Source organism: Acipenser ruthenus, chromosome 4 (assembly GCF_902713425.1).
Source record: "Acipenser ruthenus chromosome 4, fAciRut3.2 maternal haplotype, whole genome shotgun sequence".
Lineage (NCBI taxonomy): Eukaryota > Metazoa > Chordata > Actinopteri > Acipenseriformes > Acipenseridae > Acipenser > Acipenser ruthenus.
The window spans coordinates 80,024,033-80,293,123 of record NC_081192.1 but is presented as its reverse complement, the minus strand read 5'-3'; the positions used below and the strand labels follow the sequence as shown (position 1 = coordinate 80,293,123).

The 269,091-nt window shown below is 38.8% G+C and overlaps 7 protein-coding genes, 1 long non-coding RNA gene and 1 other non-coding gene across 15 annotated transcripts; 3 read left to right on the top strand and 6 right to left on the bottom strand.

Annotated features, from left to right (window-relative positions):
- Nucleotides 1-3,060: 3,060 nt before the first annotated feature.
- LOC117400422 (nucleotide-binding oligomerization domain-containing protein 1-like) lies at nucleotides 3,061-26,386 on the bottom strand. 2 transcript variants are annotated; one of them, XM_034916322.2, is made up of 12 exons: nucleotides 24,738-26,386; nucleotides 19,562-19,870; nucleotides 18,709-18,883; nucleotides 16,370-18,182; nucleotides 14,097-14,180; nucleotides 8,529-8,612; nucleotides 7,537-7,620; nucleotides 6,803-7,012; nucleotides 5,591-5,674; nucleotides 5,120-5,203; nucleotides 4,227-4,310; nucleotides 3,061-3,921 (listed from the first exon to the last, which is right to left on the bottom strand). In XM_034916322.2, the coding sequence occupies exons 2-12, from the start codon at nucleotides 19,757-19,759 to the stop codon at nucleotides 3,849-3,851; spliced, it is 2,973 nt and encodes a 990-aa protein (XP_034772213.2). In that variant the 5' UTR covers nucleotides 19,760-19,870; nucleotides 24,738-26,386; the 3' UTR covers nucleotides 3,061-3,848. The 2 variants fall into 2 exon arrangements, with proteins under 2 accessions (XP_034772213.2, XP_033856259.3); XM_034000368.3 differs by having other exon boundaries at nucleotides 6,929-7,012; nucleotides 24,738-26,384.
- Nucleotides 26,387-34,852: 8,466 nt separating this feature from the next.
- Nucleotides 34,853-49,378, bottom strand: LOC117399772 (gamma-glutamylcyclotransferase-like). Its single transcript, XM_033999144.3, has 4 exons — nucleotides 48,829-49,378; nucleotides 37,697-37,839; nucleotides 37,236-37,368; nucleotides 34,853-35,219 (listed from the first exon to the last, which is right to left on the bottom strand). Exons 1-4 carry the CDS (start codon nucleotides 48,943-48,945, stop codon nucleotides 35,094-35,096), a joined length of 519 nt encoding a protein of 172 aa, XP_033855035.2. The 5' UTR covers nucleotides 48,946-49,378; the 3' UTR covers nucleotides 34,853-35,093.
- A 14,946-nt stretch (nucleotides 49,379-64,324) lies between these two features.
- Nucleotides 64,325-90,693, top strand: LOC117399514 (sodium- and chloride-dependent transporter XTRP3-like). The gene is made up of 11 exons (XM_033998749.3): nucleotides 64,325-64,511; nucleotides 73,723-73,863; nucleotides 75,563-75,654; nucleotides 76,447-76,674; nucleotides 77,243-77,353; nucleotides 81,204-81,445; nucleotides 82,445-82,607; nucleotides 84,351-84,555; nucleotides 84,798-84,957; nucleotides 85,328-85,493; nucleotides 86,842-90,693. Exons 1-11 carry the CDS (start codon nucleotides 64,388-64,390, stop codon nucleotides 87,001-87,003), a joined length of 1,794 nt encoding a protein of 597 aa, XP_033854640.2. The 5' UTR covers nucleotides 64,325-64,387; the 3' UTR covers nucleotides 87,004-90,693.
- A 673-nt stretch (nucleotides 90,694-91,366) lies between these two features.
- LOC117399515 (small nuclear ribonucleoprotein Sm D1) lies at nucleotides 91,367-97,385 on the bottom strand. Its single transcript, XM_033998751.2, has 4 exons — nucleotides 97,227-97,385; nucleotides 96,135-96,211; nucleotides 91,950-92,141; nucleotides 91,367-91,570 (listed from the first exon to the last, which is right to left on the bottom strand). Exons 1-4 carry the CDS (start codon nucleotides 97,238-97,240, stop codon nucleotides 91,494-91,496), a joined length of 360 nt encoding a protein of 119 aa, XP_033854642.1. The 5' UTR covers nucleotides 97,241-97,385; the 3' UTR covers nucleotides 91,367-91,493.
- Nucleotides 97,386-98,599: 1,214 nt separating this feature from the next.
- On the bottom strand, nucleotides 98,600-130,668 carry LOC117400442 (phosphatidylinositol-3-phosphatase SAC1-B-like). Its single transcript, XM_034000422.3, has 20 exons — nucleotides 130,508-130,668; nucleotides 126,269-126,366; nucleotides 125,969-126,043; nucleotides 125,204-125,331; nucleotides 123,299-123,448; nucleotides 117,185-117,244; nucleotides 113,739-113,772; nucleotides 110,574-110,675; nucleotides 108,675-108,760; nucleotides 107,647-107,733; nucleotides 107,448-107,516; nucleotides 107,273-107,352; nucleotides 105,712-105,810; nucleotides 105,411-105,549; nucleotides 104,665-104,734; nucleotides 104,493-104,565; nucleotides 103,850-103,943; nucleotides 103,208-103,300; nucleotides 101,852-101,909; nucleotides 98,600-101,478 (listed from the first exon to the last, which is right to left on the bottom strand). The coding sequence occupies exons 1-20, from the start codon at nucleotides 130,534-130,536 to the stop codon at nucleotides 101,342-101,344; spliced, it is 1,761 nt and encodes a 586-aa protein (XP_033856313.1). The 5' UTR covers nucleotides 130,537-130,668; the 3' UTR covers nucleotides 98,600-101,341.
- Nucleotides 130,669-133,103: 2,435 nt separating this feature from the next.
- Nucleotides 133,104-133,176, top strand: trnar-acg (transfer RNA arginine (anticodon ACG)). Its single transcript has one exon. It is a non-coding gene; the product is annotated as a tRNA-Arg (tRNA).
- Nucleotides 133,177-136,608: 3,432 nt separating this feature from the next.
- On the bottom strand, nucleotides 136,609-161,543 carry limd1a (LIM domains containing 1a). 5 transcript variants are annotated; one of them, XM_059022914.1, is made up of 9 exons: nucleotides 161,014-161,543; nucleotides 159,233-160,810; nucleotides 154,649-154,750; nucleotides 143,950-144,017; nucleotides 143,776-143,838; nucleotides 143,060-143,190; nucleotides 140,648-140,699; nucleotides 139,197-139,265; nucleotides 136,609-138,424 (listed from the first exon to the last, which is right to left on the bottom strand). In XM_059022914.1, the coding sequence occupies exons 2-9, from the start codon at nucleotides 160,764-160,766 to the stop codon at nucleotides 138,281-138,283; spliced, it is 2,163 nt and encodes a 720-aa protein (XP_058878897.1). In that variant the 5' UTR covers nucleotides 160,767-160,810; nucleotides 161,014-161,543; the 3' UTR covers nucleotides 136,609-138,280. The 5 variants fall into 5 exon arrangements, with proteins under 5 accessions (XP_058878897.1, XP_058878896.1, XP_058878898.1 ...); XM_059022913.1 differs by having other exon boundaries at nucleotides 161,056-161,543; XM_059022915.1 differs by having other exon boundaries at nucleotides 159,233-160,801; nucleotides 161,056-161,543.
- A 17,096-nt stretch (nucleotides 161,544-178,639) lies between these two features.
- On the top strand, nucleotides 178,640-180,499 carry LOC131736949 (uncharacterized). 2 transcript variants are annotated; one of them, XR_009328537.1, is made up of 3 exons: nucleotides 178,640-178,683; nucleotides 179,304-179,379; nucleotides 180,435-180,499. It is a non-coding gene; the product is annotated as an uncharacterized LOC131736949 (long non-coding RNA). The 2 variants fall into 2 exon arrangements; XR_009328536.1 differs by having other exon boundaries at nucleotides 179,280-179,379.
- Nucleotides 180,393-259,596, bottom strand: LOC117399402 (leucine--tRNA ligase, mitochondrial-like). Its single transcript, XM_033998521.3, has 21 exons — nucleotides 259,387-259,596; nucleotides 250,521-250,762; nucleotides 249,043-249,171; nucleotides 241,448-241,539; nucleotides 241,088-241,148; nucleotides 235,032-235,121; nucleotides 233,296-233,439; nucleotides 222,436-222,543; nucleotides 221,846-222,005; nucleotides 220,742-220,846; nucleotides 212,574-212,689; nucleotides 208,164-208,447; nucleotides 206,067-206,165; nucleotides 197,492-197,629; nucleotides 196,912-197,015; nucleotides 194,998-195,180; nucleotides 194,466-194,635; nucleotides 191,697-191,774; nucleotides 191,151-191,262; nucleotides 183,980-184,107; nucleotides 180,393-180,871 (listed from the first exon to the last, which is right to left on the bottom strand). The coding sequence occupies exons 2-21, from the start codon at nucleotides 250,731-250,733 to the stop codon at nucleotides 180,692-180,694; spliced, it is 2,694 nt and encodes an 897-aa protein (XP_033854412.2). The 5' UTR covers nucleotides 250,734-250,762; nucleotides 259,387-259,596; the 3' UTR covers nucleotides 180,393-180,691.
- Nucleotides 259,597-269,091: the final 9,495 nt, after the last annotated feature.

The window sequence follows — 269,091 nt, the reverse complement described above, 5'->3', positions numbered from 1 at the left end:
AATACACCTTCCTGCATTTCCATTTATTATTCCAAGGCATATCAAGAAAAATAATAAAAACAAATAACAATATCTATTTCATTTTTGTAACTAAATATTATTTTTATACACAGGGAAAAGCTACATAATGTGATTTTTTAGAAAAATTAAAATACCATTCAGTTTCTATTCATTTGTAAGGTTCGTTTATTTCCGAGCACTGCCCGGGGTGGGGAGGGCTTAGGTCGGCCAGGGTGTCCTCATCTCACCACGCACCAGCGACCCCTGTAGACTGGCCAGGTGCCTGAGTGAAAAGAAGTGGAAGGGTGACTGCACACGTTTCAGAGGACACGTGTGTTCGTCTTCGTCCCTCCCGGGTCAGTGCGGGAGTTACAACGGTGAGCCAGGCTTAAAAAAACAAAAATTGGGCATTTCAAATTGGGGAGAAAATGGGGTAAAAAAAAACAATTCACAGGGCGTGAGCTGGGTATCTAAGGATAGGGCAGAGCAAGCAGAACGAGCCATTAGTAGGACAGTGCCACTGAAGGAATGGACTTAGTAGCGGGCGGATAGAAAGGCTGATAGGAAGGTGGTTGTCACTTGAGGGTGGCGTAGCCATTGCATCCCAGGGGCGAAGCCCAGCTACCAAAAAACATATACGAGGGTTAATACTCAAAGAGCTGACCCTCAGGAGAGGAAATCGCTCCTGGTGGCCAGGGCACGAATTGAAGTATGAGGGAGTCGCCCCTCGGGAGAGTAGGGTACCCAGCATCTGAGGCTTCTGTAAAGGTGCGCTCGTTAAACCCTGCGATTGGCCGAGACTCTACGCTGCCTGGGACCTGAAGTAAAGAGAAAGCATGCAGGTTAGTATGGGACTTGAGCACTGGAAGTGTAAAGTGGCCACATGCCGAAGAGAGGAATGGATAGAACCGAGGTGAGGTAAGATAAGCGTGTGAGCTGCAATAGGATAGAGTGTGGCAGGGGGTCCGCTCTGACTCGCGGTGGTGAGAACCACCCCCATTAGAAGGAAGGTCGGCGGATGCCTGGACCTGAGGTTGGGGAAGTGAGATTCACTTGCCCCCCAAAGGATGGACCCCCGGCTCTCCGCGAAACACCTGCACCGTGAGACAATGACAAAGAGCACATGCTGAAACATAACATATTCAAAAGACTAGGACAAACAGAAGAGGTTAGGAATTATTAGTATGCGTAGACCTGCCGCTCAGTGGAGAGGAAAAAAAACCCTTCCGGCTGATAAGGGGAAAACCTCTGGTGGCCCCAGCAGACAGGAAGCTCCCACTCCGGGCATACTAGCAATTTTAGAATTGGGTGCAACTATAACAGAGGAGGATGAATGACTGTAAGAATACACCACAGAAGAGGACCAGCTCCCCATATTCTTGATCAGACTCTGATTGATTCTGGCCCTCACGGCGGAGGTGGCTGCACCTATACGGAATGAATGGGGGTGTTCAGCCGAGGGGGGAGGTGTGCTCTGGAGATGAGGGTGGAGAGGTGGGTTGAGAACCAGTGACGAATGATGACAGTCTCGTACCACGTCTCTCACTATCAATGCTTGTAGTACTTGAGAGGATGATCGGACATGTGACTAGACTGCAGAGGAAGTCAAGCGCCCGTATTTTTTTATTTCTTACTTATATATTTTGATTAGATGGAGATTAGCGTTAGCTTTGACTGTAGAAATGGCTGCCACGATTCGAGTATTGGAGGAAAGCTGGAGCGTTGGAAGCTCTGGAGGGCAGTTGCAGATTTAAACAGTAAACTAAAGCAACTTTTGCATGCTGCAATAGTGAGCAGATCTGAAGAGGGAACCGAGATCTGCTGTAGTGAGGAGTGATTAACAGTAGAGGGCGGGATTTGCTGAACAGTGCAGAGATCTAAGGAAGTAAATGATGGAGTACTGTCAGTAGTGTGCAGTGAACTGTTGTAGAGAGCAGAGATCTGCTGAATGTGGTGGATATTGGCTTTTGAGAGTTAAGGAGGTTTAGATGGTGCCAGAGATCAGGCTGCCTTTGGGCAGAGATGAAGAATACATAGATCTAAGGCTGCTGCAAAACCTTAGAGGATGAAGAATGTGTTGCTCCGAAGCTGCTGCAAAACATATTGATTTGATCAGGAGCAGTCTATAAGTGTATTGTCCATTGCGGGGTAGGAGGAGGCTTTGACTGAAACATTGATAATCGTAAGACATGGTTTCCGTATCTGACTGGCAGCTCACATTGAATGAAATGATGACTTTGAAAGTTGTAGAAAGTACCTTAATGAAGTTGGTCGGTTGGAGGTGGAAGTGTTACAGTACAGCAGTGTCGTTGGAGTATGTTATGAGACCTGTCAAAAAGTCACGAGCCGCCACTGGTTGAATAGTTTGTAGTGGGCTGGATAGGTCTTTAAAACACTGAACGTACCTGAAATATCGTATCTGGAACAGTAAATTGTGCTGGCTCTGTGGGAGCAAGTGCTGAGTGAGGAGCGGGGGAGGGGCGCCTGATTGCAGACGAGCAGTAAAGACAGATTCAGCAGACAAAACTTCGTGGTGGATTTAAATAGAGCTAAGGCAAGGCAATCAGTGATGAGGGAATGTCGATGTCTTGTCGGTGGAGCTTTGAAAGTTTAGCAGAGGGCCAGTCTTTCTAATGAAGACGCAGATAAGGTTGAGTAATGGAGCTGTGCTTTGAATGCCGCTGTTGCTGGGCTGGAGACTGGATGGAGCAGGAAAGACTGATGCTGGAGCCAAATAGAGACGCTGAATGATGAGAAGAATCACCACAGCAGGTTGGAAAATAATTGATAATATCTTGGCAGCGCTGTGCATAGAAATGACCTGCAGTGAAAGGAGCGAGGCAGTGGAGTTTAGATATTAGCAAAGACGTTTAAGCTGAAGCATGAATGTCGGTGTCTGAGCTTTTGCTACAACGAAAACACTAGACAGCGGGAGTGCAGGTGATCAGGGCTTAAATATGGAATTAGAGACTAATTAGAGATGCCCAGCTACACACACTCGAACTGCGCTATGCTATATATAATAATAATAATAATAATAATAATTCACTCTTCTTGATGTGATTTTCAATAAAAACTTGAATTCTGGAACAAAAAAACCCCCAAAAAAACAGTACAGAACATAATCACATACAAAACAATACTGTAGATCTGATTCTACAAGACACTCTATCAATCGAAAAACCTTCAGTGCCAGTCAATGAGATTTGATAAAGAGTACCCCAATACAAGCTTACAGAAGTTAAATAGAAAATAAAACCAGCCCCTCCCCCCAATACCCCCATTCACCCGGCACCTTCAACTTAAAGCTACAAGCTCATTATTTCTTTAAACAACACACTTACATTTTGTTCCATGACACATTATAGGTGTATCATTATTTATGTACAACAGACAGCCTTAAACGAACATGTTACTGTAGGAATAGGACTGAACCGGATTTGAACTGCTGACAAGACATCAAGCCACAGTTTGTTCTTGGATTGGGATTTCAAATTTAAACACATTCCAAGATGATGCCCTGACCCCTGCCACCCATCAGCACACCCACACTACAATGGTCTGCGAGGAAGACAGAAGCCACAGATTTATACACTCTAGCTGGAGAGCTGGAGCCATTTTTCTGGAGGAATGCGTCACAAGCTCTTCACTCAACAGCAAACGGGACCTCAGTCTTACATCCCAGCCCACATCTGGCTAACAGCTCAGCAGTGCTGTCCTCACAGGCCGTGCTCGGTTACTTCAAAAGGAGTAAAAACATTTGTTTCCTTGTTCTTCCTCACTGCCAACCTACTGAGCTGACGAAACACACAGAAGCAGGCTCCTGAAGGGTAACACAGCAGTGCACTTCAGTTGAAGAGTAGTCGCTTCTCGTTTATAAAAGCCTCCTCTTCTTCCAAAGACAGAAGGTTTCCTTTCAGGCTGTTTTGATAATGGGGATTGGAACAAGGTTTTTATTAATGTGTGCACATTCATTTCAGGGAATAGTACAGTATGTTAATACAGTTATAAGAGTTAACAGAACATATTTACCTAGATTTGAGAAATGCACATGCACAATCAGTATCATGTAGATTTTATTTTAAAGAATCCCATAATAATTGGGAAGTCATGATGTTGTTGTGAGACCCAGAGTAACGCTGAGCTTCAGAGTTAATGCAGCAGAAGGATATGGACAAATTCAAAATGCTCTGTCTGGATAGTGTAACACTTAGACAGGTACGTACCAGATCTCTTTTAGTGCTTGGTTTTCCAACAAAGCCTGGGAAATAAGTTTTGCACCCTCTACTGTGACCTTATTATCAATTAACCTGCAAATACAAAAGGACTGCTTAAACAAGATCATTCTGTACAGTGAAGAACATATTGAGCTACTGTGATGATAGGATTCAGTACCTAATACTTTCCTGCATGAGTGGTGTGGCCATTACTTTTGAACAGTGGATGTGTTGTCGTGTAGTCTCACATCCAGCAGGTGGGGACATAGCAAGAATATGTTTGCTATGTGATGAAAACTGGAGATGGTAAAATATTGAACATGCTGCGTTTCATCCCGTCCCAAACTAGAAATGTTTTTTTTGTTTTTATTTGTGAAGAAAAACAAAAAGTACCCCAGTAGCATAATCTAGGGGTGTGCCATATTTTATTGATAGGTTTGTAACTATAAATATGGAATGTATTTATTCCCTAGATCCACTTAAATATTATACACTGCAGGTCTTCTTGAGATAACATGCTCTATTCACAAGGCTTTAACTACACTAAAAGTCTGTTTTTATGAATAGAATATTTAATATTCATGTTGTTAAAGAAGCCAGCGACAGTTCATGAATGTCAAAGTGTATTTTTACTCACAAAAACAGAACAAAACTATTTAAACAAGTTAAGGCTTTGTGAATAGGGTCCAATATCTATTTCAGGTCGACATCTCTTTTTTCACTGTCAGACTCAGCTGTTCCTATATTTTCAATAGTTTTTCTGCCTGCTCAGCCCCTCTTTTAAATACTATATTATTACTTGATAATGTATTTTATTATTCTTTCTATTCTGTGAAAGCAGAGGCTACTTCTGTGGTGTGGAACTACACAGAGTTCAGATTGCAAAGTGTACACAAGCTTACCACAGGTGGGTTAATGCTGTGTTGACCTTGATCATTTCTGCAAAACACCTGGCAACTTCATCATTTAATTCATTCTGCACCAGCCTGGGGAAACGAGAGCAATTAAACATGTTGTGGAGCAGACAGATCTGGAGCATGGGGTGATGCAGTGCATCAGTAAACCAAAAGGGAAGAAGCTGCATTTCTTCACAGGAGGCTGAAAACTACACTGGTGGTGATGTTTTGTTTTTGAGAATGGTTTGAATGCTGAAGCCACCAGATATTCTTGTTTCTATTTTAATCATCATGTGAAAAGCCGCTTCTCCCCCTTGGCTCCCTGTTTTTTTTTTTAATTCTTGACTTGAAACAAATATGGAACCAAAAAAATAATAATAATTTCCTGATTTTGGTGATCTCTGACCTGTAATATCTCGTAGAAATACTTTTGTCCCTCAGGACAAGACTTCACAGTGAAAATACAATAATAATTACCAAAATATATGCACAGAGGTGTTCTCTTTCAATGCAGCTGCTAAACTTTTTCCTCCCTCTGTAGAGATGAGATTGGCTGAAAGGCTGAAATAATATGTTAAAACAGGTTAAAATACACAGAAGATTTGCAGGGGTACACCAAAATATACCGACACTTTATCAACACCCTGTATATGGTCTGTTCATATCTGTTTATGGGTGTATACTGTAAAAAGTTACCTGTTAAAAATCCCTACTATTTAAAACAGAATTTGTTTGTCAGTTGTTTACAAATTCAACTATAACTCAGTACTAACAGCTCACACATTATTTTGATGTGATCCCCCGTAGCGTACCTGACACGCCCTACACATCCTAGACATCATACAGCTTTAACCACTGTAAGAAAAAAAAAAAAAAAAAAAGCATGCCGACTCATCAGGTCCTACACCCAACTATAAATTCTCCAATTAACCAAGAGTGGGTGGGATCATACCAGTATGACTCGCACTGTGAGCAAACACCTTAAAAGCCATTGAACTGAGTGCTTCTCCTACACAGCCTGGTAGACCTTCCTTGAAATTTTCTCTTCCCTCTCCTCCCCTCCCTTAAACCAGTTTATGTATGGCCAACAGTAAGTTTTCTCATACTTGTTTCTCTGTTTATATGTTATGTAGGCACTGATGTTCTGATGTGGATTGGGACCCAGGCGAAGGACTTGTGCAGTCAATATGATCTGTTCCTTCTGGCAACAAAACAATGCCAATGCTTCACTGCCAAGTACTTCACTGTGGAAGAAATGTCTTACGCCAGTACTGCCAAGCATTGCAACCTTTTAAAAAGCTTTTCATATCATGCCAAGTTCAGAGAAATAGTGTAAAAGAATGCAGAGGTTACAAAGGTTTTACTACAGATAATACAACCATAGGTGTAATATGTACTTTTACATTCGTAAGAGAATATGGAATATGTGTATTATTAATTTATTTTAATATTATTTTTGATTGAGTAAAGTAGTTTACTTTCTCTTTGGGATACTAACCACAGTTACATCAATTGTCCATAGGGTGGTACTCTATGTAAAGTTAAAAAAAAAAAACATTTAAAAAACAAAACACACTTTACATTCCAACAGATAATCTTATATTATGCATCCAACTGTGTATGATATATAAAATATGACAAAAACTACCACAAGTTGACAGACTCATGACATTGATACAAGACACACACCAGCAGTGCAGGAGTAGGTATGACATTGCATGATAGTGCTTCTCGCTTGCTTTTATGAATGCTTCCAATGAGAATTGAATTCCATGGACTCCCAATCCAATGTGACTACAATGCCACATACTGTACCTCAGGTTTGTTAGACTGGGGTGATTCCTCAAGGCTTCTGCAAAGGCGATTGCCCCTTCATCGCCAATGGTGTTACCCCACATTCTGAGAACAAAGGCCAATGTGTTATGCAAAATATGAAACCTTTTCACTGCTACTTTGTAACCCCTATGTGGACACTGTGTGTTTAGGAGATCTATAACAACCTGCAGTGCAACGTGTGGTACAATGGGCAAAGCGAAAGTGAAACTTCTTTCTGTTTTTATACACATTCAGTTGTACCAGTGAATACCAGGATGGCCTGTACTATTCTACTCACCCCCACAAACGTTATTCATCCTAGTATAGAAACTACAAAAGAGCAATGCCCATAGTCCATCACCGTATTTTATCTTTAAAGTATGTGAAAACAACAGGACATTTTTAAAAGAAATAAAAGGCTATAGGATTTTTATTTAATACAAAAAAGTAATCATTAGTTGCAGTGGTTATGTCCTATAGTGTATTGGGATTGAAATAATGAATACAGATTATATCTGCACCATCCTTTTAAAAACAATCGTTCTAAGTGTTCACCAGAATGATTTTAACGTGAGTAGAGAAGTGGATGCAATAATCTCAACCCTTACCCCACATCAAAGATAGTTTTACTCTTCTGGATTGCATATGCCAGCGACTTTCCACCTTTGCTTGTAATTTTGTTGCACCCGATCCTGCAAAGTCAGAAACCTGTCATTTATCAAGTTCAAAACTAACTCATTAAAAATATATATATTGAAACCACTTCCATATTGAATTGAATTTATAAAATCGTGAAGTGTTTGTTCCAGTCGGCTTTCTTATGTTGCCACTTCTCAAATAATATTTCATTTAAACTAAAGGTTCTGCAAGGTTAACAGTTGTCTGTGTATTTCCTGTTATAGCCGTGTGTGCAGGATTAGCTTGAGTTAAAAACAATGTTCCCACTTTAGAATCCAAACCCTAATCTAGTTCCTCAAACTGCACTGCAGTCATTTTTTCAATTCTGTATTTCCCTCCCTTACAAATTATCAGATGCAACGTATTACAATTAACCTTTGCTTTAAGTGCAAGTGACATTGTTTATGTTAGTTTCCCTTCCCTTTTTTAGATACTTGCAATCGCTGAAAGTAGTTTTGGAGAACAGTTACTCACACACTTTAGATTTGTTTCATGCTGTACTACCTGGGAAAGTGCTTTATACTGTTTTTAAAAGCCCTGCTTTGAGTTCTCAAAACTTCTCATTTCTCTTGAACTTCCTCAATCTGGTCAGTGATGTACAATACATAGCAATTCCATGGTTATCAGTACTTTCCTTTGACCCCCTCAGTGACTCTCCACTAAAAATCCCCAACAATTGATTCTGTCAGTTATTCAGCTGATCTAAGCAACAGGGATAAGAGAAGTGCAAGAAAAATTAGAAGTAGTTCAGGCAATATCTTCAAGATTTTTTTTTTTTTAAATAAACATACTACAGTAAGCTTGTGGAGCAAAAACAGACTATCTGAAACCAATTTGTTTTGTGTGTTTCATATATACTCAGTGTCAGCTTATAGTCCAGACCTCTATCACTCTAAAATGAGAGATACTCAATTGTGCATACTTAAGAATCCTAAGACTTGGGCATTCTTCAATGATCTTTGCAACCCACTGGGCTCCAGCATCTGTTATTTGATTTTTGTAAAGTCTGTAAAAGCAAAAATGTACAAATATGTCAGTAACATACCTCACCTGCCATTGCTGTAAATACTAAATTAGAGTGATCAGTAACACGAAACAATAAATCATTATGATCTACATCCATCACCATCACACTTTATATATCAGATAAGTTGTTCAACAGATTTAGGTAAAAATGAAAAAAGTGGCACCTCTTCATAACATTTGGAAAAGAATGTAGTTATTTTAAAAACTAAAATATGTGACATGCCTCTATGGGCGCCTCTACTAAATCTTGTCCAAATCTCAGCATCACAAAACATTAGGTTCTTAGCATAACCCTGGTTCCCTGAAATAGAAATGTAACCATTACCCTCTGGGTATTCACCTCTTAAAGACCCAAAACCTGAATAAGATACATCAAAGCCGCTTAACGACCCTGTGATGCAGTCATGGCCCACGCCCAAGGACATAAACCTCAACACCATTTTTCCTTCAAGCCTGCTGCAATCATGGATTGAAGGTTAATGGTTACATTTCTATTTCAGGAAACCAGGATAATGATAATAACGTTCCCTTTCAAGTACAAAAACCAAAGCCGTCGCAAGCCAGGCAACATTGCAGAACGACTGGCCAGCTCATAGGCAGTCTTGACTGTGTCTGCTATCCATTTGGACAGGGCTTAGACAGGGCTTGACCATGGGACTTCGCCCCATAGCTGACAAATAGTTGGAGGGAGTCCTAACAATTCGTCCTGTCAATGTAGTACGCCAGGGCCAGCACTGGGCAGAGCGTATGGAGCCGTCGCTCTCTGTCAGACTGGAATGGAGGTGGATAGAAAGCCTCCAATTCCACAGACTGCTTCACATGGAATGCCGAGATCGTCGTCGGCAAAAAGGCAGGATTGATACGGAGTGTAAACTTAGTACTGGCCTCTCTAAAACTTAAGCAGAATGCCTTCACCTCGCTCAACCGCTATGCAGAGGTGATAGCAAGCAAAAAAGCTGCTTTAACCAGTATGCATGACTATGAAGAGGTATGTGAAAAATACAGCGAACAAGGGGTGGGGCGGGGCTGGAGATGCAGTATTGAGTGTCCTGTTGATATGCAGTGCCTTTTAAACCTGTTTTACTGTGAAAAAAAATACTTTTAAAACAGCGCGTCTAAAATAAACTGCACATGTGAAAATAAATTGAACCTGACGCGCCTGAGACGCTCTGAATAAATGGACCGCTAAGGGTTAAGCATCACATTTAACCTCCAATGAGGAATAATGTTCTTCATAAATTGCCCCATCAGGAAGTGAGCTCCTGGGGGAGACCGAGTCAATTTTGACATGGCAAGCCAAAATGGCTGCCAGATAGACCTTTAACATGGAGGGGGATTTCTGCTCGTCAAAAAAACTGCAGTATGTCTGCCATGGGACAGGTAGCGGGGTCAAACCCACAAGGTAGGCACCATGTCTGAAAGACACCCCACTTGTACCCGTACTGGGAACGCATGGACAGTGATCTGGCTTTCTGCACAGTGTCAATGACCCTATTAGAAAGCCCCAGATGGCTCAAATGCAGCTGTTCAGAGGCCAGACCCAGAGCTGCAAACTTGATGGGTCAAGATGCCATAAGGTCCCCCGTGCCTGCCTGAGCAGGTCGCGGCGCTTGGGCAGTCTCCACGGCTGGCCGCTCAGGAGCTGCATCAAGGAATGGGCCAATATGGGCTACTAGGAGCACCATGGCCCGGTCCTGCCTGATTTTCTCCAGACACAGCGGAGGCAGGGCGAGTGGTGGGAAGGCATATAACAGTTGCCTCAGCCACTGGAGTGCCAAGGCATCTATTCCCAGTGGGTCCCCGCCTCCTATTATGGAGAACCAGAGGGGACAGTGGGTTGATTCCTGGGAGGCAAAGAGATCTATCTCTGCTCTCCCGAACCTCTCCCAAATGAGGCTCACCACCTCGGAGTGAAGCCTCCACTGAGGTGGTGGGGACTCTCCTTGAGAGGAGGTCCAACACCCAGTTTGTCACCCCGGGCAGATGTACTACCCGTAGTGAGAGGTTCTCGTGTGCCCAGAGCAAAAGCTTGCGGGACACGCGATGGAGATTGGGTGACCTGAGGCCATCCTGGTGGTTGATGTAAGCCATCACTGTTGTGTTGTCTGTATGGACAAGCACATGTCTCCTTCTTCCAAAAATTCTGCAAGGCCAGGTAAACTGCCTGCAGCTCTAAAACACTGATGTGGAGAGCCTGTCACTCCACACAGCGCCCCAGCCTAGATTCTGGTGACACTGCCCAGCACTACACCGAGGCGTAGATGGGCAGGCTGTTTCCACCAAGAGCATGCCTTTAGACAGTGACAAAACACTGTTAATAGGTGGTTGCGCTTCAATGCGGGACGAAAAACACTACTGTTGAACCAGGCTGCAGTGGGCGCATGCACAGGAGACCCAAAGGTAGGGTCTTGGAAGCTGCTACCATCAAGCCGAAGTCTCTGAAACATCACTACCGTGAGCGCTCTGTTGAACTGAAAGAGCTCTAAACAGGTGGCTATTATCTGCACTGTCATCCAACAGAGTGGACAACAGGGACCTGGAATCCAAGCACACTCCTCGATAGGAGGCTGTCTGAGAAGGCGTGAGCTGGTTCTCACATGATTCATTGTAAGGCCCAACCGTTGAAGGTGGCCGGTGACAAGTTCCATGTGGGCTTCTGCCTGTGCTGGAGACTGGGCGCAAATGAGCCAGGTCGTCCAGATAACTGAGCACTCTGATGCCTTTGACTCTCAAAGGAGCCAGGATAGCATCCATGCACTTTGAGAAGGCACGGGAAGCTAGGGAGAGGCCCACCATTGTGAACCAGTCGCCTGGCCTGCTTGACTGCAACAGCTGTTGTATCATCAACATTTTGAACCTCCTTTGACAGGTTGACCTGTCTGAGGTCGAAGATCGGTCTGAGGCCACCATCCCGCTTGGGCACTAGGAAGTACCTGGAGTAGAACCCTTCCACCTGGAGGGGGTCTATCATGCGAATAGCCTGTTTTTGCAGAAGAGCTGCTACCTCCTGAGACACCACCGCGGCATCCTGTGGGTCCGTGACTGAAGTTACAGTCACGCCCCTGAAAGGGAGGGGGACCGTGCTTGAACTGCAGTGAGTAGCCGGTCTGAACGGTAGTAAACACCCAGATGTCCGTGGTGCATTGACACCAATACTCCAGATGGCTCCCTGAAAAGGGGCCCTTGGCCTGTGGCAGCAAACCCCTAGGGCTGCTGCATGGCTTGTGGTTTAGCCTGAGGCTTCTGCTTCTGCACCAGGCTGCGGAACCTATTAAAGCCTCTGCGGCGAGCAGCCGCGGGCCGGTTTTGAACACCACCTCTGGCAGCAGGCAGTACTGGTCTTTGAGGCTGCTGAGTCCTAGGACGCCAGTTTGCCACTGGTTTGCGCACTGGAGGTGGTCGATTGGGGAAACAAGTTGGGCCACGGGAGAAGTGGTAGGCTGAGCATCAAAGATTATTATTATTATTATTATTATTATTATTATTATTATTATTATTATTATTATTATTATTATTAATTTCTTGGCAGACACCCTTATCCAGGATGACTTACAATTGTTACAAGTTATCACAGTACAAGGTATTGCATTATAAAATATCACATTCCCGGCTATTACATTATAAAATATCACATTACAGAATATCATAATACAGATAAGAGCAGTTATGAAAGTACAATAAAATCAATTCAAGTAAGAGCACAGTAAAGCATACAGTAACTTATAAGTAAAAGCGAATTTGACTAAGAGCAGTTAGACCTTATTGTAACTATTACCTTATATGAGTAAAGTCCAGTAAGAACACGTAGTAAGTATGATAAATAGATGAGAATGATTTCAAATAAGAGCAATTACAGAAAACGTGAGTACAGATGCCTATAAGAGTAAAATCAAATACAAGATATAGTACGTAGTTATAGGTAGGAGCAGTAGTTGAATGCAGCAAGGTATGGAGCAATTCAGTGCAAGTCCAAGCTGATGCAAGTACTGGTACACAAGGGAACCATACAGTCCAGCATGGTTGAAAGTTGTAATGTTTGGACTACCTTGTCTCACCTTGTGTAGGCCAGGGTACTTGCAAGACTGCAGTGGCCCTCTTGATCAGCGGTAGAAACTCTTCCGACAGGGAGATCTTAACCGCAGGGATGGTGCTGTCTGACTCCACGTCCTCAGACGGGAACGCCAGCTCCTGTTTGCCCCCCTCCTTAGAGGCAACGATGGACAGCATGTCGTCCTGTTGTCAGTCTGCACACATAGCCCCCTGGGGTCCCAAGGCGACAGGCAGGGCAGGCAACGCTGAACATTAAATCAGTAATTCTGCAAGCACCGTTCCTTGGTAAGAAACAGATGCCCAGAGCTTTTCCATCCGCTGATCGCTTGGAACTGCGACACTTCTTCTTCTTCTTCTTCTTCTTCTTCTTCTTCTTCCTCGGGGGAGGAGAAGGAGAAGCAGATGAAGATGAAGAAGACTGTTTCCTGCGTGGGCTACTTTCCCGGGTGCATCGTCCGGTCTCCCTTGGCACAGAGTCATGGGGTGATGACGCATCAACCTCTCTAACAGAGGGTGTTGGGGAACAGCACTGTGCAGGAGTAAGGGACGCAGAGCCCTCTGTAGAGCTGCAGGAGAGATGTTTATTCTGCGTGCACTCAGAGAAATGTGCCTCCTTGGCATGCTCTGGTCCCAGGCAGGAAGAACATTGTCCTTAACAGGCAGTCTGGCCTTGCATGTGTCGCAGGGATAAAACCCAGACATGATGCAAGAAACAAGCAATGCAGTGTACAGTATACAGTCTGCTTATGGACCGTAACTGGGCGAGTCAAGACCCGAACAAGACCAGTTTGGTACCAAACCAGGGGTGTAAATACAGGTTGGCAGCAGGACGGTACCAGGTCGGTGACTTTAGCACTGGGTCAGTATAGTACGGTACCAGGTCGGAACCGTGAAGGTACCAGGTCGGGTCAGTGACTTTAGCACTGGGTCGGTATGGTACGGTATCAGGTCGGGTCGGTGACTTTAGCACTGGGTCGGTATGGTACGGTACCAGGTCGGAACCGTGACGGTACCAGGTCGGGTCAGGAATGGAGCGGCGACCTCCGTACCATACATGATTATTACCGTACATGATTACTTTTAATATCACATAGAATTTGTGTAAAACACAATAAATGTGAAATACATAGCAGAATAAGTAACAATTACATATCTGAAACAGCTCTCCTGTCAGGTCAGTTCTTGAAAGGAAAAATGGCGTTGAGGTCTGTGACCGCAGTGTTTTTATGTCGTCGGGGGCGGGCCATGACTGCGCCACAGGCTGGTCGAGCGGCTTTGATACATCTTATTCAGGTTTCAAGTCTTTAAGTGGTAAATACCCATACGGTAATGGTTACATTTCGTAATTTTTAATTCATTGTTGATAACTATCTGGTAAGGAAAGCTATCCATTACACTAGAAATGTAAACTTACCCTAGAACTTTGACAATTTTGGTCTTCACCAGTTCCTTTGCTAAGACTTCTACTCCACAGTCAGTGATCTGATTAACACATAACCTGGAAAAAAACACAAACATCCATGTGTTATCAAATTATGATTTTAATGTAAAAGTTTGTATTTTATTGAATGTTTATTGAAGATTCCGCATTCTATCAATTAAAACACATGTGGCAGGGTTTGACATTAACCATGGCCCAGCTGCCCGGGGCCGATAGAGATCACAGTTTGGCCGGTAGTTATGAAGTACCACAGGCCCGACTGGGCCGGTAACATTTTTTAACTGTATAATGTATATAGTGTAGCGCACATGGCTCCCGTTTCATGAACACCCTGATAACGGTGTAACTGAACTCTTCCGAACTTTCCTGCCGCACGTCGTATCTGTTATTCAGTCAGCATCTGAGACTGCGTAAGTGCTGTTGGTAATACTTGTTATCTCGACATGGCAATTTATTTATTTATTTATTTTTTTACAACTAAGCAACCAACTGCACCAATACGCCAAAAGTAAAGTGTTTAAATCAACAATGATAAATAAAGAAATTATGGAAAAAAAATTAAGACAAAAATATAGTGGAGTGGAAGAAAGATTTAATCTGGCTTCAGGAGAACAGTGAAACAAATGTCAGTTCCCCAGACTTGCAGATAAAACAGCAGCTTTTTTGGGAATTCAACATTTAGTTGCCCTCATATCCAGTCTCACAGAAATAGTTCACAAGTTAGCAGGTGTTTGTCTGCTGCTGTGACTGCAGTGAAAAAAGATGCACCGATGAATACCCAGATACGCCACATGGAAGCTGGACAACGGGATTGAATTGTCTATCGTTTTGATTTGGGTTACAATGTGTTCAGGTCAGAAATTCCATTCACAATCTTTACAGGACTCGTTCACATCAGCAGTAAGATTGGTGCTGACTTGGGAGAGGCTACAAGCGACAACGATCTGAGAACGATTATTTTTATTATGATTATTGTTTGAATAGTGTTTATTATTAGGATTAGTATAAATCTGTTAACTTTTTAGCATTGCTGTTACTATGGTAACAGCTTGGTTGCGGGTTTGCTTGTAAAAAAACGAGTATCATTTGTACACATACATTTTCAAATCTTGAATACAGTATTTTAATTTTCTGACAAGCATACCAGTGTGTGCATGCTGGCTGAAATAATAAATTAGCATATATTGAAAGGCTTTGTTTAGCCACTTTTTATTTGAGACATGGGTTCTCTTTGGTTACCGTACACATTGCTAAACATATGGAAATGAAAAACCATTGTGAAAGAATATGCATGCAAGTTTTTTTCAGGACTGAGTCCGTTTGTGTTCACAATGCAGTTTGCAAGTGCACCTACATATTGCTGTGGAAGAAAGCACTGGGGAGCACTTATCTAATTTAATGAATACATTTCTTGAATGTCTACAGTAGGAGAATGCAGTTTACGCAATTCTGCACGGTTCTCCTAATGTCGGCATTAAACAAAGTAATTTGAGAACAGACTGAATATATTTTACTGTTTTGTGAGTTTTGTAGAGTTTGGCAAGATTTTGGTGTCTGACCAAAATTTCTACCAGAGCTTCAGTTTCTCACACTGTCCATGTAGTTTAGGATTACCAGATTTCCACAGTTGAAAAACGGCGAGTTTTTTTTTTTCTTTCATTTACTGACGCTGTAGCAACTCTGAAGCCAAAAATAACAGTATATAAAATATATTTTATTTGTATATTGTCATCTAGTCAAAACATGTTAAATGTACAAAAAGCCCGATTTAAATAATTGATCAGCTATTACCATTTAAACATATGGTATACACATAATCAGAATGGTTAAACAAATAATCCATAAGACCGTTTATTTTATTTTTGAATGGCGCTAACACACAACCAAATACATTACTCTGCTATTAACTTGCCTAGCAGGGTGATACAGTCTTGTACTTATTATTGGGCCAGTTAAAATTGGATCCAGGCCAATAAAAACACTACCTCAGTGGCCCAAAGGGCCACTAGTAAAAAATCTAAATGAAGAGCCCTGTATGGAATGTACTATTTTTTCTCTTGTTAGGAGAAAGCTGTGTGGCCCACAGATTAGACAAGATCTTTAAATGAGGAGTCAGGAGGTTCTGGTTTCTAATTTCATAGCTCATCATTATTCTGTTTGGCTCATTCTTTGTGCAATGCAAAGTATACAGCAGCTGAGCAATAAGTAATTTTGAACATTAAAAAAGCCTACAGTAAATCGCTTACCTTACCACAGAGAGCTTGCTGAAGCATGGCTGGAGCTGTTTTACCCCATAATCATTAATGTTGTTATTGTCCAGATCCAGTCCAATTTGTTTCCTGCAATGATGCAGGACAAAGTTGATGGCACTGCAGTCAGCTGAGTAGGCATTGCAGTAGGTCAGCTTGATGTAGTCGGCAGAGATTCCTTTAGCAGTCAGCTTACCAACCTCTTCACTCTGGGTCTCGAAGATACACCTCAACATCCAGATGAAGTTGGGCATCCCATGAACTTTGCACCCCTCATGCTCAGACTTGAACCGCGGCAGGTTTTTCAAGTGGGATTTCACGCTGTCCGAAAGGTAGGACTTCAAGACTTCACGCTTCTTCTTCAGCATCTTGGGTGACACCAGGTGCTCAAGCAGGCTAACCTTGGTCCGGGACAGCAGCCCACACAGGAAGAGGTTGGTGAACTGAAAGTGCTCGTTGTTCTTGAAGGGGTCTTTGTCCCACGGTTTGGAAGGGCGAAGACAAGACATCATGGGAAATTTGGGGAAGTGCCTTGCTTTGCGATACTCACACTCTGCAAAGAATTTCAGGATATCCTTGCAGCCGACATCTTCATCAGCCACCAGGGAAAATGCGGTGAAGAAGGATTGGAGAGTCACATGGACAAACTCAAAGGTGGTGGGGTTTCCACAGCCGTCGTAATGACCAATGGGTCTGAGGAACCCAAGGTGCAGCTCCTTCTCTGCAATGCTCAAAGAGGTAATCTCCTCCTGGTTGAAGATAAACCTAGTCTTCTCTATTCCCTGGTGGGCTAGCTTTCCAAAAGCAATCAAGATGTCTCTACCAGACTTGAAGGTCTCACTCTGGCATCGGTTGCTCTTCTTGAGCAAGCTGGGATTGGTCAAGCGGCTGAGAAAAACCTCTGACATCAGCAGAAAGACATCAGTGATGGTGACGTTCAAGTCTGTCAACTGATAGTTATCATAAACAGACTGGAAATGTTCAAAGCATTTGAAGATAATCCAGCAGAACAAGGGAATCGAACACAGACTGCATAGATGAGGGTTTGCCTCTAGCTGGTTTAGCACCAAGGTCTGGGAAGTCCTTTCTTTGAAATGCAGGGTGGTGTACCTCCGCAAGCTCTCTGGGGAAAATCCTTTCAGGATGAGTTTCTTCCTGAGCAACTTGTTCTGGATTTCAGTGCCCATCCTTGCCGTCAGGACTTTTTTGGATCCTTTTAGCAGCTTCCCGCTGAGCAGGTTCATGAGCAGCAAGAGTGGGTGGGTCTTCTGTTCGGGCGAGCAGACTTCCGGAATGCTGCTAAAGTCAAAATCAGAGTGGATCTCATCATAGCCATCAAAGGTGAACAGCACTGTCTCAGGAAACCGCTGGATGTATTTGAAAACCGCATCCTCTGGATCATTGTCCGGGTAGCAGTTGTACTTGAAAAGCAGGTCCTTCAAGGATAGCTCATCTGTCTCCTTGAAGACGCAGAACATCCTGCAGCGGAATTTGAAGAAAAACTTGACCTGGATGCTTGGCTCCCTCTTGGACCACAGGTTCTGAAGTTTCTGGAGCAGGATGGATTTCCCCGTGCCAGCATCCCCAAGGATTAAGATGGTTTCTGCATCTTGGTTAAAGACGCCGTTGTTGCTGAACAGCTCGTCTAGGCTGTCCAAGTAACCCTGGCTTTCGTTGCGGTCATTCACCAGCTCCATGAGTGTGTCTGTGTACATCTTATCCAGCAGCGTCTCCTCGCTCTGCGCATACGAGATGATGAACTTGGTGTCCTGTCCCAGCTCACGACGAAGCTTTTCACAGTACTTGCTCACTGCAAAGAAACCAAAAATTTCAAAAACATGAATTAAGAATACATACCTGTAAAGAAAACCACAGTAATAGGAACTATTTAGGAAATAAAAAGAATATTTGGCAAATAATTGAATCATGGGATAAAATAAATTCTAGGTCATGTCCTTCAATTGGTTGCTCTCACTACCCAGGGACCTAGGTTGGGTAAGCGGTGCTGATCTTGCAGTAAAATGGGTGGCTCTCAGAAATCTGATCTCTCGCTCAACATCTGAACTGAATAACTGTATTTAGAAACTTCCTTCGTTGAGGCATTCACAGCAAAAGAACAGTGCTGAACAGGAACCTTCTACAAGCTAGGGGAGCATTTCATGACATCAACCACTAAATGGAGGACAAAACTAGCTTACCAACTGAAGCGTCATATTAATCCCATTTCTCATTCAGTAAGGCATGGTCTAATTCTGTAACAACTTGACTGAATCTATCACTCTAAAGTGTAAACACACACACACTATACACAGTAGTTTATCAGTCACTTTTCTCACCAGGATCTGTGTTGATCACAGGAATACTCTGGATTTGCTCTGATGGCTGGTACTGAATCTCCTCAAACCAGGGTCTCAGGTCTATGAAGGCATCATAGGCCTCATGCAGAATGTGTACAAAATACTGACATATCTCCTCTCCTTTGCTCTGCACCAGCTCCAGGGTTTTACGAACCTGCAGACAACATTTCACATTATAATAATACAATTACTTCTAGGATAAAAAACACTCCTAGGTTTCGTTCGTAATTTTTCCCTGAGGATAAACAGTGAACAAGTTTGTAGTTTTGACCCAAGGTGAAATAATCAGGTTACTAACAAAACCTAGGAGCATTTTGTCATGCTATACACCTTGTACAGTAATTCATTTACATCAAGTAATATAAATATTCATATTTTCACCCAAAATAAACAATAGTTAACATATTAAATATTTATCCATCTAGGACAAACATGTAAATGTGTGGACTTAAGTTAAAGTATTGACGATTTAGTATAAAGATAGGCATGTTTTAAATTGTAACATAAATCCCCCACGATCCAGCTGTTTACCTGGTTGCTAGGCAGCCAAGCCCTGCATGCTAAGCTATGACCACAGCCATAAAAAACCTAAATGCGAGAGATAACAGCATTACTATTTGTGAGCTGATTGGTTGATGAACTTGGCAAGGTATATAATGAATATAGAACAACAGAGTGTGTGTCGTGGGAAATCGCCACCCTTCAGTGGGTTATGAGGGAGAAGGCGAAGCCAGAAGTCCAAACCCTTCTTTTTTCAGCAGTTCCTTTAAACGTCTTGCAGGCGGCAGCAGACTACAGAAATGAAAAAAGGGAATGGAAAATAACACTGTACCTGGTCAGTTTTGGTGGCAAACCGCAGAATAATCTCTGCATCTTCAGTGCAAAAGAAGCCACTGCGTACTAAATTGTCCAGGACACACTGAATGTTCTTGATTCGAACAACCAGCAACTCCCGGTGCTCTGTAAGAAGCCTGAAGCTTTGCATGCACTGAGTTTGCTTCTCCACAGCACAGCCACTTTCAGTTCCCATTGCTTCAATTGCTTGTTTTTCAAGCTCAGGTTCTACCCTCTAAAAATTCTTCATTAAGGTCCCTTCTGAGTGTGAAAACCCGAGCTGTACAGACGGCATATTGCAAGGCAACTGTAGAAGAGAAAAACAAAGTTTAGTCAGTTGGAATATTGAATGCACTGTAGGAAGTATAGCCCCCAGCTATGGAAATGAAAAGCTCTGAACAGGTGTCTGTATTACCTTAAAAAGCATTACATTATAATTAGGGCTTCTGTTTTTATTAATTTCATTTCTCGTTGCTTATTTTTAGCTATTTTCAAGTTATATGTAAATCTTTTTTTTCAGGGCTTTCGCTTTTTATATACTGTATGAAATTGTTTTCAGTTACTTTCCAAAATGTTTTGGCATTTTTTTCTGTCAAAATATGTAGTAGTAACTCAACAGTTAAATGATTCAAAGGATTCAAGTGTTTCTGTCTCAACCACATGACTAAGTAGCCCATTCCATACACTCACCACTCTCTGAAGAATGGTCTCCTTCCCTCTGTCCTGTCTATCTACACTTCATTTCCAATTGTGTTTCCTGCTTTCTATACTGTGCTTAAAGTATGTGTAAAAACGTAAAATGTTACAAAAGTTAGTATTAAGGAACAGCCAGTAGCCTCAGCAGGAACATTCAACAATTTTATGGCAAACAGATCTCTTTATCACAAGCCACAATTCACAAAGGTAACCACTGAAATCTAGCTTAGATTCAAATACTCTCAAGAAACGGTGCTACTGAATTGGGTTCCCGGTTCTCTAGAAACATCTAAAATGGCGGTTTACAGTAAGAAACATCAGTTGAAACATTTTTCTGGTTTCAAAACAACATTTCTTTTTAGTTTCACTGTGTGTATTATTGGGATGAGGTAGTTATGGGTGGTTTGGAAATGTGACCTTTTTTGCAATAGAGTGAAAATGTGTTGTGTAATTGTGAACATGCTGATAAGAGAGGGTGCACCAGGCAGGAAATGCATCAGAAGTCTAATTTTTTTTTTCTCTACATTATACAAACTTATCTTCTAATACAAATTTACCAGACAGCCACTGGCCAATCTTCGTTATTGACTGCTTCTTTTATTCCAAGTACTGCAGTCCCTTTCCTGTTTTTGGTAAAGCTGTGTTTACATTGTGCTATTATCACACAACAAAACACTTTTGTATGCTTTAAGTTGGTTTTGGGCAGTAATGGGCCACTTGTGCATTACTACTAAAAACCAGCTCGAGACATATTATTTAAGCAAGATAACCCAAAGAAGAGGGCTTTACCGTAGGCAGTATATTTTCTATTAGGGTTCTATTGCTATTAGAAAATATGTACTGTGGCAGAGTAGGGGGAGGATGTGGGCAGGGCAGAGGCCCTGCACACTAAGAAATGTGTGTTTTGTGGCTGCCTATGCACAACCACAGATTCGTGTAATTGTTTAATTGGTTTGGGGATTGTTAAGTTGAACTGAGTGGTTGTTTTATTGAAAAGTGTGGCACGTGGCCAGGTGGTAATTGAATGATTGTCATTTAACCAGGGGTAACGATCACAATCAGTATTCTAACAAGGCAGTTGAGATACTTTGACAAAAAATACTGAAGCTCCATTTTTATTTTGGTTTGTTTATATGTGATATCGTTGTAATGTTAACTACTAGTGCTGCTAAGCTGTCTAGACTTCTTGTGCTTATGCCTCTTGGTACAGTCAATAAGGGGCGTGATGTTAACAGCACTGACTGCTTTTTCCTCCCAATTGGTCTTTTTTGTGCGGTTTAGCAAAATGCTGTAGGGTTTTTTTTTTGGGGGGGGGGGGGGGGTTAAAATAAAGAAGCAGTGTTTTGTCAAAAAAGAGAGGATCTCTGCCATGACTGATGCAATAACACATCGAATCAGAATCAGTTTGACACCCCTGGGCTAGGTGCAGGTTTGCTACAAGATCATGATAGTGCTTGAAAACCTGTGGCTATGACAGAGACTGAGAAACGCTATGGGGGGGGTCATATGCATAAAAACACACATCCACACGTTATCATATAAGTAATAGACCCTCCCCCCCTCCCCAGAATAAATATAACTTTTTACTCCAGTCACTGTTAAATAAGAAAAACATTTTCTTATTTCTTTTTTTGCTTTGATAGGTGCCATTCTCATTTCCTAGACCCAACTTTATTTAATATACCGGTATATCTCAGAACCTATCTCAGAATCATATTGCAGCAGCAGTGAGGAAACAATATGCTTCTGCAGTATGACTAGGCAGTGTCTGGCATGAGGGTCAGCAGCCTGTTATTCTTATGCATCGGAACGCGGGACATTTGCTAGGAAATCGGGGCTGCTTCGGCAATATAGGGACTGTTAGCATGTATGCAGATTAAAAGCACTTTATAAGGCATTATTAGTGAGACCAGACCATGATATAAAGGGTATACTGTAATAACAATAGTAAAATCAATTACAGGATTTTTCTGTGAAACAAATAATTATTTTAATCGTCCAAGTCCTTACAGAAAGAAGAACAAGAAAGAGAGCGCAACATTTTAATAAGTGACTAGTCTTTACAACTATTGTCCATCATAAATAGTTTTTTTCATTATGACTTGAATAAAGATCAGTCACTTATTAAAATGTTGCACCCTCATTTGCATGCAGTTTCTATTTTGCATGCCGCTAAACCTGTAAATTAAACCAATTTTACTACCAAACACATTCTCAGTTGTCCACACATGGCTTAACATGGATCAATTGAATTCTAAAAGTAGAAAAAAAAAGTAAGGGAAAAACACAGAAAAACAGCAACCCTTCATTTAATAATAAATAAATCTGAGAGCTTTCTTGGCCAGGCTTCATTGCAAATGAGAATTTGTTCTCAAGGGTTTTACCTGATTAAATACATGGAATGCTTGATTGATTAGCATTTCAGGTGAATGTTTTATAATTAAGCACAGAAAACACAATTTTAAAAAAAAGTACAATTGCAACTAGTGTAGTTGCCATTTGTTTACAATGGGCAGTGGTGCGCAAACTTCTTAAATGCCGCCCCCCTTTTTTTAGCGTACATTTTGTTGTCCCCCACCCCCCACATTAAAACGTTAGACCTTAAACGTTTTTTCCCGCAATTTCATGTAAATCGCATATTTTCGCTTTTTGATGGCAACCAAGCAGCATCTACTGTATATAAATAAAAAGCTGACTGAATTCAGGAGTTGTAAAACTTACAAAAGATCATCCCACAGAAAACTGAAAAGGGATATATATATATAATTACTGTGTTGCCACAATTAAATGCGGAACACCTCCGAGACATTACTACTATTTGTAGCAGTGATTGCAATAATAATAATAATAATAATAATAATAATAATAATAATAATAGGCCTAATCTACCCGCTACCAAACCACGCCCCAGTCTTGACTGCTCATGAATGTGCATGACAGTGGCAATTTCTGACAGCACTTCGGAGATAAATAACTTGTCAGGTGAAGTGAAAACATCGATCGTAGAAATAATAACACCTATGTGTTAAGGGGGGGGGGGGTGTCTCTAAATAGATCCAGGTGAATCTTGCTAAAAATGCAATCGTTTTAAAAAGAGAAGGCTTAGAATAGGAAATGAGGCAGATTTTACGTCAAACACGTAGGGGATAAGCTACCGTATCTCTTTGGATTCCCATGATGCACCGGTTCGACAGGGACTGGAGAAAAGGCGGACAGGTCTCCGATATCTTTGGACTAATCTCTGCAGCCGTGGAGCACGGAAGCTGAGACGTGGGCATGCGCAATAGATTTTTTTATTATTATTCTTTTAATTCCAAGTGTGTATTACTATTACCTGTAGAAGCATGATGGTGGAGGTCAGAGGATAGTTAGTGAGATCATGTTTTTATAAAAATGTTATATAAATGTAGTGTTTGAAATGATAGGTAGCTAGTTAGAAAATTTAAGCCATTCATAAAGATTTCTTACATTTATAATATACTTTTTTTTCATTCCATATATATTTTTTAATTTATGAATGGTTCAATTTGGCATCATTGGGCAAAAGTAAAGCATTACTACATTTGTAATTTTATGACTTTTGTAAAATATTTTTATATGTATATTCTACACATTTTTTCCAGTATAACAATAAATTAATATGTTTTCAGTAATAAACAGATGTAAAGATAAAAAATCACCATTTTCTGCAAAATAAATACAGAAAAAAAATTACAAATATCATATCATACATATAAAGTATAATATATCAGCCTAAACTTTATTATCATTTTTACTACCCCTTTATCACTATAATAGTACCCCGCTCGTCTATTCATACGTTATACATATATTTTTCTAATTCAGTTTTGGCTACATAACCTTTGAGGTGAAAAAAATGAAATTGGATTGTTAATATTATTTGTTACATAAAACATCAATTTTGCTGATTCCTCTTTGGAATCGGACATTTTCAAACTCAGTGTTGCTCGGCTGCAGAGATATTACAAATAACCGTCTCGGGTTTTTCAGGAAGAAGTGGGCGGGTTTTTGTAAAAGTAGTTTGCAGCCCTGGCACTGACAAACGGTTCCAGCAAAACAAATGACCCACTGTACACACGTACGAGACAGTCTGCACCTCCATGAACAACCTCGCCAGGTTTCTACATGAGACCATTCTTGCGAAATGAATTCAAACGTTGCCAGAAAAAACCAATCAAAACACGATTAGAACGCTGTTTTATTATTATTATTATTATTATTATTATTATTATTATTATTATTATTATTAACATCAACAAATAAAATAGGTCGCACAGCATTTTAACAATTTCTTTATCTGCCAATGTATTTACGCTCATTATGTCCGATTCACAAACAGTACAAACTAATCCGAAATTATTGAATGCAAAACAAAACTACGCATACGGTATTTGATATAGATCAAAACACACATTATAGTATAAAGTAAAGATCCAAAATAAAGTGTGGAAACTTACCAGAATTAGTTACTAAAGTTGTCATCACCTTCCCTGACACACAACTTTCTTATTCCGTTTCACAGGAAGTGAAAGGAACACTGAGCATGCGATTAGTCGTCAACAGCAGCTCATCAAGTTAGTCAGCAATTCATGGAAAGATTTTTGTCGCAAACATTTTGAAGTACTATTTCAAGACTTTTACAGATGTAAAGCCTGTGTTTATTTGCTGAAATTGCCAAACAAGTTTGCCCACTTTACTTATTTCGCTTTCCATTCCAAGTCTATGGTACTTAGGTATAAAAAATAAATGAAGTCATTTTTAACCACTTGCTAATGCACCGTGTAGCATTGTGCTCACCTGCAAACTTGGGGCATATTGGTTTATGACTAATCAGCTGTCTTGCCTGTTGTGAATGACAATGACTGGCAGCAGGGGCTTGTGGATTCAAATGTTTCTAACAAAATTACTGAACATGTCCTATTTGAATAACAAAGGAATCACTTAAAGTGTGTGCTACATATCAACTGCATTTCTATTATTTTGTCCTACCTATTTCAATATTCTTCTCCAGCCTCTGTATCATATCAAACCAAAATTCCTGTAGCCTGTAATGTCCCCCATATAATATACTAAATAAAAACAGTGGCTTGTTTATCAAAATTGTTTTTCTGTCATGTATGTGCAGGTGTATGAAATGAGCCATCAACTTAGCAAACATGCAAACATTGCTGACAGCAAGTAGCCTATAATTGAAGTGTTAGAAAATATAACAGCCAGTTATTTAGTTAAATAGTAGTGAACTACAGAAATTATTTTTTTTTAAAAAGGCAAAAAGTGATAACAGTATCAAACTGGCTACAGGAAGTGGATCAGCTGCAAGACTGGAGTTGGATTTCAAGGCAAGTTTAAGGATTGAACTCCAGTTTTCTGTTTTGTATTGTGGGAGTCCAGTAGCTTAGCAAACTGCTTTCAGATCGATGTCTGGTTACAGACATTATTTCCCTTGATGCAGCCCTGCTTCTGAAAGTAGATGCACCACTGTATTTCTCAAGCAGTGGTTTGTATAGCATTGCGAGAGACTGGCTTTGTTGGTTAGTTTAGGCATCATTTTGCAGAGGAAATGTATTCTTATCGGTGAGTGGGTGCAGGTAAAAGGCTGTTACCTTGGGAGGGCATTTTGACAAATCATTTTTAAAGCTCCAGTGCACCGAACAACTGGGCTCTCAGTGTTAAACTGGAGACTGAATACTGGTTGCCAGTTGAACTTGCACTGGTATAAAATTTCCTCACTGACTGCTATTGATTTTTTTTTGTGGATTTTTTTTCCTTAAAATTAATGTCCATGTTTTTTTTTTCTTTAAATACATTTAACAGCCCATGTTGTAGTCTTTTTAGTATATATTTTTTTCATTTGTTTTCTTCTGTTTAATTTAGCTGTGCCTCATGTAATCTTATGTGTCTACTGTTAACAGTTTCTGTAGCACTTACTTTTTTCAGGTGGATTACTGTCTTCACTGGGAAAGTTGGTGATGTACCAGTCCTGGAGTTACATCCCCAAATACAGTATATTAAAGAAAATGGGTCACTCATTTTGTGCAGTAGTTCTAATAAATAAAATGGCAGTTTGTCATGGAATTTTGTAATGGAATTTTTATAATGTGGTGCATATTGATTTATACAGTGTGAAGTGGCTCATTAGTATGCAAACTGTGCATATACGCTATATATATATATATATATATATATATATATATATTGTAACCCGGTTGGTATTAGTTACGTAATGTGTAGGATAGCCAGAAGGTGTAGAACAGGGTGAACAGATGGACGCCACACAGGAAATGCAAAACTACAGTAACTTTTATTGTGCTGCTGCTCTTTCTGCGTTATCCACAACACAACATAGAGTGTCCCTGTAGTCTTGAGGGAGTAAATCATACACGTAATAAAGTTCAGGATTGTCTCAGGTCCGTCGCTCACCATCCACTTAAACCTCCTGGCGTGGAACTGCAAGGTGAGTAGGTTCAGCTTTCTAGTGGGCACTCCCAACCCTTATAAACCACAGTTACTTTATTCCTGCGTTGCATACAGTTCCTCCAGTCCCCTCTAGAGGCAGTGCACAGACAGGCCACCCCTCCTCCAGCGAGTACGTTGGTTCAGCTCTGCTGCTCCTGGGTTACAGAGGTCCTGTACTGCAAGGTGGACACGACTGCCCCTCCTGGTACTTGGTGGAAGTCCTTTATATGCTGCAGGTCTTAAAGTTAAAAAGTATACCGTCCAGAGACCAATCCTAACAACTAATAAAACAGTACTTCAAATAAAGCACACGGTGTTTTTTCTTCCACTGTACACCGTGTGCGCCAATCTCTGCTCCTCTCAGCCTTTGTTCCCCGTAGCTCAGAGGTATAACCGTCACTGACTTATATGCATTGTAAATCCACTCCGTTGAGTAAAAAGAATTAAACACGCTGTTACTCCACGTCCCACAAGAACAGACGCGCACTTTCTGCGTGCACAAGCAGTGTGGTACTTTCCAGCAGCGTCCTCGGTGATGTTAGTGCACCGCAAGAATCTTAACAATCAGTCAGTCCCACAAAGAACGCCAGTTCCCTGTACACATTAACACAGGCCGTCTGTCTGGTAACAGCGAATGAATAACAATGCAAAAACCTGGGTTTACATACCCTTCCTTTAAGCCTCTGTACTTCGTCCAACTTAAAAAGACGTTTCAATTGCTGGTTGTTTTTATAAATCCGAAGTGCCTCTTCAGGTTAATAGAAGAAGGCTTACAGCTTTCCTTCTTCATAAACTGAACTGTGCTTCGTTGTTCAATTTAAATCTTCCACCGTACCCGTCTCCAACTACTTCAACAATTTTAATATTGTAGACTTTCGCCGTCTCTACAATCAACACGGAACTCTCCACCGTTCCTACGACCCCCCCTCATTAGCTTCGCCAGTCAATTTAAACCTGCGCTAATTACCCAGTATGCATTGACTGGTCACGCTAATGATTATGGGTTCTGTAGTTCACTCTATCCCTTACTTCTCACAACGGGATTTAAAAACAACCAGCAACACATTCATCTTAATACATCCCATTTATACAGCGTTTTCGTTTTGGTACAACCGTTCTTTTTACTTCATTTACTTTATTGTACCCTCTGTATACCTCATTCCTTCTACATATCCTCCCACTCAGCTCTAACCTACCGGTTCGAGCGACCTTACTACCCCAACAATGTATTCTAGAGAGGCCATCAGCATTGGCATTCTGCTTACCACTACGATGTTCAATTGTGAACTTGTAAGGCTGTAAAGCTAGAAACCATCTAGTTACTCTCGCATTCTGTTCTTTATTTTCCTTCATCCATTTCAGCGGCGAGTGATCAGTGACTAAGATGAATTCTCGTCCTAACAAATAGTACTTTAAGGACTCAATTGCCCACTTCACAGCCAAGCACTCCTTTTCCACTACTGCATAACGAGTCTCTCTAGGCATGAGCTTCCTGCTTAAATACATGACTGGGTGCTCTACACCATTCTTTATCTGCGACAGTACTGCTCCTAGTCCTATTTCAGACGCATCTGTCTGCAAGATAAATTTATTTGCAAAATCAGGTACCGTTAATACTGGTTCACTACACAATGTTCTACTGATCTCACGGAACGCTGCCTCCGTCTCCGTGGTCCAGTTAACCTTATTCAAAGCTGACTTTTTAGTTAAATCAGTTAGTGGTGCTGCAATGGTTGAGAAGTCAGGTACAAACCTCCTGTAATACCCTGCCAAACCTAAAAATGCCCTCACTTGCTTTTTCGTTTGCGGGGTTGGCCAGCTCTTTATGGCTTCTACCTTACTGACCTGAGGTTTGATAATACCACCACCTACCACATACCCTAAATACTTTGCTTCTTTCAAGCCTACATAACACTTCTCAGGGTTCGCTGTTAAACCTGCGTCCCTTAAGCTACCCAAAACGGCTTCCACCTTTTTTAAATGATCTTCCCACGACTCTGTAAACACGACAATGTCATCAATATACGCAGAGGCATACTCTAAATGAGGTCTTAGAACTTTATCCATTAGGCGTTGGAACGATGCCGGTGCGCCATGCAACCCAAAAGGCATTACCTTATACTGGTACAATCCCCACGGTGTGGAAAAAGCTGTTTTCTCCCGTGCACCCGGTGTTAATGGGATTTGCCAATATCCTTTGGTAAGGTCCAACGTTGTTAAATACCTCGCCTTACCTAGCCTCTCAATCAGCTCATCTACCCTTGGCATGGGGTAGGCATCAAACTTTGATACAGCGTTTAACTGTCGGAAGTCATTACAAAAGCGCCAAGTGCCATTGGGCTTAGCCACCATGACAATTGGGCTACTCCATGGGCTATGCGACTCTTCAACTACGTCTAGGGTTTTCATTAACTCTAGTTCTTTCAGAACATCTGCTTTCTTTGCTTCCGGTATGCGGTATGGTCTGACTCTAACTTTAACACCCGGGGCTGTCACAATGTCATGCTCTATAACACTTGTTCGGCCCGGTGTTAAGGAAAACACTTCACTGTGCCGTTGTACCATTCTACGTACTTCTTGTACCTGTTTTTCTGCAAGGTCCGGTCCTACGTTTATTTGACCCTCTTTACCACCTTTCTCCATATTATTTTCTACGGGTGTCTCTGGACTGCGAATTGCCTGTCCAGTTTCAACTGTTAAAGCTTCTCTATCTACCCATGGCTTTAATAAATTAACATGATATAGCTGTTCCTTCTTACGCTTATCATGTTGGCGCACCTTATAATTTACTGGCCCCACTGCCTCGATAATTTCATAAGGTCCCTGCCAATGGGTAAAGAGCTTACTTTCTGGAGTAGGGACTAACACCATCACTCTATCTCCAGGGTTAAACTGACGAACTTTAGCCAGCTTGTTATACTGCACTGCCTGTTTCCTCTGTGCCTGTTTAAGGTGACTAGTGACAATGGGAGTGACCCTATCTATCCGGTCCTGCATTTGGATAATGTGGTCCACTATATTTTTACCTACTTTGTTTTGCTCCTCCCACGTTTCCCTGGCAACGTCTAATATTCCCCGTGGTTGACGCCCATACAACAATTCAAATGGCGAGAAGCCTGTGGAAGATTGGGGTACTTCTCTAACTGCAAACATTAAGTGGGTAACAGTAAATCCCAGTCTTTCCCATCCTTGGATATCACCTTCCTTAACATTGATTTAAGGGTTTTATTAAAACGTTCTACTAATCCATCCGTTTGTGGATGGTAAACAGATGTTTTAATCGGCTTTATTTGCAGCAATTTACACAAATCTTTCATCAGTTTACTGACGAACGGGGTCCCTTGATCCGTCAGGATCTCTTTGGGGATTCCCACCCTAGAAAATACCTGGATTAACTCTTTGGCAATGGTTTTTGATGCCATGTTCCGTAAAGGAATCGCTTCAGGGTATCTAGTAGCGTAATCTAAAATTACCAGAACATATTCATGTCCCCTAGCTGATTTATTCAGCGGACCTACCAGATCCATAGCTATCCTTTCGAAGGGTACCTCTATAATAGGCATAGGCTGTAGAGGAGCTCTGAAACTAGGTCTGGGGCTAGCTCTTTGACATTCAGGACAGGATTTACAAAACCGTTCTACTTCTTTGTTAATCCCTAGCCAATAGAACCTTTGCACTATACGTTGTAATGTTTTCTCACTTCCCAAATGGGCACCAAACAAATGATTGTGTGCTAATTTTAACACTAGTAAACGATATGCCTTGGGTACCAACAGCTGTTCTACTTGATTACCATTAATTACCGTAACCCTATACAACAAGTCATTTTTAATGAGATAATGCTCTTGTGGGTTAACAGTTACATTCTCCACGGGCACATCATTAATAGAAACCACTTTATCTCTAATGTTTATTAGCGTGGGATCCTGCGCTTGATCCCGCCCAAAATTCCTGGTTGAAGGAGAAAATGTATCATACCAATTATCTACCCCACCGTCACTTATCTCCACAACCTCTTCACCAGTTTCCTCTAATATGTCATTGGGGGAGCACTGGGTGCTTACACCTTTCCCCGCCCTTTTTCCAACTTCTCCCACCAAGACATTTCTACCTGGTGACACTTTCCATTTTTCTAGGCGTCTTTGTCGACGACTCTTATAAATTTTATGGGGCCGTGGCCCTTCAAACAAGGATGCATCGCTAAATGGAAACAACGTTACTAGACTCTCATCAGTAGTATTCCCTACTGTATCTTTTAGCTTTGGGCATGCCAATTCCCTCTTTATGGTTACCAGGTCTTTGAATCCTGGATAATCTCTACCAAGGATTACACGATGGGGTAAACTGCGCACCACACCCACTCTCAGAGTGTACACTTGCCCTTGAAATAACACAGTAGCCAGAGTGGTGGGGTAACATTTCACATCCCCATGTATACATGTAATACCTATGGTGAAATTATTGTCCAATTGGTTTGTAGCTATTAAATCTGCTGCTACTAACGTTAATGAGCTACCAGTATCAATGAGAGCGTTAACTATGGTTCCATTTATACCTACTTCTGCTACATAGGGAGCTTTGCCTTCCAGCTTCCCTGGTATTACAATGCTACCACAAAAGTGATGCCCCATATTGCACTGCATAGGCTCTTCCGTCTGCGGACAGTGCCTAGCAATGTGACCCATTGCATTACATTTATAACATTTGTAAAAAGAGTAATCAACTCCCTCTCGTTTACATGTTATACCACGCCCCGCCCCCTGCATTTGTCCCTTCACGACTGTATGCCGCTCTTCATTACCCCTTGTAGAGGGCTTACCCGTCTTGAAGTAGACGCGCTGCTTCCTTTCCACCGGGTCAGGTGTTGAAGTTTTAGGACTGGGGTTCGCAGTTGTGCGCACCAACTCTTCGGCCGCTAGTTGGCGTTCCACCAATGAGATAAACTCATTCAGTGTAGTTGGATCTCCTTGGCCCACCCACTTTCTCATAGGCGATGGAAGGGCTCTGAGATATCGATCCATCACCAGGAGATCAATAACCTGGTGACTGCTGTTCTCATCTGGTTTTAGCCACCGCTTGGCTAAGTGGATGAGATCAAACATTTGCGATCTTGGCGGTAGTGACATCTTGTAGCTCCATGCGTGATATTTTTGGGCTCTCAAAGCAGTAGTAATCCCAGCCCGGGCTAAGATCTCAGCTTTGAGTACGTCGTAACTGTCAGCTTCCTCTTGAGCCAGGTCAAAGTAAGCTTTTTGGGCCTCTCCAACCAGAAAAGGTGCGACAATTCCAGCCCACTTATCACGTGACCAGCCCTCTCGTATTGCAGTCCTCTCGAAGGCTAAGAGATAGGCCTCGATGTCGTCTCCGCTCGTCATCTTGTTCAGGACATGTGTTGACCTGATTGATGCATTGGTTGCAGATGGAGTAGAGGAAGTAGGGGCTGTAGCCACTTGTTCCAACCGTTGAAAAATAGCCACTCTTTCTACCCTTGCTTCATGTATCTGTTCATTCTGCAACCGGTTTGCTTCCTGTTGCGCACTGGCCATGTTTATCATGGTCTGTAGCAAGACGTCCATGTTTGCCATGTTCAATGGTGTTCTACGGTCAGGTGGGTACTGTAGTTGAATCCTGCAGTTTTGGATATCCCACCGCTGCCACCAAGTGTAACCCGGTTGGTATTAGTTACGTAATGTGTAGGATAGCCAGAAGGTGTAGAACAGGGTGAACAGATGGACGCCACACAGGAAATGCAAAACTACAGTAACTTTTATTGTGCTGCTGCTCTTTCTGCGTTATCCACAACACAACATAGAGTGTCCCTGTAGTCTTGAGGGAGTAAATCATACACGTAATAAAGTTCAGGATTGTCTCAGGTCCGTCGCTCACCATCCACTTAAACCTCCTGGCGTGGAACTGCAAGGTGAGTAGGTTCAGCTTTCTAGTGGGCACTCCCAACCCTTATAAACCACAGTTACTTTATTCCTGCGTTGCATACAGTTCCTCCAGTCCCCTCTAGAGGCAGTGCACAGACAGGCCACCCCTCCTCCAGCGAGTACGTTGGTTCAGCTCTGCTGCTCCTGGGTTACAGAGGTCCTGTACTGCAAGGTGGACACGACTGCCCCTCCTGGTACTTGGTGGAAGTCCTTTATATGCTGCAGGTCTTAAAGTTAAAAAGTATACCGTCCAGAGACCAATCCTAACAACTAATAAAACAGTACTTCAAATAAAGCACACGGTGTTTTTTCTTCCACTGTACACCGTGTGCGCCAATCTCTGCTCCTCTCAGCCTTTGTTCCCCGTAGCTCAGAGGTATAACCGTCACTGACTTATATGCATTGTAAATCCACTCCGTTGAGTAAAAAGAATTAAACACGCTGTTACTCCACGTCCCACAAGAACAGACGCGCACTTTCTGCGTGCACAAGCAGTGTGGTACTTTCCAGCAGCGTCCTCGGTGATGTTAGTGCACCGCAAGAATCTTAACAATCAGTCAGTCCCACAAAGAACGCCAGTTCCCTGTACACATTAACACAGGCCGTCTGTCTGGTAACAGCGAATGAATAACAATGCAAAAACCTGGGTTTACATACCCTTCCTTTAAGCCTCTGTACTTCGTCCAACTTAAAAAGACGTTTCAATTGCTGGTTGTTTTTATAAATCCGAAGTGCCTCTTCAGGTTAATAGAAGAAGGCTTACAGCTTTCCTTCTTCATAAACTGAACTGTGCTTCGTTGTTCAATTTAAATCTTCCACCGTACCCGTCTCCAACTACTTCAACAATTTTAATATTGTAGACTTTCGCCGTCTCTACAATCAGCACGGAACTCTCCACCGTTCCTACGACCCCCCCTCATTAGCTTCGCCAGTCAATTTAAACCTGCGCTAATTACCCAGTATGCATTGACTGGTCACGCTAATGATTATGGGTTCTGTAGTTCACTCTATCCCTTACTTCTCACAACGGGATTTAAAAACAACCAGCAACACATTCATCTTAATACATCCCATTTATACAGCGTTTTCGTTTTGGTACAACCGTTCTTTTTACTTCATTTACTTTATTGTACCCTCTGTATACCTCATTCCTTCTACAATATATACAGTCATATGATGCTGTTTAACCAATCAGAGGTTGTTATTTTTCCATGCCAATTTAAAATGGTGACATCACAATTGGCCACCTACCTCAGTCACTTAGTGTGCATACTTAAATTCAACAGTACTGTTGAGTGCAGACTCAACAAAAACGTCACTATTGTCACAACACTTCTGGGTATTTAGGAACGCTTCGTTGCATTCCTAAACTAAACGGTAAAATTTAAAATGAACGATTCTGCATATCGGCCTGCAGCTTCAGAATCTAAAAAGAATATTACAAAATCTTAAATACAAGTTTGTATTAAATATGCTGCATTACTTCGTGTTAGATAGATAGAGATAGATAGATAGATAGAGATAGATAGATAGATAGATAGATAGATAGATAGATAGGTTGTCGTTATGTTGTCATATTTGGTGTGTTTTATTTGTTATACAATAATACATAAACAAAATAAATAATTATATTTATATATATACTGTGTGTGTGTGTATTAACAATTACCGTTTTGACGGCGGATTGTGGTATCAGTAGCTAGATTTAAATCCCATTCATAATTTTTGTGGGTGTCGCCATCTTTCTGTTGATCAGCTCACCAGCTCTGAGAGTCGGTGAGTTCGTTGAGTCAGCGCGTCACTAGCTCTCAACGGTGAGTTTAGGAATGATTTTGAGAGTTGGTGCTTCTTAGCGTTGAATTTAGGAATGTAGTCTTAACAGTATTCTCTTCAACAACCATTTCCCTCTTTTCAATGAAAATGTAGTGGACTAAATAAAGCTTGATGATGATTAAAAACAAATATAGCTGGATTTAGTAACTCGTATATTACCAGTAAAGTAGAATATAACAGATTTATAGAACTGCAAGCAATTGTGTATTGGTTAAACAAGCTTCTACTTGTGCTGATATTATTATTATTATTATTATTTATTTCTTAGCAGACGCCCTTATCCAGGGCGACTTACAATTGTTACAAGATATCACATTATACATTATTTCACATTATACAGATATCACATTATTTTTACATACAATTACCCATTTATACAGTTGGGTTTTTACTGGAGCAATCTAGGTAAAGTACCTTGCTCAAGGGTACAACAGCAGTGTCCCCCACTGGGGATTGAACCCACAACCCTCCGGTCAAGAGCCCAGAGCCCTAACCACTACTCCACACTGCTCCACACTGCTTACCCACATACACAGCTGTTCACTGTCCTATAACCCTATAATATGTGTTTTTATCTTTTATCTTGACACCTTATTTCATAACATTCCCAATTTGATTCAGTGGGGTAGGTCCACTATAGTTGTTGGTTTCAACAGCCTCCAGCTTCTTTATATATTCGACTGGCAGACTGTTCTGTTTGGCTCCTAAACAGAAAACCTACAAAACAGAGTAAAAAGAAACAAACGGATATTCAAATATTATCTTGCAGGCATTTGAAGTGAAAGGCGGTAACTATGGTAACATACTATTCTAGGGCTGCACAGACTATAGTTGACTTCAATTTATTAAGCTGTTATTGTTTCATTCATTTAAAAATATATATTTTCGCATTTTAATTTTAAAATGTTTCTAAAATGTATGAAATCCAGTTGCTTAAGATATAGAATCAGAAGAAAAGGTTGTAACCGTGTGGTAAGCCTGCCTTGTGTAGTTTAACATAACGAGAAGGGCCTTACCAGACAGTAAAAACCCTCTTATGAGGGTTCTATGGCTATTAGAAAATGGATACATAAAAAAAAAAGGTTTTCTGTTTTTTTTTGTGATTTTATGGAGCACTAGTTTTTGTTGCTACTGAGTGCAAATGTTTTCTTCAATATTCCATGAGTAATGTGGTTTGCTCAGAATTCCATATGTGGTCTGACAGCTTTCAGTTCAGGCTTCAGTATCCCAGCGTTGGACGATGTTGCATCCTGGGTATTTCCAATAGCCTAAATAATAAGTCAATACTCAAAAAAAAAAACTTCTACTGACATGGAGCAGATCTTCCATTCAGGTACCTTGTACACAAATGTAAACATTTGTTTATTTTTTCCGTATTTAAATTTAGCAGTGGCTCCGGACCTTTTGCCGAAAATAAGTTTTATGTGTTAAAGTATCATCAAGCAAAAGCTCAACTTAGGTGGCTAAGAATGTATTTTTCCTTTCTTTTTTACAATTGTTGCGACTACATGTGCGCTGCCTTGTTGTTTTCCAGTTAAATGGAAGTCCAGACTATTGAAATGTGACTAATTGGCTTGTTAGTGAACCTGAAAATCAATTGTCATTTCAATTAAATCAGTCACAAGCAGGAGTTGCAAAGGGCGTTGCGAGTAGAAGAAATTCACCTGCCCTGTTGAAAATCAAGACGTATAATTAGGTGGCAAAAAAACGCAGTGCAAATGCATTGCAACCTCTATTTTCTCTCTAAAAATGCACCCTCTGAAAATCAAGCTGTTTGTTTACTTCCGTGTCAGGTTACCTTGTGTAGTTTGTTTCCTATGTGCAATAGAACCGAGTCCAGCAGCTGTTCACATTGACGTTTAGCAAGCGACTCAGACTCGGTGCGTTTGCCAAACGGACCGAGATCAGCTCTTTAGGTTGACTCGGTATGGTTCGTTTACCAAGCGGACTTTGTTGTTCACACTTCACACCAAACGTACCGAACCGTACCGAGTGGCGACCAAACCCTGTAAACGGACTCAGTGTTTACACAGCCTTATTCACAGTGTGTTCATGAAGTTTATTCGAAACCTCCTTCCTGGCTTTGTTAGAGAAGAGAGCACCATTCCTGTGTTGTTACTGTGATTGTAAATAAAGCTGTGAAAGTAATCGGCCTGCATCCAGTTGTTTGATTTCTACAACTTATCAATCAAACCGGAGACTTGTTGCTATTGCTGTTATGGTTACTGTATTGCCACTAACAACCAATAGTCTACATTGACAGACAACATTCACAGGGTGTGTACTAGAATGGAGATTTTTATCAAGCAGAAAAAAGGTAAAATACATAAATTAATACTGTATTGATGTTTTCCGGTGGATTGATTTGGAACAGTGATTAAACATAGTTTTAACGATAACATTCAAGGTCCTTTACCATATTGACCAACGAGGTTAAAGAAAATATCTGATCCATTTTCTAATTGTGCAATGAGTTGCTACCACTATATAATGTAATAATTTGTTGATTTACTCAACCACAGACACACGTCAAGTCTACTTTAACATTCTGTAGAAAAGATATTCTCATGAACAAAAAATGTTTATTTGGAATACAGTGCATTATAAGGCTATTGCATTGAATTGTATCTAAATAAAGGATTACTTCTCACTGCTGTTTATTCAGTACTGAAACATGTCCGACTGTAAAAGCCGTAAAACAGTTTAACTATAGTTTGATGGAATGACTTTTACCTGTTTATACTGAGGCGAAGTAGCAGTAACAACACATTCATTCATCTTATAGGTTCGACAGCTGAGTTCACCTTCTTCTGTTTCCACTGTAACCTCCAAGGGACTGTACATTCCCATTTCTACAGATTCTTGCCTGCAGAACACACAAAGTAATAAACCATGTTGCATCCCTGTAGCTAGCTGTAATCTACCCTTGACTTTAGGGCCATTCTGCGAAAATGTCATGCAACAGTGCAGACTTCCGAATCTTGTAAACCCATGCAAGTCATACACCTGTTGAAAGCATATTGTCTCTAAAATTGCACATATCAATTACTATAAACTACTGAGCTGTAACTTGCATCCTAACCTCTATCAGATCTCATCACTAGAAACTTAAAGCAATATACTTTCCTTATGCAAGACAAAGGAAAAAAGGAAGCATGTTTGAAAAATGTTTTAAAAATAAAAAGGCAACATACTTATCTAAACTCTGTAGATCACTTATGTTCATTTTCCAGACAACTCCCCACACTTCATCTCCCAGACTTTCCGTGATAGTGGCAACACCACCATGCCAAGAATTCTCAATCCCCTTCCAGTTTCCAAATTTCAAAGTGTAATCCTGTGCAACAAAACAGAATGAAGAAAAACAGAAAGGCAACCAGCATGTTTGTGTTTGTTGCATCTAAAGTAATGTTTAAACAACATTTAGCTACATCACAGGTACAGCAATTGTATTTCCAGCGCAATCTATTACCAGCAATACAATTACTGTTTACCACGGTAGATACACTCAATTTGTATTATTTATTTTTACAATGTTTGTTTTGGGGTTTTACGAGTTGCGTACAGTTGTGTATGCTGCCGTTAGTTAAAGACAATAAACAATCAAGCTTCACATTCTCAACTATACATTCTTTTTATTTTTTTATTCCCTGCAGTCAACTTTCATTCAGATTGTTCTGTAACAATTAAAGTTATCTATTTAAGTAGCCGAGTAACCACTTTTTTAAAATTTAAAAACCCCATTTGATTAGTTTTGTTTGAAATAAGAACAATTATCAGGTAATACACATACATAAGAACATAAGAACATAAGAAAGTTTACAAACGAGAGGAGGCCATTCAGCCCATCTTGCTTGTTTGGTTGTTAGTAGCTTATTGATCCCAGAATCTCATCAAGCAGCTTCTTGAAGGGTCCCAGAGTGTCGGCTTCAACAACATTACTGGGGAGTTGGTTCCAGACCCTCACAATTCTCTGTAAAAAAGTGCCTCCTATTTTCAGTTCTGAATGCCCCTTTATCTAATCTCCATTTGTGACCTCTGGTCCTTGTTTCTTTTTTCAGGTCGAAAAAGTCCCCTGGGTAGACATTGTCAATACCTTTTAGAATTTTGAATGCTTGAATCAGATCGCTGCATAGTCTTCTTTGTTCAAGACTGAATAGATTCAATTATTTTAGCCTGTCTGCATACGACATGCCTTTTAAACCCAGGATAATTGTGGTTGCTCTTCTTTGCACTCTTTCTAGAGCAGCAATATCCTATTTGTAAAGAGGTGACCAGAACTGAACACAATATTCTAGGTGAGGTCTTACTAATGCATTGTAAAGTTTTAACATTACTTCCCTTGATTTAAATTCAACACTTCTCACAATATATCTGAGCATCTTGTTGGCCTTTTTTTTATAGCTTCCCCACGTTGTCTAGATGAAGACATTTCTGAGTCAACATAAACTCCTAGGTCTTTTTCATAGATTCTTTCTTCAATTTCAGTATCTCCCATATGATAGTTATAATACACATTTTTATTGCCTGCGTGCAGTACTTTACACTTTTCTCTATTAAATGTCATTTGCCATGTGTCTGCCCATTTCTGAATACTGTCTAGATCATTTTGAATGACCTTTGCTGCTGCAAGTGTTTGCCACTCCTCCTATTTTTGTGTCGTCTGCAAATTTAACAAGTTTGCTTACTATACCAGAATCTAAATCATTAATGTAGATTAGGAATAGCAAAGGACCTAATACTGATCCCTGTGGTACACCACTGGTTACGTCGCTCCACATGTCACACTGATGTATGATGCATAATGTCATTGCAATTCATAATGTTCAGAAAATTGAATATAGAAAATTCATTGTGTGATGCTTGGTTGAATTATCGTTGGGGCAATTTCCATGGAAAAAGAAAAATAAATCTCACCTTTTTCTCACTCTATTTTGGCAATACTTTTGGGTTGTGTGTGTGTTTCTATGTAGTTTTCTTTTAGCCAGAGAAATTCTCCTCCCAAATGCAAATAACCTAATTAATATTACAGTACAGGAGGGTACATTTAAATGGAGGAATGACATAGGCCCGGTTTTTGGGATAGAACCGCATAACAGTCTATCATTTTGATTGGTCCTTGTCTGTCAGAGGAATATGATGTCAACACGAGTGGGAAAGCTTGGAGGCATTTTAACATTGGGGGAGTTTCCATGTGTGGTTGTTTACACGTGAAATGGCAATGCGCGTGCAAGTTTGGGAGAATTACTCGGGTAAATCAGGTTTGTGGACGAAAAAAAACGGCCAAAGAGAGGGATAGGGTAAATCTCATTTACTCGTGTAAATGACGAAACACACGGGAAACCCACGCCCAGTTTCGCATGGAAACCCGCATTTCACGTGTAAATGTTAATGAGCGTGTTTATCCTTAACTATAAATATTGCAAGGGATCAGGTCAGTTGTTACTGTGGATTCCAAGACAGCAGAAAGTAGTGAGAGTAAAAAAGAGAGTAAAACAAATACATTAACTTTGATTTGTGTACTAAGGGTTACTCTTAATAAATTAATTAATTCATGATCCAATTCTCATGTATATTTTTATGGTAAACTGGCATGATCTAGAAACTCGGCTGTCATCTGTAACAGCAGAACAGCCCAAAAACTGGGCTGAATTCGGAAATACACAGCGGCCCAGAATTTGCGAAGTCATTTGAAAACCAAAGTGGCCCAGAATTTGGGACGTTATCTGAAAAGCAAAACGGCACAGAATTTGGGCCGCAGCCTGAGAACAGGGCAGTCTATATGTAAAACTGATTAAATTACATGAGAGATAAACTAATGAATCCTGTAACAAAACTGTAATAGTGGGCAGGATATATATTTGCAATTAAAATAAACCATGCAAACGATTATAGATAGATGCTATTTGAAAGAAAAAAGTACATCACCACAGAAAGCCAATTCTTACATTTGTGCATAACATGATAATTTACATAAAGTAATAGTGAGGTGAGTTTTAGCTGTTGGATGCAGCGGCACGTACTATTATGCAGGTCGGTCAGGTTCACTCAGGTTTCGATTTCCGCAGGTGCTTATTTTTCCCCATGGGTGCATGAGCCCCTAAGCAGCCACGGAGTCGGCACCTATGTGAGTGAAGAAGAGTGGTGATTGCACTGTATAGGTTGGCATCCTCAGCTGAGCACAGGGTAGTTGGATTTAGGGTGCATAAAACCACAGTTCATCACTACAAGTTTGTTAACTCCCTTGTTCAGAGGTACTGCAACATGTATATATAGCTGTGCCAGATGAAAGTGAAGCAAAAAGCATTGCTCTGTGTGTCTGTGACAAGTAATGGGTATGACTGATTGTGACAGAGAAAGAATGAATCTTGGTATAAGTCTCCCTCCTGACCTGTGACGGCGCTGTGTAAAGGGAACAGAGTGCCCTGGACTAGATGGCCTGACAATTCATTCCCAGGGATAGGTGGAAGTCAGCCATCTAGAAAGGGGGCGGAGCTACGGTACACCAAGTCATCGACCCAGATGGGAAGCGATGTGGCAACCTTGGATTGGAGGAGAAACGGTTGCACTCGCTAACCAAGGAGGCGTTCACAGATAAATTGTAATTTCACCACTTGCACGTTAACAGTCACTGTGGACTTGTGATCGTGTGTGTGTGTGTCTTGTGTGTGTTTAATACTGTGTATATTATTTTGGGACTGTAAACCGTAGTTTAAACAGTGCAATACACATTGCTGTGTACTGCCTAGGATTATTGTTTACAGTCACAAACGACCTGGATTACAAACCCTCCCCCAAATAAAACATTGTTTGGACATTGCAGTCACTTGTTTGTCATTACTTGTGCACCTTGAGGTCTACACCTGCGCACTACAGCCACTTTGCTACACTGATGCTTTTAACAAAAAAAGAAAAAACCTGCCCCCATTATCATTGAGATGAAATACACCATTGCTAACCATAAAACCTCCATCAGCCACTTACTTTCTGCCGTATTGGAACCCACGGTAACTGACCTTGTAATAGTTATAGTGCGGTAACGTAATGACATAGATGACATGAAATTCGGGTTTCACTCTCTTGTGTAAATGAGATTGACCCTATCTGTCTCTGGCCGTTTGTTTCGTCCATAAACCTGATCCTCTCAAGCTGTTCTCCCAAACGTGTACGCGCACCGCCACTTCACGTGTAAATAACAACACATGGAAACTCCCCCAGTGTTAAAATGCCTCCAAGCTTTTCCGCTAGTGTTGTCATCATATTCTTCCAACAGACAAGGACCAATCAAAACGAGAGACTGTTATGCGATTCCATCCCAAAAACCGGGCGTAGCTATGTTTCCATTCAACTTTTTTTATGCTCGACAACTGTGATGGAAACAGGCAAAATCCGGTTAATTCATGCGAGCGAACCAAAAAAAAAAAAAAAACTAGATAGCGGTGGATAAAAATGTATCCTGTATGATAAATGATGTGCACAAATGCAATGGAAATACTTTCCCAGTCAATTTTATGCGCTAGCGAATATTTACATCAACCCACCACATCTCTACAGGGACTGGACACGTAATTAAAACTTAATCACACTTATCATATGTCAATCAAAGCTACAGCCATGGCCAAAAGTTTTGCATATAATTTTAGGATTGAGACATAATTAAAAAAAAAAACCAAAAAAAACTACATGAGCGAATTTAGATCTTTTATTTAACATCATGTCATCAAAGAAACTACAAAATGATATCGCAAAAGTCTAACGGAAGCCATAATACCAGTACAGTATTTCATGTTAGATTTCAAAATGTCACATTTTTGTATTTGTAAGTTTTTCGTTAACCACATGGAAAACTACAAAGCGGTGTGTAATTCAATATGTTAACATAACATTATTCAGCAGGTTTCATTAGACTTTATGAAGCAACATTGGTTAATTCTGTAGGGTGCTGGAAAACTTTTGGCCACAGATGTAACTGCCCCCTATAATTATCAAAAATAATAATTATTGTTTTTTATAAGATCAAGAAAAAACTTGTTGTGGAGCAGTGGACAGAGCAGTTCCGGTAATTCATCTTAAAAAACACCTCGTATGCAGGAGTCATGTTACATGACGGACACCTTACAAAATACTGACCTCACTAGGACATGATCATACAGCATGTCCGTTAGTATTACGTAAATTCAATTAAAATATAAAATAAACATACCTCATAATGCTGCAATAGTCTTATTTAAACCACGCCATTTTCTGTACTGCATCATCATTTTGTTAATTTTCCAAATAACTGAATATGGCTGCACTTATATATTTTCTGCATTACAGCCTCCAGATATTTCAGTTAGGTTCAAAAACGATGGTAAACGCTCGTGTCACTTTGGTCACTACAAATTCTGAACACACAGATCTACGGCTAATTTCGGGGTTTAGCTGAAAAGGCAGTCGCCAAATTTCTCATTGTTTCTGGTAACAGTTTATGAACGACAGTGCAGTCTTTGGAAGGCAGAGGAATTGGAGTACATTTTTTTGGCAATTTCTTTAAAGACGCTACCTGTTGTAAATTGTAACACTTTTGCCAAACTGTAAGCAAAGTTCGTTCTTTGCGTCTTTTTGGTCCAAGTTTACAAATGCTGACATACACCTGACCTTCCTGTTTTCTTTAACTTCTCTTACAAACATATTTTCTGCTGTAGACATGTTTAATATTTTCGTCATCTTTTTACACAATTTATTGGTGTGATCTCTAGCCACTGTATATTTTAATTCCACCCCTGGAATTTTCCCAAGCAGGATTGAAATATCTTCTTTTAGGTTTCGGTGCAGCTATCTCCAGAAGTTATCTGATACTGGACTGCCATTCTGTCTGCTTTACTATTATTATTATTATTATTATTATTATTATTATTATTATTATTATTATTACTTAAATTGCATATGAGGGAAACAGTACAGCTTCAAAAATATGAAAAGCGGGAGGTCCCGGGTTTGCGTCCGACCTCCACATGTGAGAAACCCTTATACACTGCAGTCAGACCTTTACATACCCCAATGGAAATGTATAATTTCTAGAAATTTCTCGAAAACAAATAATTATAGGAATGATCTTTCGTAGCAAAAGTTTTGCTTTTGTGGATGAGGAAAAAAAAGATCAACATTTGTCCAATTTCAGTTAATTCTTGAAACACGTCGTTCCTTCTCGGTCCATTTTCAGTCCAGCAACACGTTATATAACCGGAATGCTCAGCGAGGTTGATTATTCGCTACAGTTTATACGCTAGGCTAGGGAGCCAATAGAAAATAATGGAAATACAAACTTTGATTTTGTTTAGATCAAGAAAATTTGTGCGACAACCATTTTTTAAGTCTGTGACGTCATTACGTACTGCTGTTTGTTTGCTAGAATCCAGTTTAATGGAAACCTGTTTTTGTACAATAAGATTCACATATATATATTTTTTAATGTGTTCGTCTTGTTGATGGAAACATAGCTTATGTTATACCTCCATATTTTGGTACAATCTAGACTTTTTTTTTCCTTCGTAGGTGCCTAGGCATGATAGATGCTACTTAAAGCTAGAGTACAATTTGAATTGCATCTTATTGCTAAGGGACAGAAAAGTCTAGGCTAAAGCAATCAGCTGTCCGTTGACCAATCACGGGAAAATAACACAAGAGTGTAAGGGCTTCGTTATTTATATATTTATTGCAAAGGGTATTTTTATATTTGTAGTAGCTGTAGTATTTGTATAACCTTGCTTATAAAACAACGTAACTGTAAAGCACTTTTCAAATCAAATGGCAGTAATCTGAAACATTTAAAAAGTAAACGGAGAAAGCGATTTACCCACCCTTAAAAGTCGTACAATGGTTTACACGTGCAATTCCTATAGGCTACTTGAGGCTAATGACGTCACGTTTCACCTATACTGGTATCTCAGCTTCCGGCGAGTGTGTAGCATATTCGAAATCCTGTTTACATTTTGTCTGTTGTTGTATTGAACAATTTACAAAGATTTATCACTTGAGCTTCACTTGCTGAGAGAAAGTGGATGAGTTGTACTTCAGGCACAACTGTGAAAACCTTTAATTAGCAATGAGAAGGAAATGGTAGCGATCACTGCTGCGTCCCCCTGTACTCCGCTTCAACACGGTACAATTCATCGGTAAGTTTTCATGCATTTCCCGTGCATGAAGAGATGAGAAAAATGTGGCTTACAAATATTCACTTAACACGCCAGTTTGCAGTCTGTATTTTGTTAATTGAACCAACACCAGGAGGCTGTCGAGGCACAGTTCCAGTTCTGCTTGACTGGAATCAGTACTCCTTGTCGGCCCAAAGGCTCGGTGTGTGGGACCAAGAGAAAAGCCAGTCCAGGGTCCAGAAGAAGAAATGGACGGTACTTCTGCAGTGCAGTGTCACGATTATTGTTCGAAGCCCGAACCATCAGCCTTTGATTTATTAATTTCTAAAAACGAGGAGCTGTCAAATGAGATGAAGGTTTAAAAGCTCAAGCTAGAAGAGATAGCCCTGAGTCAAAGTTTTGGTCTCCAAAGGTTTGCAGGCTCCGACGAGTCCATCCGATTGTACACACGGTTAGTGTTATTCACTTAATGTAAAAAGTATTTTGCATTAATTTATACGTTTATATAATGTAGTGCACGTTCATGATCAAGTATGTTTATATGCACACATTTGTGTACCGGGTGTTAGCTGTTTAAATTCGGAGCATGCAAATATTTACAAATGCTCACAGTAGATTTTTTTAAAATGATAATGTCGTGAAACTGTACAATTTTGTATTCCTTGTTATTTGTATACACAAAACAGATGTGCAAGCTACAAGAACTGGAACTCTGAACTTTACACCCTACTATTAACTGTGCAGTTTCTTATTCTTCAAAGATTTAAAACAGTGAGCCCTTATCCTGATTTCTGCTGTCACCTTTTCTTTGTGTGACACTAACAGAAATAGGAATTCGATGAGTTTGGAGAGTGCTTTTATATTATTATTATTATTATTATTATTATTAAATTTAAAAAAAAGAAATACATAGACAAAAATCGAAAGATTGAGAAGTAGCTTCCCAAACAACAATGAATTTATAGTGACTAAATGCGGAAGTATGACGTGCAAGTAGCCTCTAGACCAGGGGTGGGCAATTCCAGTCCTGGAGGGCCGGTTTCCCTCCTGGTGTTTGTTCCAGCTGACCAATTAACCTTCTAATAAGCACTTAATTGGTCCAGTTAGAACAAAAACCAGGAGGGACACTGGCCCTCCAGGACCGGAATTGCCCACCCCTGCTCTAGAATTTGCACATCACATATATAACCACTGTGGAGAGAGTGACGACTTTCTAAACTACCAACCCCTACGAAGGGACTAATGTAGACTCACTGTGTTCTGTACAGTTTACCTTTTTATATAAATTATAAATAAATACATCCAGGTTAGAAATTCAAATTAATAGTGACGTACAGTTCCTTTCCCCCTCTTTCCATTTTTGCCACATACAAGAGAATACTGCTCTTTGTTCCTGTACAGTCAAAGTAAGTAACGGTAGTCCGTACAGTACACTAACCAAATAGATCAGGGGAAAACGTGTGGTTACGTTTCCTCTTTCTTGTCTCGTAAAAATTTGTTTGAAACAATATCATTATTTATTTTATTATCTAATACATATTTTAGTATCTTCATATCTCAATAATTACCTGCTTTGATTTTTAGGATGTAAAAAAGAACAGTGAAAAAAAGACTGCCAGTATAAGATTTCGCACCTCTTTCTGATGTGCTAACAGCAGCCATAGACTGTAATTCCCTTCCTACGAATGACATCACAGAGTTGTAACACAAACTTTATTGACAAACAATAATAAACTCACAAACTTGCTACAACTTTTTAGCAGCTATGGGCAGCTTCATTTAAAGCTGTATTACACCTTAATTACTGGAATTTAGGCTGGGATTAAATAAAAACTTTACAGCCAGTTTCAGACTACAGACCCTGATTAGCAGTGACTTAATCTCTGACTAAGTTAACTACTTTAATTTAACTTAGTTTTACCAAAATTAACATTCAGTAAGTTAGTCCAATATTAGCGCTGATCTGGGTCTGTTTGCGTTCTGTAGTAAGGAAATATAGTATTCCCCACACTACTCTGCAGGACTACAAAAAGCAGAAATACTGCAACAAGCAGCACACTAACAGTGCTCTCACCACCTCCGATGAGGCACTAATCCGTTACCTCTGAAGGATGGCAGACCATGGCTTTCCACTCGCACGTCAAGACATAAAATGTCTGACCTTAAATATAATTCAGGCAAGTGGAAGACAAACCCTTGTGAATACAGAGTAGGGTCTGAGTGACAACTGGTGGTCACGCTTCAGGAAGTGCCACCCTGACATTTCTTCAAAAATGCCAGACCACCTTGAAAGATCAAGAGTCCATGCTGGAACCCCAGAAGCTATAGAAAGCTTCAAAATGTATGAAGGCCTGCTCATCAAATGCAATTTGCAGGGAAAACCAAATTTAATTTTTAACTGTGATGAGACGGGATTTGGTGACAAACCCAAATCACGGGAGCGGGTGCGGGAAAGAAACATGTGTACCAGCAGCAGACTACTACAAGGGATCACATCACAGTACTCTGCTGTGTTAGTGCTTCTGGCCACTCAATCTCTCCCTTCATTATTTTCCCTCGCTGCCTTCCAAGCCCAGCATATGCTTTAGAAAGGCCACCCGAGGCACTGTATGTTGTGTCAGAAAAGGGGTATATGGATGGTGAGCTCTTCCAGAGATGGCTTCGCCATTTTGTGAAATACGCACCTGCTGAAAGACCCCTAATTTTAATCCTGGATCAGCATGACACCCACATCTCCAAGCAAGTGGTTGAAATTTGTAGGGATAACCTCATTGAAATCCTCTGTCGGCCAGCACATACAACACACATACTGCAGCCACTTGACATCAGCGTGTTTGGGCCATTGAAGAAAGCATTTACTACCATTGCTTCTTGACTTGGTTTAGGTGGGGGGGGGGGGGGGGGGGGGGGGGGGGGGATCTGGTGATTGGAAAGAGGCAGTTTTCCTCCGTATTAAAACATGCCAACACGGGCTGTGTCAGAGGAAAATATCAAGATGGGATTCTGCAAAGCTGGTATTTTCCCTTTAAATAAAAGTGCCATTGATAGCCCTCAGTGGTAAAGCTTGTTCCCTCCTTTACACTAGGAAACGATGCAGGGCAGTGAAATTCAACTACAACAGCCACAGTTTCACCCTGGGCCATCATGTCCTACCACGGTTTCCCCTGGGCCATGTCCGATCTGCCACACTATCACTCCCACTAATCCACTGGTCAAACAGGGTATAATCCCAGAGAGTGGCAAACATCTTGGTGCCACCTTCCTTTGATCGAACCCAGGCAAAGAGAAGAAGACTGCCCCTGCCTGCACGGGTCATTACTACCGATGACTGTATGAAGATGCTTGAAGAAAAGGAGAATGAAGAAAAACTAAAAGAACAGTTTATTACATAAAATAGAAGAAAAAAAGTTTAGTTATGAATTAATGATTGTTCATTAAATGAAATGACATTTTTTGAAATATTAAATAATATTTTTTTTTCTCACTTTGAGTTCACTTGTTTATTTTTTCCAATATATTATCTCGACATTATTATTAATAATAATAATAATAATAATAATAATTATTATTATTATTATTATTATTATTATTATTATTATTATTATTATTAATAATTACTAGCGTCGGGTAGTTTAGTTCTGCAGTGTTATTATTATTATTATTATTATTAGAATAATTGTTAGGAATGACTTTGATACATTAATATTATTAAACAAGTGTTACGTGTGCATTACTTACTTTATTGGGACAAAAACGGTAGAAAAGACACTGTACAGAACACCGAGTTCTCATTGTATTCCGTACACCTGACATACGGAATTTTTATTTATTTATTTATTTATTTATTTATTTATTTACTTTTCTCAACTATTACTGGTTTATTTTTAACTAATCAAAAACTGTTACCGGTATGTAGATGACGCATTTCCCCCGTACCAGACACTAAAAAAGAAATACCTATGCTTTCAGTTTCAATGTTAATGTTATGTCGTCTTTTTGTAAAATGACCATCTCTACTAGGTACTACCTCTAAAATGTTTAGTTCATTTACATTTATTTAGAATACGTACTATTTTATGTATTCTGATTGGTCCAAATCGATACATGTACTAAATATTTTGAACCGTGTACTATTTTGAAAAGTCAACACCTTTAACACGTAGGTTAAAAAGAGGACAATTGCTACCTACCTTTATCCTGCCCTTGCAGTAAAACTCTGCGGACGGATTATTCAGTTGCAGTCTGTCCTTAAGCAAGTTGCTCCCAAAAGCAAAATACAAAAAATGTTTAGTAATGTTATTTGACATTACAGCTTGATTTTACAGATGTGAAAAATATATATAACAGAGCAGGTAGATTGTTGTTTTTGCAAAACCCGGTTGCCTCCAGAGATTAATACGCTATGAAAAACATACAGTATTGTTAATCAAGTACCGTAAACAGAAATAAAAATAGGATATCACGGAAGTACGAGGTGAAAATTAAGGTTCAAGAAAGAGTTTTGAAATAATGAATGATTCTTGGTTGATTAGGAAGCCGCCTGTCTACGATTGGTTAGGATGCAGCTAGGCAAAAGTAATCGTCTACATATCGAAAGAACCGCAACGGTCTTTTGTTGAAATGCCTTCTGAGGAGATATTTAACTCGTGTTGTTTTTTTTTGACGCAATTACTTATTTAGAGTTTTGACTGAGTCGGTACTGTCTCTGTTCAGAATAAAAACATGACAAACTCCGAACATAAATTATACGATTTATACAGCATATAGACAGCGAGTAGGTGGGACAGGCAGAGCTCAGACTAGGTAACGTCACATGATTTCAATAAACTGATGAAGGCTGTTCTCAGGATCATTAGCTCAGGTTCAAAGCAAGTATAAACGTCAAGTAAAGCAGATCTCCTTTTGATTCTGTACACCACTACTGTATGTAACACTGATCGTAAAATATGTAATAAATACAAAACTAAAGTATACCAACAGTGATTTATTTTCCATTATTCAACATGCATGGTTGAAACAGTAAACGATATTTTACACAAAAGTTTGAACATTTGCTCTATTTAGTATTGATTACAGTTCAGAAAACAGATTACATATAAGAGGGTTAAACTGACCCACAGAGTGAGATATATATATTTTTATATATATTTATAATTATTATTATTTATTTATTTTTAGAATATTACGTCCTATGAATGCTTTCACATTGGCCGCGATGCGCTCAGTGTGAAAGGACCTTTAAACCGACGGCGTCAAAAATAGACCTTGTCCTATTTTTCTGTGCGCGTCGGGCGTAAATTTGTCTCGCTAACCAATCACACTCCCCTCGTCGGCATGACAACACACATCAACAGGTGGCCTCGACTGTATTTCATTAACACAGAGAGCTCGGCCTAATGAAAATGAGCGATTTAAATCAGTAGATATTGCCGAAGTGAAATGTTTCCTTAAAGATAATGGAAAACAAATAGAGCTACAGTAAAGAAAACAAGAAACATTTATTGGATTTTTAACAGCAACACAAACGAGACCCGACGTGTTCAAAAATACCTCCGTCTGAATTAAATGAATACATGTATAAATATAATGTATATAATCTTTATGTTATGTATATTTTACATTATTTTAGGACAGACAGTAAATACATAAATGTCCAGTCATCAAAATGCTTACTACTGTACTTATTTGTGAAGAACGGCATGAGTATTGTTTAAAAAACAAACTATCTTTAAACTGAATAGTTGTATAAAGTTTAGTTTTTTAAGATTAACAACTTCAACCGTAGCCTACATATTAAAAATATTCAACACATTAATGGTTCTGTTCTGGTTAAAGTGTTTTAGCGAACCACAAGTAAAGTACTATACTGTTGCTTGTTTTAATTATTTTGCACGTCTTAGACTCAGATATAAAAACCCATGGAAGTGCTTGCGGGGCCAGTTTTCTCGAAAAAAAGGAGCAAAAAACAGAGTGGGCAGGCAGTAAGAAATATAAAACCATGGAAATACGTGCTGCAAATTCAGTTTTTGGAGCAGCATTTAGAAATGAAAAGGTAGAGAAACGTAAACAGTCAGCAGTAGGGTTATTATTATTATTATTATTATTATTATTATTATTATTATTATTATTATTATATTTTTTTCTTATTTGCGCTGTGCTCTTTTATTTATTTGTTTTAACTGTGGCTGTTTAGGTTTTTATTTCAAGGGATAGTGCTCCATCATACACATGAACGAGTAGTAATTAATAATTATATTATTTAATAATAATAATACATCTCGACTTCTTGTGCATCACAGGTTTGCCGTTTCTTGCGTTCTAGGTATTTGAACGCCTTTGTTGTGAAAGCAATTTGAGGTATGACACAGGCCTGGTTATGCGGTTCGCATAACAGTCTCGCGTTTTGATTGGTCCATGTCTGTCACATGAATATGTCGTCACACGAGTGGAAAAGCTTGCAGGCATTTTTAACTTTGTGATCAGAGAGAGAGAGAGAGAGATATCTGCTTTCCACAACCTTTCCATTAAAATATAATGCGGTATTACGCTGTACTGATATAACAAACTATGGGTGATTACTTTATATGAATTACCATTTTATGCACGAATGTAAGAATTGGCTTTCTGTGGTGGTGTACTTTTTTCTTTCAAGTAGCATATATCTATAATCGTTTTTGCGATATATTTTAATATAAAATGTATACACTTTTGCAGTTTTGTTAGAGGATGCATTAATCTCTAATGTAATCACAGTTTTACATATATAGACTGCCCCTGTTTTCATTTACGTCCCAAATTCAAAATGTGTGGAGTAGTGATTAAGGCTCTGAACTCTTGACCAGAGAGTCATGGGTTCAATCCCTGATGGGGACACTGCTGCTGTACCTTTGAGCAAGGTACTTTACCTAGATTGCTCCAGTAAAAACCCAACTGTATAAATGAGTAATTGTATGTAAAAATAACGTGATACCTTGTAGCAATTGTAAGTCACCCTGGATAAGGGCGTCAGCTAAGAAATAAATAATAATAAATAATAAATTCTGGGCCGCTTTGCTTTTCAGATAATGTCCCAAATTCTGGGCCGATTTGGTTTGCAGATAACGTCCCAAATTCTGGGTCGCTTTGGTTTTTAGATAAGGTCCCAAATTCTGGGCTGCTTTGCATTTTCGAATTCAGCCCTGTTTTGAGGACTCAGCTGACAGCCGAGTTTCATCCATGCAGTTTACCATAAACTGGATCGTGAATTCATTTGAGAGTAACTCTTAGTACATTAATCAAAGTTAATGTATTTTTTACTCTCCCCAGAAATCTTTTTTTTTATGAAAAAACAAATGTAAATGTTAAAAAAAAAACATATTTCTTATTACGTGAAGAAACTACATTGCACTGAAATAGATACATGAAAATTAATTAAAGCAGTCGTTTTCCTTTATTAAAGACTAATATTAAAACACATTTTTGGGAAGGAACATGGTATTCCGAAAAAAAGGACATCTCATTTTCTTATGTAACGTCCATCAATATATTGTAGTGTTTCAGGTTCTTTTTGGACAGAAATGAGACTGCAACTGTGAGTAGATGAAGGCCGTTTATTTGACAATAATTAAATAATCACAAAATAAAATCATAAAGTGAGGGTAAGGAGACTGGGAGTCGACAGTGAAAATAAATAATTGTAATAATTTTTCTTTTACCCTACCCTTCCCAGTCTTTTCCCCGTCCCTCTTTTGCGCAAAACCTGAACTCCAATTCCCCTCCACACACGTGTACCACCATGCAACCCCGGCACGCACACACCCACCATGCAACCCCTACATGCACACACCAATATGCAACCCCTGCATGCACACCACCATGCAACCCCTGCATGCACACACCACCATGCAACCCCTACATGCACACACTATCATGCAACGCCTACATGCACACACCACCATGCAACCCCTGCACACATACACCACCATGCAACCCCTGCACGCACACACCACCATGCAACCCCTGCACACATACACCACCATGCAACCCCTGCACGCACACACAACACCATGCAACCCCTCCACGCACACACCACCATGCAACCCCTACATGCACACACCACCATGCAACCCCTACATGCACACACCAATATGCAACCCCTGCATGCACACCACCATGCAACCCCTGCACGCACACACCACCATGCAACCCCTACATGCACACACTACCATGCAATCCCTACATGCAAACACCACCATGCAACCCCTACATGCACACACCACCATGCAACCCCTGCACACATACACCACCATGCAACCCCTGCACGCACACACCACCATGCAACCTCTGCACACACACACCACCATGCAACCCCTAGATGCACACACTACCTTGCAACCCCTACATGCACACCGTAGTAATTCTTTGCAAAATATATTTTCCGGTATTCAGCCCCATTCATGTCTATGGCAGTGTTAAAAAACACATTTTCAGTCATATCTCTCGAACCAGAGCACCTACAACCACAGTTCGAAGGGTTCTAGACCAGCCTGAATGCAATATGCCCAGTTTCGTAGCAATTCTTTGCAAAAAATATTTTCAGGGCGTTCAGGGTGTTCAGCCTCATTCATGTCTATGGCAGGGTTGAAAAACACATTTCAGGCATATCTCTCGAACCCGAGCACGTAGAACCACCATTCAAAGTGATATAGACTCAGGGGAGCACCCCAAACCACCCCCTAAAACAGTGTGGTGGTTCACCCAAAAACTCATGTCATGACGAAAAAATTCACTTTGCCAAGCCGTCCTGGCATCTGAACCATGAAAATGGTGACTCCTTGTGCGGTGCCCCACGGGGCCCCGCCGCAAAAAAAAAAATTAAGTTCCTAACCCCCACAGAACCCGAGATACGCCCTGTCAAAAATGTCCAAAAACTACCCTTTTCGGGGTCATATCTCTATGACCCTGGGGCGTAGAAACTAGGTTGAACTTCCTAGGGTCATGTCTGGGGGCCCTCTTTCACAGGGAGCCATCCGTTTTCAAATGGTACATTTTCAACAAATTTACACACTTTCACCATGATGGCATGTCAAGATTGCATTTCCAATAGCTTTTGACCTTTCTAGCTGGGGACACATTGCTTGGAGGGATCGACAGGGGCCCTGAGGTGGACCTCCATACCAATTTTCAAGTCTTGGGGACCCCCGGAACCCGAGATATAGCACCCTGAAAAATGTTTATGGGAAATCCCATTTTAAAACCCCTTTGGGGCAATGCCCACCATCTGGCGGTGGGGTGGCGTATGAACCCGTGGCCGATGTCTTTCTTTAGCTAAGAATCTTGTGCACGCAAAGAGTGCCCTTTGGTTTGTTGGCCCAGGGGTCATTGTGATACGGGTACGATAAGAGACCACCCCCTTCCCTATGGCAAATCCCATTATAAAAACACCACCGGGGTAAGGCTCGGTCAATGGCGGTCGTGGGTCTTACGAACTCGAAGGGACCCATTTTCTTTAGCTAAGACTGTTGTGCATCTAAAGAGAGTACTAGCGAGTTTGTTGGCCCAGGATTTGTGGACTCACAGGGTACGAAAGGACAAAAAGCACTATATACCCTATTCTTTAAAATATCACTTTGCAGTGCAAATTTGAGGAACGCAACCATTTAGCAACTTGCAAATTGGTACTGCAATTTAAAGGCCTGTAGTGTCAGACCGGTAGTCCCTAACTGATTCAAGTGTTTTTGGAATGATTCCTGCAAAGACTGATTTATAAGAAAAAAGAGAGATTGACAAACAGCATTTTGCTTTATATGCAGAAACGGGCAACTACAAGAGGGTGTCAAACAAGCTGTGAAAGTCCTAGGAGGCTACAGAGTACCTCTGGGTATGAATCCAGATGCTCGCAGTACCTGTTCTTAGGTGGCCGAAACCACTGTATCGCTGTATAACTGTATACCCTATAAATATCACTTTTTATTGTGTATTTGAGGAACACAACCAATTACAAACTTCATTTAAATTGATGTGCTATCAGAATATCAGTGTATGCTGGGTATCAAAAGGCCTTTACTTTTACAAAAGGCTGTCAAAATTTAAAAAAGGCCATCAAAGTTACAAAAAAATAGGTGTGCTAACCCAATACTTGTCTTTTTAATTCTGTGCATCCAAATTCTTGTAGTTAAAAGTTTTAAGAATTAAGCCTACTGTTTGTTGTTCTGTCCTAAACTAGCAGTTTGTCACCCAAATTTATTAAATAAACTGGGGGGGGGAGGGGGGGTGTCATCAGATTATTCTCCATTTTATTGTAACTGAGGTACCGTTCAGTTGAGCGAAAATTGTAAAGGGGTACTTGAGCTGAAACCTCCAGATAGAAGGGGTACAGTTTCAAAAAAAGGTTGAAAACTCCTGACCTACAGTATAAACTATCAGGAATAGATAAGGGAAATGTTGACTAATACAATACAATATGATTTATTTGAAGTTGTTCTGATAAACCCCTATGCCTCGCTATATATTTATGGACATTACATAAGCAAATGATAACATCCCAGAAATTGGGATGTTATCAGAGCGGCCCAGAATTTGGGACGTTATCTAAAAACCAAAGCGGTCCAGAATTTGGGACGTTATCTAAAGACCAAAGCGGCCCAGAATTTGGGACGTTATCTAAAGACCAAAGCAGCCCAGAATTTGGGACGTTATCTAAAGACCAAAGCGGCCCACAATTTGGGACGTTATCTAAAAACCAAAGCAGCCCAGAATTTGGGACGTTATCTAAAGACCAAAGCGGCCCACAATTTGGGACGTTATCTAAAAACCAAAGCGGCCCACAATTTGGGACGTTATCTAAAAACCAAAGCGGCCCAGAATTTGCGACGTTATCTAAAAAACAAAGCGGCCCAGAATTTGGGACATTTGGGACATAAATGAAAACAGGGGCAGTCTATATGTAAAACTGTGATTACATTAGAGATAAACTAATGTATCCTCTAACAAAACTGCAATAGTGTATACATTTGACATTAAAATATATCGCAAAAACGATTATAAATATATGCTACTTGAAAGAAAAAAGTACACCACCACAGAATGCCAATTCTTACATTTGTGCATAACATGATAATCCATATAAAGTCATACCTATTCATATATCACCCATCGTTTGTTATATCAGTACAGCGTAATACCACATTATATTTTAATGGAAAGGTTGTGGAAAGCATATCTAATGCATATCATAATGCTGATGCTCATGTAAAAATACTTAATTTTCTCTGTTGTTTTGCCGTGTAACATAGATTTTGAGGTTGAATAGTAAATACCAAGCAGTCATATAAATACTGCCAGCTACAGCTTGAAACCTAAGTTTGACCTCGGTAGAATGTCAGCTCTGGTTATGACGCTGGCTACACAGTGAAATCACATACACCACACAGTGAAATTGCATACACCACATAATTTAAAAAGGTGATTATTTATTTCTTCATTTCTTTTAAAACAGCAGATACGCAAGCACAGACGCATTGCAGCTACATGCCTTCCTCGGTGTGTATTCAAACAAAATGAATTACATTTTATCTAGTTAATTGGTGATTACTACAATTAGTTAATTCATTAATTCTTAAAAGGGAAAGATTCAACATTACAATAAAACAGTACACAACAGTTGTTTCTCAACAACTTCTGTAAGTATTTTGCAACAATACAATTACAGAACTGGAACCAGTGAAAGTTCCTCATTTAAACCTCCTGGAGATTCAGTTAGAAGCGTATACGTCCATTTCTCTTCTTTTTGTAACAATGTTTTATCACGATCACCACCTCTCCTTGGATTCTTAACCAATTCAATACCCAAGAATCTAAGGGAGCTGATGTCATGTCCCATGAGGTTAAAATGTCTTGCTACTGATGATTTAGGGCCACGATTCCTTATAATCGGAGAAGGGGTGTATAGAATACAGATGCCGGAAAGTAGTGTTCCCTCCGGGATCGTCTAGCACTGTACTTCGGCACACGATCCACGTGTAACCCGGCCAGCCCCAGTGAGTCAACGGAGGGACGCACCCCACCACTCACAGGTTCCACAAGCCCACGTTCACAGCACCGGCCTGGATCAGCTGCACAGAACCGAGCACGCCGTCGTCTTTTGAGCCCTATCGTGCCTCCCCCACCCACGATTGCCACGTTGCCAGAGGTGACCGCTCCAGCGACAAGGAGAAGACACCACTCTGTGGCACCTCCTGACCAGACCCTCAGCGCTACAAACTCGCAGAACCTAGGGGCTGCCCACCAGCGCCCTATGAGACAGCGTCACCCACCCCTCCACTAACGGTATGGGGCTAGTTCTTCCCGGGCCGGGAAGTATGTGAACTGGGGGCAGTGTAGCATCGGGTCAAACGTGACCCAGGAGTGGGACATTGTGAGCTCAATGTTAGACTTATTAGGGGAATATGATTATTGTTGTACACTGTAATTTTCCTGCTGTTGTGTCTCTGTCTATTGGCACGTGTCTGTGTGTCATTCCCCCTACGTATTGACGACACTGTGTGAATGGTGGAATGGGTATGCAAATGAGGTACCAGGAATGCGCCCAATGAGAGTGAGAGGGGGGTCTATATAAGCCCAGCCGACTCGCTGCAGGGAGAGCGAGAGATTCATTGAAAATAAGAGAAAGAGATACTTTCTCTTGACACTTTTCAGCGCCAAAGGAACTACATATATACACTATATATATATATATATATATATATATATATATATATATACACTACCGGTCAAAAGTTTTAGAACACCTCCATTTTTCCAGTTTTTATTGAAATTTAAGCAGTTCAAGTCCAGTGAATAACCTGAAATGGTACAAAGGTAAGCGGTAAACTGCCAGAGGTTAAAAAAAAAAAGGTTTAGGTTACCAAAAACTGAAAAATAATGTACATTTCAGAGTTATACAAAAAGGCCTTTTTCAGGGAACAAGTAATGGGTTAACAACTTACAGCTGTTCTGCAGCAATGGAAGTAAATTAAGCCTTGAAAGTTGATGCTAACAATTCCTACAAGTGTCCCAACTTTTGTTGATTACTTACAAACCCTCTGTCTGTATAAAAGCAGTGTTGGAAAAGACTGTGTTACTACACCCTCTTAAGCATTATTTGGACAGTATTGTACTGCAGGAAGTAGTATATTGCTCTCATAATGGCAAGAAAAAGGCAATTAACAAAGGAAGACAGACAGACCATTATAACCCTTAAAAGTGTAGGTCTTTCCTTTAGAGAAATTGCAAAGAAAGCCAAGGTGTCAGTGAGTACAGTTTCCTACACCATCAAAAGGCACTTGGAAACTGGAGGAAACTCTGACAGGAAGAGGTCTGGCAGACCCAAAGCCACAACAGAATCAGAAGACAAGTTTCTGAGAGTCAACAGCTTGCGTGATAGGCGGCTCACAGGACAACAGCTTCAAGCACAGCTTAACACTGGTCGAAGTAAGCAAGTCTCAGTTTCAACTGTGAAGAGAAGACTTCGAGCTGCATGTTTGACAGGTCGAGTGGCAGTAAGAAAGCCATTGCTAAGATTGCAAAATAAGAAAAAGAGGCTTGCCTGGGCCATGAAGCACCGCCAGTGGACTACTGAAGACTGGAAGAAGGTCTTACGGACAGATGAATCAAAATTTGAAATCTTCGGTTCATCACGCAGGGTTTTTGTACGCCGTCGAGTAGGCGAAAGGATGGTTCCTCGGTGTGTGACACCAACTGTCAAACATGGAGGAGGAAGCGTGATGGTCTGGGGCTCTTTTGCTGGAAAAGGTGGCTACTTTGATGAGTCAAAAATTTGGATTAAATTTTGTTAAACAAAACGATTCCATGATTTCTTTTTTATCTCCAATTGTTTATTTGTTCTATGCTTTAATTTCAGAGTACATTGAGACATTAAACTGCGTAAATTTCAATAAAAACTGGAAAAATTGAGGTGTTCTAAAACTTTTGACCGGTAGTGTGTATATATATATATATATATATATATATATATATATATATATATATATATATATATATACATATATACATATACATATACATAATAAATACATATATATATATATATATATATATATATATATATATATATATATATATATATATATATATATACACTGTATATATGTGTGGCTCAAAAGACAGATTGTCGAAGATTATTTCTACTTTTAAATTAGCTGCCATGGAAGAAATCTGACGGATGTATATTATTTGGTTGTTGCTGAGATCCCAGAATCATCATTTCAGTTTTATCTGATTAAAACGTTTTTAAACATCCATTTTTTTAATGTCAGCAAGACAGGTACTCAGAATATTTGCTGCAGAGATGTCACCCTGTTTGAAAGATAGATATAACTGAGTATCATCAGTGTAAAAGTGAAAATGAACCCCATGTCTATGAATAATGTCTCCCAAAGATAACATATACAAAGAAAACAGAACTGGGCCAAGAATCGCGCCCTGTGGGACCCCATTTGCAACCTTTGACAAAAAAGAGGTCTTTTCTTCTAATTTAACAAAATGAAACCTGTTTGGGAGAGAGGATCAGAACCAAGACAGGACACAACGCGAGAATCCCACCACATGTTGAATGCAGCATTTAAATCTAGGAGTATAAGAACTGAAGGGGAGCCCATGTCAGAGGGTAACAGCACATCATTTGCCACACTTTGCCATAAGTGCTGTCTCGGTGCTATGAGAAGGCCAGAAACCAGAATGAAATTCCCCCTAAATGTTATGAACTGCAAGAAATTGGTTAAGTTGGTCAGCCACTACTTTTCCTAAGACTTTTAGACAGAAATGGGAGATTGGAAATAGGCCAGTAGTTGTTAATAACCTTGGGATCTAAAGCAGGTTTCTTGAGCAGAGGTTTTTACTACTGCAGTCTTGAGTTAGGAACAATACCTGATAAAAGGGAACAACATTTAAAACGGTGGTATTTATTTTGGGGGATACGGAGGTTAAGTGACTTGCTCAAGGTCACACAGTGAGTCCATGAGTGAGTAGGGATTTGAACCCCGGACCTCCTGATTACAAGCTCTTTCCCTTAACCACCAGACCACACAGCTTCCTTAGTTTAAATTATTTTTTTTCAGACAGACATTGTCACACCATATTTTGAAACTGGTGAGGAGTAGAATCTTCTATACAACAGCTTTTTTGTTGGCAGAAAGGGACATACTATATTTATAAAAGTTTTGCATTAAAACAGCAGACAGCACTCCCAAGATCATCAAAACAATAATCATTTCTCCTGCTATTGGGTGAAGTTGTTGATGCTGGAGAGATCAAAGGGTGTGGACATTCACAGCCAGATGCAAAGTTATGTAGTGTGTCTCCAGGGTTTAGCAAGAGCACAAGTTTAAAAAAAATAAAAATAAAAAAGCATGGCGCCACTGGCATATGCAGGTACTCACTTGCCTGGTTTGGTATTCACATAACAACATCTCTACCCTTGGGGAGTAGCTGTAATAGAACTGAATTCCTAATAGAACTAATTCATCAACACAACCTAGAGAAGCTAGATAGTGTATCTGAATGTTCCTTTCCCCCCTGTGTGATAGTACCCTGGAATTAAGCTTCCTGACTGGTAGATCAGGGTTTAGAGGCTTCATAGGACCTTTAATGTACAGGGAGAGCACTGTGCACAGCAATTGTCAGGCGCATGACAGGCAGCTTCTGCCACGTGTGCTCAATTAGAATTAAGATGACTGCTGTGACCTGAGCACATGGAAAACACTTTGCGAACAATTTGTTCAATTTGTCTACTTAAAAAAAAGACCATGTCAACTTTGTAATTAACTATTTATGAATTATGTCGTACTCCTGCAATATTTATTCTCCTAAACATAACACATATTCATAAAGTATAATCACGATTTACATGACTTATGATTGACATACAGTTTGTTCAACAGAATTTAGACAGAATATTTAACAGCGTTTAGCCAGAATTCATTGGTTCCAAATAATACAGATTAACACACACTTTGCAAACTTTAACTCTATACTGTGTATAGTTATTACTATATATGTGTATAATGTGAGATCTTGTAACAATTGTAAGTCGCCCTGGATAAGGGCGTCTGCTAAGAAATAAATAAATAAATAAATAAATAATAATAATAATAATTAAAGTAGTTCAACTAGCTTTTAAATAATGGTTAGATAGGAGATGAATATTTAACCTGCCATGGGGAGTCAAGGGGTTGTCTGGTTCACAGAGCAGCAGCACCAGGGTCCGGAGGTTAGGATGATTAACTAACTCCGTCTGACCCTTTACCATTGGCGACTCCAGGATTCTGGAAGAGGGGAGGAAAAGGGGTGGCAGACAGATGGGATTGGGGGGGGAGTTTGTTTTTAACCCTAACCCAGCACACACACACACACAATATCATGAAAGAAACAGGTGGAAATTATTCTGAAAAAAAACCACTGGTCTGGATGTTTACTTGACAAAAAAATATTTTTGTATGATACGTAGCTCTATTACTTACTGTAATGTGTACAGTAAAATCTAATATCAGTGCAATAAAGTAAACTTTTAAAATAGTTTCACCTTACAGATAACAGATAACCAGAACTTCTCTAAATGTACTGCAGTAGAACATTATCCATCCATGCCTTTCTTTTAAACGCAATCAAGGGGCATTCCACATTTGCAAGAATGGACAAACCATCACTCTTTTTGAAGCTAAATCTATAGTCACTTACAACATCTCGCCTGAAAATTTTAATTACACATAAAAAAAATGATGTGTATTCTAAAGTCTACATGCAGATACATTTCAGGGGGCTCAGCAAGACCACACTAGCAGTCCTGGAAAGATGAAGTCTTGTCTCTGCCCTGTGCCGCTGGACACCTCCTCCCTCAAAGCCTTCCTGAGCTCGGGGGAGAGAGATCTTTTCAGCTCACTAACCATTTTCTCTGCCAGCATCTCAGAGTGCCAGCCCAGCCGCCCAGCCAGCTGTGTAGCAGTCAGCCAGCATGAGAGCTCAAGATTGATCAAATGGCTCATCCTGGTCACTCCTGCCCTCACAAAGCTGGCACAGAGCGTCATTGACTGAACGCACAGCGAAGAGCAGATTGAAAAATAGGGGCTCCTCCAATAGGACCCAAGCTGACAGAGACCCCTCATCTCTCTCCACCCTCACTGCCCTCCAGGCATCTAAAACACTCACGTAAAAAGAAGGGAGACCTACTTTCGCTAGTCTGGAACTCTCAATTAAAAACAGGTGTTTGTCTATCCCCAGCCTCCCTCTCTGCTGAGAAAAAAACAGGCCAGTCTCTTCCAGTGAGCCTCCTCCCCAGGGTACAGGAACCCCTAAACCACCTGCATTCTGAAGGCTGCTACCCTGCTGGCAATGCTGATCAGTCCCTGCCCCCCCTCATCAGTGAGGAGATACAGGACTGTCGGCCGCAGCCAATGTCTCCCGCTCCAGAAGAACTCCAGCAGTATTCTTTGGATCTCCTGCACCATGCCCCGGGGAGGGTCCAGACACACCAGCCTGTGCCACAGCATGGAGGCCACCAGATTATTGATCACCAGGACCCTTTCCCTAAAGCACAGCTGGGTCAGCAGTCCCCTCCATCTCTGCATCTCTAAAGCTGTGATGAATGCCAGGCTGAATGGGTTGAGCAATATTGAGATGCTTCTGTCCACTCTGCAGCTAATCTCTATATCCTTTATCATGTTAAGAATGCTGAAGAATCTTCCCAGCCTATCTTTGCATTGTCTATGTTAAGACTGGAGTCTATGTACTAAAGTAAGAAAAAGTGCCTTTGGGCATAACCCATGGAAACGAAGTAAGAGGAAGTGATGTTTAGGATGTTTGGAAAAGCAGGGTTAATTCTGCACACAGACCAACTGGAATAACACAACTGCCAAAAGATCCAGGCAATGTTACAAAAGCCTTGCCAGGTAAGTTGTAGAAACAAATTCTGCACATTGAAAGGTGTACTGTATAGGGGTAATATATAACCAAAAACAAGTCAATAACAATTCACCAGGTAAGGCCAATTTCACTGCCAAATGTGGGTAACAACTTATCTGCTTAAGAATGAGTACATTGATACCTCACTCCAAAAGGCTTGGATACCCTGATTTCCAGAATGTTTGGTACATGATTGACACAAACGTTTTTGTAATTCACACAGTTTCCCTAGTTCAGTTTACTATGGAAAGAGTAGCTACTATCATTAATAGGAGGTGCGTGGCTCCCATTCCTCCATGTAAGTAAACACTCTCAGAATTGTATTGGAGCTGAACAAGCTGGTGTTACAATGTGGTAGAAGACTCCTAGGAGACTTGAAGAGGACCTGAAGAACTCTTCTAGAAGTTTTCTACCACAAGCCTACATGACTCTTGCAAAGGAGGAGAGAGTGACTCTTCAAGGACTACTTGACATTGCTCCTAAGCTTTGAAGAGAGGTGGTTACCATCAAGGCCCCTGTGGAATTGTCAGAAATATGAACCTAAAAAATATATTACTGAAGTTGCAAAATGTATCATATAAACATACATACATTATATGCTATTTAGCAGAAGTTCAATTTAATTGGATTACTGCACTATTCAAAGACTTATTCACCTCTTGACATGAAACAACTGAGCTAGTGTGATGGAGGAATTGTCTGTCACTAGTAATTAATCATATACTGCTACAACACAAACTGTGTAGACAATTATCATTTGTTAATGCAAATTATTTTGAATATAAAATAATAACACCTGTTGGAGTGATGCTTGGCAGGTTTTTTCCCAGGTGAGTGTTGTCTGCTCTGCTATAAAAGAAAATATAAGCTGAGTTTATACTTTGTTTTCTTTGGTTACTATGATTTTCAGGTTTTCTGTTGTACTAAAGCAAGTTTCTTTTTACATTATAACCCAGTGTGTGAAGCAAAGCATACAAACGTTCTGTGAAGTTTAGGGAGGTTGTTTGGAAATGCAGTGTTGCTTCTGCATCTTCACCACATGAAATACAAATTGATGGGGGATCCAGAAGATTTTAGAGAAGTTTTGAGCCAGCCATTGACTCAAATAACAATACCTTGTGACGTAGTAGCGCACACATCATTGGCTGTAGGTTGGCACGTGTAATGGATGCTGCTTACAGCTTGCATCCAGAAACATATTCTATTCTGATTGGTTGCTACTATTCTGAGCACTCCTGATTGGCTGACTATCTAAATCTAAAATTCCAACTGTGGATAAAGGTTCATTTGGCTTACCATTAACATCTACTTGTAGAGCAAATCCACTTGGTTCACTATACTTATTTTGAGGAGGTCATATCTGAACATCTGTGCTTCCTTGAAGGAATATTGTATGGCAGGAATATTTTATGACCATTTGAGCCTTTTGTAGACCTATATACATGCCTACACACACGGATGCAAAACAATAAAAAGAAAGTCCAAATTGATAGCAAAAATGTGTGATAAACATTAAACAACTTCTAATTAAACATTTACCAAACTGCCATAAACCCCTTTTCTTTGCAAAGCAGTGTTAATTTCAACACACGCATTCCTTTATATACACACAATAAGCTGCGCGGCAGTACAATTTTTTTCTCACCCTATCGGTAATCTATTTACCAGTTCCCTTTAATAGGATTAACTATTAAAAGCTGCTAATCTGTGCAGAGAGTGCTCACTTCCATTGAACACATCTGAAAGGGGATTGAAAAGGTGAGACCCAGAAGAGACACAGACAGTTCCTGGTAACTTTACCCTCAGAGTTCAGCGATGGTGGAGGATTCGAGACCATCATGGGAAAATCCCATGCAGTTTGTGCTGGCGTGTGTGTCCTATGCAGTGGGACTGGGCAATGTCTGGCGCTTTCCGTATCTCTGCCAGATGCATGGTGGAGGTAGGACACAGTTATTTTTATTTTATTTTAATATTTAACAAGGATTGCTTCATATTTAACAAGGATTGCTTTGCTATTTTGTATCTATTTCATTTTCAAAACTTTATAGAACAAAATATATGAATAATGTGTTAATAATACTTATGAATATTCTTTTATGTAAAATTACCAAAAAAATTACAGTTTCTGATAAAGAGTGCAGTGTGAAAGTTGAGACACAGGTCTACACAATAAATAATCAGAAACAAATAAGTTTTATAGTTAAAATGTTGCTAACTTGAAATGATGCCTGGCAAATGAATAATGGTTGCAGAGAGCAGGCAGTCAGTATGGCAATCACAGAATTTTCACATAAATACAGGCTTTGGTTCTGAGATTTGGGTCATCAGTAAAATCCCCTTATACTTGACCATGCTTGAACGTAACTTGAGGACCAACTTGGATTAGCTACAACACTTCATATTAGCTGCTCATGTATAGTATATTGAAAAATACGGATTGTCTTTGCTCTCTTTCAACCCATTAAAAACCTAAAATGGTATCCTTCAAAGGAGCCATATTGTGGAGCGCATCCACTGGACAGCCCTGATATAAACAGTCAATAGCTATGCAAAGCGGTGCCATTGCAATATTGTACTCATAGTCATGTTTATTAAGACATAGTTGAAGTTTCCTGCTCCAACACATATTTAAGACATAAATAATAGTTATTACATTTTAGAATAATGCTGAGAGCTTGCCATTTCATCTACTTATGACTGTTTATTAACATATAAATCAACAATAAATGGATAATTGCGCATTAAATACTTATTTATGCCAAGAAAAAAATTGTAGTACCAGGTATGGATAAAGTGAATTTCAAAACAGGAAACAATGATGTAGAACATCTATATTGCAACCTGATTTATACCGAAAGTGCTGGTTTCACATATCCCTGATTAGCGCTAATCTTGGACTACCTTATGCAGTCTAAAGCCGGGTCCACACCTGAGTGATCAGTTGCTCAACTTGGTTGCGTGCAACTGAATCGCTTGTTATGTGGACGTTTCTGCAACCAGTAGAGACATTCTCTACTTTCAAGCAATCTGCTGAGTGATTTAAGAACATAAGAACATAAAAAAGTTTACAAACGAGAGGAGGCCATTCAGCCCATCTTGTTCGTTTGGTTGTTAGTAGCTTATTGATCCCAGAATCTCATCAAGCAGCTTCTTGAAGGATCCCAGGGTGTCAGCTTCAACAACATTACTGGGGAGTTGGTTCCATACCCTCACAATTCTCTGTGTAAAAAAGTGCCTCCTGTTTTCTGTTCTGAATGCCCCTTTATCTAATCTCCATTTGTGACCCCTGGTCCTTGTTTCTTTTTTCAGGTCAAAAAAGTCCCCTGGGTCGACATTGTCTATACCTTTTAATGCTTGAATCAGATCACCACGTAGTCTTCTTTGTTCAAGACTGAATAGATTCAATTCTTTTAGCCTGTCTGCATACGACATGCCTTTTAAACCAGGGATAATTCTGGTTGCTCTTCTTTGCACTCTTTCTAGAGCAGCAATATCCTTTTTCTAACGAGGTGACCAGAACTGAACACAATATTCTAGGTGCGGTCTTACTAATGCATTGTAAAGTTTTAACATTACTTCCCTTGATTTAAATTCAACACTTCTCACAATATATCCGAGCATCTTGTAGGCCTTTTTTATAGCTTCCCCACATTGTCTAGATGAAGACATTTCTGAGTCAACATAAACTCCGCAGTGATGTTTTTAATCACGTGCACAGCTGTGATTTCCATTACACGAGAGTAGATGTTAAAACTTCATGCTGATTTGAACTCGGCTCTCGCCAAGATAAGCACCAACTAAGACGTAGCTTTACAGTAAACTAATGTGATCCATATGTCTCTCCATCCATTTACGTTTCCTTCCATATGATGATGTAGATATCCTTCTGTCTGGTGTTAATGGCTGAAGTGTAATGCTGGCTCCAGGGATCAGCTTATTTTGCCTCCCTGACGCATCAGCACACACAACGGCTGCGATCAACAGTGCGGCCTCCCGAGCGCATCAGCATGACAACCGTCTGGACTGAGCTAAGGGTACATCTCTGGGGTCTTCAAGTGGGCACCTTCCATCCTCAATGTTTCGTCGACTAGCCCACGACACCTCAAGAGGGCTCAACGGTGATTCTGGCATCCCAGCATCACCCCCCTCCGTCCCCCACTCAACTCAGCCCAGCTTACTTACCTGTACATCAGCGTTTCTTTCTTTCTATTGTGCTTGAGATCCCCAGCCAGAATCTTTCCGTCTCAACCACAGCCAGTTGCTGCTCCTCTCTGCTGCTTCAGATAAGTTCTTCTCTGTGCGACGCAACTCTTGGCCACTGAATCCGACGTCTCTGAGAAACCAGGTTGTAGAGTGTGCCACAAATCCTCAACAACCCACTTCCACTGGGTAAACCCGGACTCTCCATCCTCGCTGTTCCGCTTCAGTGGCTAGTTGAGCATACCGCAGTTTCTTCCTCTCATACGCCTCATCTACAGCAGCCTCCCATGGCACTGTTAACTCTACCAGGTGAACAAGGCGTGCTGATCCAGACCACAAGAAAATATCTGGTCGAAGGTTAGTGGTGGAAATCTCGTGTGGAAAAATAAGCCATTGACCAACATCTGCCAGCATTTTCCAGTCTCTAGCAGCTTCCAGTTGTCCTGGGCGAGGATTGGTTTTAACACCTTTTCTTGGTGGTTGCTCTCCTGTGCGGAGGAATGTTGTCTTTTGTGTGTAATGTTTTGATGGAACAGGTGGCAACTTATTGGTCATGTTACGCTTGTCTTCCAATGCTAAGGCCAAACATCGCAGCACCTGGTCATGGCACCAAGTAAACCATCCTTGGCTAAGAGCCACCTTACATCCTGTCAAAATGTGACTTAATGTTGTAGGTGAAGAACACAAAGGACATGAGGGATCCTCTCCTACCCAGAGGTTTAGGTTCTGTGGTGATGGGAGAACATCATATGTTGACCTGATGAGAAAACTGATCCTGCTCTGTTCCATTGACCATAGGTCTTGCCAGTCAATCTTGCGTTGTTCCACACTCTCCCATCTCATCCATTCTCCCTGCTTGGCCTGGGAAATGGCCTTTATACACCTCATCCTCTCCTCCTGCTTTTGCACCTTGTTGACTACCAGCTTCCTCCTTTGAGCTGGGGCTGCCTTGTGCCATGTAGGAGGAGCTGAACTAAGTCCAAGACCCCCTCTTCCATGCTGAACTTGCCCCATGATATCACCAATTCGAAGGGCAGCCTTTGCATCTTCCACAGCTTTCTTTGCCGCCCACTTTCTTCCAGTTTTCAACACAGGTGCTGCCTCCCTTACGCATTTGTCACGTGACTCTACTAATGTCATTTCCAGTCTGACCTTGGCGCACTTAAACTCCTCGGTTAGAGCGGAGACTGGTAGCTGCAGTATTCCTTTACCATAAAGTCCCACTCTGCTGAGGCAGCGTGGAACTCCCAACCATTTCCTGATGTATGAACTGATTAAAGCTTCCAGCTTCTCTACTGTTGTCAAAGAAACCTCGTACACAGTCAGTGGCCACAGCAACCTCGGCAGTAGACCAAACTGAAAGCACCAGAGTTTTAGTTTGCCTGGTAGAGCGCAGCTGTCTATGCTCTTCAACCCTTCCACTGCTTGTTGTCTAACTTCTCCCATACGAACTGTGTCCTTTAGATCCCCATTGTACCATCTCCCAAGACTCTTCACTGGCTTCTCAGACACTGTTGGTATTGCCTCACCATTAATGAAGAATGTTTTATCTACTACTTTGCCTTTAATTATAGAGATGCTCCTTGATTTAGTGGGCTTGAATTGCATTCGTGCCCATTCAATGTTATTGGTTAATTTGCCCAATAACCGATTAGTGCAGGCTACTGTTGTAATGGTTGTCATGTCATCCATGTATGCTCGAATTGGTGGTAGTCGCATTCCAGAATGAAATATGATTGGTTGCTACAATCTCCTGACTGTTGTTTACTTTCTGCGGTAAAGATGCGTACATTTTAAAAGATGTCAACTATTTTAAAAGATGTCTACTATATGCCCCAAGTTTCTGACGATGTCTCAGTCAAGGTCTTGTCCAGCTTTTATGGGGCTTCGCTTCTGCTTTTTATATCGAATTTAAAATAACTACAGATGAGAGGACTAGAACAGCCAACTCTTCATCAGTAATTAGTGAAGCCATGGTTTAGTAATGACAGACTGAAGGAAAGAAGCGACAGCACCAGCAGGGTCAGCATAATTGCCAGGAAAAAAATTAATAAAACGTTAGGTTACTTACTGTAACCCAGGTTCCCTGAAAGAGAAGACAACCACCAATCAATACATATTGGTTGGTGGTCGTCTTCGAATTTAAAGGGATCTACACACATTTCTCAACGCGGGTTACTTGGTAAACTTATGGATCGCATTGATGGAAATGTCCAGTGTGATTTTTGACGCGTCTCTCGATGCCTTGGACTGTCCATTCTGTCAATTTTCTTTTCTTTTTATGATTTAGAAGGCGATTAAACCTGGCTTGTTTTGTGCGGATGTCGCGTTCATACCTGCAGATACTAGCTCTGTCAGCACAGCGATTGCCCAAACGTTCGCAAAGTACAAGGTAACTTGGGAAACTGTGGCCTCTCACAGATTCTGCTTCATCATACATCCCAGGGACATTAAACTTAATCAGAAACCAGAACTGCTACGCATCATATTCAACATGTAAAGTGTGTATACTGAGATTTTTTTCCCCCAATTTAAACCGGTGTTTCAATTAAAAAAATTTTTTTTACAGATTTTATCCCTATTTTAATATATGTAAAATAAACTGAAAAATTCTAGTGAAATGTGTAACACTAACTATAAGTAAGTGTGTGTAATAGGCCTGTTAAGGTCTGATGTCCCAGAACCCCGAGAAGCCCCTAACAGGCTTGATTACACACACTTACTTATAGTTAATTCTTTATTATTTATGGAGAGTTGTAACCGAACACACAAACACAAATATTGGCAGATCTGCAGACCTGCATGTTGTGCATCATCTGCCTTATTTTGTTTTTACCCACTCTCATATTTTTTTAACTATAGTGAACGTCCTCCTGCTTTCAGCATCAAGTTTGGTGCAAGGGGTGTCGTGCTAGATTTTGACCCTTGCTGAATCCAACTTTAAATACTGTCAAAAGCACATCATATTAAGTCATATTACAGTAGATTATTGTTAATTGCATAGTCCAGGTGCCTACTGTAACTGTTCTATGCAATTACCAGCATATGCAATTATCAGTAACATATACAGTGTAATACATTTAATTGTTTACCTGATAATTGCATATAATTGTGAAGTACATTTCTTTCGAAAATGTACGTTCCTTATTCTGGTTAAATGAAAATGTATATTTGCATTTTCATAGGAAATGTCCTTCACTTTCTTTAAAGTTAACAGGAATATGCAAGTATCATGTAAGCAATTCATTGGAATGCACTGTACTTGTATACTTCTTAATCCTTAAACCTACAGTAATATTATATTGGCACACCATGGCCACATTGTAAAAAATCTGTAAATTGTAGTTTTTTTTCTGTAGTTTTTTCTTCGTTTTGCAGAATATACATTCACTGACTGGCACAGCACTTAAACACAGCTCTTACAACTAAATGTATTTCCTCTGCAACAAGCATTAGGCTCCCCACCTGTGCCTCTCACTCAAATTCAGTGAAGCAGACTCTATTCGCACGTTTCCATAAACCACATAACAAGGGTACATGATCAAGTTTGTAAATTATTCGAGTTGGCTCCCAGTTCGGGCAGGAGCCAGAATGATTTATGTTTAACCCTCAATTAAGTTATTTGGAACACTGATTTCTGTTGTTGGGTTTGAATAAATGCAAGAGAGATTTCTAAATAAGATGAGAGTAATTCAGTGTTACAAAAACAGCTACAAAAACAAAAACTTTTGCTTAGTGGGAAAATAGTGCAGTTGCACTGCAGATTTAAACAAGATTCTCTTTGATTCTGGTTTATAATAATAAAAGGCAGGGAAGGTACTGAGAATTCATTAATTATTATTATTATTTTTTTTCTATTTCGGTATACATATATTTAGTTTAGGTTTATAGTGGCAAAACTATTGCTTTTACATCACATCTATATTGTGCAGAAAGTACTGTCTTTCATCTACTTGCATTGAGATCAGAGAGAGAGAGAGTGAGAGATCTGCTTTCCACAACCTTTCAATTAAAATATAATGTGGTATTTTGCTGTATTAATATAACAAACTATGGGTTATTACTATATATGAATTATCATGTTATGCATGAATGTAAGAATTGGCTTTCTGTGGTGGTGTACTTTTTTCTTTCAAATAGCATATATCTATAACTGTTTGTGCGATATATTTTAATAGCAAATATATATATATATAACAACCAATCAATCAATCAATCTTTATTTTATATAATGCCTTTCATAGTGGACCACCATCACAAAGAGCTTTACAAGATGCAGTAACAACAAGAAAATGCATAATACTTTAAATACAGAGAAATGCATAATTCATTGTATACAGTAAAAAAAGAAAAAAAAAAGCATAATACATTAAATGCAATGGAAAGTGCATAATACATGATAACAGCATATCTTCCACATTATTGCAGTTTTGTTACAGGATACATTTGTTTATCTCTAATGTAATCACAGTTTTACATATAGACTGCCTCTGTTTTTATTTACGTCCCAAATTCTGGGCCGCTTTGCTTTTCAGATAATGTCCCAAATTCTGGGCAGCTCTGATAATGTCCCAATTTCTGGGCCGCTCTGGTTTTTAGATAACGTCCCAAATTCTGGGCTGCTTTGCATTTTCAAATTCAGCCCAGTTTTTGGGATATTCTGCTCAGCTGACAGCCGAGTTATAAGTCATGTCTTGTTTGTTATGTCTAATTGGGTGTTCGGTGTATTGTAAGGGTACGGGTCACGTCTTTAGCGTGTGTGTGTGCGTGAGCGTATGGGGTATATGTGCGTGTAGTGGGAGGACCCGCCCCCGAGGCTATAAGTAAGAGGTGGGGGTAGTGGGGCGAGCCGTGAGCGGGAGAATGCGAGCAGGTAGAGGCTGGAGCGGTTGGTGTGAGGGACAGAGTGTGAGGCTGAAAGAGAGGGCCTACCCTGAGAAACAGAAACGAGGAACGTCTGCGAGTACTTATTTGAAATCATTCTCATCAATTTATTGAACTTACTACATGCTCTTACTGGACTTTACTCATAAGCAAATAGTTACTATAAGGTTTATCTGCACTTAATCAAATTCGCTCTTACTTAAGTTACTGTATGCTTTATTTTGCTTTTACTTGAATTGATTTTATTGTACATTCATATCTGCTCTTATCTATATTATGATATTCTGTAATGTGATATTTTATAATGTGATAACCTGTAATGTGATACTTTACTTTGTACTGTGATAACTTGTAACAATTGTAAGTTGCTCTGGATAAGGGCATCTGCTAAATAAATAAATAAATAAATAATGGTCCTAATAGTAGTTGTTAAGTATTCTGTAAACATTTTGTCTAATAGTTACAAAGTGCAATATGGGGCTTGCTTTCAAAAGATATCGCCACGGACATGAATGGAATACCTAATGTGATCGAGATCATTGATATGGATTTTGCCTAATGTATTTATAATATTGTCAGACTCCCTCCACACTGTATGTACTGTGTACACTCTCACCTTCACACGTCTGTATACACATAACATCTTATAATAATGTAAGTTTTCGGTGGCTACTTCAATTCATGTTGAGTTTATCGCAGAGACGGGCAAACAGTACCAGAGAAAATGCATGATTTGAGGAATTCACTGAACAATGAACTGTAAACAAATTGTGTGTTGGGTCGGGAAGTTCTATCATAATTTTAAAAGCTTAATAAATATATAATGAAGTGTTACATACATGGTATACATGTATAATATAACTAACAACTACAAACACAAATGACACTTCAAACATATTTATTTATAGCCTACAATCGTACTTACTAAAATATATACGAAAGTAGATGTCAACTTAAGAAAATAAATTCCAATCAATGTAGATAGATGGCTTACTCCCCCGCCCCATCCAAAAAATACATAAAAAATATAGATTTTTTAAAGTCTGTGCCGTCCGATTTTTACACACCAGATCGTAAACCGTAAATCAGCATTGTATATGTGAAGATATCTAAATAAATGTACATTCTGCATGACAAAATGCAGAATTTTAAATTAAGTTTACAAATTATACACAAAATAGATACTCTCATTATTTTTTTTATTTAATTTCCATTTGGCTGCTGCTTGCAGGTGAGAGAGCCGTCTCCCTGTACGCTAGTAGTTTCCATAACAGCGAATTATGCTTCCATTATTTGAAAATACCCATGAAGGACCTGGCTAATCTAATTTGAAGTTTGTGACCAACAAGGCTCCTCAGGTTTTAAAATGACTTAATTTATTGCTAATTTAGTGATGGTCACATGTAGAAAGCAATTGCTACCCCTGCTGGTTTACACCAGCATGATGCTTGTTTTTGTTTCGTGTCTGTTTTGTATCTGTCTGTTTTGGCCATCGTGCCTTTTGTTTTGTATCAGTGGTTTGGTTTTTATCTAAATCTTTTATTTGTTTGTTAAATCTGTGCCTCAGTACATTCATACCCCAGTGCTGTCTGTGTCTATTCTCCTTCCTGGTCTGCCGTCACCCGCAAGCCACCCAAGTCACAAGATGCTAAGATACTCCAGTAAAATGTAGGTTTGCCCTTATTACACACATTCCAACAGGTGTAGGACAAAAAAAGTAGAATCACCAAACATAACATTGTCAAAGGGTGAAGGGCCACCATAGACACCCATGATGGTACCGACCTGACTATTTGTCAATGATGACTTCCTTTATGGAACATGGGCCAGAAATATGCCATTGTTCTACAGTGACCATAAAGACTTTTGTGACTGTTCCCCATAAAATATCTGTCAGACCTGCTATTCATTGTAACCAAGCCATACATGTAACAGGGAGAGGCAGCGTTTACAAATTTCAGATGTGCACGTAAAGAATCAATGAGTCATGTGAGAAACATCCTGTTTACATACAATAAAATAATAAATAAGTACTGTAACTGAATCTTTAAATTCTCTCATTTCAGGTGGATTTTTAATTCCCTACCTGATTATGTTGGTGGTCGAAGGATTACCTTTGTTTTACCTTGAACTAGCCATTGGACAACATATGCGCCAGGGGAGCATTGGAGCATGGAGCGCCATTAACCCTTACATGGGGGGAGTGGGTGAGTGTTAGGCAATTCACGACTTCAAACGTATCTGACCATAGGTACCAGCTATCTTCACATACACAGTAGTGCTGATACGGGAAATGCTGGCTGGACCACCTCCAGTTTGTATAAGAGGATAGTTCAGATAAAGGGGGTTCTAATGTGTGTTATAGACTGCTGAGCAGCTCTCCGCCAATCAGAGCACAAGATTTGCCACCTGTATGCCACAACAAATCACAAAGAAACCCAATTCATGACATCACCCGTACCATATTTCTTGCCGTGCTTTATTCTCTGCCTTAATACAAATATGCATTCGGTTCACACGTGTTTACAATATACACAGCCTTTGCCCTGCTACACACCCACTTCTGGTGTTAAAATAAATTGCAAAGGGGCTCCCGAGTGGTGCATCCGGTAAAGGCACTCTGCGTGGAGTGCAGGATGCACCTTATAGCCTGGACGTTGCCGGTTCAAGTCCAGGCTATTCCATTGCCGACCGTGGATGGGAGTTCCCAGGGAGCGGTGCACAATTGGTTGAGCTCCGCCCGGGGGGGGGGGGGTTAGGTTGGCCAGGGTTCCTCGGCTCACCGCGCACCAGCAACCCCTGTAGTCTGGCCGGGCGCCTGCGGGCTTGCTTGTAAGCTTTTCTACAGCTCCAATGTGGTTGCATGGTGAGTCTGCAGTGTGAAAAGAAGCGGTCGGCTGATGGCACACGCTTCAGAGAACAGCTTGTGTTCGTCTTCACCGCTCCCGAGTAAGCGCAGGGGTGGTAGCGGTGAGCCGAGCTTTAAAAAAAAAAATGGGATATTCTAAATTGGGAGAGAAAAAAATAAAAATAAATTGGCGACTACTAAATAAAAAAATTAAAAAATTGTAAGGCTATAGGCTTTTTTATTTTTTTATATAACACTGTCACCCTGCTGGTGTTGTTTATTACCTCATAGTGCAGGTTAATGAATGAAAGCTTGAATCAAAGTGAGCCAGCTGGAGATGTGCTACCTGCTCATTACTCATTAGCTTTGGTGAAGTAAACTACTCTGCCACTCATTCACAGTTTAACCTAGGCTGCGTTCTGGATTGAGTGCACTTCATCTCCCTTATCTCCTGATTGATAGCTGTTAACATTAGGAGATTGCAGCCTCTTATTATAGCTCAGGCTGGTCACATATAAATGGACACTTTTAGATGGCAGTGGGGTCAGAAACACATTGCTATGGCTAATGATCTCTACGTTCTGTGAAGTCCAATAAACACAAGGTCACTTTCAGGCCTTGTATTTATTTGTCGGCAACTTTCAAAGCACCTACTTGAGTTTGACATTTTGAAGGAATTTTGATCAAGTTGTTGCTTTAGCTCTTTACATTGCTGTGTGTCCCTTACAATTAAGCTGAATTTCATCACCATTTCGGGCAGCACCTTAGCTATATTTTTAAATGCTACAGCAAAGCCATAATTGATTTAATCAATGCCTTAGCTGCTTGAAAAGTAGCCAGTTGCCTTGTGTTTTATGAACTTAATAAAAGAAGCCCATATTAAAACCCTGTTGTTATAAGATTAATAGGAAAGCAAATTCCCAGGGATCAAACATGAATTTCTGCCTCTTTATGTAGCCTTAAAAATGAAATCATTACAAACAAGTATCAAAGCTTTTACAAACAAGTAAAGTACAAATAATTTGTTATTTATGTCCTTCTCTTCCTCGTCTTTTTAGGTATAGCAAGTGTGGTCGTGTCCATCTTTCTTACTATCTACTACAATGTGATTAACGCCTGGGCCTTTTGGTACCTTTTTCATTCATTTCAGGTAAGAGAATAAAAAAAAAAAGCATTTCATATATTTGTCAGAATACAGTGTATATGTTTTGAATATACATGCCCCTGCTGCAGTTCATTTAACTATGACATCATCAGTTCAATCACAGCATATGGCCAACTGAAGTATCCACATTGATGTTAATTGTGAAAGTTGTTGTGTATGTAGAAATTGTTTAGTATTTTCTTGTTATAATTCATAGCGTATATTGTTGTATGGCCATGCCTCACTTTTTTCACTAGCAGTTGCTTTCTGTCAAGCTTTAGTTAGTTTTGATTGAATTGTTTTTCTTTTCATGGGTTCTTCTTGTACAGCTATGGCCAAAAGTTTAGCATTGCCCCGTAAAATTAACACATTTTGCTTCATAAAGTTGAATGAAACCAGCTGAATAATGTTATGTTGACATATTTAATTACATACCGCTTTGTAGTTTTCCATATACTTAATGAAAAACTGACAAAAATTGAAAAATGTGACATTACGACATAAATCTAACATGAAATACTGTACTATTATTATGGCTTCCGGTAGACTTTTGCAATATCATTTTGTAGTTTCTTTGTTTACATGATGTTAGATAAAAGATCTAAATTATGTTCCTATCCTTGTTATTTTATTTTTAAATTCTAGGTGATGCAAAACTTTTGGCCATCACTGTATAACTCAGCTATGAAATGAGTTATATTAGCCCAAGATTGTAGTTGTTGCTGTTAAGCCTAATTTTAAAAAGTCTCATAAACCAGGCTTCTCAATAACTGTGATGTTTCTCTTTTGATTCCTCAGGGTACCCTGCCCTGGGCAGAGTGTCCTCTCAGCAGTAACCTCACCACATACGTTCCAGAGTGCGAGAAGAGCTCTTCTACCGATTACTTCTGGTACAGGGAGACCTTAAACATCAGCTCCTCCATCGAGGATCACGGGGGCATTCAGATGGGGCAAGCCCTGTGTCTGGTCCTGTCCTGGATGGTGGTGTACCTCTGTGTGCTCAGAGGAACCGAAGCCACTGGAAAGGTACGGGCTGAGAAAAACAAAAAGAGCTATACTTAAAACATAGAACTAACAAAATAATTCTCTCCACAGCTGACCATGACATATATTACCAGAATGTACAGAATAGCATAGAATAAGAATGAGCAATGAAATGTTTGATCACAATTGATGCAATTCTCCAGATATATTCAAAAATGTATGTATGAATATGATATTCTCATTAACTTAAACAACATATTGTTAGTACCAAGTGTAGTGACAACTGGATAAACAGTTCTCCAGATATATGGAAAAATGTATGTGACATAAAAAAACATCCAGTTGAAATGACGTAAGAGCAATGAAAAGTAAAGTGTTTATTATTTTTCTTTAATGTCAATTGTTAAGCTACTGGTTACTGGAATACTATCACACATCTTTAGTGATGCCTTTATTTAAGCCAATAACTAGAAAGAAATGCTATTACTAAACAGACTTTTACCTGAAAAATGTCCACTAAATTATTTAAGTTAAATGCTATCCCTTTTTACAGGCTATTGGAGGTTTTATCAATGAAAGATGAACTAAAGTCCCCATTTTGTTTGTCCAGGTGGTGTATTTCACAGCAACATTTCCATACTTGGTAATGATCATCTATTTGATCAGAGGAGTTACTCTGCATGGTGCTCTGAATGGGTTGAAGTACATGTTCACACCCAAGGTTGGTATATAACAGTGTTTTGGGAGCTATATAAAGTGGTTCCAGCAGCTCGGTAGGATGTGGGGGGTGGGGGGTGGTGGGACGGGGATGGGGGGGGATGACTATTTCCTCTTCCCAGAGTTCAAGCATGGTGAGGTATTGTTGAGGCTGGGGTCCATTCAGTGCATCTACACAAGAGCAGTCCAATCTTTTTGGCTGAAAGAGCGATACTGATGACCTGGAAAAAACCATAAAAACAAAAAAAAGAAACCTAAATAAGACTTGGAAAAGAGATACAGTTGAACCAGACTGCTGTCATTTCTGTGCTCATTAACCATATTTCAAGTTTAACGATGTTGAGTTTGCTGCTCCTTGACTTTACTTGGTTTCTACCAAACACTGTACCCATTAAATATATATATATATATATATATATATATATATATATATATATATATATATATATATATATATATATATATATATATATATACACACATATATATATATATATATAGAGAGAGAGAGAGAGAGAGAGAGATACAGTACATGTTTAATGGGTTCAGGTTTCCCAGGATGCTTAGAACACATCAATGTGATCTGGCAACAAATTCAATCAGCTAAAAAGGAGAGAAAGGAGCTCCATGTGACATTCCTGGATTTGGCTAATGCATATGGTTCAGTGCCACATGAACTTCTTTGGGCAGCATTTGATTTTTTCAGTGTACCGATGACAATAACAAATTTAGTGAAAGTCTACTTTGGAGATTTGCAAATTTGGTTTTTCAGCTTCAGAATTCAGCACTACATGGCAATGCCTAGAGGTTGGAATAATGGCAGGATGCACCATTTCTCCACTGGCTTTTACCATGGCAATGGAAATAATCATTAGGGCATCAAAATGGGTAGTAGGAGGAGAGTGCTTGGCTTCTGGAATGCGACTACCACCAATTCGAGTAGCCTGCACTAATCGGTTATTGGGCAAATTAACCAATAACATTGAATGGGCACGAATGCAATTCAAGACCACTAAATCAAGGAGCATCTCTATAATTAAAGGTAAAGTAGTAGATAAATGTTCTTCATTAATGGTGAGGCAATACCAACAGTGTCTGAGAAGCCAGTGAAGAGTCTTGGGAGATGGTACGACGGGGATCTAAAGGACACAGTTCGTGTGGGAGAAGTTAGACAACAAGCAGTGGAAGGGTTGAAGAGCATATACAGCAGCACTCTACCAGGCAAACTAAAACTCTGGTGCTTTCAGTTTGGTCTACTGCCGAGGTTGCTGTGGCCACTGACTGTGTACAAGGTTTCTTTGACAACAGTAGAGAAGCTGGAAGCTTTAATCAGTTCATACATCAGGAAATGGTTGGGAGTTCCACGCTGCCTCAGCAGAGTGGGACTTTATGGTAAAGGAATACTGCAGCTACCAGTCTCCGCTCTAACCGAGGAGTTTAAGTGCTCCAAGGTCAGACTGGAAATGACATTAGTAGAGTCACGCGACAAATGCGTAAGGGAGGCAGCACCTGTGTTGAAAACTGAAAGAAAGTGGGCGGCAAAGAAAGCTGTGGAAGATGCAAAGGCTGCCCTTCGAATTGGTGATATCATGGGGCAAGTTCAGCATGGAAGAGGGAGTCTTGGTCTCAGTTCAGCTCCTCCTACATGGCACAAGGCAACCCCAGCTCAAAGGAAAAAACTGGTAGTCAACGAGGTGCAAAAGCAGGAGGAGAGGATGAGGTGTATAAAGGCCATTTCCCAGGCCAAGCAGGGAGAATGGATGAGATAGGAGAGTGTGGAACAACGCAAGATTGACTGGCAAGACCTATGGTCAGTGGAACAGAGTAGGATCAGTTTCCTCATCAGGTCAACATATGATGTTCTCCCATCACCACAGAACCTAAACCTCTGGGTAGGAGAGGATCCCTCATGTCCTTTGTGTTCATCACCTGCAACATTAAGGCACATTTTTACAGGATGTAAGGTGGCTCTTAGCCAAGGATGGTTTACTTGGCGCCATGACCAGGTGCTGCGATGTTTGGCCTTAGCATTGGAAGACAAGCGTAACATGACCAATAAGTTGCCACCTGTTCCATCAGAACATTACACACAAAAGACAACATTCCTCCGCCCAGGAGAGCAACCACCAAAAAAAGGTGTTAAAACCAATCCTTGCCCAGGACAACTGGAAACTGCTAGGAAAATGCTGGCAGATGTTGGTCAACGGCTGATATTGTCTTGTGGTCTGGATCAGCATGCCTTGTTCACCTGGTAGAGTTAACAGTGCCATGGGAGGATGCTGTAGATGAGGCGTATGAGAGGAAGAAACTGCGGTATGCTCAACTAGCCACTGAAGCGGAACAGCGAGGATGGAGAGTCCGGGTTTACCCAGTGGAGGTGGGTTGTCGAGGATTTGTGGCACACTCTACAACCCGGTTTCTCAGAGAAATCGGAATCAGTGGCCAAGAGTTGCGTCGCACAGTGAAGAACCTATCTGAAGCAGCAGAGAGGAGCAGCAACTGGCTGTGGTTGAGACGGAAAGATTCTGGCTGGGGATCTCAAGCACAATAGAAAGAAAGAAACGCTGATGTACAGGTAAGTAAGTTGGGCTGAGTTGAGTGGGGGACGGAGGGGGGTGATGCTGGGACGCCAGAATCACCGTCGAGCCCTCTTGAGGTGTCGTGGGCTAGTCGACGAAACACTGAGAATGGAAGGTGCCCACTTGAAGACCCCAGAGATGTACCCTACTTAGCTCAATCCAGACTGTTGTCATGCTGATGAGCTGGGGAGGCCGCACTGTGGTTGATCCCCGGAGCCAGCATCACAGCTGTTGTGTGTGCTGATGCGTCAGGGAGGCAAAATAAGCTGATCCCTGGAGCCAGCATTACACTTCAGCCATTAATACCAGACAGAAGGATATCTACATCATCATATGGAAGGAAACGTAAATGGATGGAGACACAGATGGATCACATTAGTTTACTGTAAAGCTACGTCTTAGTTGGTGCTTATCTTGGCGAGAGCCGAGTTCAAATCAGCATGAAGTTTTAACATCTACTCTCGTGTAATGGAAATCATGTGATGTACTGTACGTAGGAAATTACAATAACAGAAACTGAATCGTTAGGGACAAGTTGGAATAAAACCTTGGACTTTAATCACATTCCTGACCTTGCTGATTTACTGTGATGAAAGAAAAACACTTTTACGAGGAAATTAAAATCATAATACTAGTGTAAGATTGGGGCCATAAGAACTCTGCTAGGCTTGAACTGGATGAAGTTGCTTTATCTGCAGACTTTTATTCAACTCAAACATTAATTTATTTTTCTTCATGTACTGTATATATATAGAGAGAGAGAGAGAGAGAGAGAGAGAGAGAGAGAGAGAGAGAGAGAGAGAGAGAGAGAAAGAGAGATACATGAAGAAAAATAAATAAATGTTTGAGTTGAATAAAAGTCTGCAGATAAAGCAACTTCATCCAGTTCAAGCCTAGCAGAGTTCTTATGGCCCCAATCTTACACTAGTATTATGATTTTAATTTCCTCGTAAAAGTGTTTTTCTTTCATCACAGTAAATCAGCAAGGTCAGGAATGTGATTAAAGTCTAAGGTTTTATTCCAACTTGTCCCTAACGATTCAGTTTCTGTTATTGTAATTTCCTACGTACAGTACATCACATGTAACTATTTAGGGAATGAAAGGAACATACTTAACAAAAATTCCTATGTGATATGACTATAATATGTATCAAATACAAATCAGAAGTTTGCCAAAAGTATATATTAAGGTATTTTTCAGTGATATGAGTTTGATGATACATAGTAACGGACATCTGATGGATAGTTTTCTCTGCAAACTTCTTGTTCTTCCAGCTTTCTGATCTTGCAGACCCTAAAGCCTGGATCGACGCAGCCACTCAGATCCTGTTCTCTCTGGGTCTCGGGTGTGGGAGTCTCATAGCCTTCGCCAGCTACAACCACCACAACAACAACTTCGAGAAGCAAGCTATTGTGGTGTCACTGATCAACAGTGCGACTTCCATATTTGCCAGCCTGGTCACCTTCTCTATCTATGGATTTAAAGCAACATTCAATTACGAAAGCTGCTTAGACAGGTGGGGGAACTCTTGTTTGGAGTACTGGGATGATTTCCCTATTAGAAATGTCTCTGGCTAGCTGGAGGGAAACTCACAGCACATCAATGAGTAGTGCAAACAGCAGTCTGTCTTTTTTTTTTCTTTGGGAGCACATGGTAAAACACCATTTTTTGAAAGCCACCTTTACAGTACACACATAATCACCGTATCATAACAGGGTTTTACTTTGCTTTTAGGTCCATACCAGCTCCAGTAAGAAAACACAAAGAAAATAAGAAAATTCCAAAGCTTTTGTATATTCTTAAAGTAAGAAAATCATGTCTGCAGGGTCATTACAGTATAACACAGATTTTCAATCCAAAATATAGTGCAAACAGAATGGATTTTATTTTTTTTACCCATTTTTTTACACAATTAGTTGAACCAGCTCAGCCAGTGTCCAATTGAACACTTAACACATGATTGCGTCTTGTGTAATTTCTCATTATGTTGGAATTGGGCAATGTTGAATGTGGAAATCTAAACTCAGAGCACTGTGTTCTCAATAGTGTTCTACCTTGGTGTTCTGCCATGCGCTCCCTAAGGAAAAAAAGCAGACAGCTGCTTGCAGTACTCCTTAATGTTGTGAGTTTCCCTCCAGCTAGCCAGAGACATTTCCAATAGGGACATCAACTGACCTGCTAATTGACCACTCTAACAGGTGTCTGATTTGACCCCACGGGACCCACCGGTGTTGAATGAAGGGAGAGACTAGTGAATTATATTGTAGCTCCCCATTTACACCTTTCCTGGTATTAGCAATGCAATCATAACTGTGTCCATTGGCCAACCCCTTCCCCAGCTATTCAATCTTCTGGCTCAATTGTGGACTTCTTAATTACACAATTCAGCAGAGCAATCCACACACACATCAGGAGATGCAATTTAGAACACATCAGGTCAGTGTTGAGATTGCTTTCCAAGAAGTATGTGTTAAATGCCGCTATGCTGCTTAACATTGTTTGATGCTTTTTACAGGACGCAATTGCTGCTAATAAACACCTTTGATTTGACAGAGGACTCCATAAAACCAGATAATCTGGATGACTGGATTTCACACTTAAACGCAAGCTTCCCGGATAAGTTTGCCACAATATCTTCCCAAATCGAAGGCTGTGACTTGGAGTCAGAGCTAGACACGGTATGGTGCATGTGCTGAGAGTGACCCCTAAAAGGAGAAGTCAAAGGGCTACATACTTCCTCTTCTGACTAGTTTCCTATTGTAGCTTTGTGGCCTTCCTTAGGTCTGGGTTCTAATCAGGTCACAAATTAAATGAGTCTGGTGGTTTCAACCTAGAACCCAGCGGACTTCAGCCCACACTACAAAAGCACTACACATGTTTGGCACAGGTGGCAGTTGCTGAGGCCTAGGACTGAATGCCAGGCAGGGGGTGTTGAGATCAGGAATGGAAATGAGTTGTAATGTAATTGGATGAGTATCATGAAATACAAAGCACAGCCATAAACACAAAAAAACTTTATTCAAAACACTTCCTTGTTAAGAAATAGTTCAAAGTCCCTTCATTCCAATCTTGTATTATTGCATACTGGTAGTTGTTTTATTATATAACCAAATAGTAATACACACATTTTAGCCCCATTGACACAAGTATGGTTGTTTTTATTGTATGCGTTTTTATTGTTTAAAACGTGCTGCACACATTTTTTGTATTTATTTTTTTACTGTAAAATGTAAAACTAGAACCAAAAACCTCAGGAGTTTAATTCGAGGACTTAACCTATTTGTTCCTCAAGTAGATTGCTGCCATTTCAAAAATCAATTGAAGACTTGATTTGAGTGTAACATGTATAATTTTCTATATTATCTCCAATAATAAATGTGGCTGTTTACTTTTTATGGGGCAGCAGTGTGGAGTAATGGTTAGGGCTCTGGACTCTTGACCGGAGGGTTGTGAGTTCAATCCCTAGTGGGGGACACTGCTGCTGTACCCTTGAGCAAGGTACTTTACCTAGATTGCTCCAGTAAAAACCCAACTGTATAAATGGGTAATTGTATGTAAAAAATAATGTGATATCTGTATAATGTGAAATAATGTATAATGTAACAATTGTAAGTCGCCCTGGATAAGGGCGTCTGCTAAGAAATAAATAATAATAATAATGATTTAGATTGTATTGTCTGTCAAGATAATATGTCTGTACTGTTTCTGCTTTTTTGGCAAACAGTTTTTTTTTTTTCAATTATTATTATTATTTTTAATTTAACAACCAAATATTGGACTTCAAAAGATGCTGGTAAAAGGGGTGGGTTGTCATAGTTTTGTTTTTTTTATCAGTCACTTCTATGTGATACGGTTAGTCAAGAATTATACAAAACGTTGGTATACCATGCTAGACATAGCAATATACTGTTTCAAGTACTGGATAATAAATATTACCGTTTTGTTTGGAAAAAATCCAACAATTAGATGTTCTACTGCAGGGGTTCTCAGAGTTTCTTGGCACGCAGCCGCCCATAATATCCTGACTGAGGACCCCCCATCCAATTAATTTGTATAAAAGTACATACTTTTATACAACGCAATGAAAATGAAGATTATAAATTAACGATCAAGCAACCTGAAGCAGGGTTAATGTAAACACTGGGGAACGTTGCGTGGCAGGTGTCACAGTCATTTGGGAGAGAATTATGTCGTTGGCCCCCAGTTTGGGAACCCCTGCATATAAGACCTGGCTGATAGACAATAACACCTCTTTACCAGAAGACTCGTGCATTGCCTACCCGTATACTGCTCTTCTAGCTGCTAACCCACAACAACCTGTTTCTCAGTCACTTTACAACATTTATAATTTTTTTTTAGTTTCTACACATTCTGCACCATCACTTTTAACAGAAGCTCTCTGGTTATTCTGTTCACCCCAGGCTGTTGAAGGGACTGGCCTGGCGTTCATCGTATATAGTGAAGCCATTAAGAACATGGGGCTGTCCCAGCTGTGGTCAGTGCTGTACTTCTCCATGCTGTTGATGCTGGGGATTGGGAGCATGCTGGGGAATGTAGCTGCCATCATTACCCCACTCCGGGACTCCGCTTTCCTCACCAGGCATTTCCGAAAAGAAACATTAATAGGTGAGTATCCGGACGAGACGCAACCAAACACATTTAGTATGCAATGTCTCACCACTAAAGCTGTGAGATGGGGTGGACTCTTGTGTTGCTTTCCTGAAGCTTACAGGTGAAGTAGCTACTTGTGCAGAATGGAGAGGCAGCAGAGTATGCAATTTGAAAACAAGTGAAAAGAATATATCTTTTTTTGGGCGTATTATAGAAATGTAAACCTGTGATGCTTCATAGCCCATCTTGTTTTGCAGGGATGATGTGCCTGTTCTGTTGTCTTGTTGGACTCTCTTTCACTACCAGATCAGGAAACTACTGGTTTACCATTTTTAACGACTATGCTGCTACATTTTCTCTGCTCTTCATAGTCCTCATTGAAATCATAACCATCTGTTACGTCTATGGACTGAAAAAGTGGGTAACCCTTCCATGCTTACCGTATGAGAAAAAAATGCTGATTTTGAGCTTTGTTGCCGATTAACAGTATTAACAGTAATACAACTGTATTCTCTTTAGCCTCTAGTCTTAGGACAGTATATATCAATGTATCTACATACAAACAACATAATAAATAATATGCAGTGCATGTTTGTGGATTCATATGGAAATCTAATAAAAGTAAAACGATACTAAGATACCAAGAACAAAATGACAAATATACAAATCTTTTGTCCTTGTACTAGCTACTGCACCTTAGCAGCACAGAACCTTTGAAGTTCCTTGTACATTAATCTACATGATCTCTCCTATTAATCTATCATTAATCTATATTATCGCTCCACAGGTTTGAAAAAGATATTGAGTTGATGATCGGACATCGACCACACTGGTACTGGAAAATCACCTGGTCTGTCGTAAGCCCAGTTCTAATTATAGGGCTATTCATATTTTATACAGCAGATTACATCATGGGCGGAACACCAACATACCAAGCATGGGACTCAAACCTGGTATGTCTTTTCACTGAACTGTGATGTTGAACTACACTAGGATGTCTAACATAGATAATGCTTTTACACATCCTAGTGTAGTAAGTAAAACCTGTACCAGTGATGATGTAATGAATGTATGATTTATAACATTGTGACAGGCTAGCTGTAGGGATGACGTCAGGCCAGAAAGAAACACAGAGACAGACAGTACTGGAGTTGAAACTGAAACGCAATGGCTGCGCTCAGTAGGTTTATTGAAAAATAAAAGATTTAAACAGAAAACAGGACACGGCACTTGAGGCCAAAATAAATAGACAAACAAAATGGATTAACACTAAACAAACAGTGGACGAACAGACAAACAAACACGGTGAGTCTAAACAACTTATATTTACTTTACTTTTTATTTATTCCTTCTCCACACCCGTTCTCCACTCACCGAACACACAACCACGAGTGAGTGCTTTGTGCATCTATATATACTGTTGTGCCGGGATTCAAGTACTAATTAATTATTCACTTGAATCCCAGCACATGAACTAATTCTGTGCAACCTTGTGCTCACATATTAATTACTTTAAATGCACGTGAAGTGATGTGCAATCCCGTGCCTAAATACAATTATACATTTTAAATAACTTGTGCTACACACACCCATTTATATCCCGTGCAGCCATATCTATACACCAACATTAACACACCACACGCAACATACAATATAGAAATGCACACGGGCGGGGCACATTGCCACAAACATATATGGAGGATCTGCCATAAACCGTGGAGTACTATCGTTATTCCACAAATGAGGCCGTCCTCATGTGTGAAATAATCACAGAACTCCATGAACATTCATATGAACATGCACAGAGTGTTCTGTTTATACAACAAGTACATTGTATGGAAAAGAATGCATGTTTAAACCTAAAAAAAACAGATGAAATCACATTTTGCATCTGCTTAGCAACACATGGTAATTTTGAACAACACAATCCGCCTGGTCATACTGCCGTTGGATTTGAATACATTCCAGAAAGACTTTCAAAATGAGATCAGGTAAACAATAAAAAATAAATTCATTCAGCACTTTTTGAATAGGATCTCTCAACACAAGAATGAGAACTTGCCTAGGCCCCAGGGCATCCTTGAAAACAAGGTTTCCATCTCAAGGGTGAAAAAAAGTTTAAATAAATAAATAAATAAATAAATAAATAAATAAATAAATAAATGAAGCCCGTAAATACAAGTTTACTGATGTGAGGGGTAATATCTACACCTTGTACTGGGCAGCACTGACTCTTCACTGTATCTGTGTTGGGGAGAATGGCAGGGGATGTAATTTAATATACTGGTTTTTGTTTCGCAGGGTAAAACGGTAACAAAGGAATACCCCCCTTACGCCCAGGCGGTCATTGGGCTTCTTCTGGTGACCTCCATGATATGTGTCCCTTTGGTGGCGCTCATCACTTTCATCAAAAAAAAGAAGGAACAGGCGAAGGAAAGCAAGATAATCACCACAGCTACTTAAGAGACCCACTCCTGGGACTACGAGGGCAAAAGGCACTTTTCTTCGGAAGCACTGCAGCATGTGGGATCCATTCTGTGCAAAGACCCTAACAGGAGACCCCTCTGTGTTCAAGAACAAGGTGTCTGCGTAACCACCGAAGGCCTTGCTTCGACTTCACCAGTATTGCTCCTATCACCTCCTACCCCTCCTTCTCATTTGACTTTCCAGCATCCATTAGAAAACATATTCTGAGGAAGGCTCAGATATTCATTATTTTACTCTGTAGAAGAGAAAAACTGTTCCTGCTGGGTGTGGTATGATTTTATTATTATTATTATTATTATTTATTTCTTAGCAGACGCCCTTATCCAGGGCGACTTACAATCGTAAGCAAATACATTTCAAGTGTTACAGTACAAGTAATACAATAAGAGCAAATTTTAAGGGTGAGAAGGATTTATTTGAGAAGGATTAGTCTTTACTGTAATAACCCTGTTAAAACAAAATGCTATGTAAACAACACTGTGATGAAGGCAATCCTGTTCCCTTTCAAGTTTTAGGTGATCAATAGCGACATCATACAATATTAAGGTAGCTTAATTTTAGTTTATTACTATCATAGTGTATACATGATGTCTGTTTTGTTTCTAGTTTTCTTCTATAGTCAGTCATACAGAATCAACAATTTTCATTCATTATGTTATGCACATCTCCTGGGAATACTGTGCCATCTTTCAGACCTGTGCCTCCTGTCAGTTCTCTTGTCAATTCAATGCTTGTCTTCTTTCTATTCCTTACGGATAGTCTCTTCAAGTATTGCTCATCCTTGTTAGATAAGCATTTCTGGGTCTTCCAGTCCTGGGTTTGTCAGTTACAAATTATGTTTCTCTGTACTTGTTGCTTCAGCTACCACACCTTGAAAATCGAGTGATGCGAGCTATTTCACTCAATGTTTTTCCTTCTTAATGCAAGTCAAGGTTGTTACAATAGTAGACAACACTAGTGGAGGCTTTGATTAAATTGTTGATGCTCATAATGCATCAGACTAGAACAATACAACATGTCTAGACTTTTGCACAGCAGTGGACATAATGCAAAGTAATACATATTAAAAAGGCCTTAAAATCAAAGCCCATGTTCAACACTGGTTGTCAATCATAGTCTTCAAGTACCACTAAACCGTCTGTGTTTCAGATAGGGATTGTCTGCAGATTGCTGTGTACAAAGCATGATCCCTGTAGCTGCAGATCATTTAGTCTGTGCACTGGAAAACACATTTTTTATATTTAATTCCTATTTGAACCAAAAACCTGGAAAGTTTGGGTAACTTGAGATTGTGGGTTGACGTGACTTAAATAAAATATAACTTTATTAAGGGCATTCCTTAGCAGTTTGGTATGCAGTTCTATTCTCTTGCATTTGTCAAGCACTGTGTGAGTGTGTGGAGATTCCAGGTAGAGGTCTTCAGGGGTCCAAATTAATCAACCTGACCCGACCCAACCCGATGTAAAATTCTTGGCATTAGACCCGGATCCGACCTGGCCCAAAAAAACAGCGGAACGCATTTCTTTTCCCCAGCTTAGTGTATGCACTGACTAGATACAGTATTAAATCACTGTTTTTTTCCAGTCAACCTGGAGATCTGACTGAACCACACACAGTGTTTATTCCATCATGAACCTACACAGAGGACTGTAAAATTAAATATGTTTGTCTGTGTAAAAGATACAAAGATAAATACGTTATCTGAAAATCAAATGAACTGATGTACGATCTTGTAAATTGCGTGATTTTATTACAAACTTTTATGTGCTACTGGGGGAAGCGAATCCATGCAACAGGAATTATGAACAATTAATTTTAGTACCAAAGACAGCCTCTTTTTATTATTATTTGTTTTTTTTAGCAGACGCCTTTATCCAAGGCGACTTACAGAGACTAGGGTGTGTGAACTAAGCATCAGCTGCAGAGTCACTTACAATTACGTCTCACCCGACAGATGGAGAACAAGGTTAAGTGACTTGCTCAGGGTCACACAATGAGTCAGTGGCTGAGGTGGGATTTGAACCGGGGACCTCCTGGTTATAAACCCCTTTTGTTAACCACTGGACCACACAGCCTCCTACATACACGCTTATCTTTAATAGTAATCGACAGTTTGTGTATTACTGAGTAAACAAAATCGGACCCGATTTGCGTGATAATTTTGCACCCGAAAACCCATTCAGTACGGGTCGGGTCTCAAGTCCTCAGGTCCGGGTAGACCTGTGAAGACCTCTAATTCCAGGTGCTTTATCATCATTGCTGCTGGGGGGAGTATTTCTGGGGTGTGTTATGTTTCAGTGTTTAAAATGTGGCCTTGTAAGAGACAAACGATAAACTGTTCTAGAGCTAGTTTTCACTAAAATTATCACTTTCTGTTTGACTAGAATACAGAAAAACTGAATAAAAATTGTACATACGCACCGACGCTTATCAAGGTGAAATCCCTGAGCCTTCTGGGAATTTACATTCCTCCTTATGCTTGTGCCAAGAATACTTCTGTGATTACAAAGCAACATGGGGTGTCCAGTTTAGCCTGATACTAACATGGAAAAAAACTGGCCATTATTTTTCGTTTTCTTAATATATTTCAGTTAGCATTGTGGCCACATACGTATTTCATTATACAATTTATAATAAATATAGTATAGCTGGCAGAAATTAATTTTCAGATGCTGAAATTGAGATGTAGAAACGTGCATCTAGTACACCTTTGTTTTCATACATATGAAATAAAATAAAAAATGGGTTTATCTTTTTGTCTTGTTTTGTCTTGTGTGACCTTATTTGTGCAGAAAATGGAGACATGACAAAAGAATTTCATTAGAAACAAGCTTGATCCTGCATATAGCCCACTATGAAAGACATCCACAGCCTGCAAAATAGCATCTCACAACAACTGTCGATAGTTTCATCAATCTAGACAAGAGGTTTGGGTACTACTATATACATATTATATGACTTATATTCACAGCATGAGGAATAGTTTCCTTTAAATGTTGTTAAAACTACTTGAACACAATCAATTCCATTTTAAAATTGAAGTCTTTGTCAAAGCCCTAGACTGATACCAAATACTCGTACTATAACATGTTTCATATCATCTGGTTAACAAGAATAATAGATGGTTTAACAAATCCAGATCAGCGCTAATCTTGGTGGACTACCTACTGTGAGTTAGTCCAAGACTAGTGGTCTGTGAAATCAAATGATAGTGTTATATGCAAGATGGGTTTAAAACAGGCGTAGGTCACGCACAAAATTAGTTTGGTGGTTTCAGCCTAGCCATTAAAGAGGAAGTAGTGGGGTTCCAAAAAATATAGTTATACATCCCAACATGTTGCGACAACTGTTTAATAACGTACCTGTTTCTTTATGCAATATCACTAGTTTCCACATCGCATTTTCTTAATCCCAAAACCAAAGAGAGCCATTTCCAATTAGCGTAAAGGGCACAGAGAAGTTTCGCAGGAGTAAGACAGATGGGAGGGGCATCTCTGCAGCCTGGACCCTCCAGCGGTGCAGTCATGAGTGCACAGGTTGTAATAGACGTCTTTATTGTACGCAACAATAAAGTTTGTTTGTGTTTAATAGTTCATTCCCCCCCCACTTTGAATTCAGTGGTTTTATTTCCTTGTTTGTTAGTCTGCTAAATGTCTATAATAATGTTTTTAAACAATCTATTAAATAACGATGGTTTAATCAAATCAAGGAATAATTAGTGTTTTTTTTTCAAATAAATACATTTCAAGATCTGCTCCTGGGGAGCTCCTACACATTGATTTAAATAATCTTCATCACTATTTTCTGAACCCAGCCACATATAAATGTTTCTCATATGCTTATTTTTTCAGCTACTGAGATTCATTATTAATGGGGAAATGTCACACAGTGTACCCCCCCTTTCTTCTTTAGGAAAACATGACAGAAAGGACAGTGACAAACGCAGCATTGTTCCCAGTCTGTGAAAGTTAAATGGTTCTAATAAACAGCTAACATTTAGCTTATGTTTGTTCATCTGCTATCATCACAAAATACATAAAGCTGGGGGTTACTCCATTCCGCCAAACACTCTATCCTCTGAGCTTAAACCCTCTAGCAGCCGTTTCCAGCAATGAAACAAAAGCTGAAACACGGGACCTTATTTTATTTTTTAAAGCTGTTGAAAAATTAATTGGGGGGGGGGCTTTGGCAAGCTTGGGTGCTTAGTGCTTATTAACCATTTGCCAGTAAAACTGGGTGCCAATATGAATGTGGGCGGACAGTCGAGACTGGGCACTATTTCGAACATGACATTTATAAACACATTTAAAAAAAAAAAAAAAAAAAGGACAGACAACAGTTCAGCAGTAACCTGGTTTATTAAAAAACAAAAAAAAGAGTTTCCAAAACTTTCTTGTGAAACACAAAAACCTGTACAAACATTAGCTGGAATCAGATAGCGGGCCTGTCGCTGAAATGCCATGCAATTATCTCCTGGGTCCTCCTCTCCCTCTGCCTCTCCCCCGGCCTCGGCCCCTGCCTCGGCCTCGCCCGCGCCCTGCAACTGGAAAGGAAGAAACAAGTCTGTCAATAGAGTGTAGTGGACAAGCATTGAAAACAATTACGCTTAATTTGACTTCTTTAAATCTGAACTCTAATACTACATGGTGGCAGCTGGGAAACCCTGAAGAGCAAGTTCAAATGTAACATCAATATAAATTTCCCTTACTATATTATTGTGTTTGTAATCATTTATTGAGTGGTCTGGCATGGAGTTCTAGTTCTCTAAATCTGCCTCTACTGGCTTTGAAAGGTCACTGTGTCACATGATTTGAATGGAATAAGGAGCAACACAACCCAGAATCTTAGAATGGTTGCAAACCCCCGTAAAACGTGACCTTATATATATATATTAAAATACCTGCTTCTATATTAAAACCTACCTGCTTCTCTCTTTTTTGACTTGACTTTGGGTTCGATGTCCACCAGCAGGGTGTCCAGTGGCAAGCTGTCTGGCAGAATGAAGTAGCGAATGTTGTTTCCACGAATGCTCAGCGACTCCAGCTGGACAGGCTCACGGTTCTTTAATGTCATTTTGACGGCTTTGAGATGCGTGTTCATACATACATCTACACCTGTACAGGAGACAGCCAAACAGGTTCATGATCATGTTTCACCAGTAACAAATTACACACATATATATACACACACACACACACACAGTGGCAAAGTGGGGATTGCCTTGCCACTTTTGGGACCTCTCACACGGTCTTGTGTAAATGAACAGTGCCTGTATATTTATGTACAAAATTAAATAAATAAACAAAACCCTAGCTCCACCAAGGGGCTCTTAACTAAACTTTGCAGTTCTAGCTGTAAACTGGACAGCTAAACCGTTTACCAGTAACCAAACATGTGTAGGACAAAACCTTTTCCCAGGTCTGTCCCCACAGGCTTCCTCCAGGTCTCACACAGAGGTAGACAGACTAGACACATTGCAGACTTGTTTATATAGGGTATGGCCATGGGCCATTGACCATCAATCATTCAATTACCACCTGGCCACATTCCAGAGTTTAATCCATAAAGCACAATCAAACAATTACCCATTTACCTTGTGTGGCTGCGCAATAGCAGCCACACAACACACATTTCTCAGTGTGCAGGGCCACGGCCCTGTCTCTGTCACACACAGTTGCTGGTCTAAAACAAGGTTGCCGTAGAGAAGCATAAACAAGAGAAGGGAAATGTCTAATTCTATCAAACATGTCAAATGAACTGGTAGCGTCTCTATTTCTACCGATCACACAATTGAGAGAATATATACTAAACAAAGTATTAATCAAGTCAAAAGTTCATGAATAGTAAGTATTTCAACATTTGGCTAAAGAGCTTAAACCATTTGCACAACAAATACTGTAAACCAGTGTTAATGTACTCAATCTTATTAAACTAAATCTGTTCTCTAATCCAATGCCTTCTAACTGTGTTTGATAATCTTAAAACAAAACAAAAAAAGAATTATTGTGGTAAACAAGTGTTTGTGCTGAATTCCAGGGAGGACATGAAAGGGACAGGGCTGCAGAACAGTTGTGCACTAGCGCACAATGCGAGCCGAAGGATTTGGTAGGGACCTGAACATTTTCATCTAGCTACAATTTATTTGGAGCCGACAAGAACACTCACGTGAGCATCAGCATCACCTAACCCTAACAATTGAATGCCGTTAATCGAACAAGTATCAATAATGGCATAAACAACAAAGTGTTGAATCTGCAAGAAAATAATGGCAACGGCACTCGAAACAGTGAATATTTTTTCAACACTTATCATGGTTTATCCCTTACTTAAAACGCTTGTTTATTTACAAACATGGCGTGTACTTAACGGCAGAATAAAGTATTGGAAGTTATGAGAATCATTGTTTTGTTTTTTTAGTCAATTTCATTTTTATAATTAAAAATGCCCTCACCAAGTGAGAGGGGTAAGTGCGATTAGTGCAAAAAGAAATGGTCAGGATGAGCTTCCTAATCAAAGGTTAAAACATGAAGGCAAGCCCAAATGTCTCTGTTCACAAAACACCTTTATTTGTTGACTGACCTACAGTACATTGTTACTAGTGGACTGCTTTAAGAAAGATTTTTCCTGAAAACTACAGTATCTCAGGGACTTGAATAAAAAAAAAAGGAATTCAATAGATTTAATGAAAAAATGTTATTTATGTTCAAATTATATTGTTTAACTCTTAATAAAATTGGTAAAAACGGATCACACGGAATTGGTCATTTTGAAAAACGAAATTTGCCATTCCCAAGAATAGAAGATCAGGAGCCCTATTATTGTCATTGCTTGCTCTTGTGTTCGAATAATGAAGGTGAAAACAGAATCAGTAAGTCAATCAGGACATCAAGGTAAAAAGAAGCGACTTTGTTTAGTAATTAACAGTTTAAGATACTGAATCGGCTCAAAACACGGTCACGTGAACAAAAATAAAAACCTCAAAACTTCAAGCCCTAGTTATTTCTGTTTCAAAATGCTGTATCTGTGTCTTTCTAGTGCAAAATTTCAGCAGTTTTTCTGGCACTTACTGTCTTCACAAGTTTAATAACTTTAATTCTGTCATCTAGGGAGGACCTTTTGTTTCTCCACATTTTCTCTCTTCCTTTACAAGAGAGCGCTGTTGTTTTATTGATTACAGATAAGAGACAGCTAAAATGGTCAACGTATTCCTTTGAATTTAGGACGTACCATTTAAAACCTTTTTTTTTTTTTTTCATAACAAATGCCCTGAGTAAGGGTGCTTAATACAGGTTTGAGTCCGTTTCTGGGTAAGAGAATTGTGGTCGCTGGTCTCGTTAGACAGGTGGTCGCTTAATACAGTTAAATAAAAGCACAAATATCATTGGGAGGAATTTATAGTGGTCGCTAAAAAAAGGTGGTCGCATGAGCAGGTTTGACTAGTTGATTAGTTAATCAGCTAGTTTAAAGTTGATTTGGTGCATAATGACCATGAATATTTAGACTCCTGTTTGTACCCCCACCCCTCCATTTCAAAATACACAGATAATGTTACTAGCACTTTGACATCATATTTAGATTTTCCTGATGTTTTTATACAGATAAAGGTTGTTATCATTCAGAGTAATGTGTATGTTATTTATTTATTTATTTGGCAGACACCTTTATCCAAGGCAACTTATAGGTGATAATGGGCAGTATAGTGTTATAATGCAAGATTAATATTTAAATACAGTAGTTTACAGTAAGTGCAAATACTAAAATACAACATGAACTAGGATGCAATACGAGAAGTTGTATCTACAATGACATAGTAGTGCAAAAGTTTAAGGATAGTGAATGAGCTGAGGACCCACAGCAACAGTACCGCAAGTCCTAACAGGGCACAGTCAAATTGTCAATGACATTGCTTTAAAATAATTGTTGTATAAATCACAACAAAGCTACAAAGCTATAAATTAAAGTCCAGTTTAAGTTAGTTATTTTTCTTCACACAATCTATTCTGTTATCAGATTCGAAGTGAAATAGAAATATTAAGCCTAGTCTATAACTTTTGCTAATTATAATGTATTATTTGGTTGTGTTAAATAGCCAGATAGTTCTGTTCTTGGTACAGGACTAATGTGATATTCCAACCCTGCACTGCTGGCTTTCAGATGCCCCATAAGATGCAAGTCCAGTGAGTGGGAAATCCATGCTGCCTTCTCAAAAGAGTCAGAACCTGTCCAGGTAAGTGTGAAGAAAGAAAAAGTGTTCTCTAATGCAGTCCTCCCCCTTATGGTGCACAGTTTATGAATAACCCTGTATAAATGCAAGATCACCCACATAAGGTTACAAAAATATACTCTGTGTCCGGTATTAACCTAAGGAAAGTGGATGTGGTTGAAGGCATAGGGTGGCAGGACTGTAAATATAAAATGATGTTGTGAATGGGGTAGAAATAAGAAGGGTAAGCCCTGCTGCTTTCCTCTCAGACCACCTGCATAGAGTGTACTTTCATACACCCCTGTATACAAAGGCTGACGTTTAAAGCACCTACTAGAAGACAGGCTGAACCAATGATGCATGCCAGTTACCATTAACCCCTACATCTTTGTAAGAGGTAGTAGGAAAGGCACTGCTGGAATAAAAAACAAAAAAAATGATGTAGGCCAGCCAGGACCTCCGAGAAGCTAGGAGTAGAAATCTGCAGGAAAGCGTGCTAAATAACAGCCAGTTGAGTTGACTGTTCCTCAAATAGCTCCATAAGAAAGCAGTCTTGGATACAGAAGTACCTGCCAACCGATCAGCTACTACAACCAGTCATAGTAAGATGCTGCCTAGAATTTATTATTATTATTTTTTTTTTTAAAGCAAGTTGCAGCTTTTCTACATTATAGAACGGCTAATTTACACAAAGATGCAAACCCCATATCACAGTACCACCCTGTCCATACAGCCATCGTTATAGTATAGTTAATGTAAGACATCAATGGCCCAGCAGAATAGTAACTTTGCTTGTATCCGATACATTTTAGAGGTGAGTTTACACAAACAAAGATTTCAAACACAGAACCTTGAAAAGCACAATACACTAGAATGAGGCATATGGAGTTCTCTCTGTGCCTACCTGTGATTGTGCCATGCACCTGTGTTCCATTTTTCAACTCTATGGTTACAGTTTCATGGCTCAGCTTCATCAAAAATCTGTTTAAAAAAAAACACATACACTTTATTAGCAAATTAATTTTAATTTCGGAAATAGTATTCCTACAATCGATCACTAATAAAATGCAAAACGAAACCTAAAACGCAGTGGGTGCTGACCCTTTAAGCTGTATGTATTTAATTGTATATTATAAAACTATACGTTAATGCAAGTTTTCTCATTTTGTTAGTTACCGTAACCAATACAAAAATGTATTGCAAACACCAAACAATTGAACATTGATTTTGGAAAAAAACGCATTTTAGTGCGCATCCAAACCATAACTACTGCTGTGCAAGTCAAAGTGGGCTACTGGTTGAACACACAATGCAGTGTCAAATAAAAATAAAATTACATCAGTTAGCTGAATGTAGACTTCTTTCTGTAAAGAGAAATAATTGGTTTTGTATAAATATCATTTAACCTCTGGAAAGCCAAACGGCACAGCTCGTAGTGGTGTAACGTTTTGTTTAGACTGGAGAAAGGCCAAGGTCCCATTCCTCCATTCAACTTACCACGTAAAGACTACATCAAAACTAAAAACTCGGGCTAGAGTAAATGGAGAACGGAACGTGTGCGAAACATCGACCAATTTGGGGTTAGAAAAAAAAAAACTGCCTAACAAAATACTTTAATCAAAAACAAAATTCTATATATACCAAGTGTAAATTAGGTGAGGTGCCTCCATGCTCGCTCCGAAGTATTATACATGTTATGGTAGCACTTTAATTTCTATAAAGCTCTTATAATAACATAAATATCGATATGCTAAATATTTTGCACGCAGTTGACAGAATTACTTTTTTTAAAAAGAAATACGGGGTTATTGTTTAAAATTTAGCATCACAGGCCCCGATCCATTTCTGAATGCCCCACTTATTTCGACTTCCCGCCGCCGATTGTCTCACCGATCGTCACACAAATGTAATCTACAGCCATCCTCCGACACAGGTAGGTGCTAAGCGTACCTGCTAATCCATTATTAATAAGTGCTTTTCTTTAAAAAAATCTTACCGGACGAGTTTCATGTTGGCAGCAGCTTATAAAGACGAATCCTCCACTGCAATAAGTAAAAAAATTACACTGGTAACGACACAGCAACGCTGAGTCGATCCGGCATTAAATTGGAAAATAACAAGGAAGTGAACTTTCCCAGACCGGAAACAAGCTCTACGGCAGAACAACGAGAGGCGAGACGGTGCTGGCCCTCTGTCTCAACACAGCATCACCTACTGGTAAAACTAATAGTGGAGGATTGAGAAGATATATATTAGATCTGTAGCTTCATGCGGTCATTGAGAAGCCGCTAACACACAACCTTGTAGCAGCATCGTAATTCAATTGAGACATTCCAGCAACTTTGTTAAACGGTTGGGTGTCAGTGGGAACTAAGTACGTTTTGTTTTATAACAACATTACATTGTATCGTACACCCTCAAGTATAAAGCGGTCTTTTTATATGTACTAGTTAACAAGGATACGGTATACAAAACGAACAAGCAGAAGTACAAATTTGTATTTAAAAACAGAATGAAATCTACCATTGTTAATAACAACAACAACAACCACCAGTTAAATCCACTAAAAGACAGCCCTGTAAATATCAGAACACAGGCGTGTATGCTACGCTTACAGCACAATAATAATACAAACTTCTAAAATGTTTTTAAAAATGAACAATAAAAGCAGTAAGTATCATTATCAAATAATTTATTGTTTAATCTCAAACGTGTACATTGTTAATACAGTACAACAAAACACGTTAAAATACACCAAGAGGTTTGTATCTGGCCTACTTTCAGCATGCTTAAAATTATCAAAACTTTTAATAAAGTAATAACTACATTAAACAAATATGCATTACATGTAAGCATACCTTAAATTACATTTTCTATAATTATTATTATTATTATTATTATTGTAGCGATCTCTGTTAACGCAGTGCAGGCGCATCACACAGGGCGAGGCAATCCACACACAGGTGGAAGGCGGGCGCGAACCCGGGACCTCTCGCACGCTCCGATACCGCGATTAGCGCTATGCTTTGGTGCTTTAATTGTTTTACCTACAGGATAGGTAAAACAATTTGATAAATAGACATGAGTGGGTAGTGTTTTTTTTTTTCACTTACTACAGTAAAGCAGGCAATGTTGCACCATATTATCTTCAAATTAAAAAGGTGGGAACCTGATATAAATCATACCTCAAGTAATCTGGGTGAACCATATTTTCTACCAAGTAGAAATGAACTGCAAGTTATGTGCAAACAAAACCACTCTTACTGGCTATAAAACAATCCATTACTTTAACAGCATGGAGATGCTGCAAATCAATCAATATTAACAGACAGCACAGATATTAAATACAAAAAAAGAAAAAAATGACCATTGTTATTGTTTTCCATCTGAGATTTTATTAAATCTTTGAAACAAAACAAACCACTTAAAACATGGAATGACAGTGGTCAGAAAGAGATAGGCGTTTCAATATTGTAGAACAGCAAGAAAAAAAGATGCAAAGATGAAACCATTCAGTATACTTGCCTTCATCCACTAAAACCATTCCCCCCTTCATGGACTAAGAACAGTGACCCACAAAAAGGCATGATAAGGCTTACATTGCATTACGGTTTGAAACCTTCCACCTTTTCCTCTATATGGTTAGTAAGCAGTGCACACACACAAGAAAATGTGTGCTTGTACTGAGACAGCAGGGATAGATAGGAATTATTTACAGCAAACTAAAGCACTCAGTTTGTTCGGGATATTTTGTAAACCAATTAGTCAGACTATAAACCCTGGCAAGCAATGTAATGCAGGTCTTGTTTTAATCCCCTGACAACTCTCCAAAGACAACCACAAAGATGGATTTGGATGGCTCATTGGTGTCACTAGAAGGGTTAAACCTTGATGTTTGTCTTTTTCCAGTAATAAAACAACATTGTTTCCCAAGTTCCAGAAGACACAATCACTAAGCAGCAATGCACAATAAGGCTGTTATTTATGTTTGTTTGTTTGTTTTTTGTACAAAAAGAGCATGCAACTCTCTCAATCACTAGAGGCACCGAAAACGTTTAGGATGCAAACACTGCTGTAGCATTCTGCTTCTACTGCATCAGGACTACAACTAGAAATGTATTTCTTCAGGCTTAGTCTAATGCTCCTATTAATATCACATTTTATGGCATATCCATTTTGGAAGCTTGAGTGCAGTTTGGTCTTTTTAAACATGTTGCAGACTGGAAACGGAAGGGTAAGCTTTCAGATCCATGTAGTTAAAATCTGACTATTGAAAGGAACTCCATAAACCATTCCTTAAGCTCACACAGAAGAAAAGCTTTGAACAAAATAAAAATCTGAGCTTGCCCATCTCTAACTGATATTTGCAACTACACTGCATGACGTTAAGATGGAATACAGCTAATTATCATTTACGACATTGGCATAAATTATCCCTGCAAAGGCAGACGTAATAAATCCCGAGTCATATGCTACTATATAAACTGTACTTTTGTCCTTTCAGAACATAATGTTAAGTTAAACACAGATCCAAAAGAATGCATCATTAATACTCACGTCATATAAGGATCTTGCTTACTTTTTAAATTATTTTGTCAATCAATAATATAATGGGAACAGACATGTACAGATCTGCCAGCTCTACTTGTATTTTTAATTTGTACTGACATTTTATTTGTACTACATATGTAATTACAAGGAAATAGTTTTGTAAAATAGATTAACTAAAAATAATAAATAAATAATAATAAAAAAAAAGACAATTATGTTATTCTTTTGTTATAGAGATCACATTGAAGACAAGCTTGAGTTGGTCACAGGAATTAGTGTTTCCTTACCAGTGCCAGTTAGTACCTCGTTCCAGCTTACACACATCCCAAGAACAAAAACCTTTGTAATAAATAAAGCCTTATATTTTGAAAAGTAAACTGCTTATTATAAAAGAATATGAATGTCATGCAGAGAAAATACATATTGCAGGTTATGTGCACCTTGGAATAGAACAAACCAGAGTTCCCAAGCCTAATATTAAATAATTGGTTATTGTAAAGTTATCAATAAACAGAAAAAAAAAGATGATTGGAAAACAAACAGTATAACAAATATGTTAATACTGTCAATATGCATTATGCTTTGGATTTCTGAATTAAAAAGGAAAGATACATAAAAAGGCATATCAACTGATTTTACATTCTCTGATTCTTTCATCCTGAAAACCAGTATCAGAATGAAACAGCTCATATTATAATATACACTATTACTGGTAATATATAATAATATACACTTCCTCCATTGCACAGAAACATATTGGGAAGACAGGTGAGATCGGATAACTGCACTGGGCAAGCCGAGTGTCAGAAGAAAAAAAATTAAGTAGTAAAAGACAAAAACCAACAGTACAGATCAGTAACAAATCAAATATGCTGCGAAACCGATTAACAGAAAGGAAAGGTAATTCACAAGAACAGAGCAGAATATCCCATCAACATGGCAACTTACAGGGATAAAAACAAAACAGTTATGGGTATTTTGTTCTTTAGTGTAGCTTATAAAACCATTATTTTTAGCTCATATTAGTGCAAGGCCTCCTGGTTATTATGCCAGTGGTAGAGATCTACATGTAAAACATGCTTGGGATACAGGTATATAGGAATCTATATGCTGCCCAAACCTTTATTTTACTATATGAGTTTTGCTCTGTGTAAGACATGCATTAAAATGTCTTCCATTTGTCTGTAACACACACTCAGATCAATACATAGAGGTACATATTATTAGAAACATAATATTTGTGTGTAGATGTTAAATTTGGACATTGATGAGAGAACTTCAGACAAGTACAGTATGGCTAGCTTTAAAATAAAACCAAGTATTTATATTACCCCTAGTAAGGTGCCATTCACTGATGAGATGTTCTACATTTCAGATAAAGACAAACTCTTGGATCCCAAAAGCATACCGCCACCATTAACAGCCAAGAACATTTTTTTTTTTCTTATATTTTTATCTTGATAAAAATCCTCTTTCGCATGTGTGGAAAGCAGGTCAGTACAGACTCCAAGTGTGCAAAGAGGAATCCTGGTGACCGACCTGCTTTCCACACACACAGATTCAGTCCATTTTCTCCTTCTGAACAAGCTTCGGAGCATCTACAAACTCGTTGCCATTGAAAAGAATGATGGCTGCGGTCCCAATGCTGGCTGTTCCCCAGAAGAGCACATAGGCTAAGGTCTCTGTCCAAGTGTCACCTAAAAAAAAAAACAAAACACACACACACATTAGGAATAGTTCTGTGGCTTACAGTAGTTGGCAGAGACTATACAATAATAAACTAGTTTTACCCTCTGCCTTTGCTTGTTAGGGACATTAGCTTAGTCAGATATAAATTATTTCAGACTTGGCAAAAACAACTATGGCATGAACAAAAGAAGATAACCATGCCAAAAGACTAAAGTACTTTTCTTTTTCTTGCACCTTTACAGTGTGCAAGTGCATTGATATTATTGCAGTTTGGCGTCACAACTTTGTACTGTAGTTCTTTTCATGACGTACTGAATGAACAGCAAAACAGAAGAACTAAAATAATAATACATGTTTGTTAGGAAACTCAAATGGACTTACCTGCCATGAGGAGACATATAATACACATGGAGAAAGCAACAACCATGATGATAGGCAACTGAGGAAAAAAGAAAAAAGAAAAAAGGTTAAAATCCGGTTGACTAAATGCTAGTGTGTACAACAAATCTGACTAACTTGGCAGTTTTAATTTTAACAGTCCCCATTTTAAAAATTAATATAGCGCTTTAACTATAAACAAAATTACAAAAAAAAAAGTTAAAAAAAAAATGTAATTTCTGTTGCAGTGTACGTTATGTAATCCCATAGGATAACACACCCGTTTATTAATTCCAATATCCTGCCAATCACAATAAAAAACTTTATAAAGGTTATACATATCAGGAAAATATACAAGATAAGAAACTCCAGAATTTATGGAGTAGAAGATGATATATTTATGAACTTGTTTATTTAAAAATAATCATGGTTTGAATTATTATTGTTGCCTAGTTTTGAGGACTGCCTTTCAACATTGCAATACAGTACAACGTTGCATATCCGACCCCCTGTGGACTGGGGTATAGGCGGATGTGTGAAAAAGCATTTACACATCCATAAAAAGGTTAGTGAACAACAACAACATGCAAACTGCTTTAAACATGGGGACATTTTTTGCTTTAAAAGTAAGCAAAATGTAAATGAGATTAATTAGGCTACAAATACACAATGTTGCTATGTGGTTTGCTAGAAGCCATCTCCACGCAAAGCTTTTCTTAAAAAACAAAACGGTAAAATGTACAGTAACCTGCAACTGATGGATTCTTTCTTAACTCTAGAAGTCCCCGTCTCCCTGGTTCTGCTTTCTTAATATCTCTGTCACGGTACTTTGTGCTCTTTCTTGATATTGCCAACAGCCGATAAGCAGCTTGGTTTAAATATTGCTTCGACTATTTAAAAAAAAAAAAACGTCCAGTAAGCACTGCGTTTATTAAGCTTGCTTTGTTTAATTGAAATGCATTTAAAAGATACAACAACACGTTGCCAATATCTGCAAGCGTGCGCTCCATCATATGAACACATTGCACAAAAAAAAAAGCTTTCTCGACTGGTGTATTGAAACGTCACTGCTACACGCAGCTGACTGACACACGCACACAACCCGCCTCTCTTAAAGGGGAACACACCAAAAGGCTAACTGCTATAACGCTTTCTTTCTGTTTCCATCGTGGAAGCTGCATTTACTGCCAATGCCATTACTCTCGTAGCCTACTTGTAATATTGATTTATTTAGCGAGGCTGTTAATTGATCAGGGCGGTTATGTGACGGTCGGATATGCGACGTTCCACTGTACTGCATCCTTTCTTTGTAGCCCTGTGTTCATTTATTTGTACTTGTACAGGAAAAACAAAACTCACAGTGAGGAACTTCCAGTCCTTTTGCACATGGAGAGGTGTTGAGCTGTCGGCTTCATCCACGGCGTAGTTACCAAGGAATAGATCTATGGAATCCTGAAAAGGAAAAGAGTGAAGTCAAGGCTAGTGCACCATTCATTAGTTGTACAAAATCATCTGGTCATGTGTTATTTGTTGTTTGATATCAGTTAATAGGATTGTTGCTAACTGGTTCTACACAAATCTGTATTTGTCTTAGAAACGCATCTCCAATAGGCAATTGCATCATTAATTAATAATAAAAAAAAAAAGTATGTTGATAGACATGGTCCAATGCTTTGCTACCGATTGCTACTTACAGCGAGGAGAGATATCACTTTCTGGTGTTATGTATAAAAACAGATGCCTCTGTTGTATGTCAATATTCTATTTGATAACATTTGAGTCCTAATAAATTGACTAACTAAACAGGCTTTGGCCCTTGTTTGACAACATGAATAAAGTTATTGGTATTTGATACCATTTCCAGGTCAGAGATTTCCAAAAGACGAGTTTGTTTATAACCATTTAGCTACAGTTAAGGTAAACGGGTGATTGCGACAACTGCAGATCAAATTTAATGAGGCGCATAAACAGTAATAGGGTTATATTTGAAAGGATTAATACTTGTCTGAAGCCGTCTGAAAAGTTGTTTTTGTAGTATCTGATCATCGAGTTCCAGCCATCCATGACCAGCCCCCATTGAGTCCTCTTGCCAGTCCTGGATTAAAAACACTAGTCAGCCTCCAACCATATGGTGGAGCACAAACTCTATATTGCACAAGACTTGAGTGTTACTCTTTAAATAATTGTAAAATCCTGAAAATCACATTGGCTAACTACTGGAATAAAAAATAAAAAGTATCTAAATAATTTTCTACCTTCAATTAAAATAATTAAACATTGAAACAGCTCAATTATTACATAAAGGTGCACTGAACAAAATCTTTCTTTAAAATTCCCTCCATTTATCTGCATTGCCTTAATCTTGTGACAAGATTGTTACGGTTTAAATGACCATAACATGAAAGTAAAAATCATCTGCTTGGCTAACCAAATACTATTACCTAGGTCTGTGCTCCTCTTTAACAAGGCACCTGAAGGTTAATTGAAATGTTTATTCCTAAAACAGTATAAGATCTAGGTACTGTCAAACCGTAAAGATTAGAAATGTTAAAATAAAATGTATGATTTTTTTATTTTATTTTTTATTAATGGATTACACGCACATGTGCGATTTTATTCTGAAAAGAATGAGAGGCAATATTACCTTGTAAAATCAGTCTTCAAGGCCCCTGTCCCGGCGTACTGTTTGGCACATGCATTAGCATTGTCTGCCCATGCTGTGTAAAGAGAAATAAGTAAAACCACACAGCTTGAATGCAAATACTGCAAAGAGAAAGGGGTGTATCTCAGGGCCAATGAGTGATCTGGCTGCTTACCATTTTTGTATATATTTTCAAAATCATCTTGCTCTTCGATCCTTTGTCCAACATGAAGAACTCCAAGTCTCTAAGAAACGATGAGGTAATAGATATATTAACACCATCCAATTGATTCATAATTGAGCTACAGTATAAAAAATAAATAAGTCATGTGGACCTAGGTAACCACATTTCACTGGTTATTCTGTCTGTTAAGCATCCATTGTTTAGCTAATTATTTGAGTGAGTGGCTGATTGCAGCTGTAATGCATCCATTTTTCATATTGCCCTGAAAATGCACAGTACTGTATTAGGTTTTCCTTTGAATCTTAAAAGGTGTGATCAAAATACATCAGGTGAGAAAAGCCAGCTGCCTTCATGTCCACTTCAGGTTTCTGCAGGGCTATGATAAAAATAAATCTGTTATGCTGTAAACCTCCCTTACTCATCATTTTCACCCTATCCAAATATTTTGTTCACACGCTAGACAGAAATATACTGTACATTTTATTTTAAATATTTTCAGTACAAATCAAGGAAACTACCTATACAGACAGACATTTCCAATACATAAGCCCGAAACAGAAAACTGTTTAACATGTACTTTGTTGAGCAGAAAAAAACAATAATTAAGAAATTGCCATCTTACTTAATTTTAGGAACCCAAGTTGGGTTACAGCAAACCAACAATTTATTGGGGGGTGGTTCTGTGAGTAAATGCAGGGCAAAGGTAGAAAGGGAAGATTTGAGAGGTTTTGTTTAACCTGTAGCTGTGACTGCAAAGAGCGACGTGCCAACAGGCTCTGAATCACGTTAGTGCGATCCAGACAGTCCATGCAGTTGCTACGGAATGTGCCTTCCTGCTGCATCAGGACCTTCCCATCTGAATCCACCATGAAGTAACTGCAGACAAAGCATGAAGGATACTGTTCAATTAAAGAACACAGAATCATTATGAAATACAGTAGGCACTTGATTATTAAAACTCATCTGGTCACAAATATTTTGGTCTGGTAATACAATATTTGGGATAAGCAAAAAAAATAATAATAAAACAAAAATTACCCAAACTCATCTTGCATCTCTGCAACCCGATCCACTAAAATCTGAAGTCGTTCCCATCTCATTTTGCTGCACTCCTTGTGGAAATCAAACGCTATGTACCTAAGTGAAGAGAGAAAGAAGAAAAATAATGAATTTTACTGTAATGCTGTAAATAGGGCCCATGACTTTCTCATAATTCTTTGTTTTAACAGAAGCCAATTAAGATTAGTCAATAGTGGGATAATGCAAAGGCCCATTAAGTAATCAGTTATAAATTGGAGGTGGTGTTTTTAGGCAGGTCAGCAAGCAGAGCTTTTAAACAATCAAGTCATAAGGTCACAAAGGCAGCTGTGTCAATTTAAGATCTTTTACATTAAAAATGTAATGTGAATGTTAAGAGTAGACATTACAGATAGTTTCAGTACTGTATATTAAAGCAAGAAAACAAACAAACAAACAAACAAACAAACAAACAAACAGTATGTCTGTCTGTGAAGCAGCTCAAGTTTCTTCATGTTAAACTGATCATTATTAAGGCCATGTCTGGTGAATCATGGCACCATTAAAAAAAATGACTTGCAAAACTTTTCCTTCACTGTGACAGGGAGAGGCACCACTGGCAATTTTTTTATGTATGTGTTATGGTAAAAGTCAGAATATTGGCAAATCTTAAGATTTACGGGTAAATGTCGACATTTACCAAGTAAAGTGGTAACTCTCCAAAATGAACATGATAACGCTTTACTTCGGTCATTTACCGGTAAATCAAGCATAACCAAGTGCCTTTGGCTGATAACGAATGTCTTTCTAATCACTTTCGCGCATTTATGTTGTTGCCAACATGACAGGGAAATTGTTTCTAAGCAGTCTCTTTCTGGTGGGCAAGGGTTCAGACGATGTATGTGCAATACAAAGTGTTTCAACATGAAGTGCTATTGTAAAGCTTCAGGAGTCCAAGTGCCACAAGAGTCTACCATGCTGCAATAAGTAAATATATCTATTCACTGCCTGTCTGTGGCGTTTTATGTCGTAACCAAGGTGTAATTTTCTGTAGAAAAAACTAAGGTCCTAAATGATTTAATTTGCATTTAACAGAATGTTATTTTGTCAAACTACTACGTATTTGTAGTACAATATCCTTCCACATTTACCACCTTATTTGGTAAATGCTGATGTTTACTGGTAAAATTTAAGATGAACCAGATTCAGACTTTTACCATAACATATACTGTATATTGTATGTTTTGGCTTGGTTTGGCAGGGATGGGGTTAAGAACTCATCATTGGTGGGGGGGGGGGGAATTGCTTTGGTTGGCCAACCATACATGTGGAAATGTATTGTTTTTAATTGGAGGCTGTGCTAATTGAAGTGTGTGGAATGTGGTCAGATTTAAATTGGATGACTGAATGCCAATTTGACCTGATCTGAAACCAAGAGCAGTCTTTTGTTGAAGAAGACTGTAAATAAACTTAGTTTATTTGTTTGCTTTTCATCTTGCTACCTTGATTGTCCCTCTACCCTGCCACATTAACCCAGAGTTATAACACTATTGTTATCAAGACTACAATAATTCACACATACTTCACCATTCCATTACCCAGACTCGTCACCATTTTTGCAAAAGCCTGCTCCAGCGGATTTTCAGAGCCCTTCTGGTTTATCTGTAAAGGACAATTTATTAAGTCACAAATCAGAAGTCAAAACTCCAACAAAATACAAAAAATGTGTAACACTGAAAAAAGAAGGGAATCCCTACCAAGTTTAAAATCACTTGTTTTCCATAGCTGATAATTTGCGAGTCAAAATGCCTCTGGAAGCCATCCATCTAAAATAAATACATATATATATATATAAATAAATAAAGCAGGTGAATTAGTTTTGTATACCTCGTACTTGTTTAGATTTTTAAAACAAATCAACTGGTAAATTCCACAAAAGAAATATAATGTGCTTACATGATTGATAGTTTTGCTGATTTGTGGCTTTGGTTTGTACTTGAGGTTAGGTCTTTGTGACCAGAAAAATGGCATTGATCCACGAGTCTGAAAGATAAGGGGGATGCAACAAGAGCGGTTAATATTTATTATTATTATTTGTTTATTTAGCAGACGCCTTTATCCAAGGCGACTTACAGAGACTAGGGTGTGTGAACTATGCATCAGCTGCAGAGTCACTTACAACTACGTCTCACCCGAAAGACGGAGCACAAGGAGGTTAAGTGACTTGCTCAGGGTCACACAATGGCTCAGTGGCTGAGGTAGGATTTGAACAGGGGACGTCCTGGTTACAAGCCCTTTTCTTTAACCACTGGACCACACAGCCTCCAATATTTGCTGACACAACTTCAAACAGATTGAAAAAAAAAAACCAAAAAAAAAACAAACAAACAAACAGGAAATTAACTACTGTAGCAACACATACAATCATATGTTATATACATTACTTTATTGGTATGGACACTTTACAGTAAATGTGATGCTTTTAAAAAGAAAATCACCTTAACTGAAAAACCACAACACTTTTACCCTCAATTTAGTAGAGATGCTGACTGAGTCAAGGGAGAATTCACTAGTGCAGAAGATGTTCCAAAAACCTACAAAATACTCAAAATGTACAACTGAGGAGGATCAACAAAGCATTTTGGACAGATCGGCTTTGTCCCATGAGCAGCATATTAAAACAATTCAATTTCAAAACAAGCGTTCAAAATCTGCAGAGGTGGAGAGATGAGACAGTTTTAAACTGAACTATCTTCAACAGCCAAACATTTGTGCACTCCAGTTAATTTCTTTTGATTTGTGTTTTGAACTTTAAAATTGATTCAGTCTTTATAGGAATACTGCAATGAATCCTGCATTTATTTTTAACCACATTAAAACACTGAAATACTGTACACTCTACAATTTATAGATGCTTAAACCAGTCACGACAACATTACCCTTTCTATATAACCTTTTCTTCCATTCTGCATATTTAAACATACCTGCACGAAAGAAGCTTTGTTTCCACTGTACTGGACTATTTGTTCCGTTTCAACAAAATTAGCAGCATGACCTTCTGAATCAATACCTGAAAAAAGAATAACAAAATAAATGTTTTAATGGTTTTGTGATCGTGAAAGGAAACAATACAGGCAGGTGTCATGATATGATAGCTTCCCCTCAAAGCTTTGCTGTTGTAACAGATGTATTGACATGGATTATGTTGACGATGTTGTTTATGATGGGTTGACGTGACACATGTGTAACGCATGTAGGACCCCCTTAGAAACAAGGGACCCAATTTTGATGCAAGGCAATATGGTTGTCTGTGCACTTCAATCCTGACCTAAACACCCTCTACCATTCAGTCCTACACCAAAGCTTGACAAACTATGATGTTGACAAATGAGGCTGGTAAATTAGCCTGTTAAATTAGTATGCTGTGCCTTCTAGCACCAAAAGTAAACTATACTTACTGTTCCGCGTTTCCGGTTTATTCCGAATTTTACCGAAAAATTACAGGATATTTTTTAACTGGACGTCAGTTTTTACTCATTTATACCCAATTTGTCTATTATTCAATATTTTCCAGATACTATTTTCTAGAAAATGCACAATATTACAATATTTTGATTAAAATGCTTTTTTTATTTTGACTCAGACATTGTAATAAGCAGCCCTACACTGTACCCTAGGATACAGGAGACGTTTAGATGTCAGAGGATCAAATAACGTTGAAACGTGGTTCTCACTTCACAAACACATTATCATCTGATTATGTTAGCCAATCAGTCTGATTATTGTAAAAATTGCTGGGCTTAGTAACTACTAGCTTGATAAAAACTAAACTGAAATACTTACACGAAAATATAATGTTTAGTGGATGAGGAATGGGGAGAAAACGTAAATCAGTTTATGAATATTCAAAAGAAAACTAATGTTTCTAAATCTACAAAAATTTAAAACAGCAGAAGTGGGTCAGGTGAGACAGAGGATGCATAGCGTTGCAAATACTGCTGCATTGAGGTACATGTTAGCACTGACAATAAAAGAATATACTGAAAAATAAGCGACACATTAAACTAAAACAAGAAAGTGAACTGAGAGACAAGCAATCCATTTATGCAGCTTTTACCTGCGCTTTAATAAAAAGAGACCACAGAATGACTGTTAATGAGTTTGTCAGAGCGCTGTGCTTTGCTGGACACCCACTGTTTATTGCAGAGGTATGTATTGGTGTCTTTGTGCGACAGTACTGTCGGTCAGCTAAAACACTGCCTAACGCCAACAATCTCCCGATGGCTTGCACCGTCCAGTTCTGTCAATTTTCTTTTTTTTAATACGATTTCAAGGCGAATAAACCTGGCTTGTTTTGTGCGGATGTCATGTTCATACCTTCTGTAGATCCTATTTCTGTCAGCACATCGATTGACCAAACGTTTGCAAAGTACCAGCTAACTTGGGATGTGGCTTTGACTTGCACAGATTCTGTTTCAACATACATGCCAGGGACATTACACTTAATCAGAAACCAGAATTGTATACTGAGATTTTTTCCCCAAATTATTACCGATGTTTAAATTAAAAACTATTTATTAACGATTTTATCCCTATTTTAATATATGTAAAATAGTCTGAAAAATTCCCTGAAAATTTTTTTAAAGACAAAAACCAAAAATGCGGAACACTAACTATATTATACATTTTTTTGTTAAAATCTTATGTACTATTATTTTATATAATAATCTGTCATGTTTTTTTTGTTTTTTTTTTGTACATAAACAAAATGATCTGAATTTCCACATTAAAATGGGAAGCATTTAGTAATATTTCACCAGGAACCAGTTTTTTTTTTTCTTATTCGGTTTCTAGGTCACACTGATTTAATGTTGTTCACTCACCTCTGACATAGTATCGCACCCCAGCCCTGAAACAGCTTCTCCTCGAGATAATGATCCAGTCAAAGTATTTTCCATTAATACAGCAAGATTTCACTACAATGTCTGAGGTGTGTTGTAAAGGATCATATTAAAACGAAGAAACAAAAAGAACACAAAACATCCTGTACCTTCCAAAACCACCACAATGAGTTCAGCGAATCAATAATGAATGCAGTGCTCAATGATTATAAAGCAAACATTTAAATGACTTACAAATGTTATTTTTAAAAACGCTTTAGATGAAACTCTCTATGGACTGAATACAGCTTTTGTGCTGCGTTTACACTGCCACCTTGGACCTAAGCTGGCTTAGGTGTGAATGCGCGAGCATACCATCTAAATTACAATACGTGCTCGGTGATGTCATAACGACCACTGAAGGGATGAAGAGTTTTCCCCTCCCCAAACAACAAAGGTGGAAGAGGTAGAGTGGTATTACAAACAAACAATACAGTGTCGTGTTCATATTGCGGGGACTCATCTTATCTTATATACTTATCTTGCAGTCTGCAAAAAAATGGTTATTCGTTCAGACAGTGTTTGACACAACATAGCGGTTCCTGGCTCATTTGTTATGTGAAGGATTTCACCTTGAGTAAGAGAAGTACATTTGTTGTTTATTACTGTAATAATAAATACCCTTTTGTTTTCAAAAGAACTCACCAATATTATCTCACCTTGTATATATATACACACATAATTGTATGATGCATAAGTACTTTATTTTTAGTTAAAATAGGCTAAGCAGCCACAGGAATACCAGTGAAAAAACATTTACTGTATACAATTGCAGTTAAATTTTATTTTTTTAAATTAGCCTTGTTACAAATACTACTACAAATGAATAACTAATAATAATAATAATAATAATAATAATAATAATAATAATAATACATTTGTTATATAAGTACACTATCTAAATTATTTGTAATTATTCAAAACATTTAGTTCTTTTTAAAAAAAACGAAATGACAAGGACCGCAAATTATTAAAACAATCTTTATTTAAAACTTGGAACATAACATGTAAAACGTATTTGTGTAACAGATCAACTATAATCAAAAAGTGCAGAGGGGTTTGCACAGATCTTTCGTCAGACTTGCCGCTGTTTCTCGGTATATGTATTTATTTTGTGTTTTTGCTTAGAATGCACTCTGGAATTCAGTTTCGCCCCACAACACTATGAAAGCTACTGTATTAATTAATGTCTGTTATATATGTAATACACATACCATATGCCAATCAAACATTTTAGTTTAAGGAAGTCTATAAACATTAAAATACTTGCTTACAGTTACAGTAAAATAGGAACGACATTTTTGAAGCAAAAAGTAAGCGTTTGTCAAGTAGTGATTTTAACCACACAAACATAAATTATAACTAAAAATGTCATTTTTTAATTTTATTTATACACTCATTGTCAGGATTCGGTCAATGACCGACAAAAATAACCATTTCGCGATTTAAGCATTGACAAATTATCAAAGAACGAAATGAATGTTTTTCAGTGTTTAATCAAATTATTTTGCCCAAATTGCAAACAACAAAGAACAAGAGAGACAGCTTCTTCAGTCTTTGAGTAAAGCGATATATTCAAATTGTGAAATGTGCTTTCAGCAAATGCACAGTTCCAGAACAGATTTTAAAGATGCACGTCATTGATTAATTATTTATGTATGTATTACTTATGCAGGAAGTTAACTCATTGAGACCGTGGCCTCATTTGCAAAGGGGTCATGTTAAGCAATTTAGAAGGACAGTGACATCAAACATTAAACTTTAAGCAAGTTTGAAATAACGTTCGTAATGTTCTCGTCTTGATATTTAGAAAATAGAGGTTTTAGAGGAAAAAAATAAGTTAAAAATGTATTGTTTTATTCATATTTTAAGACTGCATCTGATCATTCTAAAAACACATTTCTTTAAATAGTCAATCAATGTATGATTGATCTCCTGTCCTGTAATCTTCATTGAATTTCCAACTAACCCTCCCTTTAAATTTCAGAGATTTGCGCATGCGCAGGTCAAACAATTAAGCTATAATCGCACTTTCTATCAATATCCTTGTAACAGGGCCAGGTGCCCTGTACATGGAAAGGGGGCGGGGCAAAGCCCTACCATAAATGTATTGTTTATTTTAGAACGGGGTACCTCTCTGCCCCTGTGCAATTTATTATTTTGTATTTGTTTTGTTGTATTATTATTATTATTATTATTATTATTATTATTATTATTATTATTATTATTATTATTATGATGATGATTTATTTATTTATAAATGACGACGTAGCCTTGTTTTGTTATTGTTTTATAAATGTGACGGCGGAGCTGTATATTTTGTTATTGTTTTACAGCGTGGATGGGAAGCCCCATCCGCAGTAGAAAACCTTGTGCAGAAGGTGACCATCTCCCAAGTTAATTAATTGTTTAATTTATTGCTAATCGGGAGATGGTCACCTGCATATACGCCTGCAGCTCTCTGCACTCAGGGTGGGTGTTCACAGGAGAGAACAGAGCAAGAGCGAGAGGAGTTTAAAAATCAAACTAAAATACAGGATCAGTGAAAGCGATTGCCCAGCCTGACCTGTGTTTTTCTGTAATATTTATTTTGCTCTGTAAGCAAGTGTTTTTGTTTGAATATTTTATTTATTTTTGTTTGTTAAAAATAAACGGCGCCGCAGCGCCTTTGCCCTGCAGTACTGCCTGTGTTTTTGTTCCTGCTGCTGGCCTGACGTCACCACTACAGCCATCCCTGTCACAATCCTCTTTTTTAATAATAATAATAATAATAATAATAATAATAATAATAATAATTTCAGAGGAAGAGCAGAAAAACACCAACGCTTTTGCAATATGTATGAAATTGAGTTAACCGTACAAGAAAGTTAGTGGAAACATGTGAGAAGGCTTTGGAAAATAAGCTTTTCTGTTTTCTTGATGGCAATACCTACCATTCTCAAACACAATTAGTATGCAGTATTTACAAGAAGAAAAAAAAATCACTCTGTAGTTTCATTAACTTTTAAAGTCTTGTTTTAGGAAACTTTTATGGTCCTATATAAATCAAATTTCTAAAACAATAGCAGAGAATCTACATTAAAATACTTGAGCACTTAGAAAGGATACATCCATGGAGCACTGGGAATGCAAATTTGTGGAGCTGTTGTGAGAAAAAAAAAAGTTGCATGTTATGTAAAATTCTGTGTAAACTACATTACTTTAACCCTTCTTCAGTGGCAACTGATGCAAATGCACCCTTGCGTGTTTAAAATGAGCACATCTGAAAACTTTCAAAATCCCAGGATATCCTTATACGTGATTAATCACATTAATCAGACTCATGGACCAATGCCATTTTTCTGGACCTTTGTCTGACTCAGGAAATGGGAGTAATCCTTCTCCAAAGTTCACAGGGTACATTTCTGAAGCAGTTTTGCACCCCTTTCTGCCTTCTGCGTGAGCCCTATTATTGCCCCTGAAAAAGGCTTAAATTATTTGGTCAAATCGGAACGCTGGAACACTGTTATTACACCAAAATAATCTAATACTACAGGATTCTACTGGTTATGTTTATTCTGTACATTGTATAAAATGTATCAAATTATCTTATGTTACAAACCGTTTTCATTTCTTAAAATCATCATAAAAAACAGAGATTTACATGATTTAGAAAACCCTGTGATCGTACTAAAAACTAATAGTGAGAACAGTTGGTATTTCTGGAAAGATGGATTAATAATAAATCAACAGACATGGCTTACCTTTATTTGTTAACAGATTTTTCTTAAGGTAATACTTCTATTACTTCTCAATGTTAAATATTTCCATGATCGTTTTTCAATTGAATAAAATAACTCAAAAAATAGTGTACTAAAGAGCTACCCACTCCTCTTATGTGACCAACAGATATCATATTAACTTTGCTGATGCAGCTGGCAAAAGGCGGCAGCTAATAAGTCTATAATTATAAAAGTCTATAATGGAGCACAGTAAATGTTTTGAATCGTTGTGTCTATACAAAAATAACCATCATTTAAGAAGATAATTATAACGATTTAAAATCATACTTGGTTTTAGCCTAGATGTGAATACAGCAGATTTCATGCCTACAACCCAACCTTATTTTATTTATTCTGAATATTACCATTTATCGTTCTTTTGCCCAAATTATCTGATCAGACTAACTAAAGGTCAATGGGCACCCTACATTTCCTCTTTAAGCCAGTGGCATATTTTAAACCAAACCAGAAGTCAAATTATCCAGGCAATTTCCCTCCATAAACCTGCAGGAGTGCAGAAGGTCAATGCAGCACTTCTTGAGCTCTAAGATTCCTATTGTTGATGCAGGTTTAGATAAACAAGCACGAACGTATAGAGATTAGCTAAGGATTATATGTTATGGGCAGCAAGCTTAGTTAAGTGGTTTCAGTGAGTTGTGGTTGGAGTGTTGGAGCAACTGGAATTTGTTCACTTCTGATGTGGTTGTGAAATTAAATCTTTAATATTCTTTGAAAAAGTTCATCTATAGGCATTTGCCACATTTTCTTACATTTTAAGACCCCTTTATCTTATTTGTTTTCAGTGTTTGTTTATTATTTATTTATTTGTTTAGTTTTGAAAGGGGAGGGGGTTGTTTCCCTCCTTCGAAAGTCAGGGTTGATAAATACATGAATAATTCCCTTTTTTAATTTTGTTTTGCCATTATATTTTCTCATAAATAAATATTTACAACTGCAGTGCAACTGACCAAATAGTCGCATTTTTGAGTAAAGCAAAAAGACTAGAGAGATGGGTGGTAGGTTAAATTCTAATTTCTCCTCGCTAGTTCTATACAGTCAATCAATTATTAACATTCTGATTTATTATTATTTTAATTGAATTCCATTGGGAGTCAGGATTATTACTAAATAATTGTATTGTTATTATGTAAAAGAATTATTTCCCTCTCTTTACTTAATAAAAGTGTTTGCAGTGCATGGAGTCAGTATACTCATCTTACATATAACAAACATAATAAAACACTAGATATTTTATTTTTGGCTGACTTGTTTAAAAGTAGTATTAATAATAAATCAAAGGACAAAAGAAAAACTGCAGTTTCATCAGTTTAAGGCAGTGGTTCCCGACCTGTGGTCAGCGGTCCACTTGTGGTCCGTGAGTAAACTCCAGGTGGTCCGCAAACAACTCCCAAAATTGAGTTATCTGCTTTTACCTTATAAAAGTACAGTACTGCATTGAATATTCCTAACTCGGTTGGAATGACTAAATTAAAAAAAAAAAACATTAAAAACACAGTTTTGGTACTTTTCATTTTCAACAATATAAAATATGTGCTACAGTGTTGCCAGGCATATAAAATATACCTATTTCCTTACTTTTTGGAGAGGTTAGCTGCATATAGTTATAAAAGTTAATGTGAAACAAAAAGAGGCTATATTTGTATCTTGACTTGTGAACTGTACCGTAGTGTGAATGATCTATTACAGCTCCATGTTATTATATGGGTTTATTCAGCCAGGTTTAATATCTCACAAGACTATATGCCAAAAGGAAATTATGTTAACACTACTTCTGGAAATAACGTGTACAGTCTGTTCTTGACGCTGTCATATTTAACCAAAATGCTATAAATCCTAATCGACTGTGTGCCACCAATCCTGTTTAATTTACACATCACAGCCCACCAGAAGTGGTAAGTAACAACCTGTACCCTCTCCAATCATTTTTAAATGTTTCAATTTGCTTCACACCCACCTCGGCTTCGTGTTCTAGTGTTTTTTATATGTAGATTGAACGAAGTTTGCGACTCAGTGAGTGCAATAAGTTAGAAATGGATAGATTAATTTGCTATACGAGGTATACGCAAAATGACAACATTCCTTGCTGACCTGGTAGCGACGATCCAATCCCAGGAATCTCATTAAGTTAGGTACGTTATATAAATACTTTACTTTCTACATGTACTTATACATATACACATAAAAAGTAGTTACGAAATGCTGTTGTGAAAAAATAGGTGGCAAGTGGTCCATAGGAAAAATTCAAACACGGTGGTCCCTGCATTGAAAAAGGTTGGCAACCACTGGTTTAAGGCAACATCTTGCTCTTCGATTTATAAGCAGTTCTTTAAAATCTACAGGCATTCTTCTTTTTTTAAGACACCTATAGCTATATTGTTTGTTTTAAGTGTGTGTATATTATTTGTTTAGTTTTGTATAGTATAATACTTTACAAAGAAAATCAGTTTTAAAAAAAATTACGAAACAAGGCACTGTAAAGCTATAAAAACTATTCTTAGTCTATGCCAAAGTTATCCGACAGTTTTTTTTCAGCTTTTTAATGTCAGTTATATTAAACCTTTGCTTTCTTTTATTTAACACGGCTAAAGTGAGCAGTTATGTTAACACCCATAATAAAATGTGCATTGATCTGTTTCTATCAGTACCATTCAGTTGGTAGAAGCATGTGTAAATGACACTTGTGAAAGGTCCATCGGTTAATCGAGTATCATATCTTACAGGATTGGATATGACAGGTTCTATTAAAAAAAAGTAACTAAAAACAAGATTTACCTCAGGCTGTGCTGTGAACTCTCTCAGAAGGTGCCCATTCCATACAAACCTCTGATCTGCCTGCAGAGAAAACAAATACATTTCATTAGAATAACATATGAAAGCCAATGCTCCTTTAAAAATAATAAAAAAATAAAAAGGAACTGAGCACTGTAATCAGAGCTTGTAGAACTCAACCATTATGAATTAAGGAGACTGTCTGGTCCCACACACCCATGCATCTCTGTGTTATATAAATGCCAATTCAAAGCAATGGGCATTTCACTGGGATCATCTTATTTTTCTTAATGTCATATTTATATACAGTACTGACACATTATGGAATCAACAAAAGACTTGCAGTACGAATGGGGGTGGTGATTTTATTGCCCACTTTTCACCAAGACCCTTTACTTAATAAATATCTTGGTATCCCTGAATAACCATCTCCTCTTTAGACATATGCAAAATATTTCAACGAGTAAGACATCTCAAGTAGAATGGTACCCTGAAATGTTCTTCTTTTTCTGGGAAAGCAGTACAACTGGGGTTGGGGAGTTTGTTGCTGGATAAATTCACTCAGATTACTTGCTTACTAATTATCTTGGTATCCCTGAATAGATAATATTAAACATATGCTTTTTAAGGATTTTAATGAGCCATCTGACAAGTTCAGTGGTACCCTAAATATGGTTCACTTACTAACAATGCTGAATGACTGGGTGGGGCATTTGTTCTCTATTTGACCCAAAAAACTATTTTCCTAAGTCGTGGCTGCCAAGGCTGGTACCATTTTCAATATAGTGCTGTCCTTGGCAATCCTTGGGAACCACTGCCTTAAACTCACAAAACTGCAGTTTTTCTTTTATCCTTTGATTTATTATTACTACTACTTTTAAACAAGTCAGCCAAATATAAAATATCTAGCGTTTTATTATATTTGTTATATGTAAGACGTATACTCACTCTATGCACTGCAAAACTTATTTTTGATGGTAAAATAGAGAAAATTACCTACCCAGTCAATCAGCATTGGCAGTTGCCAGTAAGTGATCTACAGCACTTGAGATACAGCTCAGTAAAATCTTTTAAATATTTTTAAAGATGAGACAATTTTCTAATTAAGGATTCTGGCAACAAAAGGTATTTATTAAGTGTGAACAGGAGAGAAGGAATCTGTTCAAATCTACCTCCCGACCAGGAAGGGCGCCAAGTAAGGTTGGTGGTACGCCTTCACAGGGATGGGCAGACTCGATGGTAGGACGGAACTGGAAATTGACCATCTTTTATTATTATTATTATAATTATTATTTGTTTATTTAGCAGACGCCTTTATCCAAGGCGACTTACAGAGTCTAGGGTGTGTGAACTATGCATCAGCTGCAGAGTCACTTACAATTACGTCACACCCGAAAGACGGAGCACAAGGAGGTTAAGTGACTTGCTCAGGGTCACACAATGAGTCAGTGGCAGAGGTGGGATTTGAACCGGATGACCTCCTGGTTACAAGCCCTTTTCTTTAACCACTGGACCACACAGCATCTTGGGAGAAAGGCTTTAGCTGTAAAACTGCTTAGCAGCTCTATTGTGATCAGCTGTGTTGGACAGAGCATGGCGTAGCACTGATCACAGGGAGGAGTTTGTGAGTCCAAAGGGGACGCATCTATGCGACTACGGCCCCTTACGCTGAAACACTAATGTGCCGGAGCGCTGTGCCTTTGTTTTGTTATTGTGTTTTGCAGATGGAGACAATGGGAGTTGTCGCCACTGAGCCAGCACAACCACCCAGGGCACTAGCACTAACACAGCACAACGGAGCACGAGCACAAGCACATGCACCCTGGACACTGTATATATTTGTTTCTTGTTTTATTATTGTTTGGGCTGCAAGCCCATTGTTTTGTCCTCAATAACATTGATGGTAGAGGGGGGTATTGTGAAAATACAACAGGATCTTTTTATAAATATATCACTGCCTGGACAATAACTCTCCTCCACCACCACTCACATCCTGACAGTAAGAGGTTTTGGTGAGGAAAAATGGGCAATGCAATCCCCACCCGTAGTCTTTCTGTAAATCACATTTCCATACTTTGTGTCGGTACTACGTATCAATATCTCCTTTACAATACAGACCTGTGTCTCAGTTTCATTTAGCGCCAGCAGCAGGGATTTTGCAAGCTCTCACATTGCCCTTCAGTTCTCAGCTCATAAGCTATTCTTCAGCAAGTCAATGTTATAACAGCACTGGTGCAAAAATATAGAAAACTGAACCATTTATTCTGCATTTTTAAATGTACAATGTTACTCGTTTAGAGTCAATGCTTTTTGTGCAGACTTTTCTAACAAGAAAACAAAAGTATTCACCCCCTACCGATAATGTCACATTTTGTTAAATTACAAATACTGTACGCACAGTTTTTGAAAACAAACTTTTTTATTCAAAGCTGTAGTGGTTAAACTGAACATTGTTATATGAGGAGTAGGTTAAATGTCAGCAAAACCTGCAAAGAAAATGTACAAAATGAAATGTACTGGTTGCATAAGTATTCAGCCCCTTAAGTCAGTACTTGGTAGAAGCACCTTTTGCAGCAATTACTGCTATGGGTCTTTTTGGATAGGTCTCTACTAGCTTTGCAGAGTAGGATGGTGACATTTTTCCCCATTCTTCACAGGAAAATTGCTCCAATTCTAATAAGTTTGTTGGGGATCGTCAATGAACTGCAATCTTCAAGTCTCGCCATAATTTTTTGATTGGATTCATTGAAGACAGGACTTTGACTGGGCCACTCAAGAACATTAATTCTCTTCTTGTTCAACCACTCCTGTGTGGCTTTGGCTTTGTGCTTCAGGTCATTGTCCTGCTGAAAAGTGAATTTCCTCCCCAGTTTCAGAGTCTTAGCTGAACTTCCTCAAGGATTCGCCTGTACTTTGCACCATTCATTCTCCCCTCTGTCCTGACAAGCTTCCCAGTCCCTGCTGAAGAGAAGCATCCCCATAACATGATGCTGCCACCACCATGCTCGACAGTGTTGACTGGATGATGCGCAGTGTTGGGCTTGCGCCAGATGTAACGCTTGGAATTTAGACTGAAAAGTTCAATTTTTGTATCGTCTGACTACAAAACCTTTTTCCACATGTCTGCAGTATCATCTATATGCTTTTTCGCAAACTCCATGCGTGCTTTAAGATTAGGCTTTTTGAGTAATGGCTTCTTTCTTGCCACCTGTCCACACAGGCCAGCTTTGTCTAGGAACCGGCTTGTTGTTAATGTGTGAACACTGACTCCCATCTCAGACACAGAACTTTGCAGATCTTCATGGTCATTGTTGGCTTCAGAGTGACATCCTGAACCAGTTTCCTGCTTGCCCGGCTGCTTGGTTTGGGAGGACAACCTGATCTGGGTAGTGTCTGGGTGGTATGATGCATCTACCACTTTTTAATGATGGACTTCACTGTGCCGAGAGGGATAATCAGCGCCTTTGAAATGTTCTTGTACCCTTCTCTTGCTCTGTGCCTCTCTACCACTTTATCCCTGACTTGTTTTGAAAGCTCCTTGGTCTTCATGGTTGCTTTGGTGGATCACTATGCGAGTTGCAGCTTGAAAGTCTTTATATACCTGAGGGAATCTACAAGTTAAACCACTTTGAGTACACACAGACTGAAACCATTTCACTAATTTTGTGACCTTTCAAACAAATCATTTGCACCTGAGCTGATTTAGGGCTGCAGTAGTCAAGGGGTTGAATACTTATGCAACTGAGATTAATCTGTTTTTCTCTGTAAATCTTACTTATTTATATTCTATATGCATTTTTTAACTTTATCAATGTGGAGTAGTTTGTGTAGATTCTACATGTAAAGTCTAATTTGAAAGCGTCGTGGAGTATGCTCAGGTGCCAACAAAATGTGAAAACTTTGCAGGGGGGTGAATACTGACAACTTTTAAGGGCCACACACACACAATTATATATATATATATATATATATATATATATATATATATATATATATATATATATATACACAGTACTGTGCAAAAGTTTTAGGCAGGTGTGAAAAAATGCTGTAAAGTAAGAATGCTTTCAAAAATAGACATGTTAATTGATTATATTTATCAATTAACTAAATGCAAAGTGAGTGAACAGAAGAAAAATCTAAATCAAATCCATATTTGGTGTGACCACCCTTTGCCTTCAAAACAGCATCAGTTCTTCTAGGTACACTTGCACAAAGTCAGGGATTTTGTAGGCATATAGTCAGGTGTATGATTAAACAATTATACCAAACAGGTGCTAATGATCATCAATTCAATATGTAGGTTGAAACACAATCATTAACTGAAACAGAAACAGCTGTGTAGGAGGAATAAAACTGGGTGAGGAACAGCCAAACTCAGCTAACAAGGTGAGGTTGCTGAAGACAGTTTACTGTCAAAAGTCATACACCATGGCAAGACTGAGCACAGCAACAAGACACAAGGTATTTATACTGCATCAGCAAGGTCTCTCCCAGGCAGAAATTTCAAGGCAGACAGGGGTTTCCAGATGTGCTGTCCAAGCTCTTTTGAAGAAGCACAAAGAAACGGGCAACGTTGAGGACCGTAGACGCAGTGGTCGGCCAAGGAAACTTACTGCAGCAGATGAAAGACACATCATGCTTACTTCCCTTCGCAATCGGAAGATGTCCAGCAGTGCCATCAGCTCAGAATTGGCAGAAAACAGTGGGACCCTGGTACACCCATCTACTGTCCGGAGAAGTCTGGTCAGAAGTGGCCTTCATGGAAGACTTGCGGCCAAAAAGCCATACCTCCAATGTGGAAACAAGGCCAAGCGACTCAACTATGCACGAAAAACACAGGAACTGGGGTGCAGAAAAATGGCAGCAGGTGCTCTGGACGGATGAGTCAAAATTTGAAATATTTGGCTGTAGCAGAAGGCAGTTTGTTTGCCGAAGGGCTGGAGAGCGGTACACAAATGAGTGTCTGCAGGCAACAGTGAAGCATGGTGGAGGTTCCTTGCAAGTTTGGGGCTGCATTTCTGCAAATGGAGTTGGGGATTTGGTCAGAATTAATGGTCTCCTCAATGCTGAGAAGTACAGGCAGATACTTATCCATCATGCAATACCATCAGGGAGGCATCTGATTGGCCCCAGATTTCTTCTGCAGCATGACAATGACCCCAAACATACAGCGAAAGTCATTAAGAACTATCTTCAGCGTAAAGAAGAACAAGGAGTCCTGGAAGTGATGCTATGGCCCCCACAGAGCCCTGATCTCAACATCATCGAGTCTGTCTGGGATTACATGAAGAGAGAGAAGCAATTGAGGCTGCCTAAATCCACAGAAGAACTGTGGTTAGTTCTCCAAGATGTTTGGGCCAACCTACCTGCCGAGTTCCTTCAAAAACTGTGTGCAAGTGTACCTAGAAGAATTGATGCTGTTTTGAGGGCAAAGGGTGGTCACACCAAATATTGATTTGATGTAGATTTTTCTTCTGTTCACTCACTTTGCATTTTGTTAATTGATAAATATAAACTATTAACATGTCTATTTTTGAAAGCATTCTTACTTTACAGCATTTTTTCACACCAGCCTAAAACTTTTGCACAGTACTGTATATATATATATATATATATATATATAAATAATTGTGTGTATAAAAATTTTACCCCCGATTTTCTCCCTAATTTGGAATGTCCAATAATTTATTCCCCTCACCACAGCAATTTCCCACACAGCTCAGGAGACCAGAAGGTTCAGTGGGTGTCCTCCGATCCCACGACCGAGCCAGCCTCCTCTTTTACACCCAGGAACTCGAGAGTGGATGTCAGCAAGCTACCAACCTCTGAAGGACAAAGGCCAGCCCTGCAGGTGTCTGCTTTTGAGCTCACTGGGAGCCTGGCAAGCAGGGTTCGCAGTAGCGTGATGAAGAGAAACAGTCCCTGCCGGTTTTGCTTCTCTAACCCACAGGAGCACCACAGCCAATGCAATGTTCCCTTCGGATTACCAAGCTAAGACCGGCGACTTCGCACAGCAAGGATGCCAACCTGTTCTGTATAATTCACCCTTCACGCCACACGGCTGTGCTTTTACCAGGTGAGCCATTCGTAGACCTCCCTGTATTTTATTCTTACCCTCTCAAGTAAGCTCATTTCTTGAAACTCTGGGCTGGTGTTGGACAACCGCTGTAAGGAGTGTGTCAGGTCATAGTTGGTAGCAAAGTAAAACCCATCCGTGTTCAATACGTTGTTGAGCATGGCTAAGAAACACTTGTTATCTTGCATCTGGGGATAAAAAAATAAAAGATATAAACAAAAAACACTTGACTTTACAGATTCAAAGGTGTACATGGAGTGTTATCTTAATAAATTAATTATTTTTCACCCACACCCATTAATGATCCAACTTTAAATCACGCCTGTGGCCTCAATACACCTTCAGAATCATGTCTGGCTTCTGGTAAAGTTCCTTCCTGCAACACTCTGCCTTCAGTGGATGAAGAAACACATTTTGAGAGTTTTGTTGAGGTCACAGGTTTGCTTTAATTTCTGAGTTTTAAAGTCACCAGGATGTTGTAGGATCCCACAATGTGATGACTGAAATAGCAATTCATACAAAGTGTTTTTTTGTTTTTTTTAAAGGCAACACATCTGTAACAACTCAATATATACACCAAATTATGTGACCTTTTAACACAAGGGGGAAAAAAAACAACTCAACAGGACATCACGAATGAAGAGAAAAAGACCCTCCTTACAAATGCCTAAACCCTGACTCAGAGTCAGAGGACAGTTCAGGTGCCCATCAGGTGAAAAACTTCATATTTCATATCACTAACCTCTGCAGTTCCCAACACATCAGGTTCAGCTTCATTAAAATATCAAATCTGGCTGCAGGTATCATTTTTACTTTCAGCTTAGCCAGCTCATTTTGACTTTTTTTTACTACTATAATACTCACATTACATTACCCACCTTCTGAATATACTCCATTTAGAAGGCTTAATTTTCTTCCTGTCTGAAATAATCCACTTACTTCTGCAAGTTACTAACACTGTAAAGCAGTTTGTTTTTCTGCTTTGTTGTGAGATTTCTATTTTAGTGTCCTGTGCCACTCATTGCAGATAATCTGCAGCACTGCTACTTATCTTCTTTCTATCTGGAGGGCATTCCATGTAATTGCTTAATTTGCTACACTGGTCAGTGATCAATACCAGACTAATGGCAAGTCCATGATTTTTGTGGTGACTTGTCTATCCTAATATAGAGAAGTTTGATCATCAAAAAGCCAATCGTCTGATAAGATATTAAGTTACCCACCGTAAAAAACGTTACGCTTTCATAGAATGACCTAGAATATAACATTAAGCCAAAAAAATACAATACAAATATAATGTAAATTAATGCATTCTATAATACAGTATGGTTAGCCACCAACCCTACTGCAGATTTCTAAATAAATAAATAATAAAATAAATAAACAAAAGCAGCAGCAATAATAAACTGACCAACATTTTAGCTATTTTTGTAATCTTGCCGACTGTACTGAGACCAGAAAAACATTTTTAAATAAAGAAATGACATGGACGCCCTTTTCCTTCCATTCTCTAAACTCGGGTTTAATCTTACCATTTAAAAAGCAAAGACCTCCGTGTGCAGCATACATACAACCATATAAAGGGGTTCACACCAACAATATTAACCCCATTATTAACCAATTACCATTATTTTTATACACTCCATAATTCTATACCAGGGGCAGTATTACAGAACAATTTCCTAACTTGCTTTCCTATCTTATCTTTCATGGCTCGGATAGGATTTTTCCTAACTTTGTATTACAAAAGCATTTCCCAAGTCAGCAGTGTCTACAATTTCTTAAGTGTCTCATCCTATCCTAACATTAGATAGGAAAATAAGTTAGGAGAGCATTTTCTGTAATATCTAAACTTGTAGTTAGGATATTCTATCTCTGAAGATAAGAATGTCACGTAGGATGCTTTTGTAACATGGCCCCAGATATCCAAAAAAACAATATACCTGGTTATCTGTCAAGTGCAGCACAGTCTTTTTGTAAGAAATGATGTCAAATTCTGTAGCTTTCCAGATGGTGTGACCGAACAAATCTCCAACTTTTTTCTTTTTCGTAATTATGATAAGATACATGCCTGGAAATAAAAGACAAAAGTAGTTGAATCTTTAAACTAAAAAGTGATCAAACATTTCTTGACAGCTGGGGCAGCTCACCTATATACAGATCTACTCGCAACAGAAAACTAACAGTGGGGAAAAAACAGCTAATAAAACAAAAGCTGGCTAAACACCAGTCGAGCACTGCTCCCACTAAAAGGGAGGTCCCTCTCCAGGAACCGTCTCCCTGACACAACTAAAGTTGGTGGGATTAAAATCCCCTAAATGAATCCCAAGTGGTTGTTTTATTTGCTCACCCTGGCTCAGACACGCAGTCGTAAGGATTACCAGCAAATTCACCTCAAGCTTGCTGACAAAGAACAACAAAATGGATATCCAAGATCCAAGGTCTGGCTTTTCAGCCCCTTTTTAAAGGCATGTGGCCAGGGTTAATATATAATCAATCAGTCAATCAACACCTGGCCACATGCTGCACATGAAGTACAATTAGACAGGGAGGGAATTCTAACCTCCCAGCCCTGCCATATCTAACACAAACGTAATTAGCAAAACTTTTAAATTAAACACATTTTCTTTACAAACAACAACAAAAAAAACACTATTTACACGTGCAGGGCCTCAGCCCTGCCACACCTTCCTTGATGGCCAGCATACCTGCAACCAGACGAATTGTTCCCATAATTCCACATATTGGTCTAGTGACAGCAGAGGGAGGGATGTCCTTCTTAACTAAGGAAACAATAAGAAAATGGTATCAAACATGCCACACTGCAGTTAGACTGGCACAATAAAAAGCAAACACCCATTTTTGGAAATGTAATTATTTACTTTATGGAAATGCTTGTTATTTTTGTCAAATTCCATTTTGTCAACAAACAAAATGCAGCATGCTGTTACACAGACAGACAATGCTGATTCCAGAGCACACATTTCCATTCCATTACAGTAGCATACCTGTGAGGATAATTTCCGTCGACACCCTGTCGATGGCAAGAACATCATTAGCTCCATCACCACAGGCTTCTATGTAAAACTTCTCAGGGGTTGTGTGCCTGCAAAACATCAACAACAACATCAAAAAAAGAAATAATAAAATGAAATAAACAAGATCGGCTGCATATTGAAGTGTAAAGCCAATGCCTAAGCAATTTTGCAGAAAACTGGTTATGATTTTTTGCATGCACTGTATAGTGCCCTATTCATATAACTTTAAGGAATGTTTTGTTATGGACTGATTTTAGAACCCAAAAAAGTCTCTTCACTTGGCAAGCTGGGTATATGTGTGACAAATTAACTAACTTCTTTATTTGTCTGTAAGGATGTCTTCATATCAAAGTAAAAGCAGCAGGTATAACCAATGCAGGTCTGCTGCAAGTAGCTATAATATTGGACTAGCATACCTTACAGTAGCTTGTGAAAAATAAGAAGAAGAAGGGGCTCTTTATTTCTGAGTTAAAAACAGTTAAAGGGTTACATCATTCCTTCCATTGACAGAGATGCACAGTGTTTAATAATGAATACACTAGCATGGAGGACAGTATCATATGACCAGGCTCAGCAGCTTGCTCAGGTTAAACAGTGCTGGGTGAACAATTCAGTGATGTAGGCATACAATGTTTTTTTCAAACAGAGACAAGATAAACTTCCAAAGTGAACACCACCTTTTTGTTTAATGATTGAACATAGATGTAAGAATGACTTCAGATTGTATACAGTAAAATGCATCATACATCAATGGAACCAGCCACAGGGAACCATTATTATTTGTTTATTTAGCAGATGCCTTTATCCAAGGTGACCTACAGTGACTAGGGTGTGTGAACTATGCACCAGCTGTAGAGTCACTTACAACAACATCTAACCAGAAAGACGGAACACAAGGAGGTTAAGTGACTTGCTCAGGGTCACACAATGAGTCAGTGGCTGATCCGGGATTTGAACCGGGGACCTCCAAGTTCAAGCCCGTCTCTTTAACAACTGGACTACACAGCCTCCCATGTTGCCGCCTTCACCATAAAAAAGTTTCAAGTTTCAGGTTGTTTTGCAGTAATGCCATGGATGGTAAAGGATAACGGACAAATGATAGTGATGACTATATGGCCACTAATTTGTATGATTGGCCATAAAAATGGTTCTTGAGACCCCAAATTATAACCACAGTTGGGGGGTATTGAGTGTTTACATTATAAATGTGATGCATGATAGATCCCCCCCCCCCCCAATTTGTGTGTAAGGAGTTGACCCCATAAGGTGATTTCACTTGGAATGACCCATAAAAAAAGGGATCACTTCAGGTATTACATATTGAAAGATTAAAGGCTGGTTTCACAGACCTGATTAGCACTGACCTTTGACTACCTAATGCTACCACAGGTAAAAGAGTCTGTGAAACCAGTCGTAGAAGTACACTTTATAATCAAGCATGTCTGTCTGTTGAGAACTGATCTGAGCTTTGTATACAATCAATATACGTTTAGCCTATTTTTGGAAACCATAGGGCAGCAGCCAATTCAGCAATAAATGTGGCCCCTAGGAAATAATGGGCATATTCAGATGGGCTAACTATATTTTATTTGATTTCCTTACAAGCTAATAGCAGCGCTAATAGCAGTGTAATGCACTTAGCCACATTTCACTAATGCAATACACTAGAAATCTGACCGGACAAACCCATTGGTTTGGGAGCCCAAGAGAACTCTAAAGCATTTTTATGACCGCAAAATATGAATGTACATTAAACTCAATGTTGCAAGTACTGAGTACATTGTACAGTATCCTACGGGGCTAAAAGTTTCTTTTTGTTTATTCTTCAATTCCATGGCCTTCATTTATCATCAATGTGCATAGGCAATAATTAGGCTGATTTAAAAACGAGTTCTCTACTTGGAGTTAGTGCACAGTTTGTCAGTAATATAGAAAGAGTGCTAGAAAGAGAACAAAATATGTAACCCAAAAACTACATAAAACATATCCTACAGTTGGAATTTGAAAGAGCACCTATTCATCTCAAAATCAATCCTATTTCACCATGTCACATTTAACATCTGCACATGTTTATAAATACATAATAAACACTGTAGATCTAATCACAAAACCAACCTGTTGTGTGTGTATGTGTTTCTGTGTGTGTGTGTGTGTATTCTTTTTTCTTGTTTCAGATGTTGTTGGGAGGCATTGCTGATCATTTTCATTACTCCACTGATCATAAACTGGATCATAAACAAGCATTTACCAGAAACCTTCAACAAAGTAGAATTTCGATACCTACAGTATGGGATGGATATAACCCAGATGGCCATTTAAAAGAAATGTACATTGTCACTGTGAAAGTACAACAGCCCTAGCAACAGAAACAAAATGTGAGTACAGAAGAGCATACTCTTTTCAGTTGTCACATTTCTTTCACCTTTCCCAACTTGCTTTGCTTGAAATGCTTGTTAAGCGACAAAGCAATTTCTGAAAAAATACTAGTAGTGCTTAGTTTTGTTAATATGTGTATCAAAATCTAAACAGTCAAAACTAAGTGAATCAATCCACCAGTCGGTTTAATGTATCTACTAAATAAAACCAGAAATGTTTATTTTAAGAACAAAAACCAAGCATTCACAGGGGCATAATGTAAGGGGACTGGAACCTGCAACTGAATGGAAAATAATAGAACACTGTTTAAATAACTCTTTAAAGTCAGCACCTCAAATGGTGTAGTTAGTAGATAAGACAGTGTGGTGGTTGCTGCACCAGGAATCAAAAGTGTATTGTAAATAGTAATAATCTGCATGGCTTTTATGCCACATATTGGATCTGGTGTCAATGCTCTTTCTTGGTAAGGCGAGTCACATTCCTCTACAAACTAGAAATACTATCTATCTGGACAGGTTTCTCACCCACCTGGAACCTGTCCTGCACATCGAGTTGCAGTGACAGCCAGAACTGGCACCTCCACCAAGCTGGACAAACTTTTTTTTTTTACTGAAATAATTGGGTTTCTTTGTGTAAGCCTATAGTTCACTTTTTCTATTTTTCTGAATTGTTGTTATTTTGTTTTCTTGCTTTTTTTGTACCCTCCCCTAAAACAAATTAAAAACATCTATAAAAACAGGTCATCATGCACACATTATAACCACAAAGGAATGATGTATTCTATGTGTCATTTGTGCCAAAAAATAAGATTAAAACAATGCATTTCAGTTTCTGTATCTCCTGAAAACTAATTCAGATAGTGTCTGAAAGTAACTACTGTACATATAGTGAAAATGGTAGGTGTGTTACACTAATAAGCAGTAAATTGATATACATCATAGCCAAATGAGCAATCTGAGATTTAATGGTGGTAATGGGTCTATCCTAGTACAGTCCAAAAAAGTCTGATCATCAAAATGTCCTGGGCTTGCCAGTAGTCTGATATTGATGACTTTTGGAGAATTTAACAAACGTCAGATTTTTGTTTAATCCACATACAGTTCATATAGTTGTCTACACAAGTATATAAATCAATTACAGTAACTTAACTTGTATCATAAACTCATGTAAGACAGTTTGATGGTCTCGTCTTTTTTCTTTCTTTTGTTTAATAAATAGACACCATCAACATTCACATTCTACTCCACTGACCACATCCACACGGTAGATACTTACTCTGCCTTGCATGCTTACATCAAGTTACACGAGAAAGTCTACACAGAGACAGACATTTGAGAAGGTAAACTATTAACTGGCTGTTCCTACAGTAGGTAAAGTCAGGCTTCATTATTAAAACTGCAGCGAGTGAGAAAAACTAACATATCCCACGATTCAGTTGTTGATGGGTTTTCAGAACACTTCAAATAAATACTGTGTGTGTGTGTAAACCAGTACACTGGGAAAATATGAATACATAAACCATATGTTAAATACACACGGTAACACAAAAGTCTTATTTTTCTAATTCATACTGCTCGTCAGGTTGTCTCGGTTTGTAATAATTTGTTTTCTTTCCAGTTCCTACTACGATGCAGTCTGAGTCTAGGCAAAGCTTAGTGACAGGACTACCGACTGTGCTCAGAAGATACACAGACCCAAAGAAACGACTCACAAAAACCCGACCACAGACCCCATTTCTTTCTAACACCGTTAATACCCAGTACTAAACCTCGTTTTTTAACCGGTAGTTACTCTGTTACTGTTTGGTGGAAATAATGAAACATTTGTACTCACAGTTTGAAGCTCTCATAAGCAATCGCCATCTTTACTCCAGGTCTGTCTGACCTCAGTGACGTGTCAGTGAGTTAGAAGCGCAGCAAAGGCTGACGGGACTCAGCGGCTGACATTTCCACACCCTCGTGGAGACTCAGTTTGTGAAATGTACAATCAATTGTTACCCGCATTTAACCGTGAGAGATATTGGGCTCTGCCTATAGTCGTTGAAGATACAGACCCTGGCACTAAAAAAAAAATGTGAATAAGCATCTTATAATTTCTTTACACGATGTGAACGGTTAAGGACCTAAAAGTTTAGAACAAGGGCATTTAATCAAGGAAAAGTAAGCAGAATTATATGTGTTTTTTCTACTACCTCAGATAAAAGCATCTTACTCTTAACTTTATGTCATTGCTAATGATATGAGGTAACTTTCCACTCAACGGTAGTACCAAAAAGACGGTGAAATTAATACACTTTTAAAAACATTAATACAGTAATGCAGTACTATCAATGCTGGCTTATTTGCCTGTTTTCTCCAATTTTTTAACACTTCTAGACATATTTTCTCCCGTATTTTGCTAAAAACTGCTGTAAACACCTTTAGTAAGCAAACCAAGTCACGTACAGTGTGCTTACTGCAATCCTGTAAACTGTGCAGGATTGATTTTAACAGTGGGACATGGGAGCAATTTTTTTTTTTTTTTTGGTAAGCAAGAGAGATCACAAAAAAACCCCAAAGCCATGAGTGACGCGCAGAAAACCAGAGCTTCATAACATTTCTCGTTGCCAAAGGAAAAACGGAGATTAAAAAACTTACACATGTTGTGACCATGGCTGTAACTACTAGGACATCGAGGTTGTGTCCTCTGTTTTTTGGGGTTTTTTTTTTGCATCATCATGCTGATGCTCGTGTAAAAATTATGGTAAAGAACAAAAGACTACCCAAACACCAAGCAGTCATATGAATACTGCCAGGTATATAGCCTACCCAAGTTTGACTTCGACGAATGTTAACTGTGGTTACGACGCAAATCTACAGGTAGACATGTTACCAAACTCACACTTTGCAAAGTATTCTGCAGGAAAGAAAGTCTAAAAGTCACTCAAATAGTGGAAAATAAGCGTTTCTAATACAATTTAAGCATCGACATTGCTGTAGAAATACATATGGATTGATAACATGTGTTTCTATACAGCAGTTCGTGTAAAATAGAAGATAGTTGACAATTTAATGTTACTAGTGGTATTAATACTACACGTGCAGTACCACGTTGTTGTGTATTTTGGCTTTTTTAATATTATTATTATTTTTATGATGGACTCATTGAATTTCGAGGTTTTATTTTCTTGTTAGAAAGTAGGTGCCACCGCTCACCACCTGTAAGTTGGTTACTTATTCCCGGTTCCTTATTTGCGATGTAGTTGACAAAGCAGCGCGTCCTTTTTCTATGTTTTAAATCACTTACATATCTTGCTCAGTTAATATATTGCTACTATTTTTAAAAAAAATCGCTCCTTCTTTAAAGAAAAAAAGAAAATATTAATAACAAATCTGTATCAGCAGCATAGCGGTTCCCTATATTACCCGCTTGTTTCGCCCCATTTACCCCCCTTAGACTGCTTGCTCACTAAATATCGAGGTATGCCTAGATAGGTTATAACACCCTCTTTGCAAAAACACTAAAGAATTTAGTGAACAAGCCATACCCCACGATCAGCAGCACCCCAAAGTGTAGCCCAGTATAACCTATGCAGAACGCATGGGGCCACGTCTTTGGATGCACGGTGTACCCCCTTAGACGGCTTGCTCACTAAGTATCGAGCTATCCCTAGATAGGTTATAACACCCTCTTTACATTAGTACAGTATTTTGACTTTTGAGATTATCTTCAAACCGTTACTACCTTTTAAACCTTACAGTGGTGTATTCATATACAGCTCTGGAAAAAATTAAGAGACCACTGCAAAATTATCAGTTTCTCTGGTTTTACTATTTATAGGTATGTGTTTGGGTAAAATGAACATTTTTGTTTTATTCTATAAACTACTGACAACATTTCTCCCAAATTCCAAATAAAAATATTGTCATTTAGAGCATTTATTTGCAGAAAATGACAACTGGTCAAAATAACAAAAAAGATGCAGTGTTGTCAGACCTCGAATAATGCAAAGAAAATAAGTTCATATTCATTTTTAAACAACACAATGTGCAATGTGCAGCACCAACAAACACAGCCTTTAGGTTTGTCGTGTGATGAAAGTAACAACGCCAACTGTGTGCTTTGATGTTGTGCAAAATCAACTACAGTGGACCTGTTTACAAAGTATTGGCTGCTTGGGCCAAGAGAGAATTTGATTGTGAAGCATGGTTATTTTTGTTTTTGATAGGAGGTGCACCGTATCACAGTCTATCATTATAGTTGTGTGTATTTGTCTTATTTAGGTATTCACTTCAGTTCAGGACACTAAGATTTCAGTTTACCAAAGCTCCCTTATTTTAAAAACTCAATGTTGGCAGAGACGGTAATGAAATCCCCCCTTTTGTTGTATAAAAATTGAATACTGAATTATTTACCTTCATATACAGAGGTTTCATTTGTGAACTCCGTTGGGCCAGTGGCGCAATGGATAACGCGTCTGACTACGGATCAGAAGATTCTAGGTTCGACTCCTGGCTGCCTCGTAAAATTTTTTGTTACCTCATATTAAATGAATATTACAAATAATAACTGTTCCATTTCATCAATATCATACTGAACCATTCTACAAATATATTACAATATACCACTATGAAAAAAAATGACTAAAATAGATTAGGGAAAAACATTTTCAAATGTTAAGGAAATTAACATAATTCACTTCTTGATGATGTTTGATAAAACAACGTTTACTTTTGGCATTTTGCTCGTTATTTATTTATTTATTTTGTTAAATACAAGTTGTAGCAAGTAGGTACTGAAGTTGTAGTAAGTGGATACTACGCACTGTAACTAGTGGGATATGTTTATCGACTGACTCAAAGCCCCTAGTGGATTGAGACATGAGCGTAACCCCAGTTATGTTTACTGCGGTATAAGTACATGCAGTCACAGGCAAAAGTATTGTCACCTTATGCTTATTATAACACAATTCAACGTCCAGCAACATATTAAGAAACTGCATTTAGTAAGGGTTAAGCGCTTTTTAATAAAATCAAAATCAAAATACATATTTTCTAGTAATTTAACAAATAATCGTTATAAAAAAAACAAACAAACAAAAAAAATATTTAAAGTATTCATTCTTGAGAAACGTACTGCCCCACCTGCTTTATTATTTCGTGTGTCCTGCTTTTGTTTTTATTATGGCTTTCAGACGTTTATGATCATTCTTAACTCGTATCTTACATCTTGTTGGTAAAATCTGGGCCCATTCTGTCTTGCATATTTCCTTCAGCTCAGACAGATTAGATACACAATGCTTGGCTGAAGTTTTTTTCAGATCAGTCCAAAGCATTTCTATTGGATTGAGATCTGGTGATTGCAAAGGCCATTCCAGAACTTTTATCTTCGATTTCTTCACGAACTTAACCATGTGCTTTGGGTCATTGTTGTATTAACAATCAGCCTGCAAGCAGATGGTATCGTTGTACTTTGTAAAATGTTTTGATACTTGACTGCATTCATTCAGTCTTTAATCACATACATGTCTCCAGTCCCCGAACTGCTAAAACACCCCTCTATCATCCTCAACACAAATCCTCTCCTTTGTCTTGACCATCATCTGCTGTATTGCCAAAATTTTTTCTTTTCTTAATGTTGGAAATAATTTTGTGAATTGACTTTAAAATGCAGCTTAATAGCTGTGTAATTGGTTTTCAATCAATGTATATATTTTTGAATTAGTCTATTACATTTTTACAGACTTTAAAATGTAAAAGTGCCAATACTTTAAGCATGAAAACATTTTGAAATTACTTAATTTCTTAAAAAGCTTATTTGTTAAACTACCAGAAATTGTGTATGTTGGTCTTTGTCATATTAATAACTAGAGAATGTTCACAAAATGCTTCTACAGTATTTACCATGTTTTCTTGAATTATCTTACAGTCGCTGACAAAAGTATTGACACCCTACACTTCATATAAGATAATTCAAGAAAATATGTGTTTCGTGAACATTAACCACTAATTAATATGACAAAGACCAAAATACACAATTTCTGGTAGTTTAAACAATCTTTACGAAAAAAAAAAAGGCAGATGTTATTAGGTGTCTTGAAGGCCAGGCTCTAAATGTCAATCAGCGATCAGCTGCTTTCTCAACAACCTCACACAGTCCTGGGTAAACTACCATGTTTGATTTTACAGTGATACTGGGACATACCCAGAACTCCAGATAAGGTTTTGGGTCTGGGAGTAACTTACCCTCTAATTTTAACACTGAGAGAGTAAAATGTATTTTCAAGGGGTAAAATACAACATTACCTCAAAGTCATGAGTAATCTCGATAAATAATGTACAATCTTTAATGGTACTTATATCTTAACATTAAATTCTTAACTCAGTGAACATGTTAAAACTTCAATATAAAGCCATACAGATAAATCAAATAAGGAAATACATTAATAAGTTATAAAACAGTTAGTTTAATATTATAGGCACCTTTTTTTAGCAGTTGCCTCCAAAGATGGTTCCAGACAGTTTGATTTGTAGCTGGACTGGGATGCGTACGCTTCAACCTGTGTAGCGCTGAATTTTTCTTATTCTTACTGTGATTGGCTGCAAAGACAACAGGGCTAGCCAGAGATTGGATAATGTTTGTTTGGTTGTTTTTTCCTACTTAGTTTCCTTGTAACTGAAGACATTGTATTCTGGGAGATGTAGTTGTTAGTAGAAGTTTTAGGGGAAGCAGGAGAGAAGGCAGACAAGCTTTAACAAAAAACGGATGGACATAAAAAAAGAGAATGTGCACTTTCACTGCATGCTCAGGAGTTACTTTCTCAAAATCCATTTCAGTCCAACTTATTCTAAAAGAAACAAGCAGCCATTGGTTCAGTCTGTAATGCATAAATCATAGATGTATTTTTCTCTCCAAGCACCTTTACAGAAGAGATTTTGTTTGTCAATATTTATGAGATGTGGCACGTTGCTATGGACACAAGTGTAAATAGCCAGACAACCCCTGCCAAATGTGTTAACATCACAAAAGAACCAGCTACAGAGCTTTTACATGGCCTCATCAGTGGGGGTCAGAATCTGTTGGAAGCATTGTGGAACTCTTTTAGTAGTCACATGAGACTATGGCTTGAAGCTGTTGGTGAAGTTATGATCCGACACGTGATGTATGATTGTTGTGTTTATTTCTTTACAATTTTCAACAAAACCATTTATAATAAAGTAAACAAATAATAATGGAAAACAATCAAACTAATAGAACATTTGATGGAGTTCTACTTGTTCTAAAACAAAAACTTCAAAATACACATTTCAAAATGATTAGGCTTGGATAGCTGTTACAATTAATTAATTTTAGATAACATCTTTGCATACCTCAAACATTAGAAAGAATGTTTGCTCTCTTGTATCAAACATCTGGCTTTACTGTTAGACTGTATATTGTAACTGATAAAGTAGAGATATTGAAGAAACATCACCTAGATCATTGTTAAATCGTCATAGCACATGCTTAACATTCTCTCATGATTTATTCATTGGTTACATTTCAATGTCAAACATTGCAAAAGATATTCACTTTAGATTTTTATTTTTGTATATCACTTCTAAGAAGCTTCAAAATGAATCTTTTTACTTGTTTTACTTTCTTATTGCAATTACTACAATAGTGTGTTGCTTTTGATAACCACGACTGAGTTCAGGGGCTGCTCTTCTGTTCAAGTTGCCTGCCATCGACCTTTGTTACTCAGGCTCGAACACTCAAAATGTCGTTATATTCATAAATGCCAGTACCCTTGTGTAATGCATCTTTAAATGCCACTGTTGGGGATTCACAGAAATCACTTTAATGGTATTTTTCCAAATATATAACTTTCACCTGTCCCTACAAAGTCACACAAATTGAGAATATTATTTTGAAACAAAAAAGTAGGAAAATAAGGGGGTTTAGGCCAAATCATGTAAGTATGGAATAAAACAACATTTATTTAACATTTATTTTAGTACTGTTTGTTTTCAGAACTATTCATTCTCATTCATACAACAACTGACAGCAGATAGGGTCCGTTTTTACAAATAGCCTACCATTATTCTGAACTTGTAATAAGACACAAGTAATAATTCTAACAAAAATCTGCAGTACTCAAAGTGGGGGCTGTGAAAAACAAACACAAGACTTTTCGTAATTGAACATCTTTGCATGACAACAAATAGGATTAATATATTAATGAGATCTAGCTAATAACCAAACCCATCGATGATGGTTGATCAAGCCCAAGATTATGTATGTTTATTTTCTCATCTACTTAAACCAGCAAAGTACTCGCACGCAGAGAGACTAACTAATACACTGTATTAAAGCTTTGTGTAAAAATATGCATTTGAAGAATAATATATTTTATAAAGTTTCTTTACAAAAAAAAAAGAACATATAAAATATTAAAGTCCTCTGATATTTCATTTGGTTCAGTCTCCCGAAAGTCAAAATGTCAACAGTTTGTCATTTCCAACACCAACCAGGTATCACTTGGGAAAATTTAAACTGTAGTACCAGAGGATACATCTCCATACTCCTTCAGTTCATGGTCACATTCATGCTTACACTTGTTTTTTTGTTGGTCTTGTGTACTCAAAGTATTGTAAAACAAGAAAATTTCGCGAGCAAGAAATGTTCGCTAATTTCACATTTATTAAAAATCTGTAAAATGAATGTGCCGTGAAATATATTATTCATACATGTGCAATACATTAAAAGAAAAAGCAGCGCAAACATTTACTGAAGCAAAAATTGACCCCAAAGGCCATTAGCGGAATTAAGTTGCTGCAAAAAAATCCTCTTTTACAGTAAAATCTGTCACTTTGTTGTGAATTAACAGAAAGTTTAATCTAATAGGTGACACTTTTGAAACTGAACTTGTGTCAAAAAAAAAAATGGAGACAAATACGAACTGCTGCATATCATAAAGGCAGATGTCTGTCTTGGTTGGAGAAAATCAACGTGGAGATCCGAGACAGCCATTTGGTTCCACAGCTCTGCTGCTGGAGATGGGTGCAGCCAGCAGTGCAAGCTTACAGTGATGGTGGGCCTCGTGTATTGTTGGGATCCAGAACAATGCCTTTATAGGTCTAGAATGATGAATACAAAGATCAAGCCGGTTCCTTTATGAGGAAAACATCAATAATTATTATTATAAACCACTGCAGCACAACTGACCTTAAATCAAGTTAATCTTCTCATTTTATGTAATTCAGAGCAAGGCTGTTTCACCAAATTTGCGACTGTTTCTTAAAGCTCTATGGTTTACTGTACGTTTTAAAAGGAACAGAAAACTGTTATTTAAGCTGTGTCAATAAACCATTTGATCATTTATGGTTGAGACCTAATGTGCTCATTCAAACAAATTCATTTGCATCTTACTTGTTATCTAACCTTTAGCAATAATCTGATGTTTTTATTCCATTCAATATAGCGTAAAAGCACCCCTTTCTCCACCCTCCACCCCTGCTCCACAGTCAGGGAAAGATTAGACAGTTCAAGATCAGGAAAAGAGGTGCAGTCTTGAGGTATGTAGAAAAGCATCCTGGTTTAGCGAGACCTGAATCCAATGGCTAGAGTCTGCTGGAGATCTGACTTCTAGAACTGATGCTGGTAGACTGAGGAAGGCAGTGTCGAGGTCCCGCTGTCGATATGCTTGAGGTGACAGGAGTGGCAAAGCAGGTGCCCATCCAGAGGGAAGCAGCGGTGTCCTTCCTCGTCGTTCAGTTCGATGTCACAGTCCTGCAGAGAGCAAACACACCTGTCACCGCTTTTAATGCAAAGAGGTAAATAGGAGTTTGTGTCCGAGTGCAGTTGTGTGAGGCGGTCTCAGTGATAGTGAGAGGTAGACAGGTAGAGGTAGATTGGTTTTTATTATTTTGTTTTGCTTTGGCATGGTCCTTAATTGTTTATTTGTTCTGTGCTAATAAACTGCTGAATTTGAGCACAAAGCTACTGCCTGTGTGGAGCCTGCATTCATTTTGCACACGACGTTACTATATATTATTTTAGGAAAATCATATTTTTCTAAATATTCTACTGTTTACTAGAAGGGGGGGGGGGCACAGGAAAAACTAAATCTCTGAAGTGGGGCGCAGCAAAAAAAGTTTGGGAACCCCTGCTTTACACGTACAGTGTAAACAGCTGTTTGGAGTGAGGGGATTAGAAAGAGGAAGCAGAAGTTTAAACTTTCTAAATGTATAGTGTTTTATTTGAATAATGTGCAAAACGAACCAATAAATGGAAATGATAAAGTTACCAGTGATGATGTTGCTAGCATTTTAGAGCTATCTGTATCATGAAAAATGTGATCCCCATAACTTATCATCCGTGCGTACATGTAGAAATGTAAGTTTGACACAAGGCTGGATGGGTTTCTCCAAACATCACCAGATTGTGATACTTTTCAATAACTTGTGATAATGAATGTCCTACAGACACCTCCTTATATCCTCAGACAATATCAAGAATCGATCCCATGAATAAGAAGTGAAGCTGAACTGCTTGCACTAACCTCACAGTGGTAGCACTCCACATGATAATTCCTATCCATGGATACAACGCGGATGGTTTCGTCAGAGCCCTGCAGAGATGAAAGAAGAATGATATTCACTTGAAATAAGAGATGATCTTCTCTGCTTTATAAGAGACACATGAGATAAAGAAGAAAAGAAACATCAGAAACACCTCCTGTAACACTCAATAGAGTGCAGGGTGACCACGGGCAGCTAGAGTACAGATTTTTAGTGACAGGTTTGCAAGGTGACTTTACTGATCTGGGATAAGGCACCATTCTTCAAGGATTACTGCCTACAATTTCTTCAGGGAAGTTTATTCTCCAGACTGGTGTCCCATCTGCTGTCTTGCCCATCATGACTAAATCTGACCTAAACAATGCAGCTGTTATATAGCACAGAATATGTGCGGTAGGCCATTTGCATAACAAATTAATACCTCTGTCATGCAATTTCTAATTTTAATTCTAATCTGAAGAAAGCGATAGGATCATCTAATTGCAGTTTCAGTGTTGGGTAACAAAAAAGCTTTATTTAAAAAGAAGGAGATGTATTGTATTATTCTTACACATGCCACAAGTGATAGGTCAGATCTAATTCTGGAGAGCAATTCAACACAGGTTGCACAGATTGAAAAGCAAAGTGAGAAGATCATTTCTGACATGAAGCTGTGCTTCCTCCTGAAGGTCACTGCCAGAACAGTACAGTCTGTTCCATAGCATCCTACCAGTACAATGACAATGAAGCGGTTTTAAAAAAAAAAAAAAAAAAAAAGAAGAAAGAAAGAGAGAGAGGAAGAGAGAGAGAGAGAGAGAGAGAGAGAGAAAAAAAGAGCTCTACATCATGGCAAAGGTCCATATTTTCTTTATGTGAGCTGTAAAATAAAACTTCGGTCTGTTAACATTTAACTTCTCATAGAAATGGGGCCGGTCTGGAACATATTCTCGGGGTTTTAAGACTCTCATTTAAACTGCCTGAATTTAGGTTACTAGTTGATTAACTTTTAATGGCGTTTTTCAAGGACAGTTCTGTACATTTTTTTTATATTTGTTTCTTGAACACGTTTAGAAAAGAAAAAGTACCAATATCCATTTAGTGTTTGTTTATTTAAACTCTGGAAACGTGTGTACCATAGCTTTTAGTCAACATTCCACAGCACACATTTCTTATGATTTATATTAAGAATATGCAAAGGGAAAGATTCTCCATTTTACTCAAAATCTATTTTTTGTTCTTCTAGAAGGAAATGAATATGCTTAATCTAATAAGACTTGTGTCTGAGGTTATTTCTGAGACACCCTACAAACAACATATTACATTCCAAAATAAATATAAAATTACCAGGACAGCTGTGATCCACTATGGACACCATTCTCAAGGAAACAATACCCTCCTCTCCACTCTCAATTTGGTCTTAAGAGTGAAACCACAGGGTACTCCAGGAACTTACCTCAGAGGGCAGGATTGGCTGGCCACAGGCTGCACATTTTGGTGCAAGGACTCTTAAAAGAAATAGAAGAAAATGATTAGGACTAATTATTTTATGAAGCACATACCAGTATCTGGATTGATTGTAACTGGGGCCAGACAAGAAAAGTGTAACTTAAATCAAGCTTCTACAGTAAAAACTCAAATGAAAGGACGGTATGCTGTAACTAACTGAATAAGTGAAAAATGACATATCCCCTTTTGGGTCCAAACCACCAATTGATTAAAAGCCGGTCAACATCTGATGTTTTGTACATTGTTTTTAATACTTTCTCGCCTGCAGGTGTTCTTACCGATCGAGTGGAACCTCTGTTCCCATCGTCAAGCCCTAAGCCTCTTTTCACCTGCTGAACCTAACAACAAGAACTGCCTGGTGACAGAACCCTGGAGACAAGGCCCAGTCTAAGGTGGTCTCTGACCAGCAGGGGTCGCTGTAGCCTGATGAGGTTAACTATCCCCACTTGATTTTCCTCCCTAAAACATATGAACCCCAAAGCCAATGCAGTCCTCAATGTGGGTCTGACTCCAAGCGATAGTGCTGCAACTAGGAGAGCCACCGGGGACCCATGTTCTGATTTAATTACGATAATGTTCAGTGAGGTTTTACTATATGCTTAAAGCTACGGCTATTGACAAATAAACAGGAAATAGAACTCCCCAAATAGCGAGCAGCAAACTCGGATTCTGTTGCACTTGGCTGTGAGGTTTTATTGTACTGCTTCTTGAACTTGAAATCAGATTTAACACAAACTTTACATTCAATCACAGTTCACAAACATCAGTGATCCAGGTTTATTACTTATCGTGATGCCCAAGAAAACACAATACAGTCACTAGATTCCCATTAAATGTGTGTCATAGAAACAGCTTCGGTCTCATTGATCTGTGGTTTACCCTGTCCCTGAGTCTAAGTTTACAGCAAAAACACATGTCCAGTAGGCTTTTGGAACTTTTTTCCCCTGTCGAGGATACTTGAAACAGGTTAAAAACCAACCAAAAAATAATTAACTGCAAACGCTCATTATATTCATATTTATAACTAACATAGGAGGAGTATATCCATACATTTTCAAAAATTATCGTCCAAAAGATGAATGTGAAAGAATTCACTGGAAATTCAGTGCGGAAATTTTTTTGTTTCAACAAATTAAGTATTTTTAGGGGATAGTCTGCATCACAAAGCCATGAAGGCAGTGTGGTAAAACTGTCAGTCTCAGTTCAGGAGCTCTGAAGGGAAGCTGTACCAGACTGTAGCCAAAGACAATTTTGAGAAAAAAAAAAAAAATCCAACATGGTATATTTAAACTTTTATTATATATACCATTTTATTAAACACCACTCCAGTTTGCCTTTTTATAATATACCAATTGCTTCCATTTCTAGATATATATTTGCATGGCTACTTATCATGCAGTCGAGTCTAGCTAACTGATCTAACCTGATGTAAAACAGCAGCATTGGGTCTAAAAGCAGCTGCAGTATAAGCCATTCACATAAACTCCCTGACATTTGACATACTTTAACAGAAAACAAGACACCACATAGTTGAGATGGTTTCATAACTTTGGATCCACAAAGAGTGCTTTTTAAAGTACAGAACGGCTTACATTTTCACTAGAAGCAACTCCTTTAAATGCTCAATCTAAATAGACTGTATTGTACCTTCAAGGGATGATTATGGAGGTGAGGTCTACTGCACTACAATGGGGATGGAGACACAGCTAGGCTACTTGATGTGACATTTACCTTGATCTGAGTAAGAGGAGTACCATGCATTGGAGGGGTGTGTTCACACGGCAGGGAAAACACAACCAAACATGGTCAGTACAGTACAGCACACAGGTATTCATCGGAAAATAGGACCTTCTATCCCTCCCTAATTCTGAACAGGTGTAATTAAATCGAACATTAGAAGTCATGTCACCATTAGGACATATTGGTAGAAACTACCCTTCTAACTTTAGAGAGTGTAGATCTCGCATTTCAATCGTTTAAAGCATATTCTATATAAAAACACATAAAATACAGTGAATAATAAATGTTCTTGTTTGTTACATCAGCTTTTCAATTGGTTTTATATAGACTGAATGACTTAAAATACATTTATAAGAGTTTGGTGATAAGCTCCAATCCTGTGTGTGTGCAAGAAATATACATACTGTGATTAGAAGTAGCCTCACAATATATCTGGATTTGCAAATAGAGAGGTCATAACTACAATCATCTTGCCTTCTTAATAATAATAATAAATAATAATAATAATAATAATAATAACTACATGTCTTGTAATTGAACAAAACTGATTTAAAACATTATTTTTGAGCAGTGAGCATGCAGTCTGACTAAGCTCTGGGTGAGTGTGCGCAGTTCTTACTTGTGGTAATCCCGGACACAGTATATCTTGTTCTCGGTGTCCACAGTGAAAGGCACACCATCCAGCCCCTCGTTACAGATCACACAGCGGAAACAGCCCGGGTGATAGGATTTCCCCAGGGCCTGAAGGATCTACAGAGAAGCAGAAAACAAAGTCCAACCAGTGTCCTGACCATTGAAATCCTGCCACACCCAAGTAACCTTTCTAATGCTGGCCCTGCTCAGGGAACACATGTAGTGAGTACTGCATCCAGGAGGCTTGTCGCCAGAAAAGTCATATAGGAAGCAACGTTTCAAGTGACTCCCTTACACCCTCCCAACCATTCAAAACTTGGAAACAAGATGCTGATCTCAAAATGGGTAGAATCATGCATAACACATACGATATTAAAAAAGGAAATAAATATTAGGTAAATATAGGAGATAGTTAGATATCCTTTTCAGGTATGTATGGGTTTCCTTAGTTTTATTTTTTGTTCTGACTTTCCTGGAGTTAGGATGCACAGGGATGTAATTTATGTATGTGTCAACAAATCACCTAGGAGACACCCTGTAACATAATACTGAACATGGAACAGAAGGCCATGTAGCTTTAACTAGTAAAGAAACAGCGGCCTGATGGGAAACAAGAAAGGCAACAAAAAGTGACAACAGCAAAGCAGACCAAGCAGGAGAGGGAACAGAACATCTGAAAAGTTCACAGCGTCAGACACTTACCATGTCCATTATCAAGTGCCCACAAACATTACACTTGTCCGCTGACTGCTGGAAACCAGAGTACTACAAACAAACAAGAACAGTGTTAATGTATAAACCCTGTTTGTTAACATGTACTACAGTATGGATGATGAGGAGTTGTAATGATGATTTGGAGACACACTGTACACTCACCAGGAAGTCCTCCTCACAGAACACCTTCCCACACACATAATAGAAAGCTTTTCCCCGGAGTCGTCTGTCTGGGAAGAAAAACAAAATAAACAAGTCTGTCAGTAACCCGGCTGTCAATGTTCAAAATTAAAAAGTAGCTAACAGTAGGACAAAAAAGTTAATGATGATGTATATCAACAGTATGTATAGAACAATATAAGAAATGGCAATGAACACCTACATAAGAAAGGTTACAAATGAGAGGAGGCCATTCGACCCATCTTGCTCGTTTGGTTGTTAGTAGCTTATTGATCCCAGAATCTCATCAAGCAACTTCTTGAAGGATCCCAGGGTGTCAACTTCAACAACATTACTGAGGAGTTGGTTCCAGACTCACACAATTCTCTGTGTAAAAAAGTATTTCTATTCTGAATGCCCCTTTATCTAATCTCCATTTGTGACCCCTGGTCCTTGTTTCTTTTTTCAGGTCGAAAAAGTCCCTTTTTCATAGATTCCTTCTTCAATTTCAATATCTCCTATATGGTATTTATAATGCGCATTTTAATTGCCTGTGTGCAGTACTTTACACTTTTCTCTATTAAATGTCATTTGCCATATGTCTGCCCAGTTCTGAATGCTGTCTAGATCATTTTGAATGACCTTTGCTGCTGCAACGGTGTTTGCCACTCCTCCTATTTTTGTGTCATCTGCAAATTTAACAAGTTTGCTTACTGTACCAGAATCCAAGTCATTAATGTAGATTAGGAAGAGCAGAGGACCCAATACTGATCCCTGTGGTACTCCACTGGTTACCTCACTTCAGTTTGAGGTTTCTCCTCTAATCAGTACTTTCTGTTTTCTACATGTTAACCACTCCCTAATCCATGTGCATGCATTTCCTTGAATCCTTACTGCATTCAGTTTGAGAATTAATCTTTTATGCAGGACTTTGTTGAAAGCTTTCTGGAAATCTAAATAAACCATGTCATATGCTTTGTAATTCTCCATTGTCAATGTTGCATAGGTAAGCACTAGGTAAGCAAATACAGTGTTTTTATCATGGTAAAGTATATTAAAATGACTAATTTACAGTATGCAGAATGACTTCTTGTGTTCTGAAGATACATGTAAAAATGTAAGTGTGACATACAGAGGGACTGATGTACAGACAGAGAGATATTATTATTATTTGTTTATTTAGCAGACGCCTTTATCCAAGGCGACTTACAGAGACTAGGGTGTGTGAACTATGCATCAGCTGCAGAGTCACTTACAATTACATCTCACCCGAAAGACGGAGCACAAGGAGGTTAAGTGACTTGCTCAGGGTCACACAATGAGTCAGTGGCTGAGGTCGGATTTGAAACGGGGACCTCCTGGTTACAAGCCCTTTTCTTTAACCACTGGACCACACAGCCTCCTAGATATCTCCACATCCCTATAAACTAATACTCTCAATAAATGTCATCAAAATTTAAGAAGTGTTTTTCCAGACATACAGATGGATAAATGCACTACAGACAAACATCCCAATAAATCCTCAGAATCTCAAGAGGTTTTCCTGAATAATGTTAATATCAACTGTCATCACAAATGAATAAGCGATTTTCCAGATATATGGAAACATGTAAAAGTGTAACATATGTAAGCTACTGTATATCCCGGTTTCAGGGGACAACAAATAAAAAAAGGTCATCTTGCTGTTACAATATTATAGGATTCAGCAATTCTGCCAGGTTGTGTGAACTATAGAATGCTTTGATCAATGGATTTCAAGCCATCATCACAAAAAAAAAAAAAAACACACATTCACTAGCATTGTTTTCCGCATTTGCTGGTACACTGCATAAAAATGAAGACAGATGTGCCTCAATTTAGTATGGGAAAGTACATGTACACATGCTCAATTCATCTCCATGAAAGCCCAAAGGAAATAAGAAAAAAAAAAATGAATTGCTCAAATTTCAGGGGAAGGGAGTGGAATGTTAAAGGTGAACCCAGCCAAATGATTGAAATAGCTGCCTCCTTCCTGGTCATATTCTCCTCTCTATGTAAACACACAAAACAGCTATCAAGAACGCTGGAAATCTGGGGTGGGGGTGAAGAGGGGGAGATGTATTATGGGAATTCCTGGACACTGTAAACTTCTGCTTGTTACAAGGGGGCTTTCAGACAGTAGAAAAAAAGGGGTGGCATTTTAGATTATGGAACATACAGTTGTAGTGAAAGGTTAACAATTTCTAGAAATTTCTCAAAAACAAAGATTTTCAGGAAAAATCTTTTGTAGCACAAGTTTTGCTTTTGTGGATGAGGAAAAAAAGTTACAAGAAACAGATGCATACAATTATTTATTTCAGCATTTTTTTTGCAAAACTCCAATAATGCTAAAAGTATTCATACCCATTGATGCTATGATAGTATTGTCTACAAGGTGGTATACATTTCAATATGATAATGCAGAACCTAATTCTAGAAAAGTCTAGAAAATGTTGGATTGTAGGTGAACATTCTTAGAGAGTATTAAAAGGGTAAGGCATAGGATTGTTGCTGTCATTACCAATAAGTCAATATGGGAAAAAGTAAAGAACAATCTGAAGACAGAAAAGTATTTATTGTCATAAAGCTGGAGAAGGATACAAGAAGATTTCCAAGCATTTGAGTATCTCAATTTCAACTATTGTTTATATTATCAAGAAGTACAAGACTCATGGTACTGTCACAACGCTCCCTTGGTCTGGAAGAAAGAAGGTTCTTTCACCAAGAACAAGTAGAAAAATTGTAAGGAAGGTTAATAACAATCTGATATTGGACTGCAAAATATATTCAAAGTGAATTGGTGGCATTGGGACTGGGGTTTCCATTTCAACCATAGGTCAAGTACTACATAGTGAAGGTTTCAATGGTCACAGGCCAAGGAAAAAGCCACATATAGGAAAACATCACAAGGACAATTGCTTAAAGTTTGCAAAATGGCATTTGAATGATGGACATGAGTTCTGGTCAAAGGTTTTGTGGAGTGATGAAACAAAACAAAAAACAAAACAAAAAAAAGTGCTATTTGGTCACACTGATAGTCGTTACGTTTGGAGAAAGTCTGGTGAGGCGTACAAAGAAAAGAACACCACACTTACACTCAAGCATGGAGGTGGTAATATCTTTCTATGGATCTGTTTTTCCTCTAATGGCACAGGAAATTTAGTTCCAATGCATGGTAAAATGGATTCCATAGCATACCAAAAGATATTGGCCAATCTGAAACCCTCCGCTACAAAACTTGGTTTAAAGTCCAACATGACAACGATCCAAAGCACACATCAAAATCTACTTCAGAATGGTTAAAGAAGAATAAAATCAAGGTTCTGGAATGGCCTAGTCAAAGTCCCGATCTAAATCTGATTGAGAATCTTTGGTACGAGGAATTTGAATGAATGAACAATTTTGCGTTGGAAAATTGTCAAAAATCACTAAAGAATCATGCCAAAAGCTCACTGACAAATATCCTAATTGTTTAAAAGAGGTTATTATTGCTAAAGGTGCTTCAACTAGCTATTAATTTCATTTTCCTTGTCAGGGTATGAATACTTTTGAATTAGCATTTTTGGAGTTTTGCAAAAATATTGCTAAACTTTTGCTACAAAACATTTTTCCTATAATTATTTGCTTTCAAAATATTTCTAGAAAAGATACATTTCCATTGGGGTATGTAAACTTTTGACTACAACTGTACATAGTGTATCCTAGGACAGGGGTTCCCAAACTGGTCTGACACAGTCCCTGGTGGGCCACGGGAGCAATGACATTCTATGTATTTTTTTTTCTATTAATAGCGAAAAGCAGGCGCTGGCGGCAGCTGTAACTGTAGAAAAATAAAGTGTAGCAAGGGAGTATTGGCGGACTGTCAATCAAAGCAGAAATTCACAAATCAGAGCTAACAGACAATAGGGCAGTGTTAAGGTCAAGTGATCACTCTGCTGGCAGATGTAAAAAGTGTATTCAAGTAATAATAAAGCTACAATATGTCGAATCCGCTACCAAAGAATAGATTTGCAAAGTGTAAAGAACAAAAAAAGCAGCTTCAGGAGTTTGAATGCATTTCTACTGTGGGCTCAGTTTTGAGGTGCTGGAATGGGTTTTTTTCTTTTGTAGAAACATTTTAACATTTGTTCTTGATAACATTAATTTAAAAATTTAATTGATCTCTATGATATACGTTTTTGTGACTAATTAGCTATAAACATTTTAAATATTGAGTACTTCGATATGTTTTAATACTAACTAAATCAAGTTGTTAATCAAACTGATCAATCTTGTTACATACCGGCAATTGATTTATTAAAATATTTGGATATACTGCTATTTTATTGATTACTGGCTCATTCACAGTCGTCTTAAAACAACGCTAGAATACGTTTTGTTGTAAAATAATAATAATAACAATAATAATAATAGGATTCAAATTTTGCTACAGATGGATTTATTTTCATACATTTTGTTCTGGTTAAGTGGCGCAGCTGCACTCCAGTTTTTTTTTTGGGGGGGTGGGGGGTGTTGCAAGCCAACTGAATGTGATTTTGCAAGTTGTATTTGGTTGTACAGAGTAGAGGCAGAAAAACTAACTTCTGCAAGGCTCTCGTTTTCCTCGTTTAGTTACACAGTGTTCAGAAATTAGGATTTAAAAGTTATGTTTTTGTGCACGTTGTACTGGTTTTACTCAAAGCGATTCCTGTTCAGGTATTTATGAATGGGAATAATAAGTGACATGCACTTCTTTCTTGTTTGATGACCAAGAAAAATAATTACATTTCTAAAAAAATGTTAAAATATAAAAAGGTGCCTAAGTTAAAGGTTTGATAAAAACGTCTGTTTAGTTTTTGCAATTTATTTTATTTACTAAAATTAAGGTGTTTAAAAATGTATTTTTGCTCAGTGCATTTCCATCTTTCACAATATTTATTCAAATGAATAAAGGACAGTTTAGATTATGTTTATTTATAATGTTACATAGTGGGCCGCAGTGCCTAATGCAGCTGAACTGGTGGGCCTTGGGTAAAAAAGTTTGGGAACCCCTGTCCTAGGATACAGCAGACGTTTAGATGTCAAAGGATCAAATAATGTTCAAACGTGGTTCTCTGTCACTTCACAAACACATTATCAGTAAATCAGTTTATGAATATTCAAAAGAAAACAAATGTTTTAAAATATACAAAAAGCAAACATAGCAGAAGTGGGTCAGATGAGGCAGAGGATACATAGTGTTGCAAATACTGCTGCACTGAGGTACACGTTCATGCGGACAATAAAAGAGCATACTGAAAAATAAGCAACACAAACTAAAATAATAATGTGAACTGAGAGACAAGCAATCCATTTATGTGGCTTTTACACACGCTTTAATAAAAAAAGAGCGCAGAACGACTGTGTTAATGAGTTTGTCAGAGCACTGTGCTTTGCTGGACAGCCACTGTTTATTGCAGAGAGGTATGTACTGGTGACTGTGTGACAGTACTGTCTGTCCATCAGCTAAAACACTGCCTAACGCTGACAATCTTAAATCGTAAATATTAGACAGAAAATGGTGACGGTGGAATGCACGGATGGAAATGTCCAGTGTGATTTTTGATGCGTCTCCCAATGCCTTGGACCATCCAGTTCTGCCAATTTTTTTTTTTATGATTAAGTCGAATAAACCTGGCTTTTGTTTTGTGCTGATGTCATGTTCATACCTTCTGTAGATACTATTTCCATCAGCACAGCGATTGCCCAAACGTTCGTAAGGTACCAGCTAACTTGGGAAAATGTGGCCTCGACTTGCACAGATTCTGCTTCATCATACATCCCAGGGACATTAAACTTAATCAGAAACCAGAACTGCTACGCATCATAACCCCTTCATGACATTCAGTTTTGGTCTTCCATCTCAGAAACACAAAAACACCAAAAAAAAGGTCCTGCTTATAATGTGTGCAGGAGGGCGTTTGTCCTTTGCACCAGGACGACAAAGAAAGCTCAGTGGTTAAACAGTTAGCATCCCCCTCTCCTCTTATTTAACTTTTGTATTAATATTTATTTTTTTACTGCTGTATTGTTCTGCTTTCTTACTTGGTGGATGACATTTTCTTCAAACAAACCATTGTTTCACTATTCCCCACAAGGGAAGAGAGGCATTTGAACATTTGTGTTTCTTGGCATTTTCTGCCTCTCACATTTCACACAAGTATTTAGAAAACGTTGTAGGAAGACACAAACTTCAAAAGGTTCAAAGCCAGGGGTTTGTTTTGATTTCCAGGAAACTCAGGGGCACCAAAGATCTAGTAAGACCTGACAGCGCTGGCGTCTAAAGGCTCCGGATCAGCCGACAACCCGCACTGCCGAAAAAATAAAATAAAAATAATAATTCTTGGAGGAAAAACCATGGTGCCATGGTCTGCACAGAACATGGCTTTGCTGCATTCTTGTTTTTCCAAGAGTCAAGTTGGCTTTTAACTTAAGTCAGGAGGTACAATCTCATAGATTCACTTATTGAAATGCCACATTTGGAGCAGAATAAAAGTCAGGCTATTTTGGTTCCTGGTTAGCTTGCTGCTGCAGTTGTTTCACACTAGTTTGCACAGACCTAACAACTTAAAAAGCATTACACTGAGCTTCATATTCCCCCATACGAGGGCAAGAGTCATGATATTTGTCCTGCCTTTTTTTCAGCTTACATACAAGGATGCTACACAGTCACTTCAACCATTTTACCATGCCTTTGAGAAGAAAAAAACAAAACAATTAATTATAAAATGTACAATATAAAAGTTTGCAATGAAAAAGAAAATCTGAACCGTGTGCTTGTCTCGTTTCAGCTATCCGCGTGTTCCGACTCGTGTTGCAGGTAAGAACATAAGAAAGTTTACAAACAAGAGGAGGCCATTCAGCCCATCTTGCTCGTTTGGTTGTTAGTAGCTTTTTGATCCCAGAATCTCATCAAGCAGCTTCTTGAAGGATCCCAGGGTGTCAGCTTCAACAACATTACTGGGGAGTTGGTTCCAGACCCTCACAATTCTCTGTACCTGGCTTGTGCCACCAATTCACATGTTCTACACAAATGCTGTTGGGCGAGTGCAATGGAGAACTGTACCGTGCCATCGAAACAGCAAGATTTCTTTCATTTTAAACACCTGTTTGGATGTCGAGTAGAACTCCCCACAGCACTGTAATGCCATTTTCTAGTAGGATTCTTGGAAGGAGAAGCAAGAGAGTCTCTCTCTGACTTTTTTTTTTTATAATGACATACCTGTACTGTATAAAAAATTTTTAATTCTCATTCCATTTCATCAACAACTATAAAACACAATTTTCTCAACAAGCTGTAAAGTGGATGAAAATAGAGCTAACCGTAAATACAAGTCTCAGAATAGATACAGTAAACTGTTCCTGCTCCCCTCAGCTACACAGCAGTAAAGCAGTAGTTATAAATAGTCCAAACACAAGCCTGACCGCTTCAGAATTAATTCTATACACCATAAACGTTTATCCAATCTTAGTGTTTTGAAACTCCGGCAAGGCTACAATGAACACTGCGTCAGTCTTTTCAGGGGCATGTTCTCCTCATCGCGGCTACGGTTTGAAGTTTTGAGATTTAGATTCTTCTGCTTTAACACTTACTGCTTATTATGGCCCAAGCCTTCATGAGAAAGAAGACAGAAATGTTTCCCATTGTGTGGCCATATTCTCAAGTTGGTTTTACTTCACTTGAACAAATTATAAAAACATTTCCTGACCATACACAGTGTATCTTTTTTTTTCTTTTGACCCCAAACATATTCTGAGCTGTATATTTCTATTTTAAGATGTGCTCTATTGATACAACAGATATTTTACACACAAGGGGAATGGGGGTGCACGTTGTCATCCCCTCTGCTTATCTCTGCAGCTGAGATAACAATCTCCCCCACGTCAATGTCAATATTCCCCAGTCTTCTAAATTCCTTTCCACCAAAGTCAGTCCCAAGAACATTAGTTCAGCAGGGCAGGTCACAGGTCACAGGAGTATCTGGGACTTAACCTATACTTGTTCATGCTCAGAGTCTCTGAAGAATACATTTCAGAAACCGAAAAAAAAGAAACACCTGCATTTCTTATGTTTTAGAGATTAGGCATCCAAAGTACAGCGGTCAGACGTACGGTCCAAGGAGTTGCTAAACTCGCCCTGGGAAAACACTACAACACACAATCGAGGGAACTTAAAAGTTAGGACTGTTCAGCTTGCAATAATGTTCAAACGTGTTACAATACTTAACATCTCACTAACAGGTAGTGTATTACTAGAATTAATATTCATTTATCAAGTTAGAGACTTACTTCGCTATTTGTTTAGTTCTATTATCAACAATTGCTCCTCTTAACATTTTAGTAATCCTACAAGTCAATAGTAGTTCAGTTTCAAAAGGACGCAGCCTGTATTTAAGCTGCCAAAGCTAGTTTGTTTTTGAAGTGTAAACAGCCTGCAAGGTGGGGTCCCCCTTATGCCACTGCCAATAGAAACAGGTTAATTGTCCTTTTCATTTCCATCAGCAGAGCAAGACCATACCCAATTTCTAGTACTGTTTGAAATGATCTGATATAGGAAGTGTTAAACCTCAAACCGCAAAAAAATTAAATAAAAATAATAATGTTAAAAATGCAAAACCAAAAGAAAGATACTCCTGGAACCAAGGTAAAGGTCAAAGGATTATTTTCAAATACATTTAAAACAGTGACATTTTTTTCAGCAAATCCTGCCTTTATGGGAATATTTTTTTTTAACAGATTTATCCAAAAAGGACACCAAAACATGCCCACCACTGTCTCACACACACACACAAACAAAGACACTCACAAATACAGTTTCCAGTCCTCGCCACCTGTTTTTTTTTTCTTTTTTAAAATCTCAAAACAGGAAGCTGCACTCCACCCTGAAACTAATCACTCGCTTCTAAAGATAGCTTAGAGAAAGTTGTAAACAGGCAGACAGGGTAGAATCCCACCAACTGACAGACATATTCACTTGAACCTCTCCACTTCTGTTTCCATGGCTAAGATACTGAGACTCCACCATAGAGTAAGGAAAACACACAAGAGCTCAGACTTTCATCGGGAAGGGAACCCTAGGATACAAGCCAAAGAGGCACATACACAGTAACAATGAATTAAAATCATAGCATTTTTTTTTTTAGTTACACACAAATAAGAATTACTTAACAAAAGGAGGAATTTTACTAAGTAAACAAAAGTATATACGTCAACTTCGGATAACTCGACACCTTCGATTAATTCGACAGTCTTGGTCCCTGATTTTCTCCATATAAAATATATGCATCCTGCCTCTTCATTTTTTAATTCAACACCATGCTTTACTCGGAACTCAACACTTATTACTGGTACCGAAAGGATAAAAACTATTAAAAAGACTAGTGGATAACTTGACACTGTCATTTCACGTGACTGAACTCTGACTTGAAACGGACAGTTCACTCATTCCTTCGCAACTACCAAGTGCAGCTGGTTACAGTATCAATGAGTCAGAAGCAAAAAATTAGTTCTCATTCAATTGGCTTTAAAGCACTGGTTATTCTGGATAACAAGCTTCTCAGCAGAACTTTCAAAGTGCGTGTTTTTGCATGCGAAACTAAATCGACAATGTTTGAATTCTCTGTGAAACTGCAAGTTGTTTATTGTTTTTGTTCAGAGTTAATTCTGTATAATGTACATTTGTTATCTTTTGCTATTTAAGCCGTCACATTATACAGTACAAGCCAATAACAAAGTATAGTGAACAGTTTGTGGTTGGATTATTTTCGTAAAAATAACACTGTAGATATTTTATTAATTCTTATTTCAATCGAACTATACTAGTTGTACCAAGTTTGTACAGTACTGTAAACTGGAATTGATTCATTCACTGCAGTTCTTTCAACCCTTTTCATAAGGACATTTAAACTAAAAATAAACTTGTAAATACTGTAATACTGTAAACATGCAAGTTTTGTTACTTATGTTAATGCCATGGCTCATGTGCACCCGTGGTTAACTCAACACCTTGGATAAGTCAACACTAAATGGCATCCCCGTGGGATGTTGAGTTAACCGAGACTGACTGTCTAATATATATGATATGTATGTATGTACATATTATATAATAAATACATACATAAAAGGTGCCCTGTGTGTGTGTCTTCATCTAGTATCCCAGCATTCCAAAGTCTAATTCTTTTCATTGAAAATGGCTGGAGCCTCTTATGTTTTTCTTACTCGATAACACCACTCTGAGATCGGCGCCCTTCAATCAATTCTGTCAGCTACTGTATCAATCCCTGTCAGTCACGCTGTGAAGATTAAGCAGAGAGCATACTGTACATACGCTCTCATACACACTTGTGCAATTTTATGCCATCTTAAACCATATCCTATTATTATTCATCACATTTACTGTAGAATACTACATAACATATTGAACAGTGAAGGCGTTTAATTATGGCCCTCACGTTAACAAAATGCAAATTAGGAAAAAATGACCTATATAGGATTTAATACGTGGAAAACGTGGATTCAGGAACATTAAGACAACAGACTAGACTCCTGACTTTTGCCTCTGGAGACTTAGGCTGAATGGTCCATCATATTATTTCACATGAAATACATACATAAAGAATAAAAAGACTTGAAGCAAATGTCACAAGTGTCGGTGTGTGATACTCACTGCAGGCACTGCAGGTGAAGCAAACGTTGTGGTACAGATTCCCCATAGCCTGGCATGCCTGGTTCGCTCCATAGACGCCTTTGTTACACTTCACACAGGTCCCTGTAAAGCAACCATATCAAACAGTTTATCACTGTACCTCCTCAGCACATCTCCAATAGATCTCCAATCAAAATCTTCTTGGTTTCAGCGAGGCCATGAGATCCTGGCTTTTTCAATCCTGTTGCAATTTATTTATATCAACAACTGAGAAGGAATGGGGATGCATATCCCTGGAGAAAGTTCAGAGTTCATAAAGATATGCATTATGTTTTCAAGGGCATCCCAACAAACCAAGTATAACGTAATAATAACACCAGTAATTAATCACAGAGCAAAATACAATAGAGGGGGGTCATTAATTTGACAAACAGGACAAGCATACAGTGCAGGCACCATGCCCAATATTACTGCACTGGATCAAAGCTTAAAGTATATTGGGACCAAATGTATTGGGTTAAAATACATCAGTTGAAAAGGGAAATCATGAGTATTTCAGGCAGCCATCTCTCGGTGGACTCCTCAACTGTGAATCAACACATCACGTGACCACTGCATCCTGGCACACGCCAAGTGTTCCGCTTTCTCTTTGCCAATTAGCTTTACAGAGGAGTGGTAGGAAAAGGGCGACACTCAATACCATAAATCCATGAAATCCAGAAAGCTTTTGAAGTATGAAGAATCAGAAGACTAATCAAAGGCTTCTTATTACAGGGAAATGTAATCCAATTTGTTTATTTGGCTTGGCAGGCAGTGGTTTTAGGAATTCAAATCCAGCTTACTTTATTATATACAGTATAAGGTTCCCAGCGTAAGAAACAGCATGTACTACAGCCAAAGGTCATGGAGTCAGTCCTCACGCAAGAGGCACAATCAAAGTGAGAGGTCATGGACTCAGTCCTCACTCATGAGGCACAATCAAAGTAGCTCTGCTGCACTGGATGGCTGTGTTTCAGATTTGTCTCCACTTCGATTTGCACAGTAACCCTTGGCATATGTAAGGGATCGTTTCGAGATTATGGAGATTTTCTTCACTAGGCTTGAAATACTGTGGGGCATTTGGCAATTTAGTTTTCAATGGCAGACACAAATCAGGGGGGAAAGCTTATATTATAAATTAAAAAGTGTTAATAAAACTAAATCAATCCAAATCAATGTGCCCTCACAAATGATTATTTATTATTAGCCAGTGTGAATACAATTAACATTCGAAATACTTACAAAAGACTTATACCATAAGAGACATGGTAAACTGCTTCTACAAAAAATGTTTAATAAAAAATGATTAAAATAAAAAAAAACCTGTTCCGATTCAATGAGTAACATTCCAGGCTGACTGGAAGCGCAGCACACACTAACAGCTGGGGCGTGCGTGACTATTTTTCTTCTACATTTCCCAGTATTCAGTAATTTTATAAGTAGAATAAAAAAAATGTGTATAATATAATGGCACACTGTTGTGTGTTGAAATGATCATTAAAACATTACCTTTTTTTAAACAAAAAGCTGTGTAAGTTTAATAAAAACAAAAAAAAAATCCTGGTTCCTAAAGGGTTAACCCAGCTTCATGGTGAAATCAGTTCCTTACTTTTACAGAGCTAAAGAGAAGCCCCTGGCTGATATTTTTCAAGTAACTGCCAAGGCCCAGCTCTGCTACACTCCAGTGTTTTCCCCTGCTCAGCCCAGTCACTCTCTGGAACTCATGACAAGCTGTATCGCAAAGAGATAATTGCATACAGTTCTGTATATTCTTAGGAAAGGTTTTACACCACAAAAAACAAAAGGGGCCCTTGTTCCTTGAGAACTCAGAAACATCACGTGGACAGCCGCTGCCTACATCTTCAGTGCATCTACTTATGACCAAACCATTTGTCTGGGGCCAGCCAGAAAGGAAAACACGCTAAGCCTATAAAAGCATTGAATAATCTTACACCTTTATGTCACATAGTTTCTCCATTACGGCTTTAAGAGGTGGAGAGTAGCTGACTCAGGCTTCAGAAAAGCAGCTTTTATTATATAAACCCTCCCACGGCTTTACTGCTGTACAGACAACCTCGTGACTTACGCCTCAATAACAGGCAAGCCCTCACATTGTTAAGTGCGGATATGAGGAGATCACGTCTATGGATTTTGATCTTCCATATAATTTAGACAGGAACATGATAAACATTGCTTGTAAAATGAATGCTGTTATATAGTTCATTTGCAGTGCATGATAAGAACACAGCTGTGTACCAAAAATGAAGGCAATACACAGTATAAGAGCGTTTGGTGATCTCTAACATCCAGACACCAGAAAGGTCACCCAAGTAGATCTAATAACCCTCTAAACGAGATTATGATGACGCTCAGTGTATGTCTCTGTGTACTGTGTGCGTATAAGTATACACATGTATTTCCATTTAGATCTTTATACACACACATACTGTATATACATAGAAACATATTGTATATACACATCCACAGAGATACATAAACACATTCACAGACTAAACAACATTCATTTGAAACACAATGACTCTGGAGTTCAGTATTTCACAGCAGTTAAAGCAAATTCAACCTACCTCCCTGACTTGAACCCTGAATCTGGTTAAAGCAAACTATTTTACGGTGGACTTAATATTAAATGGGGAAAAAAAAGCTTCCTCCTTGACCTGAAAAGAACATCTGCAATAAGCCTACATCGGTAATTTGTGTACAGAAAGCTGAAACACACATGAAGCCTTGCCACAGCCAAGCAGCCTTTGGACTCTGGGATCCACAAAAAGGTAAACTTGGTGCAATCACAGGAGCTGCTTCCAATTTTGGTTAAACTACTGGAAGCCATATAAAATTGTAAATCAAAAAGCAGACCTGCCATGTTTCATAAATATGGCTGGTGGCTATGACTAACTTATTGTGACACATGTCAATCACCCTTCCTGTGAAGAAGCCTGCCAATTAGAAGCCAAAGACAAAAACTGACAAAGTTTCATACTTTCTTTAATCTGACTCTGTGCAGCATTCCTAACTTCTGTATTTGTTTTTATGTACGCATTTTTAAAAATAAATGAAATAAATGTAAGACTAGGAATAGCAGCTTCCTATTATTCAGAGTCCTGGGTGTGATGCAGAGATTCACAAGTGAAATGATGGCAACTGTCTATTGACTAGGCCGAGAACAACAAACTCTTTACATGGGTGGAACGAGCCATATTCTAACATAGGCCTCCAGAGATGAAATACATAATAACTAGCCAGATATTTCTACTGCCCTTGCAATGTCAAATTCTATACACTGTTTTTGTGTCCAATGGGTCTCATATTGTGTACAGGAACTCTCTTTAATCCCAGTGTCAGTTACAGCACACACAGCCACAGAAGTTTCTGTGTGGAATTGTGTTTTGTTCACATGCTGCTCAAAGGGAAGGCCAAGCATGCTACTGTACTGTACAAACCAGCATTCTGCTGTACATCCACACTGAAGTGAGAGCACTCTTGTCATCGCCCAAGTCTACAGGATTTGTCCTGAATTGTGGGGGCTCACTACAATTTCCTTGCTGCACTGGGATGGCTTGCTCCGATAAAAATACTGTACTGTGCTCCAGATTCACCAAGCATTTTTATTTAAACATTTTTTACGAAACAATGTAGAACTACTTGTAGTTAGCAAACCTTTTAAATTCTTAACATGTTGCCTTTGAATAAACAGTGCACATGGTCGTTTTTGAAATGCTGCAAAAGCACCTACTATAGCTTTTCCCTTTATATAAAAAAAACACAGAGCCAAAATATGGACCTATATTTATATGTATTAAACATGGTACAATATGGATAATCAAATGTCGTTATATGAAATGTCGTTATATGAAATGACAATATTTTATGGGAAATTAATTTTGGAACAATTTACTGTAGGCCCAGAAATGCTATAATTTGTGATGTCCTGCCTGTATCTTTTCAGGGAGAGAGAGGTGGTAGTGATTCCCCTTGAACATTGAAATAGGACCCTTCTGACGTGTCTTCAACATACACACGCGAATGTGATGGAAACTCAAACACCAGGGCGTCTGGTGAGCACAGGTTTTACACAGACAAGGGAGCAGATGGCAACACAGCTGAAAAAGAAACTGTAAATAATACAGTAGTATGCTACAGCAGTCTTCTAGTTCTGGGGGCAATGTGGCCTGGTGTTTATTGTTAAACCAAGGACTCACTACAGTAAAACACCTGGCTCACTCCCAGCACAGTAACCAAGGAACTGTGTGACCCCTTGCGAGGGTTACTTCCTACTGTCTCTTTCCCAAACACCACCTTTGTGACACATTTCAGCCAATGTATATAATATACACAAGTTGATTGTTACAAAACCAGAGGGCACAAGTCAGCAGAGTTGAAAGGTCACCACATCATGTGATTACATTTGCAAAACCTAAAAAAGAAACAAAAACACCCTTTCAAAAAAAAAAAAAACAGCTGATCTCTAACTATCTATGTAGCGGGAGAGCCTGAAAATATGACAAGACAAAACATACAAATTTAAGAATTGCAACCCAGAGTCCTTACCAAAGTAATCTGCTTTCGCATCCATCTCTTCTTCCACGCGCTTAGTAAGAGCTTCTAATTTTATTTCGGCAGCAGACAGCCCCTGCTCCGGCTGTACAAGAAGAGTCTGGCAGGGCAGTTTGACCACCCTGGGGGGGTTGGAGGTTTCCTGAGTGGAGATGTCACAGGAAGATCCCTGCTGAGAATGGCTTGGTGGCAACAGAGGAGGACTGTCAAAAGCTGAGCTGACCAGGACAGCAGTGGCCAGCTGGCTGCTCGGAGGCTGACCCTGGGTATAGCTTCTGGAGCTGGACTGCGTGGAAAGTGGCTGGCTGCTTGCATTGCTAAAGCCACCTCCACCGTCAGTGGTGGCAAGTGGAACTTGTTCAAAGCGCACAGAGAGGTTGCTGGAGGAAACCTGGCAGTCCGGGCCCACTGGATATGGGAGAGAGTGAGATATTGGACTCTGGGGCTGCTGCCTGTGTTGTTTGAAGTCATAAAGCTCACCTTCAAGTCTTCTGGTGTCACCTAGAGCAGAATACGCTACTCCATGACTGGAAGGTTGCTGGCTGGGTTGGCGTGGTTCCTGCTGTTGTTGCTGCTGGCAATAGTGGTAGTTGCAGTCAGTGTTAGGTTTAACAGGACTGTCTGGGCCTGGAGGCTCATTTTCTGGACTGCTGCCTAAATTTCTCACGTCTGGAGCTGTGGTCTTTTGGATAGGATAGCTCTGGAAAGATGCAGTGGAGGAAGGGGTAGAGAAAGAAGATCTCTGGTGAGGCAGCCCCATCTTTGTTTGGTTGAAAGATGGAGCAGTGGACGAAGGCAACAATGGGGACAGAGTATTGGAAAATGAGGCAGACCCCTGACCTACTGGCTTCTGCTCCAAGGATGCTGTGGGTCTGTGTTGCTGCTGTTGGTATTGTGGGTTCGGGTCAGTAAAGATAGGGCTTGTAGCTTCTTGGTCACCCTGGCTGGGAAACCGATTGTGTGACCCACCCCAGCTGTACCCTGGGCCTGTTTGTAGCTTCAAAGGATGATCCCCAACCTCCTGGCTCTCATAATTGTTTCCATTGATGGGACCCCTGCTGGCTGAGACCTCTTGTTGTGGGTATCTGTTCAGTTTCTGCATTTCATAAAGGTGTTGGTTTGTGTTGACATTGCCAGACATAGGTCCCGACAATATCGGCGGTTTGGCAGAGGCTTCACCAGCAAGTCTGATGTTACTGTTTATAGGTGGTCTTTTGGTGTATAACACCGCGTTGTCCGAAGCTCTGTTCTGCAGTGGGTTCATGTTGTGACCACCGACAACCCCTCCGTTAACCCTCCCAGATGCCGCCGTTCCTGCAGCTAGATTATTGTTTGCCATTTCCTCTTGGTGTTTTTGCAAATGGATTTTTGTCATTTTGGAGGCAAAAACTTTTCTGGTTTCTTCAAAGTCCGGATTGTTGCCCGCGTCTTTTCTTGTTCTGAACAGTCCATCTCTGGATGCCTCATACATATTGAGATCCTCAATAAATTGACTAGCCTCCAGCCCGAGATCGTCGTATTTATCCATCTTAGCTTTTTTTTCTTTTAGGCTGTGTACAAGTTCTATGCGAACTCCAAAAAAAACAAAAAAAACTTTTTAGTTTCACAGTCGCCTCGGTGTAATGCCACGAGAACTCAGATACTGACTTGCTAATTTAATCACGTCAATTTTCTCATTGATGTTTAAAATAAATACCTAATAATAAACTAGAAAAAAACCCGTAAATTAAAATTACACAGATAATGATTTATGTATGAATTGTGTCGTACTGTACCTTTTTTTTTTAACTGAAAAACACATCAGAAGTAGCAAATACCTTTACGTTAGTCCCGTCTAGTTTCTTCTTATCCATACATCAAGGGATATCCAAACCAACAGTTCAATTAAAGAACAAAAACTATATTGCGTCTAGTATTGTGTGGAACAAGTGTAATCGTTGTTTATTTGTATATTCCAGTGATGAAACGTTTTTAAAAACTAAAACGTGCGACCGCCGTGCTCACAGAAGTTACTCTGCTCCCAGCAGGATGGTGTCTGACTCTTAGTTACGTTTCAACTTTTTTCCCCCTTTCCAAAGCCATATAAAGGCGTTCAATGCGGAAGCCGCAGCCCCTTAACTTTCGTAAAAAAATGTGTAGCAAACCGAGTCCCACCAGCTAACTTGAGGTGTTGTAAGTTAAACTTTCTTAAGCGCAGTAACATTAGTCGTGTAAACAAATAAGGGAATGCGAGTGGCACCAGCTGAAAATATTAAAGAAATACACAGAATAAGCACAGTGCAAAAGAAAGGAGTTCATTGGACGCCCAGGGACAGCAGGATTCGTCCTTAAAGGGGCAGGACTAATGGTCCAATCACCTGCATATGTAGTCTACTCTATTTCTTCCGTTATAATTTATATGCTCATGGTTAAAATGTGTCTGTTTTTGGATACAGTATTTTGTAAGATATATGAAACGTGTCACAGGATGGAGAGGGGTTCTTTGGGAGAGGGGTGCAATGCAATATAATATATATATATATATATATATATATATATATATATATATATATATATATATATATATATATATATATATATGGGAATGGGCCAAGCAGAGTAAATATTTTTCCAATTCCCAACTTTTGGCTTTGTCACCAAGACCAGAGTTGCTAGAATTTCCAGCAGGATCATTAAAAAAAAAAAAAAAAAAAAAAAAACTAGAATATAAATAATTATAAACTCTTAATGCTAATTGTATTCCTCCTCAATGCACCCAACTTGGTTATCAGAGCTTTGTAACACAGTTTGAACTTTGCACTGCAACAAAAAGTTTTAACCAGCACCATTTCTTACTACAACTTCTGTGATGTTTTTTTGTAATGGTATATTTGAATTGGACCCAATGAAGCACCATTACACCTCCATAAAGACTGTGTGACTACAACACCTACATAATCATTCAGAATCACTCTGAAAATCAATATAACATGCATATAATTAATCATAACATGTTGTCATAGCATGTGTTAGTGTAATTCTGCAACAACAACAAAAAAATGATATTACTTAATAGATCTAAAACATGTAAATTAAATGTGTTGATGGCAATGAGTCATAGAAATGCACTGAAACACTGGATTTTCATTCCAGTACTTTTGGTTTGTAACATGTTATGACACCATGTTATGTGCACTTATATGCATGTTATGTTTGTCATTGTGAAGGATATAGTGCTACGCAGCCTTTAGGATGGTGTTTTGAATGATACATAGTTGTCAAGTCAAAGAAAGTTACAAGTGCTTATACCCTTATACATTTTCTCACAGTAAAATCATGGAAAAGTGTAATAAAGCACCGTGAAAGTATAGTAAAGCACAGTGAGCTATTGTACAACAAATTATTAAACATGGTAAATGTATAGTATAACCAAGAGTACAGTATACAAGGTGATAGATACTCCCTGGATTGTATTAGATTAGAGCATTTTTATATAGCACTGGAAAATCCCTGTGGATTTTGTCAATCAATATTTTTAGCGCTAATCCAGGGATGACCACAGATTTATGCAATTCAAGATGATTCACCAGTGCTGCAAAATGCTCTAAAAAAAATCCAGCTCTGGTGTACCCCAGCAGGAAATAGTTTGATAAAATAAAACCAACCTTTAAGTCAGCTACCAGAGACAGTCCATGCCAAGCACTGTGAAACATGCTGGGCTCTTCTTTGTGAAACTTTTCACAAAGATAGCTGAGATTTAAGAACAAAAAATGAACTGAAGGAAATCTGAGGTCTAGAGGAGGTCCTGGCTACAAAAGCAGACCAGACTGTGTGGTCTGAGTCTGAGGTAAGTCACCAGAGTACACCAGAGCTGGATTTTTTTAGAGCATTTTGCAGCACTGGTGAATCATCTTGAATTGCATAAATCTGTGGTCATCTCCTTTGTGCCTTACAGCTATCCAGCTGCAAGTCCTGGACCTCAATGGAATGAGATATTATCGGACAAAAAATACAATTTAAAAAGTACTTGAAACAGGAGCTGCTGCATCTAATCAATTACCACATTTCAATGAATGTAAATTCCAAAGTAAACAGAGCTGATAAGATTTCAATCTTCCCATCAAATATTGTACACCAGTCTTCTTGAAAGCCGCAAAGTTTATGCATCTACAGTATGTCTTTATGATAGCACCCGTCCTTTTGGATTATTTTCCAGCATAGTACCGAAACATGTCTGTCATTATTTCAAGTTGCAGGCTGATAAATGTAGTTTCTGTGCAAGGGAAATTTGTATTTGAAGGTGGATGTTCAAACAAGCAGGAACCCGATTGTGTTTGGTTTGTGCTGTAAAGCTTCCAAGAAAATGCCATACTTCTAAAATATGACATATACTGATGTGCTAAACCTTAACCTTTTACCTCCAGTGTTCCATCTTGCCCCTTTCAGCTTTGGATGCCTTGGTTTTAATCCAACTCAGGTCTCATAAAAAAAAAAAATACCACACAATTTCCAGTCTCCCTTTGTGTGAGGCACAGGGCTGAATGGCAAACAGGAAGTGTCTGGTCAGGATTGAGGTACTGTAAAGAGAGGAAGCTCTCACTGTTATAATTCCACACCTTTCATAGACACTAAATTCACAAGCACCAAAAAAAAAAAAAGATTTGCCATATAATAATAATAATAATAATAATAATAATAATAATAATAATAATAATAATTTTTCGCTCACAGTTTTTATTTGGGTCTCCTCAATGAAGCGGTAAATGGTTAGAATGCCTACAGGTTCAACACCTACATCCACAACAAAAGAAAGTTATTGTTAGTCAATAAACAGTTTAATATTTTTTAGTGCATTTGTCTCTCTTCTCTCTTACTTAGATGTGTAGAAACCAAAGATTCAGAAACATGGACTAATCTGACAAGTACAGGGATGGAAATAAAGCAATTGCATAGCATTATTATTATTATTATTATTTGTTTATTTAGTAGATGCCTTTATCCAAGGCGACTTACAGAGACTAGGGTGTGTGAACTATGCATCAGCTGCAGAGTCACTTACAATTACATCTCACCCAAAAGACGGAGCACAAGGAGGTTAAGTGACTTGCTCAGGGTCACACAATGAGTCAGTGGCTGAGGTGGGATTTGAAGCGGGGACCTCCTGGTTACAAGCACTTTTCTTTAACCACTCGACCACACAGCCTCCTATGATGGGCCAGATTAATTCATACACTAACTAGACATGTGCCTAGGGCCCAGACTCTCGAGGGGACCCTAAATGGAAGCCATTTTCTCTCTCTCCATTTTAAACTTTGAGCCTAATTGTAGGTCATAAATACATGGCTCAACAAGCTATGCAATGGGAGCCTTATTTCCACCCTGAAGACTGTACTTGGGACCTATTCCTCACTGGCAAGCCAATACGATAAAGAGAGATAAAAGTAAATCAAGGAGAGAGCTTGAGGGCTATCCAGAAGGGTTGTTAGTTTGCATATTGTATCATTTATTTTTTAAATATTTCTGAAAACTCTAACCTTATACATCTATGGTGAAAGCTGTAGAAGCTTCCTGTAAATATTATCAGTATAACAAAAACACAGACACAGACACTTTTAAGCATTCCACAAGGATGAGAGTCCGATATTATCATTCTAGAATCTGCTGACAGCAAGAGGCACCAGCAGTATGCAACCTTCTGAACACAATGGTCACACAGTGCAGGGGAGTAAAATTACAGCAGGTCAGCTGAATTCAATATGAAGTACTCTCAGATGTAAAGTTCTGAATGCCAGAGTAAATAATGAGGAGCACTGGGGGGATTGCATGTATATCTCTGAAAACAATGTATCAGACCAAGTATTATACTCCACATGTTGCTAGAAAGTTTGAGAAATGCTTACAAACTACTGTACAGTAAAGTTTCATCTTCAAATGAAGGACCTTCATAAAATGGCTTATAATTTCAAATGACAAACAATAGATGCTGCTATTGAGGAAAATACCTATTTTCTTCAGGATACTTTTCATGTAAAACTACCTAACTGCAAATTGTAATAAATGAACATTTGTTATAGCATGATATATGTCACTACTATGTCTCTTACTTGTAAAGAAACTGCTTTTTTTTTTAATTCCCCTTTGAAGCTTTAATATAGCTCAGATTGTAAATGACCCTTTATAAAAATGTCCCATTGTAAAACCGTAGCAAAGTGTAATAAAGCATAGTGAAAGCACAGCATAGGTAATCATTATAAAGCCCAGAGTGGTATTTTAAAGCATATTAACATGGCAAACTATGGTAAATGCATAGTATTACCATGCAAAAAATGTGGTGAAACTGACAAATCACTGTGCAGTTTTACCAGGAACATTAGACTACAAACTCTCAGCAATTTTCTTTGTATTCTGCTAGGCATTATTAAGCATCATTAACATTGCTCAATCTAACAATAAAGCCTCTTGAAACAGTACGAGAGTCAGGGTTTTATTTTAAAGTTCAGAACACTGACTTAAAATCACAACAAATGTTTCTTTCACATGGGAAAATGCATGTTGGGCAAAAAATAAAGCTTGACATTTTATCTGTCCTCTAGGAATTTAGGATCACACAGTAAGGGAATATTTATCAAATACCTCTTTGCTAGCATTGACAGACGAAAACAAGCCTTATTCAGACAACTCATTAGTTTAACAATTTAGTTTAGAAAGGGATTGAAACAATATGTTAGCGATGCTAGGTTTTCACACTATTGTATTATCTCAATATTTGATGCTGGGTACTGCATGTTAAGCATCCACACGAATTTGATGCTCAAAGTGTTGTAGGTAAAACAAAAAACAAAAACAATAAAATAATAATAATAATAATAATAATAATAATAATAATAATAATAATAATAATAATAATAAAATGTGCAGTTTTGAAAGAAACACATGTTATGCCAAATATATACTTCCATTTTATAGCATCATCATTTACTGTTTTTAAGAAACTGTGAGCATCTATATTTTGGGCATTACTCCGCGTGTGTGTAATTTGTGGTTAATGGTGTACAGATTTGTGTGGGGGGGTGGGGGGGGGGGGGGTGTATTTTCAAACTGCTGTATATGAATGGTTTGTTGTCTAGCTCCATAATTAGATCTTCAATCTCACTGGAGTTGTTTCTTGGTTATAAAAATAAAACGACATCTTTTCATGACTTTTGCAAGCATTCTGAATGGTTTTGAGTGCTGTTTATCTAATGCTGAGATTTGAATTATTCTTCTCTATTGCTCTTTCGAGCCATATTCAGAAGCAACGCTTAAGAATTATTGCTCAAGTAAGTGTGCTTTCTTAACATGAAGAAACATTGACTTGGCACAGTTAAGTGAGCTATAACAATCAGTGGGTGTTTTTGAATATAGCTGTTACTATACCTTGAAGCAAGTGGGTAAAGAGTGTTAAAAGGTCACAGTATCACAATAGATAAAAAAGAAGAAATAAAATCAACATTACAGCATTATTCAAAAACATCCAAAGGTAATTGTTTTTTCTAGTAATATGTGCTTAGATTCCTAATAAATCAGTGATGCCCTTAACTAAACCCTTAATTGACCTAATAATTGGCTTAATTAGATATTTATAATTGTTTTCAGTTCTGAAACAGTTGGAGCTTTCAAGTTAACTATAACATTTTATAATTCTGCCACTTTTTAGGTGCTGAGAACAATTAAAAGGGTATAATTAGAAAATGATTATTTCAATTAAGGGTTTAGTTAAGTAATTGAGAGCTCAGTTGGAATGAAAACCAGAAGACACAGGAATCCCGAGGGCCGGGTTTGAGAAGTCCTGGCTGGATTAGAGCCATATTCTCGAGTTGAATGTACCCAATTTATGAAAAAGGACATTTCAAATTTGGAATGACTGTGAGTCACTGCTAAAAAGGTGCCTGATGTGTCAACAAAACACTTGCATTTTGAACCCGGTCCCTTGACCTATCACAAAAGAACAGAATATCTGGGCCATAATCTTGTTTCCTCTCTGCCAGCACCACTTACAAAGTAACACTTAAATTGTGGATTCTGCTGATTGATTACCTTGACTATCCCATAGAAAGAATGAGCCTCTGATCAAAGCATGCAACATGCCCACCCCATTATTACACAGGCTGCAAAACACATTCCCCTGATGAATGGCATGCTAATCATTTTCCATCAGATTAATTGCAGACAGACAACCTGCCTTTCTCTGTGTAGTATTCAGGCTTTGGTTCTGGCATTTTCCAGGTCTCTCCATTGTTTAAAATTCAAAGAGTTTAGGTTCCATTTGGAACATATTGTGTGATAGCATCACCCTACAGAATCAACTAATTTGGCTTCATCAAGTCGAATGAGGCTTACTGAATAATGTTACGTTAACATATTGAATTACATACCACTTTGTAGTTTTCCATATGCTTAACGAAAAACTGACAAAAATTGAAAACTGTGGCATTTCAAAATCTAACATGAAATACTGTACCACTATTATGGCTTCCGGTAGACTTTTGTGATATCATTTTGTAGTTTCTTTGAGTACATGATGTTTAGTAAAATATCAAAATTATGTTCATATTTTTTTTTTTTTTATTTTGGTAAATGATGTCCCAATCCTAAAATTCAAAGTAATGTAAAACTTTTGGCAATAACTGTATATCCAAATGTTGTGAAGGTGAACCCACGTCTCAGTCGATCCACACAAGTGCATTGGCTTCACAAAAACAGAGAGATCACAATCCAAACCAGTCAAGCTCTGCTTTATTGAACAGATCCCCAGATTTCCGGTCTGTTTTCAAAGACATAACTCTTTCCCTTTAACCACATAAACTTAACATAAGCAGAGGTTGTTGAAGGAGCAACTCTCCTGCACTTTCATTACCAGGTATGCTCACTGGATACTGTTATTGTGAACGTGTACCTCTCCCAAAAGGCTCAGTGCTTATCCTAACTTAAGGATATATATTATCAATGTATACTCTGTCGGGATAAGCTACATTTTTTTTAGAGAGTTTTACAATACCAGGGAATCCACCTGGATTGCATCAGCCACTTACTTTTAGGGGTAAGCCTGGGATAATCACTGAAATCCCTGGTTCTGGAAAATACAACCCTGTATATTATTTCAGTGTGACAGTCATGTGATGCACAAGCTTACTGTGAATTATAAATGTCAAGTGATACAGTGCTTTCAAACCGCAACCAAGCCAAAAAGATCAGACATAGATTATTGCAGAAGCGCATGAGATAAATCTGCAGCTCCTGTGTTGCAGAAAAAAAAGCTCCTGCAGCACTTGAGTTATATCTGACGCTCACATTTATTTTACAGCAGAATCATCCAAACTCTTTTTCTTGCCTCTGAAATGCTCCTACTGGCATTTGCGTGCTCTTCACATAAACATTTCTTTCTTTCTTTGTTTTTAAATTTTTTTTGGAATGTGGCCATTTAAACTGCTGCATGCTCCAGCACAGCACAGCACAGCACAGCAGTCTGGACAGAAGAAGCAGTGGGTGAGAACACTTTTGCTTCTATTATTGCACACTGCTGTTTTCCAAAACAAAAAATAAAAATATATGAGACATTATTTAATTTTACATGTAAAATGTATTATATACACAAGAAGAGTGTGTTGCTTATGAGGGCCGCAATAATAACATATACATAAGAACATAAGAAAGTTTACAAACAAGAGGAGGCCATTCGGCCCATCTTGCTCATTTGGTTGTTAGTAGCTTATTGATCCCCGAATCTCATCAAGCAGCTTCTTGAAGGATCCCAGGGTGTCAACTTCAACAACATTACTGGGGAGTTGGTTCCAGACCCTCACAATTCTCTGTGTAAAAAAGTGCCTCCTATTTTCAGTTCTGAATGCCCCTTTATCTAATCTCCATTTGTGACCCCTGGTCCTTGTTTCATTTTCCAGGTCGAAAAAGTCCTCTGGGTAGACATTGTCAATACCTTTTAGAATTTTGAATGCTTGAATCAGATCGCTGCATAGTCTTCTTTGTTCAAGACTGAATAGATTCAATTCTTTGAGCCTGTCTGCATATGACATGCCTTTTAAACCTGGATAATTCTGGTCACTCTTCTTTGCACTCTTTTTAGAGCAGCAATATCCTTTTTGTAACGAGGTGACCAGAACTGAACACAATATTCTAGATAAGGTCTTATTAATGCATTGTAAAGTTTTAACATTACTTCCCTTAATTTAAATTCAACACTTCTCACAATATATCCGAGCATCTTGTTGGCCTTTTTTTATAGCTTCCCCACATTGTCTAGATGAAGACATTTCTAAGTCAACATAAACTCCTAGGTCTTTTTCATAGATGCCTTCTTCAATTTCAGTATCTCCCATATGATATTTATAATGCACATTTTTATTGCCTGCGTGCAGTACCTTACACTTTTCTCTATTAAATGGCATTTGCCATGTGTCTGCCCAGTTCTGAATGCTGTCTAGATCATTTTGAATGACCTTTTCTGCTGCAACGGTGTTTGCCACTCCTCCTATTTTCGTGTCGTCTGCAAATTTAACAAGTTTGCTTACTATACCATTATCTAAGTCATTAATGTAGATTAGGACTAGCAGAGGACCTAATACTGATCCCTGTGGTACTCCACTGGTTACCTCGCTCCATTTTGAGGTTTCTCCTCTAATCAGTACTTTCTGTTTTCTACATGTTAACCACTCCCTAATCCATGTGCATGCATTTCCTTGAATCCCTACTGTGTTCAGTTTGAGGATTAATCTTTTATGCAGGACTTTGTCAAAAGCTTTCTGGAAATCTAAAAAAACCATGTCATATACTTTGCAATTATCCATTGTCGATGTTGCATCCTCAAAAGAATCAAGCAGGTTAGTTAGACACGATATCCCTTTCTTAAAACCATGCTGACTGTCTCTCAGGATCTTATTATAGTTTCCATAAGTTTACATATAATAGAAGTCAGGCTTATTGGTCTGTAGTTACCTGGTTTTGTTTTGTCTCCCTTTCTGTGGATCGGTATTACATTTGCAATTCTCCAGTCTGTCGGTACAACCCTGTGTCAAGACACTGCTGCATAATCTTGGTTAGCGGTGTGTAAATAACTTCTTTCATTTCTTTGAATACTACTGGGAGGATCTCATCCGGCCCAGGGGATTTGATTATTTTAAGAGCTCCTAGTCCCTTCTTCCTCTGTTATTTAAAACTGGATAGGAACGGGTCAACATGTGGGGCATGTTGTCCGTGTCCTCCTTTGTAAAAACTTGTGAGAAGTAATCATTTAATATATTTGCTATTTTTTTCTCTTTGTCTATGATTTTGCCATTTGTATCTCTTAGACATTTGGCCTCCTCTTTGAATGACCTCCTCTCTCTCTTGGCTTTTCTAACCTTTTTTACTTGTGTTTGCAGTTTCAAGTACTCTTTCTGTGTACTTTGTTCTTGGTCCCTTTTAAACGCTTTGTAAAGTGCCTTTTTTCTCTGAATATTGTTTTTAAATACATGATTTATTTAAAGAGTAAGTAGCTACTCTCTCTCTCTCGGGAAGAGTTGAAAAGTCATGATTTGAATGGAATGAAGAAAGCAGCTCAGTCCCTAAACTGACAATTTCAAAACAAGCTTGAAGGCAGAATTTGAGAAAAATGACAGTAACTCAATATAGGAGCGAAGAGTGAACCTAGAATCACTCCGAATAATAGCAAACACCATAACAGTAAGATAAATGTAAAAAAGCAATTGAGATTACATTTGAAGCTGCTTTAAATTCAGCACAATGTAAATTGTAAATGGTCTAATGAAGGCTGCAACTTAAGGATCCAATCTGTATTTCCAATGATGTAACTCTCTACAGGTTTGTCGTGATGTTGAGCAACATATTTTGCAATCCAAACACCAAAAATAGTAAGAAATGACCAGTTCTCTAATTCTCAGTTCTCTTTCTCTCTCTCTCTCTCTCTCTCTCTATCTTAGAAAAGCTTTATATAAAATAAATTATAATACTTCAGTTGTAAATTTAACTAGAACATTTCTATATTATTGACAGACATGTTCATAAAGCTTGGTCTTTTATAGCATGATTGGTCTTCAAACTTCTCCATCAAATGTACCCAGTCAATCTACATACATTTAAATTCAGTAAGCTAATAATTCCACTTTTTGCCTCATGTACTGTTTAAATTATTTTGGTATGATTTCAAATCCTTGTAAACATAACCACACTGCAGTGTTACTGTTGTGGGAAAAACAACAAAAACCAAAATATTCCTTCTGAGAAAACACACCCAACAATTATTATTCAAAGCCTGATAATTAGAATACAAGTAGGCCCTTTTTCCATTTTTAAAACTGTTATGGCTTTTTTTCCTAACTGACAATTGACAAGATTACATTTGCATAAGCTCTTGCTTGTCTTGGTGCTGCATTTTGGAAAATGAACACACTTTTTGTTGTCTTGGAAACAGATGGGAAAAACCAGAGGCAGCTGTCAACGAAAGTGGTAATTAGCTCCTGGGATGAGCAGTGAAGAAGTGTCAGATCTGCTTTGACGTGGCGTGAGAGCAGAACCTGCAAAGTGCTTTGGCCAGTCCTAACAAAAATACACAGGTGGGAGAGTGGGTGTTACATAGCATATAGCATACATTATCTATCAAAGTGTCAACACCTTGCATGGCACCGAATTGCTGTAGCTCAATCTAAAAAGAATATCACACCAAAAGTAAACACATGTTCTTTGTTTTACACTACAATATAATGTATGTGTCTGTTTACTGTAGTCCTCCATAGCTCCTGCTTCTGTGCACTCTACTTCAGAAAGCAAATCCAGCTTGTTTGTTTACATTACCAAAAGGTAATTTTAGCTAACAGCCCTATTACTCTGATACCCAAATAGGCATGTTGCAGCAACAGGAAAGGTGGTTACAAACATCTTCAAGCTCTTATAGGTCAGGAAGCAAAATCAATTGTCCAATTAGTGGATTAGCGGGACACACCAGCGGAGACGATGCAAACTGCTTTGGAGTCTGAATGCATTGCTGGCCTATCACTTTTCCATCAGGTGACTATTTCAAACATCATCTTGTGAAATAAATTAGAGCTATGTGAAGTGCCACAAGACGACTCATTCCTTTATTTATAAGTAAAACGGTAGCCATAGAACTGAAGTTTCATGTGTCTGACTATCAAACAGTACTTCTGGTGCCTAAAAACTTCAAACATGTTTTCTTAGTTTCAAAAAGTTTTACTTATTAAGTACTTGCTCTGGAGGCTTTTCATTGCAAAAGCACCACAAAGTGGCGCATTTCTGGCTAGAAAAGTTTCCCTCCATCGTGAAATCATAATTTAGAGATTACACTTAATGGAGATTTCTCCCAGCAGCGGTTCTTTCCAGCTGGAAAAGCAGTCATGCACAACTAATTAGTTTGCAGGAATTTTTGACGTCTTGCTTCACCAACTAGGGATGGTCAAACTCACTCCTCTAGTAGTGAAAATACCTTCCAGGGATCATTAGGAGAAAAAAACACAAAAAAACACCACCCCATAAATAACTGGTGCAACTTGCATATTTAAACTAAGCAGGGATTTAAATAATACTCCCATTGCAAATCATTTAGAGCCATCCAATTTTTACTATGTCTATTATGGGCTATGCAAAGCCCCAATCTAAGGTGCATTTAATGCCAAGTTTTCATCTGCCACTGAAATCAGTACAGTTTGTTTCCATCAGAAATAGGCCCATACCAAAGCAGATTTAATAAGGACTCCAGTTTTATTAGAGCACCAGTTAGAATGGCAGACTCGCAGAAATCTTCTCTTCAGCAGGTAGCGTCTTTGAAAAGTGCTATGTGTTCTTTTATGTTTACAATGAGAGCTGACAGGAGTGTGGTTTAATGTCTCCTCTGAGATCTTTCATTCATGCAATACAACAGAGGAGATAGCAATGCAGTACTGAGAGGATTAAGCACATTGAAAATCATCAGGTGCACCACATTATGAATTACATAAGAATTATGTAAGAACAATGTGCCTTCTTATTTGCCTTTATATTGTTACAGATCCATGCAACTCCTGCTAGACTATGTATTTGACATGTAGTATCCACTTTTGTGTCCCTCACATGGCTTACTATTTGTTATGAAAATTGAACTCCTGACATTTATTCTCTGATATATGTATAAGCTGCTTCTCTATGTTGAAGGTCACTGTTACAACCAAGCCTAGAGTGTGATTCATAAACAACATACCCTAGGAAAATCAACATTATTACACACATTAGAGCAGAATGTGCAAATGACATTCTGGACAATGTCTTAGCTAACTGGAATCAAATAAATATACACAATGTTCTGTTTTCACTATCACCCTGTATATATTTAAAAGAAGCAGTTGGTTTAACAATCATTATAATCTATTGTTATTTTTTTTAAAGTAAGTACTGTATACAATACATTTTCCTTGGGCCTGAATACCAAGTCTGCTGCAAAATGTGAGTGCAGTTTCCAAAGATGGTGCTATACGAGAGAGAAAAGAGCTATTTTGGGCCATGTGTGAAAAAACTGGCAACCACATCAAAAAAAGATTAAATATAAAAAACAGGGACCACAGTACAGCAGGAAAAAAATACATAATTTGTCTTTATTCTTAAATACTGTAGTGTCCTTTCACCCTATGGCGAAGGGACATACAGTAACTAATTAATGAATACATTAATACATGTTATTGTATTTAGTTAATTATGTGTAGGAATAACTGACATTTGTAGAGATGTCCTTATGCAACGAGAATTTTAATAATGAAATTGACAGCAAAGCAATTACAAAAGAAATACACATATTCATAAAGTTTTAACTTAGTATGGCAATTTTTGAAAAGTTGATTGTACTGTACAAGTAACAGTGTAGCAACAATAACAGTATATTCTTAAACTGTTATAAAAGTCAAATGCACATATTACCAACTCATACATTTGAGACAAATATTTTTTTCTTATTTCTTAAAAAATATACTTTCAGTTTTTTGTGGCTATCAGCACTTGTGTCAATTAATTATTTTGTGTGCCAAGAAAAAGCCAAATTAGATGGATGTGGCTTCTTGGGAATCTGCTGTTTTTATTGGAGACAGATTCAAACACAGAACAGGGAATAATGCTGAGGATGATGACAGACTACAACATGTTAGGAGGCGTGTGGTCTTGTGGTTAAAGTAAAGGGCTTACAACCAGAAGGTCCCTGGTTCAAATCCTGGCTCAGCCACAAACTCATTGTGTGACCTTGAGCAAGTCACTTAACCTCCTTGTGCTCCATCTTTCAGGTGAGACATTGTTGTAAGTGACTCTGCAGCTGATGCATAGTTTACACAACCTAGTCTCTAAGTTGCCTTGGATAAAAGTGTCTGCTAAATAAACAATTAATAAGAAGACACTGTGAAACTATACCATGGGCTTACATTTTTCAGTGTTTGTATATATATATATATATATATATATATATATATATATATATAAATATATACAAAATATAGTAATAAATCTCTCACCTTTTGGAGGCTTGCATTTGTATTGAGCTGACTGGGGTTCATCACTGAAAAACACTCAAATGTGCAACAAATTTCACAGGCTTTAGCACTCACTATGAAAACTTAAAATGTATTGCTTTCAATCAGCTTCATTAACAGTGCCTCACTAGATGTAAATAACACTGGCTGCATACCAGTCGTATGTTCCAACATGTTACGCCTTGGCACAGTTCTCCAATAAGGACCTCAAGTAAGGGACACGTGTCTAATTTGCTTATAGCGAATGAGAAAGATCTGTAGTGACCTAGTCTTGTAAATCGTTCTGATTCGCTATTAAACACGAGCCTCCCAGGTCCTTAGAGAATTGTGCCGATAAAAAGGGTCATAACATATGATTGACATTCAACTTACATGCTGTACGCTCAGCATTACTTCCATCCTCAGTCAGGGGGTTTCATCCTAATCAGAATGAAATGAAGAATAAATTCACAGGAAGTGACAAAGCCCCTGTAACTGTTAGCCGTTGGAAATACGTTCCTCTAGAAGGCAAGTGTTTTATTACGGTATTTTGAGCACTCATTAAAAAAAATTATAATAAATAAATATACACACACACTGGTTTGCAAAAGTATTCACTCCCTACCAATAATGTCACATTTTGTTGAATTACAAATAATGTATGCACAGTTTTTCAAACAAACATTTCTTATTCAAAGCTGTAGTGGTTAAACTGAACACTGTTATATGAGGAGGAGGTTAAATGTCAGAAAAACTTGCAAAGAAAATGTACAAAATGAAATTTACTGGTTGCATAAGTATTCTGCCCCTTAAGTCATTACTTGGTAGAAGCACCTTTTGCAGCAATTACTGCTATGGGTCTATTTGGATAGGTCTCAACTAGCTTTACACAGTAGGATGGTAACATTTTTGCCTATTCTTCACAGGAAAATTGCTCCAATTCTAATAAGTTTGTTGGGGATTGTCGATGGACTGCAATCTTCAAGTCTCGCCATAAATTTTCGATTGGATTCAAGTCAGGACTTTGACTGAGCCACTCAAGAACATTAATTCTCTTCTTGTTCAACCACTCCAGTGTGGTTTTGGCTTTGTGCTTTGGGTCATTGACCTGCTGAAATGTGAATTTCCTCCCCAGTTTCAGAGTCTTGGCTAACTCAAACAGGTTTTCCTCAAGGATTCGCCTGTACTTTGCACCATCCATTCTGCCCTCTGTCTTGACAAGCTTCCCAGTCCTTTTTCCAGGTGTCTGCAGTATCATCTACATGCTTTTTTGCAAACTCCATACGTGCTTTAAGATTAGGCTTTTTGAGTAATGGTTTCTTTCTTGCCTCCCGTCCATACAGGCCAGCTTTGTGTAGGGACCGGCTTATAGTTGATGTTTGAATACTGACTCCCATCTCAGACACAGAACTTTGCAGATCTCTCAAGGTCATTGTTGACTTCAGAGTGACATCCCAAACCAGTTTCCTGCTTACCCAGCTGCTCAGTTTGGGAGGGCGACTTGATCTGGGTAGTGTCTGGGTGGTATGATGTATCTTCCACTTTTTAATAATGGACTTCACTGTGCTGAGAAGGATAATCAGCGCCTTTGAAATGTTCTTGTACCCTTCTCCTGCTCTGTGCCTCTCTACCACTTTATCCCTGACTTGTTTCGAAAGCTCCTTGGTCTTCATGGTTGCTTTGTTGGATCACTATGTGAGTTGCAGCTTGAAAGTCTATATACCTGAGGGAAATTATCTACAAAGTAAACCACTTTGAGTACACACAGGCTGAAACCATTTCACTAATTGTGTGATCTTTCAAACAAATCATTTGTACCTCAGCTGATTTAGGGCTGCAGTAGCAAAGGGGTTGAATACTTATGCAACTGAGATTAATCTGTTTTTCCCTGTAATTCTGACTTATTTATATTCTATATGCATTTTTTAACTTTATCAATGTGGAGTAGTTTGTGTAGATTCTACATTTAAAGTCTAATTTGAAAGTGTCGTGGAGTACGCTCAGGTGCCAACAAAATGTGAAAACTTTTCAGGGAGGTGAATACTTCTGCAAACCACTGTGTATATATATATATATATATATATATATATATATATATATATATATATATATATATATATATATATACACACATACAGTACTGTGCAAAAGTTTTAGGCAGGTGTGAAAAAATGCTGTAAAGTAAGAATGCTTTCAAAAATAGACATGTTAATAGTTTATATTTATCAATTAACAAAATGCAAAGTGAGTGAACAGAAGAAAAATCTACATCAAATCAATATTTGGTGTGACCACCCTTTGCCTTCAAAACAGCATCAATTCTTCTAGGTACACTTACACAGTTTTTGAAGGAACTCGGCAGGTAGGTTGGCCCAAACATCTTGGAGAACTAACCACAGTTCTTCTGTTCTCCCAGACAGACTTGATGATGTTGAGATCAGGGCTATGTGGGGGCCATACCATCACTTCCAGGACTCCTTGTTCTTCTTTACGCTGAAGATAGTTCTTAATGACATTCGCTGTATGTTTGGGGTCGTTGTCATGCTGCAGAATAAATCTGGGGCCAATCAGATGCCTCCCTGATGGTATTGCATGATGGATAAGTATCTGCCTGTACTTCTCAGCATTGAGGAGACCATTAATTCTGACCAAATCCCCAACTCCATTTGCAGAAATGCAGCCCCAAACTTGCAAGGAACCTCCACCATGCTTCACTGTTGCCTGCAGACAATCATTCGTGTACCGCTCTCCAGCCCTTCGGCGAACAAACTGCCTTCTGCTACAGCCAAATATTTCAAATTTTGACTCATCAGTCCAGAGCACCTGCTGCCATTTTTCTGCACCCCAGTTCCTTTGTTTTCGTGCATAGTCGAGTCGCTTGGCCTTGTTTCCACGTCGGAGGTATGGCTTTTTGGCCGCAAGTCTTCCATGAAGGCCACTTCTGACCAGACTTCTCCGGACAGTAGATGGGTGTACCAGAGTCCCACTGTTTTCTGCCAATTCTGAGCTGAAGGCACTGCTGGACATCTTCTGATTGCGAAGGGAAGTAAGCATGATGTGTCTTTCATCTGCTGCAGTAAGTTTCCTTGGCCGACCACTGCGTCTACGGTCCTCAACGTTGCCCGTTTCTTTGTGCTTCTTCAAAAGAGCTTGGACAGCACATCTGGAAACCCCTGTCTGCCTTGAAATTTCTGCCTGGGAGAGACCTTGCTGATGCAGTATAACTACCTTGTGTCTTGTTGCTGTGCTCAGTCCTGCCATGGTGTATGACTTTTGACAGTAAACTGTCTTCAGCAACCTCACCTTGTTAGCTGAGTTTGGCTGTTCCTCACCCAGTTTTATTCCTCCTACACAGCTGTTTCTGTTTCAGTTAATGATTGTGTTTCAACCTACATATTGAATTGATGATCATTAGCATCTGTTTGGTATAATTGTTTAATCATACACCTGACTATATGCCTACAAAATCCCTGACTTTGTGCAAGTGTACCTAGAAGAATTGATGCTGTTTTGAAGGCAAAGGGTGGTCACACCAAATATGGATTTGATTTACATTTTCCTTCTGTTCACTCACTTTGGATTTAGTTAATTGATAAATATAATCGATTAACATGTCTATTTTTGAAAGCATTCTTACTTTATAGCATTTTTTCACACTTGTCTAAAACTTTTGCAGAGTACTGTGTGTGTGTATATATATATATACACACACACACACATATATATATATATATATATATATATATATAGTAATATAGCAGAAAACATGTGCGTATGCACATTTGTGTTAATTGTTTTATTGTTAATTATCCCCTGCACCTGGTAGTAATTGTAAATTAGCACCAGGTGCAGGGTATTTATGGGGTGCAGTCAGTCTGTATAGGGCTGCTGTGTGAAGAGCCCGGTTGCGAGTGCGAGCAGGCAAACAAAGAAAAGGTAGCGTGAAACCGGGTTGGTTTGGTTTTTGTTTTATTTTGTTTGGCAGGCAAACGGTTTAGCCGTCCTGCGAGTTAGTCAGGGACTTGCCTGTTTAGTTGGTGCTCCAAAAAAGGAGCTAGGAAAAAAGAAAAATCTCTAAATTACTGTTTCCATAAGTAGCAGTTGTTGCTTCTATGTGCTTTAAATAAATGAAACTGGTTGCACAGGAAAAAAAATATAAAACTGTGAGTCAGAGGCTGTATTTGAATCCCCCTAGGCATTTCATAACACAGGAATTGATAACACATTTTAAACTGAGGGTCCATCTTGTCCTCGATTTCAGAACTCCTCTCAATTTAAAGTGTATTTTAATTCCTTTTTATACCCATTTTAATCCCTTTTTATGTTCTACTTTTCCTTTACTGTTTCAAGATGCCTGCAATCACTCTAAATAGTTCTGGGTTCTGTTGCTCTGTTTATCATTGTCATTTTGCTCAAAATCTGCTGGAAAATTCGAACCCAGTGCCTCTCAGAATGATAGCCAACACCGTACACTGGTAAGGAGTTTGAGCAGCCAGGCCTCTGTTAAGCATTACATTTATCCACTTAATTAGATGTTGTCTCCTGTCCCTGACCAGAATTAAATAAAGAATACATTCCAAGTGACTGTGACTTGTGTAACTGAAAGCCCCTGCAAATAACTTCCTCTAAAAGGTGAGTAATTTATTACATCATTGTGAGCACTCCATGGGGTAGTCAGAGTATATCCACCTGGGCAGCCATATTGTGACCAACAGTTCCAGGCACTGTAGACAACAATTGATGCGTGAAAAAATACTGTAAGTCACAAAAATTGACGTTTTAGCTCGCAGGAAAAAAACAAAAACCATCTGTTACGAGAACCTTAAAATGACTATTGGGAATTTGTTCATTTGTTGTCTTGAAACTTGTTTTCTAGATGGATTTGTTTTTGCGCAATACAGCTAATTTAACTGTGTTGCTCTTGTTCCGTAGAAACTTGCTTGTTTACTTCTGTTTCCCTTTTAATGTGTGTTATTCTTACTACTCTTATTTTGGTAACTAGGAGAGGGTTTATTGTTACAACAGAAGGCAGGAAATCGTGTCCTTTCGATAGTAAAAACAGGTGCTGGCGTAACGGGCAGCGTTGTGTGATGCACTGCTGTTCTAAATTCTGTGGTTAAAAGCTCTGTAGCCATGAAAGTAGATGAGCCCAGGTCTTTTGCACCGTGGTTATGATGCTTGCTTTTGTTCTGCAGGGTCACCAGTTCGTGCCCAGCCTCCACCCTGTTTTGCTTGCCTTTCCTATTAGCAGCAAAGGCTTATCCCCATTTCAAGCAGACTGTCCAATGATGCAGATAAGCATCTTCTTTATTTTGAGTAGTCCGGATTGGGGTTCTCTCATTATTATCTCTTTGTTCTACTGTTTCATGTAGATTATAAATGGGTATGTAAACACCACAAGGTCAATATGTGATAATGTGTGCGATAATGTGCTAAAACTAGCAGTAGAAATGTTTCATAAGTGAAAAGTCTGTATGCTCCTACTGTTATTTATGTATTGTTTATATAATTTATTATATTGTGTGTAGTTTGGTTGAGAGGACTGCAAAGCTGACTGCTCAAACTGTGCAAAATGATTTCTGTTATGACATTTACACACAAGATAAGATTTATTGGAATTTTGACAAATGCTTAACAGTCATTGGTTGATTTATTGTATGTGATTTTTAATAAAATGTATATTTCAGAACATAAGAAGTTTGAGAACAAGAAGAGACCACAGCTTGGGAAGGATTTCAGCACCACCTCACTTGCTGTGCTAGTGCTCTGACTCACACACTAGGACTGGGTACCGCTGCACTATATCCACATCGGATTCAGTTCACATGGCAATACATGACAAATTGTTCACAGCTGCCATACATTTTTATGAGACATTGTCAATATCAAATACCTCCCCTCCACACACACTTTGTATTCCTCAGGTCCTGTCAATCCTCCATCCTTACTCCTCCACTAGGAAGTTGATGAGGGCGGTTCTGGGGGACAATATGGCTTTCTTGATGGTCCTGTTGTGCAGGTGTGTGGTGCCCAGCTCGCTGCGCAGGACGAGTTCCCGGACCGCCTCTGCATTCCTGGCGACCTGCTGTGGAACGCTCACTGAACCACGTGCTTTGTTGTTGATCTGCAGAGCAAGAGAACAGGGAGGAAGGGAGCAGTGAGTGACTGAACAGCTGTGCAAGGAGACTGGAACTTACTGAAACTTTCACATCTGAGCATAAGACATTCCTGAGCGGGGTCGCCGCTAAATTGGAAAAAGTGATGTCAAGTGTCAAGCGCAGAACCAATTCTCTGCGGAAAGGCTTTGTCATGCGAGTGGCCTTTATGGGAGATGAGTAGGCATTGATTTGTGTAGAAGTGAAACACTGACACTGGCCTGGTGGGATGGTCTGAAGCACCACCTTGCCTCTTACTCCCCACCATGTTTCTTCTCAGTTGGAAGAGCAGTTCATGATTCAAAACCAACAATGTTACGTCATCGCCTCCACTACAAAACATCCCCATCCGCTGGAATGTTGAGGTCATTCCATTTTTTACATTTTAATTAAATCTTTAAAATCTGACAACTGAAAAATACAAACAATAAGTATTACACATTTCTATCTGAAAAATAAACCAGACTAACAGCGGCTGGCTCCACACCAATGCAATATTGCAGAATAGTAGTTTATTCAGAACCACTAATATACGACTACAAAATTCAAGGTTTATTTTGTGTTTTTTATTTTTTACTCTAGACAGAGCTCTAGCTTGGGACTTAACCACGTTTAATGATCTGGTTTACACTGGAAATAGACTTACAGGGATGGAAATAAGACTCTCACTGCATAGCAGTTTGATCCTTTCCTGTGTATAATAAGACACACCTGAGCTTGTAATCTATACACTGGAGAATCATATTCCTGAAACAAAACTATAGCTATCGCCAACAAGTTTTGCATCAACTAATCTTGCTTCAAAAATCTAACATGAAATACTGTACTACTATTACGGCTTCGGGTAGACTTTTGCAGTACCATTCTGTAGTTTCTTTGATTACATGAGGTTAAATAAAATATATAAATTATGTTCATATATATATATTTTTTTTTAATTATGTCTCAATCCTAAAATTCTAGGTGACACAAAACTTTTGGCCATAGCTGTACATTGGAATATGGCCTAGTAAAAGAAAGAGGCAGTGGTTTGAATGAAACACAATACCAGACCATTTATAATACCAGATACCAAGTTACTAAATCAGGCGGGCAGAGTGAAGCCACAGTAAGGGAATGTAAAAATGCAATAGAAATAACATTTGAAGCTACTTACCCTTTAAGTATATAGACTGAAATTAAGGAGCAGCCTGGTTGAGTACCACTTCCACTATTCAATTCCTTCTAAACATTATTAGAAACAGTGGACAAGATAAAGGAGTGCCGAAAGTGATAAATGCACATTGTGACATCAGGCTGAACTGTCTAGGGTACCCTGTACAATACAGAGGAGATCACTGTGCACGGAAAACATAAAAGAAAGGAAAAATGCAATAACAGTATCCCACAAGCCTGCTGACTTCAAAATTAAATTAATAGAGAAACTGTATGCTGTCTAGAAATACTACATAGACAATTTGTGGATGTAGAGATGTGGGTTATCTGTCAGCTACGGCAACATCCCTGCAAACATTTTAAATAAAGTATGTAGATGTCTACTGCACTGCGAGCCCCTGACTCATCACTGGCTGCATTATGTATGAGAGAATTACTTGTCATAAAATCTATATTGCAGGTTCTAAATATGTTATTTTTTATAAATCAAACCGTTCCTTTATGTCTGGTTTTACGGTTATACCATTAATAACTACCAGTAGGTGGAACGATAAGCCTTGTTTGTGTCCCGTTAGTTGGTCCCTTCTACTTTTTTGTTCCATCATACTGGAGCCTGTAGAACAATCTGGTATATGTCTGAAATATCCCAATGATCTTAACTTATTATTCTTGTTGTTGAGATTCACTTTATGTATCATTTTCTGGTTCAGTCTTTTAAAACTCAGACGTTTTTAAGATCACTGTGACCTCAATACAGCTCTCTGTAGGTTGCGTTACATGAGTGTTTGACTTTTCTCGAGAAATTTGTGTCTCATGAAATAAACGTGGACGTGGTGCCTTTTTGTGTTTAAATGTAAAGCCTCTCATTTCCTTTGGAACGCCTACTTTTCCCCGAACGCGATGCAAATGAAGGAGAGGGGGAGGGGGGTCAGATTTAAATTAGCCTTGCTGACGGCCCACTTAGATTCTCGTGCTGTTAAACGTGAAAGTCCCCCAAATAGTGTTTACATGAGCAGAGAAAAGTTTCACGAGAGAGAATCCACGTGTCATTGTGTGTGACGTAAATGGTTATTAAAGATCTGATTTGCTGATGGATAGAGCCTGTTTTTTTAATACTTTGTTTTAGTGTTGTTGTCCACACTGCTTTTCACACATCATCTGTGGAGGTGGGTGGTTATATCTTTATTATTAATAATCTGGCCGTGGTTGAACAGGCGTTTGGCTATTGCAAGGGAGGTGGTAGATACTACTGAAGTGTACTGAAGTGAACCACGAGTTTGTTCCCCAAATTATTACTGCCTGCTGTATCCTGCACAATCTGTGCCAGGAGCGTAAGGATGTGTTCAGGCATCAGCGGCTGCTGACGGTGAGCGAAGCGGAGGAACAGCTACCTCAGCCGGCAGCAAGAATTCTACAACAGCGATATGAAGAGGGTCCTGCTATTAGAGATGCACTGATATCTTTATTTTTGTAACCTGACGGTGTACTTTTATTTTGTATCACATTTTTGTTTCATTAGCTGATTTTTTATCTATTTATACCAAATATAGCATCCTCATTTGTGCTGTACTTGTATGACTGCTTCTGCTAAATAAAGAATTGGAATATTGAGTATTGTTGATTCCCAAGAAATAAGTCACAAATATTCCACACCACATTTTATTTTGGGAGTGGGTTAAACAATGTTTGTGTTGTGCATTGTATCAAGCTGCCTCATCATATCCTCTTCCCTTATGGATATTAACAACCGAGCCTCTTCATCGGACTTGGAAAGTAATGAGATGTTTTCATGTGAACAAAAACAGAACGGCTCTCCCTTGATGGAGAAGATTATCTATGCAGCATGTACCGATCTCTCTGTAACAATGTGGTATTAAGGATCTTTACCGTGAACCATTTTCACAGTGTTGTTCCTTACTCACCCTGACAGTCACTTCCACTGTGTCTGGCTGTTGTAGATACTCTGGATCCACGCTGGGCCATGGCTGAAGCAGCACGTCACAATCCCACTGCCAGCGGCTCGCCAGTTTGTTCTGCACCTGAGACAGCCCTGAAACAAAAAGGCGACGACAGTCAGAGTACCTAATGCTGTAAAGAAAGAATATAGCTCAAGTACAAACAGTATACAACTAGCAAACATTAGACTAGTCAGAAGCTTGCCTTCAGGGCAGACTTAAAAGAACTGTTGGGGGCAGTCTGGGGAATTCTACACTGCTTTAACCTATACTGTATGTGTTTAGTGGCTGGGGATAAGCCTTTGTCTCCAGCCGGGAAAACATACGGCACTTTCCCAAATTCCAAATTTATCACAGTGTAGGTAAATCTCAAAGGCAGAGGCTGTCTATCAAATGCTAAAGCTATCTGCAGGCAGCTTCTTGAGGGAAAACAGAAGTTAGGATCTCATAGAGCAGAAAGGACTTTAGAACTTTTTTTTTTTTTTTTTTTTTTTTATAGAAGCCTACTCATTCTGAAATACTCAAGGGTAAAACAATTTCTTCTGTGCCGGAAAGCATTTCCTGCCTGGCCTTTCACTGCAATTATCCACAAAATAAACAAATTGAATTACCACTTGATGTTTAAAATTCTGGATAATCTCTTGTTAGACTGAGTACTGAGAATGTGTCAGACACAGATAGAACTCTGTAATAAATATTGCTTTTATCTTTCCACATTCAGACTAATCATGGAACATTAGGAATGATTAACAATATGGTATACAATCTCCAAAAATATACATGTGCCAAAATTAAAATGAAGTGCTTGGGGTTTTGTAACGCAGACGGTTAAAAGACAAGCCATTCTCATTGCAGTCACCCTTTACTTTACAATTCTTTGCAAATGAAAAGTACTATTGCAAAACTATATTGACGACCCCTTGCTGATTGCGCAAATCCCCTTTCACAAAATTAGCAACAGGGTCAGTGTTGTTCTGAGGCACAAGGTTTCAGGAAGGATATACATTTCCTTATCCTCTTAGTGTCAGACACATTCTGCCCTGAATGAGGAAACGCACATATGACGCAGCTGCTATGTCCGTTTGTGTGTTTTGTTTCCCAGGGTTGCCATGTTTTACTTTTAAAGAAAGAGCACATCTTTGTCATCAAGAAAACACAACCTTTGGGCTGCCATGGTGTGTTTCCATCCTGGCTGCATGTCCGCCTGCTGAACTACTAATTGTGGGAGTCTGGAACCAACTCCCCGGTAATGTTGTTGAAGCTGACACCCTGGGATCCTTCAAGAAGCTGCTTGATGAGATTCTGGGATCAATAAGCTACTAACAACCAAACGAGCAAGATGGGCCGAATGGCCTCCTCTCGTTTGTAAGCTTTCTTATGTTCTTATGTACTGTCACCTGCTATTATGATATGGTCAATGAAGTTTATCCAAAAGTCACTGAAGACAATGAGAAAGACTTTCAGTCTAAATGTTTGTCAAACAATTTTAGAAAGCATCTTTTATTATTACAACTCGACAGTTTTCACAATCTAGAAAACAAAAAAGTTCCCCTGTAAATCCAAATGTATCAATAAGGCATTACGTGGTAAAATGTAGCATTACAGTGAGTAACATTATAACAATTCATGTCATCAATGCAAGTACTTAATAAGTCCCACTTAAAAAAAAAAAAGATCTAATCATTATGAACCTGAACTTTCGTGATGATTCTTCGTAGCAAAGTCCAATTATTATGTTCAAATATAGAAATGTTGGTACAGTAGCCCCTCGCTAAACCGGACATGTCTGGAGACAAACAAACACAATCTTAAACACACATTTATAGTGCTTAATTTATTTTAAATGTATAAATCACACCGCTGAAAGTACACAGAACACGATGTGGCTGCCAGTAAAACACACAGCCTACCTGCTACTTTTGTTTTCTATTGGTATGAGTCAGACTTTCTTTCCAAAAAAAAATTAAAGACTTCAAATTCAGAATTGCAATTATTATAGTGCCTATCTTGCGTTTCGAACACCTGGAGTTCATCAGTATTTCTGAAAGCTTCTCGTCCTTTTCCAGCCGTGCGATCGCAGTCAGTTTAAACGCTGTAGGGTTAGTTTATATGTCCCCTTTTAATTATCTTCTCAATTTCAGCAATTTAGTAGGCTATTTGTATCTGCTCGTCCTTTCTGGTGTCACTAAGTTTTTTCTTTTTTTTTTAAGTGTGTCTCTTTGGATCATGCAATTCAGTGACCTAGCGTCACACTTAATTGACTATTATTGTACGTTTTCATTCCTACCCCAGTGCCTCAGGTGTGCTGCGACACTGCCCCTCACACAGCCTTGCTCTCTCATAGATTTCTGTGTTGTGCAGGATTTCCACTACAGGAGGAAATGCAAGGTTCAACCGGTACTACACTTCCTACTGTTCATCACTGCAGCTCACATACATAATAGATGACAATAGCGTGGAGCTGATTTAATCTGCCCCCTAGCACACTTAATTGACTTTAGTCACTCAAACACGCCTGGCACTGCCTTAGTATTATTATTATTTTTTTCTTAGCAGACGCCCTTATCCAGGGCAACTTACAGTCGTAAACAAAAATACATTTCAAGTATCTCCCCCTCTGTGTGGCATGTGCATCACGTTTACTGATGACTCACGCTAACATGCTTGCTCTTCTATCATACATGTACGGTATATAGCAAGATGTACCATATTCCTGTCATTCCAACTATGCAAACATCTTGCATAACTGCAATTAAATGAGTTACAGTACAAGATACTGCAGACAAGAGCAACCAGAACTCCAGATAGGGTTTTGGGTCTGGGAGTAACTTACCCTGAGAGAGTAAAATGTATTTTCCAGGGGTAAAATGCAACATTACCATGAGTAACCTCGATAAATACTGTACAATCTTTAATGGTAATGGGGTAGGTATTAAAAAAGAGCCTTCCATTTTACTTTAAACTACTGTACAACCACGCGTGTGTTCTACAAGGTTCTTTGTCGGCTCAGTGCATTTTTTTCGAGGTATCACACTGATTCTGCAAATTAATAATGTTACTTATATTTTAACATTATATTCTTAAACTCAGTGAACCTGTTAAAACTTGAATATAAAGCCATACAGATAAATAAATACGGAAATGTATTAATAAGTTATAAAATAGTCTGTTTAATATTATAGGCACCTTTTTTTAGCAGTTGCCTCTGACGATGATTCCAGACAATTGGATTTGTAGGTGGACTGGGGTGTTTATGCTTCAACTTGTGTAGCTTCGAATTTTTCTTATAATTACTGTGATTGGCTGCAAAGACAACAGGGCTAGCCAGAGATTGGATAATGTTTGTTGGGTTGGTTTTTCTTGTGTTCAGTTTCCTAGTAACTGAAGACACTGTATTCTGGGAGATGTAGTTGTTAGTGGAAGTTTTAGCGGAAAAGGGAGGGGATGTAGACAAGCTGTGCAGCAAAATTGCTATGCGTAGTTTTACGTATTAAATTTAAATTTAGCGCGTATTTCGGATTTTTTAATGCATAAAAATGGTAGGCATGCAGCTTATCTGGACCGCTGAGAGCAACCACACTAATCCTAAGAAAAGGCAAAAATAATTATACTGCTTCAGCCTAGGACAAAAGGGTAAGAGTTTAATTAAAGTTTATAAATCCTAAATAGTAAACTTAGAACAGAGAGCAGGACCAGAGGGAGCAAGTAAGTTCTGAACAGTTCAGAATGCATTGAATATAACTGTAACCCGGTAGTAGTCGTCCACATCGGTACAAACAACATTGCAAGACACAGACCAAAATCCCTGCAAAACAAATTCAGAGAGCTAGGAAGGAAATAAAGACAAGACCAACCAAGGCTTCACCTTCCTTGAACATTGGACCACATTTTACAACAAGGACTATCTGTATAGGCGGGACGGACTGCACTTAAATAAAAAGGGAACCACTCTACTCAGAGAAAGGATCCTCGAGGAGGTTCAGAAGCATTTAAACTAGAAAAGAAGGGGGGAGAAATCAACAAAAAACAGATGGGAGACTACATCAAAACAAGGGCAACAACTCAGGTAAGATAGCCATTAAATGTATTTATCTAAATGCTAGAAGTCTCAAAAATATAATGTTAGAACTTGAAGCTACTGCACTAACAAGTAACTATGATGTGATAGGTGTTACAGAAACTTGGTTATCTGAGAGTGATGAGACTAATTTAATATTAGTGGGTATACACTGTATAGGAAAGACAGGCAGGACAGAAGAGGCGGAGGGGTAGCGCTATACATCAAAAATAGTCTTGAAGCCCAGGTGTTAAATCTGGAAGAAAAAAACAACGCAAAAGCAATATGGGTCAGAATAATGGACAATAATTCAAAGGTCATAATAATAGGGGCATGCTATAGACCGCCAAATATAGATACTGAGCAAAATAATCTGTTATACCAGACCTTAGAAATGCATGTAGCAAAGGAGAAGCCATACTAATGGGGGATTTCAACTTCCCCCATATAAAATGGGAAAACCCGGTGGGGAGCACGACAGACGAAATTGAAATGGTAGAAATGACAAATGACTGCTTCCTAACGGGGCATGCCTTGATTTAGTCTTTTCAAATAACGGAGACAGAATAACTAAAACAGAGGTCGGAGAACCATTGGCAAACTCAGATCACAACATGGTCTCATTTAAAGTGCTTTTTAAAACCCAAAAAGTAATGACTAAAGCCAAGGTTTACAATTTTAAAAAGGCAAACTATGAAGGAATGAAACAGCAACTAATAGAAGTAGATTGGAGTAAAACAGAGAAAACTTCCACAGAGAAAGGATGGCTATTTTTCAAAAAATGTAGTACTAGAGGCGCAAAATCTAAAACAAAATGGCAAAATGGTTTAATAGATCAATTGAAAAAAATATTCAGAAAAAAGTCACCATACAGAGCGTTTAAAAGGGACCAAGAACAAAGTACACAGAAAGAGTACTTGGAACTGCAAGCGCAAGTCAAAAAGGAAGCTAGAAAGACCAAGAGAGAGATAGAATTGAACAGTCAAGGGGGCTAAAACCAATTCCAAAGTTTTTCCAATATTACAATAGCAAAAGAACATTCAAGGAGGAAGCAAAATGCCTAAGATACAAATGGCAACATCATAGATGAAGAGAAAAAAATAGCAAATATGTTAAATGATTACTTTTCACAAGTTTTTACAAAGGAGGATACGGACAACATGCCCCACATGTCAACCTGTTCCTATCCAGTTTTAAATAACTTTAGCATAACAGATGCTGGTTTTAGGAAAGGGAGATCATGTCTAACTAACCTGCTTGATTTTTTTGAGGATGCAACATCGACAATGGATGATTACAAAGCATATCACATGGTTTATTTAGAATTCTAGAAAGCTTTTGACAAAGTCTTGCATAACAGATTAATTCTCAAACTGAACACAGTAGGGGTTCAAGGAAATGCATGCACATGATTAGGGAGTGGTTAACATGTGGAAAACAGAAAGTACTGATTTGAGGAGAAACCTCAAAATGGAGTGAGATAACCAGTGGAGTACCACAGAGATCAGTATTAGGTCCTCTGCTCTTCCTAATCTACATTAATGACTTAGATTCTGGTACAGTAAGCAAACTTGTTAAATTTGCAGACGACACAAAAATAGGAGGAGTGGCAAACACCTTTGCAGCAGCAAAGGTCATTCAAAATTATCTAGACATCATTCAAAACTGGGCAGACACATGGCAAATGACATTTAATAGAGAAAATTGTAAGGTACTGCACGCAGGCAATAAAAATGTGCATTATAAATATCATATGGGAGATACTGAAATTGAAGAAGGCATCTATGAAAAAGACCTAGGAGTTTATGTTGACTTAGAAATGTCTTCATTTAGACAATGTGGGGAAGCTATAAAAAAGGCCAACAAGATGCTTGGATATATAGTGAAAAGTGTTGAATTTAAATCAAGGGACATAATGTTAAAACTTTACAATGCATTAGTAGACCTCATCTAGAATATTGTGTTCAGTTCTGGTCACCTTGCTAAAAAAAGGATATTGCTGCTCTAGAAAGAGTGCAAAGAAGAGCACCCACAATTATTCCTGGTTTAAAAAGCATGTCATATGCAGACAGGCTCATAGAATTGATTCTATTCAGTCTTGAACAAAGAAGACTACACGGCGATCTGATTCAAGCATTCAAAATTCTAAAAGGTATTGACAATGTCGACCCAGGGGATTTTTTCAACCTGAAAAAAGAAACAAGGATGAGAGGTCACAAATCGAGATTAGATAAAGGGGCATTCAGAACAGAACAAAGGAGGCACTTTTTTACAAAGAGAATTGTGGGAGTCTGGAACAAACTCCCCAGTAATGTTGTTGAAGCTGACGCCCTGGGATCCTTCAAGAAGCTGCTTGATGAGATTCTGGGATCAATAAGCTACTAACAACCAAACGAGCAAGATGGTCCGAATGGCCTCCTCTTGTTTGCAACCTTTCTTATGTAAGTAAAAACACCTAAAAACAAATACTCTGCCCTCTGAAATAAGCTTCCCTTAGATAGGGCAAATCATGTGCTTGCAGGGGTGGAGCCTCGATGGGCTGAGCAACCTGTTCTCGTTACCATGTCATTACAAAACGTCAATATAAAAGTACAACATATTCCAGGTTTAAATGGGTTCAGATGTACAGCTTAACTTTGCTGGGGGTAATTTATTATTACACAGGGTGAGCAATATACTGAGGTGACAGTATTCTATATAGTATACCATGGTGTTTTTGATAGGGTACAACATGTGTGCGTTATGCAAAAGCTGTGCATTATACAGTCCAAGTATGTAACCCGAGGCTGCAAAGTCAAGCATGTTATACACAGGGTGAAGCGTCAGATTCCAATAATTTCTATATTATTGGACCATATTGCATGTGCTTTTGTGTCAAAAAGTAATGGGTTGATAGAGTTATATTTAAGAAGAAGCATTATTCAAAACATCTGTTCTCTGCTAAAATAAGCACTGCCTTAGGCCTCCTGTTCCAGAGGGAAGAATGCTCCCTACACTGGTGCCAATAAGGGTTCTGGAATGCAGGGAGCTCAGAATAGACTTCATGTCACCACTGCTAAAGAACCACAGGATTACATGTACCTCTCCATAACTCGGAGGCCAGGTGAGGAGCCATGGGAGCAGCCATCACACACAGAGTGGCCAGGGCCTCTTCAAACTCAGGACTGTGAAGAACAACGCGTTGGGAGGCTTGCTGTCGAGACACAGGGAAGGAAGGAATGAAATAAAAATTCAAACTGGAACATGATGTGTTTGTGTTGGTCATTTACATATATGTATGTATGTATGTCTGCCTGCATGTCCGTGTTTAAGAATACAAACACATTTACAACTACTGAAAGATGTGCAAGCATTAGCAAGTGTGGAAAGCCTATGGACTTCAGACACAAACGCAATGAGGAAAAGGTTATTGTGTAGGATTAGTATTTTCTGAATGTCTAGCTATGCAGTATTTTCTGAATTTATTTTGTTTATGATTGTAGCGCATGCATGAGAGATGCAATGCGCGTGGTACATAAGTGTTTCTATTTTTCATCCAACCGTGTGTGTGCATGTGTTTTGTTTTCTCATGCAGTGCAGTGTTCCCCACGGTGTCCTCTCCCAGCCAGAATTTTCTCTCAGACTCACCGAGAGTGTGTTGGTGAGACCCATGAGGCGGGAGATTGCCGCGTTCAGCAGGAAATCCTCTGTGAAGTGATTCGTTACCTAGAGGTACAAAAGCAACAGGGAGGAACATCACACACTGCATAGAGCAGCCACAGGGCAACACAAACCCACATGTCACTGTTTAAGAAGGGCCAAGCTTCAAAGCTGAGGGCTTCCGAATTCGTAATAACAAGAAAAACAGTATATGGTGTACAGTATAAAAAACAATACAGGCAGCTGTGCTGTAGATTTTATTGTAGAGTAAGCAATTAAAAAGTAAAATCTTGAGAAGTTTCAGTAATTTAATAGATTTATGATCCATGATTAACCATATTAAAAACTCTAAACCTGCTTTTAAATTATTATGACTAGGCTACAGGATAGGGGGTAATAAGGAGTTATTTATAAAGCTGGTTTAAAAGACACATTAAAGAACAACTAACTTCAAATTTAATTTCAGATTTTACTACCCTCATTTAAGGATGTTTGCAATCATTCGGAGTGGTTCTTAATGCAATTATTATTATTATTATTATTATTATTATTATTATTATTATTATTATTATTATTATTTAGTTTTTATTATAGTGTTAAGGTGCCCTGACCAGAGCTAAGGAGTTGCTAATCAGTTCTAGATGCCTGATGGTGCTGGCGCTTGTAAATATAAAGCTGATCTAGCCAACATTCTGTACTGTATGCCAATGGAAGGCAGCTAGAATGAAGAGCAGCTCATGAAAATTAAAAAGGTTGAAGGACAGTAAAATAAATCTAAAGATTCGTACTCTTTAATATTACCCAGCCCTTGAAAATACAACATGCATTGGTGCTGAGCTGAATAAGTGAAAGCAGCAGAGTGGGGGAAGTTGTGGCTATGATCATCTGTTTCCATAGTGACACTAGCAAGGGTGATGGTGTGAGCCTACATTATTTTAAGCCAGGTCTGCTGCTTTGAGTTCTTATTGTGAAGGTTTACCACATTAGTCTACAGCCGACGCAGAGTCCAACCGTTTGGTCTCGAGGTGGACCTTAGTTTTTAAATGTTCTGTGTGTCTGTGTGTGTAACAATAACAGGGTGACTCACCACCACAAGAGGTATGTGGCTCTTATTTCTTTTCAGCTCAGCTCTATTTCAGTTCAGTTCTATCTATTTTCTGTATACACAACAGCATACAAAAATACACCCAGATACACACTGAAACATATTATTAAAAAACAAATGAATGCCTTAAAAGCACATAATGAGCCACAGAAGACCAACACCACAGAATAAAAAGCTCTCCGAATTTGCTCCCTTTGGATCTTTCTGTCTGAAAACGTATTTTCTCAATCATATGGCATCTTGAAATCTGCTCGGCTATTACGGAAATAAACTTTTGTTTGAATCAAAATCCGTTTGTGCTGCTATATTATCAGAAGAGATTTCAAGCTCAGAGATAATAAACAGCAGATACTTTGTTAATGAGGACGTCATGATCCTAATACCCCTTTCACACAGACGAGCTACAATGGCTCAGAACCGGCACAGATGCTGCATTTTGGTCTGTGTGAATTGCCTATAACATCACAGAGCCATCATATTTTATGCCTTCTCTGAACCACCTCGCGAGATGGTTCAGAGATGGCACTAAACCGTCTCAACTCCTGTGTGAAAGAATATGCCGGCACTGAAGAGCGATAGTGGGTGTGGATTGAAAGTCAGCATCCCACGTGACTGTATATTGGACGTGTTGGGTATTTTTGTCGTTGGTGTTACACGCTTTCATTTTTTTCAACTACAATGGCTGATCAAGAACGAGATAGTAATTGGAGTCTGGAAGAAGTTAAGGAATTGTTAGCTTTACGGGCTGACGAGGAGGTGAATTCACAAATAGACGGGACGGTGCGTGATGCTGTAATTTATGGCCGAATCGCCGTTGCCATGAAAACGATTGGTTGACTGACAGGTTTGAAAGTTGTACTCACATGACCCCTTTGGCTGTGTGAAAGGGTTATGATGGTGTTATACCGGTATAGATTGTGCAATTTCGTGCTGTGTGAATGAGTATTTTAAATAATTTTTAAAACGTCTCTGTGAAGGCTCAGTAGCGGCATTTGTGTGTGAAAGGGGCTTAAGACACAATGTGACCAAATGAGTTTGGCAAGATGTTGACGCACTGATTATATATATTTGTAAATTCCTGTATACTTGATTGTGAGCCTGTCCTGTTACAGTATTGCTGCACACCGCTTACATATCAACTAAAAACCTATTTCCAGAACAAATAAGAAAGAATGTAACTTGGCAAATAAGCTTGAGAGGGAATTGTGCATGAGCTGTTGATAAACTTGTGTCTGCACACTGATTCATGAGTGAGTTAACCTAATCCAACTATCAAACTAAGAGGTCACAACCTCACTTGCTTTTTAAACAACAATTACATCATTGACTAGAATGTGCGGAATGTATTTGAAATTCTATTTTTATCTGTCCATCAAGCTTCTCTCTGTATTAGTACAAAGAGCATATTTATTTTCAAGAGCTATTATCGATTGACTCATTTTATGGAAAGAACAGTTTCTAAAAAGACCGATAATAAACCAGTTGTGTATGCAGTATTTACTATTACTTACAGCTAACAAAACCTACTTTAAATAGTCACTTTTGGTTCACCCCATCAGCTGTGCTAAAATGTACAATGTACTCACTCTCCAGGTTGTCTTGGTATTTGTATTAACAGTAATAAAGAACACTGCAAAATCCTTAACCCTAACCTGAGACAGAGCATAGTTTTTGTTATCCCAAATCTTCTTTGCTTCCGTCTTCTCCTTTTTGCTCAGCAGGTCCGGACTGGGAAGTATCCCAGAATTCCGAGCATCAATGAATTTGGTCATCAAGGTCCAGAGTCTAGACTGCCATCTCAGTACTCCAGGGATTGCATCCGCTGAGGAGAAGACAAAAAAGTGTCAGGACAGATTGAAACATCACTTCTTCAAATGCATCTATGCAGTCTCTTATCAGTAGAAGGTTTCGTATTAAACGTTTCTCCTACAGATAAGAGATACAGTATTGCTCATACAAAAGAACGTTCAGTTCATGTATAGATATAGAAAAGAAAATTGCAGAAAAAGGCATAATTACAACTTGGTTGCAAAAATATTACAATAGTGAAAGGCACCAAATATACAACTTATCCTCCTTGCTGTAGTGCGGTGAGGATCAACAGTCTCTGATTTTGAGGCTGATTTTGCCTCCCTAGCACCAGAGCCAATGTGATGCTCCATGTGGAATCCACAAGTATCTTACTCTTGACATCCCAGAGAATGTCCTGCTCAGGGGGCGCTGCATACAGGATGTAGAGGCGCACTGTGTCTATCCCATACTGCTTCACCACCTCCTCCGGGTCGACCCCATTGTGTTTCGACTTGCTCATCTTCTCCCAGGTCACCTGCAGTGCCTTCTTACTGTCAGCGTGAACAGGCTCCGTACCTTGAACAACAAGTTCATCGTACTAAAACTATTGTATGCATTTTACACTTAACAGCAGTGTCCTACAATCACGTTCAAGTACTTCTTCGTGTCTGCTTACTACATAAAAAATTTGGGAGCGTCACATTACATTTTTTACTGTCACATTTTTAAGATGTTTTCCAATTTTTCTGAGCACTTAAGAAGGAATACTTTATACCCTTTGTATTTGCATAATACATTTTTATCGGTTTAGTATCTCATAATATGATTGCTATGTGATCACCAGCATGTTTTACCTTAAAATACACAAGATATAATATCCACTACAACCCCTGGCGGTTCCTGGATGAAAAATGTTAAAGGTTCAGCACCAAAGCTACAGTACACCTGCCTTCACCCCTATTTATATTTTAGGAAGGAAAGGGACAATGAAACCTCATGCTCAAAGGGAACAAAGAGGAAAATAAAGCTGGGTTCTGTGTTCTTGATAATATACAATAAAGCTCCGGGTGTGGTCTTTTAATCTATTTTGAAATTTATTGTACAGTACCTTTTGTTTACTGGTGTCATTTGTCTCATAGCTGCATATTGCCCTCATGTATTCATGTCACTTGACTTGAATTTCAAGAAAACTAAATACATGTAAAACATGCTGAACTACTACAGTTCATCCCACAACTACTAAATAAATCTCCTGCGTAGAGGTACAGTCACCTGTAGTAAGCGCTCTGCATCCCATAATAGTACTGTACTCGGCTGACAAACTGTAATTTGATTGGTAAGACACAAGAGGTATGTTGCTATGTACATTTCAGAAGTGGTGTTCGCTTGTTCCCAGTGTCTGTATGAGCTTTAGCTATTACCACTGCACACATGCCGGCACACACCCACATGAAGCATCAGCTTTCTTACGGTATATTAAGTCCCGGATAAACTGACAGATCTTAAAATGAAGCCCTGTACATTGTTCAGCTTTACTAATCCTATGGGACAGGTGAACAACAAAGAGTTAAATATTCATTTTGAAATGGTACTGGAGAGTATTATTGGTAGAAAATGGATTGAAAAAGTTGATAGGGTGAAAACACAGTCTACATTTTCCTGTGTCACTGAGGCCAGACCATGAGTCAGCATGCAACAATGCGTTTTAGAAAATCAAAAAATGTACATCATATATAATAATGATTGTGCCAACCATAACAGCAACTTACATATGTTAAAAATAAATCTGTTCCAAGATGTAATATGTTGCTTCACACACTGGTACTAGTCATGGTACACCAATATTGTTTTTCCTTTAAGCTAATTTGTTTGTACAGCACAGTCATTTGTACAGCAGACTCTTTTGTAGGTCAAAATGGTATCAGGGGCTTTGGGAACAGTGGACAGCCCATAGGAACCTTGATAAACAGCTGTGGATTGTTCAATACATATAATTATTTAAAAGGTGTGACAATAGTTTAAAATCTTCAGAAAGTTTAAACTGCTGTTCTGTTTCCATATCACTTCCTGGGTCGGATTAAAGAGGTGACCTTTAGCACAGGATGTGATAAAGAACCGGGAAGCAGCAGTTTAAAGGCTATTGGATGGTAAGTGAAAATCTGCACATCCCCATTAAAGTATAAAAATAAAAGAACAAAAACCTGAAAGATATAGGATACTGTGATTAGGTTTCTAGTTCTAATACAAGGTATTATTCACAGTCTTAGCCCTTCCTGTGATGCAGCACTGAGCAGAACGATCTCTCACCTGAGAAGTCGATCTCCTCCCTCTTCAGAAACTGGCCGCTTTCTGCTAACCTGAAGGTCTGCCCCTTGATGAGGCCCTGGACAAGAAGCTTGTGGAAAGGCTCTCTGCAAGATGAACAAACGAGTCATCGAGATGCCTGAGAAGAAATGTGGAACAGAGTAATACAGCCCTCATCTTTCTACAGCACAGACAGTTATAAGGCAGTATGGAAACACCATTTCACTAGCACGTGCGTTTTTGTCATAAGGCGGAACTAGCACTGTGTTTAACTAGGGTCCCTACTAGAGTGTTTTAAAGGGGAGCACCGTATAAGGAGATCTAGTTTTACAGTATAACACTATCAAGAACCTACTCAGAAGAATAAATTAACTGCTTTTTCCTTCAACTGCTATTACGGTAAGCACTTTATTACCAGTTGTATACATTTGCCTTGTCAATCCTGCTATAGGAATACTTCTAAGATCCATACTACTGATAGCATAGGTGTTAGTTCTCAACTGCAAGCGCCGAAGCTAACATGATAAACTACAAAAAAGATCAAATAAAAAGTTGCACAGCTGAAACATTGCTTTTCTCCTACCTGTGCTTCACGAGGTTCTGGTCTTTACAGAAGTGGCTGAAGAATCGTGCATAGTATAAATGCATAACAGCATGCTCCTTCCCTCCGATGTACAAATCCACAGGCATCCAGTGATCTGCAAGGACCCGGTCAAAAGGCCTGCAAATGTAAAGGTTATATAGATTTACACACACAGGAACTGACAGAGGCTCATAAAACACAACTTGATAATGAAACACTCTGTCAAAACCTGAAAATCAATTGGTTCCTTAAAGAAATCTCATTAGAGAAGTGTTTTCAACTCCCCGTTATGAATGTGTGTATATATATTAAACTGTTTCATTCTAAAACCACCAGCAAATCTTTTCATTTCAAGGTTGTCATTTTCCCAGGATAAAAACAGCAATTTTATATGTCAGGGAGTCTAGTCTCCACAGTCTTAAAAAACTGTGCAGATGTTATTCATAAAAAATATTTCACTGACTGTCAGTCACTTGATCCAATTAATTTTTGTACACTAGTGGGTAGCCCACATGTTTAATTGACCCATGTAAACTCAGGTCTCAAAATCAGTTAATTATTTCATTAAACCACATAAACCTTGTTTAAAATAGCCTCTCCAGGACCGGAGTTGGCCATGCCTTCAGGAAACACATGAAAGACTTAATTCGAAAAGATTAACAGTAGAAATGTTTTAAAAAAAAAATGCAACCCTGGTTTATGGTACTATAATTATAGTACTTATTTGAGGTTGCTGGACAGGACAACAGACATCAAGGAAAACATATGCTCCTGTAGTCGTATACTGGCTTCAGCGCTCATATTAACTGTGTGTCTTTAAATTGTTGAAATGAACAGAATGACTCGATTTCACTCATATGGATTAATAATACAACAGTTCAGAGTGCAATGTGAAAAGTGGACACTAGGTGGCAGTATTGTAATAGCAACACAAATCCTTTCCAAAATGTGCACCCGATTCCTTTTTTAAACATCTAAATACACAAGCACTAGATGAGGTGAGGGATTCTTAACCTACAAGCATTAGGAACCTCATGGATTATCTGAGCCATTCATTCAAATTCTTGTGGTAACAGGGGCTTCAGTTTTAAACACCTTAATGTAATCCAAGAGAAATAACTGTAAAAACACATGATTACATTTCAACAGACAATTGTGTTTTTTATTTATTTATAATGGACTTTAATAGGGCACACTCAGTAGAAGCCATGTTCAATATTATCAGTTATAGCTGGTAATATCTGCTGTGTCAAGCATTAACACTTAATTTAGCAGCAAGTAGGATATGTAGGAGATATTATCACAACATAACCAGGGTTATTATCATAACCCTGGTTCCCTGAAATAGAGTGTGACACAGCTGCTGCTCCGCCACCGAGAGCTTAAAACTCACCTAATGCTCTGTTGACCAGTTCATAAGCAGTCTTAACTGTGCCTGTCAACCATTTAGACAGATGCTGCTTAGACAGTGCCTGTCCCTGGGACTTAGCCCAATTAACAGACAAATAATTGTTCTGACTGCCTCCAGCTTTTAGTCCTGTCAACATAATAAGCTAATGCCAGCACTGGGCAAAGTGTATGGAGCTGGCGCTCCCTGTCAGACTGGAAAGGAGGGGGATGAAAAGCCTCCAATTACACCGACTGGTTAACATCAAAAGTCGAGATGGTCTTCGGCAAAAAAGCAGGGTTAGTACGAAGGGTAACCTTCGTTCTGGCCTCTGAAAAGATTAGACAGGCTTTCGATACTGAGAATGCTTGCATCTCACTCACCCGCTTAGCGGAGGTGATTGCAAGCAAGAAAGCCGCCTTGAAAGATAAAAATTTGAGCTCCGCTGAGTGCATGGGCTCAAACTGAGGTTTCATCAGTACATTAAGCACCACATTCAACCTCCAACGAGGAACTATATCATTCACCAGTGGTCTAAGCTGCTGGGTGCCTTTCAAAAATTGCCCCGCCTGGAAATTAGCTCCTAGGGAGACTGAATCGAATTTTTATTTATTTATTTATTGTTGTTATAAATTTAGTCATCACCAATGATTTTTACCTCAGTTTTCTCCCCAGTTTGGAATGCCAATTATTATTTTTATCCTGGTTCACCGCTGCAACTCCGCGCCGACTTGGGAAACAGTGGCAGACACACGTGTCCTCTGAAACGTATCTCGCCAAGCCATCTTTTTTTGCACTGCAGGTCTACAGCGAAGCCACCACAGATCGAAGGACAACACAGATCTGAATGGCTTCTACAGCAGACCCGGAAGCACCCTGTCGGCCACAGGAGTCGCTGGTGCGCGGTGAACAGCGGATTACCCTGCCGACCTGAGCCCTCCCCACCCGGGCGGCGCTCAGCCAATTGTGCGCCGCCCCCTGGGAACTCCCAGCGACGATCGGCGATGGCATAACCTGGATTCGAACCAGTGATCTCCAGGCTATAGGGCGCATCCTGCACTCCACGCAGAGCGCCTTTGCTGGATGTGTCACTCGGGAGCCCCCTGACATAGTACACCAAGATGGCTGCCAAATAGATCTTTAAAGTAGATGGGGATTTCCCCTCATCTAAAAAGGTCCTGTAAAAACTGCAGTTTAACTGCCATGGGGCATGTCGTGGGTTCGAAACCACAAGACAAGCACCACGTCTGGAGTACGCCCCACTTATAGCCATATTGGGAACGGGTAGAGGCTGCCCTGGTGTTTTGTAGGGTGTCAATCACCCTTTTCGATAACCCAGATGGCTCAGATGTAGCCGTTCAGGGGCCAGACCCAGAGCCTTAGACTCGATGGGTTGGGGTGCCACAAGGTGCCCTGCACCTGACTGAGCAGGTCACGGCGCATCGGCAGTTTCCACAGCTGGCCGCTCAGGAGCTGCATCAGGGAGGAGAACCAAATTCTCCTGGGCCAGTATGGGGCTATTAGGAGCACCTTGGCCCGTTCCTGTCTGACTTTCTCCAGACATAGCGGGAGCAGCACAAGCAGTGGAAACGCATAGAGTAGATGTGCTGGCCACAGGTGTGCCAGAGCGTCTAATCCTAGAGGTCCCCAGTCTCCTTTTATGAAGAACCACAGGGGACAGTGTGCCAACTCCTGAGAGGCAAAGAGGTCTACCTCTGCTCTCCCGAATCTCTCCCAAATGAGGCTCATGACCTCGGGATGGAGTCTCTATTCTGCACCACTGGGGACCCCCATCGAGAGAAGGTCAGCAGTAGAGAGTGACAAAGACGGGACTCCCGCAGTACAGGGAAATAATTGTGTTAAATTTTGTGGGATGGGATGGTACAGGAGTGAAGCTTGCGGGAACGGGAAATAAAAAAAAATAAAGCTCTCAGGACGGGCAAGAATGGGATTTAAGCTTCCGGGAATGGAAAGGAACGGGACTACTCTGCCACCAGCAGACAGGAAGAGTGTTTTTTTGCTCTTTAAAGTCATTCAAGAGCCTACACATGGAATTTGACTTTCACCAAAAACAAAATAATATTAACAGGTCTCATATAATCACATTAATTTTACCAAATTATGTTTAATCACGCTACAATTAATCAAATAATACCCGGAAATACACAGAGGGCCTCCATTTCCTGGTGTGGGGCCAGGAGACTGTGACCTCGCAGAGGGAGATACCCACAGGCTCCTTGCATCTGCCAGTATGGCTGACAGCGACCGTGAAAGTGAGAGTAGCCTAATTTTATCAGTTTCAGAAACCTCTTATGAATGTGAATCATGTAGTGATGGATCTGAGATAGAGAGAGAAAACAGGGCTTGTCTCCCGTATCAATTGAGACGTATGCCTCCGAAATCAGAAGGGTCAAACTCGGAGAGAGAACTCCGACAACACCAACGCGGACGGATCAGAGGTGATGTCCGCGGAGAATCAGCGTCTTGGCAACACGGAATGGTTAATAAAAACCCTTACGTTTAACATAGATACTTAAAATATTTCATGTTACCCATAATTGTACAGTTATGTCAGTCCTTTAGTTAACAATATTGATACATGAATTATTGATACTAGTAGAATAACCGAACTCTGTGAATTGCTACTGGCATGTATTTAACATATCCCTCTCGATATACATATGTACAGTATATTAAGGATGTGCACATTTTCGGTTTTTATGAATATTACACCTAATCATGCAGAGATGCCAACGGCTACGATTTGGCCGTAGCAGCTGTACTATTTTGGAGGTTCTGCTACGGCGCTACGTTGAAGGGGTATGTATAATAATACGATTTTTAATAAATAAATAAATGATGGATACTCCCTGAAAGTTTATGAAATATTATTTCAATACCATGTTTTTTTTTAGTTTTTTTTTATGAATTAATGGTTCTTAATACTGTATTTCACTGCCAGTTTATTGTGGCATTGACATACTAAAATCTCTGAGCCGGGTTGCTTAGTAACCGATTTAGAAACTGAAACTGCCGCACAAAACTCTAAACAGTTGTTTTTATATTACCGAATTTATATATATCATTATATTGCACACTGTGCTTATAAAGACCCTGTGCTTGCACTGTATTTATTTCTGAAAACTAAAAACAAATTACTAGTAGTATACCAGTAGTGTTTAATGCAAAACCCTATAAACCCTCATTTTATACATGAATACAAAAATATCTGAACCTCCAAATAATAGTTGATCTCTGTTTATCACGGGATGGGATGGGACAGGGTTTTTTTTGACAGGACAGCATGGTACAAGAATTAAAAAAAAAAAAGAAAAAAAAAGAAAAAGAAAAAAGTTACAGGACGAGATGGGACAGGAAGAATTTGGACAGGACAGGATGGGACAGGACTGAAGTTTCATTCCTGTGTCACGCTCTAGTCCACAGTCCAGTTGATCACCCCAGGCATGTGAACTATGTGCCCATAGCAGAAGCTTGTGGGCCACATGGTGGAGACTGGGTGACCGCAAACCACCCTGGCAGTTGATGTAGGGCACCACAGACGACTTCCCTCTTCGTGACGCTTCCCAGTGCCACGTCTAGGCATAAATGGGCCAGCTGTCTCCACCAAGAGAGTGCCTGTAGGAGGTTGCGATTCAACATGGGCTGACAAGCCGTGTGGTTGAACCAATCCTGCAGGGAGTGCACATGCAGGAGACCCAGTGGAAGGGCGTTGGATACTGCTGCCATCAGGCCCATAAGCCTGTGGAAAGCCACTACTGGCAGTGCTCTGCCGAGCTGAAACAGCTCTAGGCAGGCGGTTACTCTCTCCACTTTGTCATCTGACAGAGTGGTCAACATGAGCCCCAAGTCCAAACGCACGCCTAGTTAGGTAACTATCTGGGTGGGCACTAACTGGCTCTTTGCATAATTCACCTTCAGGGCCAACCGATGTAGGTGGTTGGTAACGAACTCTGTGTGTTCGTGTACCTGTGTTGGAGACTTGGCGGAAATGAGCCAATCGTCCAGGTAGTTGAGGACCCTGATGCATCCGAGTCTCAGTGGGGCCAGTATAGCCTCCATGCACTTTGCATGTATGCGTGAAGCTAGAGAGAGGCTGAACGGCAGAACACAGAACTGTTATATTGTTCCCTGAAACGTTAACCTCAGGTACTTCCTGTACATTGGTTTTATGAGGATGTGAAAATAGGTACCGATACAATGCACTCTGTACCGAACGGTAACCTCGGTCCCAGTATACCAGGAGCGGGAGCGACAGTGTCGCAGTTACCGTTAGTGGTGTATTAACAGGGATGCCCTGTAACAGTCACTGGCTAACCTTCCAGTCAGTACAGACATGGGACTTGAAGCAGCCTGCTTGTAAAACAAGCCTTTGTAAAAGTGTGCTGATAGCTACACTAATACAGCATCAAGCTGCTAAAGTAGGCATGCCCACAGTAGCTGCTTGGTTTCGTGTCAATCCTTACTCTGTAAGAAAAAGAGAGAGAAACACAATATGAATATATTATAATAATATAAAATAACATACAATATACAGTGCCTTGCGAAAGTATTCGGCCCCCTTGAACTTTGCGATCTTTTGCCACATTTCAGGCTTCAAACATAAAGATATGAAACTGTAATTTTTTGTGAAGAATCAACAACAAGTGGGACACAATCATGAAGTGGAACGAAATTTATTGGATATGTCAAACTTTTTTAACAAATAAAAAACTGAAAAATTGGGCGTGCAAAATTATTCAGCCCCTTTACTTTCAGTGCAGCAAACTCTCTCCAGAAGTTCAGTGAGGATCTCTGAATGATCCAATGTTGACCTAAATGACTAATGATGATAAATAGAATCCACCTGTGTGTAAGTCTCCGTATAAATGCACCTGCACTGTGATAGTCTCAGAGGTCCGTTTAAAGCGCAGAGAGCATCATGAAGAACAAGGAACACACCAGGCAGGTCCGAGATACTGTTGTGGAGAAGTTTAAAGCCGGATTTGGATACAAAAAGATTTCCCAAGCTTTAAACATCCCAAGGAGCACTGTGCAAGCGATAATATTGAAATGGAAGGAGTATCAGACCACTGCAAATCTACCAAGACCTGGCCGTCCCTCTAAACTTTCAGCTCATACAAGGAGAAGACTGATCAGAGATGCAGCCAAGAGGCCCATGATCACTCTGGATGAACTGCAGAGATCTACAGCTGAGGTGGGAGACTCTGTCCATAGGACAACAATCAGTCGTATACTGCACAAATCTGGCCTTTATGGAAGAGTGGCAAGAAGAAAGCCATTTCTTAAAGATATCCATAAAAAGTGTCGTTTACAGTTTGCCACAAGCCACCTGGGAGACACACCAAACATGTGGAAGAAGGTGCTCTGGTCAGATGAAACCAAAATCGAACTTTTTGGCAACAATGCAAAACGTTATGTTTGGCGTAAAAGCAACACAGCTCATCACCCTGAACACACCATCCCCACTGTCAAACATGGTGGTGGCAGCATCATGGTTTGGGCCTGCTTTTCTTCAGCAGGGACAGGGAAGATGGTTAAAATTGATGGGAAGATGGATGGAGCCAAATACAGGACCATTCTGGAAGAAAACCTGATGGAGTCTGCAAAAGACCTGAGACTGGGACGGAGATTTGTCTTCCAACAAGACAATGATCCAAAACATAAAGCAAAATCTACAATGGAATGGTTCACAAATAAACATATCCAGGTGTTAGAATGGCCAAGTCAAAGTCCAGACCTGAATCCAATCGAGAATCTGTGGAAGAACTGAAAACGGCTGTTCACAAATGCTCTCCATCCAACCTCACTGAGCTCGAGCTGTTTTGCAAGGAGGAATGGGCAAAAATTTCAGTCTCTCGATGTGCAAAACTGATAGAGACATACCCCAAGCGACTTACAGCTGTAATCGCAGCAAAAGGTGGCGCTACAAAGTATTAACTTAAGGGGGCTGAATAATTTTGCACGCCCAATTTTTCAGTTTTTTATTTGTTAAAAAAGTTTGAAATATCCAATAAATTTCGTTCCACTTCATGATGTGTCCCACTTGTTGTTGATTCTTCACAAAAAATTACAGTTTCATATCTTTATGTTTGAAGCCTGAAATGTGGCAAAAGGTCGCAAAGTTCAAGGGGGCCGAATACTTTCGCAAGGCACTGTATTACACACAACCGGAACGCAAGCGAACACGGTTGAACATGTTTTTTTTTTTTTTAAACTACGGTGGAATAGACAGATTACACAGCCAACTGAGTGCTAAGGATTCCAGGAAGGACGGCACTTGAGCCGCAGGCTTCCCGTGGGGCAATAGGCCGCGGCAGGACTTTACCAGCACTCGGCTGAAATACAAGAAAAGCTAGAAATAAACAATTTTTTTACTTCAGCAATCAATGGAAAGCAAAGTTAAAAAATGTGAAAGAAACGTAATTAGAAAGGTGATCATTTATATCAACACTCTCCCAAGTATTCAGGATCAGCTGAAAAGGAAAATGACATCGTTGTCAGTGCACCCAGCTCCTTTAGGCTCTCGGGGGCGGAGCAGCAGATACGTCACGCTGCTCTGACGACAAGTCTTTGGTATAAAGTTTTCAGGTTCGGGTGTCTTAAAGGGAAACACCCATTTTGTAATGGTTAATATTCCCTACTTGAAAGGGAACCACACCCTACCCAGGGTCTTTATACGATACAAGTGGCTGCGTGTCTCTAATCCTCTTGTAATGCAAACACAACCCTCTGGGGAGTCTTACTGCTATATATACACTGTAATTGGTCACTAAAGGACACACACCATTAAGGTCTGATTTTGGCCCATTAACCAGTAGAGATCAAAACATCTTATACTGCGCATTACTTTACATGCTACGCATAAAACCGTTTCGACAGAATACTTTACTGCTGCCCACTTTATGTTGACATGCCTATGTATTTTTTGCACACAGTAATTCATGACTTGTATTTACTTTTATTTTCTTTGCATTTTAAATACACCCCACTGCCCAAATGAATTAACAAATAAACAAACAATAATAATACATCCTCTATCATTTCTATTCCAGCCCTTCATCTTGTACCACTATTAAGTTAATTAAATCAAGAAGACAAACACTTACTATTCCTGCGTAACCCAGCAATTCATTTCTTTGGTGGACAATTAATTTAAAAGTTTCTCACCTCTGTGCGTTGTGAGGATCTGTGTATCTGAAGTAATACCAGGCCGAATCTACAAATGTATCCATAGTGTCTGTTTCCCTGCGAGCTGGGCCCCTACACCTAGGGAGGAAACATTAGGAATCAGAGTCAGCACATTACAATTTCTTCTAAAAATCAAACAACAAAATGTACACCATAAGCAACTTATGCTGTGCCAACCCGTAAAGCAATTTACTTAAAAAGAAATGAATGTTCCCAGATGCAATCTGTTGCTTCAGACGCTGACACTAGTCATGGTACACCGATAATCATTTCCTTTAGGCAATGGCCAAGAATTTGTTTGTATACTCTCTGGAGGACAAAAACTAAATCAGGGGCTCTGGTACTATTAGTATTCTCTCCAAACAGAACCCTGTGTACTACTAATAAAAGTTAAACCAAGTTTTCCTGCTCATTTTCTTTTTGGACCTTTTAGCTCAAGTGGGCCAACTGGGGTTACTTGACCTTTTAAGTCATTTTTTTGTTGGAAAGCCCTTTAAATATCCTTTAAAATGGTTCTAACGTTATTTGTCTACATCATCCTCAACACAGAGCAAAGCGTTCTCTCCTTTTGGGTACGAGTTACACAGGTCTTCTTTTGCATGCACAGGCCTGGGCACCATTTTCTACATCATACGTTACAGGTGGGCGGGTCTGAATTTTTCAAGGTCAAGCAGGGCCAAATACTCAAATAACTCAAAGTTTGCCATCTATTATGAGGAAACCAAAGAAGTCACATGATCTCAACTGGCCATCAGCCAATATCCCAAAGTACTTGGTGTTCATAAACTGGAAAGCAAAAAGTCACAATATAGCAACCATATTAGGTCAGATTTTGGTAAGGAGTTTCCATAAGACAGAGAATATATATAGTGGATATTGAACTGGATTTAGAAAGAACACATTAGCCTCAGCCTTTCAATTTGCCACATGCACGGAACTGACTTTGAATAATGCATTCAAGTATTTCAAGGGAAATGTGTTGCTGGTAATTAAGAACAACTGAGAAGCTAATGGCTCTCCAGATTGACAATACCACACACCAGTCAGCTATCATCATCATCATCATCTTCTCACAGGAATGGATCAGAGTACTTGTGACTCTAACACTCATAAAAAAGGTAATAATGCCATGTGTTTTTTTGGTTCTAGTTTGCATAGCATCTCCACACACACCCCCTTTACACTACCACAGTAACTGAACACAGAATTACCTGGAATCTGAGCACTGCACAAACACATCAAGAGAATGATATTACTGATCATTGGGGGGACTAACTAACAACTTTACAACATATTATAGACCGCTCAAGAGCTTTCAGACTATTCGAGTGCCAGTTGTGCCTGCTGTATGCCAGTAAACATTACAAAAGAACTCCTTTCATGACATCAGCCATATCTATTTGAGATTCTAACCTGCTTTATTCTCAATACCGATACGGTTGACATCATCTTCTTTAAGAAAAATCCATAACAAAACAGACCTCTCAAAACTCCCTTTGATTGCAAACTCAATTTAAAACAGTGATATCACAATTGTGGCACTTACCTCAGCCAGTTCACACAGGATTCACTTTTTCCCTCTTTTCAATGAAGGTGCTAATTGACTAATTAAGATGTGTTAAAAATACAATTTATTATTATTATAATTTATTTTTTTTTTTTACTGTAAAGCAGCATATAATAGAGTTATAGGATAGCAAGCGCCTCTGTATGGGTGATATTTAGGGGTTCAGATTTTCTGTTTTTACAAAAAATTATCATGTTGACTGGGTAAGAAAGTTTTTTTGATTTGTAATAACTACACAACATTAATTAACTAAATTGTTTGTGAAATCGGGTTTAATTCCTAATATAACATATTCCAATAGAAATCTAGCTTTATTAGGTTTAACCCTAAAATCAGAATCCTTAGTTATAACAGCACTCATAGTGCATACACAGTTCACTTCTACCTCGATATTCCTTCATACACAGTTGTTTGCTGTTCTATAACTCTGTATTTCAGTATGTTAGACAACTGAATACATGTTCTGAAAAGGCTGAAAGGCAAGAGTCAAACAGAAGTGGTGTACTTACTGGGGACAGGTACAGGTAAACCAGTGTGAAGCCACTGCTAAAGGTGAAGCCCCCTTCCCAGTAAACGACCCCGCTTTGGGTAACAAGACAGGCAGGTCTTCGGTAGGCACGGGCAGGGTGCCGCAGGACTGGCAGTGCATTATGGGTATCGGGGTTCCCCAGTACCTCTGGCGGGAGACCAGCCAATCCCGCAACTTGGAACTTGTGAGGTATCCACCAACGCTCTTCTCTCGGGCCTTCTGGGTAATGGCATTGAAGGCTGCTCGTCTGTCAAGGCCTGTGAACTAACGCACGGATCTTTGATTTCAGGACTCATTAATCTGATATTAATATGTATTGTCTGTGTCTCTCTTACTGTTTTAAACAAGAAAACTTACATTTTATTTGCTTGCTTCGCTACTGAATTATTGACACAAGTTAGATGGGGATGTCAGCAGGTTCATCATAAGAAGAACATAAGAAAGTTTACAAACGAGAGGAGGCCATTCGGCCCATCTTGCTCATTTGGTTGTTAGTAGCTTATTGATCCCAGAATCTCATCAAGCAGCTTTTTGACGGTTCCCAGGGTGTCAGCTTCAACAACATTACTGGGGAGTTGGTTCCAGACCCTCACAATTCTCTGTTAAAAATCTAAACGACACAAAAATAGGAGGAGTGGCAAACACTGTTGCAGCAGCAAAGGTCATTCAAAATTATCTAGAATGATATAGAGATACTGAAATTGAAGAAGGAATCTATGAAAAAGACCTAGGAGTTTATGTTGACTCAGAAATGTCTTCATCTAGGCAATGTGGGGAAGCTATAAGAAAGGCCAATATATCTGAAAGCTCGGATATATTATGAAAAGTGTTGAATTTGCCATTGTATGTAAAAATAATGTGTAAAAAATAGTGTAATTGTATGTAAAAATAATGTGATATTATGTGAATAATGTAAGTCACCCTGGATAAGGGCGTCTGCTAAGAAATAAATAATAATAATAATAATAATAATAATAATAATAATAATAATAATAATAATAATAATAATAATAATAACAACAATTTAATTCAAGGGAAATAATGTTAAAACTTTACAATGCATTTGTAAGACCTCATCTAGAATATTGTGTTCAGTTCTGGTCACCTCGTTACAAAAAGGATATTGCTGCTCTAGAAAGAGTGCAAAGAAAGGGTTTAAAAGGCATTTTGTATGCAGACAAGCTAAAATAATTGAATCTATTCAGTCTTGAACAAAGAAGACTACGCGGCGATCTGATTCAAGCATTCAAAATTCTAAAATGTATTGATAATGTTGACCCAGGGGACTTTTTCGACCTGAAAAAAGAAACAAGGACCAGGGGTCACAAATGGAGAGAACAGAAAATAGGAGGCACTTTTTTACACAGAGAATTGTGAGGGTCTGGAACCAACTTTCCAGTAATGTTGTTGAAGCTGACACCATGGGATCCTTCAAGAAGCTGCTTGATGAGATTCTGGGATCAGTAAGCTACTAACAACCAAACGAGCAAGACAGGCCGAAGGACCTCCTCTCGTTTGTAAACTTTCTTATGTTCTTATTAAAGCATGTAGTTACTGCGTGATCTGCCAACTTCTAGTTTTACTTTGTTTACATTTTTTTGTTTGTTTTATTTAGAGTGATGTGACAGAAATACAATGATTCTTGGTAGTAAATCTCCCTCCTGACCTGTGAGGGCGCTAAGTACATTAACTCATCAACCCGGAAGGGAAATGATGTGGCAGCTGTGGATAGGAGGAGCAGCTGCAATCATTTACCAAGGGGTCATGAGTGACGGTATAAGTAAGGGTTGAAGTGACGTAATCTGTTCACTAAATAACATTGTAAATTCACTACCAGCACTACAGCACTCACTGGGACCTTGTTTGTGTTTCTGTATTTGTATTGGGATTATTGTGCTTGTGGGATAATTGTTTATTGTAAACAGGACTGCAACCCATCATCATTTACTGTGCAATACACATCGTTGTGTATTGCCAGCCATCATTGTTTGTTTCTGTTTGGTCATCAGAACCCTGGATTAAAATAAACAGAAACCTTTTTCACCCATACTTTTTTTGTCTGACGTTTCTTGCTGGATTACTGCACTGCACCTGCACATAGCACAAGTGACCAATTATTATTTTTATTTATTTATTTTCCACCCAATCTGGAATGTCCAAATATGTTTTTTCTCCTAACCGCAGCGAGTCCGCACACTGCACAGACGTTCTGAGGGCATGTGAGTGTCCTCCGATCTCACAAGCCTAAAGCCAGAATCGCTTTTACGCCAAGCAATCCAGAGCAGAGGTGGGCGGGCTACCAATCCCAGAGAACAGAGACCAGCCCTGCCTCTTATCCACTCTGAATGTGCTCGGTGGTGTCTGGCCAGTAGGGTTCGCTGTTGCGCGATGAGGAGAAGCAATCCCTGTCGGTTTCCCATCCCCCACCCTGGGAGTGTCAGAGCCAATGTGACACCTTCTTCGCAGTCCCCAGCATAGTTCGGCCTCTTTGCACAGCCCGACGCAAACTGGTGCCGTTCAAGCTATGTGACTCATGCTGTGCTCCCAGTGGCAGCGCTTTAAACTGGATGAGTCACTCGGGGAGCCCCTCACTTACATTTTTAAATGGAATAAACCTTGCTAGCACACAACCGTGGTCATGCAAAATATATCTATATCTATCTACAGTATATATATTTATCTACACACAATCATCACAGTTAGGCTGTGTTGAAGGTAAACTGAACATGTACCACATTCCACTGTATGGCTCTTCACTAATTTGTGTGAATTGGCTTTTCATAGGTCTCTCGTGCACTCCGTGAACACTAAACTTACTGTATATGTTCATCAACATTGTTTGGATATTACTGTCCGCAATGACTGTTTACTTAACCTCAAATGAAACAATAAAGACATGTATTAAATGTTTTTTTTTTTCCTATGGTGTGTTGTTTATAAATCATTGACCTTTATATTGATTTGCAGCTCCATTTAATATCCAAACCCTAAGAAATATGTAGGCCAAGTGTACTGTAGGACCCTCCTGAGGAAACACGATACAGTGCACTCTGTTTATAAGAATCACATCCGCCCCGTGGTTGAATCTTAAACGCGGGCCGATATGATTACGGTGGTGAAGTGCTGCGGATTCAGTATGTTAGTTTGAATGCTTTGTTCCCTGCAGTGTAATCGGTTGACCACTAGATGTCATAAGTTCCCGCATGTATGCACAGGGACCACACGCAGTATTGTTTAGTTAGTGCTCCAACTGAAAGCTAGAATTATTTTGTTTGTTTGTTTTATTAGCGGTTGTTTCCCCACCGCACTGTGAGAGAAAATAAAACCAACACCGGTTTTAAACTGTAAATCAAGACTCCAGCCTGATCATTTACACTGCCCTCGGCCACATCACATTACAAAGCGCCTCAGCGGGTCCGCAGTTTAAATACAGTATACAGATGTCAATGGTGCTCAATCACTGAGGACAATACATCAAAACAAGTCCTCATGGGTAAGCAACTTATTATATGATCATGATTATGTTTACTCAAGGCTGCAGAATCCAATTTTACTACAATATACTTGAGAAGCAATCGTCTTGTGAGGGTACCTAGTTTAACTGCCGTGCAGCGTTTCGTGTAATGGCCTTTGAATTAAAATGACATTACAGTACAGTATTTTACTGTCAGGACTACCACTGCATTTAAGCATCTGTGGCTTATTTATTTTCAGTTGTGATGCAAACCTCACAGTTTTTCATTAAGCAGAGATGCAAAGCTCTGCAATCCCCCTCCTCCTCCTCCTCCTCCTCCTCCTCACTGCACTGCATCGCAATCCCACTCCCTCTACATGCATATCACACAATAACACTGCTGTGCTCGGTATGTATTCAATGAATGTGTATTCACTTTATTGAAACAAATTTTCTAACAGAGAACACAAAAAACGTACCTGCACAATGCAGTGGCGCAGTCACTGTCTGATTACAAACAATGCAGTGTTTCCTGCATCACTGCACGACCCATGCAGCGTAAGAGCCTAATCACGCGAGATGTGATCAAATTCAAATTCAAAAACAACTTTATTGTCTGTACACGTCATTGCACTTGATCAAGTACATTACATGTAGTCAGTTTGCCCCAAAATGATTCTTATAAGTGGATTTCTTGATTCTTACAAGCGGATTATTTTACATTGGTTAGTATAGGAATGATTTGGTCCCAGTGGTTTTGATCACTATATGCAGTTGATTCTTATATCGGTGATTCTTATAAACGGCGTGCACTGTATTACATCGGATGTTGGCTAAAAACAGCATTTAATATTTAAAAAGTTGCAAAAACACTGTCTACTGGCAAAGTCAAATAATCCATTCACTCTGCAATTGACTTCAGGCAACATCACTGACCTCTCCAGAGTGAACCAGCTTCTCTGTCCCATCGGGCAGGGTTTCCAGAACCTGCAGGCAGGCCAGGCCTAGGCTCCTGGCTACAGCAGAGTCATCTGGGCTGGTGTCAGGAATACCTGCCATAGGAGGAGCGGTAAGGGCCTTTCTGCAACAGTTGACTTTTATCCAAAACAATCATTTGATACTTGTCTACAGCAGTCTACGTATATAATTCGACCCTACAGGGACTTCATTCAGGAATTAGGTAACACAGGGTTGAAATTTTCAACAAAAAAGTCCTCATATGCGCAGCCGGGTGTGAACATACATTTGAGTGCCAATGAATAAATGAAGGTGTGTTACAAATACAAACATAAATACTTCTAAAATGAATAGATATCGGTAGACGATAATTTTTTAATACAAAATAAGCCTTAAATAATAACTGATAAAATATAACCAATTCACCATAAACAAAGAAGCTGAAAATACTGAAAGCGTTGGACCCTCTGCATCACCTACTCACTCACGTACTGTAATATAACACTTAACTTAAACCTTAAATGATAAGTATTAAGAAATATTGATAAGTATTAAGAAATATTACACTATGTAGTAACTGCTGTAGAGAGGCCATTTTGTTTCAAGATATCCTAAAAAAAGGTAGTATAAAAAATGATACAAAAAGGTCTTAGTCAAACAATGCACAATAGAAATTTGTAATATAACAGGCACTACTATTAAAACATGTATGTACTTGCCTTGGCCATTTTAATCTCCATAGTATTCTCTGAAATCATCCCCATACTTTCCAGACCCTGAGTACTCACCTACAACATGACCTGGCCATGATACATTGATAGCCTTGGGTTAGAAAATATATCCCTGTTATTTTTATTTTTGTACTTACTACTTATCCTACAATGATATATTATGTGTGCTTCTGTCTATTAATTACTATGAACTACTCCAGAAACAAATTGCTTTTAAAAAGGTTTCTCAAAGCTGAACAAAAGGAAGTGTGATGGAATTACATCAATCAATAGATTTTTTAGTCTAGTTTCAGGAGAATTTTTCTTAACAGATTTCCTAGTCAGCAGGGCAGGCTCTACGTCATGAATCAGCATGAAGCCATTTAAAAATGCAACACGTTTAGTTTATTAAGACGAGAAAGGGAGAGCAGGGGGTGCGTTTAGTTGCTACAGCCTTCATCAACATTGGAGAAGTGAAATAAAGATTTACCACAATCGAATGCTTTCAGATTTACAAAACAGCTGCTTGTATTTTTTTTAAATATTTCACACGTAATGAAAAAGGAAGGCATAGGCGGCGCGTGAGTCTTTCGTTTGGGGAGGATATTCCACTTTCCCCTCTGCATTTATTGAACCCAACGATGTACAGTAAGATACACACACACACATATATAATTAAGACTTGCATTTTTTATTACTCTGTTACTAGTGAGTCTGAATACTAAGTTTCATTCATTATATTGAGTATGAAAAATAGTCGGACTGACGGACACAAATAAAAGTTGTAAACCGGATTCATTCGTCTGCGTCTTGAGAACTTGTAATTTATAGCACAAAACAGACCTTAAAACCACTCAGGGATGCTACATACAGTGCCTTGCGAAAGTATTCGGCCCCCTTGAACTTTGCGACCTTTTGCCACATTTCAGGCTTCAAACATAAAGATATGAAACTGTAATTTTTTGTGAAGAATCAACAACAAGTGGGACACAATCATGAAGTGGAACGAAATTTATTGGATATTTCAAACTTTAACAAATAAAAAACTGAAAAATTGGGCGTGCAAAATTATTCAGCCCCCTTAAGTTAATACTTTGTAGCGCCACCTTTTGCTGCGATTACAGCTGTAAGTCGCTTGGGGTATGTCTCTATCAGTTTTGCACATCGAGAGACTGAAATTTTTGCCCATTCCTCCTTGCAAGACAGCTCGAGCTCAGTGAGGTCGGATAGAGAGCATTTTTCCACAGATTCTCGATTGGATTCAGGTCTGGACTTTGACTTGGCCATTCTAACACCTGGATATGTTTATTTGTGAACCATTCCATTGTAGATTTTGCTTTATGTTTTGGATCATTGTCTTGTTGGAAGACAAATCTCCGTCCCAGTCTCAGGTCTTTTGCAGACTCCATCAGGTTTTCTTCCAGAATGGTCCTGTATTTGGCTCCATCCATCTTCCCATCAATTTTAACCATCTTCCCTGTCCCTGCTGAAGAAAAGCAGGCCCAAACCATGATGCTGCCACCACCATGTTTGACAGTGGGGATGGTGTGTTCAGGGAGATGAGCTGTGTTGCTTTTACGCCAAACATAACGTTTTGCATTGTTGCCAAAAAGTTCGATTTTGGTTTCATCTGACCAGAGCACCTTCTTCCACATGTTTGGTGTGTCTCCCAGGTGGCTTGTGGCAAACTGTAAACGACACTTTTTATGGATATCTTTAAGAAATGGCTTTCTTCTTGCCACTCTTCCATAAAGGCCAGATTTGTGCAGTATACGACTGATTGTTGTCCTATGGACAGAGTCTCCCACCTCAGCTGTAGATCTCTGCAGTTCATCCAGAGTGATCATGGGCCTCTTGGCTGCATCTCTGATCAGTCTTCTCCTTGTATGAGCTGAAAGTTTAGAGGGACGGCCAGGTCTTGGTAGATTTGCAGTGGTCTGATACTCCTTCCATTTCAATATTATCGCTTGCACAGTGCTCCTTGGGATGTTTAAAGCTTGGGAAATCTTTTTGTATCCAAATCCGGCTTTAAACTTCTCCACAACAGTATCTCGGACCTGCCTGGTGTGTTCCTTGTTCTTCATGATGCTCTCTGCGCTTTAAACGGACCTCTGAGACTATCACAGTGCAGGTGCATTTATACGGAGACTTGATTACACACAGGTGGATTCTATTTATCATCATTAGTCATTTAGGTCAACATTGGATCATTCAGAGATCCTCACTGAACTTCTGGAGAGAGTTTGCTGCACTGAAAGTAAAGGGGCTGAATAATTTTGCACGCCCAATTTTTCAGTTTTTTATTTGTTAAAAAAGTTTGAAATATCCAATAAATTTCGTTCCACTTCATGATTGTGTCCCACTTGTTGTTGATTCTTCACAAAAAATTACAGTTTCATATCTTTATGTTTGAAGCCTGAAATGTGGCAAAAGGTTGCAAAGTTCAAGGGGGCCGAATACTTTCGCAAGGCACTGTATATATTTGACATTGTTTTTTTTCCCAACATTAGGTGGCCAAATAAATTAAGTTTAAAATAGCACTAGCTTGTACTTTAAAACACGTTATGCCTACTTAAGCAAATTAGAAAAACAGGGTAACAGGCTGCACTGTGTTTTAAAATCTTTAAATCTGTTAACCTGTTCTGCAGTCCTACAGTACCTACACCAATTTCAAACACCATTTTCATCACTACACAAATTTAAATCATGTATTAATACTGACTATTAAGCTTCTAAACACACACTTACTATCATACTTATCAAGGGGCATTCAACGTATTTCATAAGGTATATTTGCAAAAAAAAAATAACTGCACTCTTACTGTAAACTTTTGAATAGGCTATCTATATGGGGCTCAGATCGGAGGGAAGAATGGATGTTAAACCAGCCAAGCATTGTCTCCTCGAATGACACTGAAATGTAACTAAATCCTGTATTTTGGACCTTGGTGATACTGCAACAGGACTGTCACAGCCTTGTTTAACTGTGTATCCAAAAACTGTCTTTGGTAAGCAGAATATTAAAATACGTTTTCATATTTAGAGTACAGATGCAGTTTTCTGCTTTCCTTGCAGACACTTTTTCAGAAGTTCAAAAGATCCCACTTTCACTGAAAATGAAGTGAAGGACTGGAAAAATCAAAAGAAAAACCTTCAGAAACATTCATCTGGCACCACAAACAGTGCTCTCAAAGGCATTTGTTCAAACAGTCTAAGGAAGTATGTTCTGACTGTAGTGTCAAATTTTCACAAAACGGTTGAGCGTTAAAACAGACAGTATGCTACAAAAATATTTTGCCACTAGTTCTGTAAAATCAGATTCTGATCACGCTGTTTGTATAGATAACAGCAATTTGAATAAATGTAGAAATTGTGAAGAGGATGTTCCAGGCAAGGGAGTTTTCGTCGGCTGCCTCGTGCAGCGGTATGGGGGGCTCAGATCGGCGGAAAGAACGGACGTTAAACCAGCCAAGCAATCTCTTCCAATGACACTGAAATGCAGCTAAATCCTGTATCTATACTAGTGTTGATTTTGATATCCCAGCTGCCCTAGCGGTCTTGCGGTTGCGGGCTAGGAAAACGAGAAATATGTTTGTTAGACCTGCTTTGGCCGTTTGCTGTAAAAAAATCGATCTTCTTCTCTCACAAATATGTTTTGTGTTGGTCAGAACAATTTCTTGTGAGGGTTTGGGCAATTTTTTTTTGCGGAGGCCTCCCCATGCCTCTTATACGCTCCGCCTATGAAGGAAGGCATGATTGTTTACTGCTTCAAAATGACACCGTAACAAGGATAATAGCATTACAGCCCATTCGCTTCTGTTTTAGTTTAAAAAAAAGTATAAATCAGGTCATAAAAACAGCTAATAACAAAATACTACCATACTCCAAAAATGAATCTGTGTCATTAGGGGGTTTTGCACTTGAGGCCCCTGGTATACCTCAGGTATCTCGCTTGTGGTTAACAGCGCTTCGCTTCACCATTGTCCTTGAAAATTGGATACACAATATGGTTTTCTATAAGTCAGACAGTATACTAGACTAGACTATATGGAAAACTTTGTGAAACGTTTGACTAATCCGTTTAGTGCAAGAGACTTTGTAACAAAAACAGAAATGATAACAATGGAAGGCTAAAACCAAAACTGCAAGTAGCAAGTACTTACAGAAAAGCAGGAAAAGCGGTATTTCAGTGAAGCGGTGTACAACTGTGAATGGATCTGTGGTATTTTGTTTATTGAATCGCTATTAGTACCCTACATTATAAGATTTTTTTTTTTTTTAATCTGTAACCTAAAAGTTGTTACATGCCTTAATAAAAGGTCACTGCACTTAACACCCACATTTTTGATAACGTATTTCTGATAACGGCTAAACGTTTAGATAACATGCTTAACATTTGGCTGAACTATTAACATGTTCAATAAATACACATCTAAAGCACGTTGTGTACAGTACCCGACAGAAATTTAGCATGCAGCACAGCAATATACCTATTTTGACGTGCAATCTGGAAGTGGACACTGTACTGAACTGAAGTGGAACAGTGAGAGAGAGAGGCCTGTATTTGAAATGTGCCCTTTGATGTTAAAAACAATCTGCTAAACACAGCAAAACTTTTCCAATGAATGCAAATAAAGCCATTCTCCACACAAAACCACGGCCGGGTCTGGCCTGCAGGAATTCCGTCTGAGGGGGTGAGAGGGGGTATAAAAGGGCCTAAATAAATGATTAGTGGGTCAAACAAGCTGTCTCTGTCCCCTGAAAACATAAAATGAAAGACCTTTTTTTTTTTTTTTTTAATAAATTTAGTGGTCGCCAATTGTTTTATTGTTTTTCTCCCTAATTTAGTAGTTTCCAATTATTTTTTAGGCTCAGCCCACCGCTACCACAGGGGTTGCTGGAGCGCAGTGAGCCAAGAACACCCTGGTCGACCTAGCCCTCCCTCCCCCTGGGCTGCCCAGGCATTGTTGGGCACTCCTATATATATATATATATAGCTACATTATAGCTACATTCTAATTCTATTCTAAATATTAAGGAATTTAACAATTAGTATTCATTACAGTATATAAATCCTTTGTGATGTTATCTACTGATAACAAACAGTAAGCTATTCATTCCCCCCTGATTCGAGTTCTGGCTTGAGGTTGATATATATATAAGCAAGCTTGCAAATGAGACTATTCAGTTTATTTTTAAACAATAATGACATATTCATACAATATAACAAAACAACAATAATAGCATTCAAGTAATTTGTCAAAGCAACTTCTATAGAATTAACTGTAGAGATTCTCTCAAAATCACTCCGCTTAAAACTGTAAGTTGCATGCAATTACAAATCAAATTGTACGGCATGCAATCAGATTAACAAAAAGAATCACCTTAATTGTTATTTGTTTATTTAGCAGATGCCTTTATCCGCCTTTATTGTAAGGTTTGAATTTGGCTCAATTGCAGTATAATGACATGCGCATGCATGTTTTCAGTTGTATCGAAGGCTTTTTGTGAAGAGTCTATGCATTTTTTTTTTGCTTCATGATTTTTGAATAATAAAGTATTCTCACTGCATCGATTGTAGTCAATTATGTGCAGAATGTGATATTCCGAGTGTAATATTGAATACAACTGTAGATTTTCTTTCTCATTAAAAACATCCAAACATTATTATTATTTGTTTATTTAGCAGACGCCTTTATCCAAGGCGACTTACAGAGACTAGGGTATGTGAACTACGCATCAGCTGCAGAGTCACTTACAATTACGTCTCACCCGAAAGACGGAGCACAAGGAGGTTAAGTGACTTGCTCAAGGTCACACAGTGAGTGAGTCGGGATTTGAACTGGGGAGCTCCTGGTTGCAAGCCCTTTTCTTTAACCACTGGACCACACAGCCTCCTAACACAGCTTTTAAACTAACATTTATACGGTGAGACATCTGTTATCTAATCACATACACGCAGAGATTTTAACTGTATATCATGGTTCATCTCTCTTCTTCGGTAGCCCTAATAAGCATTAATCTTGTGTAATACTTGAGTGAAGTGTCTGTAGTATTAGCATCTTCTTAGGTAAAGCAGTAAGGACTTCTTAAGGCAGCAAGACTTTCAAAAACATGGTCAGCTTGGAAGCCATTTTTGAAGACAAGGAGCAGTGGTACAATTAACTGAAGACATGGTTAGTTGCTAAAACTCTTGTTTTATGGGTTTTTGGAACAAAGGAGAGAGTTTCTGATTGGCTGGTCATATCAGTTGAAACTTCCTTTGTAGTGAAGGTGTAGGCACTCCTTTGTGTCTTTTGTGATTTTAAGAATGATTTTCTTCAAATCAGTGCTTTTTAAGGTAGAGACTTGCCACATCACTCCTAGTTTTAAATCAGGTCTTATTTATATGTTTCCATAAAATGTACCTTTCTTTTGGTATTAAACACGTCAGTGTTCAATGCAGGCCGATCAGAGCTTTAATTTAGTTAAGTTTAGATAGTCTTAATGTTATCTTATTTATTACTGATTTGTTTTATTCGGGATATCTTTATTTAGTCTCAATGTTTTCTTAATTCCTATGGACTTCTGTATTGTTTATTTAGTTTGAAATATATTTTCAATTTATCATAGTTATATCAGCCCTTTAGTACATTTGGGTCATTACCAAATTTGTCAAAAGGTCTTCCTTTGAGGTGTTACGGTTTACTGCTTACCCCATGTTGTTTAGATTAATTGTGTCTCCGAATTTAGTAATTTTATATTCTTTTATTTTATTTCTCTGGTGGATATTTGTATGTTGAGATTCTGTAATAGCCAAGGCTTCTGTTTGCTCAGCAAGCAGCAATTTTACTGGACATCAGCACCAGGCTTGCACGAGCCCTACACTCAGTCCTGGGTTTCACAACTTCCCTTGTTCAGGTCTACATTAGGGTTGAAGCAATACGTGATATTATCCAGAATTGGTTTAGTCTTGATCACACTTATCACAGAATTAGTCAACGCATAAGAGTTGTTCATGCAGCTAGAAGGGACTGACAATATTTAACATAGGTCTGATTTAATTAAGGGTAGTTTTGAGTTTCAAGGCCTATATCAGCACATTCGCTTTTCTATAGCCTGCACCAGTGATTGAATAAAGACTATTCCATGGCTAATTATTCTGTTCAATGTTTCCATGTATATATGTAGGTTCGTCAATGCAAGCCTCCTCTCACAGGATTCAACACCAAGAAGAAACGAATGGGATCCAGAAAAGCTGCACCAGCCACAAACATTCTTTGACACTGTTCGTTTTTTCAGGTGAATCTCAGTTCAACATACTCACATACATGTTTGTCTTGGAGAATGGCCTCAGAGGAGTGCTCAATGATATGTGTGTGTTGACAGTAAAGTCTATTTTATGTCTATTATGTTGGTTAATTCATGTACACTGCTGTATATGCATTGCCTACTCACCTATTGTAGTATCCAGATGACCCTCGAACTTCAGTTTAGCTGAGATGGTAACAGGGATCTCCAGTCCAGTAAGAAGATTCACAGCGATGACCGAGGTCAGGCAGTCTGCAGGGATTGTGAATTATAAATACAGACAACCATGTTTGATTAATTAGATCAGACCTGTCTTCACTCATCACTTTTAATGACAACACATCTTCAGCAGCCTATGCTGCACAAAGAGCTCAGTGGGACTCCCAATTACAACACAAAGCACCACTTAATGGGGGTGGAAGCAAAGGAAAGCATAGCAAAGTGCAGAATGTGTTGAGCACTTTGCTATGTTCTTCATTTGTTATCATTAGTCACTGCCTGCCTTGTAACTGTTGTACTGTACCATAGCAAAGTCGTGTTTTATACAAAGATATTGAGTATAGGAAAAAAGAAAAAAATGAATACAGAAAGTGCAGCTGGCACACAATCGCTTCAGCGCACATTGACTTTCCTTATTTAACCACCTTCGTTTTGTGATAAACTGTTGACACACCTGACATGACAATGCCAAGTAGCATTTTGGTGTCCTTCATTTGGTATTAGTAGTACTTGTAGTATTCTACTGAATAGAACCATGCATTATTTAATCAATAACTATAGAACAATCACAAGTGGTACATTTAGAAAAAACAGGTTGTTGAATGCATAACAAGCCACTTTGTAGAATGTAGGAAGCTCAGCTTTATTCTTTGCCTTGTAACCAGTTATTTTTTATGTTTCTATAAATCATGACATGTCTGTATCATTGAATAAAATAATGTGGCAGTGAAACAGTTCATTTTGACAGAAAATGTAAAGAATCATAGAATGCAGCTGTGTATCAAATGGATGCTGTCTCTATCGTGAATAAACTTAAGTTACATGGCTTCAACATGAATTCAAGAGGTCAAGGCCATGGACACATTTAACAGGGCAGTATTTACTTTTTTCCCTCAAAAACTTGCTTTAGATAATGTTTATGATTCTGTTGGTCTTTTCAATGACAGAACAGTGCTGTATGCATACCGATAGTCCCATGGATACAAGCAATTACTACCACTGTACCACAGTGTCACTAAAGCAGTCCCTTACCTTTCCCTGCTATGAAATCCTTTTGGAGGGTCTCTTTCAGGGGGCTATTCCCGTGCAGTAACCGGTGACTCGGAAGAATGGAGAGATGAGTGGCTCCGTAAACAGCCTCAGGAGTGAAGGTGTATGCCGACAGCTTCTCCCCTGCCACCTTACCATTCACCTAGACCACCCCGACACAAGACAAACAGCAGAGGCATCAACTCACAGCTTCAGCAAGTCACGTATTAATCATTTATTTGAATGTATTTATACAGGTGCATTGCACTGCACACAATAGTACAGTAATGGGCATCTACACTGCTAGTCTCAAAGCTGGACTGGGTTTTTGTATATATATAGTTTGTGCCTCTAGTGAAAAGCTCTCAGGTGACATATTGAAACTGCAGGAACAAAACGGATGCTTCACCAGGTCAGTGATTTGCTCGCTTTGCTGAGGTTGCTATGGGAAACCGTGAAAAAAACTCCAAACACTGGTCACTGCTTTCAAGTACTCTATTGATCATGAAGATTACCTGTTGGGATGCTGCTAAGAGATAAAGAGAGCCCAGAAAACCCTTAAAGACAGGGTTGGACGTACAGGTGCCACCTACCTTTAAATGGAAGTCGAAGAAGCATCCAGTGCATTCTCCTATCCAGTTGGCTTGCATCCCCTTCACACCATACCACTCAGGAAGGTCAACCAATGCATCGAGCAGAGGCTGCAAAATGACAAACAGAAGGCTGTGCTTGTGAACTCTTCCGAAATACATTTAATTTACATGTATCAATTAAACTATTAAAGACAATTTACAAGTGATCAAACAATAAAATACGCACTCGAGTAAAATACCTTTTTTTTTTTTTTTTAATGGCTTCTTCCACAGTTTATCACCCCACTAGGGTACACAAAGCAAACATAGATTTAAGAGAATTTAAAAAAAAAGTATGTCAGTATACATAGAGAATAGCATCTGACAGATGAGAAAACAGTATTGAAATGTATACATTTGGACAATTAATTTACAAGTGAAACTAGGCCTAATGATGATGATAACATACACATATGATAAGCAACTGCAGACATAATCTCTCTCTCTCTCTCTCTCTCTCTCTCTCTCTCTCTCTCTCTCTCTCATAATTGTATTCATTAAACAGCTTGTGGCAAAGTGGTTAATTGTGTACAGGTGCTGTTGTTCTGAAAAGCTCACCTGGTTAACCCAAGCTCCTGTGAACAATATGTATGGGATATGTTTGTCTACATTGCCCCGTCAATTAATATTCAAGACATGTAAAAACCAATATGAAAACAGTTGGGATTTTAAAAATATATATATTTAGGGATACAATGGCAGAGGAATAGTCGGTTCAGCCGGGGCAATTGCACAGGGGCCCACACACTCAGAGAGCCCTACAGGGGTCCGAAAGTTTGGAGAAAAAAACAACAACTTAACAGTGATAATATCCTTCACATTTATAATTGCAGATGTTACCTTCACATTCATATCATTATAGCTACTAGTGCCAGTAATTATGTTTTTATTCTCCCTTGTTTCTTCAGGTACTGCTATTCTCTTAATTATGTTTTAAAACAAATGTTTGAATTAAAATGAGCTTCCTACCTCATAACTGTCTTTGCATGGAAGCTGGTATGAGTCACTGTTTTATGTTTCGTTGGTGTCTCTTTTTTGAACTCTGTGACCACTTGTACTTTAGCCTAGTGGTTTCTCAATATTGCAAAACAGTTTCCTACTGTGTTCATGGAAGGTTTTGGGATGTTGTTCAGCAGTCTTTTGCAGTTATACTCTGTGTGCAGCACAATTCATCCTATAGTTTAGACGGAAGCTGTTAACAGGTGCTGCTGGGTACCAAAATAAATGAAAGCAAATTAACATGCCTGTGTTTCTGATTGAAAAAAAAAAGGTTTTCTGTGCATTTCTGCAGAATCTTGGAGGGACTGGTGATTAAACTTGTTAGTTTGTGTAGTATTAGAAGTAAAGATACACACAAAATGCAATTCAAGTAGATGAGTAGAAAACCTTCTTATTACATGCAGTCGTATAGTGTTTCATACATGCTAACCATTCTGAGAATAAAATATTGTTCAATATTGAACACTTGACTTGGCATGTTTTATGTTGATAAAAGTATTACTTAAAGGTCGGGGCCCACAATAAGGTCCTGCACTGGGGCCCATCTTTCTCTTCCTCCGTCACTGGAGGGATACTTAAAGCACAGAAAATAGCAATGGTAAGGAAAAGATTTCCTGCAAAACTGTAATGTGACAAATTACATAGAGCCAGTTTTTTTTGTTCTGGATTACATTATGGGAGATTCTAACTATCATATCAAAGTGATGCTTTCCCACACATTTTGGTGATTACTTCACCAGGGATTTAGTCAATTGGCAAAAAAAACAAACAACTAGCTGTGATCTGCCATCAAGTTTGTTCACATTGCAAGTAATCAAAATGATGGGCACAAGATGACAAGCTGCATGCACTGTCCTTTGCATGAACTTCAGTGAAGAAGTTGAGAAATTGAGTGACTAGCCAAAAGGGAAAAAAATGTAACAACTCTCTTAAATGTTTTTAGCACCGACTGCAGTCACGAATTTCCAGTTCATTTATTGTTTAGATAGATTTTCAAATGGGTACCTTTTTTTGATGTGGAAAAGTTAAGCTGCATTAGAAAGTCATCTATCGTCGGCGGAGGGATTCATTTGTCCAATTATGCTTTCAGTGCTCATGAAACTGCTAACACCACTGACCCATTTTCAAATGTATTTACAGCTTTGCAGCAATTCATCTTAACATTATTTTTTTTTAATTTGCACTGTTAATGCAGGCATAAAAATAAGACTCCCATTGCATAGCAGTTTCACCCATTCCATGTTTTAATATGAACTCCACTAGCCCCAGTGTATATGTAAAAGCTCATGTGTGTCTTCTTAAACTCATAGTAAAACCAGGAATGGATCGAGCTGCTTTGCAATGGGATTCTTATTTCCATCCCTGTAATGGAATTTCAAATCTTCTTTCAGTAGACTCCTATGTCATAAAAGAGGTGTAATCTTGCTTGGCTTGGTAGTGCTGCCACTATTAGACAGACGACTGAAAGAAGATACTTTTCCCTATGACACACCAGACCAAAAGGAAGCTGTGCTGTTCCCACTACGTGACTCAATTTTCTGGTCTCCAATCTTAACCTCACTGGACAGAGCATATGGAGCTGCCACTCTCTATCAGACTGGAAAGGAGATGGCTGGAAAGCCTCCAATTCCACAGACTGGTTTACATGAAATGTCTTCGGCAAAAAAGCAGGACTGGTACGGAGCGTAAATTTTGTCCTGCAGGCTTTTGCAATGGAGAATGCCTGCATCTCACTCACCCGCTTTGCGGAGGTGACAGCATGCAAGAAAGCTGCTTTGAGCGATAAATATTTCAGCTCAGCTGAATGCAGGAGCTCAAATGGAGGCTTCATGAGTGCATCAAGAACCACATTAAGCCTCCAGTGAGGAACAATATCCTTCATAGGCGGCTAAAGCCACCGAGCTCCATTCAAAAATTGCCCCGCCAGGAAGTGAGCTCCTGGGGAGACTGAGTCAATTTTGACATGGCAAGCTGAAATAGTTACCAGATAGTCCTTTAACATAGAGGGGGATTTCCCTTCATCCAACAGCTGCACAAATTGCAGTATTACTGCCATGGGACAGGTCGTGGGGTCAAACACCCGAGGCAAGTCTGAAAAACGCCCCACTTGTACCCATACTGGGAATGCGTGGACGCTGCTCTGGCATTTTGCAGGGTGTCAATAACCCCATTGGACAAACCCAGACGACTCAAATGCCACCGTTCAGGAGCCAGACACAGAGCTGCAGGATCGATGGGTCGGGATGCCATAAGGTCCCCCGTGCCTGACGGAGCAGGTCGTGGCACTTGGGCAGTCTCCATGGCTGGCCGCTCAGGAGCTGCATCAGGGCTGAAAACCAGAGTCTCCTGGGCCAATAAGGGGCTACTAAGAGGACTTTGGCCCGGTCCTGCCTGAATTTTTCCAGACACAGCGGAAGCATTGCAAGCGGTGGGAAGGCATATAACAGTTGAGGGGACAGTGGGTTAATTCCTGGGAGGCAAAGAGATCTATTTCAGCTTTCCCGAATCTCTACCAAATGAGGCTCACCACCTCGGGGTGAAGCCTCCATTTTGAAGCGCTGAGAGATTCCCTTGAGAGGAGGTCTGCTGCCCAATTTGTCTTAACTGGGCAGATGTACTGCTCGCAGTGAGAGGAGGTTCTTGTGTGCCCAGAGCAAAAGCTTGCAGGCCACGAGATGGAGACTGAGAGACCTGAGGCCGCCCTGGTGGTATATGTATGCCACCACTGTTGTGTTGTCCGTATGGACAAGCACATGTCTCCCTCGAACCTCCTGCAAAAAATTCTGCAAGGCTAGGTAAACTGCCTGCAGCTCCAATACATTTATGTGAAGACCCTGCCAAGGGTGGGTTCCACACACCTTGCATCCGCCTGCCATTCCACACAGCGCCATAGCCCAGGCTGGACGCGTCCGTGGTGATGACCTCCCTTCTGGGGAAACAGCCCAGCGCTATGCCAAGGCATAGATGGGCAGGCTGTTTCCACCAAGAGAGTGCCTTTAGACAGGCTTGGTACTGGACCGGGGATGTAAGCACCAGTCAGTAGTGGGTTGTTACGGTACAGTACCGGGACGGTTCGGTACCGGTTTGGTGACTGTAGCACCAGGTCGGTATGGTACCGGGTCGGAACTGGGATGGTACCGGGACGGTTCAGTACCGGTTCGGTGACTTTAGAACTGGGTCGGTACGGTATGGTACTGGTGCGGCAACCTCGGTCCCGGTTCATAAGAACATAAGAAAGTTTACAAACGAGAGGAGGCCATTCGGCTCATCTTGCTCATTTGTTTGTTAGTAGCTTATTGATCCCAGAATCTCATCAAGCAGCTTCTTGAAGAATCCCAGGGTGTCAGGTTCGGTACGGTACGGTACCGGGTTGGGAACAAAGCAGGTCGGTGACCTTGGTACCAATTACCGCGGGTAGCACTGTACAGGGATGCCCACCCGTGTAAGCTACTGGCAAAACCACTCAGTCAGTACTCACACGAGACTGAGGGAAGCCTGCTTGTTAGAATGAACTAACAGCCCTCATAATGGTGATGCAAAGCTGTCACCAAAACAGCATCAAGATGCTGTGGTAGAGATTGCAAGCAATCACAACCGAAGCAGACTCTTGGTCCTGCGCAGTGCTGCAGAGCCCAGCAGCTGCTGTCACTACACGTGTGTCGCAAAACACATCCTGCAGAAAGGCCTCTATGAAAACAGAAAAAACAGAATGAGAAAAGAAAAATATTTTTCTCAACAAAATACAGTAATAACAATTACTTTAATTATACAAACCGTCACATAATTTTGGCCGAAGCCAAAACGAGAATAAAATAACTCCAGACGGAGCTATTGCAGCCTGGGGGGAGAGCACAGTCAGCCGACTTACATTGCTTGATCCCCGAGAAGGAGTGACTTGAGCCGCTGGCTTCACGTGGGGCACAAGGCCGCAGTGGGATGTAACAAACAACAGGCTGTTGTGCACAAATGCGTGTAATTAGTAAACCTAATACAGCAATTATTTAATATATGTAATTTGTGTAAAAACACAATAAATGTGAAAATCTCGGCTGAGCAGCTTTGTTATATCTTATTTAGGTTTTGGGTCTTTAGGAGGTAAATACATATTCGGTAATGGTTACATTTCGTACTTGAAAGGGAACTGCAATGTGCATTGAAAGCGTATGTAACCTTCAGCACCAAAAAGACCAGTGGATTCAATTTTCTAATTCAATTAGCCCCTTTCTGTGAAGAACAATCCACTCCACTAATGGGCAGCAACAGGAATATGTCAACACAATGCTGTGAGTGCTAAATTAAAAACGTAATTATTTGTATGAATAAATGATATGCCTGAAGTACAATAATGGAATTATTTAAATGAGGACTTTTTACATTTTATCAGGTTATCAGGATCCTCTCTCAATAGCCTGTGCTAATAAGAATGTGTCGGGTCCGAAAGAGGAATCGGGAATTAAAAATTGCACCCACTGTTTGTCAATATTAAACTCGCATGGTTATAAAAAGCCTAAAGGCCTGGTCACACGGGCGATATTTGTTGCCAGCTCGTAGCCTCGTGACACCACCCTGGTCAACATGCTGGCAACACGTCTCCCACTTAGGACAATGTTCTATTTTTCAGGCAGCACGAGGGCAACATTTTCAATACCAGCCAATCAAATTTGATAGTAGTGTCACGTGATAATATGGATAGGCCATAAAGTGAGACAGACAGCGTATATGATACATTCCGATTCCTGCCTTTCATCCAATTAATTATATGTAGTCTATAGATCTGCAATACAGTGTGTATGTGGATAAGCGAACGTTAATGTCCACGATTACAATAACATATTTAAGCTAGGAACACATTTATCTTACAATAATAAAATACACGTGTACCTTTTTTTTTTTAAATGTTTTATTTTAAATTAATTTGCAGTGTATGCAGTATGCCTGTCATTTCTACATTAACCCCCACATAACATCTTTAATTTTAACAGTAAACTAAATTTGTTTTAAAAAAATCTCAGGTCTGCCTTCTTTCTCTCAAAAGCCTAGAATTTAAAAGTACAGGATAATGAATACCGATATATTTATTGTGTTTCGCACATTAAATATGTAGACCTACTAACTAAATAATTCTACTAATGTACACCTTTTTATTTAATTAAGAAGGAACTACAGGTTTGTTAACGTAATTAGTCCATTTTTATATCGTAGTCTTCCTTCACAGCATGTTTACGTCTCGTGACAAAAACGTGCATTATGATTGGGTTGCATTACGTTGTTGCCTGGGTGTTGCCAGCTTGTTGAATGTATGCTTGTCTCTCGTGTGACCACTGCAAACTGCAAGGCAACACGCAGGCAACAAATGTGTTCCTCCTGTTGCCTGTGTGACCAAGCTTTTAGACTGCAAAGGATACAGGAAAAAGCAGCAAACTGTCCTGTTCGACTCCAGCTGATCTCAATAAACAAACTTGTGAAGCCTGTAAATGTGCTTTAATAAAAGTTTTGAAGAAAAAGAAAGGTCCAAGATCTATTGCAATGAAAAGTGCATCAGGAGGCTGTGTGGTCCGAGGGTTAAAAGAAAAGGGCTTGTAATCAGGAGGTCCCCGGTTCAAATCCCGGCTCACTCACTGACTCACTGTGTGACCTTGAGCAAGTCACTTAACCTCCTTGTGCTCCGTCTTTCAGGTGAGACGTTCTTGTAAGCGACTCTGCACACACCCTAGTCTCTGTAAGTCGCCTTGGATAAAGACATCTGCTAAATAAACAAATAATAATAAAGAATATCATTAGCAAGTTTGATCGCATATGGATAAGCGGCTTTAAATGCAAGTGAGATATACAGGCAGCTGGTCAGACAAACAAGACATCCTCTATATACCCTGAATTTGAACACGCTTTAATAACTTGTGCTAAAAAATCTTGCCTTAGTATCGGTAAGGTTTAGAGAAATGGAAATGACTCAGTATTGGTGCAACATAACCCAGAACCACACAAAGAAATTTAAAAAAGCAAAGAACATGACATTTACTCTTTTACATAAACTACTTCACTGTACAAATACATCTTCATGCTTTTTTTCAGTATGTCCTGCTAGGACCAGCTCAATCTGTAAATTAAAATACTAAAAATTAAAAATCTATTATCAGTGTAAAGCCCCTGCTGCACAGGTATTCCTAAACTGCAGCTTCTCAACATGTTCTTTCTCAACAGATATCTTCATTTAAAAGGCCCTTCTGACAGATCTCTTTTGCAAGCGATATCACTTAAAGGGTAATTTAAAAGACACTTGGGATGAATATGCACAGACAGACAATGGATCACAACTGATAGGATGGTGCTCACCCCCATTTAAACTGACAACAGATTGTAAAGGAAATATGCTGCTGACAAGCTTCGAATCAACAGTAGCAGAACAAAGGGCAGCCTCTCTGTGAAAAACAGATTGCATTTTCAAACTAATTTTTCAAAATAAATGATTTAAACAGATTGGCAGGTAGGGGTTATTGATCAGAGACAAATGTCAATGTGTCCTACAGAAGCAAAATGGTATCATTAGAAATTGATTATGCTTCAGTAGTTAGAATGTATATTTTTTGGCTCAGTTTTGTATACAGTATAAATGGCAGGGATATACTACAGGAAATAGGATAACATTTAGGCTTGAAATTGATTTAAGGCATACCAAAGGTATCCAAAAATGTATGGAGGTCCTCAGTAGATGCTAATCTGAAGGTGTTCGGACCAGGCAAGTGATTTGTTTGGAGCACTGATCAGAATATGTACTATACTAAGTATAAATGGCCTTGTCTTTGTTTGATGTTTTTTAAACTTTTATTTAATCAAAAACTGAAAATACAGTGACAACTGTAAATGTTCAACACACTCATCACAGAATTAGGATAGTGAAGTGTGGTTTCTACAGCCGCTATTAGCATGCATTCTATGATGACAGCATGGTTTGTATTGTAGGGTCAGTTCAAACTACCAGCGTTCGGATTAGAGATTAGAGTCAACTGTATTACTTTAATATATCTGATATACAGTGTTTCTTTTTTCCTATACGAGTATGCTTAAAGAGAACTAAGACAACCCGTCTCAGCACCCTCAGTGAGCTTCACAAACGCACAGACTAGGAAATGCTGTAACTATAGCAACTTTCTTTTTTCTTCTCTTTAATTTAATTTAAAATATTTAAGTTGTCAGCTAGAAAACCAAGTCTAAAATGTAGTATGGATTTACTGGCTGGTGGAACATCCGTGATAAGATTTAATAGATAATCAGGGAAGTTGTTTTGTCAGGTTGTATTGCCCATATGAATTAAATATCACCTTGGTCATTGTGATAGGGGAGGGGCTGGCACATACTTTTTAGACTCCATTGAGTGTGTTAGAAACACAGCAGGCCCACTGCCAGGGCCACTGCGTGGGTATGTAGGAAATGATGGTTGCAGACTGGTGCAGCTCATTCCCAATCTGTTGATGTATGCTCGACAGTGAAGCGTGGCTTTTATAATTAAGCAGAGAAAAGAAATGTAAACTGTACAGTTTTGTTTTCGTGCAAGCAAAGTAGGTGTTTGCCAGGAAAAATAGTTTTTGTCAAACCGAGCAGCTTGAATTTTCCCAGAGGTGAATTAGGAAAATGAAGAAATAATAACAACAGTATAGTGAGATAGAAACAGCTGATTTGTACAACACCCTTATGGTAACGATCACTAGCCTAGAGAGAATGTTCCTGCTGCTGGACTCTTCACGCATAGTCTGTACACAGCAACCTTTATTTTGATAGGTTTCTGAAAGTGTTTTTCTGTTGTTTGTTTCTTGTAAGAAGTGTAAATTGTGTATTGGTAGTAGCACAGTCACTTTCTTTGTTTGGAGGAAAGTGACATTTATACTGTGTGTAAAATAATTTATGGTCAAGCAAGCAACAAGCAACAAATCGTTATTTTTTGTAAGGCGTGTAATAGACTCAATCTGTTATTGATTGGTATATATAGTAAATGTAACTTTTTCTACCGGCTTTCAAAAGAGAGTCTTAAAATTAGGGATGCACCGAATCCAATATTCGGTTTCGAATTCAGCCCAAATACCTACTTTTTGTGCAGGGTTGGGATTCGGCCGAATACTTAGGATTCGGTGAACCGAATCCAAATCCTATATATCCGCCCAGACGTACATCAGTTTTAATACATCCCTCCAACGTGTGCAGTTCTTCTTTAAATAAAAGACACGAATCCGGTATTGAACGTAACTCTTGTATTTAATAACAAGAACACGTTTGATGAACTCTGTCGCAGCTCTCGACTCCCTAAATTACTGGTGGTGCCCGCACTAAACACACGCAGCTGCTGAATGCAAACATAACCCCGTATGCAACAGCACATTCACATCACAATTTCCATGGTGTAAAATTTTGCAGTAAATAAGTTTTGAAGTTAATAAATGCATATAGAATATAAATAAGTAAGATTTAGAGAGAAAAACAGATTAATAATTTTAAAACTATTTCATAGCCTATTTAATATGTGTTATACACATGGTGCATTTAAATCAACGTGGGTTTTATTTCGCAGGGAGATTAAGGTTACTCATCACAGTAATTTTTTCCTCATAGCTCTCAGTCTCAGATCAGGTGACACAGGTTAAAACGTCATAAAAGAAAATAGTGGGTTATGGCAAAGATGCAGCTCTCCTTTCTTGTAAAGGTAAAGTAAACGGTTCTGTATTTTGATGTTTCTGTTGTGGGGGGAGGGGCTAGCGGTAAATTGTGTAAGTTTCAAACTGAAATCTTATTCGGGGATATATTTCCATTAGGTATAAAAATACTATTTACTAAAAGGCTCAAAACTATAGATTGTGCGCATCCCTTGTTTGTAGCTGCCAGTCTGTTTTTTCATTCAACAGTTTCTTTCAGTTTTCTTGACAGTTTTTGTAGATTCGGTATTCGGTTTGATATTCAGCCGAATCTTTTGAGATGGATTCTGTATTTGGCCGAATCCCAAAATTTGGATTCGGTGCATCCCTACTTATATATATATATTTTTTTATAAATTTAGTCGTTGCCAATTAGTTTTTATTATTTGCTCCCCAATTTGAAATGCCCAATTATTTTTAGGTTCAGCTCACTGCTACCACCCCTGCGCTGATTCGGGAGGGGCGAAGATGAACACACGCTGTCCTCTGAAGCGTGTGCTGTCAGCCGTCCGCTTCTTTACACTCTGCAGACTCACCGTGCAGCTGCCTCAGAGCTACAGCGTCGGAGGACAACGCAGCTCTGGGCAGCTTACAGGCAAGCCCGCAGGCGCCCGGCCAGACTACAGGGGTCGCTGGTGCGTGGTGAGCCGAGGACACCCTGGCAGACCTAACCCTCCCTCCCCCCGGACGACGCTCAGCCAACTGAGCACCGCCCCCTGGGAGCTCCCGTCCACGGTCGGCTGTGGAATAGCCTGGACTTGAACCAGTGATGTCCAGGCTATAGAGCACATATATAAGAGAGTGCTTACACTGGATGCGCCACTCGGGAGCCCCCCCTACTTAAAATGTTTTAAACATACACACAAGACAGCTCATTAGTATGAAAACATTTTCACATTCTCTTAGATGCCGCAACAACATACCCGAACTTTCCATTCACATTCTACATACAGGGTAAACTATATGGGGGCTAGATAGGGTCCTATCACCTGGAACACAGGAAGTAAATAAGGATGAGGAAACCATTCAATTTGCAGTGTTGTGAATGGACTTCACCTGGAGTAAATAGCACAGCAGACGAACATTATGATACTAAGGGTATTTTTCAATGTTACAAGTAGGCACCAAGTTGGTAGCTCACCTTTGCGTAATGTGTGGTTTTAATGAACCACTGCTTGAGGTATTTCTGCTCTACTTTGGCTCCGGAGCGCCAAGAGCAGCCATTCTCATCCACCTGCTCGTCCGCCAGCACGGTCTGATCCACAGGGTCCCAGTTCACCAGGGCCTGTCCAGTGACACCACATACTTAGTCTCTCCATACAAAAAGCTAACATTTCACTTCTAGCTTGCTATAAATTGTGGTGCATATCCTGGGTGGGATTGGTTAATACACAAAACAGAACAAAGACTTGAATTAAATATTTGCAGGTCCTTAATTATAGTACTAAGTCTCTGGACTGATTAACTGAATAATTAAGGACATGGCTACAGCAGGGTCATGATGGCTTGAGAATTAAGGCAAGGGTGGGCACCTGAGAATACTGCGTTTATTTAAAGAGAAAACAAATTACCATTCGTTAATATGTTCAAAGGGGCTAATGAAATAATTCCACAATTTCAACCACACGTGCATTTGTTATAGCAAATATGTATTTTATTTTAAAAAGTATATCTGGTTCCGTACCAGTTTAATGACAGTGCTCGGTTTGCACCCTACTTTCAGGCATTCTGTTTCTTTTCGCTTCCTTAGTCACTTCCCCTCAGCGGTGTCTTTAGGGTATGTCAGTCATCAAGGGAAGCAGCTGCACGGTTAGGGGTTGGGCCCATTTCAATCTCTGGGCAAATGACCCAGGAAGTGCAAAACTACGTGACATTTAAGGCATTCCAACAGAGCTTTCTTTAACTTACTATGGTAGCAGGTTATATATTTTTTTATGAAAAATACATTAGCTATAAAAAGTGTTTATTTCAATACCTGTCAGGCTTATTGGCCACAGTGAATGAAATGCATGTCAGGAAAGATTTGTGGGATTACATTTCATCAGCTATAACCACTTTAAATGATTAAGGATCTCTAAGTAACAAAAGACAAGGTCAGTCATGGTGACTAGCAGAAATGTAGGCTACCTAAGCAAAGTGCCTACTGTATAATACAGTACAATGCATTTTATATATTGGTTGATGGGTTTGTTTTACGGTATTTGGTGGCCCTTAGATTATTGCCAAATGGTTGAAAACTACTAATCTATGAAAAATGTTTTTTTATTTCCATTCCTTTTTTATTATTGTGTCTCGTGATTCACTTTGGAAAGTTTTTTTTTGTTTTTTTCCCTGTAGATGATCTTAACGGGACAAACTCAAATCTCTTCAATAATGAATGAGTTGGGCAAAGGAGACTGATGAAAATCTATGAGTTGAGTTAGAAACGACACACAGTATTGATTTTTTTGTTTTTGCTCGTTATAAAATGATGGTCACAACGCTAAAGCCAGCACCTGAGTAATTTAGTGCTGGTGCTGAAGGGAGGCTCTCTGTCCGCTCTGGAACAGGCAGCCACAATGCCTCAGTCCTCTATGGGGTTGTGACTAGATCACCGCTAACAATAAACCAGAGCGCAGCATTTCCACAAGGACGCTCAAGACACGCAAGACAGGACAATGACCAGCCCAGCAGACGGACGCTTGCGCTCATCGGGTGCCTGGCCAGTAAGTGCTGTGAGGTGTCTTGGTCCCTGTCGATTTTGCTCCCTGGGAAAACCCCAGCGAAGACTTTGCACAACCACGAGGCGAACCTGCGCTCCCCTGACTGTGAGTCACACTGCACAGGGAATTCGTGACCCCAGACCTGGCATCTTCTAAATAATTTAAGACCACTCACCTCTTTCTGGTAGGCCAGTCCGGCTTCAAAAAGCTTGACAAAGAGGTACTGAGTCCATTTATAATAGTCAGGCTGACAGGTTGTTATTTCCTGCGTAGAATGAGAGAAGATTGTGGCGTTGATCTGGGTAAGGAAATGCAATAATCAAGAGCTCATAACTAGAAGAAAGAAGCGGGTATATTTCCGAGTGTTTCCTACAGCTTTTAATCCCTTATTGACAAATATGTTTTCAGGAAACACATTCTTATTTTTATTTTATATTTACTGTGTCAGAGTTCAGTATAAACACACTATATAACAAGGTCAGCGATATACTGAGATACACATAGAAATAATAACTGGAACATGCATTTAATTTATGTTATTGCTTTTCAGATTTATATTGTATATTGCAGGACAAACAGTTAAATTCACAAATTACGTACTGCACCAGTGTTAACTACTACGGTGCTAAACAAAACTAAAAAAACCAACAAAAAAAAATCACTTACTATTTATGTTAAATGTTCAACTTTGAAAATCTGCTTGTTCTTATTCAGATGTATGTTCTCACAGAATCGCATCATGTGACTCACCTATGGAAGGCCATCCGGGTTAAAAACGTACACGTTTCAAATATTTAGCACGCATACTGATTTGGACCAATCGGAATACATTAAATAGTACGTGTTCTAAATAAATGTAAATGAACTACGTATTTTCTACATAGGGGCTGGTCATTTTACAGTCATGCAGCGTAATTACAAGAGTAGCCCAATCACATTTGGGATAACATCTTTTTAAAAATCAAGAATAAGGAAAATTGCAAATCAAGGGATTTTCTTCTATGGTGCAAATATAGATTTGCTGAGTGCTGCTGACTTTTTGAGACAGACAATGTTGACCGTCATGTAACACGGCTGTTTGTATTAACAATGTACACAATCTTTTTTTTTATTTTCTAATTATATTTATTTCAGATTTACATTAAAATATTGAGTTACCATAGCTAACATTAGATTCAATGTCAGATCTTTCAACACTTGTTTAAAATGACACATTAGTTACAGTGGGGTTACCACTGAATTAAACCAATTTCTAAGGCTCTGAAACCACTGGTGGATGCTTGTCTCTGAGGGTCTGGGTCTGTCCATCTTTCACTAGACTTTACTCAATGCCAAGTCCATATACCACCACGAATTGGGCGGGAATGGCAGATATAAGGCGACTTTTAATTGGATAATTTATTACACATACTATTTTCTTAAAATGCATTGATTTGCATTAAATTTTCAGTGATCTGATTGGCCAAATTAATATGCGTAATAAATAGAATTACAACATGTACCAAAATCAAATTAGAACGTGTAATAAATATTTGAAAAGTGTACTAAGCAATGTGTTTTAGACCCGGGTGGCCTTCCATACTCGCCAACTTTCAAATCACGTGCAACACCCATTGGGGCAGCAGTGTGGAGTAGTGGTTAGGGCTCTGGACTCTTGACCGGAGGGTCGTGGGTTCAATCCCAGGTGGGGGACACTGCTGCTGTACCCTTGAGCAAGGTAGATTGCTCCAGTAAAAACCCAACTGTATAAATGGGTAATTGTATGTAAAAATAATGTGATATCTTGTAACAATTGTAAGTCACCCTGGATAAGGGTGTCTGCTAAGAAATAAATAATTTGTTTAGCTCCACTGTTCACTCACTCAGTAGCTTTCAGATTTCCTTTTCGTTCTGCACGTAAGTTTAGCAGAGGAGTCAGTTATGGGGCATGTTGTTAGAGTAAAGAAAGCAACATTTGGAAACACAGTGCTAATGTACTCCCATTTTTAAAACAAAAACAAATAGAAATAAGAAGAACCAAACCAAAACAAAAGTATTCTAATCTGAGGCCTCTTAAGCACTCTCAAGTTTTCCATCATTAATAGGCAATTACTTTCCAAATCAACAAACAGTCACCACCACATGACCAATCCAACCACACTCGTTTCTGCGATAGTGGCATGTATATTAGGCACATTGCCCTCAAGTTGCAATATATGTCATATCTTTATTTTTTTAATTTTGTATGGAGGCTTTTTTCAAACAACGTATATTTTGAGTGCATGTATCTAAACTATCTGTGAACAAAAACAAGCAGAAAAAAACTTCTCACAAATAGACACCATCACTTATATAATTTATATACATAAATTGCCCAATTAAACAAAAGAAGCTACATAACCAAGAAAAGCTATAGATTTACGCATGATTATTAATACAATAATAAGATACTGCCTACTGGAGTCAATTGGATCAGAATAAACTATTATGAAGAAACCTTGCATCTGTTTTAACTGACATCTACAAATGATGTTGCTACAGAATTAGGGTACATATTTCAATGATATCTCAGTGATTTAAATCAGCGCATTATTTAGGTGTGCAACTGTTTAAATTAATTAAATAGACTCCATGTGTGTGACTACAAAGATCCCAGGGAATACTGAAAAACATAAAAAATCATTTCATCTGACCCAACAGAAACGACCCAAACAAGAAAACATAAAAAACGTATGAAAACGATTAAAATCCTGTATTATACAGACTTTCTCTTATTCCTACAGGATGTACAGTCAGTCTTGTAATAACAGGCTTTACTAAAAGTGACAATTACTGTTACACTGTGGCAGCAACCTGGGATTATGTCCTTTAATAGCAACACAGGAAGCCAGTCCTGTGTTACAGAACACACAACCACAGCAGTGTTGGTAGACGCTGTATATAGCATCTGGAAAAAAAAAGGTTGAATTTAAATTGCTGAAAGGTGTAATCACCATTTTCATCGACCTTTCGTTGGCATAACAACTCATGCACATCTCTTTCTGTAAATCATTTTGTTTTCCAGGTTTTACATTTACTTGGACTTGTCTGATGTGCAGAAGGTATTACAATACAACAGATTCCTCTATAGTACAGTACCAGCATCCACAGGTACATTCAGAGGGTCCTCAACACACTGTACCAGATACATGTGCATGGAAGAGACTGTAGGCAGCGAATTTTACAGCCAAGGTGCATAACGACTGACGGCACTGCCATCAGTAGACTACCCAGAACCTTGGGGAAGCAAATAAACCAGTATCTGCAGATCTCAATAGACAACCAGTAACATTAGGGAATTTCAAATCGCTAAGCTAATCAGGGCCAAGGATATTTATAAACGTATAGGCCATCAATAAAACTTTAAAATAAATTCTGTGCTTGACAGAACCTCGTTAAATGGGAGCAGTGGCCACAACCTGGCTACATTTCTCAAAGCAGACCTCAAGATCATCAGACACCAGGATTTTTTTAAATGAATATCCTACCAGAAGCATCTTAGACTTAGGACCCCATCACATGCCCACATTTCTGGCAACTTGGGAAGCAACTTGTTGAATGTGACATTTTTAAGCATCACTATATGAATAATTTAAGCTATTAAATCTAAATAAAACATGATTTGTGCTACTTAGTGAAAATTGCTTGGAAAAATAGGACATACCAGTAAGAACATCTATTAAGCTTTTTGGGCTACCTAAAAACAAACAGCTACTTGTTCAATCATTAAAAAGATCTGACATGGTTGATATATCTTCTGCACGATTTAGAGGAAGAAAAAAAAAAAAAATCAGAGGGAGAAATCTTACAAAACCAGATGCGCTGAGGTGTCATACTGCCACTCCTAAGTGAACATGACATGAATACACTGCCTACCAGATTCCTGTGTCACAATATAATATTAATGAACCCAAAACAAATATTTGTTTCCTTATCGTTTCACAAGTCGAAAGCAATCATCCTTAGGGAATAGCAATTTGGAATACCAAGGATAATTTGGTATAAATGAAAGGAGCCTAAATATAACCTGTGGGAAACAAACAACTCACATGGAATCCTTTTAGCTAAAATAGACTTAGGGGTCAATTGAAGTCATTTAAACAGTGGTGATCTAAGTACCAACACTGTACCATGCCTCTCCAAAAAATCAAACAGAACTGGGTCAATGTGCAAAAGAAACCGGACAGCGTTTATTAAGACAATGGCTGCATTTTGTCAATCCGCTGGATAGCGTCCAGTGAAATAAGTGTGAAAGCAGTGTGGGAGAATTATCAAGCACTCCATGAGCACTTTTCGAAAGCTTCCAGTGACACAGAGATTCGAGAGAGAGAGAGAGAGAGTATGCTGGACTGGACAGTGCCCTCAGATTGTCTCCCTTTGTTCACAATTTGGGGGTTTATGTTTGATGCTTTGGTTGAATTAAGTGATCTTTCTCGCCACTTTCAGCAACATGAAACAACCCTTCCTGAAGCAGACAAATTGTTAGCTCGACAAATCCGAGTTTTTGAGTCAATGGTGAACACTCCTGGACCATACACAGAGGAAGCAAACAAAGCCTGCATCCAGTTAGATTTGAAGGGGGTTGAGTAGAACGAGCGCAGTAAAGTTGTGCAAATTAACGCTGGCCAGTTTTACAGAAGTTTGGCAGAAATAGACTTGTGACAACAACTTCGTTATTTATTACATGTACCATCATTTAAAAAAAATATATATATATATGTAATTCAATTATGTTAGCTTGAAACGTTCACTTGCAGCTAATATCTACCTGTAACATAGTAATATAATATTTAAATTAATTTAACAATACAATATTAATTGTGAATGTATAGCGGGTACTTTTCCATGAGCTCAGATTCAATGTAGACAAAAAAATTGTAAGCAAAAGCTAATAATTACAGTTGATACTTTCAGTGTTTCCAATAAAATATATGTTTTGTGTTTCAACAAGTATTATTTTAATTGTGAATTTATTGTCATTTGAAATTAAAACAGAGACTTTATATTTCACTTAAATCTGAGCAGGTCAGATGGACAGGGAGCAGAGACAGCTGGACAGGGAGAGAGGGAAAGAGAGACAGCTGGACAGGGAGACAGACACAGAGGTGGAAAGGGAGACAGAGAGAGAGCTGGGCAGGGAGACAGACATAGAGGTGGAAAGGAGGGAGTCAGAGAGAGAGTTGGACAGGGAGCCTGAGAGTACTGTGAGTACCTCCACTTTTTTTTTCCATTTCAAGCACTGTACTTAATTATGGAACAACGCCACCCTGACCTTTCCTTCCCATTAACGGCTACTTCAGAGCCCTTGCCCATTTCATTTGCTCTCCATGCAGCTGGATTATTTTCCTAAATAGCCCTGATTAAAGAGAAAGTGCAGAGGCACTTAAGAACTCAAAGCTTAGACTAGAAAGGGTGAATATTATGTTCATAATTGCCAATCAATTTTGTGTCAGTTATAAAGTTTTTCCAATAAAATATACAACGTTAAATCTAATTAAATCAATGATTTAATTGTAATTGATAACATGATAACGCCAGTATGACTTTGTCAACACACAAAACGTAGAAATAATATTTATGAAACCTCATTACGCAGTCAGGTCTATTTTTTTTCTGTAGCTATAATGCGAAAACAGAAATGTCAGCTAAAGCTGAACACAACTAAACTAATATTGTACAAAGTTTTTTTTCTAATTGATATTATCTTAATACAGTACTGTTACAGCTACTTTTAAATGCATTGCTGCTTAATGTTTTCTAAAAAGATGATCTCTGTTTCAATCTGAAGGAAATATTTTTGGATATCCCTGCAAGCAGCTTTTAAAGTTTATTAAGTTATTGTTAAAATTATCCAAATTCAGTATAGTGCTTATTTAAATATTACTTTAGCAATTTTAAAAAGGTTTCAGTTATGTATTTTGATGATGCATGGTCCATTTACAAAACGTTCGATCAAGCTCTGATCCGATTCTGATCTTGGTCTGAAGCAAGATCGAAATAGGATCAGATTTTGAGCCGAAAATGAGCTCAGGATAAGCGCTGATCGTTTTAGAGCAACCCAATACGAGGAAGATCGGAGCCTGGATCCAGGATCGGATCTGTTTAGTACAACCGGCCCCTGGAGACAAAACTATTTGTTTTCCTTTTGTTTTAATTGCTTGGCTACGTTCTGGTAATTGGATCTGAAGTTTTAGGGATGATGAAATCACTCACCCTGTCCCAATTAAAGCAGAGACCAAGACTGTTCAGCTGTTCTCTCATGTGTGCAATATTACTGTGGGGGGAAAAAATGAATTAAAACACATTTGTATTACACCTGTCAGGATGTAAATACATATATATGAAACAAGACATGCATTAGTCCTATTTTTTCGACAATGTTTTGCACTGAAGACATATTTATATGTTAGTGAATTTACTAAGCTTACTTATGTAATGCACTGTTATAAACACAGCAATACCACCTTAACCCTAATTTATATACCTACTGTATTTCAAATCTAATCTAACCTAAATGAAATCATAGTCAAACTCTTCCTTTGCTTTTACTGTAGCACCATCTCTAAAAGTTACCTTTTCGTCCATTCCTCTGGATCCAAACCACGCTCTATTGCAGCGTTTTCAGCTGGAAGTCCAAATGCATCCCACCCCATCGGATTTAGGACCTGTACCAAAAACAACAGCAGTTTAATTGCAAATTTGTAACTAAACTTTATGCCATAATCAGAGATTCCCACAATACAGAATTCATCACAATGAATAATAAGCTAAGAAATGATGGGTGCTCGAGTTTGGAGTAACATAACATGTTTTTCTCCTAATGCAAATTAAAGGTTAATTCACTTTAAATTATTACATTGAGTATATTATACCCTAAAATAATGTATACCTGTGGCTTAAGTGATTCAAAATGAATGCTGGAGATGCGGCACTGATACAGGATCCCTAATACATGTGATATGGAATTGGGAAAAACATTTGATCCCATTTGTCTAAAATAATAGATTATGATATTCCACTTTCAGCTAGACTTCTTGTGGACACCTCACTACTTTCACTAATAAAACCACTTTAAAAGGGTATCCTTTCCACTCTTTCAGTTGCAAAGAAAGCTGTATTACTGTCCTGGAAAGACTCCAACCCACCTGCTTTACAACTATGGAAGAATTCATTGTTAGCTAATATAAACAGCACAAATCTCCTATTGTTTAAATAACAAACTTCAGAATTTAAAAAAAACATATGGTAGAAGGCATCAACTTATCTCACTAATACTGGCATGTATGAATAACCCATGTTACTGTCTTCATATTTATATTAACTCTGTATTGTTATGAATTATAATGGGTACAAGTAAAGAGTTGACTAATATGAATTGAACTGGATGTAATATCTAAATATGCATTCTTATTTTAATGCGTTCTATGTAATATTATATATACACAGTACTGTGCAAAAGTTTTAGGCAGGTGTGAAAAAATGCTGTAAAGTAAGAATGCTTTCAAAAATAGACATGTTAATCGATTATATTTATCAATTAACTAAATGCAAAGTGAGTGAACAGAAGAAAAATCTAAATCAAATCCATATTTGGTGTGACCACCCTTTGCCTTCAAAACAGCATCAATTCTTCTAGGTACACTTGCACAAAGTCAGGGATTTTGTAGGCATATAGTCAGGTGTATGATTAAACAATTATACCAAACAGATGCTAATGATCATCAATTCAATATGTAGGTTGAAACACAATCATTAACTGAAACAGAAACAGCTGTGTAGGAGGAATAAAACTCAACTAACAAGGTGAGGTTGCTGAAGACAGTTTACTGTCAAAAGTCATACACCAGGCAAGACTGAGCACAGCAACAAGACACAAGGTAGTTATACTGCATCAGCAAGGTCTCTCCCAGGCAGAAATTTCAAGGCAGACAGGGGTTTCCAGATGTGCTGTCCAAGCTCTTTTGAAGAAGCACAAAGAAACGGGCAACGTTGAGGACCGTAGACGCAGTGGTCGGCCAAGGAAACTTACTGCAGCAGATGAAAGACACATCATGCTTACTTCCCTTCGCAATCGGAAAATGTCCAGCAGTGCCATCAGCTCAAAATTGGCATTAAACAGTGGGACCCTGGTACACCCATCTACTGTCCGGAGAAGTCTGGTCAGAAGTGGCCTTCATGGAAGACTTGCAGCCAAAAAGCCATACCTCCGACGTGGAAACAAGGCCAAGCGACTCAACTATGCACGAAAACACAGGAACTGGGGTGCAGAAAAATGGCAGCAGGTGCTCTGGACTGATGAGTCAAAATTTGAAATATTTGGCTGTAGCAGAAGGCAGTTTGTTCGCCGAAGGGCTGGAGAGCGGTACACGAATGAGTGTCTGCAGGCAACAGTGAAGCATGGTGGAGGTTCCTTGCAAGTTTGGGGCTGCATTTCTGCAAATTTGGTCAGAATTAATGGTCTCCTCAATGCTGAGAAGTACAGGCAGATACTTATCCATCATGCAATACCATCAGGGAGGCATCTGATTGGCCCCAGATTTATTCTGCAGCATGACAACGACCCCAAACATACAGCGAATGTCATTAAGAACTATCTTCAGCGTAAAGAAGAACAAGGAGTCCTGGAAGTGATGGTATGGCCCCCACAGAGCCCTGATCTCAACATCATCAAGTCTGTCTGGGATTACATGAAGAGAGAGAAGCAACTGAGGCTACCTAAATCCACAGAAGAACTGTGGTTAGTTCTCCAAGATGTTTGGGCCAACCTACCTGCCGAGTTCCTTCAAAAACTGTGTGCAAGTGTACCTAGAAGAATTGATGCTGTTTTGAAGGCAAAGGGTGGTCACACCAAATATTGATTTGATGTAGATTTTTCTTCTGTTCACTCACTTTGCATTTTGTTAATTGATAAATATAAACTATTAACATGTCTATTTTTGAAAGCATTCTTACTTTACAGCATTTTTTCACACCTGCCTAAAACTTTTGCACAGTACTGTATATATACTGTATATTTATTGCATTTATGGATATTTATTGTATTTTTTTTTAAATTAATATAATAATCAAATTCTACAAATTTCCATTTTTGACAAAAGAAACGTGCACAGCGGGGAAAAAAGACACTTGTACAGCACACAATGTTTAGTTGCGGTTATGCTCTTCGCATACTTTTACTTCTTGAGATGACCTTGGCCCTTCCACTTTTAGAAAGGCTCTGGTGCCGTTGACGTTACTGGCATACGTTAATCTGCTGTGCTTAGCATTATGCACTGCACACTGTGGCTGCCAGGGCTTTGTACATTCATGCTATGGGATCATTCCTTAGTTTAATCTGTGCCCCTGTATATTGCACTTATGAAAAGAGCCTTAACATACAGCTTGTAGTGAAGGAAATGCAATTTCCAGTGCATCGTGAATACTAATAAGCACTTAAATCATGTTTCATATACTGTTTGAAAGCTTGTGTGATGTGACATTTAAAATACAGATCTGCCTGTGAGGGAAAGATGCTGCCTGCGTGTACACAGCCAAGTAACTTAGTTTGCTGGTTCCAGAAAAAACAGGTTGCTGTTAAAATCAACACCACATGCACTATCCAAATAACAAAGAGCCTGTGATTAGGACAGTACTGAATGTGTAGCCTTGGAAACAGCGAAGGAAGTAATTTCGGTAGCAGTGCATTAAATACCATATTGACATGCTTCAAATCTTGTTAACCTTGAATCTAATGAAGTACTGTACTGAGCTTCCGTAAGATGTTTGGAGTCCTGATTTTGTAATTGGTAAATATAGGGAGAGAGAGAGAAGAAAAAAAAAACGGGGGAGAGGGGCATATATGGCAAAACTCGAACTGTGGTTCCTGTAGGAAGAAAGACTGAAGTCCCATGCTGTATCATGATTGTCCGTATCAATTATACATGGAAACGGATTAAGATTCAATTAAAACATAGAAACATCTCTCAATATTAATGCAAATCCTGCATCTTTAAAGCAATCTGCTATTTCCATTTCGATCTGGGCTTGGCTTTCAGTATGAAGGCTGCTGTTAGCTATGTACTGATACTTCTAATATCTACCAAAGGCCAAACATCTGGTCAGTCTGTGATTGCAGACCTCGAGCACATGGCAACTGTACTTTTGTAGTTTCAGGTCCATTATCATTCAATATTAGAAGGTGTAGATTTGAGAATAAGGGTTTGGAGGTATATAAAATGATAACCACACCCTACACCACCAAATGCCCTGATTCTACTAGCCAGGTGTAGATAGAGTTTGAAGTACCACTAAGACTAACATCTCTCAGTTTCGTAATTCTCATAGCAGCGAGTACGATTCAGTTTTTGACTATTCCCTTTAACTATTCCATTGTTGCTGATGTTGGATTGCCTTGGCATTCAGCCGCTTAGAGATCACTATCGTGTCAGAACTGGATTCCATTTGTTGAGCCGCAAAACAGGCCATGGGGTCGAATCCACAGCACCCGACTGCGCACAAGCTACAGCAGTGTTTACATTACACCAGCCAGTGGGCAAAGTGGTTTGTGCGATTGTTATTTTTTTCAAATCAGGTGTCTGCTAGGTTGCCCCTGGGGGTACACGTCTCTTCATGTAAATTGCACGCGAATATCAACTAGGGAGGAAATCAGTTGATAGTTGAGATGGTGGCTATCAACCGGTGTGCGACTATAACCAAAGTGATAATATCAAGAGCCCCCACTGATTCCCAATTATATTTTGTCACGGCTATTTTAATGTGGTGATAGTAAGTGTGACATTTAAAAAAATGACATTAAGCAGGGCTGACTGTACGGTAATTTAAAATATCAATATGCCACTGCATTTTGTAGGGAAAATATCAGGGAGTAGTTTGTGTTCTTTAAGAATATTTGCACTCAGCTGAAGATTTACCACAAACGTCTCTTCTTATTATTTTTTTACAATTTCATTTTTTTTTTTTTTTTTTTTTAATTATCCACACGAAAAATAATACAGATATGCAGATTGTGTACAGTGATTTTTGATACACAGAAAGCTGTCTTTTAACACATTTTATAAAGGCCACATTGCTGTTTTAATAATGCAGCCTCCTCATTTGAACAAATGTCAACCCTTTCGAATGTGAGCAGGGTTATGTATTCTCGTTTCGTGTCTATTTGAAAATGAACACCACATTAGAATGTTAATCCCAGATAATCTCCAGCCAGCCCAGACTAGGATATGCATCCAAATAAATAATAAGACTGGGGAGGGATGTAAATCAACACATATAGTAGATATACTAGAGGGTTCCATAAGTAATGATAGAAACACACAGCAAACATGCATTCTTTACTTTCAGGTAGTCTTGAACTTCTTAGGTCAGTTCATCTAGAAAGTGAAATTGTCCCCAAAACTTCAACACCTTTTTTTTCTGTCAAACAAACCTTTTTTTTTTTTTGTACCTTCACTTAACGTTTTTATGATGCTTGCAATCGTTCTGTATAGTTCTGAGTGATGTTGCTTGAATGTTGACCTTTTTTTCCATAATACTGTACCTGGTGGGTGAGTGCTATGAATTGTATTGTTTTTAATAGCCCAATGGTTTTAAATTTCGCCAGTATTTCCAGTTTCACTTCCTCCTTCCAGTTACTGTATCTCCACAGCTACAGTAACAGTCGTTTCCCTTTAGTGTGAACCCTCACTGAACCTGCTTGGTTTCTTGAAAGCTGAGCCCTCTGCAATGTTTAATGCAGGTTTATTTGAGGAATACTTAAACATGTCAATTTAATTAGTGTTTTCATAGCACTACGTTTGTACAATATAATTTTTTGTCTTATCCATGTCCTACGTGTTAGATAATAACTTACAGAATCTGATTGTTTTGGATTTTAGACGTCACTGAGGGGTTAAGGAACTCTACAGGTAGCCATGGAAACCCCCTTCCGGCACGGGGACGTGCAGGAGAAATTAGAATATTTAGACTGCCATAAAAACATTTAAAAAAATCATTGTGCCACTCTGCCGAAGTACCTCAGACCTCAAAACAATGACAGGGCACGTCAGTCACCCAATCACTTACTGGCCACTCGAAGGTTCCAGGAGGGTGAAAGTCACCTGGCCACCTTGACAGGCAACACTTCATACACCCCATCGCAAAGCCACTGTGCTCCCTAGCATTTCCTAATGAAGACTTTTTTTTTTCATTTATGCTTCTAATCAATCTGTAAATGTTGTTTATGCTCTTCGAATAAAAACACACATACCAGCTGCTTTTCTAACAGTAATGTCACATTTAAGTTAGCCCTTTAAAGGCTTTTAGCCTTTCACTGCATAAAGCCAACTTACCATGCCACAGTGCAGCAAGGTTTTGTACAAAGGATGGAACAAACAAAATGAAACAGCCTAAGGGGTCTCAGAGTAGCTCACCTGGTGACACTATGAGCACATAGTGTGCAAGGTGAGACAAATTCAAAAAATGTATTCAAAAAATGGAAAATACAAAAAGCTCAAACAGCAAAACAGCAAGGTGTGGTTGTTAATTAAGTCCTTGCTTGTTACATCCTTAAGGGGTTAAATCCTTAAAGTCAATAAGAGACCCTTAAGGCTGTTATGTTAATGTGGTTTTTATACATTTTAAGGGTAAAAAAAAAAAGAAAAACATTCACCCTGGCTAAAGATGAAACAGTGTTGTTAATCCCAAAGCATTTTGTTTCTATACAGTATGTACACCAACTAAAATAAACTACCAGTCTCAGGAGTGCACTGTCACTTTGATACTCGCAGTCAAGTGTCTGGCAGATTAATATACAAAACAGTTTACTCAATTAAAGTTTAATCTTGAATGCAATAAGAGTGCAATATACACAGGGGGTGCACAGCTTTGTGAAGTAATTACCCATTCTATTACAATACTAAACTTTATGCATAAAATATACCCAGGGCTAAATAACGTAAGAAAAAAAATATATTCTTGGAACCTAAGCAGGAATTATTTTAATAGCTATATAGGAGTGGTCAGGTTTTTGAACCAATGGCCAAACCCCTCCAAACAATGGTGCTGTTGGCAACAGCTGAACTACTGATAATTGCTGGGTTTTTTTAGGCATGCATAAAAACACAATCTCGTCTGGCGATCGGTTTGGCTCAAACACTGGATGAAGTATTTTTTTTAACAGCAAAATCTTGAGGACGCTGTGCAATTTGAGCTACTCGGTAGTTTGTAGCAGAAAACAAATGCTTCTGCAAGGAATGTTTGCGTGGGAGATGCCTTGTGTGCGTAGGTCAGTGTGTTTGCAAGGCTCTCCAAAACATTGGAAAAAATCTTTTGCTTCTGTATTATTTCTTAGGTGAGAAACTGAACTTCTTCTCTTGACAGTTCTGTCGCTTGCAGACCCATGCAGAGAGTCAGCGTATCCCCTTAGCTACAAACCAATTAGGTTTCTCTGAGGCAAATGATAACAGGTAACAGAAAGGCAGGATTGTGAAGAGCGTGCACAGCGAGCCTGGCTGCTAGGAGAAGGTAGTGTAGCCAGTGGCAGCTGGTAAATTAGGCACCACCCATCAAGCAAGAGGGACATGCTAGTTGAAGGGGTTCCTTGCACTCCTGAGGGAAAATAGCTCATTAAAGCCCATTTCTCCTGCCTCTGCTCTGTCTTGGGCAACACCACCTGCATCCTCTGCTGTGTTGTTTTCTACAGGAATGATCTCAGACAACACCATTTATTCTCCTTCTGTAATTTAAACCTTTATGAAGAGCTTTATATTCCTTCTAGGCTCTTTTAAAGGTTTTTCCATACGAAGTTCAAGAGAGTTAGTGTACCGTGCTTTGAAATGGATTCAGAAGCTGCTCCTCACTTCTAGTTGTCTGCCATAGACATAGCGAACGTAGGCTAAAGCAGCCAAAGTGTCTTTATATCAGTAAGCCCCAGCACCATCTAGTGAACAGCGATTTATTGTCTGCAAAACTATAGAAAACGTGGCTCTTACTCCCATAAATATTTTTGCTGGCCTAGTCTGGATTACATTTATCTATTGCAGGCAACTAGAACTACAGGGCAATAATTCTGTAAACTGAATTTGAAACAATGCAAGTAATTAATGATCCATGGCAAATTTAACACTTATACACAGACTTTGAACTGTCCCATAAAGTGGTCGATATGATACAGAACCGAAGCCATGCCATACCTGATTTCCTCTCATCCTTTGAAAGTGTGCAATCGTGTCACTGATGGTGTACACTCGGACATGGCCCATGTGCAGCTTCCCTGATGGATAGGGGAACATCGACAGCATGTAAAACTTGGGCCGGGATTTCTGAAAGATCAGGAAAGCAAATCAGACAGTTTTATACAGAAGCAAGATCCATGATAAAGAGCTGTATGACATACTGTATCACTGCTATCTTAACTCATGTATTCTTCTTCTTTCACATTCTCAGAAAACTTAGCACAGCTGGCACATCAGAGTATTTCTAACTGATGTATTTTTGACATCCACTGGAGACAAAGTGTTGCATAGGGGCAGGTTAATTGTTACACCATAGCATAGCAGCTGTACTTAGAGAGAAGACATGTTCAAGAGCTCTGAAGAGCTCTAAACTTAAAAATGTGGTCTGAAACAAAAAATTACAACAAGAATATATTAGTTAAGATGACATTCATCTAAACTTTCTTCGTTGAACTAGAAGAACAATCAGAATAACTGAAAGTAGTAACTGACCCTTAATCATTTTTCTGCAGTTTTGCAAGTCAGACCACAGTCACAGTCACATCTCACAGATAAAAGGGAGGAAAGGGACTACAGTACCACAGTGTCTATAGGATGTGGGTGGGATCTAATACAAAAGCAAAACAGTGATTATGCAGATTATTTGGCTGGCATTTACTGTTAATTTCCTTTTTATTTAATCAGTGAATGGGACTGACATATTGAGGAGTCACACAAGACCTTGTTATCAGTTAATTACAGATATACAGGCTACTCTTTTCCTGCCATTGTCAGATGATGCAGACAGTGGCAAATACAAGGATATTTGGTTGTCCATTTCGGTAAACAGATATTAAAAAGGAGTTTGCTGGAATGACAACAGATGAGGGACTAGATTGTTGTTCTCAGTAGTTTCTTGCTGGTTGCATCACGATAAAATTATTTTATTCCACTCTAAAAATGTTACTTTGCCTTTAACTTTGCCTTTAAACTTGCTTAAAAGCAATGCCCTTATATTCTAGCAGTTCCTCTTGCGTATTTCATCAGTTAGGGTTAATTACAGAGCACAGAGAAATCTTGAGCACATTGTCTACAATCTGGACTTTTAAAGGATAGATTAAAGATTAATACAGTAATAACTGGAGAGCACAGAGAGAGACAGAAACCGAGAAAACTGAGCAGCACAATCGTCCTTAAATTAACATTAATTTCAGGGCTACTCTTGCAGCTTTTTTTCTCCGAATTGTTATTCGCAAAAATTATTTCTCTCAAAAGAAAAAAAACAATTCTAAAACAAATAACAGCTTACTTAAAAGCCCCTAAATTAAATGTCTGAGTTGTTAAAGAGCCTTTAATAATAAATAAACTCCCTTCTCTTTTTAGAATCATACACAAAAAAAATATATGATTCTAATCCTGATTGCATCGTAACACTGAGTTGTAAGAAAAGCTCGTACATCTGTTTCCGAAGCCTTGCACCACTGCTCCTTAATGCGAGGACGCCACCACGTCTCCACCTTGCTCCTGGTCTCTGCTTTGTAGTCTCTCTCCCACACACCAGTCTCGCTGTAAATAGTTCTGCGCTGTCCTCGGAGTATCGCCCCTGAAACTCCCCACTGCTTCCCCCAGCACAGGGAGCATGGTCCTAGCCTCTGCAGAGCCTGCTGCATTACTCTGGTGTAGGGATCAGATCTTACACCTGCAACGCAGCACAAAAGCAAACAGTGTTAATAAAGCCAGCACAACGAAAAAGTCACTACTCTAGTGTCCTGGGCTGTGCTAGCTTTCCAGTTTGTTTGGATTCGCTAAAGGTTCATTTCAGCTCAAATGGAGCAATGGGGGTTGCTTAACCTCTTTATCCTAATCATTTTTTTTTATTTATTGTTGTTAAGCCATTGGAACATGCACGTTGTGAAGCCCTTGAGACAACATGTATGTGGTGATGCACATCTTTGCATGGATTTAGTGTAAACTGTAGGAACAGATGGAGTCATTGTTGCCAAATGACTAAACTTCCCCAGGTGTGGCCAGCCTTGCATAACCGAATCCTAATCCTCCTACCTACTTGTCTTTCAAAAGACTACCTAACACATGAGACTCATTTACGCGCTGCAAAGATTCTGAGACACATATGGTAACAACCCACACTCCCCTGACTCTGCTGTATCTCAAGCTATTCAACTTCCAATGCCTGCTTGGAAGAGCCAACATGTTGCTATGGTTACAATGTTTGAAACCGATATCTGGAAGGTACTGAAAATAATTCAACAGTGCATTTCTAATATATAAGAAAAAAAGAAAAAAAAAATCTAACATTGCTGTTCTCATAGATTATGAAATCATGCTGGGCTTGAGACCATGACTTACTTTGATGCAAGTTCAACGTCTGACATTGTTTTTACTGAACGGGATAAAAAAATAAAAAATTTAAAAAAAACATTATAAATCCAAGGCTTTAAAAATATTTTCTTAAGTACCTCTGTAAAAACCCTTTTAATATGGTGAAATAGAGACTTTCTCTAGGTTTTACCAATAACATGGCAAAACAGACATTAAGGGTCAGATGTAAGGATATGTGCAAAAAATAACCCTAATGCGGCGTATGTAAAGAATGGTGTTCACCTGGCGTTCTGCACCCGCTATCAAATTTGCACTTTGCCATTATTAATCCATTAAAATGATATTGAAATGCATTCAAATGAAGAAAAGAGCATGGAATTGGGCGGGATCTGGATACTAAGCGGGCGCAAACATTATAATGTGGATTTTGCCTTGCACTTAGGCAATTGCTGACCCTCCAAAAACTTTACACCTCTTCTTACAAGGTGCAAACCATTGGAGAAGCGAGTAATTAAGAGCGGTATAAAATAGGGTTGCCAACTGTCCAGTTTTATGATCGGACAGGCATTGCCGTTAACACTCAATGCCAACATCGCTTAAAGATGACCACCGGCTCTGTGCAAGATGTGCAAATTTGTGACAGACTGCTGTGCCTTTAATTATCAATTGCTGTTGCTAAAACAACAAACAAGCTGGACAAATTGATGTCACCACGATGACAGCACAATTTAAGCTTCTGATAGGTAAACCACCACCCTCAAAACTCTGTAACTGTGAGGGGCTCCTGAGTGGCGCATCCGGTAAAGGCGCACCGCGAGAAATGCAGGATGCGCTCTATAGCCTGGACGTCGCCGGTTCGAGTCCAGGCTATTCCAAGGCCGACCCGGGCGCCTGCGGGCTTGACTGTAAGCTGCCCGAGAGCTGCATTGTCCTCCGACGCTGTAGCTCTTGGGTGGCTGCATGGTTAGTCCGCAGTGTGAAAAAAAGCGGTCGGCTGACGGCACACGCTTCGGAGGACAGCGTGTGTTCGTCTTCACCCTCCTGAGTCAGCGCAGGGGTGGTAGCAGTGAGCTGAGCCTAAAAATAATTGGCCATTCCAAATTGGGAGAAAATAATAAAAAATAATTGGCAACAACTAAATTAAAAAAAAAACACCTCTGTAACTGTGTGCTTTAAAAACAACATGAACTAAGCTTACTCATTTCCTTTTAGCGGAACTGACCAACTGCCCTGCGCTTTCTGGGAAAATAAAATTATTACAGCAGCAAGGTTGCCGTGTTTGCAGTTTTCCCGCGGAACTGGGCTACTATTATTTTGGCTACTTTGCATGCTTCTGCAGATGTTGCCACTTTTAAATGTTTTTTATATGCATGGTCCAATCAATATAACATTGTATTTTCATAATTCATATATTGCAAAGCGGGTCCCCTTAGTCTGTTCTTACTTGCGTGTGATTTGACCTTGTCAGTGAAAGTTCACATGGCATTTATATATATCGCGGACATAATCACATCACATCAGCGGAAGGAATCAATGTAGTTAATCTTAGTTAATCTTGATTGGAATTCATTTTGTTTCAATACAGCAAGACCTGTCAAGATGCCACCGGGTAAGGGCGAAGTACGGAAGGAAGTACTGTGAAGATTGGGAAAAGGAGAAAGGGCTAATGGAATGCATTAGAAGTGTGCCTGGAGAATTTATTGGGTTATACTTATGTGTAAATTAAAGTGACACAATTTTGGCTATGTTGGGCTACTACAGATGCCATACATATCTGGCAACCCTGTACAGCAGTAACGGTGAATGCCGGAGAAAGATGCTTGGTGTGGAACTATTTTGGATTTCAGCCAGATGACAACGGAAATCTGGTTGAAGGCGGAGAGCCAAAGTATCGAAAGTGTTTTAAAGAAGTGAAAACAAGGGAGGAAACACCACCAGTTTTTTTAAGCATCTTTTACATCGCTACCCCGATCTCTTTGCCGAAGTTTGCTTTTTTTCTTTTACTGTAGTCTCTTCAGTTCTTTTAGTTTAAGTGAATCCCCAGGGCATATTACTTATAAAAAAAGACACAACAAATATAACAAATAAAACAGGAATGCGCTAGAAGCTGATCAAAATGGAGTTCATTGATGCTTGTTTATTTGAACATTACAGTGCATTTGCTATAAGCTGCAAAAATATACTTTGCAGACATGTGTCATTAAAGCTACTGCATGTCAAATGCTACCGATGTTTTTATATTCTTTGGCTTTTGTGGTAATCTGTATTTTATTTCTATGTAATGTGATAGCTGTGAAACTGACAGATGTTTTGAAATGTAATTTGTATGCATGAGTGGTGGAAAGGACGAACAGACTTCATTGCTATCATGTCAGTTTCCATAGTACAGATAACAGGATCAATGTGATGTTTCACCTGCAGAGGAAAGCACAGGACCTTTAGAAGCTTCTGAGTCACACTGCAAAAGGCTGCCAATGCAGTCGGCTGCAGGTTCAGCATGAACACAATAAAAAGCACTTACAGTTTATTATAGTAGCCAGAGAGGTTGTCTTAGAATTCTGTTCTAATAGCATGTAAGAGGAAGGCATCCACATTAGTGGCCCTTTGTTTTAGAAATGTAGCATTGAATATAAGGCTTAATTTTTCACTATTGAATTGTGTATGGTAGCAGCGTTTTCAATACTATCAGAAGCAGTTCTTTGGCACAGATACTTCTTTTTTTTTTTATCCACTGAACACATTTTATTACATTATTTGGAAGTGATGAGTTTCAAAATATCTAAGACTATAAAACTGTAAAATGAACACATAGTGTTTAAAATTAAGGAATACAAATGTTTGTGTGTATTCTCTAATGTAACACATTACTGTGTTCATTAAAAAAATGTTTTACAGTGTACACGAATCAATCAGACTAGTCTATTTTAGCATTTATACTCTGTGTTTACTTGTTTTCCTTTCTAAAAGATTTGAACAGTGTTAGTGGAGGTATTATGTTGTATGTGACTTTTTAAGGGCATAAGAAATGTTACAAACAAGAGGTCAATTTGGCCCATCTTGCTCATTTGGTTGTTTATCGATCCAAGCAAGAACCTCATCAAGCCGTTTCTTGACGTAACCGTGTGAATCAGCTTCCACAACAGTGTTTCATTTTTTCATTCCTTGCTCACAGTTTTAGGGCACTAAGATACCCCTGTATGTAAAACATCTGGTCTAGTTATAAAAAGTCTGCTTCAAGAAAAGTATTTCTGTGTTATTTTGTTATATATAAGAATTAAGAGATTCCTTGTAATTGGAGTATTTGAAGCTGGCAGAAATGCCAGAGTTCTTTTTTTTTTATATGTCAAAATAATGAAAATTGTGTCTTTTACACTAAGTGTTCCTCTTTCTTACCAGTTTTATTTCAATTTTATAGTTGCTGGCAATGACCTTTGAATACACTGGAACTTGTTTTCAGCAGAAAAAAAAAACTATATATATATATATATATATATATATATATATATATATATATATATATATACATATATATATATATATATATATATATATATATATATAGCATTAACTCTGTGTTAGCCTCTTATGCACTTTGCACTTGCAAAAAAAGGAATTCAGCAGCCAGTTAATATGTAATAGCCATAAGATCCAAAGTATCGTGATCGTATCGAATATCATGATACTGTGCATGGTATCGTATCGATACTCCCGAAATGAGGTATTGCAGAACACCAGCAGAGACCTGTCATTGGCTTCAGGACAGCTGCTGTGGTACACTTCCTGATGCAGCAACACTTGGCTCTTGTTGAGGAGAGGCAGGAACACGTTCAAAGGAGAAGGGCAAGACGAAGAAGACCCCCCATATTCAATCCCAGGGTCACTTTGTTTGGGATGCCGGAGGATGCGGTTATCGTCTCACTCCGCAGGTCATCCTAGATTTAATATCTGAATTGAGGGATGAGCTAGACTCCAGTGTCAATCCAGGGACCGCTATCCCTGCACATGTGAAAGTGCTGTGTTCTCTGCATTTCTTAGCCTCTGGTTCCTTTCAGCACAGTTGGAATGTCTGGAGGGATAGCCCAATCCACCTTTTCCAGAGTGCTAGGCAAATTTCTGGATGTCATGCTGAAAAGGGCAGGCCAGTACATATCATTTCCTAAGGATAATAGCATAACATAATGTTGGCTGAGGCTTTTCCAAATAACTCTGTTTCATGCTGAGTGACCTTAGCCGTAAGGACTCTCAGCTCCTTCTCAGAAAACTTTTCTTTTTCGTGTGCCAAGAGGACTTTCCTGCTCTTACTGTGACATTTTTATTTATTTTTTTCCTATTGTCGTGCTCCACAAATGTCAAACAGCGCCTAATGATCTCTGTACTCCTAACTCTGTCACCTCTGGGATGTAAGTGCGGTCGCTAAATAGACCGATGCGCTCATTGAGATCCTCATTATCATAATTTGCGAATCATTATTTGTGCATGTTGAGCAATTTGCATTGCTCTTAAGCTTACATAGGGCACAGTGCAAAATAATTGCCTGGCCGCAATGCAATTTTAATTTTGTATCCACAATTGTTTGGACTGAACATTGAAGTGAACACCATTCTTAACATACGCTGCATTATGTGGGTTTTGCACCAGCAAATCACTTTGTACGTATCCTTACATCTACCCCTTCATTTGCAATCGGGTCATTCCATGGCAACTCAACCAGTGTCATTGCCCGTCCTTCTCAGATTTTCCTAGAAAAATTCACCTGAGGGTTTTCAGACACACTGAGTTCATAAATGATAGTCATTATTTTTTTTTTTAAAGTTCCCCTTCGACCTGTGACCTTGCAAAGGTCAACCTAAAAGTGAAAAAGGGACCTTGACCAGAAAAATCACCCTGGGTGCAGTTTAGACACTACCATTCATGTGTAGCACCTCGTTCTACTCGTATTGAATAGGACTTTTCACTTCTGGTAAATTGCCAGACGAGACTAGTTTTATTCGAACTTAGCCTAACCCTTCACCCTGTAGGGGATGTGGGTCCTAAAATGAAAGTATTGCTATGAGAACCTTAGGAACAAGTCTTCCAAATTCTGTGAAAAACTTATGGTTTCAAGTCCCACCACTGGTTATTAAACCCCCTTGAAATTTTAATTTTTGCTATTTGTACCAAGTTTAGGCAATAATAACTTGTGTGGGGGGACTCCAAAAAATCACCCAAAGATATGTTTGGATAGATGTTGATGAGATCTACAAGCATCAAGCAAAATATTATGGTATCCGGGGATTTTGGATTTTTGAAGTTGCATTTGTCATGCCTTCGAGCATTGCTTATGGCCACTTTGATTGAGGTTAGTTCTATCCAAACTGGCTATTTCTTCAATTGTGCATCCTCTGAGGACTGATCTAGAGGACAAAATAACAGTATGTGGGCTTCCAATAGCACTAGCTTGATGCTGAGGGGTTATGAACTTGCATATGGGACTTGGGATTTCGTTGTTATGATGACACATTTGAAACTACCAAAACCTTACTCAGTTGGATTTTAAAAACCAAAACGTGATAGTAAAGTTTTTTTTTTTTGTTTTTTTTTATAAGTTGTGGTGCCTGCCTAGGGGGATAACTGATTGACTGACCAACCATTTGTGAAAAAGCCATTTGCTGCATTCTCATGCTAGCCAATCAGTCAATTTCAGGCACAACTGAAAGTCTTTGGTTTAGGTCGTCTTCGATGACAGAGACAGATGTATTTAAACGGTGCTGTAAACAGGGAAGTTTTTTTTTTTTAAACAAAAACTGTGAATTTAGTTTTTAAAACCCAGTTAAGTAAGGTTTTGGTAGTTTTAAATGTGTCATCGTAACAAGGAAGTCCCAAGTCCCATGCAAGTTTATAACCCCTCAACTCCAAGCTAGTGCCAGTGGAAGCACATACTGTTACTTTTTCCTCTAGATCAATCCTCAAAGAATGCAAAGTTGAAGAAATAGCCAGTTTGGATAGAACTATGAGGCACTTTAGCCTCACCAAAGTGGCAATAAGCAATGCTTGAATGCATGACAAATGCAACTTCAAAAATCAGCTAAAAATCCAAAATCCCCGGATACCATAATATTTTGCTTGATGCTTGCAGAGCTCATCAACATCTATCCAAACATATCTTTGGGTGATTTTTCAGAGTCCCCCCACGCAAGTTATTACAGCCTAAATTTGGTACAAATAGCAAAAATTCAAATTTCAAGAGGGTTTAATGACCAGTGGTGGGACTTGAAACCAAATGTTTTTCACAGAATTTGGAAGACTGGTACCTAAGGGTCTTACAGCAATACTTACATTTTAGGACCCACATCCCCTACAGCAGGGCTTCTCAAACTCGGTCCTGGGAACCCCCTGTGGCTGCTGGTTTTCATTCCAGACAAGCTCTCAATTACTTAACTAGACCCTTAATTGAACTAATAATTTGCTTAATTAGACCTGTTTACTTGTTTGCAGCTCTTAAACAGTTGCATATTTCAAGTTAGCTATAACATTTGATAAGTAACTTGAACTGCAACTGTTCAAGAGCTGAAAACAAGTAAAAAGGTCTAATTAAGCACATTATCAGTTCAATTAAGGATCTAGTTAAGTAATTGAGAGCTTGGCAGGAATGAAAACCAGCAGCCACAGGGGGTCCACAGGACCAGGGTTGAGAAGCCCTGCCCTACAGGGTAAAGGGTTAGGCTGAATTTCGAATAAAACTCGTCAGTTACCCCTCGTCTGGCAATTTGCCAGAAGTGAGTAGGGTGCTCCTAGTATTTTTTTCTGAAAAGCCCTAGTCATTACGAGTAGAATAAAGTGCTACACAAGATGGTAGCATCTAAATTGCACCCAGGGCGATTTTTCTGGTCAAGGTCCCTTTCACACTTTAGGGTGACCTTTGCTATCATTTCTGAACTCAGCATGTCTGAAAACCCCCAGGTGAATTTTTCTAGGAAAATCTGTGACAGACTGGCAACAAAATGTCCCTTTTCTGGTTGAGTTGGCATGGAATGACCCAATTATCTTTCCAGAATCAATTCTATAATTCAAAAATTAATATGAACACCCTCACATTTTCTGCAGTTTTGTAGTTACAAAATATTACATTAGTATTAGCCTTCTGCGCCATTTTAAGTTGGGGTAATTGTCCTTAAAACGGTACACTCATTTTGGAAATATGTATAAAAAGCATTTGCAAAGCTCTCTTTTTATGGCTGGAGTAACAGAGATGTAACCAGTCTTAAATGTCCATTGTATAGTCCTTTTGGTGACTGCACATACAGGTTCAAGTAAAACACCAAGGAATAACATTTCAGTGTGAAACTGGTTTGAAATTCTGGGATGATTTAGGAGGATTTGCACCAAAAGAAAAGGCTGATCATTTGGGATACACAGGCTCCTTAGATCGCTGTAGATGAAGACAACTGATAATGTACTGTGTATTTCAGGGGTGTAGCTAAAGTGTGAAAATGCTGAGCAACAGCTAGCTTAAAAAAGAAACAAATAATCAACACATGAACCTGGAGCCAAAACGTACAGTACATGAAAGTTACACAATCATTAACAAGGTATTTACAGCATATAACTCATTACCACTGTAGTAATTATAATATTGCTGGCGTGAGTAAATGCAATGCACCTGCTGCTTCCTATATATATATATATATATATATATATATATATATATATATATATATATATATATATATATATAGTTAATACTACTAATTTAATTTAAAAATACCGTGGTAACAATAAGCCCTTCAACTATTATTATTTGGAAAATAAAAATCAATAAACACACACACACACACACACACACACACACACATATATATATATATATATGTGTGTGTGTGTGTGTGTGTGTGTGTGTGTGTGTGTGTGTGTGTGTGTGTGAAATGTAGGTCTACTTCACAACAAGTACAGACAGATATTAAAAGCGTAGTAATGTGACAGTTGTAGACAGTAGTAGATACTTACTTGTGTCCCACAAAGTTTCTGCCGCCGGTGACCTTTTTAAATGTATAACATTGACAGTGCCCCGGATGAAAGTCGTTAAGGTTGTAAAATCATTCGTTCTATAAATATTATCTCATCATTATTATTATTAATATTATTGTATTTGGAAATGTGTCTATGATTTACAGTACCGACTTGAAAAGAGTCATGGCTCACTGTTTCCTGATGGCCGCCGCCATCTTGTTCAAATAAAGCTTTATTAACTACTTTGAAACTGAACAAAAACATTACAAGCACACCAGGGCGCTAGGTTATACATACTACTAGTATCTGACTATAAATAAAAAGAACGGCCAGTAAAAAGAAGAAAAAAAAAAGGAAATGCAATTTTAGACTTCTTTAACAAAGAAACGCAACTTAAAAACCCATACCCATTATTTATTACCGTTATTTTCTGTCACTGTTATCAAACAGTCTATGCATAATAATGAATTGAACAAGAACAAAAACTCTAGCAGAGATCTTGACAGCCTTCAGCAGAATGGAACCAAATGAAAAGGGTTTTATTTGTACATGGTTTAGGGGATCACCCTGTACTGAGTTATGGTTAGTATCCAGTTTTCTTTTCTCATATGCATGAATTGTACTGTTGATAATGTTAAGGACATGATCCATAACTTCAAATACTCATGAAAGCTTGTTTTTCCCCCTAGGTGTCTTCCTCTGTGCCACAGACCATATTGAAATGTGTTTGCCAATGGACCTTTTTAAAACCTGACATGTATTCCCTGTAATTCGGCTGATAAAGTGTAACTGTACTGCTTAAATAAAATTGTGTGTTGTTATTGCAAGATGAATGAAAATAGTCTCCTTGGATATTTAATTAGGGCTGTTGTTCAGTCAAGACTCCTGCTGTTTTTAATTCCCTGCTGATCGGCCCAGCTTGGCCTCTCATTATTTAGATGGTAATTATTGGTTTGCTCCTCATCAACTTGAGGCACCTCTTTGTCTGCTCCTGCTGCTCACCATACAGAGGCAAGCACCTTCACTGCCAATAAAGGAGCTGGCATGACTGGGGTTCTGGTTACAGGAAAATACAGTGGTTCAAACTAGTGTTAAATTGACAGTCAGGGCATACAAGGCTGAGGCCATTGCCAAAAACCCTGAGGTTGAGGCCTTTAAGTCAAGGTGAGGCCTGTGCCTTTCAAGTTGATGCCAGTATCAAGGCCAGGATTCCCTTGACAGTGGTAAGTGTCATGAAATTATATAAGACAAAGTCAAACATGCTGTTCTATTTATTCTGGTTAGGCTAATGTTAGTAACGGTAAGGTAAATGTGCACAGTTTTTCACCAAAGGTACACAATTGTAAACTGTAACCTGAAAAAAAAGGTTAGAACAACAGTATACATAAAGACCCACCAGAGTAGAAATCATTGTGTAAAAAATGTGAACTTTTTTTTTTTTTTTTTTTTTGCTGAAAAAGAACACAAACAAACTTGGCTTTACTGATGCTTGAAAAACCACACACAACCATTTAATGTTCATCTTAAAACACCGTAAGTACTATTTGTTTTGATTCCCCAAGCTTTTCCCATGGTTATACACTACATTTAAAGTGCTGTAGTAGATTTACCACACTATACAGTATCTGTACAGTATTAAACCAGAATACGAGGCAAAACTAACTTACACTATAGTAGCACTGTGTTGTGACAACCTGACTGTCCCTTTAAAATGAATCCTTTTAAAAGAAATGTGATGTGGCACAAACATGTTTTTCTTTTATCTGACCGGTAAGGAATTAATGGATTGATGGATGGTGCAGGTGCTTTTAAGATCTACAATAAACTACAGGAGAAAACTCATCAAGTGCTTTAACGCCTGTGAAAAAAGAAGCTTGAGGGACTGCTGCATTTTTTGTTACATAACAAGGGGTCTAACAGTACACTTACTGAACCAAAAAAAAAAACAGTGCCCTCAGCTGAACTAAAACCCTTTCAGACAAAAATAAATACCTTTAATCTCCAAAACAAATAATTTGGTGCCACATAATTACTTACGGCATTATTGTAGTTTCGAAAATAAAATTCTGTATTTCCTTTTTTTGTACACAACTGTATTCTTTTAAACTAACTTGACCATTTTTTTACAGAAAGTATTTGGGAATGCTAGCTCAGTAAAACAAAGGCTGATGTGTGTAATAGAGCCCCTTTGATGAGCACAACTGAAATGAGCAGAGTGAACACTTTCACGTGGAAATCGAGACCAAGGTCATAACACTCATTCTACAGTATTTGCATAACAAATGAAAATCACTTGTAACTTCAAGATGCTGAATCTAAATTCTAAGGGAAAACCTATAAGATGTCCAAGTAGACAAACGTTTAGGACAGTGTCTTCTTCAGTTGAATCCCTGATGTGTTCTGTAATATATACTGCACTGTACAAAAGGTTGGATTTTGTATCGTAGACTGAATAAATTATCAATCTTTCATTTGGGAAAGGATTGAGAGGCTTTAAGGAATGGATATAATATCCCTCTAAAAAGACTTGAAGACTAGTCACATTGAATCAGTGGCATTGAATCAGCTCCCATAGTGCCTCACACCCTATTGACAGAGTTACAGTAGATGTAATACCTGATGCTGATAGCAATAGTAAGGTACTCAATGTATCCAATCTGACTTGGTTTCTCAGAGACAGCTTGTGCCTTCCTTTTATTGTCTTTAACCTGACAAGCTGCCGTGAGGGCGACCTGTCAGTTTGCTCCATTACACAAGAAATGGGGCCGGAGCAGGTTATTCAACTTGGCAGGAAATCATTTTAGTTGTCGCTTTCATAACACTGTTCTTCTTTCACTGGTCTCCGTGGCAGGGCTGGCTGTAATTTGATTTAATAGAACAAAGACACAAAACAGCGTCTACCTAAAGAGTTTTCTACCTAACCTCTTGACCTACCAGCTACAGGTCCAATGGGCCCTCCGCTGCAGCAGAATGTGCCGGTGCTATGAAAATATGAGCGGTAGAGAGTGAAAGTGATCAAGTGAAAACGTTTGAATTTGTCAACAGTAAAGAGCAGCCACACTAATTAGGCCCACAGACATGTGAGCCCCATCAAAATGTGCTTACACAGGGAAATATGCCCATAAATATTCCTTCCTCTTCATCATTGCATAATTATATTCTTCACTTACCTCAGATTTGCTTCAGACTATAATTAAATAAAAGGCTTATTCAGGGGTGAGTCATAGATTCAGTCAGGGGAGAGAGTCTGCATCCAGGCTGTGAAAGTTGCTGATGTTCACTGGAGTTTCCGCTGGTTAAAGCGGCAATCCTCATCATTGCTCCACAGCACACCCTACTGGCCAGATGCCTGGTGAGCCACCTGTGGGACTGCTGTAGAGATCCTAAAGAGACAATTGGCTTGATTGTGGTATCAGAGGACGCCCACTGACCTTCAGTTCTCTTGAGCTATTGTGGGGATTACTGTGGGGAGGGAACATTCTACATTTTTTTTAAAGGGTTTGAATGATAACAGTAATGGTAGTTAAACAGAAGTACTTAGTATCTCCACCTGCTGGCTGATAATCAGAAACGCTGCAATATATTGGTCAGTCGCCTCGTATCAGTAGTTGGCCTTCATTTCACAACCAAATAACAGGTGTGTCTAACTGTAGCATAAACATCCGTTCTTCCATGGCTTTAAGATTTATGTTACTGGCACATTATCCCTGAACACCTGCTTTCAACCCAGTTAATACAGCAGTGTGGAGTAGTGGTTAGGGCTCTGGACTCTCGACCGGAGGGTCGTGGATTCAATCCCAGGTGGGGGACACTGCTGCTGTACCCTTGAGCAAGGTACTTTATCTAGATTGCTCCAATAAAAACCCAACTGTATAAATGGGTAATTGTATGTAAAAATAATGTGATATCTTGTAACAATTGTAAGTCGCCCTGGACAAGGGAGTCTGCTAAGAAATAAATAATAATAATAAATAAATAAATAAATAATAAAGAAAATTCTGGCAAAGGCATTACAGTCTGATCCTGTGAAGCAGAAAGATGCATGATGGAAAATCAGCCCTTAAGATGATCTGGAAGGTGTTAAGTGTTTCCTTTCTGTCAGGAACCTGCTAGGCTGCTTGAACAAACAGCATTACTCACGGCTGTTCCTTCATGAGAATTCAGCATTGACTTTTTTTCTGGAGTATTTTGTAAGTTTGAGATGAGTTATGGTGTTCATGGAATGTGCTGGAATACTTGGCAGCACTGGGGACTGAAGTGCTCTCTACTTATCCTCAGGACAGAGAAGCACAAGCAGAGGCAGTGGGAGAGTTCCTGTCTGGGTGGCATGTATGTAGACAGCTTTGCCTGGAACGATTTACCTGTTTTGTTTCCATTCTCAACATCTGGTCTTTCTTTCTTTAGACTGCTTGCAAATGTTGCTCGTGACAACTGTAGGTGTACTTACTTGAGACCGCTAGCATCCTTTCAAGACAAGTTTGAATTCATAACCCTCGCCAAAGAGCTTGTGCATCAAATCACTGTATCCTCTAAAGTAGCCCTCACCACCACATGCATTTAGAACATCACATAACTTTATTGAAGACAGAAATTGTTACAGTGCAGAGCAATATTCACAAAGATTTAAAGCTGTACACAGTATGCCTCAATTGCATCCTTAAATTTTCAGTCCACAATGGCTCTGGTTGCTATGGTTGCTACAGTAAACGTGTGTGACGCTCAAGTCCATCAACGTTGGTGCTGTACTTTATGGGTTTTTTTTTTTCTTCTTCCAAACAAACTTTATTCACAACACAGACATTCAAGTGAAACACTGGCCATCATACTCAAGATTTTATTTTTCACATAACACATTTAAGCAAAGTCTTTGGGGAATGGTGTACAATTTCAAAAGGAGAATATTATGAATACTTTATACTTTTTACTATTCATATGAAAATAAATAATTGATATAGTGTTCACCTTGAAGTCATGAGTTTTTTAAAGAAGTTTTTTTTAAGTCTGTTTCAATTGCAGTTTTTTCTCAATCACCAAAGCAGTTACTGATACTGTTAGCACAATTATTCTGAAAACAGTTAACACAAACACCAAAAGTTTCACAATTTACAAAACATTGAATACAGTTGAAATTACAAAATGAAGCAAACATGTCAAATTCATTCATACATCTTGCAAAATCTAATATTTACATTAATTCTTCAAACGTTTAGGTTCATATCGTTTAACTTCAACCAAAATAAAATACAACTTCCAATTGGAAACAGATCATGCAATTCAAAGGCTTACATTATCAAACAGAAAACCAGTATACACACAACTTTTAATGTTTTTTTTGTCATTTCATGGGCACTATATTTAGTCATTCATTTATAATTTAAAAAAAATGAACTTGCATGATCAATACCTGATATGACAATATTTTCATTCTGCGCCACGAAGCCGCTTCACTCTGTCTGGCCTCATCATTTTATCTATGTCACAGCTGATATTCTCCTCAGCCATCATGGGTGGCTCTTCTTTCAATCTTGAAAAATAATAAAATAATGGACTATAATGATATATTAATGTACAATCCATATGCGTATTTACTGTATAAAACAAAGTAGGGAATCTGTGTCAGCATGCAAGCTGCACACTCTATAAATATATGTAATAGGTTACATAAAATACTGCTTTTCACACTTACCTCTTCTCTGTTCGAAATGTATGAATTATAGATGCAACTGTTGATCGCCGCAGATTTGGTTGCTATGCCAGCCTTGCTTCCCTTGTTGTCATACCGCGGTTGATGACATGGTCCACAACTGTTGCCTGGATTTCATTTGTTACAGCAATACTCTGTGGTCTCACCCGGGCTGGCTGTCTCCTGTATTGAATGCCATGACCACGTTCATGACCACACCCACCAACTTGCCCACCTTCTCCCAACTGCTCAATGTTTCAGCACAATTTGTGATTTATTTTTAAGTTAAAATCAACCTTTTATGCATGATTGACATTTGATTATAGATTGAAACATTGTGGAATTTGAATTTCCATGTGTGGAACATTTATTTAAAGTAATGAGCATTAATTGTGAGCAACAGCATACAGATATGTGTGCTTACAGTGTGCAGCAGTGTGGAGTAGTGGTTAGGGCTCTGGACTCTTGACCGGTTGTGGGTTCAATCCCCAGTGGGGGACACTGCTGCTGTACCCTTGAGCAAGGTACTTTACATAGATTGCTCCAGTAAAAACCCAACTGTATAAATGGGTAATTGTATGTAAAAACAATGTGATATCTGTATTATGTGAAATAATGTATAATGTGATATCTTGTAACAATTGTAAGTCGTCCTGGATAAGGGCATCTGCTAAGAAATAAATAATAATAGAAAACAAGACACTCACTTATGAAACTTGCATTAAGTGAACCATACAGATGGTTTAGAATTTTGCATTTTGTGTGTTAACCAGAGAAAATGAGTTGGTAGTTTTGCAAATGAGGAGTCCGTTTCGATGTTTGTGATAACTGTTTTGAGAATTGTGCTAATAGTTTCCGGAATTTTGCTTTGGCAATTGAGAAAAACTGTAAATAAAATGATATATTAAATAAAGATATTAATTAACAATCATCTAAAATATATTCATGCATATCTTTATTTAATTAATGAAAACTCATCACTTCAAGCTTTATGAACAGCGCTCACAATTAAAAAAGTTATAAGGACAACACACATAGTTAAAAGTCTGCGCCTTTTTAAACAAGTAACAAAATGGTGTTTCTGTGGAGACTGTTCTGCTTGGAAAGTAAATTCAACTTCATGTTTCTTGTTTACAGATCCACAACAGCGAGGCTCATGGGGGAACGCTTAGTGAGAGGCGAGCCCTGCTGCTACATGTCTGGGGAGGCACTTGGGGGTTCGTATTCACAGGGAGCTCCAGATGGCAGGTGATGCCTGAATAGTGAAACCTGTAGACAAGTCCACAAAGGGAGCAAACTGTTGAAGAAACTTAACAAAACTAATAGTCAATATATCACTGGTGTCAAGATCCAAACCTTACACAAGCAGATTGCTCTCATCTCTTACCACTTAACGTCAATGTCCTGTTAATGTCCTCTGTAAGTCACAAAATGAATAAAGTGTATATTGGCAGTGTTATATCAAATTTGTGAATTTTGCAGGAACCACATGGCCATGCAAGGGCCAAATGGCAAGTACTTAACATGTGGTCTTTAAATACACTTTATTCAATTTTAAGATATCAAGTCAGTCATAACACAGACCAAATAGTTCCACTGCCAATAACCAGCAAGCTGTACATGAAGGAACAGGGTCAAGGAGCAATGCTGCTGTAATATATGTTGGATAAGAGCTACATGGCACGTCAGGATAATTTTCTAACCTCCCTTGCCTATCACCTGAAGTGAAATGAGTCTGGTATTCATTAGTCCACATCACACTCTGCAGGACTGAATGACAAGGGGGTGTTCAGGTCGTTTGCAGAGCTCTTATTCTGTAACACCTGCTAGCACCGTTCCCGACTGCGGCCTGTGACATTATCCCTCACTTTTCTACTGAATTCACAATTAAAAAAAAGACAAGCAAATAAAGACAGTCGCCTATTTGAAGCTGAGTCGTTTGTAGAGTATGAGGTTAGTATCTCTCTAGCTACAGCTAACCACCGCAGGCCTATATTTATCCTCTTTTCTACAGGGTACACTAACAACATGAACTATTGTGAGCTCCCATCCCTCGCCCACTTGTGTATTACACTTGCCTCACCTAAAAAAATAACATGGGACTCTTTTTCAAAATCAGCTTTGTTTATTCCAGCTCTCTTCAAGCACAGTTAAGCCTTTGTTTTCTCACACAATTTGTTTTTAGTGGAATTATCATTTTACAAGAACTAAGGTGTTTGCTGCTGTGAACCTACCAGACGGCTACAGTATATTGCCTAATGAATTAACCCTACCATGCACAGAAACAAAAGTGCTACATGGGTTGTAAGTCGCCCTGGATAAGGGCGTCTGCTAAGAAATAAATAATAATAATAATAATGGGTTCTGTGGCAGAGTGGCAGGGTGCACGTCTGTGTGTGTTGGTGTGGGGAATATTGGGTTGGCAGGGAGAGGGTTACAAAAATTTATAAAATAGGTATTCACAGGTGGTAATTAGAAAGGTTTAGTCGGGAAGGGGGCAGACACTTACAACTACCTTTGGGGAATGTAAACCAACTGGACTGTCAACAACTGTCTTACAGCTTTGAATTTGGCTCAATTGCAGTATAATGACATGCGCATGCATGTTTTCAGTTGTATCGAAGGCTTTTTGTGAAGAGTCTACGCATTTTTTTTTTGCTTCATGATTTTTGAATAATAAAGTATTCTCACTGCATCGATTGTATTCAATTATGTGCAGAATGTGATATTCCGAGTGTAATATTGAATACAACTGTAGATTTTCTTTCTCATTAAAAACATCCAAACATTATTTTTATTTGTTTATTTAGCAGATGCCTTTATCCAAGGCGACTTACAGAGACTAGGGTATGTGAACTATGCATCAGCTGCAGAGTCACTTCCAATTACGTCTCACCTGAAAAACGGAGCACAAGGAGGTTAAATGACTTGCTCAGAGTCACACAATGAGTCATTGGCTGAGGTGGGATTTGAACCGGGGACCTCCTGGTTACAAGCTCTTTTCTTTAACCACTGGACCACACTGCCTCAACATGAAGGTTTAGAAAGGCAAAGTTTAAAAATATCCTCATTCAAGGATAACAGCCCAGATTTGAGAAGGGAAGGGTACCATTTATCCCATTAGATTTTGATAATGTGTGGAAAGGCACTTCAAATCTGGTGAGTGTTGCTTTCTCCATCACATTAATGAGCATGTGTAATGTGCAGGTCTAGACTTTCAAGTTAATTAAATTCTCAATATGGTGCCATACTTTAGAGCTTGCGGAAGCTTCATTAGTATAATTCAAGACATGGCGATGATTTTATTGAAGTGCTTCAGTCTAAGCACACATTAAAAACAGCTACTTTTAAACACACCAACAATCATGCGAGTATCTGTAAATTGTTTGGTTGTGTATGCACACAGCATTTATGTGTAGCTATGTAGATCAGTGAATGAGATTTGTATTTTGTACCTGAGCGAGCATGTACATGAACGCAGATCAGATGGTACTGTAAACTCTCGGTTGTGGTCTTCACATACATACAGCGCTTGTTATTTTTTTTTTAACAACAAAAATGGATTTGCATCTTTAAAATATTAATGAATACATTTTATTTATTGTCCGTGGCAGTGGATACAGTAGGCTACATCTAACATACACACGCATGTAATTGTATATAACTTCCGTTTTGTTTGTCCGTGGACGATGTTTTTTTTTTTTTTTTTTTTATGTCCGTCACCACTGATCCCTGCAATGTAGTTTACCCAAGTAGTCTGTTGAAAATAAATACTCTTTCTCTAAAACTAACGTTGCTAAACAAAATACTTCAAACTGCCGTTGAACATCTTTTTTTATTTCCTGAAACTCAGAGAAATAGGAACAGCGTCTGTTTCGCTAGGTGGCAGTGTGAAAGCCTGCATCATACAGTATTAAAAAAAAAAAAGAAATAATGTTAGGTTGGTGTGAAAGGACCTTCATTTAAGTTTCGTACTCTAAAGTAAAGTCAAAAGCAATAGTCTTTATATTACTGGTTTT

Excerpts from the sequence above, each read along its gene's own strand:
- LOC117400422 (XM_034916322.2), bottom strand. The coding sequence starts at position 19,759 with ATGGGAACTGAAAGTGGCTGTGCTGTGGAGAAGCAAACTCAGTGCATG. Across the intron at positions 7,621-8,528 it reads CCAAGTCTTAGGATTCTTAA|GATCGGGTGCAACAAAATTA; the intron begins GTATGCACAATT and ends CTGACTTTGCAG. Across the intron at positions 3,922-4,226 it reads CAAGCACTAAAAGAGATCTG|CCTGAAAGGAAACCTTCTGT; the intron begins GTACGTACCTGT and ends TTATCAAAACAG.
- LOC117399772 (XM_033999144.3), bottom strand. The coding sequence starts at position 48,945 with ATGTCAAATAACATTACTAAACATTTTTTGTATTTTGCTTTTGGGAGC. Across the intron at positions 37,840-48,828 it reads ACTGCAAGGGCAGGATAAAG|GATTACACTTTGAAATTTGG; the intron begins GTAGGTAGCAAT and ends TTTGTTGCACAG. Across the intron at positions 35,220-37,235 it reads CTTCGCCTCAGTATAAACAG|GTTTTCTGTTTAGGAGCCAA; the intron begins GTAAAAGTCATT and ends TCTGTTTTGTAG.
- LOC117399514 (XM_033998749.3), top strand. The coding sequence starts at position 64,388 with ATGGTGGAGGATTCGAGACCATCATGGGAAAATCCCATGCAGTTTGTG. Across the intron at positions 64,512-73,722 it reads CTGCCAGATGCATGGTGGAG|GTGGATTTTTAATTCCCTAC; the intron begins GTAGGACACAGT and ends CTCTCATTTCAG. Across the intron at positions 75,655-76,446 it reads ACCTTTTTCATTCATTTCAG|GGTACCCTGCCCTGGGCAGA; the intron begins GTAAGAGAATAA and ends TTGATTCCTCAG.
- LOC117399515 (XM_033998751.2), bottom strand. Across the intron at positions 92,142-96,134 it reads GGTGCATGGCACAATCACAG|GTGTAGATGTATGTATGAAC; the intron begins GTAGGCACAGAG and ends TCTCCTGTACAG. Across the intron at positions 91,571-91,949 it reads GTCAAAAAAGAGAGAAGCAG|TTGCAGGGCGCGGGCGAGGC; the intron begins GTAGGTTTTAAT and ends CTTCCTTTCCAG.
- LOC117400442 (XM_034000422.3), bottom strand. The coding sequence starts at position 130,536 with ATGGCGATTGCTTATGAGAGCTTCAAACT. Across the intron at positions 107,734-108,674 it reads ACAAAGCTTCTTTCGTGCAG|ACTCGTGGATCAATGCCATT; the intron begins GTATGTTTAAAT and ends CTTATCTTTCAG. Across the intron at positions 105,550-105,711 it reads GAGATGCAAGATGAGTTTGG|TTACTTCATGGTGGATTCAG; the intron begins GTAATTTTTGTT and ends CTTTGTCTGCAG.
- limd1a (XM_034000346.3), bottom strand. The coding sequence starts at position 160,766 with ATGGATAAATACGACGATCTCGGGCTGGAGGCTAGTCAATTTATTGAG. Across the intron at positions 154,751-159,232 it reads TGCGAAAGCAGATTACTTTG|GGACCTGTGTGAAGTGTAAC; the intron begins GTAAGGACTCTG and ends GTTGCTTTACAG. Across the intron at positions 144,018-154,648 it reads CTTCACCTGCAGTGCCTGCA|ACAGACGACTCCGGGGAAAA; the intron begins GTGAGTATCACA and ends TTTTCTTCCCAG.
- LOC117399402 (XM_033998521.3), bottom strand. The coding sequence starts at position 250,733 with ATGCAGCAGGCTCTGCAGAGGCTAGGACCATGCTCCCTGTGCTGGGGG. Across the intron at positions 233,440-235,031 it reads GACTGGCCTACCAGAAAGAG|GCCCTGGTGAACTGGGACCC; the intron begins GTGAGTGGTCTT and ends GTCACTGGACAG. Across the intron at positions 180,872-183,979 it reads CAGTGGAAGTGACTGTCAGG|ATCAACAACAAAGCACGTGG; the intron begins GTGAGTAAGGAA and ends CTTGCTCTGCAG.